This window comes from Phaethon aethereus (assembly GCF_964289735.1).
Source record: "Phaethon aethereus genome assembly, chromosome: 3".
Lineage (NCBI taxonomy): Eukaryota > Metazoa > Chordata > Aves > Phaethontiformes > Phaethontidae > Phaethon > Phaethon aethereus.
The window spans coordinates 73,991,061-74,246,457 of NC_138576.1; the positions used below are offsets into that span (position 1 = coordinate 73,991,061).

General features: G+C 42.3%; 1 protein-coding gene across 1 annotated transcript; it reads right to left on the reverse strand.

The window, feature by feature from the left end:
- Positions 1 to 65,475: 65,475 nt before the first annotated feature.
- On the reverse strand, positions 65,476 to 234,919 carry UST (uronyl 2-sulfotransferase; the record flags this gene model as incomplete). Its single annotated transcript, XM_081997119.1, has 8 exons — positions 234,619 to 234,919; positions 167,216 to 167,259; positions 149,255 to 149,410; positions 140,872 to 140,951; positions 124,676 to 124,829; positions 96,594 to 96,691; positions 94,259 to 94,416; positions 65,476 to 65,759 (listed from the first exon to the last, which is right to left on the reverse strand). The coding sequence occupies exons 1-8, from the start codon at positions 234,875 to 234,877 to the stop codon at positions 65,476 to 65,478; spliced, it is 1,233 nt and encodes a 410-aa protein (XP_081853245.1). The 5' UTR covers positions 234,878 to 234,919.
- Between the last annotated feature and the right edge of the window lie 20,478 nt (positions 234,920 to 255,397).

The following is a 255,397-nucleotide window of genomic DNA, read 5'->3' on the forward strand; positions in this document are numbered from 1 at the left end:
GAGGCTGTCCCAGCTGGCCGCTAACAACCTGTGCCGAAGCCGAGGGAGGAACAGAAGGCGGCAGGAAGCGGCAGCCGGCGCTTTCGTGGCGCGCAGCTACAGTCCTGGCCGGCTCTGCAGCCCGCCTCGAAATAGACCCCTTGTTCCTCCAGAGAATTTCACCAGCGGAGCTATTTCATGGTGCCACCCGACACGCGGTACCCGGGCCACGGTGCCAACGCGTGCCTTCACGGCACCCAGCGTAAGAGCGTGCTACCCAAAGGTGGGTGCTGAGAGCAGCACGATGCGCCTTTCAGTCACGCTGCGTGATGCAGGGCAGTTTGCCCATGCTCTGAAGCAAGAAGTGTTTATATTGCTACCCTGGCAAAGGAAAGGCCCGGGGGGAAGAGGTAATGCTGTCGTCCTATTTCTATGGGAAAAACAGAGAATAAGAAGTGAGCAAGAGGTTCCTATCAGGAGTAATGCCTGGAACACTGTTCATAAAGACGTTTGTTGAGCACTGTAATTCCTAATGTTTTAATTCTGTAGGAAGATGCTCACCTGTAAAATATTTATTTCCTTTTGTGGTAAGAAAAAAAAAAAATCATGTGCCGTCCGCCTAACTCTGGAGACATTACAAATGTCTGTATTAGAAGGCAAGCATGTAGGACAGCACAGCACCAAGCAGATTTGTAACAAACAAATCTACATAAGTGGAAAAACCTCTCCAAAACCACAAAGAGCAGCAGAATTACCTGGGCAAAGGGTAGGTCCTTCCCCCTAGTGCAGAACAGGTTCCTTGGCACGGATGAAGGAAACCCAGGCTGAATGGAGGAGCACACGGGAAGCACGGAGCCATTGGCATTCGGCATGCGCGCAACACAAAACAACCTGAAAACACAGAAACCCCTCACCCCGACAACAGCAAAAGCTGGGAAATGGATCAAATGCATAACTGAATTATTTAAAAATACAGAACAGTTCCGCTACATGAACATTTTTTCTCTTCCATGATACTCTCAACATAACATTTTGGCCTTCTATTAGATAAAATGCTAACTATGATTAGAATTCCTTTAGTTCCCAACATGATTAAAACAAAAGAAATTAAAATTTCTACTGATGTTTACTGGTTCATTTCTACCAGTGCATTCTCCCTTACCAAAGTTCTACAATTCTTAGATTTAAACTTATGAGCAAGCAACTCTCCTTGTTGTCTGTGCTTCTGTGTTTCCTTTTAAAACTCAAAACCTATGCCTTTTAATTGTGCAGGGTTTTTTTCTTATTCACAGGTTATTAAAAACATTTCTACTAAGAGCCAGTTCTTGGCCATTATTTGCATTAGTTTGTTTCAGTTCTTTTTTTTAAAAGCGCCTGGCTGACACGTGTTCTCACCTTCATGAAATGATCCTTTTTTAAAACAGGAAGGACTTCCAAGTAAACAATGTCATATTAGGCTTTATAAACAAGAGTAAAGTCAGCAAGGTACAGAAAGCATCTTGCCCTAGTCAGCACTGGCTTGCCGAGTTCAGTACGGCTTTGGATCAGTTTTACTGAAACCAGAGAAGAGCAACAAGGAAGGATTAGAAGTCAGAAAAATGCAGCCTGTGAGGAAAAGATTGAAAGAACTGATGCTGTTTGATCAAGAGAAGAAAAGGCTGAAGGCAGATAAAATATCAATCTTCAAATATGGAACAGTTGCTTAAAAAAAAAAAAAAAGGTTTCAGTTGCTGCAAGGTTTGTGGCTAGACCTTAAGTGAACCTTTCTAAACAGCGAGTGCAACAAAAGCATTGCAATAGCTAGGGGAGTTCACACAGCTCCATTTTTGGAGATTTCTACAAACAGGTTAATGTATAAACATCTGTCAGGAATACTGTAGGGTATAGTTCATCTGACAGAGTATGGATTAAATTACTTCTTTAAGTCCCTCCCTGTGCCTATTGCTGTTATACACGATTCTGGTCATACAATAAAAATTTGTAATTAAGATGCAAGCATTTTTGTTAGCTTATCACAATTTTTTACTGTTGTGGTCAACTCCTTTATCAGTGTAAAACACTACCATGTTAGATATATGCAAAAAATGTTGTTCGATGTAAACAGAAAAAAGATCTGCATTTTTACAAAGTCTTATGGTTCACAAAAGGGTATGCCTCTCTTCTTTACCTCTTCCCTCAGATGAGCAGGTGATAAAGGAACAAGTCACTTTATTCTTTAATGCTATTTGGTGTTAGAAGTGATCATCTCGTGCATTATCAGTAAGAAAACTGGTCCACGAGTAGTCCAGGTCCTGTATTCCAATTTCTATACAAAGGATTGGAAAGGATCTCCTGGTCATCAAACCCCGGTCCCTGTTACCAGTCGGTCTATAATTTATGAAGCTTAAATTTGTTTGCAAAGTTCTGTCTCAAAATGCTGCCTCAGTTATACTGACTGGGCGGCTGTTCCAGACTTCTCTCTCCTTGGATGTTTTGAAACTTCTTAAGTTTTCAATGTAAATTTAAGTTAGAGCAGTTTATACTACTTTACTCTTGTGCCAGCACTGATTTTTACCTTAAATATCTCCTTTCTGTCCCTCAGTGACAGCAATCCTATCCTCTCTCATTTTTTGGGGGTTAATTTATTTTTTGTCTCTTCTTTATCTGGTCCTTTAGCCACCTTTCATTTTTTCCTACTAATTTTCATCTTTGCTATGTTAACTCTTGTTTTGCCTGATGTGTTTGACATCCAGATGGATTGGATCCAATACTTTCTTTGTCAGCAAGAAGATCAGTTGGTAAAGACATGCACCTCATCAGTACGGCATAATCTACTCCTAAAGTATATGTTGTATTTTACCTTATTTTTAATTTTTCTCAATATCTTCAGTTATATTTCCTTCAATATTTACAAGCCTTGCATAGAGTTGAGGTGTGATCAATGGAACCAACTGCTTATGTTGTAGTCTTGCTTCATCCTAATCATAGGCACAATATTTGCTATTTATGTCCTTTCCTCACTATCTGACCAAGTCTCAGCTATTTATTCAAAATCTTTACTTCTGAATTCCATTTCACCTGCTAGTTCTTCCGATATACTGCTTAGTTTAATGTCTTATCTCTGTCCCACCCTTCAAATGAGCACATTCAGGTCTTTCAACTTTGCTGCCACCTCAGGTGTGCTCACTTCCATTTCTTGGTGTTAAAGATCCTTCTCCTGAACCTGTGTATTCCTCAGTAACTTAGAGGCAATACCATTTTTTACCTATAGTTTCACTCCCTTTACTTGTTTCCATGCTCTGTCTTTCCTCAAATAGTTGGTTATTGGCGCTTATTTAAACCAGAGGACAGCAGTCAATATTATCACCAGCTACATTTTGCGTGGTAGCCTACAGCACTCGCCTGGTGCCTAGAGGCAACTAGGAGATGGAGTCCTCCTCAACCAGAGAGGGTCTGAGTCGTTCCTACATGCACGTTCTGCTCACCCACCCCACTACAGGCAGTTCTCATGTAGGGCCTCCCTCATCCCATCCATTTGTCTAAGTTACTGGATAGTTCAAATTAGAAAACAAAACAAAACAAAACAATTTTGGGGGCCGAAAGTGGAAGGAGGAAGAAAGAGCTTGTGTTTACAGCCCAGCGCCAGGGTTTTGGGCAGAGGTGGCACCCGAGGTGTGGTCCCCAGGCTGTTAATGCGTTTCTCGGGTGGGTGGTGTAGTGCAGCACCGGCTGTCCGTACCGGCTCTCTGTGCATCAGATGCGGAGGTGGGTGCTCCAAGATGAGATTCACAAGAAGGTCACCCTCAGCGAATGGGAAGTCCTGCGGCTCATTCACGTTTCAGTGCCTGCTGACAGTGTAGGAGAGCGAAATCCGCCGCTGTGGTGCGAATCGGCGTGCCTTGGGACGGAGAGGCAGGTAAGGAAGCAGGCTGGGTGTTTTGCAGGCTGCCTGGCTACAGTCAGGCACCTAAATTCCACCTGAAACCGCATGTAAGCACTTCGGTGCTTACAAAGTTACTTCTTTATCAACGATTTGCTGATAACACCTGAGTCCAAGAGAAATTGAAGAGATGCTTTATGGCTGTGGACTACTTGACTTTTCTAACCACTTCGAACTCCCTAACCTCTGCAGCTCGCGGTAACGCCCTAGCAGAGTTTATGTAACTGCTACTCAATATTGCATTAAGTCTCCATCTGACATGTAAAACTTCCACCTGCTCAGCCACCCAAGTCCTGACTTGAACTAACGCCTCTTGATACGACAGTGCTATATTTGCTCCCAGCAGGCTGATAACGAAGCGTACGGAGGAGTGCCTGGTCCAATTTATGCTATAGCCTGAGACAGTAATTGCTTTACGCTGGCTGCTATCACCTAGCAGCAGGACCACTTTAAGTTTGTTGCTCTCTAGAGAAGAAGGAAACCGCAAATACAGTGAGAAATCCATGTGCCGTGGTGTTTTAAAATGTCAGAGAGCCACTACTGTATCATTAACTATAATTTTAAGCTTTGACAATGCTGTCAATGAGCCTTGGTATTTTGTCATCGCTGTACTATTTGTAAAAATCTGTTTCTCTCCAACGGCTGCTTCTTTCATCTCGGTGGTTGGCAGCCTTGTTATTTGTTTTTCTGTCTAATGGAAATTCTAGAACTACTGGTAGAAAGGGAAATGTTGCTGTGAAAAACACGTGGTGTGTGTCCCCCCCCCCTTAAAATACCTCTTTCTCTCTGTTTAAAAATTAATACTTTACAGTGTAAATGAATGCTATTTCCTCCCCCTCCCAATTTGCTGCAAAGGCAGGAGGAGCTTTTAAAAAAGCTGTTTCTCTCTAAACTTACCGCTGAGATAATTCTGAGTTACCGTGAAAAGTCTGTTTCTGTCCCCCCCCTTCTCTTTTTGCACAGAGGCATTTTCACAAATCTCCTGTTATCAAGCAGTGCTGAGAGTAGAGTAACTGTGGAGTCTCTAAAATGCCAGCAAAGATGATCGAGTTTGCAGTGATAAAGTGCAGGAATAAACAAAATGTTGTAGCATGCTTTAAAAAGTGAATCCTGCTCTTCATTTGAGCATTTTCTTTGCCTGATCCACACAAAATAATTATAAAAAAGGCCAGCAAATACAAAATACAAAATAAGCCTTTCTATTCCACTTGAGCAGAATAAAGCAGCTCATAGACTTTCTGTTTAAGCAACTTTGTACAGCTCTGGTTATCAGCAAGGCTTCCAAACTTTGAAATCTGGCAACTTTTGTTACTACCTTTATGCTTATTTACAGGTCTCCAGTCTCCAATTCCCCCCGCCTTAACGCATGCCCTGTTCCTGCTGCTGTATGCAGAATCAGCTTTCTGGATATTTCCTCACAACATGCAGCACAGCTCCACTTACCATCTGTAAATAGCTCCATCTGCTCCAAAACAATTTGTATCTAAAGAGAAATGAAGAGAGAAAGAGCTCCACTCACCTTGCCGGAAGGCAGCCACTGGCAGTACGTGCTCCCTCTCCATAATGCTCTGGGAAGATAATTTGAGGAACCAGCTGGGCATTCCCTTCCCTACATTCCCTGAGATACTATAGGCTTTATGGTCCCTTCTTTTCCCAATCATCTGATCACATTCTAATAGGGGATGAGAGTCCAAAGGATGGAGGTTGGTGGTGAGCGGTGTCCCTCAGGGGTCCGTATTGGAACAAGTACTCTTTAATATCTTCGTCAATGACACAGACAGTGGGATCGAGCGCACCCTCAGTGAGTTTGCAGACAACACTAAGCTGAGTGGTGTGGTTGACACACCTGAGGGACAAGATGCCATCCAGAGGGACCTGGACAAGCTCAAGGAATGGGTCCATGTGAACATCATGAGGCTCCACAAGGCCAAGTGTGGGGTCCTGCACCTGGGTCGGCGCAACATCCGGTATCAATACAGGGTGGGAGATGAAGGAATCAAGAGCAGACCTGACAAGAAGGACTTGGGGGTACTGGTGGATGAAAAGCTGGAGAGACAGCAATGTGTGCTCACAGCCCAGAAGGCCAACTATATGCTGGGCTGCATCCAAAGCAGCGTGGCCAGCAGGTCAAGGGAGGTGATTCTGCCCCTCTACTCCGCTCTTGTGAGACCTCACCTGGAGTCCTGCGTCCAGCTCTGGAGCCCTCAGCACAGGAAAGACATGGACCTGCTGGAGAGGGTCCAGAGGAGGGCCACCAAAATGATCAGAGGGCTGGAACACATCTCCTGTGAGGACAGGCTGAGAGAGTTGGGACTGTACAGCCTGGAGAAGAGAAGACTCTGGGGAGACCTTCTGGCAGCCTTCCAGTACTTAAAGGGGACTTTTAAGTAAGATGGGGACAAACTTCTTAGCTGGGCTTGTAGCAATAGGACAAGGGATAATGGTTTTAAACTAAAAAAGGGTAGATTTAGACTGATATAAGGAAGAAATTTTTCACAAGTGAGGGTGGTGAAACTGTGGCACAGGTTGCCCAGAGAGGTGGTAGATGCCTCATCCCTGGAAACATTCCAGGTCAGGTTGGACGGGGCTCTGAGCAGCCTGGTCTAGTTGAAGATGTCCCTGCTCATTGCAGGGTGGTTGGACTAGATGGCCTTTAAAGGTCCCTCCCAACTCAAACTATTCTATGATCCTATGATTTAAATGCAGTGTTGGCAGGGCAGAGATGTGCTAACATAGAAGAAACATTTCCAGGGCTATTGTGTTGACGAAGGAGACTTTTCACATTCTTTCATTCCTGGTAGAGGTCAGTTTTAGCTGACCTCTGTACTAGACACATTCCTGGCTACAGACCAGAAGATTCACAAGGAAAGTTGACCACGGCACTGGTGTGCTGAATCCAGTGTATCCTTAAGAAAACAAGGCCCTCGGATGACCAGGGATACCTACCTGATGAATTCAGGTTGGGGTCAGGTGGAAGCAGCAGTGGAGATGCTCAGCTGCACCAAGGGGCAGCCATCCTGAGAAGGTGGCAGCAGAACTTGAGGTTGTACAGAAAACAAGAAATGCCTAGGGCTCCTCAGGTGCTAAAAAACAAGGTGTGTTTTGTGGACAGCTCATTAAATTCCACTTCAGTAATGTTTTATATTTTTCTTTTTGTATGTGGCACTGTTCCAAAGGAGCAGCAGTTTTTCCCTAGTCTGGGAGCTGCAGAAGAGAGGTGATGTAGAAGGTGGTAGCACCACTCTGGCTTCTCCTGCCTCGCAGGTCATTTACTGCGGTGCACTCAGCAGGGATTTTAGCCATGGGTGGTGCTACAGGTGCAGCAGTCCAGTCCCCAGTGGTTACCCTCAACCACTGGATACCCTCTCTTCCAAAGAGCAACTGGATGCTTCAGTTCTGACCCACAGCTAAATTAATGAACAGCAACGTGCGCAGAAACCCTGCAGGTGGTTTTAAGCCTGTCCTTGGGACTTTGGCGTAACTGTTGCCATAGAGGCATCAACATGAGCAGAAGACATCGAGTTGCCTCAGGGAGGTCGGATGTCTCAGACACAGCGCCTCTGCTTATCACTGAGTGCTTATAAGCTCCTGGGTGTCAGTGAAAGAAATTGTCATCATTTGTAATGCCAATAAACCTCTCTGTCTCAGAGGTTTCTTCTGCCTCTAAAATCCATCACAGTAGCTGTATTCTGATGCCGACATTTGGTGGAAAACCTTCCCTTTGCAAGAGAAACCTTCCTCAAATTGTGAGAGAAACTAGTTCTAAAGGCTTTATTCAGCCCCTATGCTAATATAACATAACATAACATAACATAACATAACATAACATAACATAACATAACATAACATAACATAACATAACATAACATAACATCTGTTTGTTACATTTTCACTCTTAATTTGAGTGATCAAACATGAGTTTTTAAAATTCAGGAGGGGAGATGAAAGCAAGGGGTTGAACTTCTTGATTCATCCAGTGCACCTCAAAAGGTATTCACCACAGTGTAGCCAAACATCGCCAGTATAAACAGACAGCTCTACCCCTTCTAGGATGCAAGTGATGAGGGACGTGTATGCAAGGTGAGATGTGAAAATGCCCAAGAAAATTCAGAAGACAGAAGTTCAGGAAAAATAAGAAGGCACCATGTAGAAAATGACACAAACTCACGTGCCTGAATGCTGGATTTCATCTTCAGAGCTCCAATTCAGGTTACGAGGTTGGTGATACCCTAGGTAACCACACAATCTTCTATTCCCAAAGTTCTTCTGCCCCAGTTCTCAGGACGCGTATGAACAGCTAGCAGGTAGGATTCAAACAAGTAATATGTAATGAAATGCCAATTTACTCTGTTGGTATTAGCAAGGACTTCATAGAGAAAGATTTTATCTTGTTGGAAGAGGAGTTTTGTGCCCAGGTTACTTCTAAACTGTGAAATGTATCTATACCCCACACTGAATGTGTGTGTCTGTAACAAAAGGCTGGATGAGTATTTAAGAGTGAAAAAAAAAATGCAGCAGTGTGAAAAAAGGGATGGAGGAATTAGAAAGAGGGTTTGCTTTCCATTTCTAGAGGCACAATGAAACTGAGTGCTTTGCATGAGCTACCCCGTCAATAGCTTAAAAAGATTAGGAGAGGGGCATTTTTTTTGTGCGCATGACCTTTTCAGCAGCGTGGCAAATAAAATAAATAAAGAGAATAGGCCAAATCCAGAGGTGCGTTTATATTTAAACACAAAGTTTACATTTGAGTTTCTAGGCGAAGAGTTGGAACAATGTGGGGTAAGCTTGGATCTTCTCATTCTCTTAAGATCGAATTGCATAGTATTTTTAGACTTTAATACTGTACATGTTTTGACCCAAAATGTAGTTAAATTCTTCTTTTGTCTTGAATTTATTGTGAATTATTAGCACTTGACATTCTATGAACTGGGGCTGGCATAGGCTTTCATAGGCATAAACCCAGAATTGGAGTGGGGTTGTTGGGTTGGGATTTTTTTTCTCTTCAGTAAACAGAGATTTATAATGTGCCAAAAACTGTACAGAACCCTTCAATCAGAAGTCAAGGGGGAGGCTTTCAAAACATTCTAGGCTTTTTTATTTGAGCCACCTCATAGCTTTTTGTGCAGGCATTCCTTCCCAGCAAATAGCACAAGAGCTAGCATGCTGAACAAATAAATACACAAAGGTTACTGAATGTATAACCCTTTCCCTGCAAGCAACCTCCTTCTACCTTGCATGCACACACTGCAGGTTTAAACTGGAAGCATAATTTAATTCCCACAAAAGAAAACAAAACAAAACAAACCCTGTAGAATTCAGGAAAAAAGATTATTGACTCATGGCAACTTGTTTCATGTGTAAGCGTACAGAAGATCAAAAACCTCCAAAAATAATTTCTATTTGTTGAAACGTTTAGACCTCACCCTAACATTCACGAGGGGCTCCTGTGCATCCTGACCCCTCCACAAGGAAGGATGCGAAGATTGCTGATGAGAAACACCAAGTTCATCCTCTTGTGAGATTTTCGGACTTGTAGCAAGTTTCTGATAACCGCACCGAGCCTTAACAGCATCTTGTTCAGTGCTCTGGTTATATACACGGGGTGAGCATGACTTAAAAAGGGAAATAGTCCCATGTAACAAGGTAAGTTTTTTTCCTAATCTTAAATACGTAAGGCAGACTTCATGTCTTTAAAAGTGAAAAAACCAAACAGCTCTCATGAAAGAGTTGCTTTGGAAATGCTTTTTGCTAGCGTACCTCAGGCTCCACTTACAGTGTTAGAAAGCTGCACCCCTCAGTCTCAAAATCAAGCTACCTTTCTTTCATAACTAGCCATCTCTGAAGCAGGTAAACATATCCAAGGAATTAAAAACCACCTGCTGGTTACCATAAGCGGACTGGTTCACTGTAGTTGGAAGGTGAATATTTGTGCCATAAAAATTATATACTTTTGGGCTCCCAAGGGCTGCACCAGCAGTCTTCAGCTTAAAGAAAAAAAGAGAGAGGAGGAGAGAAACAGGAGCAGCCTTACCACAGTATTTCACAACACCATATCTGTACGCAAGGTTCATAGCCAGTCCAAGTCCAGTGGTAAGGGGTGAGCTGTAGCACGCTCTGCATCGTCACACGATGAAGGCCACTTCCCAGTGTGCGTGCCCGCAGCCGGACCAGCTGCTTCTCCTGCGGCAAGCCCTGTCCCAGCTGGCACAGCAAGGGAGGTGAATGGGCTAAGCCGCTACTTCCACTGCTACTCTTCAGGTCACATGAAGGCTGAAAGACTTAATGAAGTTTTCCTAAGGTTTTACGTCAGGTCTTGGCTTCTTTTTCCAATAATCATTTCTATCTAGGTCCTTTTGAAACACATTGTTTACAAACAGAATTAAATCTTTGGAAAATATATTTTTATAGAGCTTAAAACACACATGGTTAGAAGAATCTGACCCAGAATGTAATGTTTCATGTGGGGTTGATAAAAGCAGGCTCTTTTTGCCTCTAGGAAAAGTGGCATTAGGGATGCATTAGATGTGAAGAGGTGTTAAAGATCCTTTATTCACTACCTAAAGCACATTCACCATCTCCTCTTTCTCCAAGGAGAGCAGTACTATTCCCTCCTCATGTCCACTTGTTTGGATGGTGGACATCACCCATAGGGCAGGCGTGACTGGCAGAGGAAATTCTCCGTTACAGAGGTGACCTGATGCAATACACCCAGTGACTGCCTTGGGGAGGATGGCTGTATGCACAGGAAATCCTTTAGTGTTTAGGGCTTGTCATTACATTTTCCCATGAAACCAGAACTGAAAGAAGCCCCAGTTGTCAGGAACATTTTAAAATTGACCTTATCATCTACTAATTCAGTGTTTCTCTGGGACTTGAAAAGCATTAGTAATACGTCAGGTGATACAGATGCATAAATAAAACCTACACTTTTACTCAGCTCTATATTCACTCTTACATTGCAAACTTTTCAGAGTCAAGACTGGTAGGAGCCTGCTGTAGTGCAGCACAGCCATTTAGAAAAAGTGGTAGCATTGGTTAAGAGTAATAAGGATATAAAATCTAACCCATTTTTCACCCATCAGCTAAGAGGAAAGAACGCCACTAGCGTCTTGGGACAGATCTATCATCTCCTTTGCCACTTCAGTGTTTTTCAGTGATTTCTCCCACTACTTTCTTTACGTAAGTTTTCTGTTTCATGTGTTCTCTCACCTCGTATATTTCCCAAGGCTCAAGCTGTTTATTCTTCCTTTAACCAACAGAGATGTTAACTTTATTTTCATTTTCAAGTCTCTCTCCATTTGTCTTCTGTTCACAACTTCATTTCTTGCTGCTGCGTTTTCTACTTCCCATTTCCGTATCTCAGTTCCTGGCCTTTGTTTCCGTCTCATCTCGGTCTGTAATCTTGGCTTCTTTTCCTTCTCTCACCCCTTGGTTTCACAGCCTCCCTTAACGTTAGCGCAGTCCTGTGTCACTACAAAGAGCCTGCGCGCGCACACACACACACACACACACAACTTTGTTCTTTAACTAACTGCCTTGGGCTATCTTGGGGGTCTCCCTTGTTCTCCGTGACTGCACTGTCACTTTGGGACTCTTCAATGTGCTAAGGAGGCTGGTTCTGGTTCTCTAAGTGCCCATAATAAAAAACTCCTTCAACTTTTCCTCTTCCACAGAATGCACTTTTTGCCTGTCAGAGCTGTCTTTAAACCTGTGAGTGCCCAGATGGCCCTGATCTCCTGTAGAAGTCTCTCCTCAGATGCTACCCGCACGTGATGATACCCACATTCGAAGGAACATGAGAAACACACACTTGCTCCCCAGCTGAGATTATCTGTGGTTTCTGATCCACACAGACTAAGAAGTAGCTGCGAAATAGTCTAGTCCGTAGCTCCCATCAGTTCTCTCTCTCTCTGAAATCCTCCAAGTCATCTATTTGGGTTGTCCACCTGCTGCCTCGTTGTGTCTTCAAGCCCTGGACTCCCTGGGAAAGGCTGCCCGGTGCCCAGCCACAAGCAGCTCCCAGCCCCCGGGTGCTCCCCGGGCCCCCCCGCAGCGGGAGCATCCCTCCTGCTATGATTAGAAATGCCCGTCGCTGTCCTGTCACCACGTTCCTCTCAGCTATTCAGTAAATGAAGGCTGCCCCAAGAAGCATCGCTAGGCCCCGATTCAATCCTTTGAACTCAGCGTAAATCCAGCCTGGTTTGAGTGAGAGCCGGATCTCATCCTTAATCAGGCAGCGAGCGCAGTAGTATGGCTAAGTATAGCACCCACTTGGTTTACAGTACAGTGACCCAATAATTATGCAAGATAATACTGTATGCACTTAGCTCGCCTGCGCCGTTCAGAGCACTTGCCAGTAACACCCGAGCACGTTTCATTATCGTCTCCTTCCCTGGCTCAGGGCTCTTTATAAATGGTCTGTTTTCTCCCGAGATCACTGGAGCTGTGGCGCAGAGGACTGCCTAGGTATATTTAACCCCACGGATCATTCTGACGTGCTTCTTTAAAAGAAGATCATATTGTTTTTCCTGCTTTCCATTTTTGCAAGGCTAGGCTTTGGCCAGAGGGTACTCTACATATCTGGCTGCAAATAGACTGCTTGGAGCCAAGCAATGCGGTGCCTTGACTAATTTCAGCATTCACTTAAGCTAAATTATTTATGATACTCTCTGCACAGGCCTTTCTCTGTTGTTGTTGTTTTAATGTTGTAATCTCAGCCGGAATAAAAGGATAATTTGCATGCGTTTTCAGCTCCTCCAGTAGCTCACGCGTGGCTCTGAAGACTGAAGCCAACTCCAATATATTCAAAGTTTGAACTGAGTGGCCAGAAAAGGGAAATTTTGACGTGCCAGTAAATCATGTCCCTAACGGTGAGAAAGCTTAACATTTTTACATAAGCAGCTGAAACAACATCAGAAACATTTTCCAGTGATACAGTTATTCACTTGTATCAAAAGCTCATCACCTTTGCTGCGGCACCATAAATCAGGGGGATGTTAAGCTGAGAATGGTCTATTTTCACCTCCGAGGTGGTGTTATGCGTCCAAGTCCATCGCAAGCAGAGCGTGGCTCCGCCGTCGTGAGAATGCGAAACGCCGCACGGACAGAGGAAAGAAATACAACCGTGACTTTAAGGAGCCTTCTAGTTTCCAGCAGGCACAAGGCACAGGAGATAAGGAACAAAACAGAAGTTACACGGGAATGCAAAGCAGAGAGGTACCCCCCACTTCAGCAGCTGGTGGCTTGCCAAAGAAAACAACAGAAGTGGGGATTAGAGCTTGCGACCTGCGCATTAGAGCAGGACTACCTATTCCCTGCCTTTTCTCCTCTGAAAAGCTGCCATGTGAGGAGAAACATTCCTTTTATTATTTATGGGGACAGCCACTCTTGTTTATTATGCTCATGTTACTATGCTACATGCCAAGTACAAGCCCTCTTTTTCATAGAGAGGTTTTTCTTTGTACAGAGGGGGAAAAAGAAAAGAAAAAAAAACACAAACCAAACCAAAAAACCCCAAACCCCTGTTTGCAGGATTAGTGAGGAAATTAAAGCCAGGGTAGAGAAAGGAGGTCTTTCTACAGAGCTGTGATTCTGCTTGGGAGGGCGGTCGGCGCAGAGCGCGGCAGTGCCCCGACACCGTGGTGCTCGGAGGGGTTAGCCAGAGGAGATCTGCCGCGGGAGCCCCAGCGCTGCTTGGGTACCCGCCGTCCCTGATGGCCCAGGGAGCGGAGCACGTGGAGCGGGAGAAAGGTGAAACAACCCATAATCTGAACATCGGTAGTTGTGCAGCTTGTAGGAAATGGATATTTTTTCCCCCCTCTGGGTTTGGAAGAACGTTGACAGGAAGGAAAGAAAAAAAGTTTATTCCTCCCCCCTCTTTTTTTTTTTTCTATTTTTTTTTTCCCAGGGCAGCTGAAGGACGACTGACCTATTTTCTGAGTTCCGCAGGACGGGAGGCTCCCCAGCACCTGATCGCTTCTTTGTGCCTGTCCCCTGAAGCATGTTTAGTGCTCAAAGGCCTGGCCCTGGTCACTGATTGCAAAGGAGGAAACCCTCAGCCGCTCTTGGAGTGCAGCCTTCGTACCGAATGCAGGCAAGGATTTGAAACAATCTACTGAATGCAAAGCAAATCCCAAAACAGAAGGAAGGGAAACCAGGCAACAGTTCTTTCTGTGGTAGATGGCAGTGGATTTACTGCCTGGCAGTTCACAAACTGCCTACAGCTGGGGGAAATTGCTAGTTCAATTCTCCCATGTTTAATGTGTTTACTGGTACTAGTTCATAGGCTTAATTTCATTCCCTTGAATTCCTCTCCACTTACAAAAACAAAACAATCAAACAGAAAAGAGTGCAATAAAAATCCCTTCCAAAAATACAGAATACAAAATTCATTTTTCAAACCAGGAACCTTCATTCATTCTGTCTTCAGAAGAGATTTTTTCATTTTAAACCAAATTATACACAGAAGGACCTTATTCTGGAAAACGAATATTCCGTGTTCCACGGAAGGAAGAGAACTTGTTCTCCTTTCCCAAAGCAGTTTTTAAAGAAGACCCTGACGGCTGTTCCTTGAGCGTATATATTCTAAGAATTAAGTATTTGGATATGGGAGAAAGCAGAAGGACAATAGGTTTGCAGGGGCCATGTGAAAACCTGACTCAGCTGGCTGGCAAGAGGGTACAGCTCTCCCCAGCTGGGAGACCCAGGTAAGTATGGAGCTCCAGACTTCAGCATCGTGGCTCCCACACAGAGGCTTGGTTCTGCCAGGAGGGGACGAGAGTGTGAACACGTTAAAAGAACAAAAAGACTCACATCTATCTCACACATAATTTTTTAGATTTTAGTCTTAAAATACAAGCCACAGCAACTTAGTTCCTTTTCAGAAACCACTTATTGCTTCATGATGGCCTTACAAGATGCCAAGCAAACCTTTTCCTGTTTATCAGCAATGCAAACACCGTGTGACAACAGCAAGACTTCAGGTAGAGTCTTTTTTTCCTTTATCAGCTTGATCTGAGTTACAGGACAATTCCCAACAGCCAAATGAAACAGACCATAACAAAATGTGTTCCAACAAATTGCATTTTTCATGGTATGAGGCTGCTAATATAAACACTATAAGCAAACTATAGGTTTAACATACCAATTTACCCTTGCTTGCAGTAAGTTGCTGAACTTACTTGGATTTCATCCTTAATATAGTATTAACAGTTGTTGCAAATAACGTATTTAATACCTTTCCAAGGCAGGTATCTCCAGGTTATTGAATCAAAACGAATGATAACTTTCCATGCTCTTTCAGACTTGCCTTGGTGAATTTTGCAGATACTGTTTCTTTCACAGACTGAACATGGATACTTTATTTTTCATTTTTCTCATAAGAAGGAAGAATTCATGGCTGTTATAAAAAAAAAAATCTGATACATGGCAATGCAATACCACTCTCCTAGTCCCTGTAATACCCTCCGAGTACACTGCAGAATATGGTTTTGTTTGCTGATTTTACTACCTGGTAAATATATCTTCTCTGTCACTGAGACTGTCCATTTAACTTAATTCACATCTTGCTCTGCAACTAATACATTATTTAAACATTTATAATCATGCTTGCCAATGATTGTCTCCATGTCTCTAACTTGTTAATTAACATTTATCGCTTATCTGATTACATTTTACTTATTATTGGCGTAATTTACATTGAATAGGCTGTAAACAGTGCTTACTAGTTATTATCAGTTTAGCTCGTTACGAGATTAATGTTTTGCCATTGTTGACATAAAACTACACTTAGTAATTCACTGCATTCCCTTCAGCCTCACCACCATAGCAGGCAAGGACTTTCTCCCCTGCTGTTGGTATCCCTGACGGCACAGCCCTGCCCAAGCCAGACATTGTCCCGAAGGCTTAGAGATGAGTTATGCTCCAGAGCGCTCTCTTGCATCATCATCATCTTCTTCTTTCATCCCCTCACTGTCCTCACCTAATGAATGTCAAACCAAGTCCACTAGCTTCAAGGGAATTAACTTTCATTTATAGCAGGAGATGGCCAGGCTTAGTGAGCTCTACCCTCCTGACAGGCACGTCTCACTCCAGTGCCCTAGCAGCCTTATTTTCCTTACTCCTTACTTTTCTCTTACTTCTGGCTTCCTCCCCTTGTTGTTGGTCCGGGTGCTACCAGCCGAGCTCTCCCAGTCCTACCTGCTTCTTTTCCTGCAAAGCCACCGATCGCCCCGTGCTACTCGGTCCTAAACGTTTGCGCCTGCGTTCCTTCCACTCGACAATTTTATAACGTTTTTAGCCACTGTCTTCTAACAGAGGGTGTCTGCAGCCTCTTAATACCTTCCTCCCAACCTCCGTGTATTTATAAAAAACACTTATTTAATTTCTGGTGTACTATCCGAGATTATTTTCCCTCCAAGTGACTAGACCTTCTCACACAGGAGTGAGTCAGCGAGGAAATCCCTTCTCACAGCCTCAGTGCACTTGATGTCTTCCCTCCTGTCACTAAATTTCATCAGTCCTCTCTCACAGCCTCCACACCCTCAAAATGGTACCAGACCATTTCTCGTTCTCAAAGCCCTCCCAAGCCCTCCCAAACTTTATCCACTGCTGTGACTGGTTATCAAAATCCTCTCTTTTTTTTTTGCTTAGGCTTCAAATTCAGATGAGTTCTTGCCTTCACAATCCCCTTCCCTTACCGAGGGCCCCGTGCTCCCTCTTTGGTGACTCCTGCTGAAGCCCTCGGTGGGGGAGAAACGCACCCCGTCTCCGGGTGCGGTGGCTGTGCCTTGTGCCACCAGCCTAGGACACCTGGAGAGGAGGTGACAGGCTGTGGGGTGGCCATCAAACTCAGCACCTGCAGCTGCCGGGCCCCAAACTGCGAGCCCAAACAGCCGGGCTGCTGGGGAGCTGCTCACACACCCCAGGCCCGCAGTCTGAGGGCGCAGGGTAGGCCTCCTCCAGAGTCCAGTCGCTGGCTGCTTCTGGAGGATGAACGAAAGCCTTTGTTCTGCCCGAGGAATGCCCCTTCCTCTTCTAAGAAGGATGGATATACCTGTGTCCGCAGCGTGCAGATCTGAGTCTCCCAAGCTGCCTTTGACTGCTGTTGTTCGAAATCCGCCCCGGCCGTGTTTGCTCACAACATGTACCCAACACCCGGCCGCCATCTTAGTGTGTCGCTCTTCCCGGCTGCGGGCTGCGCCAGGGGGTAAGGTCTTGGGGGCAGAGACGGTATCAACTCGTCTTGCTTGCAAATCATGCTGCAAAGCGTGGTCATGATCGTCGTGGGGAGGCTCTGGGCACCACTACAGTACTAATAAATGGTTGGTAATAATAACAATAAAGGAATAAACTAAAACCAAATAGCAGTAGCAGGAGCTGGCGAGAGCCAAAGAGACCTGAATGTTTTTTTTATCTTTGACATTTTATGAAAGTTAGTGAAAAATTTGTGTATAAGAAGTCTTTTCCAGCAGAAAATGCCTCTTTTTTTTTCCCCAGAGTGAAAACTCACCAACAGAAACACAAAAGTTTCTACACCACCACAGTCAAAAGGTACGTGATCCACAGATACGTTCATTTACTGAAACAAACCATTTCAGGCAAATGCAAACATCTGATAGGAATTCAAAGAGGAGTCTTTAAAAATGTTTAATAAAAATGATGGAAACACTGAAGAAACCTCGAAAATAAATAATTTTGAATACTGCCACACAGATCCAGTTCCACAATTTCTGATAAAAAATTGCAACCTGTTTGAATATATTGAATACATAAGCGTGTGTGCATGTATTCTTATATGTGTATAAATACATACAAATACGTGTATGTGCTTAACTGTTTCACGGCCTTAGAAAAATATCATGACCCTCTCAGGCGCCGACATTCACTGTCCTTGCTCTGAAGCAAAGTAGCTGGAAAGACAGGACCTGATAGGCACTGGCACTATGGCTATCAAGGGGTATACAGAGCCCAAATGGGCTGTTATTTGTCAGAAGTTCATCTGTCTTGAAATGGGAACAGGAAATGCTTTCCTATACTGAAACAAAAGCCACTGGTGTTTCACTCCTGTTTCTGAAAGCGCCTTGGTCTCCGCTGCTGAGGAGATTTCCTTGCAGCCAGCGCCCTGCGAGGGCCACCCCGCAGCCAGCCCCTGCTGCTCTTAGAGCGGTGGCTTTGCTCCTGGAGTGCAACAGGCCACCAGCTTTAAAAAGTTTCACGTTCCCACCTTGAGTGGAGCAATAACTTTTCCTTGTTATAAATAATGTCATTGTAATTTGGGTGTAAATTAAGGACCCTGATGGTTAGTTTCTAGTATTTGTTCTGCGTCCCCAAAGGAAAAAAAGAACCTGGTAAGGAAAACAGGTATCCAATGAATCACTCTTCTGTTGACTGAATGAGGTTACTATTATTTCTAAAGACTTTAAAAACCATGACCTGTGCTTCTGTGTTTAATGTTATTATTCCTGACACTTCTAGTCAACGCAATGCTAAGGCCTGATGATTCTTTGGAAAACATAGCTCCCATAAATAATGTTCACTTTCTGATTAGGTTGTGGAGTGTTACTTATCTCACCTAATCAGCGCAAGCCTGGACAGTATGAGTGTCTGCACCAGTTGGCCTGATCCAGTATCCTATTTCTTATCACGGACCGTAGCAGATGCCTCGAGACAGAGCAGAAGTGGTATGGACAGGGTGGTCCTTTCTCTGACAGATCTTTCCAGCTTCCAGAAACCAGCAGCTAGGGGGTTTCTGGAATTGTTGCGTTGTTAGTAAGTCTTGATTGAGCTAATCCCTATAAATAGCCCAATATTTTCTTATGAACTAATTTATTCTTTTGGCTGTCGTGGCATCCTGTGGGAATGAATTTCACAGCATAATTGAGCTCTGTGTGTATTGACTTAAAACCTGCTGCCTGAACATTCAGATGACACCTAGTTTTTCTGATATAAGACATAATGAAAAAGTGCTTCTTTCTCCTCTGCCGCCTTTGTTTCATAGCTATCACATCTCCTTGCAACTATCTCTTTTTTCAGACCCCAAAATGGCAACACCTTTACTCCCCCTCTCCCCCCCACCCCAGCCCCGTTCCATACTTCTGAGCATCCCGTCTCTCTTTCCTGATCTTTTTCTCATTTGACCAGCTCTTTCTGAGACAGGGGAACAGAACCGCCTGCAATAACCACAGTGCAGGTGGACGATAACTTTACACAGTGAAACAATGATGTTTTCTGTTTCACTCTGCTTTCCTTCCTTTCTCAGAGACTTTTTGACTCTTTCTGAGTCTAATGCAACCGTGTTTGGAGAATTAGCCACAGTGACTCCAAGGTGCCTTCCCTAAGCAGCACTAAGCAATTTAGTACCCAGCATTCTGCACAGGTAGCTCAATTTTTCCTTCCCTGCATCTCCTGGTTTGTATTTCTCATCACTGAATTTCATCTGCCACTTTACCCCCATCATTTGGTGCATTCTGTACACGAAAGAGTTATCCTGAGGATGTGGAATGGGAAAGAACAAATATTACAAGCATTTCTGATGTACACACGCATGCATCTTGTCTTTTAATTATTTCTCATTCTGTTTGAACAACATACTCCCCCCCCTTGCTAACAAAGCTATGCTGAGCTCTCACTGCCATCCCCAAATCAGAAGTAATTGCTTTGTTTTGTAGCAGCATAGACTGCACATCATATGACAAGCTCTGCTATGAACAGCTTGCTGTTTATTCTGTCTGGGACATAACCTATTCTTGGAATATCTGTACTGATATTTTATTGATAGGACAAAAAAGGTCTAGTACATTCTGATTAACATTGCTCAGTTAGTTTTCCATCTGAAAAAAAGTAAGACTTGGACATGTTATCATTGCCAAATAATGTACAATTTTCAGCATCATCTTAGACTTATGAGATCTATATCATGATGATCTGCTTTGTATTCCATGTTTTTAAAATGTTTAGTATTGGACACCTGTTCCATGCGATGTCAAACAAGAACAGTAATAATTTATTCACTGGGAAGTAGTGGGCATGGACTTCACCCCATTTGAATGCTTTCCCCACAGGCTCCCATCAGCACATAAATCTCAAAGCACCCTTAGGTGACTACTGCAGCTTGTCTCTGAGTCTGGTTTGGAAAGTCTTCTCCAGAAAAATCCCACATGACCAATTTTCTGTCGCCAGTTACATTCAGGTAAGATACTACATCAGGTATCTACCGAAGCACTCTTCCTAGTTGTATTTTGTCCTTGTCTTTCCTTTGTGTGTCCCTATGGGATAACTTAACTCTTATTCAGAATTCTGCATACCAAGAAAAAAGTTACGAAAGTGAAAAAGTAAACATTACATTTGTAACAAGAGTACATAGACCAAGGCAGTAAAATCAAAACCCCAACCAAAATTAAGAGTAAAATCCTAGTAAAGAATAAAATTCAGTTAGGCAAACTGCTTCCTAATTAATTTCCTTCCCTTATTAGAACACAAACAAAACAGATCTTCAGATTTGAGGGATCTTTGGGAATTCCTGTGGCTGAAGGACTTTCCCGGCATAAGCTTGTATCTCTGTGCCAGGCGTGTCCCCTCCCTTGCTCCTTCACCACATATGCCTTTAGAGCTGTGCCCTAACACCCATTTGCAGCACCGGACTATTTTCTGCACAGCTACAGTGAAATGACACATTTCACCCCTCAGTTACACCTATTGCCTCGCATGTAGTTTTTCGCCTTTGTAGAGGGTGAGGCATCTGTGAGGGAAGTGTGATCTCAGCAGCCACTAGTTAAGAATTTGGGAGACAAATGAACATGATCTGGAAAATTGGTTTCAAACACCGCCCCCTCCCCCTTTGTTACACGTTATGAAAATACAAATGAAATAATATAAAAAAAACATAATCCCAGAACTAGTGGCTATGGATACCTGCAAGCTGAGATGACCTGGGGCAACCCCCAGAGCTGGAGATGTATACAGAGGGTCAGTGTCTGAGGGCTGGGATTCCCAGGCGCTGAGTTTTAGGGAAATCCCTCCTGCAGGCACAGACCAGCTCCTCCTCAGCAGTTAGCAAGCAGCAGAGAGGGTCTTTTGCCTAGGGAAAACAGGTTGCCACATATTCTAAACATATATTTAAAAAGGGGCTTTTTAAGGCTATACCCTCATTTTTGAATAGTTAAAGCATAAGACTAAGGGATAGGACCTAATTATCATAATTATTATGTGATGATGCATGGTCTAGTTTCTTGTAACCATTTCTTTGAACAGAAGCCCCTGAAACTGTTTTTGAAGGACTTTCTCATTGGATAATTTATCAGGAGGTCAGGTTATTTCAGAGACTTTGAACTCAAGAAAGTTACTCCTAAAAGAATAGCTAAGTTTCACAGCCACAGTTACGCTACATGGGACCTAGAAGAAACCCAGGCCAGGAGTAAAGTATGGATGCAGCCTCCCCGCTCCAGGGCAGACAAACCCCAAGCAGTGTGAATTTGAGCCTATCTTTACCACTCGGCTGAGGAATTATAAGCTGGAATTAAGGTTATTACACTATTTGTACATAACAAGAGGATATGTTTTGTGTCTTTGCGGCCTTTCAGGAAAGACTCTTAAAGCAATTTATGAACACTGAGTTTTCCAGGAGCCCAGGGAGATTCCTGTTATGAGTTTTGGAGATGAATGAAGCAACGTGTCGTAAGTTTAAAGGGCTCATTCATCATCACGCAAGTTATTCAGCAGCAGAAGCCCAAAACCCAGAAGCTTTTCTGATGCTTGGTAAGCCCATAATAAATGTTAAGAGATGACAGAGGGTTCCTGAGGCAGCGGCCAGGAGCTGATAAGGCAAGAGTTGCATTCCAGCCTCCTATCTCATGTTTACTTCAACCTGATCGCTGGGCAGCATTCTTTCCAGTGGAAAGTGGGAATCTCCTCCTTTCCTTCCTTCTGAAGGGCTAGGCTCCATTTCTGGGCAGAACATGAGGGTTGACCTTATCAGGAGAAGCCGCCGTGCGGCACAGCCTGACAAACAGCCCAGCCACAAGCAGCCGGCACTCCTGCCCTGCAGCGAGAGGAAGAGCTGGCGGAAGGTGCGCCGCTCTGCCCGGTCGTGGGGACAGATAATACTCTAATGACAACGTGATCTAGCCTGAGCGGTCTGGGAGCTTTAATGGGTTGTAATGGAGCTCTCCCGTTGGGACGATGTGGTGACAGAGGTTGCATGGTCGGCATAGTTCGGAGCATTCCCCACTACCTCAGCCCGTGCCAGGCAAACAACGCAAGCTTTAAACTCTCTGGAAAGCACTCCCCATGCCGAAGTTGCCGGCCAGGGTTTCCCGCTCTGTTGTCTGGATGCAGGAAGGGATGGCAGCTCCTGCTGATAGCAGGAATAAGTCTTGGCCTTATGAGTTGTTTTTCTCGGAGCTGTCAGGAAATCCCAGCGAAGGCATCGGCGGCGTGGCGCCCTGGAAAGACCTGAGGCAAGGGACAGGCTACTGCTGACGCCTTCAGACAGACACTGCCACCCCCTCACAGCACGGCGGGCGCGGAGGGCCGAGGGTCTCAGGACATCAGTAAGAGGACAGGAAGGCTCTCACCAGCTGAAGCACAGCCCGTGCCCGTGGGGGCCCACGGGCAATGCTGCTCTACCTGCGCGCTGCCTTGTGAGTCACTGCTAGCCTGGGTGAGTTTGGTTAGCAGCTGTGGCATTGGTGTCACAGGCACCTGTCCGGTTCCTCTGGCACCCGTGTTGTCGGCGTCCCCAGGGGGAATGAGGAAATAAAGGTGCCTTGAAGCTTTACATCTCCTTTTCCCTCAGGGGTGAAGCCCTGCAAGATCCAAGTATCAGCCGGAAGGGCAGGCTGGGGAAGCTTCTCTCACAGCTATGCTTGCTATACATGCCCCGGGGATGCCCACAGGATTTCAGTCTCCCTCTGGCTCTTTTAACAAACATTACTTCCAATGCAAACATTTTAAAAGAAAAAGTTTTGGAGCGCAGGCTCCGCTTACTGGGGAGGAACAACACGCTCAAACGGAAGGGGAGTCCTGGGACGCGCTCTGCGTGCAGCGGATCCAGCTGGTTTGGTTGATCTCACTTCAGCCATAACCTACAAGAGCTTTTCTGGGAGGAAAATCTCCTGCTTGAAGCTCTGTTCCAGCTCCTTTTCAGCACTGGAAGAGCCCCTACCACACTGCAGAGTCCCTTTCCTCTGCCCATCCTGTATCTAAATAAGTCCCTGTATCAACTACCGTGGCCCAGTCAGACAGGAATGATGCTTTGGTTTAACGAATGCATAAATTTTTACTACTCTTTGTGGATTTTTTTGTCAGTTCATCTCTGGGGGGGAGGGTTAACTTTTCATCTGTATTTGAGACCGTGCAGAGATTGGACGCGATTTCAACAGGAGCCTCTGGGCTCATCTAGCACTGATAATAAATAATTAGGAAGGGCAAATAACAGCAGTTTTTCTTTCAAGTTGTAGCGTGGTATCTGTCAGGCAGGTAGGATCTTTTCCAGACGTAGAGCATTTTGTCTACAGGTGGGATGCTCTACAGACAGAGACAACTGCATATTCCTAATATCTTTTGCAAAAGTCTCCAACATCATCTGTTAAAAAGCGTCTGGAAAATCCACCTTAAAAAAACCACACCAATGAAATGGCCTGCCAAGCTGCAGCTTCCCGATCCTTCCATTATAAAGAAATTTGCTTATGGTGCAATTTATGTAGGCTCCATATTCCAGCAAAAATACATCAAGTGGTATCAGGTTACCAGAATCAGTCCTAAAGCAACTGTTTCCTAGAGGGGGAGGGAAAAAGAAAAAAAAAAAAAAAAAAAAAAAAAGAGGCAGCAGCTTGCCTCACATTCAGTAAGTCGTTGTGACACAGAGCTCTCGGGGAAGTAACGGCAACATGAGAAACGAGGGTGGTTTTTTTTTCTTATGAAAACCTAATATGGTAACTAAAAGCAGAGAAAACACCCACTTTTCAAAACTGAACTGTAATCAATTTTCCAGCAAGGACAGTGTCTCCAGACAGCAGTCTAATCTGCTACAACAGAACAACAACAACAACAATACCCCCCCTTCTTTGAGAAATTTCTTGGAAAAAACATTGTTATCTCTAAATCTTCAAAGGCTGTAAAACCCCTGGTTTGGGGGTTTGTTGGTCAAAATGCTTTGACCCCCTGTTTGAGGTCAAAGAGGCTTTCTGAAAGAAGATGTAACACTACAACCTCCCACACACTACAGATAAGCTTGTGTTCCATCTTCCAGCAGAAACTCACATTTCAAAGACATGATTTGAAATAAAAATAAAGAGAGGGTTTTCATCGTATGCTGAACTGCTTAGGGTTTTTCTGTAAGGGAAGCAAATATTAGCAGAAGCCAATGCAGCTGCTATGGAGTTTTTTTTTTTTTAAAGAAGCTACATAGATGCATGAAACAAAACGAAACCACATGTTCAATCAGTGGGAGTTAGAATAATTTCACTAGAATCCACATTCATACATTCATCAGCTGAAAACACTGATTTTTATACAGGGATATTTTTTTCCCTTCCTTTTTCCCACTTATCTGGAGCAGAAACAGCAAGCACAGGAGGAAACTTGAGCCCAGACAGTTCCTTATGTCAGAGGCTAACCTGACTACTAGAAGAGCACTTCTACACAAAGTGGAAGTGACCTATTTAATGACTGTGACTCATTTTCCTCTTTCGTGAGGCTGGTAGTTAGCTGCCATGCCCCTGTTCCCCTCACCCCTAGTGGAAGGGATCTTGTTTTGCTGAGCATACGTGCGTACCTTTAACTGTGAAGCGTTGCCAAATGTGCCCTGGAGACAAAGGTGAGCCTGAAGTACCTGGGTCTACATAAAACTTCAGCTTTATAAGAGTCTTACTTTGGCAAGCAACAACCCTGTAGTTACACAGCTGGGTATTTTATTGTCTTACAGGGTAAATCCAGGCAGGCACATGCTTGTTGAGAACATTTAAAAAAATTAGATCTGCAGAAGATACTGGCTTGTCTACTTTCTCAGCTGATGTGATCACCTGCTCCCATTGTTTGCCTCTTCGAGCAGTAAGAACAAGGTGATCCTGAGGAGGTGACACCCATGTGAGGTATTTCGCTCACACACCAGCAACGGAACTTTTAGAGCTGATGCTGCGTTATGAGTTTGGATAAATGTGAAGAAGAGTGTGACACTGAGTATTTGATCTTTTAAGTTTCTTTTTGGAAAACGTGAACAAGGCTGCATCTTGCTTGTGCTGTCCAAGCTTTCCTATGACTTTTATTCATGTAGCCATGAGATCCTAAACACGTCATTTAGTTTCAGGGCACTTCACAGTAATCCTCTCACGAATAGTCACTATGCAAGCAGAGGAAGAGATTAAACACCAAATGGTTGACTCATGCCAATCGAAAGACTGGCACACTGCAGGCTCGTTAGGGAATAGCGCGCTCAGCTTCCCATGCGCATACCTGCCGCGTGACGCTGCCCGTTCTGGGACCCCAACCTGCCGCTGTGACTAGTGGCTGGGTACCATGCTCTCCCCTCACACCCAGACCTTCCTCCCGCTACAGGCTGCGGGAACCCACCGCCTCCCTGGCCTGACCAGGTCTTTGTCATGCCACCACAGCCGCTGGTGGCGTGGCATCTGCTCCGGCGAGCTGTACAGCTGCGGATCTGCTCTTGCCGGCCGATCAGAGATGGGCCTGGGTTCTCCTTTGCACGGCTGTCTGTGGCTCTGAGGGGAATGGCCAAAATATTGGCATCATTTGCTATGCACACAGTCCTTCTAAAGGCAAATGAAAAGAAAGGTGTTTGTACAGTGTTCTCCCCTGGTCCATCTGGGAACCATTGCTTTAAATAGGTACTGTTAAATTCTTTGATAGTTTTTCACAATTCCAGATTAAAAATAGGTAAGAGACAAAACTGGGGGCTAGAACAGCCTTATGACAACCGGTGGCATTACACGGCATGATTCATTCACTGAATGAACTAAGTTTTTGAAAAACATCTGTATGCCTCTTGCAGTTTTCCATTAAAAAGAAAAAGTGCCTGTGAGCAGAGATACTTTCTTATTTTAACATATATTTACCAGATAATTTCTTTCCTACATGCAACTTACCTTTCTAGAAGAGTCTATGTACAATATAGACTGAAATTTCTTATGGTGTTTACAATATTACTACAAAACAACATCTTATCATATGGTAAAATCACCTTTTCATTTCAGTATCTCTTTCTGCCAGTGCTTGATACTTCTCTACCTCTTGTACCTTTTCTGATCTTGTCTCCTATAGGCCTTTCTGAAGATCTTCAGTATTCTGTCCTTCCCTGACAACCACAGCAATCTGCTTTATGGGCCAGTTCTTCCGATCATGCCACGTGCAATTTATATGGTATTAAGCATTACAGCTAAAGAAAAACAACAACAAAGAAACCAACCCTAAAAACTTGGCCAGAGTCTTCTCTTTACACGGTGTTCTTTCACCACACACGTTCAGTGCCAAGCTGCTCTTAAAATAAACTTCCTTCAACAGTTTATATCCTCCAACCTCCCCCTACCCTCGCCAGATAGCTCCCCTCTTATCAGCCTCTTGCGTTTTTCAGGTAAGTTTTTTAGGTATTGTATAGTCTAAGAATCAAATCAAATAGCAATGAAATTAAAATACTTCATCACTGGGTAAAATGTCTAAAAGCCTATGCTGAGGGCGTGAGGAGAACTCAGCACGCACTGAGCAGAGACTAGCAAACTGCTCAGAAAAGCAGACACACAACCAGGCCTCGGTGATGGGGTGAAAAATATTTCTTAGAGTTTCAAAGATCTTCTCAGAGGAGATTTTGTTGCAATACAGAAAGTTCCCGAGCTGCTGAACTGAGAGGAAGCCTGAAAAAAAGGACCCTTACTGCCAGGACATAGTGGGCAAGTAGGAATTCAGTTTCCAAATGCTTTCGTTTCTGTTTTGTCTCACTCTAAGTTTTATCTGTTTTAAAAGCTATGGGATCTAGTTTCTGTTAAAATAAAACTTGAGTTGGAGTTTAAAAGCTCTTTTGCAGTCTTGGGAGTGCCCAACTTAACAAAAAAAGTTTGGCAGATCTGCCTTAATGTTCCAGTCAACTTGGAGTCCCACCACACCACCTTCGGTTGTGAAGAACACACCCATTTCAGTAGGGAGTAACAAGAAATAAGCATTTCCAAATGCCACGCTTTGTCAAAATGCCTTGCAATATCATGACAGATACCTATGCCCTGCCTTCAAAGATCTGCATGTTATTTTTACCTGGAGAAGAGACATTTCCTTCCTCTAGTGAAACAGAACACTGAATCGGTCTCAAAACTTTCAGCCTAACTAAGATACAACACTGTACAAAGCACACATCAACCTTCTTGTCTACATTTACTTGCATGATTCCTGCTGACCTTTGCTGTCCTATGAGATTTATATCTTGATTGCATTACAGTGGGGAAGCAGAATAAGCTGCATAGGAAAAAAGGTCATTGGAAAAATGAACAGATGAATCAAATGCTTGTTCGGACAGTTAAAGAAAATGGAAGGGACTGGGTCTTACAGTACCATTGTTGCACAGAAGGGAAAACGGATGATTACTGTTACCTGATAGACTACACAATTCCTTGGTTTGCAAACATGGAGTCATTTGTTCTGGGCTCATCACTTTCATATTTGAGTATCAGGCAGACTTTTCTTTTTTAATTGGCAGCAGCATATCCAGCTCAAAGAATGGCCGGGAGTCTTTAATTTGTTAACTGGAATGAATATACCTTTTTAAGACATACTCATCAAGGCACAGCATAAACATAAACCCCAGAATAATTTAGGTTGGAAGGGACCTCTGGACCACCCCACTTCTGCTGCGCAAAGCAGGGATAACTTTCAGGTTGCTCAAAGCTTCATCCAGTTAAGTTTGGAAAATCTCAAAGGATGCATTTTATTTCAGTCATGAGTTCCCTGTTCCCAAGCCAGTCCCCTGCCAGGACTGCTCATTTCCTTGCCCACTAGAACGGACCATTCTGGTGCTCCACGGAGACTTTTCCTGTAGATCAAACAAATGTGAATCTCCTTCAGCCTGCTCTGTGGCAGCCTCCCATGGTATCCTGAAGAAGATGGAATCCTAAAGTCCAAGATTATCACCCTGCCTTCCTTTCTTTCCTTGGGAACTTAAATTTTATCATCTCCCGGTCACAGTGGTGTCAAATTGTGGTGTAAAGGCACGTTGCCAGGTAAACAGTAGAACAGTCAGAATATCAGCTTATTTAATAGCAAATGGTTTCAAGACAATCCTTTATAAGGCGATATGAAGCTCAGATAAAAATGTTACTGTGATGTGAGGCCAAAATGAGATGCCAGTGAGAGTGACTAGTATATATCTTCCTATTACTCATTCTAGTTTTTCCTTGCAAGTTTTACCCAGCATGGAAATAGTTAACAATCCTGAACTGTATATCGCTGCATGACGTAAGCAATAACATGCCATTAAGATGAACGGCCAAAGTTCAGATCTTTGAAGATCTTGCTCTGCCTGCCTGTGGACACCTTTGTGTTACTTATCTTTAGCTTACATTCTCAAAACCATACTTGCATCCATGCAAGGGCCAGGATGTTTGTGAAATATTAAAGCCAGAGGATAGAGCACAAAGTGGCATCCTCTGTGAGACAGACTCATCTTGTGCTGCCTGTGAGCCAGCTCAAACTGCCCACACAGTATGTGTCCACATGATTTGTATGCTTTTCTTGGGTCATATACTCCCTTGCTCCTCCCTTCATCTTCTGTATCTTTTTATAATTGCTTTAAGAACCCTTTGTGCAGATGGAACAGCAGAAAAGCAACACTTAGAAGGGACATGGCATTATCGCACTTGTAAGAATAAACACACGTGTGTATATGCAAGTGCATGCACATATGCTTGTATGTGTATGCACATTAAAGTTTAGTTAAGCGATTCTTGTTTTTCTGCCTTCCCCTTCCTGCCTTGTTGACATCCAGAAAGAAGTTGCCATTAACAATAGTTTGGAAACCAGTGCGCATGAATTTATGAATAGAATTTCATTGCTGTGCTATTTTGTCAGTCATTAGTACTTCATTTTACATGCCATCCATAACATCCCCAAACCAGAATCTGATTGATTGAATATGTTTTGGCGTTAGCTAATAATAACTATTCTATTTTAGAGACATAAACCATTGCTGCTTAAGTGTGGTCCTAATGAGGAGTTTCTGTCTGAGGAAATCAAGGTCTTGATTTGACCATGGCAGGAAGTTACAGCCAAAACACTTATAATCTTTTCTTCAGTCTGCCAAACAAGATGTCACCATATTTAGGCAGCTAGGCAAAGAAATATCTAGAATTTCAAGTTACTTCTGATGCATATACCACATGTAAACCAAATGCAAATATCATGATACAGTAAATAAAAGCATGAGAAATTCCCAATAGCATGAAGACCCTGAAAAATATTGACAGCTCAGCCTTTCATGCTCCCTCTCAAAACAGATGAAAAGCAGACTGTCAAGAAGCAGCTTAGTAGACCGCCAGCTCCTTTTCCACCTCAGGCTGTGGCCGAGATCTTAAAAATTATTTAGCCACCTGATTCTTATTTGAATAGCTTTGGGGTCTGGGCCTCAGTGTCTTCTGCCAGGATCTCTTTAGAGTTCCCTTTACTTGGGGCTCCCCTTTTCTTTTTCCCTTTTTTTCGTATTGGAATCAATTGCTATTATGTTTGTTAGTCAGTGCAGAGCGTCACTGAATATACAGATACAGGTTCTCCTTCTTCCCTCATGCAGCGTGGGACTAGTAGTGCTGCTCCTGCAGCCTTCCCAAGTCCCACAGTAGTCACGGGTGGATTGAAAGCCCTGGCTTTAATGAGGTGGCAGCTGCCCCCACAACCCACCTCTGTCCATGCAATAATCTGGACCTGCTTTGCCCCCAGCAACTCGCAAAGCGCTTCACCCACATTATGGGCTCTCATCTGCGGCATGGCTCACAGTGCAAGCTTTCAAATCCGTTCTGGTAATACGATCCTTTTAGCGATTGCTATTGCTTTTAAAACCAATTTGTTCCGCACTCAAAGGCCTCTAAGCTCCCATAATATTAGGATTGGTGCCTGCACACTGAACTCTGCTTGCTAACAGAGGTCTCGGGAAACTATCTGGTTACACATCAGGCTGATGAGGAAACAGTGAAAAGAGAAAAGGAGAGAGGCACATTTAAACTACACTTACTAGCCTTTCTGCCAGAATTGCAAAATTCCCTCTGTTCTAAATTAATGATGAGCAGTTCCCCGCATACTTGTGCGGTGTAATGGCTGTTCAAAAGCTCTTTCTTAATACAATCCAGTGTAAAATGCTGATCTTACACAGCAGTTCTGAAAACAGAAGGTAGAAAGCTGTTGTTTTAAAATACACTTAATACACGATTACAGTTGTTGTTGGATGAATTTGAACTAAACAATGAGGGAAGTAAAATAACTCCACTCCCCGAGCACTTTAATCTTACTTAATAGTGCAAGAGTTCAGAGGATCAAGGGCTTAGGCAAAGCCCATCTGTCTGTCAATCAGCCCTTTCCCCAGGTACTCTTGAACTGAGTGGCCAATTTCTATCATGTTTGAGAGAGCAGCAGCCTCTTAAAACTAATTTCACATTTAACAGAAATCCATGACAGAACAGGAAGGGAGAAGAGATTCCCCAACTGGCGCCCTTCCCAGGGGAAACCAGCCATTACCTGTGGCTTTAGTGGGTATGTAGCTCTAGCCTTGTCCTTGCACACGCACAGCCTCTTGCTCACCTACCAGGCAAAAATGGTAGATGGTGAAAATATAAGGAAATATTTGAGTTGAGGAGCAGGATGAAGTGGAGTTATCATTGTAAAGGAAAATGCTGAGGACATGGGATGAAGCAGAGGCTTAAGGGAACCAGAGGAGAAATCACCCTGGGGACATGGGAAGAGCCTAGGGATATTGTTATGAGGAAGCCTTAAGAGACCAAGAAGAAGATGGGGTTATTTTGGTGGAGACCGTATGAGACAAGGGGATGCAGATATATGGGAAACCAGAGCTCCCTATACATGCCTCTTATGGGTCCGTGTGGAGTATACTAACATGCTACACGAGTCTGGAGATTACTTTTATGAGGTTCAAAGCTTTCAGTAGAAAGGATTCAAAGCTATCACTCATGATATTTCAATGTCTTTGAAATGGGACTGATTTCGAAAGCTAGACCTAAATGTGTAACTACACTGATATAGAGGCTTGGCCTTGATATTACTTTTAATCAGCCCAAATGGCCCAAGCTGCAGTTCTCCACCTCATCATACTGCATTGTCCAACCCAAACTGTCCACAAGGTAGGCCTCATTTGCAAACTAGAATCTGTCTAGAAATCTACCTAAGGGTTATTTGCCCTTCCTGATGAGTTCATGTTTAGAAGTAGGTCTTTGAAAGAAGTAGTACCTTGAAAAGGAACGAGAAGGCAACACAAAGGGACTGCTGCTGACAGCTTCTCCTGTTCAAGACCAGCAGTTATCAATGGACACACACTGGGAAGTAAGTTTGAGTGACAACGTAAGCAAACTTGGGAGCTTCCAAGGTGACCCAGGTTATCGCCACTGGTAAGCCCAAGGATTCCTGGCAGAGCTGGTCACCAGCCCACAGACTGATCATAAGGGTCAACATGGACTGGTGTGTCTGGACTTTGAGCTTTAGCATAAAGGTATCACCTCTGGCTCGGGAGGTTCCTCAGGTACCAGCTGATGAAGTTTGATAGCATAGGCCACTTACACTCTTCTGTAAGCATTGCCTACTAGCTACTACATGACGAGGATATTGCACTGGGTACTCTTGTTCAGACCCTCTTGGCCATTTCTATGCTCCTATAAACTTAAATGCAGGTCCTGGCAAATGCCAAGGTCATGGCACCACACAGGCCAGCTGCTCCCTAAAGCAAGGTGAGCCAGGAAGTGATGGGAACCCAGGGCCAGCAGGGCCAAACATCTCCAAACAGTGCCCATCCACAGTTTTTGAATGAAGTGAGCAGGACAAACCTTGAGATGATGGCCAGAACCAGCTGAGAGTCCAAATCGTAAGGCAACACCATGGCGATGAGACAGGTCTGAGGTCAAGCTGGAAATTCAATCTGTAGGTCAGGGTTAAGATCAGGTCTAGCAATGTCTGGGAAGGACCACAACAGCAAGGCTGGGCTCAGGTCTAGCCAGGATGTTAATCTGCAGGTTGAGGTCTGGAGGCCCCTACTAAAGCAATGATGCAGACACAGACATTGACATGCTGGAGAAAACCACAACACAGCCAAGAGTTGTCAGTCCCTGGGCTGAGCTGAAATGGGGCTCCTGGGCCCATGGGTGTGGCTGGAAGCCCCAGCTGAGGTTGGTCAAGGCCATTAAGGCTTATTAGTGCACTCAGGGGCCTGACATACACAAACTTGATAAAGAAGATGGGGGGTGGCCCAAAATGGTGGTTTGGGATATTTCAGTCTATTCAGCAGTTACAAAGAGCCAGTGACAATATCTCAGAAACTACAAATAGGTACTTTTTTTCTGGTCCAGAGGCTGGTGTGGCTAGGCTAAAAACATGCACTGAGGATGGCTCGCTGCAGGGGTGGGAGTTGCATTCTGTTGTTGTCTTTGTATTTTCCCTGTAAAAACATCCTGGGGAAAAACAGGGCTAGCATCTTGTTAGCTGTAAGACTTCCTCATACCCACCTGAATCTTAACTGAGAAAAAAAGAAAAAGTCAGGTTCAAAGGGCCTATGTGCTGAAAACACATACACATGACATCATACACATGCACTCACTCGCCCTTTATTGAACTTAGATCTACAAATGTAGACAAGTGTCTCTTCTTGGGACTCCTTTTCTACCGCAATTAATGTTGATGTCTACTGAAAGGATAAGAATCATATCAGTACTATGAGAGTGATTATGCCAGCCAGCTGATGATATGAAAGTGACTATGTTAAAGCTTTTGCTAGGCCATTGAGCAGTGTGAGCTCCAGAAACATAAGCAAGTTCAGGCTGAGCTGAATTGCTGATTCAGTTACTAAAAGCAGTGTCTTCTCGTCAGCCAAACTCAGTGCTTAGCAGACTGTTCACCATCTGCACCCCGTGCAATACTCATAAATGTTGCAATCAATATACAATTTGGGATGTGTGGGCAATGCTGGAAGGTAAAAATATTCTTTCTTTGCCAGATATATGTTAATTGGTTGTTTCATTTTGCACATATGGGACAGTAAAATGTATTTGTTTTCTTGCCAGTAAAGGAACGTTTTCCTAACGCTCCTTAGTCACATCATATCTACAAAAGGAGAAGGCTCTGATGTTTCCTGTTGGGTTTACGGTTTACGTTATAATTCATACACAAATGCTTTTTGGCATCTAAATCCTGAGCTAGAAGTATTTTTTAAATGATGTCCTGAAAAAAGAACTTCAGAACACTATGTCGGCATCTGGCAGATATCTCAAGAGTGTCATGAACTGTTACTACTTGAGGAACTTGGCAGGCACTCCATGAGCCCTGTGTACCTTACAAGTGTGTAGGAGTCCACTAACAGCTTAATTGTTGAGCATCTGTATAGCTAGTCTCTGTAATGGGCATATGTCCACCCACCAACCTCAGAAACACATGGTGGTCCATGCAGATTTCACAGGCTATAGCTGAGCGGCTGAGCAATGAAGGCTGCTCAAACATGAATGACAGCAGTCCACCATTTTATAAAAGTAACCATTTCCTCGGGACAAACCTTGAAGTACTAATCAGACTCACTGCTCAAAGAATTTGGCACGTGTGTTTCTATCCTCGTGAGTTTTACAAAGTGCTGATATGCATGCTAAGGCTGAAAGCACTTTATAAAGTGTTTGGGATCTCATGTACAATAGTGTTTCCTGGTAGGCGAGCAAAGGGAGCATTGCTGGGGCCCTAGGTGAGAGGCAGTGGTGAAGCCAGAGGGCTTGAGTATGCATGCACGGCTGGCGATGACTACCATGCTTGCCCCAGGATGGAAAAGATAACCACTCCTGGTAAAAAGTGGTGCCATGCTGGCACCTAGGGGATGCTGGGTCTTTTTATGGGACTTTGCTCCCAACCTAACTGGCATTGTAGCCATGCTTTGTGACTGCTCAAGAGCAGTAGCAGCTGTGCTTGTAGACTGAAGTTTGGCTGGAGAGCAGATTTCATATCCATCTGCTTATCTGGGCCTTTGCAGAGGCCTTTTGGTTGGAGTTGTATACATGATGTCCTTCAGAACACCTCTGGTCTGCAAACATGCTCTTTCTGGACAAACTATTGCTCCCTTAAGAAGACACACATGGACCATACACTTCCCTATGGTTAATGGCAAGGCAAGACTTTAGCCAGTTTTGAGGGTCTTCATGGAAAAAGTTGTCTAAGTCTACACAAAAATGTTATATTTTTTCATGGTTTACTTATAATTCTGGCACAGAAACCACATAGCTCCAGCACAAAAACAATGGCTTTGGCACTGTCTGAGGCAAGGAACTAAGGGTTGGAAACCCAGGAGCCCTACTGGGGTGAGCAGCAACACCAGGGACCTAGGACAAGGAGTCAAAGCCTTTTTCAACCCAGGCATGCATGCCACAGCAAAGTGTAAGACACCTTTTCCACGTGTCTCAACGACACTTAATTCCTTTGCCTCCTGTTTTTCAGCAGAGAAGAAAAATCCCCCAAATTAGGAAGACTGTGGAGAGAGGTGCAAAGATTGAAGTAAAGACCATGGCGCGAGTCAGTCCCACAGCCCACCTCCTGCACAGAGCAGGAGAGAAGTAAGAAAACAGGAGTGTCGGAAGAGTCGGGCCCTAGGTGAGGGGCAAGTGCTCCTCTGAGGCCTCTGCCACGTGTGCTTATTTAAGACGCTAGCTTTCCTAGACCTGAGTGCCTTGTCAGCCCCATCCTCTCCAGCAGGACCTGGGATCTGCCCTGGAGCTGTGAATTTTTTACAGTAGTTGAAATGAACCAGAATGCTCCTGCTGTCTGTCTCTGGGCCTGAGCTTCTGGGACCAGGCAGAAGGACTCGTTCCCCCAAGCCCTTGGCTCCAGTATTTATTGCTTCTTGCCACGCAGTTTGGACAGTTGTAGAATGTGTTGCAAGACAAAACTTTTATCTCTGGCCTTTATTTAATTTGACACTGGGTGAGGCCTTTATTCTACATCTTCCTTTAGTGGATAGAAATTTATGTGGTCTATATTAAGGTTTTTTTGTTCTGTACCAATGGTTGGCATTGATTGGTTTCAGTTTTTTTGCACTATAAATGTTAAAATAAACAAACCAAGGTCCCAAGTGGTGGTCAGGGATTTTGCCAGACCATGGGAAGTAGTGGGCCCCGAGAGGCTCTGAAAACCACCCAGAGAAATACAGTACAGAAGATTTGCACCGAGCGGGGATAATAATCCGTTCCAGAAGCTAGAAAATATTTTCCAGGAGACTTGGCAATTGTGGCTTGAGAGGGAGAAAGAGAGAAAGAGAGAGATGGATAGAGAGAAACTGCCCTTTTTCCAGGAAAAATGGGAAAGTCTGAGAAAGGAAGAGCCCCTGCTATTGCAGGGTGCTTAGCTACAGGGAGAGATTCACTCAGCAGACGGTTTGCATCTCCAGGGATGCAGAGACAGTTCTTTGCCTACCCGTAGAGTCCAGACAGGTGAAAGCTGCAGGAAGTCTTTGTTTGCAAGTGAGATGACAAAATAAGGCTGGTAGGTAAGAACTTAAAAATGCCAGCTAACCTGTAGTAGTTTCTTAGACCCACAGAATGAAGGCTAGAGAGGTCAATAACTCATCTGGTCTGAGCCTCGCAAAGCCAGTTAAGTTTCAGCCCTTGGGATGGGCCATTAGGTTTTGGACAGTCATTCTCATAAGGAGCCCAATGGCTTGTCTAACAGAAGCTCATCATTTAGAAAGGCCTAGGGCTTTGATGTGACAATAGCTTGACATGAACAGCCGACCACTTTCTTTGGCAATTTGTTTTAATGCTTACTCTCACTGTTAAACTTTTCTGATTATTTTCTCATTTGAATTTGCCAGGCTTCCGCTTTCAGCTATTGCCTTTTTTTGCGCAATTCTCTGCTAGATTGAGAGCTCTTTAGTCCATGACATTTTCCCCCAGGAGGGAAACATCCTCTGGAATCGAGTCGTTTCTCATTTTTTACAAGTCTTTATTAAACTCAACAGACTGAGTTCTCCAAGCCTTTGCTATGGCCTTTTTCTCTAGACCTTGCATAATTTTTGTGGCTGTTTTCTGCACCCACTCCAATATTTCAACAACCTTCTAAAACTGTGGGCATTGAAACAATCTCCCTAATACTGTACACAGGGATAAAAGTACATCCCTGCTCAAACTGGATTGGGGTAGTAAAATTTTCTGTTTCTTACTCTGAGGTGATTTTTTTCAGTAGCTTTCAGAAGCTGACCTGGATTCCAGTCACTAATGAGGTCCCACTCCCTCAGGTGCTTTTCTGGTGTCTCTTGCTCACATGCTCAAAGTCATACCTATCACCTGGCTTGGCTTCAAAAGGTCAAATCATCAATGATCTTTGTGAAGTTTTCACCTCGTTTTACGGCAGAGATCAGTCATGCATCTCTCACCTGAACAGTTCCTTGCCAATGTGGCAAGATCAATTCTGTGTGACCCACAGCTGATGACTGAGACACTGTAGTCAAACTACAATCCAACTGCTTGTTAGTTCAGTCTGATCATATCTAAGCAGCACTGAACAACCTGCTGCATACAGATGGACATCTGAAGGGAACCAGCTAAGGAGCACTTTGGAGTGGCTTCAATCCCTATGTTAATCCCTTTGGAAGAAACCACACAGACATTGTACATCATTAGTTTCTTACAAAAATGCTGTGTTGTAAAACAGTGTAGACTTCTAGTGACTGTGTTCCCATCTAAGTTCATTAACAATTCATTTTTCTGCTGCCTAGGATCCCTTGTCAGGCAAACTAAGCTGCAGTGCTGTCAAGTGTGCTGGTGACCTACTGTGACATTGGCTGAACACTGTGCATTGTTCTACTGTCCTTCTGGTGTTTCAAGATTCACTAAAAATGAGTATTTCTAGGCCAGGATCTTCTCCATCATCTCTGTAGGTCTCTTGACTGCAAGTTTTCTAGGTCTGCTGATTTTCAAAATACTCATTCTGAGTCAGCGTGGTTTAATATAGTCCTCTGTTATGAGTGGAAAGAAAGCATTTATGCACATCAGCTTTCCATCTTCCAAATACAGATAAGAATGGAATAAGTCTACCTTTTCTACATGACCATTGATCATTTTATCATCTTCATTTATCAAGGAGCCATCTCCTTCTTGTAGTATGCCTTGTGTCAAAGCAGTCATGTTGTTGCTTATGACACAAATACAGCTGCCCCATTCTTACCTGTCTTCAGCTGCTTTTTACATCTCTCATGTTACTAAAGCTCCAAACTTTTCTCTCTCTCTTACTAATGCATAGTTAATTTCACCTGAATATTGCTCCTGATGACTGGCGACTATTTCCTGAGAGACACTAAAATATTCATATGGTCTGAAGTTTTGTCATCGGGGTCATTCTCTAGAAGAATCTATCATCTCCTTCAGGAGGGAATTCAGGCTCTTTAGTGATGTGCTCTGAATTTCAGTAAATTTTGAAAACTTGAATGACGGTGAGTGTTGCAACTGTGTGGATCACTTTAGATCAGCTTCTGGTCCTAGTTTACTTCCTTTTAACTCAAGCTTTTTTTCTCTCTTCAGTTTTACCAAATTACTAAGTCAGTTTTATATGACTGTTGAATACATTTGTCTCTAAGTTAATAATCATTCATCTTCTACCTACTTTTTTTTCTCCTGTCTCCTCTCAGTTCCAGGAAGCTGTTTTTATGAAAATATGTCTACGACTCACCAGCAGTGTCTTCCATTTGCCCCTACTGACTGTCATGCTGCTACAGGCAGGCTACTATCAAGTTTCAGTCCAGTGACTAATTATCTTTATCTAGTATAAAAAAAACCAAAAGATTTACCTCTGTGGGCACAATACTCTTTTGTTCGAAATTCTTTTCAGACAAGGATTATCTTGTAAGGGAATCTTACGTCTTCAGAATTTTTAAAAAAATAAAGCAGTTAGTTAGTCATACCTGCTCCTCCCCAGCCCTCCCAAAGCCTCCATCTGCGGCCTTGTACTGGAAAGAAGAGCAAAATGGGAGGAGGTGTAGTGGCAGGCAGAGAGAGCAAGGCTGACTGAGAGGTAGACAAATCAGTGAGCTTACTTCATGGACACTCTTCTCAACCCTAACCTACTTGCACTGTATTAAGCAGTATACTTCATTTTGATCTCTGGAATGCCTCTGCCTCTTTTCTACTTACTGAGATGTAATTAATCAATACTTGTATTTACCCTAAGCCCTGTTTATTTGACTGTGTTATTAAAAACTCGAAGCTTAGACTGTTTCCAGTGTTGACAGTATTTCTTCCAGTGCACAAATCTCTATACCGGTGCAATTAGACACCATGTGGGATGCAGTATTCTGATTATAACCTCCCCGATTTCCCTATGTGTAGGGTTTTTGGCTTTGTTTTTCCTGTAACAAAATATTCTTATCAGAATGGGGAGAGCTTAAAAAAAAAGTTGCTGTTTACTTGTGTCCCCATTCTGGAAAGCAGAAAAAATAGAAAATGCTGCCTGATGGCAAGAAATGACAAACGTAGTTCATTCATTTTTTTACATGAATAGACAGAGCTGTTCAGTGATGCCTCTGACTGAATAGTGTTCTCAGTTTCTGTTGAAATTGAACCTAAAATTGTCTCCTGTACCTTGCATACCACTATTTTTCTACCATGGTGAGGATAGTTAGGAAGTTGTTAAATTTGAAAACAGGAACACAACTGGATAAATAAACCTAAAGGATCCCAACCCATAGAGAATTGGTATCCAGGTGTTCAGCCAAGGCAAACTGAAAATGTTTATGTAAGAAAAGGACTTGTATTTCCTGTCCTGTGCCAGGCCCCTCAGTAATTAGTGTTCCAATGCAAAACTCCTCATTCACCAACGCCATGCGCTCATCTTGTGGAGCTCTTGCAAAAGTCCTGAGCAGTTTCAAGCTCAGTAACAAGCATAAGCTTGAGTCGTCTGACACAGGTTTAGCTGGAGCCAGAAGAAGCAGGAGCAGGTAGGTAGTAGAAAGGGGAGACTCTTACGAAACATATGTTTCAGGTACAAGGTAGCTGAGAGTAAAGAGCCTGTAGAAACCCGAAGCAACAAATAACCTTAAACCACAGCACAAGGTCATCTCCAAAGGCGTGGACTGCATCCCACACACTTGCTGATGAACGGTTCACACTGAAATGGCCAGGCAGGACCACTCAGACACTCACACCCAGACAACTGGCTGGTTGACAGGACTCCACAAAGGAGGAATCAAAGCCGGGAATCCCTCCCAAATGCCAATTTCAGATGTGCATTTGCATTCTTCCTAAATCCTGAAGGCAGCAGGTCGGATGGTCAGGTGGCACCAGAGAGCTCCGTCTCGGATATTTGTTTTATTGCTGAAAAACCGAATGGTATTTTGAAGCAAAGATTTTGTTTTGGGCTAGCCAAAACTGAAGGCACTGAGGAGACTCGTCAGAGCCAAGGAAACTCTGTCACAATCCCTTACGCCAAGTATTTTGCACTTCCAAAGTAGAGCGCTGTATCTGTAAACACACATAGAGTGTGTGCAGGGCCTCGGAGCAGGAATAAGGAAGGAAGGGAAAGTCACTTACTGTGTGACCAACAGCGCTTGCTGTCTGGCAGATACGGTCTAGAACAAGCCAGAAATTGAGAAATTTATCTATTGTGCCTTTTTTTGTTTGTTTTAAGAAGCTTTTGCCAAGGAAGATGCCACGTTACCAGGAAATGGCTTTTTGATGTGATACCATATTTTCTGCTGAGTTGTTCTGGACAAGAGACTGGACTGGATGCCCAGCTCCATGAAAACAATTGAGATCAGGCCTCCTGATACAAGGGAGCTGCTTTCCATTGACATAGGCTGCATTTAAAAAAATATTTATGGAGGTGCAGTAAGCATGAGCAACACTGGAAAGACTGGTGCCATGTACATTTCTAACCTCTGTTGATAAGCTTTTTTCAACATAAACCTCTTCATCGCACCCTGAAGCAAAGCTGACGTGGGAACAACCACCCTCTCTCCTCATTTCACGTGAAGCTGCCCTCTGAGCTAGACTCCAGGCACAGGGTGGTCCTAGAAATACCCTGGTGAGGAGATGTCTCCACGCCGCGCTTTGGGCAGAATTTGGCCCATTGAATAGGGAGGGAGCAAGATGGGCAGGCACACATGCACACCTTCGCTTGGTGTTTCAAGTTGGCCAGTCCCTCAGATGAGCGTAAACAGTCACTGGCCAAGATAAGCATGGAAAGAACAAACATGCTGGCAGGCACATGGCTAACCCAGGCTGCCTGTAAAGGGAGGCAACACGACCGCTTTCAGTATCATCAGGCTTGTTTACTTCCACCTTGTGTGGGTGAGCCAGCGAGCCCCGGCCGTGCCTGCAGAGGCGGTCCCACACCGGGACATGGATGGGACCCACGCTGTGCTGTTTGTTGAGAGGCTGTGCCATAGGCACCACATCAGCCTCCTCCCATGTTTGCAATGGCTGAATCCCAAAGCACCCATCAATCCCCTGGCTCATGGGCCAAACCCAGCCATTCCTATGGGAACATGGTCCACCTGCAAGCTACCATCCACAGGGACGGAAAGACACTTGCACTGTAAAAAGGGGGGAAAAATGTGTTTGTTTCTCCTCTACAGATAAAATACTGTCTCTTATTAGCAAAGTATGTGTAAAAAGATTATATTTTGATGACAGCAAGGGTCACTGCTTTACAAAACATGAGCTGAGTTTCTCTTGGTAACAGTTTTCATAGGAACCATTTGGGGCACATCTATCACATTTTCAGTAAGTTGTTAAAGATTTCTCTGTTCAGCATAGAGGCTGGTTCTGACACAGTTTGCTTCCCACAGCTCAGCCATCACTTGGAAAAAAACCCTAAAAATATCTTCTCAAGATTAGTGCAGTCATGATGTCCACCAGGGCCACAACAAGGGGAAAGCTTTAAGGAGATGGGAGATTTAACTGGCATATACTAACAGCAAGACTGACTGTGGTTGTGTTTCTTGTGTATCTTTTGTGTCTTATTTGCAGTGAAAGAAAAGTCATTTGACTGCTTTCCTGTGTTTCACCATAACTTCAAGTTGAAAGAGATGGTTAGATTTGACCTGCTTCATCAGCAGTCAGCTATTTCTGAAAACTTTCTTTGGATAGCTTTCTCCAGTGGCTTATTTGGCTCACTCAAAAAAATGATAATTTACACATGAACTTGGCAAATGTCAATTGCTTCCAGTCCAGTTTGGGAGGTTTTATTGCACTCTCTTGAGAAGAGTGGCAGTTGTGTGAATGAGGCCTTTTAAGTCCCACTGTCAGCGCAGAAGGGGCTAAATTTGCCCTGTTACAAACAGCAGCAATTTTCATGATTCTTAGAAGCAGATCTATTGCTCAGTCTTGCAGGCATGTCCAAGAAGTCCTGCTGGGCTATTCTTTCCAGATTCTGAGATAATAGCTTTGAGGAGGTGGCAAGTGCCTGCTGGTCTGGAGCATCAATCAGTGTCATGCAGCGGGAGCAGCGTAGGTTGGGCAGGTAGAGCAGGCCATGGGCTCCAGAGACGAAGGGGTGCAGGGCATGAGCAAGAAAAGGGTGCACCACCCATGCCGGGAGGGACACGCACCTCCATCTGCTCAGCAGAGATCAACTGCAGATGACCATGGGCTGGTATCAGTCTGTCTCCTCTGCTAATTGGGTTTTTCTGATCCAAACATGATGCTGGCAGGCAAATAGAGCCTCTGGAGCAACGGACACAAAAAAGCTTTCCTTTTTAGAAGTTGACTTTCAACCATTGTGCACAGTGAGATTTTTTTCCTGATACTAATTTAAGAACTCAGCAAACATAAAGCTGCTGAGCAGATGAAATATGATGAATTTCTTAGGCTAGCTAGAGATGAAACACAGGCAGTGGTGTCTGAGAGGTAGGAAGCAGCCCTCTGTTGTAGCACCTCCTGCTACTTGGTTAGTGTTTGTTGGGGGGGCTCCAGACCAAGCCCTGCTTGGTCACAGCTGGATTTACTGGGATGTCTGAGATGTCCTAACCATCATAGCAGTGAAGAGCTCACAAACCAGACCCCAGCCCTAGGACTGCTTCTATCTTCCAGTAATTTCTTATTATTGATGGAAGTAAAGGAGATAGGAGCCAGAGCACCAATACAAACCATTGTGGCTCTGAGAATGAGAAAAATGTTCACACAACAATGGCAAAAAAATATGTTGGATTCCAACAACAACTATGAGAAATACAAGTTTTCTAGGGGCATAAATTTGTTAGTCCCCTAGGATAAGTATGCCACGATAAAATATAGTGACAAAAAAATTACTGATTGAATTGCTTGGGATGGTGCATGGAAAAGGGGGAAGGCAGGAGAGGTAATGTTGATAAATCATTGTCCTATCCAGCGGGCTTCCATTATTCAGAGAGAAGAGCAATTACCAACGCATACCACTGCCCCGCGTTCAAAGTTTAACATTCCTGTTTGATATCTGATCTAGCAAACAGTGTTAGGAGGTATCCAGGCAGCATGCACAGCACTTTAAATGATTAAGGGAGCAGGGTGCTTAAGCATGTTGGCATTCTAGGCCATAACGCTCCAGTAATTAAAGACATACATACATATGCATCTCCTTAGATATTTATTGATATGGCCCAAATTTGTTTTCTGTGAGAAAAGGAAACAACATTCCAGGCTCAGTCTCACTGGTGTGAGGTCTGAGGCTGCTGCATCCCTGAAAGAGGTGGGCTTACGCTGCCAAAATCAGAACCTGCCACCACTTCTTTCCTTTCTAAAGCGATGGCTGTGCTCCCGCTGGACTCCAGCTCTCCACTTCTACAGAAAGGTCACCGAAGTGTTGGCAAGATTGGGCAGGCAGTTCAGACACGGCCACCTCTTTGCCCTCCCCAAATAACAGGCTAGCTGGCTCCAAATCCAGCGACCCTAATCCCACAGGACAGATTCAAACCTAGAGATACTTTGTGCTCACTCAGAGTGAGTGTAATGCCTACCCTTGAAAATAAAACATGCAGCCACAAACTTACTTCAGCACAAAATTGCAAATACTTTGGTTTCTAGATCTGCATTTATCCCCTCCTGTTTCCAGTGATCATTGGAGGGCTGACCATGAATTAAGGAAATAAAAATCTTTCATTTGATTGCATGTTTGCCCCTCAAAACCTTGCTGCCACCTTCCACAATGGTCCCAGTAACCTCTGATAAATGGGAGAATGTTGTGCCATGGGTTGGGGCGTTAACTCTTACCTGAAGTCCTTCTCACTGACCTCAGGTATGAACCTCGCACCCCACCTTGACTCTGAAGCCCAGCTACAAAATAGGGCTAACGAGACTGATCTGTCTCACTATGGGGTGCACTTATATGCGTGTGCGTGTGTATACAAGGGTGAGGACTGCAAGTGAGATGCTGTTAATACAGCAGCAACACTGGACTTAACATCTTCTAGTGTTGTACACTGAGAAGTGAGAAAGTACTTGGACTGAGGTAAATTTTTTATAAATATCTACTGGATACAGAGTCCAACTGAGTGTACAGACCAGTATGAACTGGGACTTGAAACATCAGTTTGGCTTGCCTGACCTTTAGGCTCTCATCTTTATTTATGGTTTGAACGACCCTCTCCTCCCTCAAAGATGGTCAAGGTTTGCTCATTTGAAAGAAGGAGGCAGCACTCAGAGTGGCTCTAGCAGCAATGGGGTAGGGATAAAAGCTTTGCAAGAAGAGGTACTTACTGTGCGCATTTCCTTTTGAATGCTTCAACTTTCCATGCCACTCCTGTGTCACTTATCAAGTCTCTTGTGGGTTCAAAACTAATTTACAGAGCAGGGAGAGCACTTACTGAAACCTCTATACTGCAGGTCAAATGTTCTGTTGTTTTCACTCCGCTTGGTCAGTAACATGGCCCTCTCCTTTCTGCTGTGCAAGGGAACTTGGGGGGGAAATATGCAGATGGATAGGCAGGGTTTCAGTCTGCTAACCGTGAATTAGTTAAAGCTGATTTGTGCCTTCCATAGCACCTCACATCAGCTTGGATTGTCAAGTTCATAGGCTAAAAGTTGTCATTTGTTCTCTGACCAAGATACCCATTTTACCCAGTGGCTGCAGCTTTCTCATGGCTTTTGGGGACGACCCACAGGAAAGCCTCTTTCCTAGGGAATGACCTGTGTTGCTTCTCCTTAACCTATTTGTTGTGGCTCTCCTCTCCTTGAGGTTTTAGTACAAGAAAGCATGGGACTGACTCTGCTCCTGCTGACAGAGGTGTCGACGGTTTGTAACGCCCGGGACTGCACGGAGCTGTACGATGACTGCCAGCCCCTGGTACAAATGAGTCTCCACCTTCCTTCAGCTGCCAGGCCAGAGGTTGTTTACTGAAAGTGATGGTTGCAAACAGGCAGGTGCCCTGGCAGCATTAGCTCCTTCCTCTGGGTAGCATTCGCTCAGTAAGTTTACAGTGGCGGTCCTCATCTCAGTTCTTACTGTCTCGGTGGCTGTAACATTCTGACATTCAGAAGAGAGATGCTTTCATTTTCAGCACAGAAGAATATGCTGTATCAAGGCAAGAGGAGGTCTGCCATCTTCGTACTCTTCAAGCTTCTTCCCATCTTCCTTGAAGAAGTTCTAGTAGCAAACAAACACATCTATGTGGATGGTTTGTGATGTATCTAAATGTTCCATCAAAGAGACTCCCAGAAATTACCTCTTTACAAAAAAAAGAATCTGCCTGCACTCCACTCAGGAGGCTGGGGAGCATTCTGGCCTGAAGGACAAGGTCTTGTCCATACCAGCAAAATCCAAGGGTGGAGATCAGTGGATCAGGATGCCAACAGAGCCTCCACCTCCTTTACATTTGCACCTACTGATGACTGTGTCAGTGCCAGCTGGAACCTTTTGCTGAGCTATCATGGGAGAGTACCTGCAGCACCTGAATGGAAAAGTTTCATGTTCCTAGAGACAAAGCCATGGGTACTGGATCTCGTATCTAGACTGGGTCTGCAGTCTAACGCAAAGCAACCTCGAAATACTGACTGTCCAGGTCAAACCTTTATGTTCAGTGGACACATTCATGCACACACATGTGCATGCATCCACACACTGCTAATAAAACAGTATTTAGTTCTCGTATAAAACAGTAAAGTGAAGAAGCACCCTTTCATTAAGCTTAGGCTCAGAATGTCAAAAACTGCCCAAAAGACTTAACTGTGACTAACCTACTGTTCAAGGTCAGCTATCAGGTCATTGGCTATTTCTGTGTTGTAGTAGTGGTACCACTGTTGCCGCTGTGAGGTGCACGGTGCAATAGCTGAAGTCCTCTTCTATGCTGCTGTAAACTGTAGACATTCTGTGCTTGGGAGCTCACTTGCTGAGCCGTGTCCACTGAACCACCGAACAGAACTGCACGCATTTTAACAGAAGGCAGACTGTTCAAGCTCTTAAGTTATCTTCTCTCTTTCGTGCCCCAGGGAAGTGCTGGTTTATATCACATTTTCTCCAGTCAAATTGCTAGCAAACTATCCTCCAAGCACTTCTATTTTAACCATTGCTGACCTCCAAACCCTGAAGTATTCACTCAATGGATATTTGAAATGCTTAAATGAACTACACCTAGGAGGAATGCAGGTATGGGAACTTCATTTCAGGCTACAGAACATTAACTGGTTTTACCCAGCTGACATGGCGATTTGGTTTTCATCACTCAACGTCTTTGCCCCAGAAGAACAAATGCACAAATTGAATTTTGGCAGTGTGCACCAGAGTGCCATTCCAGAAGATGTTTATTAGCTATCTTACCAGCAAAAAAGCAGAAAGAGGCTTTTCAGAGAGGTTGCATCCTGTCCTCTTGAGCAATCCTCAAGTCATTATCTCAGGATCTCACATTTCAAATACTGTAACAAATGGAACCATTCATTAGGAAACTGGCAGTCCATGGTCACCTTCTGGTATCTCTAACAGGATTCTCAGAGTGGGCCGGCTTAGTGAGTCTCTGATTTGGATGGCGGAACCTTTTTCCCGCAGCTGTAATAGACTCATTGTGACAGTGAAGATCTGTCTGGACTGCCAGAGATATTGGGTCAATGTTTTCCTTACAGTACTGAAGAATTCCCTGTTAAAGATCTGGAAAGTCTTCTCTCTCACGTCCTGGGGGCTGGGCTCCCGTAATCCACCTTTACCTTGGCTGGCCTTACCACAGTCTGGTGAAGTGCCGCCACCTGACCAGAGTTTCCCAGGCATGGGTGAAAGCTCATCTTGTCCCAGAGCTAGCTGACCGTTTGCCCTAGAAAGACATGGGGAGGAGGGAGAGGCCTGCAGTGCCCCAAACCTGCTGGTCTTGCTGGAGAGATGTGCTTGTGTACCTGAAGCCTGACAGAGACACCTGGGTCTGTCAACCTGCAATGAGTACTGATGTTCTTCTCCACTGCCAGCCACCCCCACCCCAGCTGGGCACGTGTCAAATTGTTTTTGAAGTGAAAATTTTACCCTTTATTTCCTCCTTATCACCCCCATCGAAGCATGTGGTCTTTTGCATTCAGCTTTGGGAGAAAACATGGCAAGGTAAGGAAGAGTAGCAGGAGCCGACATCCTGGCTTCTGGATTACCTGGAGCTTGGTGCAAAGAAGGACTTTGTGTCTTCCTTCTAACTAGGCAAAAATCCTACCTTTCCTGAAGGGGGGATTATGGGATCACTTCAGTGAGGCCAGAATTTTACCCTTCTGCCTCTGGAAGCACACTGTAAAAGTAGCAGCAAGTGGAGAAGTGCTCAGGTGAGAGGCAATGCTGCTCCACTACTGCTCCCGTGCCAAGGATAGCAGCGGGCTGAGGGCACAGAGGAGAGCAATGGGAGCTGCCAGCACACTGCATCGTTTTCAGGTCTCTTCCTCAGGTCCTGCAGAGTGATCTCTTTTTTTTCCAGAGTAGGTGCAGAAGTTGTCATATTTTCTTAGCACTCATCTTCATAAGGAAAGGACTTTATGGAAACCACATGCAATTGCCCTAAAGACTGATGCTACCAACACCTACCATTCCTATTTGTGTCTATTTTTAATATCTCTTCACATAATGCTGATGCAGCACAATCTCTCTTCTATAATATCCTTCCTAAAAGCTGAACTTTGCCAAGAAATTTCACACAACCACATGTAAAAATAACCAGATAAATCTCCAGCAGAAATGGATGAACTGTGTACTTCTGTGTACTTTTTGGTGGCTTGAAAGGTTCTTTCTGACTTTAACACCCACAGGTATGCCAGCATGTTATGAAGAGAGGAAAGCTCAGAACACGTTGGCTGCCCATGGGCACACTCTGATGCATGGAGCGTGCCCAAGCCTCTGACCATTGCAGCTCCTGACACCGAACGACAGCTTTAACTGCTTGGGAATGTGCTGGCTTTCTCTGTACGTCCCAATTATGTCCCACTTGCTGTGAATGCCTACCTTTTGAGCCATTAGGTGCAGGACTTCACTATTTTCCTGCAAGGGTCAACACTACTTCTTTTTCCCAACCTGAATTCCAAATCATGACTCCTAGTCTATGATAATTTATAGTAACCTAAATAGCAGGACTCACAAGAGTGTTACTTTTAAATTTAAAATTTTAAATATAATTGAAATAACCTGTACTTGAGTTGCAGTAATACTAGCAGCTTACTAATGCTACATGAATGAGATCCACGCAATGCATGCAAATCATCTGCCTCCTTCTTCCTGAGAAAGCAGCTTTAATATGTTTTTCTGTGAAGTATTTGTTGAAGATGAGACTTAAAAAAACCCCTGAGCTATTTGGATTGTCTGCCTCAGTACATCTGAGCTATGTGATTCCCCTTTCCTGCTCCTAACAATAGAATCTCTTTTACTTGCTACCCTCACTTTGTTGGCACAGATAATTCTATGTAGCTTTTGGATATCAACTATGGAAAACATGCCAGGTTCTCCAAAGTAGGTTATGCTGGTAGCTTGTCACAATTCAGCGGTGACACGAAACTCAGTTTCATCCCTGCATTTTGGAGTAAGTTAAAACATTATTTGACATTTAAGCGGCCTTTGTTCTTTAACACATAGCTGTTTGCCATTGTACTTTGGCAGCTTCTTTGGACACCAGGACAAGAGGGTTGTTTCTGTGGAAGGCCTGAAGTCTTGAGTTCCTACTGCTTGGTTCTGCTCTGCTGTGGTGGAAGATGCTGTTGGGCCTTGCCATGCCTGGGTGAATCCAACACTTGCTACGAGCTCTGGCTTTCTAGCCAGGGACTGCTGCGAGCATCCATTCCTTTCCATCCCTTCTCCCCCTGGGCTTCTGGCCCATATTCAGACTCTCTCATATATTGCCTATGCCTGACAGCACTTTTTAAACAGCATCCCGGTGACCCAGAGCCCCAGCTGCTTCTAAGGTCTGTAGCGAGGCTGGCGTAACAGCCCTATACCTCTTGTTTTCATTGTTCCTCTATCCCACCTTCAAAATCCAAGCAATCCTGCTCAGTCCTCTTTCTTGTGGTCATCTACCCCCACCTCAGGCATTTTGTGCTGCTTCCACTCTACTCCCTAGCTCATGGCCTCTGAAAGGACTGGTAGGAGAAATGCATTGCAGGGTGTGATCCACAGCAAACAAGAGAGATGAACCCACAGGGCATCCCTTCCACCAAGTGGATCAGATGTCAAGAAGGAAAAAAAAAATTATCTTTAAGACCTCCACCCTGCAGAGACAGAACCACCGACTGCCCAGATCCTCCCTCCTGTCATTCCTGCAGGCATGGAGACAGGCTGTCACGCAGAGAAGTGGGAGATAGAGGCTAATGGAGAAGGATAATCAAAGCCCTCTCGCCCTACTCAGGAAATAAATTCTGTGTATCCCTGAGGCCATGAAATATGTGCCTTTCAAAGGCAGACATTGCTAACACATTCATGCCTAAATTAGGCCCCATTACCATAACAGCAGATCTTTCTGACATTCAATGTGTTGTACCAGCTTCTGCTTCAATAGAGCTTTCTGAGGTCTAGCAAACTCCCCTAGTGTCTCAGGTGCTGGCAAACTGCTTTTTAGCACCTGGTGCCATTGCTGTTTAGCATGGTGGGAGAAATCAGTGGCTGCTCTACCAGATCCCACCTCACTTGCATTTCCATAGCCACGTCAGGAAAATTGCAAACAAAACAAAACACCTGTCAGAACAAATTCCTTTTGTTAATCGGTGACCGTAGTCTTCCCATAATGTCTGAGGAAGAAACAATCACTGCCACAACCGCCTGGGTGTTGTGTCTGGAATTTGGAAGGATGAAATCATCACACGTCCCACTACCCCGCTCACTTTGAGGCATTTCTGACTAGGCTCATATGATGTGGTTGCCTCCAATTAGAAGGGACTGGGATCAGTGATTCAGGAGGTCAATTCCAGGCCTGCAGCCCTTAAATAGTACGGAAAGAGTTAGTCTGAGGTTGCCAGTGGAAGGCAACGATAATTGTTAAAAATGGCTCAGGGCCTGGTAGTGTGTGACTGGGGCAGGAGAGAGGAGATTCTGGGCCCAGTTGTTGCTTAACTCAATGAGTTTTGGCAAATCCTTAATCCCGCTGTCCTTTATGTTCCCAGTAAGTTTGTCCCCTGAGAGCGATGGTTCTTCTCAGCTTCTATAGCCCCTGTGATCTGTGGGTATCATTGACTCATGCTGGCTACTGGCAGTCACTCTGGGTCAGTGGCAATATACGGGCTGACAGAATGATTCACTGTCATCAGAAGTGGCCACTATACAGCGTTGTACCATATGCAGTTTTGCATCAGTTGCACCTAGATTGAGATGGATGTACTCAGCACCTATGTAACTGTCCCTTTCCTGCACTCTGATTCTCTCCTGGGAACATCTCCTTGTAGGGTGCAACAGGCAGTTACAGATTCGGCAGTATGCGTTTATAATGCAGTTAATTGGTTGGGAAGGATGCTTTGAGAGCCTTTACTCCTTTAAAAAAAACAAAAGTCAAGCAGTCTAACTGACTACTGACTACTATAAAGCCCTTCTCTTCTTTCCCACATGCCTGCCCAATATTAAATAACACCCTCTTGTTCAAATTGGGACAGATCCCTGCACACCTTGGGCACACAGAGCCTTGAAGGAAGTTTCTTACACGGGGTATGAGACCCAAAATATTTATGCAGAAATATGTTTATATGGATGTGTTTATAGTCACACGTAACTATACAGCAGCGAGGCATTCTACAGGCTGGTCCTCCCTCAGTCTCCAAAAAAGATGGTCTTTAATGTCTCAATGATGTACTAATTCAATGTTTCACCCCTTTTTATTGTGAAAGTAATTGTATGATGTTTGACAGCAATATTTCCTGTGTGTTACAAGCAGCACCAACAACTGATTTTCATTTCCTTAAAGAAGAAACCCACATTTGTGCTCTCTGAAAGCAAAAAAATATATAAAATGTGTTTCCTGAGGAGTAATTTCTGGGCATGATGTGATGCCAGTCTTGAGCCCCAATGCTGAAAACTGTTGTTCTCTAACTTATTACTGCTAGTTCCTCCTTTAGTCTGCAGATGCGAGTGCACGTACTAATAACTCAGCAGAATAATACATGTGGTAAGATATTTAGTAATATTCAGCTTTACCCATGCATTCTTTCTCCTCTGTTTTTGTACAGAGTTCCCCTTCTTCTTACAGTTAAGCCTGGACATATTTTTCTATTTTAAATTTTCCAATGATTTGTACAAGAGAGTATTAAATTGCTAAAGGGCATATTAAGTATTACAGCTCTGTTAAACTTGAATGAAGCAATGCAAGTCTGGAACGCATTTAATAAATCTGCAGCTTGATAAGCAAGCTTTCTTTGCCGAATCTGACATTCCTTTACACTAATCACCTACGTGAAAGAGCTGCCTCTAATTCTTTTATTCTTTAAACTTCCTCACCCCAGGACTAAAACCAGCTGCAGGCCTCCCCTTCTCTTGGCACCATATAATTTAAAACCTTTCCATAGCCTTCAGAGGAAGGTGTGCAGAGCGCTGCAGAGGCTGCAGGGCTGTCCACATGATCCCGCTGGAGCACCCCTCGCTTACTTGTTTCCAGACTTTTTTTTTTTTTTTTTAAGTTGGAGAATGAGCACATAGCACATTCAGCTCTGAGGATGACTCACAGTGAGCGTGTGTAAGTCGTATCAAGAAAACACCTATGTCAGTGAATGCAAGGGGAAGAGATCAAACCAGGCCACCCAGAATTGCCTGGGAAAGCGCAGAGACTTAAGACAGATTTTTTTTAAACTTTTTTTTTTGATTGCTTTTTCACTTGAAAAGACCGCAGGTCCTCTCCAGGGTGATTCATGTGGATGACAACTGTCACAGAAGGCTTTTCTTTGCCTTCTGGTTTCTGCTGGTGGTGTATCCCCCCACCGTGTCTGTCCTTGCTCGCTGCACCTTCTCGCCTCACAGAGTTGTTCTCCGTATTTGCTGTGTGCTACGCTTATGCTTACCATATTAAATGAATTCAGTCAGGAAGATTATGAAACCAACTTCAACAGAGATTTCATGCCTTGGGAGGAGCCTGCATAAACTCTCAGACCTGGTGATAAAACAGTAAAGAGAAAATCCTCCAGGCATCTATGATGAAAGATTCTGCTTTCCCATATCGTATGATAAATAGCCTTATTAGAGACAACACTTCTTGCCTGTGATAGCCTCTTGCACAGCCCTAGTCTGGCTCTTGGTCCTAAACTTGGAGAGGAAGGCTGACAATGGCAGAGCATGTACACAGCTACATCGCTGCCATGTTCCTGGAAGAGCTCCTGACAACTGCTTTATTCTTAGAGCTGCACCTGTGGCGAGTCAAAGCGCTGAACAATTCTTTGACGAGGTTTAATTCCTCTATTTAATGTCCCCCTTCGCAATGTCTCCTAGTAACTTCATTTTAAGTGATGTGAAGAGCGACAAATGAAACACATGAGCACTATTTTGGTGGCCCTCCGGCCAACAGTGCTTCACAAAATAGAAACACTTTTCTTCGTGGAAGTCTGGCTGCTAGAAGATGCTTAAATGGCTGATGTTGCAGGGCTGGCAAATGCAAGGGGCGTTTCTCAAGTCCCTCGGCAGACATCATCAGGACACCAAAAATTGTGACTGCTGCCTGGGATCCTGGGCTTTCCCTGGGGTGCAGTGTGGTGCAGTCATGCCTGCAAGGACTCCCAATTCCTCCTCGTCCGGCCATTAGTAGAGTGATGTCTGTGAAACAGCCCATTTCTTGGGCTCATCCACTTGACAGGATTGGTGGTTGAGTCCTTGAGCCTAGTGAGAGGAAACAGGGTGTCCTTCTCCTTTAAAGTGAATGTACAGTAAAGGGTCCCCATGCCATGTGCGAGAGTGTCAGGACAGAAAAGGAAAGCCGGTCTGTGTGAAGAGAGCAAGTACCGTATTGACAGCGGGAGCACAAGGCTCCTCATGCTTTTCTGATGACACGTTTCAACCCAGATCAAGCTCTTTAGGAGTGAGCTGCCTCATGTGTCACAGCCCTCAAATCCTTGGCCTCTGCACTGAGACTACCAACGAGAATGCCAGCTATGATGGTGGGTTTATTTTCACCAGACTGAATGGACTTCCCTCTCATTCCACAGAGAGCACGAGACAGCTGTAAGTTAGCAACAGCTTTTCCTTGGAGAGGGGCCCGAGGCATAAGATTTAAACCAACTAATCTCTCTCTGTGCCCGTGTCCCAGGATCTATGCTCTGTCCGGACCAAAATAGCGAACAAGGAACCACGGGCGAATTCACCTAATGATAATTGCCCATGACCCGTGCAGTGCTGCTGGAGGAGAGGTAATGGGAAAGGGGGAGGTATGGCAGGGGGAAGGCTCCTGTTTAAAGGGAGGTGCTAGGAAGAGACCTAGGCTCCCATTCCTGAAGTGCAAGACTGGGTCAGTCATGTGCTTCTAAGTGTGCCCTGCAAAGCTGGGATTATAACAGCAAACGATCTCGAGAGAGAGCGATAAGGTTTAGGCTCTTCATCTTTTCTGGGCTTTGATGTTGCCAGAAGAGAAGTACCAACTGTGTAGGAGTTAATTTGTTCTTCCCACTGCCAAAAATCAATGGGAATATGGTTTTGCAGGTTTTACACTTGCTCATCAAAGATTGTTATAGCCTCAGCCTGGAAAGAACTTTTCCCATACTTGGTTTGTTTGGTTGGCTCTTGAAAGTGAGCTGTGTGTTACCATGTCAGCACGCACCAAGACGCTTCCTCTCTCCTCCAGCAAGCCCGTCCCTGCTGTGATCTCCAGCGACGTGGCCGCTCCCTGGCTCTCCTAATACCCTGCCACATCTCACACCATCTGCCGGCTGTAACCCCTTGCTTCTCTCGCTGCCTGGATGCTCCTGGCCTTCCAGGACCGTTTGTCTGGCACCCCGGGCTCCGTCCGGGCGCTCGCAGGCAGCCCCCTTCTTCTGCGAACAAGCCAGTCCGTCGCCGTCGTCGTCGTCCCCCTCGCCGGCTGCCCCGGCCTGGCCGCGGGCCTGCAGGTACCGGGAGGCCCGGCAGCCGCTGGCGGGAGGGAGCGAAGCAAGCCGGGGTCGCTGCCGCCACCAAGCCACAGAATAAAAGCCCTGAGACAGAGCGGAACCGCGGGGCCGACAGCGAGTGCCTGAGGTGGTTTTGCGACCGTCAGCTGCTCCCGCCGCCCGGGGCCGGGGCCTGGGCCGGGGCCTGGGCCGGGCCTGGGACTGAGCGGGAGCGCGGCGCGGGCGGGGAAAGCGGCGGCCGCGGCCCCCTCTAGCGCCCGCCCGGCGCCGGGCTGGGCCGCGCCCCGCCGGGGCCGGTGCCGCTCTGCGGGCAGCTCCTCCGGGCCGGCTGCCGTGTCTTCGGCTGGCGGCTCCGGAGGCAGCGGATCGGCCGCGCCTGCCTGGCCCGGCCGAGGGGGTTACCGGCTTCGGCCACTGTTTTCTCCGGGCAGTAATTCGGGGGTGGGGGGGGGAAGAGAAAAAAGAGGAGTCCACCCCCAAAATAGAAAAGATGCTACGGGGGAGAGGAAGACGGTCACCTCTTCCGTGAAAAACCACTTGTTCGCTTTCCCCCGCTTCTCATTATAGAAGCTGCTTTTCCCAAAACAGGATGCTGGGCCAGGGAGAGGTAATACAAAACAGCTGCGTTCTCTGAAGACTTGCAGTGCATTTCTGCAGCGCACAGTGCTCAAGTGCAGAGACCTGTGAGGTGTGGGAGCAGGGGACCACAGCAGCAGGAGGAAAAACCTTGCCTCTGACAAAAGTGAGTCAGCCCAGAGCTTCCCTTGACTTTAGCTTTTTTTTTTTTTTTTTTTTGAGAAGCAGAAGGCACACAATTGAGATTGAGAGGTGAAGAAAACCTTTGAGCAAAGCTGATACTGGCTGGTTGCTAGCAGAAAGGTTGAAACAGTATTATAGGCAGCCTTGTTGCCTTTTATAAATGTGCAATATTAGTTATTTGCACCAGCACTGATGGGAACCAAAAGGAAGAGAGGATCCTGTCTCCACTTGCCTCCCCTCAGATTGGCTCCAGCACCTGAAGGTCAGTGACTTCCAGGGTTATGAAGCCGTTTCCATGGCTGGATCCAGGCTGAATCCTCTCCCTGTTGCTCTGTGCTCCCGTCTCTCATCAGACATTGGCTTTTCACAAAGTGCACCAACAGCAGAGGGGCAGGGAGATCGGAGCCAGAGAGGCTGTGACTGGCCTTTCTGCCAACTCCCTTACGGATATCCAGCAGCTTAATACCTGTACTATCTGCCCTCAGATCGTACAGGGTTCTGCTCCTTATGATTCACCAAGTATCTATTTCACCTCTTTTCTGGTTTCTCTGCTCTGGTCTCCAAACTTCTTTCAAACTTTCTAGAAGTAAAACTCTTCTGTCTTTCATGTCTAAAAACCTGTGGCGCTCCAGAGGGCCATAGTTAAATTTTTTTCCAAAACATTTAACATTTAACATTCACGCTACACACATAGAATCATAGAATAGTTTGGGCTGGAAGGGACCTTTTAAAGTCATCTAGACCAACCCCTCTGCAATGAGCAGGGACATCTTCAACTAGATCACATTGCTCAGAGCCCCATCCAACCTCACCTGGAATGTTTCCAGGGGTGGGGCATCTACCACCTCTCTGGGCAACCTGTGCCAGTGTTATACCACCCTCAGTGTGAAATATTTCTTCCTTATATCTAGTCTCAGCCTATCCTCTTGTAGTTTAAAACCATTACCCTGTATGCTACAGACCCTGCTAAAAAGTCTGTCCCTGTCTTTCCTATAGGCCCTCTTTAAGTCCTGGAAGGCTGCAATAAGGTCTCCCTGGAGCCTTCTCTTCTCCAGGCTGAGCAACCCCAACTCTCTCAGCTTTTAGTCATAGGAGAGGTGTTCCAGCCCTCTGATCACCTTTGTGGCCCTCCTCTGGACCTGCTCCAACAGGTCCATGTCTTTCCTGTGCTGAGGGTGCGGGAAGTGAATGGTGCAGAACATATATTTGCTTACGTTCTTGTACAATGCAGAAACCAAACGCATGCTAACTGCCTAACCACAGTGCTACAGTGGGAGCTTGCCATTCCTGTGTCTGCTGGCTCAGTTTTGCTCCACTTGGTTATTTCAGATTGGAGTTCCCTTTAGGGTGGCACCTTCACGCAGGCTCCATTGGCCTGAGCAACTAACAACCATTTAGACAGTCTCCAAGGCTGAAGTCCCAAAAGGTAATGCGTCGCTTCCCCGAGAATGAGCTACTGGGTCCCAGTGCAAGCTTCAGGGCTTGTCTGCAGCATTTCTCTGCCAGGTCTCCTCTTCAGAAAAGCAAATAGGAATGGTGAGTAAGGGAGCAATACCTTTTGACCCACCAGACTAAAGCAAACCACTTTTGGAGGGACAGGCTGGAGAAAACAATGGATACTTGGGTTTGGCTTGGCTTGCTAATTTTTCTAAAAGGCTGGTTCATCTAAACTGAAATGACGGGCATGCACTGGAGGAGAGGGAAGAAGAAAAAGCTATCTATGCTGAGGCATCGAGCACTGCACTCCAGGCCTCCTCAGCAAGAGGTTCCTGCAGTTTAACCTGCGCTCATCCACCTCTTGCATAAGGCTTCCTCTGCATACAAAGCATTTTTTTGGTTGTTAAGCATTAACACTGTGAGGTGAACACAGTATTATTATCATTACTATTAGTCATTACTATTACTCTTTGTTCTTAAACGTTGCCTGCAAGAGGAGTCTTCAAAGATATGACGTGACACTGCTGGCTTCACAGTACATCAGGACTGGCCAAAACCTGAAGGGGTATTTTGGGGAAGGTGGGGATTACCTGTCCTGTTTCAAATTACTTTTCCAAGCTCACTATCTGGCAGGAAAACGAGGAGGTTTTCCCCAAGGAAAATTTCCCTAGGGAAATTCTCAGTGCCTCCTTTTCATTTCTGGAGGAATATAAACCAGTGCAAAGTCCCCGAGTGGTTTACAGAGCTACATTCAGCTGCCTTCCAGAGGTGCCCAGGCTCCTTTCTGAGCCCGGGATTGACACAGAAGAAGGGAGGTGCCTGGGGCACGTTGGGCAGTTGCACCTCAGCTGGATTTTTGAGCGGTGCGGGGCACTTGCCGCTGGGATCGGTGGGAGACAGAGGAGCATGATTCCTGCCTGCAGAGACTGTGTGTAAATAAGGCAACCAGTGCAGGCAGTGGGGTTTGCAAAGTCTGGCTCCACCACAGCTATTGTGATCCCTGTTATTCAGGAATTCTACAAAACCGTACCAATTCTCATAAAAGTTTTGCAGAGTAGATAAATACTATACTCCAGTCTTCGTGGCGAGGGGAAAAGGAAAGCTTTAAGCAATTAGGCTGGGCCACACAGCGATTCGGCAGCAAGCCGGGCCGCCAGCTGTGCGGGGCTCCCAAGGCAGCCGTGCCGCTACATCCTCTTCTGCTGCCTGTGACAGCACCGGCATGGCTGCGGCAGCCAGGGCAGCAGCCGCGATGGGGGCCGGGGGACCATATGTATTTTTTAAGGAAAGAAAGGGCCTGACCTTCCTTGTGGTAGCAAGGAGCAGCAGTTTGCTTAAAAGATGCTGACCTGTGGCTAAATGCATTTTCCCTGGATTGCTCCAGTAAGCTTTGCTGTTTTGCACTCTTCTATCTATTTTGCAGAGAAGCTAGAAGCTCTAAACTCTGGTCAGAACTGTTCTTGGCCAAGGTTTTGCCGACGCCTCCGTTCCCTTTCCCATGGTGAGAACAGTGAAATGGGTTGGGTCTCATCTCGCCTTCCTCGCAGGAGCTGGCTGCTATGGTGCTTTACCTACAAAAGATGAAAATGCTTTAGGATCCTTTGGGACGACCGAGACATGCCCATGAGGAATCGGAGTAAATGTGAGAAGAGCCCCCTTCCCCCAGGCAAAAAGAGGACATATTCTTTTCTTTCTCAGAGGCAAAGAACTTCTTCCTTTGACTCAAAAGATATTGTTTTGGAAAATCAGAGCTGACCATGTAATAATTCCATCTCCTTCTCCCAGTTCTGGAGTGATAAGACATGCGTGATGCTGCTTGACACTGTGGTATTTATAAGACAAAGTAGAGGTCAAATTTGCTGAACGGTTTCCAAATTCCAGTGAGGTTTATCACAAAGAGCCCCATGCACGGACCCAAGTGGCGTGACTGACAAGGGCTGGATTGTGGAGTCACTAGAAAGCTCAGTTTCCAGCCAGCGCTGATGGGCCAAATCACGTTCTTTGATGGCAAAACCTGCTGGAAAGCTACAGTCATGTGGAGACTCCAGGGAGTTTTCACAGCAGATTTTCTGACAAGAAACCCCATTGTGAGGAGCTGGGTTTTCATGCTTCAAGGAGCAACACTGTCCTCTATCACCACTGTCCCGCCTGGGTCTGGTGAGAACCAGCCTGCAGCTCAGCCCCCGCTGGGGCAGGCAGGCAGGAGGCTGCTGCTCTCCCCCCACCGCACCCTCACATCTCCCCTGGATCCCTCCAGCCTCCTTGGGAAAGAGGTGCTGCTGGGCTCTCCTTGCCAGCTTTCTGTCCCAAGAAGTGCAGGAAGAAAGGTTTTTTCCCACAGCAAGTGCTGACAGGTCTAGCACAAACTTGTCCAAGGGAGATTTGGCAGAAATGCCCACCAGCTAGCTACGACTGAGAAACTGGCTCCGTTTCACCCTCTCCGCCTCAGACACCAGCCTCCAGGGCTGCTGCTGACACCGAGCGTCTCTGCTCACGTCAGAGGACTGACGCTGCGGACACTTCTTTGCACCCTGATGCGCTCACCTGCCAGCACATTTCAGCCTCCCGGCCCGAAGCCAAAGGGGACGGATTTGGCATTGCTAAGCCCCAGTTATTTCAACAGAGACAGGCCAGGACTCGCCCTAATACTCAGAGCAGAAACTAGATCTGAAGCACGAAGCTGACACCTACAAGGTGGGCTCAACCTCAAGAGCCTTCCCCCAGGATCAATGTTTAGAGCAAGGATCAGCAGCTCTTGTTCCTCCACAAAGCATGGGCACCTGGACACCGGAGTTTGGATTATGTTCGCCTTTGCTCAGTCTTCCTTAAGATGCTCCCCAGAAGACGCAGGCAAAAGCTTTAACGTGTAGTATCCAGGTAAGGGAGGGACTAGGAGAAGATGAGGGGAAAGCACCAGATTTCTCAGCTGAGAGGCATATACCCCTGTCTGACAGCTGGAGCAGCTTTCCGGTTCATGGATACACCAGACAAAACCAGCTGCACGGTGACCTGAGTGAGAACTGTCTTTTCACTCCCTGCTGGTGTTGGTTGCTGAACAGCAAGGCATCACTTCATGGTCTGGGTTTCTAAGCACTGTGGAAAAATAAAGGAAAACACAGCTTAGACTACATACATGAACACAGGTTTGACAACTTTTCAGGTAGGCTACAAGTGCCACATATTGCAGGAGAAAATTTGACCATGTTCTTGCGAACAGCTAAATTTACAAGATGTGACTTCAGCCACCCATCCATCTGCTTATCTGCTCTTAACTGCTACAGGATCACCTTTCCCAAACATAAAGCTACCTTACAGCCATGCCATTTCTGCAGGTGTTCATTATGCCACTAAACAGATTAAGACTAGGAATTAATCTTTGGCCCAAAAGGACAGAAATGGTCTGCTGAAGCACTAAAAAGTCATTCATGTTTAGGCAGTTACCTGAAAAGTTTGCAGAGTTTTAAGGAAAAGGTAAGGGGAGACAACTCCATGTAGCTAAAATTTTCCATGGTACTTGTTTTGCCTTCTAAAATCTAGGATTGATCTTAGAGCAGGAAAGAAAGTTCAAGGATTAAGACACTTGGCTAAATTATAATCAGTGCTTCTTCACAACCTTCCTGTGTGACGTTGGGAATATCACTTACCCACTTGCTGTGTCCATTCCCAATGCATGAAATGGGGATAACAGAACTTCTTTACCTCCACTGTGGATCAAAAGGATAAAGGTATTAATCATTTTCCAAGATGCTCAGACAATATGGTTAGTGCAGAAATATTTTATTTCCCAGGCTGACCTTGGGAAATACACCAAACATGGCCTATGGTTTGTTCAAATACAAACAAATGGAGAAAGTGAAAGTGGCAAAGGCTCACAGCTCTTCAGAGGCATAGATGCCTCCTTGCCACTACTTCTAGCACATCTCTCCAGCACCATCTTGGGAATCTTGTCTTCTTTGGGAAATCAGAGACACAGGACTATAAGTGATTTCCCCTCCTTGAGCTTACCACCACACGAGCTAGATTGGAGGCTCCTAGAAGAGAAATTCCTGTGTGCCATGGGAAGACATACCCTGGACTGTGACTCTTGTGTCTCCCATAGACTGTAACCGTCTTGTTTTTTTTCCTGCACCCAAATGGGAGACGATCGAGTTCAAAACTGGGAGATACAATAGGCCTTTGCTACCTGACAATGCTCCCGTGAGCCCTGAGATTACCTAAAGTCTCCCATATTGTCCTGGCCTGCTAAACTGGAAAACTGCAGGAATACTGTCTCTCAGGGCACAGTAATGAAGTATTACTCTGCTCATTAGCAGCACCACTGCACTGAGAAGGATTCGTTTCACTCGGCTCATTACTTGTACTCCGCCTGGAGAGAGGTTTGCTGAAGGATCAAACCTGTGTCTCAGAGCAGCTCCTGCACATCAGGTACAGGTATAGGCTGTGTGCTTATACTCTGTTGGATTTCTGAGGTAGAGTGGCAATTGGGAAGGGCATAGAAAAAGCCAAAAAAATGCTAACTTAAGATGAATCACGAATCTGAAGCAGCATTTGATTTTGAAGCACGGTCTCAAGTCTTCCAGATGAGCCAAAGCCACAGAGTGAGCAGTTTGTGTAACACTTCTGCTGGGTGCTCTGTATCATCCTAGTGTTTAGACTGTTACTCTTAACCCTAAACAGCATTGCCTCCATGTATTCCTGCTAATCTCTACTTCTCACAGCATGAATTCTCCTGCAGTGTAGCAGAATTCTTTGCCATCAGCCTTTTCGCCCACTGGATCCAGAGAAGGGAACAGAAGGATGGCAAAAGTTTGCACAAAACAAACTCCTACCATGCCTGCCTGACAGCAGTGTTATTAACTTACCCTTTCAGCCACAATCAGTTAAATACAAAACCAGACTTGCATTCTTCCTTTACGTACTCAGAAAAGGAAATCCACATGTTTATATTCAAAATCTACATTCAGATATACCACTGGTCAAATCTTGACATCTTACAGCATCTGAAAGGCCAAATATGTGTTTGCAGAAAACCTTCCCACTTCCCCATCCCCTGTTGCCCCCAGAACCACCTTCCACCCCACATCCAGGCTCTTCCAATATGACAGCATGAGGCACCGGTGCTGGGACACAACCATTTACGGTGTGGAGTATCACTTAGCACACCACCAGTTACGGTGTGCCGGTGCTGCTGTTACACACACCTATTTTCAAAAGCTTATAACTGAGCTTTGCAGTTAGCTTTACGCTGCAGCTTGGCATGCAATGCCATTTCTGGGCAAATCAAAGAAAACGTGTGACAGTTTCTCAGTTATTAGACATCAGCAACTGATTTGTGCTGGCTGAGATTTCAGTTTCAACCTTCAAAAGAAGATCCCTTCCATCCACCTCTAATATTTTGCAGGGGATTTTTTCACCCCCCCAGTGGCTGTTTCTCACAGCGCTCCCACCATACCTGCGGGCACCTAAGCAGAGCCCGACTTTACAAACGCTCCCTTGGTACAGACCCTGCAAAAGTGGTGCCGGTGATTCCGGCACCACTAGAAAGGCACTTCCAAGGCTTGGTAAGACCCTTCTTGTTTTTCCCATGGAGTGTGTGTGCGGAGGTCGGTCTGTAGCAACGCCCAGTTCTTTTCTCTGGTCTTGGCTCATGCAAGCAGACTGATCGATAGTGGTTTATGTGTTTGCTGAACTCTTTGCAATGAAGGCTGATTCCTTAAAAATAAAACAGAAGGATTGCTGTGGTATTGTATTACAGTATTCTAGCTCTCAAAAATGTTGCTGTGTTGTTTTAGGCTATGGTCTAATGTCACAGATGTTCCCTTTCTTAAAATGGAGGGAAAGATGAGAGCACCGTTACCCTTAACTGGGAATTACAGACCTTTTTTTAAGACGATGTAGAATTTTATTCTTTGGCGGACGATGTTTCTTCATTTGGACCCAAGCTGGCATGCAGTGTGGTTTCCTTTGTTAGTCAAAAAATCTACCTTTACATTAAATATTTTTATTACATCAAGTGTTGAAAGGAGGAAGAATTCAATGGCTAGAATCTGCAGATCTGTTCTCCAGTGCTTAAGATTTGTAATTTTGTGTCTTTATGATACTATGTACCATTCTGTGTTATAAGATTCAAACAATTCATCAAAGGTCCACTGATAAAGAATCACAAAGAAATTGAAATGTTTCAAATACACCATCAGTTTCACACACCTTCAGTTCTGCCCAGCTACTTCTCTACATATAAGGAGACAACATTTCAGATACTCGGACTCAGCCTTGCATCATCAGCACAATTTAAGTGGAAAGGAAGTAAATTAAACAGGAACAGAAAAGCCACACCATTTGTCACCGTCACTTGAAACTTAAGGCTAAAATTAATTTTTTCCAGAATGCTGCTTTTAACAAGGGTCGATTCTCTCTTTAGTGTGAAAGCACTGATGCTTCACTCACATTACAACATCATTCTGCACTATTGGAGCTTTTACACCTGGCCATCAAATACCACCACCACGTCTAGCAAAATACAGTGAACGGGGACCAAGCTGCTTCTCTCCTGGATAAAACTTCTTTCTACTTACCAGCCACAAAGCACATGAGACAATGTACTTCAGGGTGCTTACTGCGCATCCCAGGTGAGTAAAATAATTCCGCCTCCACTCTCCCACCTCCAGACAGTTCGGGACATAGAACAACCCAGGAACAACCAGCCCCAGTCTCGCTGCTAAAGTATGACTTTTAGATGATAAGCTATGCTGTACCCAGCCCTGTCCCCAGGTAAGAAAACTAGCGTAAGCAAGTGGACTATGGTGCTAGGAAGAAATGTGCAAGTTTTATTTTTAAACATCACTGGACTGAAAAATAGAGTCATATGGCTTATTTATATTTCAGGAGATGGTAGTGAATAAGTTAAAGAATATTTCATCCCAAAACATACGTTGCTTTCGTTTATAGCTAAGCTAATGTACACATATGTTTTCTTATTTTCATAAATGTCAAGCACCCACCTTTTTCCCCCCACAAAGATTTACAAGTACATGCATGGCACTTCCTACAAAGCTGTCGTGGGCTAAAGGCTTACAAACAATGATTTTTTTTTGGAATAAGAAATATTCATCAGACCAAAATATAATCATTTAAATCAACTTCTTCCTGAGCAACTTAGAATTTGGAATGTGCTGAAAAGTTTCAATAAATAAGTCAAAGATTAACCAGCTTAAAACGTACCTTTTAACAATTAAGTAAAATATATTTCATGACAGACAAAAAGGCTGTAGGACCAGGAATCTTAGATGCTACGTGCCAGATAAATTTATGAAGTACCATTCAAGGAGGAGAGGCCAGGTTGATTGTTACGAAAAATACAACAATGTTAAAACCTAGCGAGTAAATCATTAAACAGGTTTTGTATTTAGGTTATAAGTAGTGATGGCTGAAGATACCGTTAAATAAACAGATAAGAACAGACTTTACAGTAAGCGGCAGTGAAACTTGCAGGAAGGGTGAATGTGTTAAGTGACTGATTATTCTGTTACAACGTTGGCAAAAAGGATTCAAACAGAGTTTCTGAAAGGCGAGAATATTAGTTTTCTTTCCAAAATATAACAACTCCACAGTGTGTAAACTAATCATTACTCTTTCAATGTAATTTCATAGAAACCACTTAAAATATACAATGCAGCAGATTCATATTCTAGCTAATATGTTAGTTGTTATCCGTGCCATTTTCAGCTTTCTTTAATGTGCTCCCCCATGGTAGTGTGTTTCTACAACCAACTTGGGATGTTAATAATGAGAACAGAGTCTTCTACATAATATTTTCTGTAAGTTAGCATCTTGTCTTAACATGATTACATTTCTTTTTTTTCATTCTCTATGTGTACGTAAAGACTGACTGATGATGAAGATGGGAGATAATGTTTATGGGGGTCTCAGCAGGCTCATGGAAGAGGAAACCCTTGGAAAACACATTTGAGCTTAGCCCGAATTTATATGCCTCGTCCATCACAAAATAACTTTTGCTTGTTATTGCAAACCCAAGTACGACCTTGCTGACGGCAGACATGCTGCTGAGGCAGCTGCAGAATAGGAAGCAAAAATCACCCGGTAGATGTTTGAGAAAGGACGTGAGTTAGACAGAGGTCCATTGCCCCTCAAGTGTTACCAGGAGTCATCCTGGCAAGGAGATGCAACTCCTTGGCCCTGCTTCTTTCCTGTGCTCTAGGACAGGAATTTATTGCTGTTACCCCCTGCTAGTCCATCTTTCTGTGGCAACAACGGTGCACGAGAGGCCAAGGCCTCATCAAGACCCCCAAGTCCCCCCTATTCTGCTACGGAGCAGATGGCCAAGGAGCTCTGCCCATTGCTGCCTGCAGGTCTGTCACTTCTGCACCACCAGTCCTGGCAGGCTGTCCAACAGCCAGCAAGCCCGCACGTCACAGGGAGCCCTGAGGGCATCCACCTTAAAGACAACAGCACGTCACATATTGGAGCTATTCCCCCTTCCCCTCCCAGCCTTCACCCACCCCCTTTCTAGTGTTTGCTGATAATACTTGTAGTGATTAACAAGGGTGAACTTTCACAGTGACTCTCTCAACAACGTATCATTGAATCAGCTTTGGCTTCACAGAGTATGCTGCCTTCTTTTCTTTGTCATTCCAAAATATTTCAACTAGAGAAATTGTGTATGTCCATATTGTTAATTTTTCTTCTAGCCATGCTAAAAGCAGATGTCTGGTGTTTGCGCTGCTGGGGCAGCTGTGTTCAGCTTCAGAAGTTAACAACTAAACTCTGCGATCGCGGAAATTTCGGTCATGCTTAATAGGAGTTCCAGATCATCTACGTTTTTTAATGAGTGGCTTTTTCTGTACCTCTTTGGATTCGTGACCCATAAGAATAATAAAAAAAGAAGTCTACAAATTCACTTCCTGAACATAAAAACCATACGTCGTACCTTTTCCTTCAGAGTCTAACAGAAAAGTACTCAACTGCAGAACAAAACTCTACCATTTAGGTAACCCTGCCTTGTACTGTTCGTCTACTGTTGCTGTTCACTGACCAGGTAACTTTTTCCACTCTATGAACTAGAAGGGTTTACCAAAAACATCTGGTTCCTGTAACTTGCCTTATGTCCACTAATATTAATTTGCCAGAATAACAGCTTCGCTCCTCCCGCGGGGTAATTCAGAAGCCATTATCTAGCCCCTTTCTGTGCCTGTTATCCTCAATGTGCACAGACATGGCAGTGGCTCTGACCATACCACTGGGATACCAGCGTGCTCTGGGCAGAAAGAGGCACTCTTCCCACATGGCTCACCGCCCATAGTCCGCATTGCCGGTAGTTAATGCCGCAGTGTTATGCAATGAAGACTTGTTTCTGGGGAAAGAGAGAGACAAGAGTCTGTAAAATTTACTTCTCACAACTGCCTAAGCTATTCTTTTATGTTTTGCAGTTTCCCAGATGACTACTGTGTACTCCAAAAGTTATTTTGTGATAGACAGTAGATACTTGTCTCTTGAACTATGCTACAGCAAGGATGCTACAGCGCCAACACTGTACAATGAATCAAACCCGCAAAACCAGGTATCTCCCAATTGCCCCCGCATGTGGGAATGGTCTCTTTCGTTCCATTTCAAATGCTGCTGCACATTAACTCAGTTCCTTAAGGAATTACTTTTAATAATAATTAAAAAAAAATCTTAAGAAAGCTGGAGGGGTCACCAGAAGACAAAGGATAGCTCTTCCATCCATCACCTTTTATAGATATCCTCTAGCCACTTCTCATCATCTTCTTCCTCATCGTCTATTGGTTCCTCTGTTTCCAGGGGAGAAGGAATGAAGAACTCAGGTCTGGGACGTGGTTTCCTGATATGAGACTTCAGTCCAAACTTGCGCTTTAGCAGGTGGAACTGTTCTTTGACATAGTAATAAAACTCGTATTCATATCTCATGCGTTGGTAAAGGATCTGTATTGCTTCTGGAGAGGGGACGGTCTTTTTCACTGTCACAGTCAGATTGCCAAGTTTCCTATGTTCTGTAAAAAAAACCAAACAAGCAACATGGTGGGTGTTGATTAATGAGACCAGACCTAAACTGTTTTTTTAAAAAAGATTACTGATACAAATGAGCTCAACGGGTCTCCTTAATAAAGGATTTACTTTTAGTGAGAGATAAAAAAATTTAGTTTTGAAGTTAGACTTGCACGTTTAAATATGGCTAGTTCATACATAGCATTTAGCATTGCATATAGTCACCGAGGATCTTAATTGGCAGTGGTTATCCACAAATACAAACTAGGTCACACCAATTATGAGCATAAACTACATGTGGAGAAACCCATAATCTTGCCTAGCCCTGTAAATTTTGCCTGATGCACGTGAAGTATATATCCAGCACACAGCTGAGCTGAGCTAATCAGTTATTTACAATGCGACATACTATGTCACGTCTCAGTCATGCTTTATTACTGTTCAAATCTAAACAGATACTCATCAACCTGAATCCACCTCAGGCTAGCACCGAAGCATTGTTGTCATCACCACATGACACCTCAAGACTGAATGTGCCTGTTGACCTTCTTGTTCTCTTATACCTGTTAATTAAACTGGACTCATCTTCCTGTCATGCCCTGGAACTGGAAGATTTCAGCACGTTGCTCTGCTCTTGACCACTTTTGCTTTAATAAACTGAAATAAAACACCTGTATTGTTGATAAAAAATTAGAATTACTACCAAAAATACTGAATTACCTCTTTGCCTCCTCCATCTGTAGGTTATTCTACCATTGGAGGTTAATGTATTTGAACAAAGTGTAAAGCAAACGCTCAAGGAAATAATTTTGCTGTTTTCTACCAGATGGCAACAGGCTGCCAGAGCATCCTAAGTATTTCCTTCTTCTCCAAGACAGAAACGTAACTGAAAGTCAACTGTGAAGTAGAGAACAGCAAAAGCTGAAAGTACTGACCTGTAGCATCACTGTATCCCACCCCCCCCAACAATTGCAACTTTCTTTAGGAGAAATGGAGATGAATGTTACCCTGATGAAGCAATAGCCTCTATAATTAACTCTTAGGTTTTCTGAAAGCTCAGTGCTCCAATCCAGTAAGCTTCATGAGTTACTCTGATAGAACATGATGCTCTTGGAAATGACAGCAGTAGCCTCAGAATACACCTAGGTCCAGACAAGGCAAGATGAACGGCCTTGCATGGAAGCAAGGAGATGCCAGTTAGACATCAGTAAAAAACCTTTTTCACAGCAAGGACAGTTAGGCAGTGCAGTAGAGCATACAAATTACAAAAGCTCTCTCTCTGGAGGATTTTAAGAGCAGATGAATTGATTCTTTCCTGAGGGAAGCCACTTGACTAGGGGACACCTTAAGGCCGTTTTCCATGACTCTCAAACCAATAGATTAATCTTGTCAGTCCTTACTTCACTTCCTTGCTCTCTTCTACAACAGCAAGGTCTACATGAGAACTGTTTGTTTTTTTCCCCAGGATAATGTCTTGGCTACTGCTGCTCATTCTTTCTTTAATATTTATATCCTCTATTTGTGCTGCCTCAAATAACAAACAGAAATCCTCATATTCTACGTGACTACAGAGATAAACCGTTGCAGTGTAGAAGAGCTGGATTTCAAAATGGAAACCTAATTCTTATTGTAAGAGCAGTTCTGCAAGTTGAAGGAATCCAAAAGGGTCAGGCCATGAAGCATGGCAAAGAAAAAACTTAAAAGGAGGAAGCAGACAACAAAGAACATTTCACGTTTCCAACTGGGTCCCAGTGGCAGTGACCACCCTCAGGGACTTCCAGAGGCAGTCCCTGAATCTAAACGGGATTTTATCACGGGCTGAGTTTTGCTCTCACGAGCAGTCCAAACTGAGGTCTTCTGAAGCACCTGCCAGCAAAGCCGAACACATGCTTAGCAGCTGTACAGAGAAACATGTTTTCACAATCACTTACACGTAAGGCTAAGGGATGGATCGATGGTTTCTAGTAGGAAAAGTGAGTTGTTCTTGGGATTCCACAAGCAATATGTTCATCCAAGACAAATAATAAAGAATAACTTTTTAGGGAAGAGAGGAATTTTAACCAAAGGCAAACCCATTTATTTCAAGAGGTAATAAAAGATGAGTTAAGTCCAGCTAGCAAACACAGCATCAATGACCTTTAGACAAAAATATGTATTATACAAGATTTTAAATCTTGAAACATACAACAGAAGGGTAGAGCACAGCTATGTGAACATGAACTGCTTTCTTTACATTTTAAATTATTAATGTTCATATAGCTTAGGGTATCCACAGCTATAAACACATTCTAATTTTCAGCCAGTGGACACACCTTTTCCTACTTCAGAGTAAAGGAATTAAAGAAAAACAACTGAAAGCTGTTCATTTTAATAGTATTACACAAGACAGCAAGTGCTGCTGGGCTGGACAGTCTCATATTCATTTGACTTCACTGCATCACACACATCTGGTGCAGAAGAAAAAAGTTGTATCTGAAAGAGGTATTCTCCTTCTCAGTTTTGCTTACCGATTACAGCAGAGTAATTTGAAATGCAGGAGGAGTATGATATGACAAGTGAATAGGTTGACTAGGTTACCAAACGTAATGCCGTTCTAAATCACAAAAAAAATTATTTAAAGCACTAATTCTATTTTGCACTTGTACTTTTAATTCCTTCTCTTAAGGAGGAATGGTTTTCATTAGTTGGTAAAAATTAAAACAGGCTGCTCTGTAATTAAATGGAGCTTTTACACCAAACTTCATAGTCTTCTACACTGAAATCTCTCTCTACTCATATATCTAAGTAATTAAACAACTTAGTACACAGAGCTCTTTGTTCTTTAATTACAGTGATGTATGGTGATATATGGTCTATACTTACTGACTGTTCACAGTTTATCAATTTGTCTAGTTTAATTTAGATAGGAGTAAAATGATTAAAATGTACAAAACCAATTAAAAATAAAGAAGCGATCTTTAACATGCTGTCTAGCTAAGAATAAGTGTAGAGGAAGGATGATGTAATGCTTGCATTTAAAATAGATATTAGCATAGAAAGCACTACCTGTAGCTAGTGAATGGAGTGAAATATTTTTGGTGAAAATCTCTGGGTTCCCCAAAAGCTTATTCTATTCTACACCACCTTTACCCGTAGACTGGAATAGACTAAGAAATGTGTCATCTTTTTAAATTCTCAGTCAGTTGTTCACATTGCCATTGATGGGTATTAGATGAATACACTCCAGGAAGGACACTGTACTCAGTCTGTCCTTGGGTGAGAAGGCAACTGCTGCCTTATGTTGACTGAGCACTTCAAGACATTCCTTTTTCCGCTGCTCAGTGGGTAGCTCCCGCCAGCTTTGCAGTCTGGTTTTCTTTACAAACTCAGCAGCAAATATACACTACTAAACATTGCATTTATTAAGCTTAAGACTTTATACTGCTTGCCAACTTGATTTTTATTTTGCATTGGTTATTTCTGTTACAGAAAACTCCATTTACATCCCTGGAAAAAGCTCTTTACTTTTACGGTCCCTCCAGGACTCTAAGCGGGAAAAGTCACTTCTTACAGCTCCAGCTCCCTTTGGTGGCTGCTCCTCCCAGCAGAGAGGGGCACTTGCGCTCTGCCGATGACGAGGTGAAGAGCGCTAGCCTCGTTTCTTGGGGCGGGCGGTCCGTGTGGGGTAGGACCAGCCGAAGGGGACTTTACTGGTGGTGGGCCAGGCAGGGAGCAGCCCACCGGCACCCGCTCTGCCGAAGCAGCCAGGTGCTGCACGCCACCCTCGCGGCGGGCAGCAAGAAAGCAGCAAAACACACTCGTCGTCTGCCTTGGCAGTAGTCATGACACAGGGGCTTCCCGTGTGCGCACAGTTCTTCTTTGCTCCTTGCGCACACCTGCGCGTACAGATGTATACGTACGTACAGATAGAAACACCCGCACTCTGGAAGGCTACAGAGCAATGTACGTTTCTCTGGCTCCTGTTGGGTCACCTTGCAGTATAACCACCAGTAACTGCAGCGCGTAAATGGCTGTGAAGCGCTGGTTGTCAGATGGCACGAGGTGGGGCTGTGCCTGGCTGCAGGCTCAGCCTTTTGAGAACACCTCGCTTTTTTGCACTTGAATTTTTATTTAGACTGGTTTCTAATCTTAAATACTCTTAAAAGGCTCTTTAATACAAACACGAATGAAATCACAGAACTGCCCCTTGAAGTCACCCTAACCACCTCTCCTCATCATAGAAGCAAAATGGAAAAATTAGGTAGATCTGGCTTAAAGCCAAAATAACAATCTGCATATGCTACATAAACCCAGCTGTCCCACCAAAGGACCTCCATTTTACGACCTTTGAGACAGCTAACCATATGGAGGGCAACAAACTACACCATTTACTTTTTAGAGTTATTTTTTTTTAAACTGTGTTTTCTTTGGCATTCTTTTGAATTACTAAAAAGAATGTACTATACAGTAACGCAACCTCTCAGTGCAGCCTGCTCACACCTTGAATGAAGACTAAATGGGTATGCAGATATGGATGAAGAAAATTAAATTCTTTTGGGTTACCAGGTGATGAATACTTACCGTTACTTTCCCCACTGTTACTTTTTTCCATTTCTTTTTTTTTAAACTAAGAAATCGGCGTTACTCACTGCAGCAATCCAAACCATAGGGAGAAGTGGTTTTTATACTTTGTGGTTCCAAAAACCTTGGCTTGCCATATTTAGACAAAATGATCTTAAAGGCATTCTCCACCTCAAAAGAGAATTTCGGAGTGACGCTCTCTCCAGCGCCCCACCGTTTCGGCGGGCGCGAGGCAGAGGCTTGCTCCCCAGCGCTGCTCCGCTGCTCCTGGACGAGGCGGCAGGGAGCCCAGCGCCCTCGGGGGTCCGGCGGGGAGAGGTGAGCCAAGCTGGAGCCAGCGCAGGACGGCCGCAGGTGAGCATAACCGTGGGTTTGGCCGACCAAGGCTTGCGGTGGAAAAACCCCACGCCAAGCTCTGCGGCTTTAAGGCTGTGTGAACACGATGGCTGTCACAGATACAGTAAACTCATTTCCTGGAACTACACGGGGAGGCCCCGCGTTTCAATCACACACAGCTGAGCTCCAGCGCATACCTACTTTTCCACAGTTTTAAATGGAAATAAATGTATGTCACTGTGGTTAGATGTGACGTATGAATCAGCAAGGGCCTCTGCTTGATATGCCACTCAAACGATGGCTGCGGTGCTAAAACGGGGCTCTGATGGCTACGCTAGACATGATCTCCCCCTCAGAATATCTTACTGCAGCTCAAGCAGAAAATTTTCTGGCACAATTGATCCGCTTTTCAAACTTGAAATTTTTAGCTGGGCTCTTGAAGAATATCTGGGAAAGGAAGGGTTTGCGAGAAGAGATGAGGTGCCGATGTGCTGGGCTCACGTACTGTCTTTCTGACGGCCACGGGGCTGCTACCGCTCAGGAGCGCGCCGGGCCCGGGGCAGGTCGCGGGCCCCCGGCGGAAGGAGGGATGACGCACTGTGGCCGTACTGCGCGACTGAGCGCCTGGCATAGGCTCATCTTTGCTAAAGGAAAGCAGGGACGGTGGAGAAAACCTAACAGAGTCACCGACCGGCAAGAAGCGTATTAAAAAACAAAGTTGATGAAAAAGCAAGTGGTAATTTGTCCCGCTGCATCTACTAGCTTTGTCTGTCTGAACTACTATGAATCCCAATTATTAACCTCCTTACTGCTAGTTTACTCTCAGTTATTCACATCGACAAAATAAGGTGTAAGTTTTAACAACACGTAGATAAAGATTAGACACTCAGGTGCACACTGAGGACAGTTATGCTAGGCTCACTAGCAATGCTTGCTTTGTTTTAGCATTTCTGTCCTGAATTACTGTCCTGCTTTGATAACATGGAACAATTTCTACCTGCAGGGGATTAGCAGAACCCACTAGCACATAGCAATGTCCCGTCTCCTAAAGGTCAGATACGGATGGATCTCTCTGAAAGGACAGCTCTCCGGGGGTCATGGAAACACCCACAACTCCAGAGAACTGCAATCCGAGGCAAATCAGATGTCCTATTTATCAGACAGATATCTTGGGAGCAAATACACCAGACTGTTAGCATGGACACTGCAAACCGATGGCTGCCAATGACAGAGACTGAACTAGGTGAGACAGTTACAGCAATGTTCTTTCTTTTTTCTCACTACTACAACGAATAAGGAAACCAGAGGGAAGAATAATGTCACTGTTAACCTAATATAATTTCATTGTTAACATTAACATGGCCAAAATGCAGGGAGTTCAGAGAATGATAACCTGGCAGAGAAAAAAACGGAGGGATGCCAAAACAGAGATTAGCCAGGAAGAGCTCAGAGATAATCTAAAAGATACATAATCAAACAACTACTAACGCCCAAGGATGTTAACGCCAAGGAGGCATGGCACAAAATCAGAACAAGGGAGAAACGTGAAAAAAAAAAGAAAAGAAAGAGTAATGTTACCGATAAACGTAAGAAGTACCTTGGGCCAATCAGGCTGAAAATAACAAGAAACATCTTCCTACAGTATGCAAGCAATATATGTTCAACAGTGCTCTGAAACACTACTTAAGCTATTAAAGGCGTTATATCACTATTAGGAAACACTTGCCTTACAACACACTCAGCAACGCAAATATAGAACGTTCTCCATACTTTGTAAACAGCTACCACTCTCTGAGCTCTCTTCCCCAGCAAGGAAGCATTTACCATGAAATCTCCAACTCTCCTCTTGGAACCTTCATGGTGTTATTTTCAGAGCTGTGGACCCAACACTGTGGATTTCCAGCTGCACGGGACACTGCAGCCTACCATCCTGTACCACACTGCCTCTGCTGCTGCCTCAGCCTGGAAATGTGCTGTATCTCACACAATCAGATAACAAATCTCAACAGGATCTTCTAAGAGACTCCTTTATTTGGTGCACTTTAACGTTGCATTCCCAGTTAAGGTAAATTAACGCAGAAGAAAAAAAAAAAGCTGAAAATTAACCTACATTGGTAGAGCAAAAACACAGATTCTTATGAGAATGTGGTCAGGTACTTTTGTAGCTGTTAAGCAACTTCTAAGTTGAACTAGGCAAGAGTTAAAGGTGCCAAAACCAAAGTCATCTGCAGAGGAAATGCCAGGATTCTCTAGTACGAGTTGCCGAAAGAATTGCTATGGTTGCAGTTCATATGCAATTTCTAATGTATCTTTTATAGCTGCGTTAAGTATTACTGAAAGGATCCAGTCAAATCTGGATCTGACAAAACCACAATTGAAAAATAGGTTCTTGCAGATCGCCTGTGAACAGTGTTGCACAGGAGGTTAGGCAGACACTAACGTTATTACTTTTTTTGCAGAGAGAAGAGAAAGTTGCAGTGATGGAGACAAATTTCAGCAGCGCTCACGAGCAGTAAAAGCTTCACCACAGGTATGTTATGCAGAAAATCTGCAGAGATATAGCCTGGGACTTGAGAACCTAGAGCAGGCATCTTGCCTTTGTGCTTCGAGTCACAGTAGGCTGCTATCTGTGATTTTTGTCCACAAAAAGGGAGCGATGGAAGAGGCGTGCTGTGCAAGCTTAAGATGTCTAAGAGGGATGGAGTGAGGTGGAGGTGTCTTTATTTCCATATATAGTATAATATGAGCGCAACACTGGTATATAGCATCCAGTTTTGTAACCACATCCTAAATCAGACAGGGTATTAAAACAGCCTCAGAATGAATTCGCGGGTTGGAAGGGACACTTTAGAGAAAGATGATAAATCCATTCTGGTCAGCTTACCAAAAAAAGAAGATTGAGAGGTGACTTGTTTACAGCATCTGCATATTTTCATGGTGAGAAAACTATGGATACTGAAGGGTTGGACGCAGAAACCAGAGAAATGCGGACTGGAAGTAAAGAATAGCTTTTTAAAGCGGTGAAGGTGATTAATCACTAGAATAAAACAAAAAGAGTTGATTTGCTATCATCTGATATTTTTACATCAATGTTGGATAACTTAACCAACTCCAGTTACTGATGTCTCTGCAGAAGAAAGAGAAATTGTATGGCCTGTAGCACACAAGAAGCCAAGCTGAAAGACCCAATGGTCCATTTAAGTCTTTCACAGATGCAAGTTCCAAATGTCTTGCACGTGTCAGCTTCCAAGCTGGGAACACCACTTGTGAAAGCCTTTTTGTCAGTGCCTTTGAGATACCTCAGTGTCAATGTGATTTTTGAAAGATGTCTGAACATCTAATTTGCTCCTTTTTCCAGTTGTTGGCTGTTCAAACCTAGTGGTCACCACCCTGCAGTATATCAGCCCTTGCAGGAATGTGAAGTGTTGGGATCACCCTGCATGGCTCGACCTTAAGGAGAAGGAGCTGTGGCGTTGATCTGCGTGGCTCGACCTTAAGGAGAAGGAGCCGTGGCACTGAGAAGCTGGTAAACAGCTGGATATCTGCACAGCTCAGCCTTGAGGAGAAGGAGCTGTGATAAACAACTAAGAAGAAGCGAGGAAAACAGGAACACCTGCAAGCAGCGAATCCTGACTGTGTGAGAGGCGCATGGACAGCGCGTGATATTTTGTGCACAGCCAATTGCAATAATGTGCGTAACAAGCTGTAACCAATCATGAGTGTGTGCGCAGTGACTAAGCGAAAATTATGATATATATTGGAGTCAGACAAGACAATAAATGGCTTCGGAATATAACTCTCACAGAGTTGTGAAGTCCATCCTTCTCCCGCAGTGAAGTAAGACCACTTTTTTAAAAAAAGTTTGAGAATGTGGCCTTAAAAAATTATTAATTCTAAATGCTGCCTCTTGTCTTCCTAGAGCGTACATATGACTGCTTATTGCTTTATATGAGAGTAACTACTGAAATGAGAAACAAAAGCAAAAATGCTAACTAGGACTAAAGCAATGGCCAATAATACAGTCTATGCACTGCCAAGGTAAAACCACTACTGATAAGGTATACAGGACTGGAAGATGCACATTACTGTATGAAAGCTGCTATTAAAATGGAGGGAAAAAAACCCCCTATCAGTTCTCCCTTGTGAGAAAGTTGCCAGTTCTAAGAAGATTTTCTCCCAACTATGTCTGCTCATGGACAACTGAAAGCCCTGAAATTGCTTTATTTCTTATTATTGCAAGTTACAGGCAGTCAAGAGAAAATTCTCTCCTTTGCCCTTAGGTTCTTTTGTGTATAATGAGCGACTGAAGGCGTCCAGGGGCCGATGCACTGGTGAAGAAGGAAGAATGCTACCAGAGCAGAAACAACACACTGTTCCTTTCAAGTTCACCCCCTCCTGGCCCACAGCCCGACTGCCTTGGCCAGCTGCCAGGGTATCGGGACAAAGGCTTCCTCCTCTGGCCAAAACCGAGGAAAAGGGTCCGTTGTTTAACACAGGCAGACTTGTTTCAGCAAGAGAAAAAACTAAAAAGGAGGGGAATTATATTAACTGGAAGTCCTGGGAGAGGAGAGTAATCTCCTAGTGTGGCTAATGTAATTCTCACCCCATGCTTTTCCTGCAGAGTTTTGACTCTCTACTGTTCAGGCTAGAAGGCAAAGTATAGCATCTCAACAGGGATAAGCCCTAAGGCTGCCAGGGTCTTCGCATCCCCCGAGGTTACTATGAACCAGAAAGAAGAATGCATCTTTCCTCCTTCCAGGAAGCCCCAGGTGACCCACTGCTCCCCTCCATGCCTGCACTAATAAGCTTGCATGAAGGGCGAGCGTCCTCACTCATGAAGAGACACAAATTTCTCTGCATCTTAAAGAGTCTGACAGATAGAGAAGCCAAACATTTAGCTGTCGCACGACCTCACAGTGACCGAGGCTCCTGCTGGATTCCCACAAAGTCATTAAACCCAAGTCAAGGTGAATTCACACCTGGACTTTTTGCCACCTCTGTAACAGAGCCTGCAGCCCTGGTCTGTGATGGGGAACTTGGGACCCTTGGGGTTTGCTGCAACTTGGGAGGTCATGCCCCCCTCTGAAACCTCCAAGGCAGATGCTCTTGCTGAGGTTACACAGAGTTGCAGTGTCTCTTCATGTCAATCTCAGCACTTCTTTAGCGGCACAGCCACAGGTGAGGAACGAGGACTTGAAAAAGGTAGAAGAAAATCCCTAGGTCTGGCGTGACCCATTTGATTTCGAGCACCAAAGCACTTGGGTGAGGTGCAGTACCTCAGAGGCTGTATCACAGGACGTAGTGTCTCAGTGAGCTGTGGCAGAAGACTTCCCCTAGCAATTACTTACATGTCTGGGAGCTTTCGGAAGCAGGTACCCAACTCAAGGAGAAGTGTGACTTTAATCTGCCTAGGTTAAAATAAATGAATACAGGACATTTTTAGGTGCTTAGAAGCTGTTCAAACACCATCTAGATTTACACCTGCCTTCAGTGACTTAGGTGACCAGCTCCAGCGCACCTTGAACATTCTTGCTCGTGTGTCAGCACCAGGAGCAATCCACTGAGGAAACAGAGTTTGCTCAATGATCCTTTTTAATTAAACTCGCATTTAACGTTACTGTGCTGACAGGGAAGAGATACACGGGTGCACCGTTCTGCCGTCTAACACTGTGTTTACAGGAAGTATATTCTCAGTAGCCTTAACTCTATTGCAAGTTACTGTGAAGACACCCATGAATCAGAATGGGAGATTTACAGGGTACGAAAAGCCCCTGCTGCTGCACTTAGTCCTGCAAATAGTCTAATGTCTGCAGTGTTTCAGTCAGTAGTTTCATTCCAGTGTTAGAGAGACTGGCTAGTATTAAAGTTTCCAGGATCACTGCACTGTTTTGATTTAATGACAATACTAGCCCTGACATTAATAATGACTACCGTGCTTCAAGGTTATACAGCACAACACTTTCCCTTATGCTTAAGAAAACAGGAGATAAAATGACCTGCTGTCTTTTTCCATTTCAGCATTTATGGGCACGCATAAACATCGACACCCCTGAATGAGGATAAAATGGGACAGAAACCAGGAAGGATGTTACAGAAATTAGGAAGAAAATTCAAGAAAAATCAATTTTGGGAGGGAGAGAGGTTACTAAAAAGAACACAAAGCCTGCAACAAACCAGGCTTTTGTTGAAGAACATTGCAATTTTCTATATTGCAATCTTCAGGAGTGGCGAAATAACGGCCCCCAACATTATTCATAAGACACATAATGTTAAGAGTTGCATCAAGATAAAGAGAGAAACCCTGTTGTGGTGGGTTGACCCCAGCCAGCAGCCAAGCACCCATGCAGCCCCTTGCTCACTCCCCTTGCCCCCACAATGGGGCAAGGGAGAGGACAGGAAGAATGAAAGCAAGAAAATCTGTGGGTAGAGATAAGGACCATTTAATACATGGGGGGAAAAAAAAGCGATGCAAAGGAAATCACTCACCACCTCCCACAGACAGGTTCATTTTTTGTTTCTAGCATAGCCCACTTCAGTTGTCTCTTTTCCAAACTCAGAGATCTGTTTATTAAATTCCCTTTCCTATGAAAGCCATTCCATGTCCTGGACCATCTCTCTTGCTCCTGCTTTGTCCCTTTTCTAATTCTGTTAGATCCTTTTTGAGATGGTGTGATTAGAGCTACAAATAATTCATGGAAAATGCTGCAATTTGTGGTTAAAAAGCCATACAACATAACTAATTTTAACTTTTTTTCATATTTAAGAATCAGAAGTAAATGATAACCTATGTGCTTCTACCACAGATTTGAACTGTTGCTTGTCCCATAGCACAGACTGAGAATACTTCTTTTACTTCAACAAAAAGGGCAATTCAGGGCAAGAGGTTTCTTCAACTTCATAAGCTAATTCTAAAAGCAAGAGGGGAACCCAAAAGTAAATTTAACTTACCTGGTAAAGTAACATAGAAAATATCATTAAGTACCAAGAGTTAACATTTTAGTGCCCAATTTCAACAGATATTCCTCAACAAGGAATCTGATTCTGAATCTATGAAATCCTATTCAATTTGCTAAGCTCACCAGAAGAATAAATGCCTAAATTTCATTCCTGCTCAACAGTTCAAAGAAATCCTAAAACCATAAATGCCCATCTTTTAAAAATCTGCAGCGAGAATACACCATTGAATATGTTATTTTATTTTGTTTTTAAAACAGAATATTTTAATGAAGTTCTGTGGGAAACATGATGAAAAAGTTATCTGAGAGAATGGTACATTCAGGGTTTCCATAGTAACAAGAACAATGAAAAAAAAAATATCAAAGCAGCTTTGTAAAGGCCTGTCCAAAAAATAAAAAATTCATCTCTAGGAGGTTTGGCATACACTTATGTAGAAGGAACACCTACAGCGCTGGATGTGTATACGCACTTACACATGGCAACCGGACCCTAAGGCACACGTTTTGACCTAGGCTCAGCACTCAGTAGGACACCAATGCAAGCCATCAGGTGTTGCTTTAGTGCTGAGTATATGGGTCCCAGAACCCAGTTCAGTGTCTAGATGGACGCCAAGTTCTCCTGTAAGCCCATGGGTGCTGGGAATATGAAATTGTTCCAAGCTCTTTAAAAATACATTCCTCACAGGCTGCTCTGGTGTGTCCAGTGACTATGGTCATCACTTTCTAAACAACCACGGTAAATGGGCACATCATGTTCAGCTGACACTTCATCCATCTGCTTGCCACAGTGGTTGACAGCATTTCTGGCACATTCCTAGAGCACATAATTTTAAGTACGTTTATTGAAGAAATGAAAGCCCCTAAACTAAGCAAATATACAGTCCTCATAAATATAACTACTTTTTTTTTTATTTGGTCTGAATAACAGTGGGAACTGAAAAACCGCAAGGCTGAAGGAAGCGAAGGGACTATTTATGTAGCATGGGAAAAATTAAACTGAGATTCAACACTTTAAAGTGGATGACATCTGTTTATCAAAATACTTTTGTTGTATCTTTTTTGCCTTTGATTATCCAGTCTGTCTGCTAAGACTTAGAAACAGGGATGCGCTGCTAGATTTGTCCTTTGATTTTAGTGGCAATCTGTGTAAGTTCTGCCACTACTTTAAAATAAAAAAGTTGGTCTGACATTGCCAATTGCTAATAAAATATACCAATGTATCATGTGCCATTTCTTCACAACATTACTCACACATGTATACAATATGAAAAGATGTGTGGGACTCAGTTTTCCCCTTTCTGCACATGACATACAAAGTGTCTATGAGCTAACTTTTTATTTCTGTTAAAACAAAACCCGTTGAACAAGTGGGATGTACACCAAAATGTGGTGTGGAAGGATAACAGAAGCAGCCTGTGAACTGAATAGCTGAATTAAGCAGGAACTCAAACCATTAATTTCTACAAGTAGCTTGCAAAAACATGCACCAAAGAAAACAATTTTCAGCGATTCAAAGCAGAACCCTTGACTAAGTGGTGAGTCTGCCCTTAAAATAGGCTAAATACTGTATTCTGCAACTGCACCACGTACTGAAGCCTACCAGGGACCACATGCTCCGGCAGCAGCAGAAGGCAGTGCCAAGTAAATGCCAACATTCAATATACAGACAAATATGCTTTGCAACTACACCACTCTTCTGTTAGTAGAAGTTCTAGATGAACCCAGCTGACATTTTTGGTAAGCTGTTTGCTAAAGTCTAAGATGGCAGACTGAGGTTTCTTGCTATCAGCCATCGGCATTGGCATAGCTGCACCAAAGAGGCAAAGTTGTACAAGCTGCAATTTGCTCCTGTTATTTTCAGCTACTAAGAGCTGAAAATGGCTGATTATGAAAAGGGTTTGCAGTCCCACAGGAGCTGTTCTTGGTATATCAGGATGTGTGTATATATATGTCTAGCAGAATAATGTCTTTCTTTCAAGGGCTTGGACACCAACAGCATTTATCTCACCCTTTTTCACCATGCTGACTGGAAAGAACAATTTGCCATTCACAAACAAACTAAAATAAATAATCATAACGAGAAATCTGTTTCATTGTGCTTAGGAACAGTATACATCCTCCATGCTAAGCATCTCACCTGGTCATTAAAGAAAATCAATTGTTTCAACACACAAAATCACGGGCTAAACTAAGTACCCAAAACCAGGAAAGACCATGACCTCTTCAAAGTGCTATATGGCATCCAGGAATTCCAGATTATACCCTGTCTCTAACGGCTTTTAATTGTCATCACAGGAACTCAAAATTTACCACTGAATTTACCACTTACTGAACTAAATTAAGAATGGAGATGGATAGGATAAGGATCTAGAGAGGAAAAAAAACCCACACCTGAAAGATCCACAAATCCTGAAATAATAATCCTAAGGAAGATACAGAAAGCATTAATACCTGATACTTTTACAGTAAAACTGGGCAAACACTAGTCCCTGTGAACCCTTCTGCACTGAATTCAGTGCAGAAAAACGGATTGAGGAATTCTCAAACACTGGAACATAAGCTGTGGACAGTGCAAGACCAGAGACGCACATCATGTCGTCCGTCCAAAAAACCTTGGACACCACATGGAGGAAGCAACTGGTGAAATTACCTCGTTGCCAAATACCTGAGCAGGCTTGTTTGACCATCATCCCCTACCCCAGCTGGCCCTGCCATACTTCACCCTCTTCAAGACCCCTTCATAGTTTTACTATCCAAACTCCTTCCTCAGGTTTCCTGTCTTCTGCAGTTCTAAGCACTCTTCTGGCAGCTGCTTTGGTCACCACACAGGAGCTTCTTGAGAGTTTACTCCAATAGATCTTCCTTTTCATTCATCTCCTTTGTGCTTGGCAAGGAAGCCCTGGGCTTCTGCCGTGTTTCTTTGCCCCACAGGGAACTAGGTCATACACTTTGCTCCTGGAAATGCTCCAGGAAAAGACACTACCAAGGGTGCTAAAAAAAACCCCAAACAAACCCCGCAACGCCCCCCCCCCCCAACAATTGCACCAAAAGCTTAGCTCAAATAGCACTCGATGATGCACAGATCTATCTATTGGATAGACAAGGATAGCACTAAGAAGGTATAATACAAACTTTGTTTTTATACACACACCTCATTCTTGCTCTACAAACATTACTGCACGCCAACTCCTTGACAACAACCATCTCTACCCAACTGTATACAGCACCACTGCAAAATACTCCTGCTGCTGAACTCCAGGCAGCCGCTCAGGGCATCAAACCAACCCCCAGAGAGATGAACAGCCATTTACATCTCTTCACTGATCATGCAGAGAGTTCAGTTTCCCTGGTACATAATTTAAGCACCCGACATTAAGTAATGTCAATACCCAGTGAAGTAAACCAGGTTTGTCAGCTGCCTGAATACCCTTCAAAGATCAGTCACGGCTACTGTGAAATTAGCAGAGCACTTTCAGGGACAGTGAAGAGCGGAAGAAAGCTTAAAAAATAAAAATAAGACTTTAATGCCCAGCAAAATATTTAGTGGTATTTAGTTTAAAACAGAGTTTTCTGTGAATATTTTTATTCAACATTTTAAATAAATTTGCTTTGGCTACGCTCTCATTCCTGCCATGTCCAATTTCCACTAGCTTTTAGGAGATGTATATTATATATCAGCCACACATTAATCCCACACTCTCATTTTATGTAACAGAAAAAGCACATGTTCTTGCCCAAACAGTAAACCTCCAAACTTGCTAACATCCTGAAAGCCCCAAGAGCGCAGCTCTGCAAAGCACCGGGGGCTCTGGCCAGACTGTGGACAGATGTACTCCTTGCAAGGTGGGCATGCACCAAATACTCTGCTGCAGCAACATCAGCGTCCTCCACATCTTTCCTCAACACAGGCCCAACACAACCAGCCACTGGGCTCTCCCAGTAACTTGTGCTGCACTTATTTCTGGCTAGAAATAAGCAAATAATGAAACAACCCACCTGCTCCCTCCTCTTTTTTTGCTAGGTCCAATGGTGCTCTTTATCCATCTCCTTTTTTCCCCCCTTCCATTCCACAAAAAGCAAGAAATCAAATGATGTAGCTGATTGTTTGGAAATGAATCAAAGCAGTCAAGCAGCACGAGGAGGAAAGACCAAGACAAGCATACAGATTTTGTTCTAAGCCCTGCATTTGCATGCTCTGTAGTACCAAAGATGGAATAGTCATAATGACTTACAGGTACGTGTGTACCCTAAGTACAGCAATACGTCACACAGTAACACAACTTCATAGACCCTCCAAAACTCTAATGAAAGAAACACCATGGAAGAAGACAGACCACTACAATTATCTCGTTTAAGATTTTCACTACTCAAAAGCATTAGATGGAATCATACTGCAAAAGGCACAGGAATAGGGTATATTGTTTCATCATTGATCTGGCAGAATGCAAGAAATAAGGTTTCTTCCTATGGTGGATGCACAGAGCCGATTAATCCCACAGTTACAGGGAAGCCTGACCAGGGGAGTCAAAGAAAGCTATGGGGAAAGCGAATGGATTGTGAAGAGAGAGTATTTCAGGGCCTGAGAACAAAGCGGGATCACTTGTGTGGGCAGACAACAGATGCTGCTCCAGACTTTCAGCAAGCAGCAAAGCAGGGAGGGATGGGTAAATGCTAGGGTTTACTTTTTGTTTTAACTTGAGCAATTGGGGGAAGATGACAATTTAAGGCACTGCCCCCTGGATAGATCTTCTATTCCTCCTGAGTCTCCAAATATTATTTTTTTCTTTCTCTTCAATACCCTCATTTCCCCTGAGTATGCACTCATCAGCAACTTGCATTCCCCAGAAATCCTCCCACTAGCTATCTGGAAAGACATTCATGCTAGAGGGCATAACACTCTTCTAACATGTAGATGCCTTTAAAACCACAAGTCATCTTCAGAAACCAAATTGCATGGAGGTGCATGAAGAATTCCTCCAAGACCTATTTTGGAGGCAAGTGAATTCAGCCAACTTACAAACATCAGCAGTAATTTCAATCCAGTAAGCATGTTTGGTATTCTCAAAACCTTCCCCCAAACCACACACCTCTTTGCACGTGCACTTCTTTTAAAAATATTTTTTCCTTGGTCTGTTTTTATGCTCACTTTTTGCCCTCAGCCTGTATGATAAAAATGTTTTCTGGGTGAGCCCTGGAGAACTGAGCAGACCAAACACTAATGCTCATATGGAATTTATTTAGAGGGGGAAAAAATCCCTTAAATTGAGTAGTTATTTGGGTTATTTTGAACTGGTTTTATATTTTATGCATACATAGTGGAGCTGCAATTTCAGAGCTGGCTTTTGTTTGCATTCATCATGAAACATTTGTTATATGAGCTGCTGCTACTGCTACCAAAACAGCTGCTGCTCACTGCTAGAAAACCAGAGACCAACTCAACAGTTTCTTTCTTCCTCTGGCAAGTCTAGCTGGCAAATGAGGCCTGGTGTTTCTACAGAAAATTACGGTTATTTGGCTTCACTGTCATCCTCGCCACCTTTTGCCTACCGAGAACATGGACTTGAAAGAGAATGGATAAACTGGAGCCAGAGCAGAGTTGAGCCCAGAGGTGCTCAAATCCTTCCAAGAGCTCCTATTCTTAAAACTGCTTAGTTTATTCAAAATTCAGGAGCAGAGTATACGGATGCTCCTGAATCACCTATAATTAAATGTAGATCAGAACTACAGCTGTATGAGCTCCCTGCTTTGCAGCAGTTAGGGCAGCACCTCAGATGTGAATGTCTTTCCTTCAGCTGCTCTTGAGATTTAGCCAGGATTTAGCCTTTCTGTCCTGCGTCATCATTTTCCGCCATCTGGAAAAACTGAGCCATGGCTTGATCTAGCTTTGCATAAAAATGTTTTTGCCATAGAAATGCTGCTGCCCAGTGGCTAGGGCAATCTGTAGGCACTGCTTCCTTGCACAGAAAAAAATACCCACCCATCTGACAATCTGTGCACTTTCCTACCAACCTGGACACGTACCAGGACCCAGAGCATTAGTGGACTGCAGTCCTGAGTGCCGAGGACAGACCTCCTCAACTGCACGTTAGCTGAGTTTTAATGCATTGCTTTGTTACGATTACTAAAACACTTCAGTGTTGTTCTTGTTGCTTCCTGGTAATTTCATATTGGCAGCGACCTCTCTCACCTCAGCCTCATCTTTTTAAGAGAACATTTATCCCAGGCTGGAGCACAGTCCTTGCAGGACTCCCCTGCTTGTTTAAAGTAAGCGAAGACTACTGATCAATGAATGCCTCTCTCTTTAACCAATTTTACCCTGCAGGAGAACATTGTCTCTCATATGCTGACAACTTATTTTCTTTAAGAGCTTTTTGGACAGAGATCCTGCTGAAAATCACACCTCTACCATCTCACAGCCCTGTGCTTGCTGATTCCTTCGAGGAACTAGTTGATTTGTGAGGCTCTACTAACGCCATACTGACTTTTCCCAACTGTCCATTAATCCCATTCTTTACTATAGTTCCTACCAGTACATAAATTGGACTTTTTCATCTGTTGCTGTCCAGGTGACCATTGCAGCCCTTTAAAAGCTTGAAGTCCTGTTAACTACCTTCCATTCTTCCAAAATAGCTGCTGATTGAATGTAAGGACACACGGCAGAGTTGGCAATTTCAGTTTCAAAGAGATCCTTGGTGAATGCTAGCTCTGACAGCAGCACTCCTGACACTGCCAAGGAGGAAAGATAGCTGAGGAGGAAAAAACACCACACCCTAACACCAAACCTATGTATTATAGATGGCATCTGCAAGTAACTGGAAAGTTATTCAAATTGAGTCCGAACAGTACAACTCAAAAGATGAGATTTATAAAGTGCAGTAACAATTGTGCAAATGTTGGAGGTAGAAAAAGCAGCCCAACTGGAAAGAAGATACTAATTAAAGAACACAATGGGAATGCAATTTGGAAGAAAGGGAAGAGACAGGGAAGATGAGCCTAGAGAGCAGTGGAGGGGAGGATGGTCTTTCTTACTACATTTGTAAACTTGTGATTCCACTCCAAGAATAGAGAAAAAGAAGAAAAAAGGAATCCTCCTAGTCATATTTAGTAAAAACCTCTTCTCTTGCTATAGCTTCTTGGAAAGCAAGTTTTCAAGAGGGACAGACCAAAAAGGCTGGGAAATTCCAACTGGGAAAGGAAGTAGGGAGCACAAACTCACTCTTGGAAGAGCTCTCCAGCATCACAAACTGCCTCCAGGGCAGGTAAAGCAAAGGAGCTTGGAGGAAGGAGCACAGGCATGGTGTGAAGCTATGCTCAAGCGAGCAGATTACCCCCCTCAGGAGTGATTGCTGGGACACATACCAAAAGGACTCCCGTGTAGCAGCTGAGAGCTACACTGCCAATATATTTCCTTTATTTTAATTCTTAGAACTTTGTAATCAAGGGCCAACCCTTGCACCTTGCTGAAATTTATTCTACTAATTCTTTCCCTTCTTTTCTAATAGTAGTAACAGTGGTCTTAAGATGACTTAGAGCGCGATACACTGTGTGTTGTTTTGGTCTTATTATTAAACAAATCTTTTTCAGATTCCAGCCTCAGCTACCTTGTGCAACTTGCTTGTTTCCATGTAGGTGAAATGAAGACCCGTGGACATGTACTGGAGCTGCAGCTGGGAACTGAAGTAGGCCTATTAACTGGGATTTAACGGCCATCCGCCTCCTCCTCTATGCCTTCCGTTGCCTGAATAGTGGTCAAAGTTGTCAAGGCAGCAATTTGCATAATCTGTTATTGCTATAATTTCTATTCAAATGCTATTTTTAAAGCAGAAGCAGTAACAGAGGTTTAGCTGGAACGTTACTGATTAAAATAGCGTTATGATTTTATTTAGTAAATTAGTCAAGAAGGAATGAACTGTCATTGCAAGCTTTAATTGTCTGTCATTAAAAAATTTGTGGTGTTTTGTCATCAGTGACCCTGGATTATTTATGACATATAGTTAATGCTGTATCTGAATGCAGCTTTCCTTCTGTGCCAGAGCTTTAACAAAGCTGCTCATCCATGGGTTTATTCATTTTGTTATACTAGGAACAGGAAACACTCAAAAGATGCATCAGGGAATCAACCTCAGATGAATAGCAGGAGCACTGTTATAAACCATAACATCTTTAGTGACTGATATGCTCGCTAGATAAACATGACAGTTGCTTGAAAAATACCAGCACCAACCCTTCAACATGATCTCCTGACAAAAAAATACACATGAATTTTTGATACATGGGATGCAAGGGTTTGGCTGACTGGCCCCTTGGGATTTAGACCACAAATAAGTTTTGTTTTTACTGCAACAAAGTATGAAATTACATTTATGTGGGTTTAGTCCAAAACCAGATAGCCCATCAATAGATCTGATGAAAGGAAATTGAAACAATGCAAGCATCATGAAGACAGGGGATGAAATGTAAAATCTGGAGGCTGAAGTCTTTTGGAATTGCGCTAGAAGATAAAGATGATGCTGTAGGTGGTCTCAGCCTTCATCATCCTAGAGGTATAAAAGCATTACATAGAAAGTTTAGAGCGGGTTAACTCTGCTCATGACGAAGAGTCTCAGGCAAGAGCAGGCAAAAAAATAAAGTGTGTTTGACTTCAGGTAAAGACCTTGCCAGTTGATGGAAAAGAGCAATATGAAAAAGGTGGTGGAGAGGAGTAGAAGTAGCAGACTGCAAAGCACAAGCTCTCTCTATATAATGTATATTATAGCACAAAGAAAGGGAAGAGTCAGTAATTCTGTGAAAAAATACTTAGCCTATCTCTACAATACATTGTAGGTTGTCAGAGCCAGTCTATGAGCTCATGTGTCCAGAAACTTCAGTAGAAGGGAAACATTCGATCTATGTTTTTCAAAGGATGACTTAACAGAACATGGACTTCACCTTCCACTACAACTAATTCTGAGCAGAGCCTTTACAAATTCAAGTCCCATGAAAATCCAAGCCTAAAATATAGATTTAAAAATCTGCATTGTAACTGGCAAGCAGAGAAACCGTATCCTTCTTTGCCATATTCAGGGGTGAGACCTGGAAGGCGGCCAGCCTCCCTCAATGCCAGAAGGGCTGGGCAGGGGCACTGTGGATCAATACTGGCCCTCCTCATTTCTCCAGTTCATGAGCCATGTCCACCATCCCAACCTGCCAATGTGAAATACGTCACTTTCTCACCTGAACTAAATGATTATTGTTGGTGCTGTTGTACTTACAAAAACAACCGCTCATCTTGACTCTAGGAGAAAGCAGAACCATAGTAATATGTTTGGCAGATGGACACTTCCCTGCACCATAAGCTCAGTGAGCAGGTTTACGCAGAGTGAGTGTCATGATGTCAGGCTGTCAGCTACCTCACTTTTCATCTCAAAATGTGCCATTCTTTTTGGGCCACAAGATGTATTTATAGGCAAATGCACTGCTGTGTAACCATGCACACACAAGCTAACTCCAGTCTAACAAGTACATGCTAGCAGAGAACAGTAAATACAGCGGGCTTGAGCCTGGATGCATGCAAGCTCCATGTGGGCTTTAAAAGCCACGCCAAACTCTCTTGCCACACCTTTACTGTTACTCGTATTTTAGCAATGAGACTGATACTATCTTGGATAAATCTTTTGGTGCCGCAGTTATGTCTCTCATGCAACACACACACATAGTCTGGAATGGCTTCACCTTCCTCAGCAGAACAAGAACCGCAGCTGTTATGAGCTGCCAATCTTTGCTGCAGAACTTGCCACAGAGAAGTTTAGCTTCTGAGACAAATCTTCCAAAGACTGAGTGGATCTTTTGAAAAACACAGTCATGAGAAAGCCCAGAGGTGCTCAAATCCTTCCAAGAGCTCCTATTCTTAAAACTGCTTAGTTTATTCAAAATGGGATTTGAAACCTCTGAAAGACAGAAAACAACCTATTTTATGGAACTGGAAAAAGAAAGGGTATTTCCCCTGATTGTGCTTATCATCAGTTGGTGCATCCAGTAACTTCAAGGCATCGCAAATCAGGCAGTCCAGTCTTGTCCCTTCTCTCCAAACCTTGTATTTTCATTGCTGAATAGCTAAGTAACATACCGACAGCTTTTGATACTACCTTCAGCTTTTATAAAACAAACCAAGGAGTGGATTAGTTGCGCAGAATGTCCTAGATGCTATCAAGCTAATTGGGAACAAATGTCCTCGGGGATATGTACTGTGACTCTTCCTCTTTCCTGCCTTTCTTGCATACAGAGAACTGGGAATTTGTTTTACAATACAAGAAACAAAAATACAATTAAACATCCTTCCTAGGGCTTCAACTGCCTATTTTAGCATACACGTTATTTTAAAGAGTTCTTCTAAGTAATTTGGAACGTTCAGACTTCAGAGGGAGAAGAAAGGAACGGTTTGTTCATATTTCCTATTTTTATTTTCTATTTTCAGAACAGGATGTTGGGTGATAAAGAAGAAAATGCCACCCAGGCAGAATGTAAATTCACATGTGCTATATTACCACTGGGACAGTGTTCAAATCCCCTGAAAGTCCTGAAAAAGCAGGGCGATTACACCACCTTCTGGACAAAACTTTTTAAGTCACACATACAGTTACTTTGCTTCACAATAATGGATGGGAATGTGCCATGCAAGCATTATGCGGTTATTTACTTCCCAAGACCAACCTCATGTTTTACCTCCACACAAAACTTAGAATTTTCATCTTCTGTAGATAACTTTCATACACAGTGATTCCTCTTGAGAGTATTATTTAGGGAAAGCACAAAGCTGTTTTAGAGTGTGGGGCAAAAGAAAAGACAGCATGTTTGGAGTCTCCAAAGTTTTTGAACATTTGAATGTGTTCAAAGTTTTCCCAAATTCTGTTTTAAGAAAGTAGCAGATGCCAAGAAGTGATGCAAAAAAAGTAAACCTCAGAATTTAAATTGAATCTCATCCAAGCTGCTTTTACTCTCACATCAAGAGTGCAGATGCTTGTAGGAGAGAGAAAGGTTGTGCATTTGTGCACAAGAGATGAGCCAATATATTCCCTTTCCACATACCAGTCGCAATCCTCTCCAGAAAGTACGGCTCATGAGAAGCAGGCAGACTACCAGAAGCTGCAGATCGCTTGTCCTAATTTTTTCTTTCCTTTCATTTTGTGCTGAACAAAGGCAGAATATAAGATGATCACTACTTAAGGACATTGCACAAAAAGCAACGCCTCCTTCCATCAGACTTCTTTCAACATTTCTCACCCAGAGATTTTGCCCTTGGAGGATGTGCCTGCAAAGACATCCATTCCAGTTCTCTGAGGGAAAAAACGGTGGGATCTTCCCTCCTCCCTTTGCTTTCTTCATATCACGAAGAGTCAACTCTTCCAGCAATGACTCTCAGTTCCTGAACATTTCCAAATGCATAGTACCCACGTCTTGCCAGAGCAGCCCAAGAACAGGGTGAGAGAAAGGCTGCCACAACAACTTAATATTAAAGGTATCAGTCAGACTACAGGGAGCACTGCTAAAAAAGTGATGGCCTGGAAGGGGGGATGAGGAAAGAAAGAAAAGCCTCTCTTGGCCTTGCAAAGAGTTTCATTTTGACAAGGAGTGGGAAAATGGTCTTTTCCACTTCCAGCACAGGAATCCTCTGAAGGCACGCCCCACCTTCAGTGCTGCCCTGGCACAAGAACACTCTTCAGCACGGTGCAAAGGCTTCCCGGGTCAATCCCACCCTTTTCCTAACTCCAACAAAGGTGGCTTCACCAGCTACCTCACAAGACCTCAGCCTTGCAATAATGACAAATGGCAGCATCTCCCTCCTTACCGCGTTTAAAGAGAAGGGGGAGCTCATAAATTGAAAATGTCAAGACTGTGTCACTAGTATGCATGAACAGAATGGATTTAAAATATCAGCAAGTTTCTATCACCCTGGGTAATACCGCTACTACAGTTAAAAACATTCCCCGTAAATGTAATTCTTGAAGAGAATCACATTTGTACTGCATTTTCAAAAAAAGCACATTTTACAGTTTACCTGAACAATATATTTTCTTCCAGCTGACAGCATGAGTCATTTCACTGCACGCAATAAAATTCACTGTTTGAAAAGCTTAAGTCAGTCTTCTTGTTTAGAATATGATCTACACATTCTCCATGCAAAATGTAACGTTCAAGAAACAAAGATTTTTCTTCTGGTATTGGGAAGAATTGTTTTTATCGGGTTTCTGGTGCCAAAGAGAATTTATGAACTCCGGCAGAAAGGTGAGAGGATATGGGCTATTTCTGAGGTGATAAAAACCATGTCATTGCCTATTCTTTTATATTAGATGCTGTTAACTTTTACTCTGCACTAAAGAAGTTGACAAGGCAGAAGAAAATTCTATGTTTCGCTGTGTATAGCATATATCTTCTGCCTCTGAAAAACACCAAAGATACGAAACCCACATGTGCCCATTTCAAAAGAAACAGTTAAGTTTTCTCCACTTTCTGGCTACCAGCCAGGCTACAGAAGGGAGCTGCAGCCAGCAAAAATGAACAAGACTGACCAATTATTTTTCCTTCAGTTGTGCTCCTGAGAGTGAGCAGAGTTTTTACATGTAAAGGTATGCTATAACTATTTCAGGCCTTTCAAAGAGTTAAGGAATACTTCTAAATTTTGAAGTAAATATAATCCAAGGCTCTGCAATTCCCATGCTGGGGAACAAAGACAGACAAAATTTTGAGCAAATTTCACTGTGTTAGCAAATAAATCTAGTAAACACAGTAATTTAAAATTTATTCTACCCATCTATCGATCCATCTATCTATTCAACAATTGGTCCCGACTCCCCCCTTTTGATCTCTTGTCAAAGGCAGTTCTGGCTGTTGAGAAAGGAGTTTGTCACTTTGGACAAGACAGGCATCAAAAAAAGAGTCTTTCTGCAATTCTTGACTTTGTATCAACATTAAGAAAATACTTAATTTCAAGGTGAGAGTGGAAAAGGATAAAAATGGGAAGCCTGTAGCTCTAACATATTCTACAAGATAAATCCAGGTTGGTTCCAATGACAACTTTAGCACCACAAAGACCTTTCACATTTTGTTGCACATTGTTATAAAACACACAAGTCAGAATATTTGGCATCTGGATTAGCTGAAGGAAACATTTTTATTAAGGCAATGAAGAAAATTATCCTCCTAGTGTCCTCAGACACTAAAATTTCCTGTCATGCAGAATTGCCAACTTTTTTAAACTCCCAAAACTTGAGAAAAAATTGGTGTGCATTTCAAAATGTGACATCGTCAAAAATACACAGAAGCTGGCAAGCAAAATATATCTTAAAAATCTCAAGAACCAACTGTTAGTGATAATGTCTAAACACTCAACTGCATTTCACACTTTTAACTTTTTTTATATATTTTACCTTTCTTCAGTTTCCTTCTGCCAGTGTATGTAAAAGAAATCATTAGCACTGAAGTCATATTGCATTAAGCAGTCATCTGTATCAATACTGGTATAGACAGACACCCACACTTGCATTTCTGTTCTCTGTGACGTAAATGTCCCACTAACTATCCGATCAATAGAGCCACAGTTTTACCGATCTTCTGCTTCAGAACAATAGCAGCAAAGTATTTCTGAGGATTAAAAGGCTACAGGCTTTGTTTTCTAGCTAGGAGGAGGACACTGAGCAATAAATGCTGTTAAGTGCTGTCTCAGATGAGAAATTTTACTACAGACACAGAAGAAACAAAGCAGTTTGAATATGGCTTGCATGGTTAAAAGAAACAGAGGTGAGAAAAAGTTTCCATATTTCCTGCTTTCTGTTAACATCAACCTATACTGAAGGTTCCTGATAATAAGAAGTTTGCTTGGATGGAAGCAGTAGTGATCTGGTGCCTGCCCAAAGCACCTGTAACGAGGGAGGAGAGTCCCAACTTTGGGAAGAGGAAGGGTTCATCCCGGAACTCCTGCAGACGTATCTTAAATGCACATGTGATTTTATGGGTTTGATAACATCCAGCAGTTTGCTTCATACAGCAAGAGGTAGGTGCTTTTAATTTCGTTTAGATTATGATGATGGTGGGACAGCAATCACCAATTTCCTATTCTGCTTTCTCATCTCTGTAATTCACTGAATGGAAATTGCCTTCCTTCAGTCACTTTCTGCTTCAAAGCAGCTCTACAAATCCAGTAGATCTGCTTACTGCGGTGGACACTGGTGCAGAGATTCACTGACCTGGGAGCGAGTCACCTTTCTGTACACGGTCCTTCTCCGTGTTTTTCTCATCTCAGTCTTTTCAACTGATAAAAGGTAAGTTCTGGAAAGGCTTTATTTTCTTTATACAAAAAGAGGAAAGACTGCCATAAGAGTATCTCAGGTGGAGCAGCAGGTCAGCAGACAAAACTGTAAATTGCATAGATTTAAGCTGAGCTGTAAGTGTTAGTTGCAACAAAAAGTCAGTTTTGGCCCAAAGTATCTGCTGCTTTGTGGGATCACCACACAGCTGGGCAGAATAACATCTCTTCTTCTCAGCACTTCATGATGCAACAGCAGAGGGTGTTGCAGATCAGGTCTAAGGTGCTCTGAGGAGAACGATGTAGAATTTCTTACACAGCATTTGTTTGGGGGGTTTTTTGGGTTTTTTTTTTTTGGTTTTTTGTTTTTTTTTTCTTTCTGGCTGATTCTGTTAAGTTTTTGCAAGCTTTAGCACCAACTCAGAAATAACCTGAAAATAATAACGACTGGAAAAAAACACCAAACATATGCATGTATGAAGAGAGGAGGAAAGAGTTAACACAAGGAAACCGTTTCCTTTTTATTCTTCCTTGTCAATAAATGAATGGGAAAAATAAACCAAAAGTGTAATCCACATGGGGAATACTGAAGGAAAGAGATGAACCTTCAGACATGACACAAGACCAGTCATACACATGAAATCCCAGAGGAAATCACTATCCTGAAGTAGGGGATCAAATGTCCCCCAGATACTGCAATATACACAAAGAGAAAGATTATCCAGCACAATTCTGGGCGATTCCTTTCTTCACACCTGATAATTTCCAGGGCACCCTGATGAAAACTGAGACCCTACATCCTGTTTGTCAGCTTCCATTGTAAGATAAGTGAAAATCCATGATGCACAGAACAGCTGAGGAAGTCCTATAGATTCCCAAAGAAAAGTCTGCTCATTGCAATGAGACCATCCTTCTATTGATCCCCATGCCTCCCTCTTGTCTAACAAACATCCCCATGGGAAAACCTTGGAGACTGAATTGTGCAAACCTTTAGGAAGATTTCCACATACTACAAATGTAGATCTTTTTATTTTTTAATTTACAAAGAAAAGAGAATAACTGATCCAAAACTGGGCACTACTCTCATGTCAATACTGTGTCTGTTACTGAGCAAAAGAGCTCTATGGCTGGATATAGCACCACAACAAAGTAATACTCACACCTCCTAAGTAGTTGCCTTAACTGCCTTATTGCAAGCAGATAACGACCCACTGAAATCACGTTCAGAGGAGGAATGCCAGACTTTCCCTGTAATATCTGCATCACTGCTAAATACAAAATTTTCAAAGATGCATCCTGGAAGCAGGGTTTGGTGGACAGTCGGCCATAATTCCTGGTTATGGACAGAAAGCCGTAATTTCTCCAAAGGGACTGATTACTCTAATAGCTGCACTCAGTCAAAAGCCAGCCATCAGCTGCATGCATTACAAACAAAATTCAATCTTTGATCCATGTGTTTTTAATTTACAACATAGTACAAAACACACATTTCAGTGGCTGTAGGCATTTCACAGTGACGTGAATGCGATCAAGTCGCCAAGCAAGAAGGGAAGTTTTACCCCTCCCTGGTTCATACGATGTTGATGGCCCAGCCAAATGTAAGCAGGAAATCAGTTCTGCCAGAATGACATGCACAGCCCCACAGAAGCATAGTATTTCTTGGTTTAGGCATAGGATGCAAGACTGCCTTCTAAAGAAGTTAGCAATAAATAAGCACTAGGAGGCATGGACTGACATGGAGAAGAGAGAACCCTTTCAGATTGACTGGGGGGTGCAAATTAAGGGGTAGATTAAGTGCTCTCTGTTTTAATTTCTCTGCTCAAGTCCACCTAAGTTCTCTTCCTGAGCATGCTTTGTGTGCTATAAATATGCATTCTTATTTGTACTTTACCTAAACTTAGTTTAACTGGAGGTTCATTTCACAGTAATTGGTTAATATCACAGCAAGGTTAAGGGAAAATAAATATTCTGGTACTGAAGAATTCCCAGAGTTGACAGCTCCCCAAACCACTTCTTGAAGGTTTACTTAGGTAGATATTGCTGACACCGTTTTAAGAGTATTTTGACAGTATTATTTGAGAGCCAAGTATGACAGAACCAAAAGAAGAAAATGCCACTCTAGTGGTAAATGGGAAGCCTTCTGGCATGTGGCAAGATCATTGGAGCACCAAGTGCTCGCCCAGGAATGAAAACCACACAGTAACATTAAGAATAAAAGTAGAATATGCACCCTTTTCCCATCAATCAAATCTGCTCCCTAAAAGGGAGATAAATCTCTTCACTGACTCAATAAGACATAAACACTTACCCTTCAGCAGCCATGCAGATTTTCCCAAAGTTTCTAAAAGAATAGCTGTTTAATGGAAAAAGTTACCTGGGTTTTTGTAGATGCTAAGCACATCCTTGAAATAATGAGGTAAGAATCTTTCTAATAAAAGCAGCACATCCTCCAACTCCTCCAGAATGCCCACAAGCAGAAAATTTTCATTAACATTCAGCTTTGCTCTTTCAAGGGCCCATTCACCAGGCTCCCTGTATGATATTAATGGAGGGAGGGAGAGGGAGGAGAGAGGGGGGAAAAAAAAAAATTTAAATATTAATTTACTTCAGGAATTCAAGCCAAGAACACAACTGAATAAAAAAATATTCAGTGTTGTACTTTCAAGAGAACATACCCCCCCTCACCAAACCTGAGTGGTTTACTGCATTTTTCCGCACAACATCTAGACTTGGTTTGGCATGTGAAAACATGATCACATTAAAAGGAGGTTAACTGCTGCCTGGAAGTACTCAGTTCTGTAGACAACTTTCGCTACGTTGTTTAAAGGTCACACTTCTGTGAACTCCTGTATTTCAACTCAGAAGCATGGCCCATCTCACGGGAGGAACGACTTCCCTGGGTGATGAAAGGTGCTAAGGAGTGGCAGGGTCCACATCAGCACTGCTGCGAGCAATTGCTGCCTGCTGTTACCCAGTGAATACCACACAGGGGGCTACTGGCCAGTTTCCCACCCTGTCCTTCATCTTAACTTCTGCCAAAATCACCAGGAGCTTCTCTTTCCGTGCCATTACCCCCAACTGCCCTATGGCTCCGTTACGGGATTTGCAATTGTTTGCTCTGACTGATACTGGTTTGAAGATCAGTTTAGGGTTATTCTATCTTTTTCCCCCCTAAGAGAAGCTGGCAGGACATCAGTACATCATTATGCTTCTCTCATAGTTTCATGGAAGCACAATTAGGTTCGACAAGCATATGAATCCTAAGTCCCTTAGATGTACTTATATTAATTTATGTCCTGGGAGCAGCAGTCAGCATTCATATTGATACAGGATATAATGCCAGTGTCCAGACTAAAGGAAATCAGCTTTTTCCAGGGTCCAGCTAGTATGATGAACATCTGAGTCACACAGGCTACCTGAGAGGGGCTAGAGATCACGCCTCTTGCCTGACTTCCATCAGACTATTGCAAATTGTATGTGATAGTGAACTTCCAACATTTGTCTGAGGCTCTTCTGATGACACGCAGAAAAGCTTATTGGTTTACATTCCCACTAGAGCAGACCTGGAGCAGGTTTTTCATTCCCTACCACCTTCTTTGCATTGGTTCCTTTCCTGGAAGAGCAGGGTGTTCTACCAAATACTACGATCCTCCTTCTTGCAGCTGCTAGTGAGATTAGGAAGTAGCTGAAGGAAGTGCAAGAGCATGATAGGAGACAGATCAGATTAACATCAGATCAGACAAGCTGCAGAGTGGTATTTCAATGTGCTGTTTGGGAATCTCATAGAGGTATGGTGTGAAAGTAGTCAGGCGTGTCACTGTTGTTAAAGGGACTCCTCATATGTACACATTAAGTGTGCAAACATAAGCATTTGCAAATGAGGCCAAAATGCATTAAAAAAAGTGTAATGAAATGAAGTCATGAGTCTGTTTTGATACTTAGAAACTGAGACATAAGAATGAATACATTTTCACTTGTTATTACTGCTACAAAAATGTATGGCTTTTGAAAGAAAATTTTGAAGACGTACAGTTGTTGCATTATGGAGAAGCTGTAACAACAAATAAATAGAATACCTTTAAGTTGAACAAACTTAATAAAGAACATGCTGTGACCAACAAACTAAAGTATTTGAAAACAAGATGGTATTTAAAATTATTCACATATTATTGCATAAAAGTTTACTAAGCAGTATCAATAATACAGTGAAATGAGAATGGCATAGACACATTCAAAATGAGCTAGCTCAATTACAGCAGTAGAAGGTTGCACTTTACATAGTTTTAAGCATGATTACTATTTCTTACATGGACACAGAAACCTGGAATTCCTCAGCTATAGACCTGAGACGAGCATCTGAGCAGAGCTAAAACATGCATTACAAAATTACAGCACAGGTAAAACGATTAACAAGCACATATGATCACTGCCATTCTCACCTTGCCAACCCAGAAAAGAAAAATCCACATAAATACATCCAGATTTGATGAATTATTCAAGTATTAAATGAAGAAAAAAAGAATAGTACTGCATTCGTATTATCCTCCTTATCCCAAAATATATGCATGCAGTTACCACATACAGCACTACACTGTACTTGCACTTTGCTCTTGTACTTCAAATAACTGTTGTCTCTTTATTACCAGTTTCTGACCAAATGTTGGCAACAGCTATTGCTGAACAAATTGGAATACCTTGTACATATTTACCTGCATCTTGGATGTTGTCCACAGAAATATGGTATGATGTAAAATAACCTAGGATTGGAACATTCAGGGTAGTTTTCAAGGATACATACATTAATGTCCTGTGGGGAAGGAAAGAAAAAAGGAAAAAAAAAAAAAAAGAGGTTGAACACTGCATTTTTCTTTCTCTATTAACAAACATTTTATCTCATACTTTATACAGTCATCTCAGAGAGTTGTGCTGAGGCTATACCAAATACCTTACAAGTCATCTACTGGTCAATTAATGTAGTTCTAAATATCATTAGAAAGTTTTTTTTGGGGGGGGGGGAGTAGGAAAAGTGATTTTGTCCTAGAATGCAAAAAACACATTTATTTTTTCATAGCTGCAAATTATGCAATTATTACATTGAGATTACCGTGTGATTCAAAGTGGGACACATGGATCAACCTTCATATTGAGTTATATTTAAAATATTCAGGAGATTATTTTCAGACTCTTCTTTCTTCTAAATATACCCTGGGGGAAACCTGAAGTAGCCAGAATAAATCAAATTGAGACAACAATTATTTTCTTTATTTTTTTTTTATTCTGCTTCATTCAATGCCTGGAATGAACAAACATAAGTGGTAATTTGCACAGCTTGCTCTTTATATAAAAACATACATCACTTTTGATTACAATTCTGCACATTCCTCAGATGTTCAGAATTGAGCCTATTGTGTAAACTTTCACTGAGTAAAGGGCTTATTAGAAAGTATTTATCAATTTCATGATTTATTGTTCTTCTAATTAGGAGCTACTTATCATTTTTCAAAGACTAGGCATAGCTACTGAACCCTGGGGAACTGTATTCCACTTCTAGCTTTACTCTAGCACAACGATAAATGTACCTGCATGCGGGACTGAATTCCTCTACCCTTATCTAGTCTAATAGACCCTTCCTCTGCAAGCGGACCCACCGACTCCAGAGAGATGTACAGGGCAAAAAAAAAAAGTGCAAGACAACATAAGCAAAGATGAAAGGATGTCATCTTTGCAAAAAACATCTTCATTCTTATTTAAAGACACGTGCTTTTATAATGCAACAGGCTTGATACACATCAATATCAAACCAATGGCTAACCAAATCCATACCTCACCAAGGAAATAAAACATGATAGAGAACACTTCAGTGGGCAACATGCCCTCCGCAAAGACCAAAGCGCTTGGCAGTGTGGGAGACATGGAGAGCATCCCCTGCTCTTCCGGGGCAGCACGGGGTACAGGCCTCCGGCCACAGCATCCGCTTCTGAGACCTCAGCGCAGAAAAGCTCTTCCCAGAACTTCAGCCCTCACGCCTAACTTCGTTAGTGTCACATTTGGGTCCGTAAGCCTTTTAAAGTACATTCCTGTTTCCTCCTCTGTCTAGCACTTACGTAAATCGGATTTTATAACCACATCAGAAGACCCTGGCCTGGGAAGTAAATCACATGGTGAGGAACCATCAAAGAAAACAACATAAAAATTGCCAACTGGGATACAAACAACCCTGCTCCCCCTGATGTATTTAAGCATACTGAGAAGGGCTGGCCTTAAATACGTACCAGAAGATTTATGGTCAAGACCTGAATTTTGACACTCAAGGCTCTGAAGCTAACCAGCCCCCATTCTCAATGCTATGAACGCTACTAAGAAATCTACTTGTGGCACAGTAAGATGGCACAAGCAAAGTGTCCCTCCTATCATCTTGATAATTTTTTTTTTAAACATGAATTAAGAATTGCAGTTCTTAAAAGGTTTGTTGTGCTCTTATGACAGACACCACCAGAGATGTTTTCAGGGACGCGTATTTTCAGTTTCCAGAAGAAACTGCACAGACCTGCCTAAATTCATAAATTGCTTTGATTTAAAAAAGTTGGAAATCCTGTCTCAGCAATAGTTTAAATTATGTCGAAGCTGCCATCCACTTGATTAATGGATTAATTAGAAGGCAGAAGAACTATGTCAGATTTAGAAATGATTAGTATGACCCAAGAGCTGTTCCTTCTTTCTCGCTCCTATACCAAGGTGAAGGGACATAAACTCACAGCAAAGAAACCTATTGCTTCTTTGCAAGAATAATGAATACAGTGAGTCAGAAAATATTCCCTGAGATAGATAAGAATCAATACCTGATCCAGGAGCCTAACAGAGACCTTTCCTTCTGAAAGCACTATTTGATTAATATGGCCAAAGAAACATTCAGACAGTAAAAGCAACGTAAATTTGCGAGGAAAATCCTGCAGCTTTAACAATTGCACAGCTTATATTTAGTCAGAAAGAGATTTTTAGTATTCCTTTTTAAGGGTAAACTGCTGTAGGATGACTGAAACAATCGGGATGGCACTAATCTAAACTATCGAGTGGCAATCCTCTTCAAATTTGATTTGTGGAAAGAATGCGAAAGGATGAGAGAGAAAAATCTTCCTCCCTCCTCACCGATGCACTCAAGGTTTCAGATAAAGGCCAGGTATGCTTTCATAGGAACCTACGATTTTTTGGCACACAACGGCACGCTTTTCATGTTCCTGACATCAGAAGCACCAGGTTTTACCCTGCGGTAAAAGCACTGCCCCGTTCCAGCCTGCGCGTACCAGCACCGCTGCACGGCGCATCGCAGCTGCTGGAGGGTCCTGAGCCATCTGCAGCGCCGGCTCGCCTTTCCCATTTTCATGTATCCACAACTTGTGAAATAAATCACCAGCCACCAGCCGTCCCCTCAGAGGAGATTTTACTTGATGATAGTTATGCAGCTCCACGAGGCGTGAAGTCACCATTTAACCAAGAGGTGGGGCGAAGGAAAGGCTGGCCTGAGGTGTGCTGGTCCTTACAAAACTTAAACACGGCTGAAGGAAGGAGCTCTTCGGTTGTGAGCGGGACTTAGAGGAATTTCGTTTTTTTCCCGAGCATGGAAAGCTAAGGTGAAATTCCATTATTCTAGGCCATGTTATTGTGTTATCCCAAGCAACGTTAATGCTACTCTTCCCAGTAAGAGCATGTTTTCCCAGCAGGACACAGATCTTTCAGGGCAGAAAGGTTTTTATGTGAAACAACAAACTGCAAGGTGACACATGTCAGCCTTGCTCATTTAAATCACTGGAGGAGCCTTGTAAAAAAAATTATTCAAACACAGCTCAGAAAGATACAGAAAGAAACAGAGCTACTTTGATCATACCCCTCCACAATAAAGAAAGAGGAATTTTATTTTATTCCTCAGCTCCTGGCTACAATCCACACTGCTCATGTCCTGCTGGGCTTCTGTCTCCAGGAGGGCAGGGGGACGCCCAGAACCAGCCCCGGGGCTGCAAGTAACAACAGGAACCATCTTTCTTTTTAATAGTACTGTATTTTTCTATTGTTACAATTTTGGCTGAAATTGTAAATTGGTAATGTCTACTTCCTTCCTCTATAAAATTGTTTTTCCTATAAAAATCACAATGTGCCCTAATCTATTTATCGGTCAATGAGCCAAACGACTATCTATCAGAAATATATCAAAGGTGTGTTATTAATATATTTTTTTAAGTTAACAAACAAACTGCTTAATTTGCCATAGCGAGTTCACACATGTCATAAGAGGAAGTAGGCACATGATTAAAAATATTTCAAGGATACAAAATTCCTTTGAGAATTTTAAAGCTATATAAAAAAAGCTAACTTGAAAGTATCTTTTGTGGAACAATAAACAATTTACTTAAGTTAATGTCTTTAACTCATTGCAAATACTGTACCATAGACAAAAAGATGCGACCTTAGATTTGAGAGTTTGATTTTTTTTTTTTCTCTCCTAATATAAAATCCTAAGAGTACTGGGAGAAATAGTAACTTTTTTTGTCCAGCAGAAGGAACACATAGTTTTTTTTAAAAAGGAAATAATTCTTGGGCCTCAAAACATTCCCTTATTTCTTGATCCTCAGCAGCTCAACCAAAAATTACAGAAACACCAGACCCTGACATGGATGTACGGCAATTCCCTCAATTCTCCCTAAGAATTTAAAATAAGGAATCGTAACTCAAATACATACATGCCTTGCAAATATTTTTCCATTAATCATCCATTTTTCTATGGGAAGCCATAAAACCAGCCTTTCACAATCAAAATGAAAAATATGACATATCTTTCCATGCCCTGCCTTTGTGGGATACTCCAACTTCTGTGAAACCAGGAGACCCTGCTTACAGCCCAGCCACGGTGCACGTTCCTTACTTAAGTTTGAAGGTTATAGATGTGAAGTTGAGGTGTGTCATGAAGGCTACAGAGGAAGCAGCGACCTAAATAAATACCTTTCAAGTCTCCATAAAAGGAAATGAAATAAAACGATGTGGAAAACCAGTGAGTGAGCCCAGTCTACAGTGACCTCTCCTGCATACAATGCTGTTCTTCATACGCCGCTACAGTCGGCGGCGCAGCCCAGTCCTCACTGTGGCCAGCCAAGGAAAATTCTTCTGCTCTTCTGAGAGCCCCCAAGAATCCTCTCGCGGCTTGTAAAATGTTTTCTCACATACTTGCTCGGTGTTTTTAAAGAGGTCAAACTGACCGTTACATCCTGAGGACACCGTTGCATCATATGAACTAAATACAACCACACTGAAAAAAAAAATTCTGCTGCTTTCTCTGACCCCAGCTAGGGAGCTCTGGGTGGCCGCAGAGTGATGGCGAAGAAAATGTAAACACGACAGCTCAGAAGAGGGTTCACAAGTGTAAGTATGAAATGAAAGAAGGAAAAGCAAAACCTCCTACTTTGTAAGGCTACATCGAAAAGTCAAGGTATACTTGGCATGAAGGTTTTCAAATATAAATGTAACATTACTTACTAAATCTTATTTAAAAGCACAAATTATTTACATATTTTTATGGAAAATAAACCATAATGCAACACATTTTTAACCCTAGTTAGAGAGGTTTTGACTTCATCTGGTGATTATTTAATGTTTCTATTCAATCTTAGTCAAGTATTTGTCTAACTAGAGCCACACAGCAGCAAGATGACATGTTTCTCTCAAATTTTGGAGGCATTTGGTACTTGTTCATGTGTCTATGCTAATGGCACTGCCAACAGATTGCTGTGGGGTGGGCAGGTGCTGGGCATCACCTCCCAAGCCAGCACTGCCAACACAGCCCAAACCCAGTGTTTCCCGGCCCGTACTCTTGTGCTAGTGAGCCCCTCCAAGGAGGGCTGCCAGGTGGGTGGATTGTGCCAAACTGGGTGGGATGATGGTCCTCTGGAGATGACAGCAAGCTGGACAAATCTACTGGGACATCAGTGGCAGGCTGCAAAGCGAGCAGGGGGCACTTCGGGGAGAATCTAGCTAACCTAAATGTGGGTTTATGTCCCCAAATCCCCTGCACCAGCTGCGATTGTGCCTTTGCTCCTGTACAGGCTTTGGCAGCTCAAAAAGCAACAGAAACCCTTTTCTTTCCCTTTGTTGCCTTCTGGTCTTCTACCAAAAAGAAGGAACAACATGGGGCTCACTTGCAGAAATGCCGCAATGCCACCACAGCACTGCTCCGCTCCAGCTGTGCACGGCATGCACCCCTTGGAGCCACACAGGCCACATTTAATAACTTCAGTCTCCATGTGCATTTCTTTTAGTCTTTTTGCCAACATGGTCATTGTAACGACTGGGAAACAGTCACCGAGCACGTGGCTGTTTCACCCTGACACTGACTGTCCCAAATACTGCCACCGGTGTAAGAGCCACCCACGATCCCAGCATTTTCTTCTGTGGCACCATGAAATCCACAAATGTGTCCTCAGTTCAGCTGGGATAGAGTTAATTTTCTTCACAGAAGCTAGTATGAGGCTATGTTTTGGATCTGGGATGAAAAAATGTTGATAACATACTGGTGTTTTTAGCTGTTGCTAAGCAGTCAAGGACTGTCCAGCTTTCCATGCTCTGCCCTGCCAGCAACAGGGCTGAGGGGGCACACGGAGCTGGGAGGGGGCACAGCCGGGACAACTGACCAAACGGATATTCCATACCATATGATGTCATGCCCAGTATATAAACTGGAGGAGTTGGCTGGGGAGGTGCTGCGGCTCGGGAACTAACTGGGCATCAGTCAGCAGGTGGTGAGCAACTGCGCTGTGCACCACTTGTTTTGTATGTTCTTTTATCATTATCTTTTGCTTGTTTGTTTGTTTCCTGTCCTATTAAACTGTCTTTATCGCAGCCCACGAGTTCTAATCTTTTTCTTTTCCAATTCTCTCCCCCATCCCACTGGGAAGGTAAGCAAAGAGCTGTGCGGTTGTTTTGGCTACCTGCTGGGTTAAACCACAACAGAATGCCAGGGACGACTTCTCTCTTCTTAGCTACCTGGCAGATCTCGGCTAGTTACTGATGAGACAGCAGAGGTGGGCCTCGCGTTTCATCCTGAAAAGGATCTCAACTGCTGCGACAGAGAAGACTAGATCTGTGAGAGACATGCGGTAAGGCTAATCCTCTGGTGGGCCCATGCAACAGACTTAGGTCTGGCTTGGGACGACAGATGCTACAGCAGATGGAGGCCAGTGACAGAATTTTGGGGACTGGAGCACAAAACACAGAAGTGCCTGGGGTACCCAAACAGCTCGGGTTGTGCTCCCCAAAGTCAACCTCTTCTAGTTGGCTTTCACCATCGCTTTTCCTGCTTAAAGGTCAAGAGGTATGTCACTTTACCTTTGACAAACAGTACATTTGAAAGCTGAGCTAAGGTTTGCATTTTAAAACTAGTTTTCAGTCACAGATAATATTCCTTTCAACTCTTTCTCGCTTGGTGCGCCTCTTTTTGAAGAGATACACTTCTGAACGCTTTGTACAGCTCTTGAAAGGCTGCACAGACATTTCACACCTTTGCAGGTATTCAAGTTCCTTTCCTCCACATATTTGTCAGGAGGTGAAACATGCTTTTTAAAAAAAAAATCCTTGCTCTCTTCAATTCCCAGAAAACCCTCATTATAATTTCTTCAACAAACTGCTCTTTGCCTTCAGCTAAATCATATATTCAATAAAAAGCAGCAGCAAAAGCAACTGGAGAATGAAGAAAAGAAAAGAGCCCTCTCATCACGCATACTTGTGTAAGGTCCGGCACACTGCTAGAAAAGGAGACAGTGTAATAGCCTACGCAGCAGATCAGAAGAATATCCTTTAGAAAGTCTCAGGGGCTCCTAGCAGCAGCACGTTGGCGAGCAAAAGCACCCCGTAGAGCCAGCTCATTTGATTCAAGCTGCTGTCCTCCAGCCTTCTTAGTTAAAGGTTACTTCAAAACAGAAGCTGTCCTGAAAAACAAAGCAGTGTGCTCTTATAAATGTGTTGGGCTTTTTCCCCCTAAATAATTTTTCACTTATTATCTGGAAGCAGATTCTCTGCCCTTCTCCACTTTTCCAATTCTTCTTCTACAGCCAACACTGCTGTCGACAAATCGTTAGTCAACCACTCGTTTTGACACATGGGGGTGTTTACCTACAAGCTACAGCAAGGTCTCTCTCTTGCAGATGACTGGCTGTGCTGCAGGTGAACAAAAGTCCCGGGGACGGCGGGGAGGTGGCAGCATGCTGTCAGTAGCCAGGGGCTATCAAGGCCAACCCAGAATCTTGCAGAGAGCCCCTAGGAGTCCCCAGGAAACAATGAGGACAACTGGGAGGACTGGACCCTGCTGTGTTTTCCTGACTATTCACTGGGCTGGTTTTGAAAAGACACTTATGAAAAGTTACCGCATACAGAGTTGTTCTGGGGAAATGACAGCTACAGACGGAGGCAACGTTCAAGTGGCCACCCTTCAACTCTTCTCCGTATCAGCTGTCCAGCTAGGCTACTGCAAGCCAAAAGGCTCCAGAGATGTATTATTCCCTCTCTGGCATTACTGGTCTGGGTAGCAAGTCACATCAACATGTTGGCTTGAAGCCAGTCAACCACGTATACAAGAAAAAAATATATCGCAGAAGTGGAGAACATAAAGGCCTCTGCTTTGAAAACTTTTCTTTTTAATGAAAAATGCACTCTAGAAATTTAAAAAAGCCCCTAATTCTCCAATGTTTAATCTAAATAAAGGAAAAGAAGCATTTTTGTTCACTCTTTAGCATGGCATGAGGAGGACTGCTACACTTTCCTCTTCTGAGACTCCAGCTCAGAGACTCGATGGACAGAGAAGACAGGCCAGACAGCCCTCCTTCCCTCCAGGCAGGGGGAAGCCCACCAGCCATCTTACAAAAGGGTGGAGGGAGCTGCCTGCAAGTGCTCTTAGTTAACTTGAGAAAATAAAAGTATTTCTGGGACTTGTGATAAAATCTCGGAAAGCCTGGAAAGAGGGTTGGTTCCGCCCTGCCACCCCCCCCAGTTTCATCTCCAGGGAATGAGTTTTCACCAATTAACATGTTTAGATCAAAACTGAACTGCTCTGTATGCAAAACAGCATCCAAACGTAAAGGTTTGAGCAGTTATGTCTGTTGTTATCTATGCATGACTGCTGTTCTCACAGACAAAAATGGCTTTAATCTAGACAACACGTACGGTCACCACCTCACCTTTGCACACCCGCTTCTCTGGGGTGTGCAAAGCGTACCACCACACTGCACCAGGGAGCAGCAGCAATGCCATAACCCTCCACAGCTTTCTGCTAAGACTTCTTCACCTGTGGTTACAGGGACAGCTTACAGACTTACACTAAATATTTCTATTTCATGCGCTCCAGGGTAGCACATTAATGCTGCATTTGAGAGAGGGGATGGGAAGTTTACAGAACCCTTGGCAACTACTGATGACAAGATAAAACCTAAATATTAGCAGAGACAGTATAATAATGACTATATACATCTTCTATTCCTCTTGTCAAAGCTTGATACTTTTCCTGAGTAACTGCATTGGTAGGCTAGACATTTATACTTGCAAGTTAATGAAACTTCATTTTGTTTCAAAGTACGACATATTTTTTCTTTAATTAAAAAAGCTTGTATTGTAAGAGTAAAATTATTCACGAGTATAATTATTCAATTTATTCAAATTTCTATTATGAAAATCTGGAGAAAAAAAAAAAAGTATTTTCAAATGTTAGGATACGAAGGCTGGTTCAGTTAAGTCTTCTTTTAATTGTGTTCTAATGAGGAAACCTGACTTTTTAAAGCTAGCCTAGAGTAGCCTGTGGTTTGCTTAGATTCAATTTGTGCTGTCTTTACATCAGCATAGATTTCCTTGATTTTTTTTTTTTGGTAGAGGATAATTCTAGGTTTTCTTTGAATTGACTTTCTACTTTTTTCTGGCAAAATACATGTTTTTCTTTTTTTCCCCCAGACCACATAAGCAAATAGGCTGCCACGTTTAATTCCCACTTTTTTCTTTTTGATGGACTCCTCTGGCTGGGTTAATTTGCTTGGCTGTTCTGCCAACAATGTATTCAGCTCTTCTTCCTGGCATCTTAGCAAGTGAAGCAGCAGCTAACAAAACAGTGTCTTCTGTTAGCCGCCTACATTTTCATTTAGTGCAGGCATAAATTATTCATTCATATACAAACTTTTGCTGGCATTAACATAGCAGAGGTGATGAACTATGCACACAATCCCACTATTTAGATGTGACAAACATTAAACACATCTGCAGATTCCAATTATCTAACTTATAATGATGAATAACATTGAGAAAATACATAGGTAGATATATTTCTCTCTTCTCTGTTACCAGAAATCATATTAGTAAATTGTCAAAGACCAGTTTTACCAACTGGAACGGAATCACTTCATAGTTGTAAGTAGGCACCTTCCCATAGCTTTCTTTTCCATCACTTTTGTATTTTTCACCTCAAACCGCCTTAGTATGGGAAATATATGAAAAAAATAGAAAGAAATTATGCCAAAAAAAAAAGGAGACTGTCTGCCAGCTGGAAGAAGTGTATAAACATTAAATAACCATCCTGTTACAGAGGGCACAGATCCAGGGAAGACCAAAAATACAGACCATTATACTGCGATCAAGAATGAATCCCAGTGGCAACTGACAGCAGGGAGACAGTACATCTGTTAATTCTGTTTACTAACACCTCTTCATAAAAGAACCTGGAAAATTAGTCTGCTTGGATGATGACCCTTAATAAAGTCAATTAGGGATGGCATATATTCAATTCTGCGAATGCTGAGCAGGAATACCCCTCACCTCAAGGATTTCTCAGCCCTCCCTAATGCAGTGCTGCTGGACCCTAGGCAACAGATGCCTGTGAGAAAAGCAGCGAGTCAAGAGGTACACCCATCAATTTACACAATCACGAAAGGTAGTTCTGGAACACAGATAAAGTTGTTCGTTGACAGATGACAGCTTCAGCCTGGAGCTGACTACAAGGCTGAAGTCAGCGGGCTGGAAGTAGGCAAAGATGCAGCTGGTGGGTGAGGGTCCTTCTGGCAGGGTGGTCTCACCGTACCCGGTGATGCAGCGCAGTCCTGGCTGCTGCCCATCCCCGCAAGAAAGGCTGTTACAGAAGACCCTGTCCTCGAGAAGCATTTTAGTTTAACCTTTGGTCAGGGAGAACCAAGTTTATCTGAACTAGGGTTGTCATTTGTCTAGTCTGTTCATAAAAACATCCGTATCTGCTCTAATTCGTATCAGTGCTTTACTGCTCCTACTGTCAGGAAACCTTTACTAGCATCTGATACAAACCCACTTTAAAGTAATTCAAGGAAACTCCTTTTTGTCCTAATCTTGATGAACTCAAGGAATAACTGCAGGACATCTGCTTCACAGCATATTTTTATTCATCGGAAGATTTACATTTCCCTACAGTATGTCCTTTTTAAGACCCTCTTCTGGACTCTCTTCAATTTCGTGTAAGTCCTAAAACAGAACACTTGTAACTTAGGCTTTTTCAGCCTGAAGTAAAGCAGAAAAGACCCTGCTGGTACATTATGGAAGTTCTCATCTGAACAAGAGAGCACCATGAAGGCAATTACGGGATAATTTCCTATCTCTGGCTCCTGGAACCCAGCATGTTCTGTTTGACTTAAAATGCTGGATCCCTGACACCAACCTCCTACATATTTTTTAAAAACACAAACTAGAGAAGATACAGGGGAAATCATTGTATAACACTGCAGATCATCTCTAATACCCCACTCTGTTAATGTTAAAAGCCTTGCCATCCAGCCAAGCACTTTATAATACTAAGACTCAGCGTGTCCTGGATTGAGAGCAAGTCCTGCTCACAAGTGAGCTGTGATATGCATTACAGATAGCTCAGAATGAAAAATCATGTCATGAAAAATACCACAGGAGATCTGGGATGCTTTTATATACAGAAAAGGGCCCTCTAGAGAGGGCAATAGTCAGGACAAAACCAGTCTCAAACTGAAGTGACAGCCAAAGATTCTTTAGAAAAAATGGATAAAATGAACAGAAGATTGCCAGAACCAGCTAACACTAGAGGACACTATAATGAGGAACACAACCAGCAAGGGGAAAAAAAATCAACATCAGCAAAGAAAGCTGTGCCCTCCAACTTCCAGCAGGTCTTTGATTCAGTCATTAAAGATTTGGTAAAAGCAGTCCTGCGTTCCTACATTCTCACGGAAAAAAAAAAACAAACAGAGAAGGTGCTGGTAAAGGATAGGAAGCTGAGGACAGGAATAAAATGACTAGTTTTCTTAGCAAAATGAGACACTGAGTAGGGTCACACAGCACCTGTGCTGAAACATCTCTTGTGCATAAAAAAGAAGGGTTAACAGTAAAGTAGCACATCTTTCAGGGAATATTAATGAGAGCAGATAAGAAATCTGACCTCAGGTAGTTACAGAAGGACCCTATAATGCTGAACAGGCAATAAAATGCTGGTAAATTCAGTGCTGGCAAATGCATAGGTCCTTGCAACAGGATACTCTGGATGACAAAGGTGTAACTGGGCTTTAAAAAAAAAAAATCCAAAAGAAAAATAATAAAAAAAGAAAAAAAAAGATATATTCATAGGAGAAAGGTCTATCAAGGGCTATTAAACACAGATACAGAAGCAACTTCTGGCTCAGGAAACTGGTAAACAGAAGAACATCAGAAGCTGGGAGGACAACGAGGGGAAGCAACCCCTTAGTCTCTCCCTAGCTTGTACTGACTTCCCTGGCTGGGCTGGATGGTGCTCATGTCTCAAGAAGGGCTTAATGCAGAAAGTTCACATCTTTACATATGACACAGTGTAACTTGCACAGATACCATGAGTTTCAAATGTTTCAAAATATTACTTCTTTGCTACAATACAGGAAAGACTATTTTAATAACGAGACGTTTCTGTAGTTTCACGTTTTTCTCACGTCTTCTCTCCCAGGTCAAATGTTGTCATTCATTTAAAGCTTGACCGCATGCACAGAAATTACACTTAGAAAGTTTTAGCCCAAATCTCAAAAACACATATACTAACAGAAAGGCGTTTAAGTTCTATGAATGCCACATCACCTTGAAGCTAGCATTACACCGTTTTTAGTAGAGGTCCACAAAAAATAGTTTTAACACCACAAAAGTTTAAAAGAGGCTTATTAAGACAAATATCAGAATTCCAAATGGTAAAAATGTTATCAGAGAGAAGCAATCCATGAGCCAAAAGGAAATTAATTTCACTGGTGATGAACATTAAATATTGTTGCTCTCACACATCCCATCAAGACAGAGGCAGAACAAACAAAACAGATCATTCCATTACCATATATTTTTACAGAACTTCACGTGACAAGAATTAGGGAGGAAAATGTTTACTTTCTTCAATATAAATCTTTAAAATAAAAGAGTATATATATAGAGAAGGGAAGATATGCCACAATAAGTAAAAAAAAAAAAAAAAAAAACAGGCTTCAGGAAAGCAGTATTTATTTTAATTATTAAGCTTCTCTCATCTGCAGAAGTAGCAAAATTTTCCCTAAAGAAAATGAACACTAGCTAGCTGATGCATCTTAAGAACTTTATTTCAACATACTGCTCAGTTATAGCTTAGACTATTTGCTGTTGTGAATTCCAGTGATACAATTCCCTTTCACTGATGCTAAAGGGAGAGGGACTGTATCCAATTGCTCATGATGTGCACCTGAAATAATCCAGTCACATCAAGTACACTGCCTAGCAAAAAAGAAAAAAAAAAAATCTGCTGCTGACCTCTCCATTAAAAAAGATAAAATATAGGATGATCATCATACAGTACAAGTTATAAATTTCTTTGGTTTTGCCCTTTTTTTAAAGTTAGATGATAAGTCTTAGAAGCACAGTACTGACTTTTAAGAAAAAAATAACTGGCTTTCTCATAGCAGCAAGGTTTGAATGTCTTTTACGTCCCCTCGACCTACCACACTTGTGGCGGCAGTCTACCACAAGCCTCTTGAATGGTGAGAAAAGCGCTAAAAGTGAGAGCTGTGCGCTAATTCTGCCTTCTTATCAGCCTTCTGCCCAGTGTCGACTGACTGTTAAACTCTCCATCTCTCGGGGCTGAAATGCAAAAGGGGCTGCAGAGCAGAGAGGAGCACCGCGCTGCTGCTGCTGCGTGCGGCTTCCCTGCGGCTGCCGCTGGGGCTGGTTTCTGCTCCACTGCCCCCATCTAATTTCCCTAGTTATAATCTTCCCCCTGCTGAACAGCTCTAATGCTTTTCTAGAAAATTACTAATACTTTGCATCATTTGTAGCACTGCCATACCAAATAGCAGCAAATGGAACAAACATACTGATTCCACTTTTCAGTTTGACAAGACTATCACTATATGGACAACTCCAAGCATTAAAAAACTCCTAACATTGCAAGGTTCAGAGGCATAACTAATGTTCCTATTGGCCTCTTTTTTAATTTTTTGAACCTTGCTGAAGTTTTGAACATCTGCTGAAGTTCTTTTCTACAACTATGAAAAACAAAACCATGCCTCCCTCACCACATGGAAACCCAGAATCTCTCAATCCCCTCAATCTCAGGTGCGATAGTTTTAAAAAGCACAGCAAGAAGATTGATTATAAAATCATGGAGGTTAACAACTCTGCTAGAAGGAGGGGAAAAGTGTAAAATCTGCTTTTTTTTCTTCCTGTTTATCAAAGACACTATATCTTTGGATTACACTCTGAAGAAATTTTGTTTTATGTTTTTCCTTCAACCACTGATGAGCACTTTAGTTTTGTTTCTTCTTTTTTAAAAAGAATAGAAAATTAATTTCTAAAAAAAAAAAAGATCTCATTTAGCGATCCATATTCACCGTGGAAAGTTTCCTATTTGCCACCGATTAGTAGATTTTTTTCCCAAGAAAAAGGAAATTACCCTTGACAAGCTCAGTTATGAATAGTGTCTGGCTTTGCTTGGATCAGAGTTCTTAGCAAAAACTGGTGTTCAAGGCTACCTGACTAGACTTCAATAACTCACTGAGCAGTAGGCAGCTTTGCTGAAACAAGGGCAGTCCATTTTCCAGAGTCTGTAACAACAAATAATCAGCTAAACACCCTTTGTTGATTGGTTTGGGGTTTTTTGGGTGTTTAATTTTTATGTAAAGCAACTATAGTTACAAGGGATAGAGGAGCATTTGCAAATACTATCTGAAAATACTAGTCAACAAGAAAAAAAAAGAATGCCTAGAATAAGAGTCAGAAAAAGTAAACACTGCTTTTACTTCAAAGGAGAATTGCCCTACCTTGTTCATGGGCAACATATTTTCTCAACTGACACAGAAGGTGCTTATTCTGAAAGGTGGAATTACCTTTTCATTCCAGACAGGCCCCCCCCACCCCTGTGATAGCTCATGACCATGCAACATCATCAGCCAACTGGTGAGGGATGCTGTGTTGTTGAGTAAGGTTATTTGACTTCAAATAGCCATCTTAAGGGCAGCGGGGGGGGAGAGCACATTTGAAACAGCTAATGCATGTTTCTTGTTTTCTCTCTTTCTCTTATTTCTTCAAATAAGGTCAAATTATAAGAAAGAAAGGAGGGGAAAAAAAAAAAAAAAAAGAGTTCCTGGCAGCAATACCCTTCCTTACTTGACTGACTATAAGGAAACAATGGCCAAATGCCCCCAAACCCAACTCAATGTCAACAAATACAGGTTTGCAGTTTGTCACAGTCTCTTCTGGCAACAACATCTCACCAAGTTATGAAAAACTGATATTATTTTTTCTTTTGAATTCAAGTAAAATCCACCACAAAAAGGCTGAAGGAATCAGGGTATGCATAGCTTTCTGAAGGACTCCCTGTGACCATCAGTATCCCTTAGATGCCTGGGTGTATTTCCATTTCATTAAGGTGCCAAGACACCTTAGAGCACGTGGTTTTATTCCATCCTTGTTTCAGGGCATAGAAGCCATTAGTCTTACGAAAGCTACTGCACTAAGCAGCAGAACTTGCCAACCACTCTTTCGATTGCAATTGCTTATCGGTCTGGCAAAGGGGCCAACTGGTTGCCTCATTGTTCAAGTCCCTCATCCTTTCATATCCCTTCAGGAAAAAAATGAGAAGGGAGAACATCTAATATGAGTCTGGAGCCTCCATACTAAAAAAGTTCATTTAACTGAAGCTATTCGTATGTGGATAACCTCATAACACAAATCACAGTCTTAACAGAAAAAGAAAAATCTCTATTAAACAAATAGGGAAAAGAAAAACATCTGTAGCAATACCCTTTATGCCAAGATGGAAAAACTGATTTCTGGAATATCTGACACCTGAAGAACACTCCTGTGGGAAAGCACACCAGCCACTTGCCAGGCAGGGCCAAGCAACCAGAGAGAACATCCTAATCCAGCTGCCAACACAAACCTATGGCATTTGGTTGTTTTGTAGAAACGCAAATGCACGTTTCTACACCAGAGGAGCATACTGAAACAGCAAGACTAGACAGCCAGCACCTGTTTTTTGGGAAAACTATTCCTCAGTTCGTATCTGTTCATTCTGTGATGAGACAGAAACAAAAACTAAACTTGCACTCTTTGCTTCATTTTCACTATTGTACAAAGGTTCTTTCCTTTGAGTGTTTTGTCAGTCAAGAATTATAGTCAATCTTATTTTTAAATGAAAAGAGAGACACTACTCAGCATGCAATGCACTGTGTTCACAATGCTGTGAATGCAAGACCCGTACAATTTAAGTATTTTTCTTTACATATACTTACTACTAACGCTACATAGTCTCCAATTTAGCAAAGGAAGAGGCTGATACTTGACACTGCAGAGAAACCCATGCCTCTCCTTTACTCATGAGAGAGATGGAGACGGCTGATCCCAGTGGTGCGCGGGGAGATGTGTCTTGCACAGGGAAGCACTCCCTGTCCTGCCAGTTGCCAGTGTGGTACTAGGGGTAAAGACTGCGTGCTCTAAAATAGGAACTGTTTCTCTGAGAGAACAAGCAAGTCTGAACCTTGCCTACAGATGCCCTCAAATCTCACATGATTTTTGTTGTTGAATCAGACATTCCTGCTGTGATTGTGGACATTAGTCCTTTGAATTCAAGTAGCTTTTTTTTTTTTTTTTTTGTGTCCCTTCCTCCATTTAACTGGAAAGACCTGAACAAATAGCAACACCATCCTGGAAAACATTGTGATCCCTGCACTGAGGCTGTGGATTTGAGACTTCTCCCACTTCCATCAGCAGCTCTCCCTCTTCTCTTCTCCATCCACTCCCCCAGCTCCTTCTTCTTGGTCCTAAGTTCACATGACATCCTAATTTGAAAGATTACACTGTCAAACTAAGCAGGGCTGGCATCTTTTCCATGGTGCTCCAGGCTGTTCTTTATTGAGAAGCCAAACCTTAAAGCCATGGTCTGACATTGTCCAAACAGACAGTACTGGATAGGGGTTGCCCTAGAAGAAAAGATATTGGTCACAAGAAACAGTAGTTTTATTTATAGGCTGAGCAGACAACAATATATCTGCTTGAGCACCTGAAAGAAACCTCGGCAGCGACCCTTCGGCACCAGTACCTGCTGGGCGGGTGCATGCGGAGGCAACCGAGACACGGCGCAGTTGCTGGGGAAGGCAGCAAGGCAAGAGGCTGTGGAGCCTCGGCCCGGTGGGCTGGCTGGGGAGCACCTCCCATCTCCCCAGTGCGGACATGCACCCCAGCTGTGTCCTGTAAGACATTCAGGCACCCCATGTGCACCCTGCCCCAGGGACACAAGCCTGGGTGCTGACCAGAAAGGAGCACCCTGTGTGTACCAACAGGTCCCAGGCTCCACGCGAGCTGGGATCAGGAGCAGGCACAGGATTTTACTCTGTAGCCTAGAGCAAACCTAGAGACTTGAGAAGAACTAGGATAAACTAAGTCTTGAGCATGCCTGGGCACTGAATGTCCCTTTTTGCTGAAACATGCCATCTCCACTTCTATGTGGTTTCAACATAAACTACTTCAGAGTCTTAAAAACACAGAATTCACGAGTGTGACCCAGTCATTCTGCTGTCAACAGAAGAGTCACCATCACCACCAAAAAAATTACATGATAGGAAAATACTTTCCTGACAACAAACACCTAAAGCCTTTGGATGCTTTTATAAAAAACACAGCTATCCCCTACCACGCTGGCCGCACGCCACGGGTAGGCAGTTCTCCTAACCCCAGCAGTTCTCCTGTCCTCACCACCCTGAATTCTCCCTGCCATCCACCACCTCAGAGCTTCAGCTTTGCTTCAGCTAGTAAGTTTTAGAGATCGCGATTTCAGTTTATTTCACGTTGCTGGCAGTACTGACAGCTAGAAAACTTTGTATAAACCACAAAAAGGAAAGAGGAAGGAGAATGACAGACAAGGAATAAAATGGGCTAATAAATTCAGTTCTATTCTCACAGGTTGTCAGTTCCTGCAGGTTTTGACACCTACAGAGCGAAGTGAGTATCTGACTGCTTGAAATTACATTATCATGCCACAGCCTGAACACATTCAATATATTGGGCTGCCACTTCTCTGCCCTTCCTCTATCAAGAGGATGAAAAGGTTCTGCAGTTTCCTTCTCCATCACACTGCCAATAAAACAGTTTTCATTTAAAGTGGTTGGAGCATCAAGCAACCAGGAAAAGAAAACAGGTCTCTTCCTAGCAAGGAGTGGATTTAGGAGGGTATTTAGTAGGGTTTTCTAGGGAAGGCTACAATGATTTAATTAGTCAAGACTTCAAAGCATTTTTAAATTAAACATGAATACAATACCAAACATTTCAAAAAGTCAGACTTCTAAACACACATACACAAATATATATATACGATTACATCATATTTTTAAAACAGACTATTTGCTGGTCCATGCCCCTTCTCTGTTATTTAGGCCATGTATAAAATGTTAACTTTAAAAAGATTAATTTTAAAAGTTATACTAACAGGAATGGAAATTGGAGGCATTCTTTTCTTTTGGATGATAAAACACTGCAGTTCCAAAAATCACTCTATTCCAACTTTAGACAAACAAATTATCAATCAGTAATTAGTTTTACTTGATGACTACTAAAGACTACTCTCCAGCTTCACAACACACAAAACGATGGGCTGAGCATGAAGATAACATTCACATCACACACAGATTCTCTTATTTCCATTCACCTGCAATGGTTACTTGCTAGCTAATTATTGTGAAGTCATCACTTACTGGGAACCATTGAAGTGTCTCCTTAGAGGTGTCCTCCTGTTTTCACATTAACAAAATACATGAGAACTGAAAAAGCAAATACTACAATCGAGACTTACAAAAATTATCAATTACTGAAACTCATCCATACTGAAACTATTGTACATCAACTACTTTCTGGAAAGCACGCACTGAAACAAACATTTATACCCACTATCTTCAGGATTTTCACAGGTTTTGGTACCTTTACTATTAACAGTGCATAATGTAAACCTGTGGATGCATTTCATTCTTTAAAAGTATTAATATCTTAGCTTTTTAAGATAAATTTGAGAACAGTCATGACAGCGTTAACAATTAAGAGCTTCAGTGTCAGTTTAGAAATTACAAAAATTCATTTGATCAGCAGAGCTGTAAGACCTTAGCCACTGTGGCATAAACCCAAGAACATTCAATTGCTTTAAAGTCAAGATACAATACATTCAGCTGGAGATGTCTATAATGATAACTATCTTATATAAATCACCTAGTGGTAGAATTCATTTGCAAGCATGTAATTACAAAGTTTGCTTTTGAGTTACCCAGAGCAGTCACTGATTTTAGGAAAGCAGTATGGGCTATAAGGAACATCTACCGTATGCACAGGACCCTTTTCTGGGTACTCCCGAGGCTCTGGCTATGTACTTATCTGAGATTTTCTGTTGAAGAGATCTTGCCTTGTTAATTAATAGCCCTTGAGCCCACATTTACTCTTTTTAAATAGAGTAGAATATTTCAGTTGGAAGGGACCTATGACAATCACCTAGTCCAACTGCCTGACCAATTCAGGGCTGACCAGAAGTTAAAGCATGTTAAGGGCATTGTCCAAAGGCCTCTTAGACACTGACAGGCTTGGGGCATTGACCACCTCTCTAGGAAGCCTGTTCCAGTGTTTGACCACCCCTTCTGTAAAGAAATGTTTCCTAAAATCCCCAAATCCTTTTGGAATACCTATAAACTGTTATCCACAATGATGTCCAGCAAGGACTACCACAGCTTTATTACATGTTGTCTGAACCATTGCATCTTTCTGCTTTCCTGGATCTGGCAACTGCCCATTCCAGTTGGGCTCTTCTAGGTCTCGCATTGAGACAGCCCACAAGCAGTCAGCCTTGAGGCAACTTTTCCATGCCTCCTGCAAATTTGTCTTCTCATATCCTTTCCCGTGTTTACTTCTTCCTCATGTCAAGAGTCCTAATCTTTGTCATTCCTCATATGGAAATTATTCCATCCTTTCATCACTGCTCCTACCCATTTCTGAGTATTTTCCAGTTCTTCCAAACCCATTTTGGGAGTGGGAGGTCACAAATGTCAAATGAAGGAAGTCAAATGCAGCCACACTACAGATTTATACACAATGGGGTTCTCTGTTTTGTTCTCTAGTGCTTTTGATTTGCCTTTTCTTTTTGACTGCTACTGAGAATCGAGCTGATGCTATGGTAGAACCACCCACCTCATATGCAAGATCTCATTCCTGACTGGTAACAGTCTGCTGAGAACCCATCATTTTCTACGTGAAATAAGGACTATCCCCTCCCTCAAACCGCTCTCCCGCCTTCACTGAAGGCAAGGCTGGCTTTTATCCCTGGGCTACACAAGAACGCTCCTTTCTGTTCTTGTTTCAGTCTCAAAAAATGTATCTCCTGAAAACATAACATGGACAAACCCTCTTCTTTTATACTGTTTATATGGCCTTAGAAGGCCAGCATCAATATATTAGGCTCTTTGTTCTATGTTTGGGATTTTCCACTCTACAAACAACAGCTTCCTATAGAGACACTGAAGAAAACTAGTTCCCCAGGCTACCACAACACATAAAACCCAAAAAAGAACACAAAAGAGAACATCAAGAGCTATCCTGTATTCATGCTCAGAAAGGCACAAATAACCAACTTGGCAAAATCGCTATAAAACGAAGATTCATCATTCTCAACTTACTTAATAAAGCTGGGCTCTTAAGTAAAAGAACATATATTTACTATACATACAAATGTCTTACATACCATATACTGCTTATTGGTGCTGCTAAGACCCTGTAATAATGTTAAGTTTAAATAAGATTGTGGGGTCTTACTGCTTGGGACTCTTCTGCTACTTGGCTTCTGGTTTCTCACATAGTTTCTTAACATATGCAAAAACCAGAATTTTTCAGACCAGTACAACATTGCATGAAAAAATACCTCACGTTTTTACATTCTGAAGTGAAATATTATGGTTATCCTGTATCCCACCTCCACGAAAAGGAATGCCATACAGAACAAGTATCATTAAAATAAAAGCATGGTACTCCACTCCACGCTGGTGAGACCCCAGCTGCAGTACTGCGTCCAGCTCTGGAGCCCTCAGCACAGGAAAAGACATGGACCTGTTGGAGAGGGTCCAGAGGAGGGCCACCAAAATGATCTGAGGGGTGGAACAGCTCTGCTATGAGGACAGGCTAAGAGAGTTGGGGTTGTTCAGCCTGGAGAAGAGAAGGCTCTGGGGAGACCTTATTGCAGCCTGCCAGTACTTAAAGGGGACTTATAAGAAAGGTGGGGACAGACTTTTTAGCAGGGACTGTAGCAACAGGACAAGGGGTGATGTTTTCAAACTACAAGATGGTTAATTTAGACTAGATATAAGGAAGAAATTTTTCACACTGAAGGTGGGTGAAACCCTGGCCCAGGTTGCCCAGAGAGGTGGTAGATGCCCCATCCCTGGAAACATTCCAGGTCAGGTTGGACGGGGCTCTGAGCGACCTCGTCTAGTTGAAGCTGTCCCTGCTCATTGCAGAGGGGTTGGACTAGATGGCCTTCAAAGGTTCCTTCCAGCCCAAACTATTCTATAATTCTATGATTAATAAAATCCAGATCTTTTTATCTTTGCTGTTAATACAAGTATGCATTATGAAAGATCTTAGTGCTGCAATCTTAACCGATGGTATATTGCTTATTTACTATGTGCAATTGACTCAGACTATGAAAACAGATTAGGAAGGCACATTTTCTTGCTCTCGTATAATTGCATAATGCTGCAATGTTTGGAATGCAAACTCCACAGGGTAACATTAAAAAATACTGGTTTGTAAATTAAAGTAACTGAAAAGTAAATGTCAGCCATGAAAACATTTCATTTAATACTACATTTTGTAAGTTTAATCAGTCCCTCCCCCAGCTGTGGTCTGAATTATCATTAACTTTGGGTTCAATAAATTATTAATACAAAACAGGAAAAATCTAAGGGCAACATGGTGCTTTAGAGCACACACAGCAGATGAAGAGTTACAAAAACCGGCCAGAAATTCTGCTGTGAAGATTTAATGCGGTAAAAGGGAACAGCTGGAGGCTATTAAAAGCACTCATTAGAGGGAAGAAGCTGCAAAGTGTTCTAATTGGGTCAGCTGACAGGTGGCCGCGCTTCAGCCGTGCCCCGCCGGCAGCCCAGTCCCAGCCGGAGGCGGAGAGCGATGCCGCTGCGCGCTGCTCCGACCAGGTCGGCAGCTGCAAAGCTGCGCCGCGGCTCAGGACGCGCTGCCTCGTGGGACGTCCGGCGGCCGCTTCCGACCACCTCAGACATACAACACAGCGAGCAAAGTGACTACTGCATGTATGGGGGCAAGTTAGGGAAAACGCTGAGGGTGCAGAAAATGTTTAGTCTCTTAACTGCAGCTCAGAACTCAGTCACTGAAAAATGTATTTTTTTATTTAAATATTTAACTCTCTAATAATTGTCGTTGTAGATAGAAATTTGGGGATATAAATAATAAAATTGATTACACATATTTAGCAAGTATTTTTATGTTAATGAAAAACAACGTAATCATAAAAGGAAATGACTCAAAATTCAGGCATACAAAAAAATGTTCTATTGAGTTTAACTGTTAATCTTTTTCTGTAATTTTGTTTGAATTTTATTAAATAATCTAAACAAAATTGGTTTAAATATTTAGCAAGAAAAGCCACATGAGAGGTCCCTATTACAAGAAATTTGAAAGTTCCCTGACGTCCTTTGAATTTTACTTCCCTCCTTTGCAGTAATCCTAGCATACTTCTAACAAATATTTTAACATTTGATTTAAAAAAATTAAAAAGACAGATGCCCCTTTATGGGATTACTTGCATAAGTAATCTTCAGCATAACTGAGACTGAATATTGTTAGAATATTTTTATTTTTAGCTGAGAAAAGCATATTTATTTTCAGCGTTGAAAGACGATGCTGAGCCTGACGGAGATGCGGTGCAAACCATTATAAAAATTTCATTTTTATAATGAAAATCTGAAACGTCCTATAGGTAGGTGACAAGTTATTAATTTACTGAACTATCTTTTTTACACAAAACCTCTCTCTCCTGACAGATTAACTTAAAGATGTTCAGATCTTGTACTTGAGTATGTTAGGAGGCAGGCTACCCACGAGCCTAGAGATCAGAATCGCAGGTAACCAGGTTCCCTGCAATTCAGCCAGCAATGCGCAGCCCACACCCCTTCACACACTCATTCAGCCTTAGCGGTCTTAGATCAAAGTTTTAGCAAGTATTAAGGAAAGATGGAAAACCCATAAATGCCTTTTATATTTGATGTCTCACACTGCAGTTGTAATAAAATCTAGGTAATTACTAACAAACTTTCTGGAAAGGACAATTTTTAATACAAAGCTTTCAAATATTTATGGTGGTCCCGCTCTTTATCGGGAGCGCTTCCTACCTTCTGCACTCTCAGGCCTTAAACTAAATCATCTGGTGCATATTTTTCTTTTGTTTGGTACCAGCAGCAGTCATAGCTGTACCGATAAGGTACTTGCTTTCTTGAAGCATATTTACTCTAAAAACTCTAGTTCAACCTGAAACACATTCACTATGATGGATTTAAATTCACTTTTGCGAATTTATCTCATCTTACATGACCATGAAGTAGGGCGACTTGTGCACGAGTGTGCTTGAGACTCGACCTGAGGTGCTTGCCACTGTTTCAGACCATCACCTCTCTGCCATATTCCACGCTAACGCATTGCCACTATTTATTTTGAGGAAGCTTGGAAGTGATCTCTTCAGGTGACTGACAGTAACTCAATCCAGCAGAAAGCGCCAGGTCGGGGCAAGGAGCTGGCTGATCTGGTCTCACATTGCAGCAGCTGCCTCTGCTGTATCAGACTCGTGAATAAAGGGCTTGTTTTCTATCCTGTCTTTCAATTAAACTTTGGTAAACACAGACATTTACCGAAACATTTAAAACAATTTATCTGACTCCTGAATGAATGGTTGTTTTCTCTGGAACAGAGTCAAAGCCTGAAGCTCTATTCAGAGCAAATTTCAAATGATCAGCAAATGGTGGAAATTTCTGTCTCCGTTTCTGATCTTTGCAATGTCAGCAGTTCAGATTTTCAAAGTTAAAAACACAGTGCCCAAGGTACAAGACTTTAAGGGTGTGGTTTTTTTTTCACACGCCCTTTTTTTTTTTTCTTCAGGATCCGATTGAGGGGAGGGAATGCCTCCATTATGGATATCACAACCCAATGGCCAAGCAGGAATTCATCAGACACAAAACCTGATCTTAAAATGTTTTTCCTCCCTTAAGAGCCTGCTTTATAGAGGTGCTGAGCTCCCACACTTTCACACTTCCGTTTCTGAGAGAAAATACATGCTGCGCTCAGCTCTTCAAGGCTTTTCAAGCCTGTGTTGGCAGCTATTGACCAAGATGCCAGGATGGCCTGGAAAGGCTCCCAGTTGCCCACACCACCTCCCAAGAGAGAGGAAGCCAGGAACATAATGGTTGAAAAAAGCACAATTAGCCCCTAAACCCCCAATTTCAAAAGATGTACATCTTTCCGCAGGGAAACCTGTCTCTCCTGGTAAAACAGAGGAGTTACAGCTTCTCCACTCCTTATTGTAAGGCTGTAACTGCTGACAACACAAGGCTTCTCAGGCTCTTAAGCAATGAGCTCAATGTTGTGGAGCAATCAGCAATTTTGTATTTTCCTAGCTGTTCACCTGAGGCATGATGGAAGAAGAAAAGTAAAAGCTTCTCATATCCTTCCCCTGCTTTCATATATCTGCTCACAGGCAGGCATACCTCATCCCAAATGACATGGGTTTAATACTGTGATCAATATAGAAACTATTTAATATGCTAAATCTAAGCTTAGCTTTCAAATAGTCCCCTGTAAAACACCAATGCTTTATGGTAAGTTTTCAATTAAAAAAAAAAAAAAAAAGGAAGAATTCGGTTCTGGGGCCGGTTTTGTTCAATACCTTTATTGATGACCTGGACGAGGGGATCGAGTGCTCCCTTAGTAAGTTTGCAGATGACACCAAGCTGCGTGGGCGTGTTGATCTGCTCAAAGGCAGGGAGGCTCTGCAGACGGGTCTGGACAGGCTGGATCGATGGGCTGAGGTCAACTGTATGAGGTTTAACAAGGCTGAGTGCCAGGTCCTGCACTTGGGTCACAAAAACCCCATGCAACGCTACAGGCTTGGGGAGGAGTGGCTGGAGAGCTGCCCAGCGGAAAAGGACCTGGGGGTGCTGCTTGACAGCCGGCTGAACATGAGCCAGCAGTGTGCCCAAGTGGGCAAGAAGGCCAACAGCGTCCTGGCCTGTATCAGAAATAGTGTGGCCAGCAGGAGTAGGGAAGTGATAGTGCCCCTGTACTCGGCACTGGTGAGGCTGCACCTCCAATACTGTGTTCAGTTTTGGGCCCCTCACTACAAGAAGGATGTTGAGGTGCTGGAGCATGTCCAGAGAAGGGCAACGAAGGTGGTGAAGGGTCTGGAGCAGAAGTCTTATGAGGAGCGGCTGAGGGAACTGGGCTTGTTCAGTCTGGAGAAGAGGAGGCTGAGGGGAGACCTTATCGCTCTCTACAACTACCTGAAAGGGGGTCGTGGTGACGTGGGTGTTGGTCTCTTCTCCCAAATAACTAGCGATAGGAGGAGAGGAAATGGCCTCAAGTTGTGCCAGGGGAGGTTTAGACTAGATATCAGGAAAAATTTCTTTTGGTCAAGCATTGGAACAGGCTGCCCAGGGAGGTGGTGGAGTCACCATCACTGGCGGTGTTCAAAAAACTTGTAGACGTGGCACTTCGGGACATGGTTTAGCGGGCATGGTGGTGTTGGGTTGATGGTCGGACTTGATGATCTTAAAGATCTTTTCCAACCTTAATGATTCTGTGAGAATTGCAAAAGATAGGAGGCCAGCAGTCAGGCCAGCCATCAGTCCTGTGCTAAAGGGCTGCTCTGGCTCATGCTCAGAGTAAAACCGGCTGCTTACTTTCTTCACAGCTAGATCAGGCAATTGATTTAGCAAAATTCTGAAGCTACCATTCAAAAAAATACATTACATTTGAATTTTAAAATATATGCCAGCAGATTTCCTTGCACCACTGAGGAAAAGATTAAAGTGCAGTCATGCAATATATTATGTGGTTGGATACTACAAGTTTTAAAAACGCTTAATGTTTGGAATGAGTGCCTTTTCTTAAAATGAATTTCACTGGCAGGTGGCCTATACGTTACTGTGACAGGAGCAACCGCCCTCTTTGAGCAGTGCAAGTGACAGCCAAAGTCTGTCAAGGAGGGATGGAGGACAGATTCCAAAAACGTTTCCAGGCTTCTAACACTGAATTACCAACAGAGAAGCTCAAAAGAAAAAAACAAAAATAGCTTTTATAAAGGATGTTGATGGTGCCTCAGACCAACAAACTGCCTTTTGAACAAAATGACTGCTGACCTCAGACGTCCACTTTTAATTTCCTTTTCATTATAGCTTTTGTACAGATCTGTGTATGTGTACATATGTGCTTGAAGAACAGCCCAACACGAGTGAAAACGCAAAGTGACTTCTTTCTATTAGCTTTTAAACCAACAAAACCAACAGGAATTAGATCTGTTCATTTCAGTCTTGCTTGAAGTAAAATTTCACTGGCTGTGCATATCACATGTTAAACTGCACAGGCGGTACTGAATTAATACCAGCTTTTACAAAGTCAGTCAGTCGTGAGAGGTGCCAATCACTGTTCCACTTCGAACGAGAAGTAGAGGCACTCAGAGTGAAGTACAGACTGTACCGCTCTTTTTTTAACATTTTCAAAAAAGAAAACATGACAGCGCTAACAAAATAATAATGTAGTAAAAAAACCCACCCCACACTCATTTCTGCAACCCCCCTGTCCCATTCACAGACAAGGAAACAAAAGTCCACGCACACAGCACGCAAAGCTGTTGTGACTGTTTTCCCACTCTGCACACCAGGAGGTCAAAACCTGCTCAAGCCGACACAGGGACCTCTTCAGTATCTCCAGACATTCAGCAAAGAAGAAACCCTTTGCAACATTACTGAAATTAGTTTGGATCTCTAAAGCAGATGTCTTTAAAGTTTAAGGCTATACATAGTTACACTGATCCCTGCTCCTCAATTATTCTGAATTTATAAGCCTATCTGTTCACAAGGCTTTGCATGACAAACAGCAGTAGGAAAGAACAAAAGAAGTCAACACAGCCCTGTCATATGGGAAAAAAACCCGGCCCTTCTTGGATCCATCTGACCTCAGCTAGGACTGAAACGCGCTGCGTGGCAGCCGTCCAGAGCTGTGCTCGTGCTCATCCACACCTTGTACTCTACTGCCCTACCCAAACATCGTCAGAACAGCCTCTCTCCTTGTTCTCCAAAAGCCACAGCTTTTGGTTTTGACCACTCTCTTGTTTTGACCTTACGTCTGGCCTGCAACGTCTCCTAGCAGACCACCAAGCTGTCCTGTCACCACTGTGTTGTTGAACCCTCTCTGCAGGTTCAAGTGTGGATGAAGGCTGAGTCCAATTAAACTGGATGTCCATGATAGAGAGGGTAAGAATTAATTCCACCTTTTTGTCGTCTTAAGGAGGTGTCGGTGTGCATGCAAAGAACAGGAGCAAACAAACTGACCACCTCCCTAGCTTCTGTGTTTCTCATTCAGTGTTCGTAGAACACCCACTGCCACAGGACCTTGGTCTGTGACAAAGGCTGACAGGCATTATGACAGTTCAGCTATTGCACAAAATGAAAACTTATTATGAACAGCTCATCAAGCATTATTGCCATCTTCTTAACCCAAAAAAAGGCAAACCAAACCAAGAACTGAGATCAGAGCCCTGGTATAAAGATCACTATGCACAACTTAGCAGCAAGAATGTTAGAGGCTTGGACTCACTGAATTGCTCTGTTCCCCAATCTTCCCCTGAGGCCGAACAGTTACAGAGTTTCAACCTAAAAATCTGTCTGAATATTCACAGTGATAAATATAGGCAGAACTATTATGCCTAACCACTATACGGTGCAAATCCAACTCAGTGAAAGGACTGTAATTCAGCAGTGGCAACCTGGGACTTGCTGTCAGCTTATACAAGATCAAACTGGATCACTGAACTTATCAGCAACACTCTACATATTAAAGCTGACCAAACTAAGGACCAGGTGAGACAAAGAGGAAAAAACGCAAGATGGAAAATGTCTCAGTTTCCCACTTTTTGAGCATCCAGTTTGAACATTAGCATTGTGTAACAATGCTGGGAAATCGGTAATCAGAGCCTTTTATTTAAACATACCAGGTATCTTTCCTCCTGCCTCATGCTGGGGGTACGGATCATGTGATTCTGTTCTCCTCTCCAGTCTCCAAAACGCCGAAAAAAATAATTAGATAAAAATCGATTGACAGGATCTCTGATAATATTGATGTACACCGGCTGGTCTCCTCCAAACCTAGTGGGAAGAAAAACGGGTGGATCTCATCAGAAGGTTCCACACAGGCACATGTAACCATCTTTCACCTGAGTGTTTTCAAATTACTCTCTACGGAAGTTCAGAGCTTTTATGGGTTAGGAGTGAAACTGAAAAGCTTACAACTAGTTACCAAAACTTTGTAAAAGCATGTAAGGTCTCTTCAGGATGAAGGCTAAATATGGTATCACATTAAGCTACAAACATTTTCGTCTAGGACCTTTTTTTCCACCATGTCAATAGTTTTGCTTCTTGAGTTTTCTCCTTGCTGTTTTCAGATGAAGAACCTTCTGCAGCTGAATCTGAGAATGAGTATTTTTTCTTCTCAACACACGCTTCCCATCTGGGAAGTCATATCAGCGCAGGCACTGCCTAACAGTCCCTGCCATGGGGCAGCCTTGGATCACCTTCACCTGTACAGTAAGTGTAGTAATGTGCAAAGGATTTTGCAACATTCAAGCTTATTTCAAAGGGCTTCCTTTGGATGAACTGAGAGATGTGCATGGTATTTCCATCTTTATATTTGCTGGAACTTGTGCAGGTCTTCCTCTCCTCACCCCCAGCTGGATTTGATGTTATTTCGTGCTTATGCAATGCCTTATCCTTGTACTGCACTTCATGATTTTTTGTTTTTAAAAGTCAATATGAAAATTCCTGCTTCAAAAAAGAAATTAATTATTAATTTTAAGAACACACAAGTGCGAGGAAAAGGAAAGGGTAAAACCAGCTATGACTACGCTCTGCACAAAAGCAAAATGCCGCATAGGTACTTGTAATTTAGAGATGAGAAGATAAACCAGAGTAACCCTCATCAGCTCAGCTTTACCTTCTTGTACACCTCCTCCTGGTAGTTCATGGCAAACATCTTCAGTTTAATAGGTCGGATACAAAAAGAGGAAAGGAGGAAAAGGGAGCTTAAGAAGGTCTGTGATTATACTGTATTTTCACAGTGTTAAAATATTGACTGCGTATTTTACACAGCATCAGAACAGGCCTAACTGGAAGAAAAAAAAAAAAAGGAAAGCTTCTTACACTCTTCTGTAGTCAAAATTGAAGAATGAACTTTTATGCTATGGAACAGACTTAGGGACGACATATACCATCAGATAAAGGACAAAATAAAACCTTTTTGGATTGAGAAGTTCATGGGGTAAATTCAGCTTGGAATTTGCCTGATCTAAGAACATGAATTATATTTCTCCCTTTTGTTTCCCCAATTTAGGAGAACAATTCTTACTTAAGCTCTACCTTATGCTTTATTTTTGGAAGCTTGAGGGCATAGCCATATTTAAATATTTAAATGCCATTCTGATGATTTTCTGAGTCACAATTTATATATTTTCTTTTAAAATATACAATATTAGCATGGAAGAGAGAAAACTGAAGACACCCTTTAGATTAAAAAAACCCTCTCAGCTTCCCCTCATCTTTTGACTCAGATGAATAATTGAATATGTATAATAAAAGATCAGGGCTCCTCATAAATATTAAAGAATCAGCAAAATTTTTAAAAAAAATATCAATTTTAGTAAAAGAGAAGAATCCCATAGAGTTTCAACTTGATTTTTATTCTGCATGATTCCCCAAACCACTAAATACAGTCTGCAAAGGCTTCTCTCATGAATAACTGTGCACATCAGTAATTTCATTGACTTCAATGTTGCAGGATCACTGCCATAATTTGAAATTGCACAGACAGCATAAAACTTGAAAACAACCCAATTAAGAAGGCAGATGCTCCTTGCTTCCTGATTCATGCATAGCCCAGTTTGGACATGGGTGTGCAAGGGACGTATCCTGAATTCTTCTCTGAGCTTGTCTTTGCTGCTTTCTGTCTTCATACAGAAATAATACCTACCTTAAAAAAAAAAGGCATTCCTGCAAATACCATAGGACAATGAGGGCATAAAGCTTTGACAATATTTATTCAAACAGAAAGCTTTTGGTGAATGCTATGGCTGGTAGCCATGAAAACTAAATTTTTCAAGTGAAATTGCTGGCAAGAATAGCTTGCACCTAAATTACTGAACACATTATCTTCCTGCTACTTGATGCAGATCAGCAATGATCTAAAGACAGAAGGGAGTGGAGAAGAGCAAAGAAAAGGGGAAGCAATGAAGACAGTAAGAAGCGATGACAGCAGCAAGTTGTCTTGAGACAGAAAGACTACAAGATTCAGAGAAGCAAGGGAGCAGAGATATCTTGGCCTGGGTTTTGTAGAGGACACTAAGCCTAAATGCTCCTCAGAAGAGAGAAAAATCAAAAGCAGGCAGCTATTAGTTGTCTAGATAGAAATATTCAACACATATTGTCTTTTCTAAAGGAGGGGTTAGATTGCTTAACCAACCCACCAAAGTGTCAGAGCCCGTCCTTTTACTGGTAAGGTCATGTCCCCGAGCACGTGAACTGTAAATTCAGTACCAACAGCTCTGAGCAAAGAGGCACATGCAAGCTCAGCCATCCCAAGAGGACAGCTGAGATGGGAGGTCAGTCTTTCACAAAGAGCTACAGAGGAACTTCTCATTTCTGAGATGGAGACTGTGCCTGCACCCTCCCCCCTGCACCCAAAAAGCAAAAAAACCCCACCAACACCCAACAAAAAAACCCAACCACCATGGGACAGCTCAAATTTCTGATTTCCTGCACACAGTAACCAGCCTGGTATACACCCAGCTGCAGTTGTTCCACCAGGCAACAAGCAGGGAATTTTTAGAAGAATTAAGTCTGTTCTGGCTCTTATTCAAATCTGCATTTTTTTTAAACATAGTTTATAATATTTCAAATTCCAACCATTTGTTTCTATGGACTGTACTGAGACTCTTTTATGGAAACTAAGCAGCACTCTCATGGCATAAAAAAAACCTACTAGTTAAAAAAAAATCATCAATAACCTTAAGCTATTTAGAGAAAAAAAAGGACAAATCAATGCTGTATTTGTTCAAGTATGTTCTGCATATTTTTAGGTACCTATCATTCACAACATAATTAGTATTACTTAGCTCTCCAGAGTGAAACTTTTCAAATTAACACCACCCACATGAAAGTGCTCTTGCAAACAATAACATACCATGTTCTCATTATACATCACGTCACCATATTTATACTCAAATACTTATTGTGAAGGATCCAAAAAGGGACACAATCATATTTTTCTAGGCCTTAGAAGGCTTACCTTATCTGAGTGGGATCAAGACTGGATCCTGCACAATAAAGGTACCTGGTCATTCTCATGCCCAGCAGCACATCACTGCAACTGGGTAGAGTGAGCCAGGACACCACCACTCCAGCAGAGCATTGAAAACGTATACACTGATCCTTTGCAGTGCTCTTCCTGTACTTAACTTCTCCTGATTTATTTAGTATATGCTACTAAATCCCATTAGTTTTAACTGCTCTGTTGTGACAGGTATATTTTTGGAGTCCACATCAAAATAGCTAGAATATTTGCAGGCTTCAATCAATGATACTTAGTTTCATTAATAATATACTCCCTCATCTCTTTTTTTAATAAAAATGAAAAGAAAAAAAAAGACCTGAGAAGTATACCAGATGTTACAAGTCTGCCTCTTAGAAAAATGTCTCCGATTAATTCAGATGTTACTATTTACAAGGGCAAAATCTTTGTTACCCCTTATAAGATGATTTAAAAAAAAAAAAAAAAAAAAAATTCAACCAAAGTGATTTGCTTGGCTTTAAAATGGAGGATCTCTCAGCTCCTATTATTTTTCATTTCACTTCACTTCAGGAGGCTGCTGCATTTCTGTTCAGCACAAAACTCTTTGCACAAGCAGAAGCAGGCTTCTTCATCCCTGCAGGCAAACCACACTTCTCAAGGAAAAGACGACTCCCGACTTATTCTCCAGAAGAACTTTGGCTGCCTCTTACTCTGTTAATGCAAAATGTCTCCTCTTTAACAAATGAGTTGGTTGCTAGCCATTCAATATAAAATGGAAGCAAACAAGAACTGACAGTCACCTAATATTAATAGGGACAGGCATGTTGTGTCCTTCTTAGAACGGAAGTGCAATTTCCTTTTACAGCTTCATACAACCGAGAATCACACACCGAGAGCACAATTGCCCAGCAAGCTTTACTCATCAATTACATTACGGCTCCATTACCTGCTCTGCAGCACAGCTTCACAGGGAGGTCACGTAAAAGCACTAACATACAACCTTAATCTTTTTAGAACTTAAATAAGATGAAGTTACATAAAAATCTATCTTCTGAAACAGGTATCTTGAAATGAAAAGATATTATAACATTTTGTATTAGCATGTGCTTATGGCAAAGCAACCCTATCCCACACACAAGGCACCAGACACCTCTGGGATGCTCCAATGACCCTCCTCAAGGACAAGCTGCAAAGATACGTAGAGGAGCAGGCTGAGGTGCTGCCTGCCTGGGACTACATGGTATTGCCAGCCTCCAAAATCAAGGAGTTTATCTTCTTGTTTTTGTCTGTAGTGCTTCACTTCCAGCTTTTATGCCTTCATCCTATGCTATTGTCATGTTTTCAAGCTTTTCTTTGGAATCAGGAAGAGAAAAAAAGTGAGTTGAGATAAATCTTTTTGTTTCAAAACTGCATCCTTGGCTGGCCTGGCCATGAACGGGAGGTATGTGTGGGGATCCAAAATGCCTAGTGGTTCAAGGTTAACAGTAAAATAGTGCAAACTGGCAACACTCCTCATTAATTACCCTTTCTGGAGCTGTGATTTCAATAGTAGAAATTTCAGCTTCTGAAGTGATGTGTCTGGGTAATGTAATTTTAAAAATCACAACTGAGTCCTCTGGGAACTGCTTAGTAAACTGCCTCAGACCAGCTAATGGCTAAAAGATTACATTACAAAGCCTTATATTTCTCTATTTCACTATCCTGTAGATCTCCCAGAACATTTTATGTTATATTTCTGTCAGTCTTTTACATTCATGCATGCTAAACAATGAGTTTTTTTTCCTATGCCTTTCATTATGCGGAGGATATCAAAGTAGTTTAATATATAAATGCATAATGAACAGCACTAACACAGACACAAATCCTGCCTCGGTCTCTATAGCATCCCCAACTCAAGTAAAGGCAACACTTGAGCAGGAACTACTAATTCTGTTTTCATTTATGATATGTAAAGTTACAGCTGGGAACAAGGAAGAGAGAAAACACTCCCCGCAAAACGCTAACAGCAGCTATAGTCAAACTCTGCATTATTTAAAATCACTTAATTCCAGATACCTTGTACACACGACTTTTCAAAGGTCTGGCTCAGGATCTCTCTGGACCTCTGATTAACATTTCATTATAATTCAGAGATGCGAATGTTGCACATTATACAGAGGAATAGAAAATCTAATTACAAATTATTACCATAAATTTCCAAGAAATAGCAGAACAGCTGATACAGCTCTTTGGAAAGTATTAAATCAACAAATATGGTGTGTAGAAAAGATACATCTTCAAAATTGGATGAGACCACAGATTTGGCTGAGATAGTTATGTTCACATACAGTCTTGAGGCTCAACTTCTTATGAAGCTTGTAATGCAAAGGATATTGCAATGCACTTGGCACTGCATATTCAACTTCTCATATGGATACATTTATCAGGAGTGTCAGAGGTGATTCCAGCTGTTCTGTAGAAATGGCTGTCACAGAGCTACTCAAGATAATGTTAGGTATGTCCATATAGAAACTGAAATACAGCAAATTTGGTATAATAATAATAATAATAAAAAAACCCCACTGTAACTTGGTGGTATATATCATGTATACAGGGTATAGAATATAAAAATCAATGTAACTGAAACTGAGAACATGGCTGCCCCGTCTTAGATGTGAAATTCTATGTAATCACCATCAAATAGAGGGAGCTGTGGATATCATCCTGCTTGAGGCTTTGAATCTACACAGTTTAACATGATGATCTGTGATTCAGAAGGTAAGTGCAAAACTACTGATAAAATTTTCAGATAACAAAGGTGCAAAAGGAGAGAATAATAAAGGGAGCGGTTTGCTGATAAAGAGCCACTTAAGCCACAGGGCAAGCAAGACACAAGCAAACTTCATGCACTATATTACAACAAATAAAACCCAAAACAGAGGACACTCACAGGGAAGTAACACTTCTGGCAAGGATCTGCATGCCTCCACAGATTATTAGCAGCATGTGAGACTTTACAGGCCAGAATAATCCTAGTTTCCCTTTTTCTGAGAAGCAGGACCAGAGAGGAGCAAAGACCTGGCACAACGCTCATATGACCACTAACAGGGTCCATTTTAAGCAAAGCATGCATAAAGTTCACTGCCGAGTCACAAGAAGGATGAAAAAAAAAATGCCTTGCAATGGAAAAATGTCAAGAAACTGAAAACCTTCAAGCTTGAAAAGAAAATGAGAAGGGAAAAAATATGGAGAAGGCTAAGAGATGACTGCAACACGGCTTGCAACAAATTACACATGAAAGCTTACATAGGGGAAAAATTTGATAAAAGGAGTCTTTACCTCTGAAGAGGGCAAATGTACTCTGAGATCCAAGGAAAAGGAGTCAACTGGATTTCTCAAAAAAATTAAGCGGAAAAATAACTCACAATTTACAATTCAAGAGAACAGTTCAGTATTGGAAGGGGCAGCAGATTCTCCATTACTGGTGATTTTGAATCAAGACTTAAATTTCCGTCCTGAAATATGAAGGCTTTAGATTCAAATCTAAATAGTTTGTATGGTGAATTACACAAAGGTGAGAAAGACTAGAAATTACTTGTGACTGCCACAATCTGTCTTTTTGCCTGAAGGCAGGATCAGCTATGTAATTGCCACTACCAGCTCCAAAATCCTTAAATACAATCTATTCTGTTGCTTTGCTGTCCTTGTTCAAGCTTCTTCCTAAGTGTCTGGTCTAGAACTCTGTTGATGCAATTTAAGACCACCACTTCTGCTATCATTACTCATAAAGAACTGTATAGTCCCTTTATCTCTGTAGAACCTTTTTAACATAAAATTCAAAAGTTTTATCACAGTCCCCTCTTTCCCAGTCTTCTCTGTTGTTTGTTTTTTTGGTGTGTGTTTTTTTTTTCCCTTTCTTTGTTTCTCTGCCCTTTCAATCTTTCCTCACAGGTCAATTTTTTATAACTCTGATCATTCTCTTTTGGAGCAATCAACATCTTTCTTAATTTAAGTTCCTCCCAAACTGGTAATATAACCTACAGTGTAAATGTGAGCATGGAAACCAAACAACAGTAAAAAAAGGATAATTTAGGTGTTATGCCTGATCCCACCTTCAGTAACTAAATTTCAAGCAACCATCTCCATTCTGAGAGTATCTTATTACCAGTTGAATGAAAGCTAAAAAGTCTATTATGCAAAGAACACAGGAAATCTAGGGAAATAAATTTTAAATCAGATAATCTTAAATCTGTGGAAAAACTCACCATAGAGCAATGTTTTTTAAAAAAATAAACCCCCAAAAACCCCTTAGACCATAAAAAGGTCAAACTGCATGTTAGATTTGTGCTTAGCCTTCCATCAAGTCACAGTTAAAAAACATCATTACACGCTCACATCATTAAAAAAATGTAGTATAAAAAAGGAAAAAAGATGTAGGAGGGATTACAGCACCATGTGGCCATTCATGAAATGTGTACTTTACAAGGCAGACCTCACATGATGGTAGAAAGTGTTTCATGATGTGTTAGCAAAAAGTACAGATTATAATGAACACACATAAAGACACAGTGTTAAGGCTGTGTATGTAAGTTTAGCTGACATTTCCCTACTTTTAAGAGCTTACCCAGAGGGCAATAATTTTTTTGTTACCGTATTTTTAATGACATTTCCTAGGTGTGTATGGGGTTTTTTTAAAAGAGAAAAAATTCACAACATGAAACTACTTTAGTAGATAATTGTAGGCTGCAATCATTGTTTCAAGATGTTCATTCAAGGAGGCATTCAAAGAGCCCAATCCCTCCCACAGCTGAGCTGTACAGAAGCAGTGTGAGCTGACTGAAATCCTGCTTTTCATACATAAGTATACCTGAGTGTGTATTCAAAGGGTCATGGACATTCATCATCTTGTTATGCCAGCTCCACGCATTTGCCTAGCACGCTATTTTCAAAAGCTAGTGGAGAACAGTTAAAACGCATCATAGGCATGTTCTGCAAAACATCTATGCTCTGTGTGGTATGCCTTGTTCCAGAGAAAGGGAGAAACAAGAATCCTCAAGTTATTAATAAATCTGAGTGTTGTAACAAATATCCCATGACTCTGTTCTAAGTCAATGAAAACAGCATCACAGAATCACCCTGGTTTTACTGACCTCTTACCAGTCTATAAAAAAACTCAAAAGTGAAATTCTATTTCCAAATCAATGGACTAAAGATACATATATAGATTAAGTCACAGCAAAGCGAGATATTTATTTGCCATAAGAAATTGTAAATGTGTCATCCAACCCCTACAAATGATCAACAAACCAACATGCAAGGCTTTCAAACACCACGCTGTCAACACAGTGTGCTCCTGCTTTCAAACATGCAGCTTATTCGCATGACATAGTCAAGTTAATTCTTCCAAGATTTACCTCCTTTTTGTTTGTTGGCTACTGACACATTTTACAGAGCCCAAGAACAGGGAATGTTGTAATGTCAAAGTGCTGTGTTAAACCGCAATTTTTAGAGCTGCTTCTGCATGAGAAAAAACACAAAACTGATGAACCACAAACCCCCCTGAACAATATTAAAAACTAGGTTAGTTTTGGGCTTATGCAGACCGAAGCTCTCTTTGTTTATCTCTGCCTTTGTACAGCATGTGATTAACTGCTACCCATAATTCAGAATTCAGGTCAGAGTTGAAGGAAAGTGTCCAAACTGATCAGCACTGCTGCACGTGACACTGTCTGCTGCTATAGCAGCCTGATTTACTAATTTTTATTGGTTAGTGTTAGCCATTGTGTCTCTTTAAAAAAGTAGTATAAAAGAAACAAATCAGTAATGCTGATACAGACCATCTACCAAAAAAGAATTTTTCAAGAAAAACAAGAACTTTACACATTAACTCTGCTAATGAATAGCAGAAACCCAGAAGTATTTCTTACGTTGATTCCAGGGACTAAAGGCAAGTGCCTCCCCAAGCAGAAGACCCAACAGATCTTTGTCTTCTCTCCAAAACCTGTCCCTCCACACCCCTCATGCACAGAGCAAGAGGGACACAGCAGAGCTGGTGCTGGCATGCAAGCAAGCAGGGCACAGGGAGGTGGGTGCTGGCCTTGGCCCAGCAGAAGGTCCAGCAGCTCTGTTTTGCTTGGTTTTCCCTCCAGCACATGTACCTGCAGCAGTGTGGTTGTCTCAGAGTCTTCTACAGGCCTTCCAAATTTGTTTTGAAACTGGCTGACAGGTTGAGAAATTATTTAGGAATCAGGTGTGTGTGGAAACTGGAAAGACATGCAGAAGAGGGGAACTGCTCTATGAGTCTTATCTCCTTAGAAAATTATGCTAAAAGCAAAGTCTTGTCCCATCCCCTTGAGCACATGCCCACAGATGTTAAATACACACTGCAGATATTAAACTGCAGCTGAAAGGAAGAAGAGGGCAGCTGCCCGACAGCGCAGAAAGGATGACTCCTCACATACTAATGCTGGGCAGTAATTCATCCTGGCTTTGAACAAATAAGATATACTGAACTGAATTATAAGGGCTAATTAAAATGTAAGATTAAATTGGGTCCATGCTTTATCTCTGCATCTCCCTACCACATCACAGGAAATTTTAAAGGAGATCATTCCCCAGTGGCCTGTAACTACTGCAGAAAGTAAAGAATTCACGGCTCCAGTGAGACATGAAAAAGCCTGTTTCTCTCTCTGGATGGTCTTTTTAATACTTCTCCCTCTTAGGACTTTACCCTGATCTAATCAGCAAGCCTTTAAACAAGCAAAAGTCACTTACCAGTCACTGACAGAGGCACATCTTTAAGTTTTTACACATTCTCCTGTAACGTTCATTCATGCCAAGACAAGAGAGAGCAACCAAGCTTCCTGCTCTGCCCGAACTCGGGTCTGTAAGTGCATGCTCGAAAGATGAACAGTTCGGTGTCGGAGGGAGGAAAGCTGCCTTCCCTGCATCCAAAACGGAAGTTACGCAATTCCTCCCCGTTTCTGACTCATCCTGACACAAAACCATGGCCTCACAGCCCCCCGTGCATTCCTGCAAATGTTCTTTCTGCTTCTCTGAAATCTGTGACACTTGGAGCACATGTCAAGCATCTTGAGGAGCTGCCCAAAGACTGTTATAGTTACTTAATTCAGCAGAAGGTTACTAAAAGGTCAAGTGGGGCTCTTCCACAAACTTGAAGCTTCTTCCTGCTTCATCTTTTCTCAGGGTAAATAGACAACAAGCGGCATTGTGAACAACCTGCAGCTACCCTGAAATAGTTTTTTGTCTCTCTGCGGGTCATTCCAGTTCTTCAGAGCTTCTGCACTCTAACAATGTGCTGCTTGGATCTATCAATAACACCTGCAATCTCAGCAAACGTATCAGCATATAAAGCTTCACCTGCTTAGAGACATTCTTTAATATTTTCTTCTGATTAACATTTTGGATGCTTTTTTCAGCAACATTAGAATATAAAAAGCAATTCAGAAAGAGAAAAAAAAATCAGTATTTTTACTAATTTAACAGCTCCCACAATTCTTTTTAAATACATGCAGCATTACCTTTGAAAAGGAATTGGAATATGACAAAGATAAACGATAGCTGTCATCCTGGTCCTGCAACGTGCCCTTCTTGGGCACACATCCCTGAGTGGAGGCAAACCTCCTGAATTCCCGAGTTCAGACAAGTGTATGTGGGTGCCTCTGCCCCGTGCACTGCAGACCACAGCAGAGGTTATGACTGACAACTCATAGTGCTCCTTGGGCAGGTGAGAAAAAAATTGTCTTCTCTTGTGATTTTTTTAAGGTAGGCCAACAGATCTCAGCATTCTGGGTACACATAAGTATCAGTGGAGATTTTTTTCTTTTTTTTGTTATTCAAAGAATTTTCTACTTCACAACATCCACTGCAGCAGGACAGAAGCTAGTAATTTTGCATGCTTCATGTTGCTCATTTTTTTCCCTTGGTTAATGCATTTAAGAATAAGGAATGAAGGCCATCTCTACAGAAAGGGGAACGGCAGCCTGGTAAACAGTGACTAGGAAAGGATCTAGGAAACTCACTGGAAAAACAACTTGCCCTGAAATCCAGTATTGCTCTGGTGCAACTGTAGCTTTAGAAGGTGTAAGAACAGCGGCTGCAAAGACTTTTTTCTCCTACCATATACAGCATTAGTGAAGCTGATACAGGTCCAGAGTACAGTTTTGATGCTTACACTTAATAAAGACTATGGAACTACTGGAGAAATTTCAGAGAAGAGTCACAGAGTTATTAAATGGATGAGAAAAACATCCCTCGGCAAGAGGTTTGAGAATACCTGTGATCAAAAGGAAGCATAAAAGGTGTTTGGAGATGGCAGTGGCAGATAGATGTACCCGGAGAAACACCAGGGAACAAAAAAAGCATTTCAGTCAATAAGGAGCAAAAGCCAGAGAAATTCACATTAGAAATTAGCCACAGTAATTTGACAGTAAAGCTGACAGACAACTGTCTGCTCCTCTGCCCAAGGATGTGACAGGGGCGGTGTAACATGATGCCTTCAGAGGCAGCCTAGACGCTTTCATGGAAGACTTCTGAGAAATACACTCTTTTTCCAATCAAGAGCAAGAAAACCCTATGCCGGGCTAACCCCAATAGCAACAGCCAGTTTGAAACCAAAAAGCACCTAAATGTTTACCTCTGTGTGTAAGAACACTTCCAAGTAGGGTTATTAGAATAAAGCCAGGTATGGAGAGGTCAGTCCAGCATTTAGGATGAAACGAGGACGACGATAACCACAGAGCCATAATAAATATTCCTCACCCAGGAATCACAAGTAAAGGAGAATGCAATTAACAGCACTACCTTCCCCAAAAGAAACAGTCCCGAAATGGACTGGATGGAGTACTCACCCTCCCAAGGCACTGGGTCTAGAGCTAGAGCTAGCTGTAGCTGCACTGGAGAGACTGGAAACAGAAGCTGCAACCACTGGGAATAAAAGCTTTTCCTGTGGCAAGTGCTATGGACAAAATCACTCACATCAACGAAGAGCAAGAAACTTATTTTTTTATCTTCTGTTCAAAGCCACAATTAATTAGATTCATGTCTGTAAAAATTCACGTAAGATTTGCTTTAATGCGTGCTTTTAAGATTTGCCTTGTTGTCTGCCTTTTTGCACTACTTTAGATGAGAAAACCTAGTACTGAACTAAAAGATGAAGATCTAGGAGAGTAAATGAGGATTCATTTACTCACCTGAACTCGCAGGAACTCTCAAAACACTCTTCACAAATGAGGGGAAAACATCCCTGACAAGCATTCAGGTCAAGATGAGATTTTCAAGTTTTTAGAACTTTTGTTCAGCAAAAGTAATGGTGCCTCTGAAACATGCGTGTGCTCAAATTCACCCCTGAAGGCTTAGCTTACTTCTACTAGAGATTTTTTTCTGGAAAGAAGAGATAGTCTTTTTTTCAGCTGGAAACAATCATAAGTAAATGCTGTGATCCTTTTCTGAATAATCAGAGACCTCTAGGCGCTGACAGGTTTATAAGCAGGTGCACGGTGCAAAGGGGGGAAATCCAAATGATTTGTCATTGCTGCTATTCACATCAGTGATGTTAAACAAAAATCAAATTTATTTTTCTTACTACTATTTGGGAAGCTGACAAGCACTCATAAGCAAAAGCAAAGCAGACTCCCCTTTTGCACAACTCTGCTTGTATTTTCTCTGCTTCTCTAGTACCTTGGTGATATGCTCTAAACAGCTTAACACAATCCCTATAGATCTTAAAAGCACTCAAGGAGAGATGTGCAAGGCGCGTGGAAGAGACTTCTTTTGTCCCAACGGTGACCTTCGAGCTTACCAAAAGAGTAGCAAAGATAACATGCCTTCTATCTCCTACCTGTCTGCCAGCTTGATACATGCAGGAGGAAGAAGAATAAAGCGTTCCTTATCCCTTCCTGCAAACAACAGTTTGGTTTCAAAGGTATAAAATACCAAACAAGAGAAGCAAGTTTGGTTGCTGGACTAATGCCCAGGATGGCTGCCCCTGCAAAAATTCATGATTTCAAGGAACACCTCTGCTACAATGGAAAATAGAAAGTCTCATCCCTTTCCTTGGGAAGGAGCAAGGGCTTTCACCAAAGTAGGGTTCTTCAATCTTCAGGTTGATCTTTGAGGCTTTCACAGATCTGAAGCTGCCCTAAGCCTCAGTCAAGAATCAGTTGTCTCCTACCTGTCCCTGCACATCTATCCCACTCCCCACTGAGCTGGCTGCTCATGGAGAGCTGCTGTCTAAGGTCTTCAGCTGTCAGACAGAAAACACCACGTCGATACTTTGATCCTCATTCTTTTAGTTTCTGGGGTATTGCACAGCTTTTACGTTGAGCTGGCAGAAAAGATGGGGCAAACAGGAAGAACCATATTCCACAGACAATTTAAGTTCAGCTATCTGCTGGAGATGGTCAAAAAAAGAATAGTTTCCAAAAAATCAAGCAAAACTAAAATGCTTTCATAATATGGTAATATTTAGAATGTGTATTTAAATCACATTCTTGAAATTCCTGCAAAAATCAGTACTTGACACTCCAGTTCCTAATGAAACTCAGTTTAAGAAAAAAAAAAATCATCCTAGAATTGAGGAAAAGAGAAAATATGCAACATGCTTCTTCACTGTTAGGGGAAACAACACCAATAAATTTTGAAACTAAAGACTAAAACTCTCAAAAATGTTTAATTTATTAATTAGAAAACACTAGGAAAGGCTAAACCAAAAGTAAGAAATGTTGATGCACTTCAATCTCATTTAAAATGATTCACCAGCCTTGTCACTACTCTACAGCTACTAGTTAAACCAAGTGTCCTCTCAATAAAAAGAAAAACACATTTTTCAGGTTTGCAAAGAACAGCCAAAAAGGAAGCTGAAAGTACTTTTATACACCTTATATAATTTTTATATATTTTCACAAATTTTGTGAGACCCTAACTGGACTACTGTGTTCAGCTCTGGGGCCCCCAACATAAGAAGGTCATGGACCTGTTGGAGAGGGTCCAGAGGAGGGCCACGAAAGAAGATCAGAGGGATGGAGCAGCTCTCCTGTGAGGACAGGCTGAGAGAGTTGGGGTTGTTCAGCCTGGAGAAGAGAAGGCTCCAGGGAGACCTTATTGCAGCCTTCTGGTACTACAAGAAAGCTGGAGAGGGAATTTTTACAAGGGCATGTAGTGATAGGAGAAGGGGTAATGGCTTTAAGCTGAAAGAGGGTAGATTTAGATTAGATACAAGGAAGAAATTCTTTACTATGAGGGTGGTAAGGCGCTGGAACAGGTTGCCCACAGAAGTTGTGGATGCCCCATCCCTGGAGGTGTTCAAGGCCAGGCTGGATGGGGCTTTTAGCAACCTCGTCTAGCAGAAGGTGCCCCTGCCCATGGCAGGGGCGTTGGAACTAGATGATCTTTAAGGTCTTTTCCAACCTAAACCATTCTATGACTCTATGAAATATGTATTGCAAGAAAAACGTAGAGCAATTTCATCTCATGGACACATTACAGAAGAAACATGTTACCTATGTGGCAAGGATGTACCACATGCATAGAAAATGGGAACTTGGGAGGAGAAAGAGGTAATGATGATCATCTTTTTCTCATGTACCTAATGTTGCGTACCGTCTCCGAAAAATCAATTTAATCAAGAAACATCCCTTTGACCCTCAGGTGTGGCTACTTGTCTGATCTTGCATTTCAGCAGAGAGAAGAGATCCTTTACCAATGATGTGAAGTCCTGTTCTAACAAGTTCTTTATTCTTTAAACGTAATACAAAGAATCACAACAGGGAACATGGAAGATCAGAATTTTGTTTAACTCTTCTTGTTTTCATGTAACTAAATCATGCCCATAGTTAAGTTATAGGTCAAGTGAATTTCCAATCACTCAAAATATTTTATTTTCTAAAAAACCAAAACCAAACAAAAACCAAAAAGCCTCCCCACAATTTTATCATTTCTTACTACACTGTCTACCTACGCTTGAAGCCATACATTCAAAGGACATGCACTGACATTAACCACATAAACAAAATGCTGGGAAGTTAGGAAAGCTCTGATCTGCAAAGATCAGCAGAGATCTGCAGAAAATTCACACTTCTACAGAATTTTTTTAATCTAAATGCAAGGAGTCCAGCCTAGTGGCACAGATGGCATGGTTCCTGAATATAATTTCCAAATTAAATTTACAGCCTAGGCAATAACCATCTGCAGTCAGCTTTAACCTCTGTGTCCTGGCTAAATGCTAACTGGCATCACTCATTCACATCCATCCAAAAATTCCTTAGAAGTTTAATCCAAATTCAATTTTCTTCAGATTCCGTGCTATAAATGTCTCTAGAGTCCTGCTGCATACTTTTAAATAGTTGCCAGAAGGGACTGCATTCCCATGATACAGAGCACAATCGACTTGCATGATTTATAAATACTTCCGTATTCCTGTGGAATAAGGACTATTTTGTCAAAACAAAATTAAATTGGTCATATTCATGAAGAGTCATTCCATTCAGTGGAGTTTTCGGTCTCATATTAGCATCTGACTATACAGAGATGAAACACTCATAACAGTTCAAGGACCCAAATTACCATCTCATGCATGTTGACTGGAGGTGTTATAAACCAAAATAATCTTGGAGGCAAAGACACGCAAGAGCACCCCGGCTTTTCACAAACATAGTGTACATAACTATTCTGTAGCAAAGAGAGCGCAGGAATAAAATCCCCCAACTTCTGAATGTGACTTCCAGTGCCAGAAAGGAGGAGGAAAAAAAGTACATTACATATAAACAGTGCAAAAAAGGGAGGGAAAAGGTTCTATGTATTAAAATTAACAGAAATCAATGAAAAAGACTTTTAACTGAAAAAATGCCTTACCTTGAGAAGTTGAGGAAATGAACATGTCTAGTGAATAAATAGGGCTGCTCAGCAGTGCTTATGTTTTTAATCAATTCCATCTAAAAAGAATTAACAAATCAAATTTTCCATGTTACATCAACACAAATTTTGAGACAAATATAACTCTCAAGCAACATACGATGATGTAATTTTCAAGGCTGAATTACTCAGGAACTCCTTCCCCACTCTCAAACACTGTCATCAAGATAGCACAACTACTATTTCATGTCTAAGCAAGAAAGGTTGAGCTACAGACACCATCCTGCTATCATGGACCTTATGTACTTCCAAAAGAGGGTATCTTTTTAAGGCAAGGCATAAACTAAAGGAAAAATCTAAACCTTGCCTAAATCTGCACCAGAGCTTTGTAAGTGGCAGCTGCCCTCTGAAGACACTGTCTCTATTCACCAGAATGCCAAAATGTAAAATGTCTGAAACTGTAACAGAAAGTGGGACCTGAGCCAATGACCATTTTCACATAACAATAAAAATTGCCAACATTGCCAAAACACCAATTGACTCACCTGTTTAAATACAGAAATTAGCACGTGCCATTCTTTTTACTATTACAGCAAATAATAAACAGAGTACAAATTAAATGGGCAGTTTTAGAAAGATGATGCTAAGTTCTAGTTCAGGCATGTTTACACCATTTAAAAAAATATTTAAAATTTCAGATCATTAAAATGGAATAGTGTAAACGGCATATGTTGAAGACTGCACAGCATGGATATGGATATCTGTGTCATGTAAGTTGAGCTCTAGCTGTCATCTAGAGGAAACTGAAAGTGTCTGGTGGAGCACCATGATAGAGAGTTGAGATGTCCTAGTTAATTTTTGCTTCCTTACTATTAATTTCCTAAGATTTGTTTTCAGATTTTCTATTCTGTGCTCAAATGCAGGCTATATTATGGACACTGAACACAAATGCTTTTGAAATTATAGGTTTATTGATTTTACAGACTGGGTAGTAGAAAGTAATACAGGAAGTAACAGAAATTCATAAACTGGAAAAAAAAAAAAAGAGTCATAAGAGAAGGTGAACCAAACACTCTAATTTGAGTCATATCAATTCATGTACTAGATTTAAACACCATTAAGGAGACATTAATTAAAAAAATAATCTATTTCTTAAAACTTGAATGCTGTATCTGACATAAACAAAACAAGGAAAAACATGGGCTATAGCCTGTTGTGTGGTCAAGATATACTGACTGGCATGTGATGAGTTACTGCTCTAAAAGCCTGAAAAGCATGGTAGAAAATTATGTCCATGCCATAACAAATATTAAACTACATTTAAGGGACAGCAATTGTAATTTTTTTCCCTTCTATTTCCCAGTTTTGATACACTGATATTTTAGCATGGTTTTTACACTGTGTATCACATTTTACTGCTTCTCATGCATCTTTCATTCTTCTTTTTTCCCTAGGACTCATAACCTGCCTTCTTCTTTCAGACAACAGAAGCTACAGCTGTTTAACTTTTAGGACCAAATAAAAAAGTGCACACATTAATACGCTTTTCCCTACTTTTCCTTGGCCTTCAACCATTTTATACACATTGATGTATGATGAGGACTGAAGCAAACAGTTCAGTTTGTCCATCTTCTCAGGATGGGCCTTTTCCTGTCCAACTAGAGTACATCAAGGCATATTAGGTATAGATCTTGTATACCAAGGCATATTAGGTCTGAGAAAGTATATTGAGTTATATTAGTACATCAAGGTATATTAGGACTGAGAAAGGCTGTAAATCCAGGGGAATGGAACATAAAGAGGAGACCACCAACAGAAAGGCAATATGAAAGGAAAAGAGAAACAAGAGAAAACAGAGAAGATATGTGATTTTAAAAAAAGGCAGGGAATAGCCCCCTGCTTCAGTCAGTCATATCTGGACTCTGGACTGTTTGATTCAAGTACAAGCAGGTCTTTATACAGCTCTTTCAGTACAATACAGATGCTATGAGCAAGAAATTCATAAACCTGAAGAGCAGAGCTTGCTCAGACCAGAATTAGAAAGCTCAGGAAACTTTGCAATAATTGGCACGAAATAATTGAGCATTGTTTGTTAATGCTCTGAAGAGACAAAGGCTTTCCTAGCAAACCAAATAAGGCAGCATCTCTTTAGGACTGGTAACTCTCTCTGCCAAAAAACTACATTCATCCTCCTTGCAGAATGAAACAAGGGGAGATTCCAGAGCCTGGGTATCAGGTGTCTCAATTGACTTATTATTTTGTTTTTCACCCAGACAAGTTACAGGAGAAGTGAAATCATCAACTGTATGAAGCTTTACGTTAGGTTGGCATTTTATCATCTAGCTGCATGAATGAATGAAGGAAGGAAGATGGCAGAAGGAAGTTCTTGATATGGGATAAAAACCCTATTCATGCCACTACAGTCACCACTGTAATTCCATCTTGGAATAAATGGAAAGCCATCACCAGAGTATAAACAGAGACATAAAGATAGCATAGCCGTACAAAGTAATCCCACCACGTTTACAAAGACAGGCAACTTTAATACGCTATGGCTAGATAAACATGCGTGCGTGGGTATACGTGAGTGTTACAAAGTACCATGCAAGCCTCCCTTGCCCCTCAGCTCACCCTGGGGCTGGTACCAATGCGCTAGCGCCAGGCGGATTCACATCACACCACTACCGCGTTTGCCGTCGCACTTCACCTGATGTCAGCGTCAGGCTCATGCCACCCTGCTGCCGGACTAGCCCAAGCACTTCTGCCTCAGGAGCAAGGGGAGTCTGGAAAGCGGCACAGAGAGCAGGACAGCATCTGGCTGCTGGCGGTTTTTTTAATCTCTTGCTACCAAACTCAGTCTCTTGAGCTAAGATAACAAATTACTCCAGAGCAGTCACGGAATTCTGTTTTGACTTAAAAGTACCTTCATATTTAGACAATTAATGATCAACTGGACTTGTAAGCAGATGTGGATAAAGCTACAATGTGCATATGAACAAATAAGCAAAAAACATTCTTTTAAAAACACTGCCAAAAGGGTAAGTAAGGCTCAACCGAAACAACACACAGATGTCAGAAGGGAAAAATAAGTAACTGTAATGGCTCATGGCCACATGCAAATTGTGGCCATATTTCCCATGGGCCTCTCTCTGACCCCACTGTGCTGATTTCAGGCTAACAAGCCAAACATATTGCTCAGGAATACCTAGTGATCCACCCCTCCTTTTAAGATGGCATTAAAGAAAAAAAAAAAAAAAAAAATCTTCCAATGTCTCCCAAAAGAGTAAGGTCTAGTGTTTTCAGGTTTTTTTGTTTTGTTTTCGTGTGGGGTTTTGGTTGGTGGTTTTTTTTTGGTTTTTTTGTTTTTTTTTTTTCTTCAAGATGATTTGTGTAGAGGACCCACAGAGAAGAAGAGTGAGCAGAGGATGAGAGCTGAGGAAAGCAAGTATCTTTGGATGGAGTGAGTGGTGAAGGGGAGAGAGATACATACAAGCACAGATTACCTAGGAGATGGTCTTAAACCACCCAAAGTTTGAAAAGAGATGAAAAGGCCCAAGCAGCGGAAGATAAACTACCCTGGCAGACACCGTTCAGGGAGAGATGAACCAGAACACATCCAGGTTTGGAGGGAGAAGCTGTAAAAATATCCAGGGAGAGGGAAATGCCAGGGCATGAAGAGTGTGTGGGGAGAGACAGGCGGTGGCACCTGGTGCCCGTATCCACCCATGGAGCCCACAGCATGGCCCAGCCACATCAGCTCCACTGCTGGGCAAAAGCACTGGGTGCGTTTTGCTCCCCAAGGGGAGCATGCACATCGCGCAGCAGGAGGCTGCAGAGGCTAAACTACTGCAAGCAGTTGCAAAGACCTCTGTGGTGTGGTCAACACACATTTGCTGTCATTCTACCGCTCCCCCTCAAACATCAATTAATTGTAAGGAACAGAGACTTTAGCCTAAATGCTAATTTGCTCCCTAGCATAACATCTTCCTACCACTGTGACTCCTTGCTTAAGCTTTTACTCTAAATTTTTCTCCAAAACTAATTTTCTGCACTGACTTTTAAACAAGACCCTTCAAGAAGACTACATCCACAAACAGAGGCAATCCTGTAAATCACAAGGTATTTTTGAATCTTAAAGCCCACCTAAGCAAGAACACCAAGAGGCAATACTTAAAGGGGAAAGGTTTTTCCTTGTCTGCTGTCTTACACTACCACTGGTGAAACTCTGGGCACAGGTTGCCCAGAGAGGTGATAGATGCCCCATCCCTGGAAACATTCCAGGTCAGGTTGGACGGGGCTCTGAGCAACCTGGTCTAGTTGAAGCTGCCTAGAATCATTAAGGTTGGAAAAGACCTTTAAGATCATCAAGTCCGACCATCAACCCAATACCACCATGCTCACTAAACCATGTCCTGAAGTGCCACGTCCACAAGTTTTTTGAACACTTCCAGTGTTGGTGACTCCACCACCTCCCTGGGCAGCCTGTTCCAATGCTTGACCACTCTCTCTGTAAAGAAATTTTTCCTAATATCCATTCTAAACCTCCCCTTCTGCAACTTGAGGCCATTTCCTCTTGTCCTATTGCTAGTTACTTGAGAGGAGAGACCAACTTCACTACAACCCCCTTTCAGGTAGTTGTAGAGAGCGATGAGGTCTCCCCTCAGCCTCCTCTTCTCCAGACTAAACAATCTCAGTTCCCTCAGCTGCTCCTCATAAGACTTGTGCTCCAGACCCCTCATCCATGTATTTGTACTCCACTGTTGCTGCATTGTAAATAACAATCCAGCAGATGGCACAGCGAAATGACTCGAGAGAGACTGGACGGGGCCCTCCCCGAAATGGGAGAAACGTGGAGGATGGCTTTGCTCCAGCCACAGTATTGTTCCTGCACAAAAAAAAAAAAACAACTCAGACTTGCGAGAGAGGACACCTTCTGTCGCTCTTCCAGAACTAGCCAGCCCCCCACACTGGCTGCTCACAGCAGTCCCATTTGGTTCAAGATTTGCAATAGGTAAATTCCACTAGGAACAAAAGGAAATAATCTGACAGTAAACCCACCCAGACAACAGCCAAAATGTTACTACTTTTTTTAAGCTGCTGCATTTCACTGGGAGAATTAGATGTCAAAATATATAAAAATGGTGAGGCAACTGGGATTTTCCAAGTGAGGTCAGCTAGATGACACTATGGTCTCCACTAAGATTGACACAAATAGGACAAAAAAAAAAAATCTCTGTATCTTTCTTTCTTGTGAATTCTTAACCTTCTTCTACTGTTTTCAGTCTCTACTGAAGGCATGTAGGTCCAGGAGGCACAAGTATCTACAGGTATTTGGTATATCACTTTCATCTTGGTATTAATTTCCATAAACAACTCACAGGAATGAGACTAGATCTTAATTTTCAACTCGCAAAAATTTGGAATGGTTTCAAGAATTTCTTCAGCTTCCCAAGCTGCTATGACCAATTTTCTGTCTTCAAAAGCATTTAAGAAAAATTAGTGATGGATTTTTAGTGTTAAACTGGAATTAGATATAAAGCTGGCTGTACAGCCATAAGGATGGGTGGTAGAAGGAAACGATATGAGGATAAACTATCAATTACTCCTGTATGTGATTGGTGTTTGTATATCTATAAGCATACTCATTCTTACTTCTCTGAATGCAAAAGAAAAGGGGGTGTGAGGGAAGTCGGGGAAGGGGAAGAATTCATTTTGCAACAGTTCATATGTCATTTTAAAGCCACATCAATTACACTGACTTTGTACACATGAATACTACATATTATTTTCTGTATTTAATTTACTTGGAAATATAGCAAATGGTAAGGCACAGACTAACTCATTTACTTCCAGAACTCACTCCCTTAAGCCCGTAGATGTTCAAAGGCTGCAATTCTAATTGCTGGCAGGCACTTATAACTCGGGAAAATTTCTTAGTAGGAAGGAGACTGGAAAAGCAGCAAGAATATGGATTCTAGTTATGTGCAATCTCCGTAGTCATTAAGAACACCTACATGCTTAACTTTATTTAACAACAGCAGACTGCATACGCTAAGTATTTACACAAAAGACTTGGCTGGATCAGGGCTTTAACCAAACACAGGACAGACAATGACAGAAGGACAAGAGACGTATCATCTCGAGCGAGAAGCCCAGGCTCACACTGGGAGCTTACAGCTCTCTTTTCTCTCGTTCCAATGCCTAGAGCCTGAGACCATTCATTCTCCTAACTTCCTCTCGTGTACACCACATTAAAGGTGGGAGAAATAATTTTTTTCATATTCTGCTCATAAAAAAGTGAGAAGACAACTAAAAATACCCTGAACAACAGAACAGATACTATCTCCAGGCACGTTTCCTGGTGATCAAAGGCACTTTTCATCAAAAGTACTCATTAAATGATGAACCTATTGTAACTCTGTAAATAAGCCATAAATTAAAATAGATTCAAGTTATAGTAGGGCAACCTATAGAGTAAATCATCAGCTCTGCAGCAATACATCCAGCACCATCTGTGTTCCAGCACATTCGCTGTCTAGTAACCTAAAAGTTTCTGGAGTGCAGAAAGTAATGCAAATATTTATCCTCTGTCAGTACATTGGATGCATCAAAACCAAGTCTGGGCCTCTCATGAATCTTAAGATGCTGAACTAAAGCCTGGAAGACTATTGAGATGTGATCTTGTATCATGTTTAACAAAGGACAATCCACCTACCAGAGAAAGGCAGAACAGAGCTCAAACAAAGTAGATGATGAGGGTGAAAGCTGGTGATTATTAATACCCAAAAGGTTTTTAGGTTTTATGTTGCATCTCCCAATCAGCAATGAAACAAAACCCAAACAACCCGAAACACAAAAGCAGTCACTCACAGAAATCCCCTATGCCATATCCAACAGTTAAGCAGAAAAAACAACCAGGCAGGCTCTATAGCACAGGACAGTTTGACCCCAACCTGACGGGACCATTTTGCAAACTCCCCGGGCTCCATGGTGCTGCTGGTGGGATACACAAGAGGGATGCTGCAGTAGCTGCAGCCCAGGGCTCTGCCCCTTCCCTTGGCCACAAGCAGGGGCAGTGGGGGGATACTGGCCTCCCCCCTAGCCTTTCACTGGGGTGTTGCACCCAGCTGCGCAAAGAAGCCTTTGGGCTAGCGTGCCAGCCTTAGCTAGCCAGTCCCCACCACGAGCTGAACTTGAACACCATGTGGGGTTAAGTGAGCCAGCTACTGGTGGGACCCTGATGGCCACCTTGGAAGTGAGGAAGTTGGGACCTGCAGAAGCAGTATCTGCTCTCAAATTTCCATTTGCAATGAACTGTTGTATCTAAAATAACAAACTTATGCTCATAAACAGGCTACAAATAAAATCACCCCCAATCACAGCACAATGCTACTGGCAGGCCCACGTCTGTATTTTGATCATCACACACATCCTTTTGTGGTTTGCAGGCTTCTATTCCTAGGAGTGATGCAGGCAGCTACTGCAGCATTTACCTGATCAGCAGATCCAAATAGCAGCTGTGGGCAACGTGTGCAACAGTCATGTGTACGGTATCTGACTACATCCATACACTTTGGAGTCTGAGGTTTTTTGTATTACTTGCATCAATATCTACTGATGGCAGTGATACTCACAGGAGGCACGTGGTTACCCTAAACACAAAGGATTTTAGATAACTGGATCTTCTGTGGAATCAAAGCTGCAAAAATAATGCCCTCTATAACTTTAAGGGAACATGAAAGGGGGTATCTGAGTAAAGAGGTTTCATGTGGTATTTTCACTTGCCTTAGTGAGGGTTATGTGATAACATGAAAAAGGCAGATGAGCAAGAGGCTGCGATAGGATCAAGGACATGTCAGATTACAGCAACATGGGTTAGTACGGCTGTGTGAAACAACTTTTTGCAGCAAGTGATTACTGGAAGTGAATTAAGAAAGTGAGCAAAAAAACCTGTTGGCTATTATTTACTCCTGCTCTGCTTAGAGACCCAAGCTATGTCTGAATAAGCTCGCCTGTTTACATGATAAATGGCTGTGCCCTGCAGATACATTAATACAGGTCCCAGAAGCTGTTAGCACCTAACTTCACTCATACTAACCCTTCTTGCCTCACTGCTGGACTAACTGCTATGCTGACTAAATTCAAAAGCTGGCTCACTGGAAGTTAGTTTTTCTGGTTAGCTTCCACACTGTGTTGCTCTTGGCTCTACCATCCATTTCTCCTATTAACTGAAGCTGCTTAAAGGATGATGAATTCTGGCTGATTACTCAGGTCAAAGTAGCAGTATACCTTTCAGTACTATTTCTGCTAGCATATGCCTTTGTTTCTCACTTTCACAAACATAGTAAGAAAACAGGATCTCAGATGAGCAGGAGTAACTTACCTGTTCATTTTTGGTCAGTCTTGTTTTGTTATGGATGTCAGATGTAACCAGGTTAAATCCATGTTTCTCTGACAAAATTCTCAAAAGCAAAACCACAGTTCGACTCCCACACTTTCCAACTCTGTTGTAGACCACCTGGCTAGGGAAAGGAAGTACCTAGATAAAGATTGGAGAAAAAGAAAAGTCAGTATACAGGTATTTTTGTTTCTGTGACCCTGCCCAGGTCAGAAGCGTTCACTTCCATGAGGCAAGCTAGAAGCTCGTTAGAATAGAAACACATGGCTCACGAGGTGGCAAACCAAGATTTCCCCCTCATGATCCAATTTAATGTAACAGTGCAGATTGGTAGCTACCCCAGAAACACAAAGCCACTGCTGATGTCTTCTAGTGAAGGTGATGACGGGCTTAAGCTCGCTGCTTGTAACCTCACTGAAAATAGTGAGCTTTAGTTGACTGCCTGCCATACAAAGAATGAAGGGAAGTGAATTTGCACAACAGTTTGGCATCTCAAAGTGAAGTTGACATAATGCAAGAGGAATGCTCGAATTGCAAAACTTTAACTTAAAAGAAAAAACACCCCAAACTACCACCAGTTGTATAGAGCTAAAATTAACCAACTGTTTCAATTTCAAATATAAACATGAATCTTCCAAAAAGACTCAGAGAACAAATTATGCCACTGGCTAGCTATGTACTTTTGGAATAAACAACACTGGGGCCCACTGGTGGCTTGGAAGGCAGCTGGCACAGTCTGATCACCTCCGTACAGGTAAATGTTCACTAAGCCTCAAAACAGAACAGCCACATCCAACCTGCCTACTGGGGATGGTCTCCAGCTCACGCTAACTCTTGCACCATATTCTCCTCCCCGGAAAACCAGAACAAGCAAGTAGTAATTCACCATCCTGAAGTACACTGGATGCAGGCTTCTTTTGTTCCTGGACAACATCCATGGGCTATTCTTTCAGTAAAAGGCATTCCGAAGTCACACTATTGCACTCGACAAGTATTTGGTGTATAGCATATAGCAGCAGCATCTGATAATATAGGCCAAGGGGCATCTGTTTTTAAGCCTTTTAAATTGGCTAACATAGTCAAGGAGCTCACAGTTTCATCCACAGCAGCGCGTATATGGCACTCACAGAAAGCTCATTTTTCTATTAAGACAACAGTACAATATGTTTCCCAACACAGGGCCTGCACCCAGGTTCCACGCGACATGTGTTCAGCGCAAGGAACAGCTCACATGCCAAAGTGATGGTGTGTCTCAACCTATAGTTACTTCTGCTGTTGATGCAGTCACGTTCTCCCATCAGAAGGATTTCTAACATAAAAGCAGTCAGATGAGGCATATGGGCTTCCGGCACTTCTCATGGTATTTGAAGCTAATAGACCTTCATCAGGGAAGCAGAATGATTCCTCAGACAACCCTTCAGATTACTTTCAAAGACAACTGCACACTAGAATAAAAAAAAAAAAAAAAGGGGGAAAAATCTGGATTCCTTTATATATAATGGGAACATAATGGCACTTTGCTGTCAACATTATGCTTCATGACCGAAAGAACATTACTATTGTTACTGGTTGCAATGTTTAGGATATCTTTCACTGCAACATAAACATGGAAGCCATCATTCTCCAAATTACCTGGGGAGGGGGTAGGTATTTGGTACTCATGGCCTTGGTTAAGCTTTCCAAGTTCCAGGACATCACATCTCCTGATTCAGCAAGTAAACATGAGCCTCCCAAGGCTCATAAAAAACCCACATAACACATGAAGTCTTGCTATTTTGTAATGTTTTATAGAGGTTTCTGTGAGAAACGTAGCCCCCTTATTCATTACCAATCTTTCCTTCAGAAGTCCTCCTTCCTATGAAACACAAAATCCCAGCCTCAATGATTAGAGAACTCCAAAGGTGATGAATTTAACATCTCTGTGCTACAGCTGTAGCTAACCTTTTCCAAAACAACTGCCAACGATGTCTAAAAGGTTAATATTGGAACACATTTTATTATATCGATTATAACACCAGGGACACCATCATGAAAGTTTTTTTTATGCAAGAACATGAGCCATATTCTGGATTGTCCTCTTTTTGATTCATTTCTTCGCATAACAAAAACCAGCATCACTATTTGCCACGGCCCTGCAGCACTATCCACACAACACTACTGTAACTTCTGGGAGTTTCTCCTCTGCTCAGACATATATTTTTGGCATACTTTGCTGTCCAAGTATGTGAAAATGTACAGGAGAAATGCAAAGTAGATGCTGACAAGTGCCAGTGAAGGAGCAAGAGCACATAAAGCATGTGATTGCCAAACAACCTGGAAATGAGATAAATGATGAGTTTGTAGGGCTATGGAAACATTTAAAAATGCTTCATAATTATTAACTGCTTTCATTTTCATAGCAGAGTTGCACTTTGCAATGTAGTGAGCAAAATGTTTTCTTCATTGGTACTTCACTCATTTCAAGTGGAATTTTGCTGCACCCAGATTAGACTAGAGTTCTAATTAAATCCCTGACTTGATTAGCCAGTAACTTTGGGTGAATCTTATTAATATCATTCTTTAAAAAGGAAATAAAATTAAAGCAGGCCTTTGTAAAGTCTCTAGTCTAAGTGCAAGCAACCCTACCAGCTAAAAAAAATGACAGTTGCTACCAAGTTTGGACAGTTCTCACCTTTGTTTCTGAAACTCACCTTCCTGTGTAGCACAATTCTGTTCTGCATGCAGACAATAACCATGGCAACCCCCAAAAAGCAACCATAAGCAAATGCTCACTGGAGATAGAGAAAACTGAAATAAAGGGCTATTATTTTCACACAACTGTTTAGCTTAAAGGAGGCCAATATATCAATGCCTTGCTTCAGTAAGCATCTGAATGCACTTAGGTAAAATCGGACAAAATTCAAAATAAATGCTACGGCTCAAAGCTCACTCCAGAAGAACATGGTCCTTAACGGTAATCAAAACTTCACTTGTGGCTAGCTTTAAGGATGCACTGCTGAAGCTTTGCTCATATTTTGCCTGTTTACATCACCATTGCACTTACAGACCTAAATGCTCCAGAGGGTGTGCCCAGTACACAAAGCCACACAGCACACAGGCTTTTGGTATGTACTTGTTTATTGGGACCAGTTCTCTTAGGATACTGCAAATCTGCTTTCTGCATTTCAGAAAGTGTCTAAGTGATTTCCTGGAAAAAGAAATACCTCCTCCAGAAACCTGAATTTGCATCAGGCACATCTAGAAATGCAAGAAATTGAAAACTTTTCTCTTCCCCCTCATATACAATATACATAACAGCAAGACTCAGACAATGTAAGAGATGGTGGCAGAGGAGGCACTTGAAAAGCAGGCTTCTATTTTATTAGCAGAAACAAGATGGAAAACAGCAGTTGGAGGTTTAAAAAATGCTAATTGGATTACATTTTATTTGACAATAAGAATATGTATCATGTAGACTGACTAACTGCTGAGGTGATGCCCTGGCAACATGATACTCATGTAACAATATACACAACTTCAAAATAATTGCAGAGTGACTTTATTGAGCTTTGCATCAAAGCCCAGAGGTAATATAAACAATTCAAACATGTAATTCACTTTGGAGTTATATGAGTTAGTACTTACAGCTATAAAAAAGTAAAACCCACAGTATAATTACAACAGCTCTCTCCAAGGGTTTGGAAAGTTATATAACAATTTACTTGTCAGTTCAAACTGAGGTTTTTTTTTTTCTTTAGTTCCACAGTTAAAGAAGATGTCAAGAATGATTGCGAATAAAATCAAGGAGAAGAAAAACGAAGTTTATCCCGAGATGAATTTGCATTATGGGCAACGACTGTCAAGCAGCTCTGCAGGGTAGGTCTGCCAGTTTCAGGAGGGGAGCCATTTCTCAGCCAGCCTGACAAAAGCTCAGGCTTCCATCTTCTGTGGTGGTTTTGTCTCCACGTAAACCTTTGCAACATTAAAAAAATTAGACTGGATAATTACTTGCAGTACCAACAATTTAGACATCCACCCAAAGGCCTAAATCATTCCGCTTTTACTGGGCCAAATCCAGTATAATTTTGCCAATTTGCCAACAATTTCCCAGCCCAGGTACAATTTGCCCAGACAAACAACTCACATCAGAGGTACATGTTCCCAGAAAACAATCTATTCTCTCCACAACTTTTGAAAGTGACTGACCCCTAGTCCTTATTCATGGGAGAGGTCAGAAGTGGGTGCCAGAACTGGCTTTTCCATTCTGAGCAGACACTAACCTGTGGTCAGACAGTGCTCAGTGTTTTTCATGTGAATGTGGCCAACCAACACAGACAAAACCGGTGAGGTCATGAGAGCAATGAAACATTTACTGATATCACACATCTCTATACAGCATCACAACTTTCCAGGGCAACCTCTCCATTTTTTTTCCTGTCCAGCTGTGACAGAATTACAAGAATTAAAAAAAATGGCTTACTGGGTGAAAGCAATGGACCATGGGGCTCATGAGTGGTGAAAGATGCTCGTTAGGCACCTGCAAACCTCATCACTGTCAGCAGTCCACTTCTCTCCAGTATGAACAAGAGAGGAGGAGGCAGTTTCTCTCTCCAGAGGAGCCAGTGCCCCCAAAGATTGCATATGGGATGTCAGAAGGCACATTCTTGCCCGTTGGCGGAAGAATTTCTTACGCAATCTGCTATACCAACAAATTCCAGAATTTTGTTACCCACCATGCATTTCATTTTTAGCTCATCTTCTACCATTTCCAGAGAATGCCCGTTCTCACATAGTGGGTTTCATGAAGACAGATCAGATAATTCAGTCACCAGCTTTGAAATCTTCTTAGATCCATCGGATCCTCTTTTTAATCAGGGTTTGTCACAAGCCTGCCATGACCTATTGAAAAACAAACTCTAAGGCCACCAAGAGGTAATATATTCCAAACCTAACTTCAGGAATTGCTGTGCAAAATCTCATTCCAAACACATATCAACTTATTGTTACTTTTAAAGCAATTACAACGAAGAATTGCTAACGCAAAGGTATATCAACAGAAAACATGACTGAAAGATGAAAGAGAGAAGAAAAAATAAATTACTACTTATCCCTCCTTCTTCCCCAGCTAAACCACACAGATCCAGTTATATCAAGATCCACCTGTAGAGTGTAGCGACACTGGATAGAGACAAGCTTTTGGAATTAACCAACTCTAAAAGAGACCAGACAGCATGATCTTCTCTGTGGGTCACTGAAGATACATTAGAAACCACAAGAAAGGTAAGGGTGAAGTTTCTTTGTTTTCAAAATTTGAAAGCTATATCGCTGCAGTGGAGCACTGAAAATAAGGCAGAAGTAGAAACAGAAGATTCTTCTGTCACATTTTCATTAAGCAACTAATTTAATTGAAAAAGGATGACTTCCATCCCCCCTCCCCCCCCGCCCTGCCCCAAACAATGCATTTCATCTGTTTGGCAGCTGGCATATTTGGAAGAATAAGTTAAAATGTGTTCTCTAATGATTCAACATCCTTAAGTACCAAAATAAATTGAAAACATAAGCATGGAGCAGAAGCAACAAAAGGAGACCAGTTGTAGGCATAGTCCTCAAACGTATGAAGACCAAAAAGAACCACATTACTGTGAAGTGTCCGCCAAAGCTAATGGTTCCTGATGTGTCCCACAAAACAGATCTGTATAGCCAATATCAAAACTTCTGATAATTTTTCTGTGAAGAAGTACTGCACCCTTACGAATCTAAAATGAGCTCAGTCCAAAGCATAGTAAAGTCTCCCCATTAAGTCTCAGATCATGTCGTATTACAAGATACTATGGCTATATATACAGGAAATTGAAACTATGATAATATCAATAGCAAGCTGGGAAAATGACAAAGAAAAGGTCAAAGATCAAGTTTTCAAAGGTTGGACTGCAGCCTGTCAACACATTTCTTTTTGCTCCTTTTATACCTTACAGCTGATTTACCTTCCTACAAGAGCAGCTTGCAGCTGAGCAAAACCTCTACTTCTACAACCTGCTGCATAAGCAAGTGCAGAACCAGGCTTATTTCAGGTCTGTGAAGTTACAGCAGCGTTCAAATCCAGCACATATATACAAAGAGTCAAACAGGCTGGTAAAGAGCAGATGCTCTGTTCGCTCAGCAGTTCCAGGTGGTTACTGATGCTAGGCAGCCTCTGGAGGTATGAGCAGGACTCCTGGGTCTCATCACTAGCAACACTCGCTGTACCCAAGCGATGGCAGCTCCGGCTCCGCTCAGGGATGAAGCAGTTGAGGGGAATCACCCTACCAAACAGATAACTGCTTGGGGAGGGGGTACAACCAACACCTGCTAGATTAACCAAACCTTTTCCTTTCACCCTTTCTTAACGTAGCAAGCTTTTCAACCTCCTCTGCATTCTTCTTGCTTTCATTTGCAGTTTGCAACTTGTTCACCACTTCTGGGACCAAAATTAGATATAATGCTGTATCTTGTCACCCTACTGCCAAAGAGAACTGAACAGTTATCCTTCGTATCTTGCAGACATCCCTTTTTAATACATGTCAGGATGGCATTTAGAAAAATCAAGGTGTATAGGATTATTGCTGGTATGGGGAGGGGTGCAGAACATAAAGCCATCACTCCTCTTCTTCTCTACCCCACGTAAGTATATACAGATTACAACAGAAAAAGACCCGAAAGACCCTCACTAGCTTTCTTGTGAAAAGCAGTATTTTCATTCCTTCTATAGTTCACCACATTGTGGAAGTCGCCTTACTGGTATGCACCTATTTCATAACAAGATAAAGGAGATAAATAATGTAAGGACATGGTTCACTGATGCTGGTATTCGTTGAGGGAACTAGCATGAATTCAGGTAGGTTAAGAATTTTGGTGTCGCTTTAATCACCCAGTTTTCCACTGCAAGGTTTTCCATGTAATATCAAAAAACCTTAAGCTGCATAATTTGTGCAAGCCATATTTTAACTCCAGAGCAGCTTCAGATTAAACATATATGTATCTTGGAATTGTAAAGTTTAAAACTGCCTTTTTTTTGTCCTGAGCCCAGGGTTTTGTGCACTCTGTGATGTGCTCAGAACACACTGGCACAGTTATTCTCTGTTTAAGTAGTAAATCCTATCACATCCAACCCACATGTTTATATTGGACACTTACAAAATGATATTAAGTAGCTAAGCCTCGTTTTAAAACTTTTTATAATACATCACGGCACTGGTGTTCCCTTAAGTAACCTAACTACCTCACAGCAGTTTCTATCCTTCCAAAGCAATACTCATGAATTCACCCTGGGAGCCAATAATATTGGATTTGAATGTGGTGAGTGGTACACTAAATAACTTATTCCTCTGTATGCACTTGTCTTTCTTCACATTAAGGTTTAACCCTTTTGAGCCTATTGTGGCTGACTATGTGTTAGGCTGCAGCTAGTGCAACAACTCACGGTTTAAACATTGCCAAGGATCTGTCATACTGTGCTTCGGTTTGCCCTCCTGCCCTTTACTTTAGGCCCCCTTCAGTAGTTTTACATTTTATTTTAATGTCTCCTGCATGCTTGTCTTTTTCACTACACTTTGCACAGTTACTTTATAAGTCAATCGCAGTATGAAATAAAGGTTGTTTATAGCCGTAACTGGATTTTAATTTGTAAAACAGGCCAGTTCTGCTGGACTATAACCCACACGCTCATTATTGATGAGCTGGCTCTGAGGTGCTTTCACTCCACATACTCAGAGGAACTCAAAGGGACTGAATTTCCGTCACAGCTTCTGCAGGTAACATATTCAAACCTAGTTCATAACAATGCATCACCACCTGGAAGGAGCAACAACAAGAAGCTCCTACAGGAAGGACAATGTACTGCTGGCCAACTCTTCCAGCAGAGCCAGAACACAGCAGAATTCCCAGTGTCATCTAAAATTACTCAAAGGCCTAGAATACCTTCCTCAGCTGACCATGGTTCACATTCGTAAAGGATAATAAAGTCGTAAAGGAAAATAAAGTCGTTCACAGTCGTAAAGGATAATAAAAAATGTTTTTACAAATATATTAACAACAAAAAGAGAGGCAAGGAGAATCTCCATCCCCTACTGGATATGGCGGGGAACATTGTCTCCAAGGACGAGGACAAGGCTGAGGTACTTAATGCCTTCTTCGCCTCAGTCTTTAATAGCCACTCCAGGTATCCACAGGATATTCAGCCCCCTGAGCTGGAAGACGGGGATGGAGAGCACAATGTACTCCTCATAATCCAGGAGGAAGCAGTCAAGGACATGCTAAACCACCTGGACACCCACAAGTCTATGGGGCCTGATGGGATCCACCCAAGAGTACTGAGAGAGCTGGCGGAGGAGCTTGCCAAGCCACTCTCCATCGTTTATCAGCAGTCCTGGTTAACAGGGGAGGTCCCAGAAGACTGGAGGCTTGCCAATGTGACGCCCGTCTACAAGAAAGGCCGGAAGGAGGATCCTGGGAACTACAGACCTGTCAGCCTGACCTCTGTTCCAGGGAAGATTATGGAGCCGTTGGTTTTGAGAGTGCTCACAGGGCATCTGCAGAACAGCCAAAGGATCAGGCCCAGCCAGCATGGGTTCATGAAAGGCAGGTCCTGCTTGACCAACCTGATCTTCTTCTATGACCAGGTGACCCGCCTAGTGGATGAGGGAAAGGCAGTGGACGTTGTCTACCTGGACTTTAGTAAAGCCTTTGACAGCGTCTCCCACAGCATTCTCCTGGAGAAACTGGCGGCTCGTGGCTTAGACGGGTTTACTCTTCGCTGGGTGAGGAACTGGCTGGATGGCCGAGCCCAGAGAGTTGTGGTGAATGGCGTTAAATCCGGCTGGCGGCCGGTCACGAGTGGTGTTCCCCAGGGCTCGGTTCTGGGACCAGTCTTGTTCAATATCTTTATAGATGATCTGGATGAGGGAATTGAGTGCTCCCTCAGTAAGTTTGCAGATGACACCAAGCTGGGTGGGAGTGTTGATCTGCTGGAGGGTAGGAGGGCTCTGCAGAGGGATCTGGACAGGCTAGATCGATGGGCAGAGGCCAACTGTATGAGGTTTAATAAGGCCAAGTGCAGGGTCCTGCACTTTGGCCACAACAACCCCATGCAATGCTACAGGCTTGGGGAGGAGTGGCTGGAGAGCAGCCCGGCGGAAAGGGACCTGGGGGTGCTGGTTGACAGCCGGCTGAATATGAGCCGGCAGTGTGCCCAGGTGGCCAAGAAGGCCAACAGCGTCCTGGCCTGTATCAGGAATAGTGTGGCCAGCAGGAGTAGGGAAGTGATTGTGCCCCTGTACTCGGCACTGGTGAGGCCGCACCTTGAATACTGTGTTCAGTTTTGGGCCCCTCACTACAAGAAGGATGCTGAGGTGCTGGAGCGTGTCCAGAGAAGGGCAACGAAGCTGGTGAGGGGTCTGGAGCACATGTCTTATGAGGAGCGGCTGAGGGAACTGGGGTTGTTTAGTCTGGAGAAGAGGAGGCTGAGGGGAGACCTTATCGCTCTCTACAACTACCTGAAAGGGGGTTGTGGCGATGAGGGTGTTGGTCTCTTCTCCCAAGTAACTAGTGATAGGACAAGAGGAAATGGCCTCAAGTTGCGCCAGGGGAGGTTTAGATTGGATATTAGGAAAAATTTCTTCACTGAGAGGGTGGTCAGGCATTGGAACAGGCTGCCCAGGGAGGTGGTGGAGTCGCCATCCCTGGAAGTGTTCAAAAAACGTGTGGATGTGGCGCTTCAGGACATGGTTTAGGGGACATGGTGGTTCTGGATTAATGGTTGGACTTGATGATCTTAAAGGTCCTTTCCAACCTAGTGATTCTGTGATTCTGTGATTTGAGTCATAAGCGGATCCTGTGGTGTTGGAGTTGCCACATGTCGGAGGCAATAATGGACATGGCCCAGAAGTGCTCCCTTTTCACCCTTCTGCAACTTGAAATCATTAATCCAGCTTGTTCAGGCAAATCAAACCTCATTCCTGTTGACCAAGGCAGGAGTCCTTTCCATGTCAATGGAGGGAGCTTCTCCCTGCATCTACTCAAAATCCCCAATGGTGCCAGCAGCAAAAGCCTCCACACTCCCTCAGGACACTGAGGTGTCATGGGTGCTGTCCTGAGAATTACCTATTCATACTCACGCTGCCTTCTCCTTACATTACTGTCCTGGTTTCAGCTGGGATAGAGTTAATTAAATGTCATGGTTAAACCATGACAATTACTCACCCAAACTCCTCCTTCACCTGAATTACTATGATACCACCACTCTCACACAGACCCCTTCAGCCCAGTCAAGACACCCTGTCCTCTTTGCCTGATGTTTTGACTCTACTTGTTGACCCATCATTGGCAAGTTCACAATCTCATTTTTTATTAAAGCTCACAGCCCTTCTTAGAGTACTTAACCACTATTTACTGTTTCCTGAACTACACTTCACATAAAGCCCAAGTAGAAGACTGCCAGGACCTACCAGCTTGTCTTCAAAATCAAGAGGCTTTCAAAATAATACTGTAAGTTTAGTATTTGGGTTTGGGGTTTTTTTTCGGTTTTACAAGCCTCCACAGCATCCCAAGTTCCAGGTTCTCAAATTTTTTTCTTCAAACATCGCAGCTAAAAAAGAACCTTTTCTTTTAAGGTCAACTGAGATTCTTCCAGAACTGTTAAATGGTAACAGCTCAGGATTTAAGAACAGCATCAACAAATACAAGACTTGTGGTAAAGTCATGAGTGTTACTCAACTGAGTCACAAGGCTTAGCAACATCAGGCAAATCAGTTTGTCACTTTCAAAAGATACGTTGCTGTGCTAGCCCTATCCAGAATGGCAGATTTTTGTTGTTCCACTGAAGGTTTAGGTCACCCAGACCCAGCTGGAATTGAACTTCAGTATTAATAGCCAGCACTTCATAATAAAAAGACAATGAGGTGGCCCATGATTGAGTGGATATGATTGACTGGTTATGACCTTCCCCTATGCTACGTTAGTTTATGAATAGCTTCCTATCATGGAAAGGAGTAGCAGAAGAGGGGAATGTACTGGACAGCTGGAAATTTAAAACTGCAATCCGTAAGAGAGATTCATATGCTGTGAAATAATGTGCATGAATGCTTCGCAAGTGAACAAAAATCAACTCAGAATGGATTATGTCCTAAATTTCAGTGAAAACAGAGCTCTACTAGCTTCAGAAGTGGGGATGCTAATGCCTTGGGTAGCTTTTTAGCTATGGTATGTGACGTAGAACAAAACCTACAGGTTGCAAAATTGGTGATATTTTTTCTATTTTGTGTAACGGTAGGTAGGCTGCTGTGTTAATACCAGAGGCAAGCAAAATTCACCTTTAACTATGCACACAGGCTGAAAAGCAAAGTACAAACCAAAAGATGGTTCAAAGCATCTTTGAAATTAGATGGATGAAAACTACAGATGCACAAAACCTGCATCCCTGTTGTCCCTCAAAGTCTTTCAAAATTGAGAGGCTGAAAATGTCAGGCTTAGTAAAAAGCCAGTTCACTATCGTTGAAACTTTTGCAGGATGTCAGCACGCACAGTATCCTTCACAAATTCATCTTCTTGTGACAGCAATCTGTCTTTAATTTCCCAAGTCTCTTTGTACTGTCCATTTACTATCAGTCAGCCTCCCCGTACCAACACCTCTCTGATATACTACAAACTGAAGTAGTATTAAAAAATAAGTAATGATCTTCTTTATTTTGGTAAATAACAATAAAATAATTTCTTGTCTTAAAGATTTTTGATCAATAAATTAGTATGAACAAAGATAAATTAGTACTCCAGTAATACTCAAATATTTTTATAACCCAATTCACACTTAATAGTACAGATTCAATTCTAGCTTTTGGCAGTATCTCCATAATACTAGTGTGCTATATCACTCACCACCTGTAGCTTCAGCAGAATTCCAACTGATTATGAAAAACAGGCAATGGGGAAATCTGGAAAAATCAAATTTTTCTTCCCTTGAGATACTGTCATATATAAGGAAGGAGAACACAATTAAAAAAATTCCCAAGATTTCTATGATTATTTTACACTGACTTTAATAAACTGAGGGAAGTGGGAGAAATATTTTATGTTTTTTAAAATTGCAGTATTTTATTGACTGTACTAGCTCAAAAGCTCAGTTATACAGTAAAACAGTACTTCAAACTATAACGGGTATCTTTGTAGTTAAGGCAGAAAAATAATTAATATATATTAATATTATTTAAAATTAATATTTTTTAATATTTCAATTTCATCAGCCAGGTATTGAGTCTGGTAGCCCCATGAAGCTACTTTATTTTAGTGTTTCTAAATTCTGGCAATTTTTGCTGGCTGAAAGCTTTCACACTGCATGATCATCTCATAAACAACTCTTCATTTTATAAGCAGGATAGGGCTTTTTAATCACCGAAATCTCCTCGTACCCTGCCCTGGATGGATTGCTTCAAAGATTATCCACCATTTGTTTTAGAACAGCTAAACAGAGAATTTCAACTCTATCAAAACTATACACGCTACTGTTCATGCTCTTAAAATCCCTAATAAGCATGTACCAAAAAGGAATTAATTCTTGCTTGGTTTTTTTATTTCGTTTGTTTTTTAAATCAAGCACTTCATCCCTAACAAATCAATCAAATAAGACTGTAGAGACCTGAAGGGGTAAAACCATGTTCTCAAAAAAGATGCTAGAACTAAAACGCAAGTTTAAATGAAACAGGAACTATTCACTGAAAAAAAAGAAAATCAAAACTAAAAGAAAAACGCACAGCTCTTGGCTGTTGTCTTAGTACTGTTATAAAACAGAATTGGAAAAAATAAAAGCTGACACAAGCCTGATTAACATAAAAACTCAATGTAATGGTGGCAATGCTGACACCAACTTTTAGTAAAGATTTAAAACCAAATAAAATTTAAAAAATCTACTTGATGACAGAAGGTGAAAAGGGCTGGGTACAGTACATATATACAAAGGCCACGCAAGGATTCTGCTACCTTTTCCCATAGTCTTGGTCCGTAAGGAAAACATGAACAATTATCACATAAGCACTAGGTAAAAACTGAAAGAATGGTGAAAAGGATTATTTAACCACTTTCCAGCTTCAAACCAATAAAATCAGGTAAAACTTATCTTGTGTAGGCATTTTATTTCTTTTCATTTTGACCTCATCCTGACCCACATCCATTTTTGTATTCACTTAAAGCTTTGAAGCACGTGCTAAGCACAGGGCTTTGCTGACACCTGAACAGCTGCTGAAAACTTTGGGTCCATGACAGGCATCCCATGGGAAAACCATAAAGAAAAGGAGAATAGTCCACTTGAATGTAATCTATCTATCATCTAACTGCACAACTCCTTTACACATATAGATCAGCTGCACCAAAAGAGGGACATATCCTGATGCTCTTGCCAAGTTCTCAGGGGGAAAGCTTTCAATCAATAGCAGTAGGTTTGATACAGATCGCATCATTTGTTCTTTGGTCAGCATCACCACCTTGGATGGAGGAAAAAAACTCAGGGAGTTTTGCTAAGGAAACAGCTAGCCCAAATACTGGAAACAAAATACACCCGTTTTATTCACTGGAATGCTCAGACATGAAATACATCCTGAACACTGAATATATCCACTGAACACGAGCAGTCACTAATGAACATCAATTTCACAGGCTAGCATCATCTATTGGCATCACCTAGATTCCAGTCTACAGAGAAAGGATAAACAAATGATCACTTTGCAAAGACCTTAAAATTTATATTTTCGGATGCATATAAAAAAAAAAACAACAAACAAAACGGGAGGTAGTGAGATAGAGATATGAACTAGGAAATTCTAGTGCTTTAACTTGAATGGTTAGTTTTTACTGACTGAGAAGGAGGTTACATTTGGCTCAACTATATTCCCTTTCCATGTGTCACGTACTAACACCAGCTAGACCAGAGGTGTGCTAGGGTTACTGGAGGTTGGATCTACCAGCAGAGAAGCACACACAGATCTGTCCTAGAACTCATGGAAATCTAGGATTAGTCAATCTCTGATCAAGGCTTTGGTGCCTAAGGACCACAGAAGAGCGGCCTATGCCAGACACATTACCTTCATACCACTGGCAAGGGTAACCACTGCTAATTTTTAACAGTCAAATAAACCTTTATACTGAGGGAAGACTTGAAAAACTGTCTCTTAAAGGGGGAACCAGAACCATACCAGCAATGTTCACGTACAGCAGTGAGCAAAGCTTTCCTCCTCTACTTGCACTAAGAAAATTGCTGCTGCCAACTTTATTTGAAAAAACAGCCCAGTACCCTGATCTCCTGAAACATGATGATGCTATTCCTTATTCAGAGAACAAGTGCTATTTTCAGTTCTTCCACTGGGAAAAAAACCCACAAACCAGTATTTTAAAAAACCCTAAAGTTTTGGCACCTAGCCATGACAAAAAGCCAAAACTAATATGATTTCCAACAAAACACTGGAATGTACTCTGTAAAACAGTTACAGTCTGGTGCATATCGACTGTTGGGGGCCTTCCACTACAGCTGACTACATACCACCGATATTAGCTATCAGTCATTTCAATCCTGGGCAGTGGATTGTTGTCCATTACCTCTGTTTCTAGTTTTTAAGTATTTTTAGGCAGACACAAAATTTGAATCCTTTTGACTCTAAAACTTACTTCCTAACCCTACCAAATCCCCTCTCATGTTTTCATTTCATTCAGGGCATGCTGTAATTCCCTCTGATGAATATAGCGGGCATTAGGAACACGCTGGAGAGCTTCACACAATAGGGCCACATAGGACTGACCACAGTCAGTTGAATGCTGACCAACCCAGTTGAATGCAAAGGTATGCTTTCAGGACTGAAAGAAGTTGAGGGCTTTTTCATCTATGCATTACATGATGCACCTTTCTTTAATAAGCACATGTCATCTGTGCTTTGTGAGGAACAGAACCGAAAATACTACTTGTAATGGAATATTTTAAATGTTTGATTCGGGATAAATTTCTTCTGACACCTTTTTATATGTCAATTTAAACCTTAACCACTATTTGTTTAAATGTAGACAGTTATCTAGTCGTATGAATAGAGCCTACGTGAAAGATAATGACAATTACAGTGAATTTAGTTTCACTGACACAGGCAGAGTTCACAGTTCAGAGCTGAAGCTGTAGAAGGGTAAATAATTGCCCTTAGCCAATAATGCAATGCGTGAGATTTACAAAGCAAGAACATCTTTGTGCATAACATGAGCCCAAGCAAATACCAGGAATTACCTGCCCTTTTACCAATCTCCACCCATGTTTTGATTAGAAGAATGAAAAACAAAACAAGAAAACCCACCCAGGAACAATCAGGCTTGCCCACATGTTGTCCAAGAGATGATCAAAATGTGTGCATTCATCTTTTGTCTATGTTTCTAAATACAGGCAAATATTTCAAAAAGCTAAATACCTGCAACTTATACAAGGCTGTAGCCTGTTATTCCACTAAGCTATTCACCAAGCTTTCAGGACCGAGGATGATTATAGAGGAGGCCCGAAAACTTTACTGACTGTAAGCAGCTAATCAAAGACTACCTACACAACCAATCAACCATGTAGGTATCTAATCAGCTGGCCTTTCTACAGGCAGCTGAACTGCAGCTGGATGAAGCTGTGTGAACACAGCCCAAAATTACATGTTTAGACAGGCAAAAGAAATTTTCATAACATAAACAGGAAAGTGTCTGGGTTGGACAGATCTGTCCAACTGCTACTGCCCATAGGAGTACAGCTCCCATCCACAGCACCATTAATTGGTAATGCAAAATTCCTGAAGTAAAAGGACCAAAATCTGAATAAAGTTTTCAGTGTTAAAAACTCTTATCTAGATTACAGCCTTTTCCTTACTGGCACAGCTCGGCACTTCTGAATGCTAACACCAGCATGAAAAATGCAGGTCTGGAAGAAGCATTGATTCACTCTTCCAAGCTGAGCATTCACTGTGGAGACCTGGCAAACATAGTGCTTTACTCCATGCAAGCTGCTGTACTCCTGGGCAAGAGAAGCAGATGGTACCCAAATAACAAACAAATACCTTTCAAGAGCACAAGAGGGTACTAATTAAATTTGAAGTGTGAAACATTTGTTTAGCCTTAGATTCTCCCCCCCCCCCCATCTCATCATTAGTAATGATGAACTTAACAGGTTAGTTTTGTCACTTCTGTCTACATCCATTTGGTTTTGTAACTATGCATGCAGAAAAAGAGAGTAATTTGTGTTGAGAGGAAGAAAATCAGTGTACATCATCCCTCTGAGCTGTCTGAACTTTAAGAGTGTAACGTATTTTGCACACATCACCTAAAAATTACAGGTCTCGTGCACACAGAGTTTGCAGCAAAAGGGTCAAGAAACCCAGATTATTGTAGCTTGCTTTCACTAGTAACCAAGCTAAGTCAAATTGCTTTCCACATTACCCTTCTTCCACTGACCAAAAGGCAACTGTTTCACCACGCTGCACACACATGGTGGAGCATTTAAACTGAAGGCCTGGTGGCTCAGGATGTGATTTCATTGCCAGTTTGAAGAGAGTGAGAATCACCATCAGACATAGTGGCTCTTCACCTCCACCCCATCTGTAACTACTCACTCTCACCTGCTGCACTAGCATCCACAGTGGGCCACATCGGCGAAATAATCTGCCTGAAAACTAAACTAGAAGACAGACATGTTTTCAGGTAACTGTTCTGGCTCACCTACATCAGCCCAGTGGGAATCCTGCACTGCTGAGATAAAAATGACCCTTTCATCAGCAGACTCCACTTTTTAGGTAGAAGTGACCATGGAATCTCACCCTTTCATGGGGAGCTCTTAAAACAGGTTAAATTTCTATTTAAATACCGATAGGGCTTACAAAAGCATGCTGGCATCTAAGTTCCATCAAAACAATACTACTTGAAAATTTTTGTATTAAAGAAATACTTAGGCTATATTATATAAATTAGCCTATGGGTAATTATTATTATATACAGAATCGCAGTATCTCCTCCCCACCTTTCTGTTTTGGTGTTTTACAAATAACAGTAAGAATTCTGCATAATTTGGAACGGAAACTTTCAGAAAAGCTGCACCTTCAAGTGTTGCAACTGCACAGCATAAAGACTTCGAAACTGCAGTTAGTTCTACCCAAATAACTCAGTAAGGTACTACACTATACCTACAGAAATAAAGTGAGGCAAGAAAACCATTGTGTTTGAGTTTTTTTTTTTATATATATATATATATATATATATTTACTATACAAAAGGATAGCCTTCTTGCCTGGAAAGATAGACACAAGGTAGTACTAAATCATGTTTTAGAGAATAAACCAACACAGGGTAAAACAAAAGAAAACAAGGCAAGAGACACTAAATGCCTGCTTCTACTTTTTCCTCTTGAAGAAACCATCATGATGCTGGTCCTCACCTGAAATGTCATGAGGTGCAATGATGATGGTTAGGGAAAAATCAATGCTGCGCAGTCATACATGATGGGAACAGCACACCCTATCCCTATAAAAGGGTTCATTACACACATTCATTAAATATATCCTACTGCTCTGCTTAAAAGCATTGCACCTGCAGCAGAGCCCATGTTGTTGGAACTGCTGCCAGCAAAAAGCCCATCTTCACTTGCTGTATTAGCTCCAACTGTGGCGTCTCATTTTTGCACAAATGTGCTGACAGACAGAACATCACTAAAATCCTGCCTCCACTTGACTCAACGACAAAAATTCCATTAGTTTAATTACACAGGGATTTAACCCAAGTTAGTTACAAATGCCTGAAAATACTGAGGGGCAAAAAGTCAGAAAGGCCAAGTGCTGTTGATGTAAACTCAGCAGAGTTGCTTTGCACACAAGTAAATATACAATTAGTTAAAAACCAAAACCAAAAAAAAGGCAAGAAGAAAGCAAATACAAAATAACAACAGCTCACCTTTTGAGGGGGTGGTCCGTGGTCATCCAAATAAGTGGAATTTCCTACAAAAAGAAGAAGGATGGAGATAAACAAAAGTCATCCAATGCAACTTCAAAACTCGCTAATTCATGGAACCAGTATATGTCTATCCCAGCGGTTCTGTGGTGTCAAGTAATTCAAGGAAAATAAAAACCCTCTACTTAAACAAGAGAGAAGCAAAAGTAATTGGTTGTGGCTACATTTGTGATAAAAGACTAAATGCACATTGTCATTTTAGCATAAAACTAAAAGGGCCAAGGCAGCTTTAATAAAATAATGACAGCACTCAATTATTTGCATGACAAAAACTGTCAGCTGCATCCTTGTACATTTTAAGCAAGTTAACCTTAAAATATTTCTTAAATAAAGTATCAAAGGCTTTAATTAGATTTTGGTCTGAGTGGAGTGGAGAAGCATTCACCTAACTCTCTTCTAACATGGATTTTCCCCAACCTCCAAAACACCTTTTTGTTCTTGAACAGTATCGAATGGGAGTTATATTCTGAGGTAATTACACCTGCCTTTTCAAGGTGCTCTTTGAATTCAGATGAAAGATTCCAGGGAAAAAAAAAGCTTCTAAAAATTTTAAGTGCTCCCTTCCTAGTTAGCTACAATAAAAAAGGCAGACTTTTTACCCATTACTTAGAAACACACACTGACACATAAAATACACCCTCCCACATACACTCATAGGCTTTCTTCCCCACAACTGTCCTTCCTGAACCCTTCTCCCGAAGGATTAATCGGGACCTTTCCCAACATGTCCCAGCAGAAAATGAAACCTTGCAGCAAGTCTAAAAGTTCCCCCTGGGCTACATATGCCTCTCCTTTCAGTCACACTTGTGCCAAAGACAGCAAAAATACCTCTGCTCTAACCTTACATCAATATGGAGTATAAGAATCATTTTTACAAGTGCCTACTAGATACCCAAATGTCACATGGAGGGAATCTGTAAAAAGCATGTCCTGCTTGTGAGCATCTCCATCCTGGGGTGTGGGATGCCCCAGATTCTGGGGCAACGCAGGCGAGTGGGAGTAAAACTTAATTTGGCACCAAAGAGCTCTTCTCATCAATCTGGCCAAAAGGACACCGTGTCACACTGTTTTTTGGAGTGACAGAAAAAACAGAGAGATTTCTGGATCCGGGGGCAGGAAGGAGAAGTTTGCACGTGAGTAAGTGTGATGAATTTCCACGTACAATAAAAAGTCAGGATTACTTTGCAGAATTATTTTTGCTTCCCGTTTTTTTTTTTTCCCTATGCTTTTCTAGCATAGGTTATGAAGTTACAAAAACTTGAGTCAAAAGGCTTCCAACTCATCTAAAGGTGTGTCCCAATACCCCAAACTCATTCTTTTACAGATCTATGTACCTTGATCTTGCAAGAGTTCGCACAATTACAAAAGCCTGAACAATAACTTTTTGATGGTCATCTGAAATCACAAATCCATCTCCTGAAGCATACCAGAAACTCATCTTTCTACACATTTGACACAAATATCCACTCTTTGAACAACCCAGTTGACTATTTTAATGCCATAGATAATATGGCTGATTCCCTATCTTCAGGATAATTTCTATTATCCATTCCTCTGATACAATTCCAATTGCTAGGGAAGTAACTCAGTTCCCAGACTGCTAAGAGTTGCATATGGCTTTCTAGTTAAGTAGCTACTCCATGCACAGTGAGATGGACTTGAAAAGAATCATTTCAGGATAACCCAGAGTTACACCTGGGAGGGGAGCAAGCAAAGCTCTGTTAGTGCCTCTCCTTTCACACTCATTCAGGATTTAACTTTCCTGTAGGATCAGGCTGTTACTAGGTGGTTCATAGCAACGTTCTCCTCTTTGTAATTAATTAAGCTGAAAGACTGCCACTGTTGTTGACAAAAATAACTCTTACAGTTTTCTCATTGTGTCAGGAAAATTGTTCCATTTGGATCCATACTAAAAAAGTATTTTCGTTGTCTAAACGAGTTAACACATTGGAAATGCCATAAACATATGAAAACTATAAATTTGTTGAAGAGAGTAAAAAAATTGAGTTTTATAACTGGTATAAAGAAGGATACATTAATAGTCATATATATTTCTCTTCTCCCCATAACATCGGCTTACCCAAATAAAAAGGAATATTAACTACGTATATATTAACTAGATCTTTAGCAGTCACTTATCATGGCCCCTTTTGCTGTAGAGACGAATTTTACCACCTTCTCTTGAGAAAACAGATCATTACAGTCATTAGTTTACACAGTATCTTACCGAGCAGCATCAAGAGTGTCTGAGCTGAATTACGGAAACCTTTTTTGAGATATTCTTTAAAATTAAGGAGCCAATAACTTAACTAATTTCAACCTTCTGTATCAGTAATCTATGTTCTTAGATGCATGCTGCATTTTCCTTTCTTTGTAATTTTTTAATGATTAAAATGACATCAAAATATGCTTTGAACATGCATCTTGTAGGTTTGATTTCTGCTCTCAAAATGTTTTTTTATAAATGTGGCCTGTTTTTTTTTTTTCAGCATAGTCTAGTTACTACTGTATCCACTTACAAGATGACAGAACAGTTTTGGCCCATTTTATAAAGGCCTTTTTCATGGCAGTTGCATGTTCAAATCCAGAAGCAACTAATGGTGATAGAAACTAATTGCCAGACAGACACAAGTGATCAAGAAAATTAAAGAGTACTGATCTGAAACCTAGTCAGAATAGCTTACAAATGAAAAACAGAGGAAGGAAGGCTGCAGACATTCCCCACTCCCTTACGCTGCCCCAAATGCCATGTTCTGAGCTAGTTCCCTTCCCCGGCCAGATCTCCTACTTCTGCTCCTCAGGCACAGGAACCAGAGCAGATTTCAGCATTCGCAGCGTGCCACATCAATTCAATAGTCTGAATTCTTTTGGCTTCAAGTTTAAAATGAGTATTTGTTTTCAGCAATAAAAGTGAACCCTTTTTGCTGTATGATTCATACTATACCCTAAGTAAAGAACACTAAAATAACAAATCCAGCTGCAATGGAGTGGAACGGGCAGGCTCTGGGCTATGCTGGCCAGTCCTGTAACCCAGTGGAAGCCCTGCACATGCTCTCACTGATCACTGTATCAAAGAATTGGGCTTGCTTCCATTCTGCTTGCAAAACAGGGGCCGCATTACAGGAGCCTTAATGCATGCAGAAATATTCTGAAAAATGTGCACTTAGGTCAGAATATTTCTGCAGAAAACCTGCAGGGAGGACAATGACTTTTTAAAACAAAAAGAGGCCTTGAAAAGCTTATTAAGCATGACTCCTGAGTTGGGTATTTATAAATTTTATGAACTTAAGACAGGATGTTGCTTTCACATGTAGGGCCACTTCTCAGAGAATGCTTATGAGACTAGGTTAATTTAAAAACAAAAGAAAAAATCATTATTATAAGTATTGCAACAATGAAGAAATACCAAGGTAAAGACAATCAATGAACTATTGTCTACTAAGAGATGACATAGTACAAAAAGGACAGTTGCACAGTAAAAATCAGCAACTTAGGAATGGATACCATAAACACTGAAACCACCGTTCATAAGTTCAAGTGTTTACTGTAACTACATCAACACAACAAGCTTATCTAAGATGGAGAACATTATTATGCAGCTTTTATATGCTCTGGCACGGACAGCATGTGTTTGACATCACCAAGTGCCACAAGAAGAGAAGAGGCTTTCTGTGGTGGAAAAGATAAAGCAATAGAAGAGGAGGTCATCTTTCCTCATTGAGAACCTCGACCATTGCCCCGAAGCAATCCGTGTCATTAATTTATTAGGATGCCTTCTCTGAAGTCCTTTAATAAAGCTTTACTAAAGACATTTACTAAACACACATGCTCTTGTCTGTTGCCTGACAAGACACTTCTAGATTTATTTTTTTTTTTCTGGAGAGGATTTACTCTTTAAAAAGTAAATTTTCTGTCTTATAATATATTCCGCCTCCTGTAATAGCATGAAAGCCTAAGGCATTAGAAACAAGTCAGACAGAATAATCAAGTCTCAAAACAGTGGTATTATGCATTCCACAAACATGCTCAACAGCACACTTGAGCTGACTGAACATAGTCTCCTGCACTCTTTGTCAGGAAAAAAAAAAAAAGAATTCAGCTTCATTACAGAACATAGTGAATACGTGGAAGCAGTCCAAGTTTTTCCATAATTTATTATCTTTGAGGTTAAGTGAATCAGCCGTATGCAAAATCTTTGGGGAAACCTTGTGGTTATGTTCCTTTTTTCTTGGAATCACTGAAGCGTGGGGGTTTTGCTTGAAGCAAGCCAAGTTTATACAGAGAAATATGGTCATTCACCAGGATTAAGGACAAATATTAGTGTGTCCAGTTCAGAACCACAGAAAACAAGAATAACTGCAATCCTGGAAAAAACCTTTCCAAAAAAATGACTGTGGAGTACAGGAAGAGGTGGTAAATGGGCTTATATATGAACTGAAGGCCCTTCAATAGCAACCGAAACAAGATCATTCCATTTGAACAATGCAGATATCACATGGAAAGAATTGGGTAGAGATGAAGGGTGAAAGCCAATATGGAAAATGTGGAGTTTTGACTATTTTCCTGGAGCAGGGTTTTCCCTTGGTGGGAATCACAAGCAGCAGTCTAAGGGAGCTGGGATCCAGCTACTGCCAAATTTAACGTGTCTTGCGAAAATCCTGCTTTGCTTTTTTCACTCGGTCACCATCTCAAAGCACCAATACAACCTTTACTGGCATACCATCCCTTACTTAGATCATCTGAAGGCTAAAGGAAAGGAATAGTTTAATAGTTGTCTAAAGAGTCTTCTGGTCTGGAAATCATGGCTTTGAAGGACAACTCCCCCACCAATCACCCCTAATCATTAAGAACTACACCTTCAAAATAAGCTAAAGTGTCAGTGAGTAATCAGAAGAGGATTGGTTCTGCTCTGCTTCCAGACAAAAAATTATTTAAGCAAGAAGCTGGAAAGCCACCCACAATCAACATCAGTTCATGGCTCCCCAGTGCCAGTTATCATTTTATTCTATGCAATTTCCTCCCTGATTTTTTTTTTCTACCATGAAAAATTTCCCACTACAGAAAACACTTGGGGGCTCCACTGGTAGGAGCGTTAACTGGAACAGGACGCCTGTGGCTGGCAGTATGTACCCAGGCCAGAAAGGACTGCCAGAAACAATAGGTTGGGGGTGGTTTCTGCAGCTTATTTTCAGCCTCCTGCGTTTTATAGGTGTGTCTCTCTTGTCTGTTTTTTCCCTTCTTTGTTTAATTATTATTCCCAGCAGAGCAGTGGACATCTTTAGAAACTTCACAGATTTTTATACATCTGAAATAATAAAATGTTCTCAGTCATCATGTCATGGAGCCCTTTGTGGTCCAAAGGCAGGAAGGGGGCTAGGGACCATAACTTGAAAACTAGCAACTTAGCAGAATGACTTTGCCCAGCCTAAATCCAACCTAAAATGAAAACCCTGCTATTGCTGAGGTCAGCAAAGCCATACCAGCCTTAACAGAGGGAGCTTTTTCAGAGGTGTGCAGAGAAGGTTAACACAGCAAAACCCCACTGATCAGTCTGCACTGGAATACAAAGTGACTTATTGCAATTTCTTCCACCATTTGTAAAAGACGCTGTATCTACACTTGGTTTCCTCTGTCATACTGTCAAAATTTCAATTTTGACCATGAAAAAAAGGTAGCGTAAGGATTATTTTTTTAACCATTCTGAAATTGTTTTTTCTGCTTCCTTTCTTGCCTTTCAAAACATTGTGGTTACTCCTCATTTTTTAAATCATAAATACCAAAAAAGACCCCAACCCCAAATCTAAACATTTAAGTCACTCCACATCACTATATGCAATGAAGCAAAGAAGCTGGAACATGATAAAAATACCTATTTGGCTTTACTACCCAGACAGATGAACCCTGGAAACTTCATTAAGATACAATTCAGATTTGTTTACCTAACAGTTTTATATTTGTTTTTATTTTATATTTATATAACACAATTAGGAGAGAAATTGGCACAGGTAAATACAGTTTTTGAAAACTTGCTGGTAATTCTGCATATGTAGTATATATATAAAAGTACCACTAGAATACAGATATGAAGGGTTCAGATAACAGTAGGTTCTGAACCAATGCAGAATATACATCAGAGAAAGATTTTAAATGAGAAAAATATCTTTATTAAAAAAAATAAGAATACTGACTTTCTATATACTTATCAGTTTGCCCAATTTATTAGTGTTTATATTTATACTCTTGCCTTTTAACATATTCAGACTAGAGTGTTAACTTGTTCCATAAATCAATTTCTTAGGAAAAATGTCCACATTAACTGTATTGTTACATTTAAACATACTGAAATGTATAATTAAGAAATTCAAAACTTTCAGTGGTTTAGTTCAAATAAAACCCCAAAGTTTTGATGTGACTCCATCTATCTAAATTATGTGATCTACAGCTCACTACGATGGAAATATCACAGACACTGGTGACGTTCCTGGTTGCTTTTTGGTTTTGCTTCCACCGTCTAATGCCAGCCTATAATTCTCTGAGATGAAAGACCTATTACACTTAACATTTAGAAACGTTGGCTAGATGAAGCTGAATCCAAGTATTTGACAACAAAAGCTCTTGGCTAAAACTGTCCTCAAGTAAGGAGGAACATCCTTCTGACTTACAAACTCACAAAGACAGGCCTAGGGGGTCTGAAGGCAGGAAGCTCAAAATCTTCCTGCTACAAGCACCGGCATTGCATATTCGTCCTATACACATACAAAGCAGTTGAATATTTTGCTCTGAGACTCCTACTGGGAGACTTTTCCTAACCCCAATTGTTAGACACTCACATCTAATCTTCACGCTGGAAGTCTTTCAAGACCTGCCAACTTTTTCTTGTACTGGCCTTTAGCACCAAGAAGTCTTCATAGACCACTATATACTGGCCCCAGCCCAACATACCTACAAACAGCAGTCTTACCCTCTGCGCTGCTGGTTCTCAGCCCCTTTCTACTCCTCTGAGATCTTCCTCGCCCTTCTCAGAGATCTTTACCGGTTCAGTCATCCTTTCTGCACCAGACGGCGGCACACCGCCTGCCCAGTTACCCCCGGTGAGAGGCTGACCGCCATCCTCCCGGTTTCGGCATGTGCAGCAGAGAGGTGCAGGCAGGGCAGGGGAAGGTGCGTGCTAGGCACAGCTCTCCTCCTGCAGAGAGGAGACTCCAGAAGGCACAGCTACTCTGAAGTCACAGATCCTCTCTGCACCGTTCAGGTAAGCCTTGTTTCAACATACCTTACACGGAAAGGTAACAAACATTTCAAAATGTACAGACAGGTGTTTCATTTTACTGTTTGTTTTGTCAAGAAACTGCTTTATTACTACTCGGGGCAGGGGGGCGGAAAAATAAAATCAAGTAATAAAGCCAGCCCTAACAGGTATTTTCCTGCACTCAAAGCAAAAGCAGATATGCAGCTCTCCATCAAGACAGTGCAGAGAAAACCTAATGACCAAAAAAATGAGGTGCCATTAAACCAAACTATTTTGATTTTACTTGAATGCATTTTACTATGAGAACAAACACTGCGATCTATCTCTCTGGCCAAGTAGCTCTTTGCTAAATGCACTTCACAGCCCCATTAATCTGTTCTTCACCTTCACTCTACTTTTCAGCTGGTTCTCAAATTCTGGTTTTTGGTATCACATAGCAAGTAGACACCGATTAAATAGGGCTGGTATGGTTTGGTTTTGGATCCCCTCCCCCCAAGAATATTTTTATTCTACTTTCTATCACCAAGTGTGCCAGATATTTTGTAATGACTTGTATTCTCTTCTTAATTTCCTTAGCAAGATTTACCTTACAAAAATGCACAGACAATTTTGTAAGTACACACAGTATTATGTTCCCTAGTGCCTTCTGGGGTGTCCCTAGGAAAAATTCTCCTCTCCAAATGTGCGATCAAGCGACATTTAAAGCTAGGCAACTGCAAAAGAAGCTGTTCAAAATTTAAGAGGCAAGCAGAGAAAAGCTCACTGTTTGACAGCTAAACCGCCACCCATTGAAAGCACACAGACAGAACGAGTGGTCCCATACTTCACTTCCTAACTGGCTAACATGAAAATAATAGTGGAAACCGTGTCAAATTACTATGGCTGAATACAAAAAGGATCGGTGTAGCATTGGAACTAGCAAGTTAAGACAGTAGTTAGAAACATCTGACATTTAGAAATGAGCTAGACTTAATGACATTCAGGTAGCATACTTAGGAAACTGCTTGCGGCAGGCTGCATTAACAAGTATCTTTGAGAATTAACAGAGAATGAATGAGTGAAAATCTGGCCGAAAGACAATACTCTGAAAGTAGTTACCAAAACCCAACACTCTTAAACTGGAAACAGAAAAACGCTGCAGTAAGTCAGGGGGATGTGGACTGGCCACCGAGACCTCCAAGAGCAGATTAGTCAGGCAGGCATCTGCCAGGAGTGACCCAGGTGTTGCCATGCTGCTTCTGAAATGACAGGCAAATTAAACCAGCTCCTATTCCAGCTTTTTTTTTTTTTTTTTTTTAAATCAAGCAAACTTCCCCTGGGTGTTGTTCTGGGTCCTATCACTCAATATTCCCATTCATGACTTTAAAAAAAAAAAAAGCATTAAAGAGCACTGGTATTAAATTTGATAACAATACCAAGCGAAGGGATTTGACATCTGCTGAAACTCCGGGCGAACACAGAAAGATACCAATCGGTTAAAGAAATGGTCTGAAAACACAAGATGCAATTCAGTAAAAACAAGCATAAAAACTTCAAGTCAGATAAAAGTAACATATTCATAAAGGCAAAATGTAAACAAAGGGGAAAGTGCAGAAAAGAGCATGGGGAGAGATGATCCCTTCCTCTGGATTTCTTTAAGCACTCGGCGAAAACTTTTCAGGAAGATCTTTCCACTCCAGCTGCATGTGCAGTGACAGTTTCACTATCTTGGCAAGAAGTCTGTTTTCATTGACTGTCATATGAAGAAACTTTTTAAGGCTTAGGGTTACTCCGTTTCCCACTTTTCCTCCCGAATGACAGATAGGTGCGAGAATATTTGCAGGCCATTTGCCTTCATCAGGTAAACCTTTTACCTCTACCCTGCAGCAGAATACCTGACGCATAGGAAAAAACTCTAGGACAAAAGATAGTGGTAGGGCCATGACACTCCTCCTTTCAATGCGCACACACTCCCCTGCGTGGAGAGCGGCACGCCCAATGCAGGAGACCTCCCTCTGCACATCTGAAGCACAGGACTGTGAGCCTGCAGATAAACCTTCTCTCTACAAGGCTCTCCTTACCAAAGTGATGACAATTCAAAGGTGCGGTTGAGGGCTGGACAAAGGACATAATGACAAAGCTTCAATGAAGACCCTGTCACGTGGGAGGCTTCTTAGTCTCACTTTACTCTGCCATTCAGGCTACAAACTCTGGGGAATGTGTATCTGACCAGGCACCTTTTCAGATGATACCAGTCTCAAGAGTTTCCTATTACATCAATACCAGACATCAGCTCTGCTCTTTCGCATGACGTTTTTCCAGAGACAAGGATTTTATTATTTAAACTTAAGTCAGCTTGCAAGCTTTATTCCTGTCCATTGCATTTATGCAGATACTTTCAGATACACCTCTCTTTTTTCCCCCTGTGCAGGCAATCTTGAAAAAGAGCAAGTCAATGAATTTTGGAAAACGCCCAGCTGGCAAGTCACCAGTTACTCAAGGAAGACTTTTATTACTATTATTAGTATTATTAAGTACTGTGCTGCAAATGCTGTCCAGAATGGGTTGTTTGTAGGGCGCTTGGTTTGAAGTTCCTGTCCCTGGAGGCACATTTCCGAGAAGCTGCCTCGATCTGTGGTCTGACCCCAGCAGCACCTTCCTAGCAGAGAAGAAATGAACACATTTCACAGACAATTGGTCACATAAAGCTCCGAAGAATTACTCATATTTTTACTGTGCTAAAGCCAAATGAGTTTTCCTTGCATGTGCTTTTCACAACATCTCGAGTCATAGGGTTGCTATGATTTTGTCACACTTCTTTACAGAGGCAGCTGCATTTAGGATAATGGACCCCCCATATGAGGTAGCCTGCAGGATTGAGCTGCATGTATGTATGGTTTTCCACTTTCTTCACAGTTCAGGTTCTCTTTCTATCTAATCTCAAAAAGTACAACTGAAAATAAAAGCTTTGTAAAAAGGCTCTGTCTCCTATTCCTCCTCTACCATTTTTTTATGCCACGAGAGAATGACTGTAAAACTCTTCCCTATACTCACATACCTCTTGAAAAGCAAGAGCACCCTATGTAAGAAGTGGGTATCTTTGTATTGCTTTCTTCTTTGAAGACAAAATTTTTTAAAAATTACAAATTGTTTAGCTATTATTAGCTTTCCACCCTCAAAAGGCTTAACAGGCACAAAATGGGAAGTAGCATTTCTTGCCAAGGTCTGTTAAAAGCCTGTAACTGTGAAACAGAGCATCTAAGTAGGTCAGATAAGGAACATACTGTACCTAAATGAGCTATTTCTTCTTTATGACACATTAGCATAAAGTTTTATTAATCTCTATTACAAAACATACTAAAGCTTCAGATGGTTTTCTAGACTTCAATATGATTTAACACAAATATTTTCCATTACTATAAATGCTTTGGCCAAACTGCTCAATTTTCACACTATCCAGCTACTGGCTTCTGTTCATGAAGACATTTTAACTCCTTTCTACCCGTGTTCCAAACGGATGCATTTGAGTGACGAAAAGACTTCTCAGTGCAAGTGTTTAGTATTTTAGGAACTTCTACATAGAAATGACATGTTTAAAAATAAGAGACAAGATTTAGCAACCATATAGCATTGGACTTGCCTTTTAAGCCTGCCTTTCCATTTCAACACCCTTTCATCACCTGCAACTGTAAAAAGACGGGATTAACCCCATTCCTGTCATTCCAGCCCCTTGCAATACCTACCTTCTACTACAGATTTCAGCCTTTATTGAGAAAAAAGCCATTTACTACATGGAATAGCTAAACTTAAAACCCAATGTTTCTGAAAGAATTTTCTTCTTCCATGAAGCACTGCAAGCGCCCAGCACAAACATCATGATTTTGAGAAAGATGACTTTTCCTGCCTCATTTCTCATGCTCTTAAACAAGATTCGTACCTATTTTTGTACCAGCACATGATTTCTTACATTGATTCATAAACATTTTGTAGGATGCCCTATGAAAATATAATTGAATGTAGTTATAAAAACTTCCGCTCTTCAAAACCTAATGTTTTCCTTATTACTGAAGCTGAAGACCCACAACACACACACAAGCCTTACCCACACGAAAGAGACAACATAACCCTCATGACTTTCACAGAATCATTAAGGTTGGAAAAGACCTTCAAGATCATCAAGTGCAACCATTAACCCAACACCACCAAGCCCCCTAAACCATGTCCCAAAGTGCCACATCCACACGTTTTTTGAACACTTCCAGGGATGGTGACTCCACCACCTCCCTGGGCAGCCTGTTCCAATGCTTGACCACTCTCGCAGTGAAGAAATTTTTCCTAATATCCAGTCTAAACCTCCCCTGGTGCAACTGGAGGCCATTTCCTCTCATCCTATTGCTAGTTACTTGGGAGAAGAGACCAACACTCACCTCGCCACAACCCCCTTTCAGGTAGTTGTAGAGAGCGATGAGGTCTCCCCTCAGCCTCCTCTTCTCCAGACTGAACAAGCCCAGTTCCCTCAGCCGCTCCTCATAAGACTTGTGCTCCAGACCCCTCACCAGCTTCGTTGCCCTTCTTTGGACATGCTTGAGCACCTCAACGTCCTTCTTGTAGTGAGGGGCCCAAAACTGAACACGGTATTCGAGGTGCGGCCTCACCAGTGCCATCAACTCATAAATGTATCCAGCAGTAAATATAAATATATGTACTGATGTTTTTTGCCAGATAATAAACAGCAAAGATTTGGCTATCAATTATAAAGCATTTAGTATGCTTTAAATTTTCAAAAGTTTGAGTGAAAACATTCGGAAGACAAGAGACACATGAAGAGTTTTCAGATGTACTGATTAATTCTTGCAGCCTTAAGCTCTCCGACAACTAAAACAGTTTCTCAAAAATGTCAGCAATGACAGGTTCTGCATTAGCATCTTTGTATTAAAAAGGTAACTACACTGGATGCAGTGTCATACAACCACACAAGAGGTCCAAGTTTCATCAACCTCAGCAGAAGTCGTCAAATGGGCATTATTTCTCTTGTGCTCTCTACCTGTCCCAAAAAGATTCATACTTTTGATATATACTTCTAACATAACTGGTGAGGAGTTCAACTCGATGAAGGTACTAAGGAGATCTAAAGCACATTTTGACTCACTTGGATAAATGTTTGTTTATTTAGGACTGCTCTTGCTTGCTTTGACTGAACTTATGAACTCCGAGAGGCAAACATTCACTACTGGTAACAATTACCTAGGCGTGCTCTTTCTTTTTATATCATTTTTCTGTGTTTTATTTAGCTTGGAGAACCACATCAGGATGTCACCACTAAGATGTGGCAGTTTGATAGATCTCTAACTGCCACTCACCAGCCCTCCTGCAGACCATGCTTCTTACAAGAGACATCTTAAATTATATGAAAAACATCTGTGCCATGTAGACTACCACCATATAATAGCCATTATCTAAAGTCAGCTTCTCAGTGTACATGTGCATTAATAGAGTTTTTTTTCTGGTATCTGCACATAACTATATAAATATATATCAGCTACAATCTCTGCTTTGCTTGATGGTTGGGATACTCCTAACCAATATGAAATTAGTCATTTTAAAAAGTTAAAACAAGGTATTCATATTGGCACATACTATGGGACTATAACTTAGATGTATTATTGCATTATATTATTAGGTGGTGTATTATTTTTAGGACATGCCTGTCAGTCCTCTTTGGAAAAGTAATAATTTTTTTTTTTTAATGCCAGAGCTTTATGGCAATACTGTTAAACTTTTGCAGAAAGGTGAGAATAGACTTTTTGTTCTAATCATGTAGCAGGCACTGTGGTGTAATTCTACATTTCACAGGGTCATTTCAGTGACAGTATTTCATTTCTACAAATTTCCATTGAGCTTGGCTGAGATACAGAGTAAAGAAATGGTAGCATACGGAAATTAACATTCAGATACATGAAAAATGCAATTCTTTGTCCTTTATTCTGTATGAGATTCTACATTGCTCAGAAAGATGACACTTGGTCACCAATAATTAGAGAAATCTAATCTAGAGAATTATTTATTGTTTTATATAAAATAAAGCTTGGAGACCCTCTAGAGCTAAGGCAGGCTACTGTTTAATTTTATCTAACTGCCAACAGCAGCTGTTATTAACATGAGTTTATGAAAAGTTCATGATTAACTACTAAACATGGGTTATTCTCATTTTCTTATAGCTGAGAAAACAAGAAGAATACAAAAAAAATTCATCTTATACAAATTTAATACTCCCTTATTACAAAGTTTAGAGAGTTGTGGTCTTCTCTGTATTAGAAGCTTAAATACCAGCTTACATGTAATTATAGCTCAGCTTACTTTTACACACTATATATTTCCTGAAATAAAAACATTCTGACAAGGCAAGATCACCCAGATCTCTCTCATTAATTTTCTTACAGCTTTGTCTTCATGTTGGATTTTTGTCCCTTTACAGCAGAGGTCTCTAAGTACAGTAATTCTGAAATTAAATTATTGAGTTCCCCAGTCAGCAACATATTGCAAAACTCACTTCTAAGTGAGTCCCATTTAGCATGACTGTCAGTCTTTAGTCAGGAGATGTGTAAAAGGAGATGTGTTCACACAAGCACCACAGAAACAGAATCAATCGTCATTCCATGTATTGAAGTGTTCACTGCTCACAGGTTTTGCCCCCTGCTTTTTTTTTTTAATGCTTATGTTTTAAAGCCATCTAACAGATTGGATACCTTGCACGTTGAAAGAGGCCATTTTCAGAAGGTGTAAGTGCTCAGATTTCTCTGAAGCCAGCTACCTAAAAATTAAGGAACCTAGCATCTCCAGACATAGAAACAATGGTATGCAGTGTAAAAATTATCAGGACAGACAACTACACGGACGGTGCCTGCAGTACTGGTATTAGTGACTCATAGAGAGTTTAACACTTCTGCGGATTGTCCTGACCCCTGATCCAAAGACAGAGGGTACTTTCTGATGAAAACTGAACTCTTCTTCAAATGGACTCTTGTGGGAAAGGGATTCTATTTCCAACAACACCCAAAAATCAGTATAATGCTAACACCAAATTTGTTTCAATCTGAATGCAGCCTTCACACTTGAAAGGAGTGCATTTGACTGGACTGTGCTGCCACAGCAGCAGGCATGCTCAATTTGCTACCGTGCTATGAAGCCAAAAATAACCTTTTGGCAATGGTTGTAACAGCGGATTGCTCAGGGCTTTGGTGTCTTTGGCCCAACAACGCTATAGGCTTTGGGACACATGACAGGACTTTTGTGCCATTATTTTCCTCTATAGCCCTCAAAAATGCATCTCAGACTTCCTACCACAAGTCATTTTGTTCCAGGTCTTGACATCCTTATGGATCCGCTATCAGCGGCTCTCATGCTATGGTCAGCCAGAGTGTCAGCTCCTCAGGTCCCCTAACTCCAAACAAAATACAGCTGTGAAAATACCTCCTCTCCGCTGCTGCTGGAACATCACACAAGCCATTTAAGAGGTCTCCACTGTTTTCTTCTTGTTTCCCACAGCAGTTTCCACTGTATTACATTATTTACCAATCAAGAGCCCTCCAGGACTTACTTTTGTCAAACACTAAGAAACAATGTAATTCCCCTAGCTGCCTTCTCAAAAATAGTATTTTTTTTTTACTCAAATTAAAACAAATAGTTAAGAAAAAACCCACCAAACTTCTGGCACTGAAAATATACCAGCCCAAACTGCTGAAAATTAGGAAGTTGAAAATGGGACCTTAGGAGGTAAAACTGGGGTAGAAACCTTGACAAAATGCCGTGGCACTAGGATTACCAATATTCGTATTTCAGAAGACGCCAGTGTATTTACTCAGGCTGAAACGTGAGTTCGCAGCCAAGGCACAAGCAATAAAGTGCTTCAAATGACTCAACCGGGCCCAGAGCTCCTATTCCCATGCCAGGCAGTTTTCCTCCCTTTGCAATCCTTCCTTAAATTAAGACAAAACAGTGTCACCTCAAACATCTCTAACAGCAATTTTTTCTTCCCAGAATCATGAAATTTTTCTTCAGAATAATTTTAAAATCCAAGTCATTGATTGACATATTTTCTAAGAGCCATTACAGCAGTAAACTGATCTAAAAGCCCTGTGAAGGGTTACTTTAGTACGGTCGTTACTGGAAAGCCATGAGAGCAATCGAAGAAATAAGTTTTACACCGGTAACACTTGCAGGATTGAGCCTTCAGATTAGCACCTCTTTGGAAAGAAGATACAGCCTTCTGACATGCTTGTGGAGGGCCCAGCACTCACTAACTTCACAATTAACTAAAACACATCAGGTTCGCAACATCCCTAAGAGTTTATTATTAATTTAATTAGGTCCAGGACTTTACATACTCATATACTTTTTACTCTTTCTTTGGGATGTAAACAAGCATTGCATTTAGCTCCTAAGAAACCCTGAAATATGCTGCCATTTCAATTCATGGAAACTTAAAGGAAGAGGCATAAATATGGTGCTGTCAGCTGGAAAATGTGGCAAGCAAGCACTAACAGCATTTTGCACAGGCAGCTATACCAAGGCTCTTATAAAACTACACAATTTTACAGCAAGACGCAGACTCCCACATACCATATTGAGTAGAAATCAGGGTAGCTGGGTTGCTTTTGTTTTCTTTTTAAAACAAACAGCCTGGCATATGAATCACAGCAGGAAACAAGTGCACTTGCCCCCAACCCCTACCCTTCCAAATAAAATTAAAAAAGCCTAACGCTCGACAGCAGAGCCAGGAAGGCCAGCTTTGCCCTCATACATCCTTTCGGGTTTTGACTGTTAGTTTCTTCTCTCTTTCCCCCTCACCTGCTATTTTACAAGTGTGTCTTTATTGTAATGGAATCATAGATTATTCTACATATAATCTCCATGGGAAGAAAAGCAACTTTGCACTTGATTTATCATGTCATATTAAGCTACTATGTTTCTGCTTGGGCTGGGAAAGATGCCAGCAGGCTCAGTGTACCGTCTTCCACCACCTTCAGTCAAGGAAAAGATTTCAGGGCCTTCTGCTTCTTTCCAGCACTCAAACCACCGTAACTCTGATGATATTCTCCCTTTTCATAATGCAGCTGAATGACAGAATACATTTTCACCATGTATTCTCATGGCACTCGCTGAATATTTAGTCAAATTTTAAGTACCATGACTGAAAGCTATTAACTAGCAGAAGTCCTCCCTTATGAATTCCCCATGAGAAGAAAAAACAAACGGAAACATGGATATCAGCACTTCATCACTGACATTGCAAAGTCTCATCCGCTACTCTAGCAGCTGGGCTGCTGCAGGCACATGGATCCAAGGAAAAGCCCAGACCCATGCAAAACACCAGCCTTGCTTTAAGGGGTTGGGCCAGGTCCTTGACCTCTTCCACTCTCACTGCTGGGGCTGGGAGCGCTACCAGCAACAGCGGGACCACTTCTTTTAAGTTAAATGTCTGCAGAGCCTAAGAGACTGTGTTCACAACTGTCAATCATCGTAGCTCCCAGGGATTGCAATTCTTGGTTTAGACTGTGAACACATTCGTGGTTACTGCAGGAGCGAACACAGAAAAAGGGCAGTGAGGCTCAGTCCCAAGAAATGTGGAGCAAAACGTTACAGCATCACGTGGATCCCTCTCCTCTTTTACCAAAAATGAACTGGAAAACAAATACTAGTAAGCTGAACAGTTGTTTCTCCAACTTGTAGATTCAACAGAGCCAACCTAATACATTGACCAACATAAGTACCATTGTTGGGGACTAAGGCAGGCAATGCACAAGAAGCAAATAGGTTATAGCATCACATTAGGTAACTGTGCTCTAGCCACAAACCACAAGAAATAAACCAGCACAGAACGACAAAACAAACCCAAACCACCATTTACCTAGGGACTCCTGATGCTCATTTCTCAAACATTCTGCAGAACAGATACTCAGGTCATCAGAACCCAAATGAACTTTTAAAATAATTTCTGCTGGAAGCCAGTGCTGCAGTCAGTGGAAAGTTTTCCAGCTACTTAAGTTTTGGTTACACAGAATAGTTTCTCCTCTGAAGGGAGGAAGTATTTCCTGCATGGACCCAAGCTGTTATTAGGCTGACATTTCTGACACTTCGCTTTCCGTGCAATATTCTGACAATATTAACACAAAAATACCAGACAGTGCACAAGCGGTTTCCACATGCAAATAAAAAGTGACTCTGAAACTTCAAGAACTTTAATGTGTTTAAATTACTCTACATCATGCAGCTAGTGAGCAACAGCTTTGCCCAGACAGAATAGGACAGAAATGTCAGAAGTAGTTAGGGTAGATTGGGAAATGTGATTTCATGGTATAGCTAAAATCTAGGAATAATTTAGTTGCTCAAAGATCACAAAGGGAAAAGTAGTCTTACTCCTCCCAGCTGCTGACCAATATCCTGGAGGAGCTACGGTTTCTGTTTAAACAATCACAGAGGAACAGGCATTTTACAGTTTCAGAATTTGCTTTCAGTACAGAAATAAGTGAAGGCTGTTCAGACTTTTCAGGAAACTCATAAAGGCAGCACAGAAATGTCAGAAACCCAGTTATGATGTCTTCAGCGATTAGAAAATTTCTGCCATTACAAATGGAAGAATATCTTCATGTCTAACATAACACTGTTTTCACACAGCTGAAATTATAGTCCTGCTTATTTCTTTGCAATCTGGCACACAACCTGTTTTTAACTTGACTTCCGTTGTTAGTATGCTATTTAGTACTCAGAACATTATGTAATTTTGGCATTTTAACTATTTTTCTGCAACTATGCCAGTTCCATATTTTTCCACAACTGACCTGTTATTTACCATCAATCTAATTTTTCTAGATTGTTCTGAAATGTATCTCTGCCCTTACTAGCTTTTACAATATCTTTACTTCAGAATCATCTGCAAATATAATCAAAATGTTAACTCTCCACTTTCTAAGCATTAAAGCAGATGTTGCACAAAACCAGAGTACTGCTCCTTAATATGTACATATGCCATTATTGCGTAACACCATGGTATATGAAAAATATTATACTCATTAGTATTATTCTCATCAGTAAAGAATATGTGCTAATGGAGAGTGCAGGTTAAATGAAGAAAATTTGCTTCTATAAAACATTATCAATTTTTTATTATAATTCGGCGTTGCACTCTAGCACAACCTAAATGACACACAACCACATCCAGATCCTATTCCAAACCATCAGCATCTTTAGCAGCGCAAAAGACCATCGTGACCAGCACATGGTCATCCCTCTGCCTTCTGCAAACCTGCCCTGAGCTGCATCCGGGCACAGACATGGCACCTCCATCAGTCATGGAATCATTCCATCATTCATGGAACAGATCCTCCTAGAAGCTATGCTAAGGCACACAGTCCTGCCTGACCAACCTGGGGGCCTTCTATGATGGAGTGACCACATCAGTGGACAAGGGAAGAGGCACCAATGTCATCTATCTAGACTTCTGTAAGGCTTTTGACATGGTCCCCCACAACATCCTTCTCTCTAAATTGGATTTGATGGGTAGACTGTTGGGTGGATGAGAAGTTGGTTGGATGGTCACATCCACAGGGTAGTGGTCAATGCCTCAATGTCCAGATGGAGATTGGTGACAAGCGGTGTCCCTCAGGTGTCCATATGGGGATCAGTTCTCTTTAGTATCTTCATCAATGTCATAGACAGTGGGATCGAGTTCACCCTCAGCAAGTTTGCAGATGACACCAAGCTGAGTGGGGTGGTTGATACGCCCGAGGGACGGGATGCCATCCAGAGGGACCTGCACAAGCTCGAGGAATGGGTCTGTGTGAACCTCATGAGGTTCAACAAGGCCAAGTGCAGGGTCTTGCACCTGGGTCAGGGCAACCCCCAGTATCAGTACAGGTTGCAGGATGAAGGGATTGAGAGCAGCCCTGACAAGGAGGACTTGGGGGTACTGGTGGATGAAAAGCTGGACATGAGACAGCAATGTGCACTCTCAGCCCAGAAGGCCAACTGTATGCTGGGCTGCATCCAAAGCAGCGTGGCCAGCAAGTCGAGGGAGATTATTCTTCCCCTCTACTCCACTCTGGTGAGACCCCACCTGGAGTCCTGTGTCCAGCTCTAGAGCCCTCAGCACAGGAAAGACATGGTCCTGCTGGAGTGGATCCAGAGGAGGGCCACCAAAATAATCAGAGGGATGGAACACCTCTGCTATGACTAAAAGGTCAAAGAGTTGGGGTTGTTCAGTCTGGAGAAGAGAAGGCTCCGGGGAGACCTTATTGCAGCCTTCTAGTACTTGAAGGAGGCTTTCAAGAAAGATGGGGACAGGCTTCTTAGCAGGGCCTGTTGTGACAGGACAAGGTGTAATGGTTTTAAACTAAAAGAGGGTAGGTCTCCACTAGATATAAAGAAGGCATTTTTCACAATGAGGGTAGTAAACCACTGGCCGAGGTTGCCCAGAGAGGTGGTAGATGCACCATCCCTGGGAACATTCAAGGTCAGGCTGGATGGGGCTCTGAGCAACCTGGTCTAGTTGAAACTGTCCCTAGTCATTGCAGGGGGGTTGGATTATATGACCTTAAAAGGCCCCTTCCAACCCAAACTATTCTATGATTCTATGACCACTTAGCCCTCAGTGCCAACCCGCAGCGCCCAGACTGACGCCCTGGCAGCAGCCTCCCTCCACTTCACCCAGCCGTGGTGGTCAGCCCCAAGCCGCACCTCAGCGGTGTCACTTTCCCTTCTGAGCAGGACCAGGAACTGTGGCACCAGCTGCGCCACAAGCAGCTTTCAACACGACCTCTCAGTGCTGAACCACTGCAGCAAGATCGTTGTTCACAGCACGCAGCAGTCGCCCTCCGGCTTCTCTGTGCCTTGTGTAAAGCACTTGAACAGCAACGTTTTTATGGCTGGTAGCAAACTGTGACACTACACATGATGGTGGTTTTAAACTTGAATTAGTTTATGATTGAATCAGCAAATGCAGCTTTTAATGCTCCAAAACTGCAGTGTGGCACATATGAAATTATTCATTGAGATACAATTCTTTACTGCATTTTTGTTTCTAGCAGTCCTGAATTGAAACAGTGCTTTTTGGAAGCAGGACACCCAATAAGCTGGTTACTTCGGAGATTTCTGGTTAGGTGTTAAAGCGAGAAAGGTGACACAGGAATTACAAGGTGTTTTGAGATATTCTTTTTTCTCTCTGTTTCTATGGAAACTGAAACCTGTTTGCTTTCTCTTCCTACTGCTCCCTTTAGAAAAAAAACTCAAGTACATTCACACTTTCATTTGATCTCTTGCTTTTACTTTAGCAGAAGTCCCCATTCTGCAAAATACTTAAAAAACCCCCAGAAAACTACTTCTGGTGTGACAAGACCATCCCGTACGGAACAGTGGGAATGCTTTGCTACTGCTGCTGATCTGCTTCTTCCTAAACTCCTCCAGATTCAGTCATTCACCCGATCAGTAGCAACAGGGCAAAATAGTACAGAAAGAGAAAATACTGAAAGCGACAGTTGAATAACCCACTACCACTCAATGATATCTGAGATTTTTCCAAACTAAACAGATGGCCAGCTAAGTTGCTCTTCCAGTATACTCCATCCTATGTTTAAACTTCCTGTAAACACTTTAACCATGACAATTCTGCACCTTCTTCAGCTGTTATGAATGCTGTTTCAATGCAATGACAACAAAGAAAAGCCCCGAACTCAGCAACTCCCACCACACAGTATTTAGGAATGACAGCTTTCACTCAAGCGCTACAGATAGACTTCACTTGCGATACAAACCAAACTAAACCTCCTGACAGCCTCTTGCCGCAAGTCATGTCAAGTGCGCAACGCAAGCCAGGCGGGCATCGATTCAGCCTCACAGTCCCATCAGCACTTCAACTGCCACCCCACTCATCACAGAAACTGAGGTCTCCGGCTGAGCTGAGCCACCATGCTCTCCCCCGAGGGGCCTGTCACAGCTTCCCCACCAGCCCCTGTGCAAGCCAAACCCTGTGGGGCCCCGGCAGGCAGGCCCACAGCACTGTTTGGCAAGCCTGGCTGTGAGGGATCCTTGTGCAAGGCCACCACGGAAAACCTAATGTTCCTCACGCCCACAGGCATGCGGCGTAATTTCTGCCTCACATGGAGGCACCACGGTCCTATAGTAACTCTCAGACCTGTGGCCACAGCGAGTTTGCCACGGCCACACAGGCAGCCACAGTAGCAATTAATCTAAGGAAGGCTCCTCAGGGCAATGAGCCCGCTTGCTAGTAGGACAGGCCAAGGTACACATGGCACTGGAGAGCATTAGCAAGCATGTAATACATGTACACAGCTGCTGCTGGAGTTATGGAGCAGTCTGTAAAACAATCTCCCTGCACACAGGGCAGACAAGCATCCTGCCTGAACTGCAGCTGGTGTCATTTGTGCACCTAACGCTTCCAGAAATCTAACCGAAACATTTTCCTTTCGGTGTCCAGAAGACAAGGAATGCTCAGTTTGCAACCACCTGCAAACATTTTGACCTAACCGAGCTGCCCACTGGAGTGCCCGCTGCAGAGGCAAGAACGAATGCCAGCCTCCAGTGGGGCATCAGTGCCACCGGCGGGAGGCTTTCCCCTCCCACCCTGCCACTTTCTGCCTCATTTGGGACCAGTCTTACACCAGCACCTGATGAAGCTGAGGGCAGCCTGCCTCCCTGCATCACTGATGCAACACCGAGTCCTGCACCTGATCTCCAGCTTCTCTACTTAGGCTCCTTGGCATCCATCACTGACACTTTCAGTACATGCTGTCTCCCAGTTTCCTCTCTTGGTCCTTGGCAGTGGTCCTGACGACACAGCACCATGACTGCCTGGGTGGGCACAGGAGGTATCCTGCTGTCCTTGACCTTCCCAGGCTGACAACAGAACAACTAATTAAGAAAGGTGACTGCTTTTCATGAAAATGATGAGGGCAACATCACCAATATTTTAACTATCAGATGTCATCAGCTTCATGTGACACTATCACAACTAAACACACTCACTTTTACTCACCTCCTTCTCCCAGCCAAAGCGCTATTTTCATAATATGATATCATTTCTGGCATCAAGGCATGTTAAAAACAAGGTTAAAGCGAAGTTTTATAAATGACATTATTTTCTGGACTCTAAAGACTGCAGAATGTGAGAAGAACTTTGAGCCTTTTCCTTCTAAAGTCTTGTAATTTACAAAGACTTGTAAAAACAGTGAACGTCTGTTTTGAAACAGACTCTCAAATTAGACATAGAAATTACAGCTGGAAACACAACCTGTTTTTTTACTGAGCAGAAAAAAAGGAAAATGACAATACATACAGACAAAAGCTTGATCCTGCACTATTCAGACAGTTTTCAGTACATGTAAGAAACAATTATCAGCAAGAAACAATGAAATTAGAACTAAAAAAACCCTTTTTGCTGCATCAAAAAGTATCCTATTTTGTGTTTAATTGAACGTTCTCCAGACAAGACATCTGAATTCAATTAACAGAAGTTCTGTTTTGGGGGTTGCTTTTTTTTTTTTTAGTGGTTTTGTTTTGTTATTGTAAGTACTGAGAATTTAACTATGTGAGCTCATTATTGCTGAATGTCAGGATCACGGGGTGGTAAAAGCATAATCCAAGTTTTTAGTAGCTCCTTAGGAAAAGTTGTGTGCAAAATAAACATGGAATGCGATCACATTGAAATACTGCAGTGCGATGTGCAATGGTTATGCCATTACTAATTCATATATTCTGAATTTTGGTAGTTGTTTATCCTCAAAGTCTTGAGCATACAGATGATGTGCTAATTTGTTTCTCAACTGTCTCACTTTAATGACTTTTCAGAAGACAGATTAAGGTTCTTTTTGTTTCTGGCAATATAAATGCCATTCAAATCAGTAAACTTGAAAAATACATGAAATTAAGAGTTCTTTTTTCAGATATATTTTCAGATATTGTTTTGCACCTGATACGCGGAGATCAACACACAGAAAGTTCTGATGCAAAAACACAGAAATAGCCAGTAGCTTCTTTCTGCTGTCACTCATGACGATCTGGGTTTCTCTGGAAACACAGCCCTGGTGTCAACTTTCCAATTTTTATTTGAATTATGTCATATAGACAACATATAGGCTGGACCTGACCTACAGGAGGCTTCCTTTGCCTTCCTTTAAGAGGTGTGAATGACCATCCAAACTTACACAACTCCTCCTCCAAAACCTGCCATGATCTCGATGGATCCTGATCCCGATTATGCCTGGGACAGAGCGTTGCTGTTGCAAGACACTGAGGAGCAGAGCAGTCCATTAGGTCTACGAGAACATGCACTGAAAGCCATGAAATCCTGAACACCCACAAAACCCCACAGCAGTATTAGACACAGCACATGGGAGGAAGATGGAATACCCTTGCTAAAATACATTAAAATGGAGGCAGACTTCTACTACCAATGAAAGAGAAGTAGTTTGGGGGGAGTGGGGGTGGATTTTAGCTGCTGATACAGTCAAGCCATCCAATACAGATAAAATATCAATTTCAGACATTTTCAGACACTGATTAGTTTGTTAACAGATCATAACAGACTCTTCTCTCAGTCTCTTTAGGGGTGCTACCCTGGCTGACGTGCTATATAATAGTCTGCATCATGAGATCCTTCCTCTTCCCGAGGCTCTACATACAGAGATGTCTCAGGCTGTTGTGCCTTGCACAGGAGCCATGACTACTTCCTTATTATAAGTAAATAAATAAATAAATTCACCATTCTCCTTTCTAATGTCTGACAAAAATATACCAAAATATTTGTTTGCACCAGATTCACCTTCTTTTCCAGAAGTGTTTGTTCAAAAAGAAGAGTTGAGACTGAAGTACAGATCTCAGCAAGCAGAGGGTGAGAGCAAGAAGCCTTCCAGCACTGTCCACGTGAATACTTTCCTTTGCACAGCTTGAGCACATTAGCTTCTTTTGTTGTCTCTACACTGTCCAATAAAAGTAACTAAATCCAGCCTCATTTGTAGTATCCCATTATTTAAATGCAGGCATTTATGTCTTTCTTTCCTCCAGCTTTAACGTGGCAAGTTTCCTTGGATTAATAAACTGGTCATCCTATTAGATCTCCAGCTTTATGGGGAAAAAAAGGCTGGGGTATTACAAGGGTGGGGATGTGCATCTTGTGACCTGCGAGTCCTCTTTGAAACTGTAAATACGTCACAAAGTCCACAACAAAATACCGAAACCACACAACAATATCATAATACCTATCAGCCATAGTAAACCCAAACGTAATTTTAAGGCATTATTTTTTCTCCAAAGTAGCAAATGTCAGATTCAAAATTTGAGAAACTACTTCATGCTCTCTGTAACCAAAGCATGCACATTCAAATGAGATGATGAAGCACTACAGAACATCATTAACTTCCATGTAAAGCTGGGAAGAGACACTATACAGTTTCTTCTGGGGTGTTTGTGTGAGAAGCAACTGTCATCTCCAAGTTCAGAGATGTGCCTCAGGTCACAGAGTTTCAAATGACAAAACATTTCTTTCCAAATTGTTACCTACCACATCTGACTTAACAGCACATTCACAAGAACAAGTATGTTTGTTTTTCTAAAACCATTCTATATATAAAATTAACTCGTTTAGTGACATTCTGGTGGTGATACCAAGCAAAAACACTTTTCTAGTCTATCTTCGAGCAGATTACTAGCTCACAGCTACCACTGGTAATGCTGGGCACATGCATGTTACTCCTGACGTGTGATAAGACTAGGACTAACTGCAATACTGAGAAAGAGCAGCTGGGATTATTCAGTTATGACAGAGGGACAGTCTCCTATTTTTCCTGCCGTGTTACACTAGGGAATACAGGAGGAAAGAATCATCACTCAACTTTTTTAGTCCTGTTCAAAACATAAAGAACAGCAGTACAAAAGGCTCAGCTACCATTAGGAGAAAAGACTGACTATCATCCATTTGAAGAGAGCCCAAATATTGGAAGGCCAATGCAGAAACAGGGCACTAACACTGATGTTGATATTTGGCACTGGTTTAGAATGGTTTGGAAATATGCAGTGTTTTGGGAGATATATAATATTAAACTGGACATCTGCTCTTAAACCACAAGAATTCATGTGCTTTGCTTTTTGATTTCCAACGTCACTTTTTCAGGAGGTCAAACTCCAAATTCAATCTGATGCTAACCCTCTCACTGTTTTCTACGAAAAGCTCAAGACAGAGATCCAAGAAAAGCACACGCCAAGCTTTCTCCTGGCATGTACAAGAATTTCCCAGGAGCAGCTAAGCCTGTTTCGCTGGTCACTTGGCTCTACTCCTGGGACAGTCCCGCTCGACTCCCGCTGTCAGCTGCGAGACCTGGCTGGCTGGCATGGCCGAAGGCAGCCCTCGCTTGCTGGCCGTGCTCTGCAGCGCCTCTGCCAGCCTCCCTGGCTCTCCCTGCCTCCTCCCCAGCCTGCTTCCTCTCCCTGCCTCCATCTGCAAAATGCAACCTGGCTCCATCAGGTTCAGGCTCAGTGAAGCATCCTCTCCCTTGTCCCATGTCTCCCAAGTCACGTTGCACCTGCAACCTTTCTCGCTTCCTTGCAGTCAAAAGGGGTGATGATCTTGAAGGGGGATCGTGTGGGAGAAAAAACAGACAGGAAATCATTCTTGTTGAAACACTTGCTCAGTGCAAATTTACACAGCTTGTTCAGAGAGCTCACAGGGAACTCCTTTCCACATCATCTTTGTAGGTCTGCTGGTGACCAAGTCTACTAGAGCCCAGGAGCTCTCCTCTGTCTGGCTTCAACACAAGCTACTTGTTCAAGACCGTATCCTGAGTAAGGTATTATCTGCAGTTGTTTGTAATGCCAGTCCTCACAGCACCCGTATTTTGTAAATGGACAAGTATCCAGCTCAAGCACACAGAGTTTAACCCTTGGGCAAAGTATGTAGAGTGAACAAACACGGCCAAAAATGCCACATAAAGTTCAGATTCTTTCCTGAAATCAGAAGGCATCTCGTTTCTCTTATCTCCTAAAGGCCCAAAGAGGTTATTCTCATATTATGGTCCTGCACAACAGGTTAGGAAATTTTACCCATCAATTACTGCCCAGATGTCCCACCCATAGGGTATTTACAAAGTATTTACAGAGTCCGCCTGCTTTCAGTGAAAGCTGCCATTTTGGAAGGCAGGAGCAAAGCAGTTGATATTGCTCAAAACAGCTCAAGTCCATCTTGACAAAAGACTGTTACAGCCAGTTTTTTTCCAAAACTTAAGTGCCACGATGAGGTTGTAAAACACTGACTTATTTTTGGAGTGCTAAGTATTACAACTGTAGCATTCACCAAAGAAATCAGACAGTTGTTTTTTGGGGGTTTTTTTGGTTTTTTTTGTTTTGTTTTTTTTTTTTAGAAAAGATGTATCTTTGATTGCTTGCCACAACAAATGTTTTTGTCCTACATTTTTGATAACCTCCCAGAACATTCTTCTCCTCCCTTAATTAAAAAATGTGGGGTTTTTCCATAGCTTCTACACAAACAGCATAGAAAAGCCAAAATGGTTCTCATAACTTCTAATGAAGAACTTGCTACTGATACTGACCTTGTTACAGCCAGATTCTCCACAACAGATTTTTCTCGTCACATATCTTATGGCTGTCCCCAGTTCTCCACATAATCGCGTTATCATTGCTATTTCCAATTCAAATTTATCTGACTGCAGCTTCCAGCTATTGCTTCCTGTTATGACTTTCTCACATACTGTAATTTCCTGGGTATTTTCTCCCTGCAAAGGTACTTGACCCCTGTGATCAAGTTATGTCCCAATTGTCTTTATGCTAAACCAATACCAAGTTTCACATTGCAAGGTATTTTTTCGAGCCCTCAAATCATTTTTGCGGGGGGGTTTCCAGCACTTCTCTGATTCGTTTTTTCCTCCTAAAAATGTGGCTGTTCAAAACTATCCTATGCACAGCAATAAATGTCATCTCACTGTTCATCTATTCACATGTATCAGGAGCAAATCATTCCTTTTTTTACCACAGCATCAGTCTGAAGGGCATGCTGACACATAGGAAAAAGAAAATTTTATATAACACAAGCTTAAACTTGAATATTGACCTACACAATTGAGTAATTTTATGTATTTAAGCATTTGCAATTATTCTAAATCTGGATGGCACAAACATTATACTAGTGATGTAGAGACTGCTGTTTAGGCCAAAATTAATGAATATTTAAATATATACAACACCTGGCTATTTCTGCAACACTGATAGGATTTTTCATATTTTAACAGCCAAAACAAGTTTTACTCCTTAAATGACTGTACTTGATACCAGCAAGGCTAATAGCCAAGAAAAGCTGAACAGGACAACGCTATTTATTAGAGTCTACAAGTATTACTTGCCCAACTCACTCTCAGGATTAGTCTTTAAAAATTCTGCCTTTGACCTATGGATTGGGACTAATTTCCATTTGGTCACATACACAATACATAAGATAAATATTTTAGGCAAAAACACAGCAAAAACATAGCTGTTCTAAACAGACACCAGCAACATATCTCTGTAGAAAGTTAATAATAGCTATCATTTAAAACCGCTGTTTTGTCAATAGCCACTGAACTATACCTCATGTTCATCACCATTAAATATTTCTGAAGAGCACATCTACATTCAAAAAATTAAGGCTACAGCAGCAGAAGTCAAAGTGAGACTTCTAATGAAATCTGTTATCATCTTTGGCCATCATACAGCCATTGTGTTTTAGAAGGAATGGATGTCTCCTCCTCCCCATATATATATATATATATGTATTATTTCTGCAGAACTTATCTTCATGATTTTTGAAGAGTCTTCCTTTCTTATGGAGGAAATATTTGACTAGACATAGCCAAAAAGGCTACGATATCTTAAACCCCAAAGAACTTTACTTGTATTTAACTTTTTTGAGCATTCTGTAGATTTTTTCCCCCTCTTTTTTTTTTTAAGTAGTGGCAAGTTCCTACACTATCATGGTGATTTAGATAGATTTACACAGAAGTGCACAGGCACTTTCTGCCTTCACCTAGGCTTAACTTTTATAATGAGGCAAGAAATATAAATACTTAGCATCTTCCCTTTCAACACATAAACAACAAAGATGATGCCTAGATAAATTTTAGAAGGTTCTTAGGTCTTTCAGTTGCCCCTTCGTATTTCAGTATCACAGATTTTATTTTTCAGATTATTCTTAAGTACTGATCAAGTGAATTTGAACTAGCAATTCCACATCTAAATCTTTCCAAATGTTAGCATATGCCTCTGCAAGCACCAATTCCTCACTGATTTGCTGGCAGACCTTTAAATCTTGAAGCTCTGCTAGTACCCGAAGCAAGGAAAACATTTTTTCCAGAGGTCTCCAGTAGTTCTTTTTCACATTCCATTTCCATTAGAAGTTCTTTCTTCAAAACAGCATTTCTTTCCTGCATCTGTCGAACCACCCCCATGTCAACAAGTTCCTCTTGTAATAAATGGTGAACATCATTAGAGCTGGCCATAAAGCTGGTGGAAAGCAAGAAAACACTCAAACATATTCATTTCTAGATTTTGCTGAAATACACACAGATGACAACACGAAAGCATGAAACTGTGGACACCTCTGTGACCCACAGTGGGTGGTGCAGATAGCAAGCCACAGCTGGAAACAGAAATGAGTGTATCACCTCGACGGTGGGCTGGCACTCGGGCTAAAACACTAGAGCCAGGGTGCACCGGGGTGTGCCGCGCTGCTGATGTGACGGCCTCGTCCAGTGATGCACTCCGGCTGCCCTGGTCCCGTACATGGGGAATGACTGCCCTCACTAGGCACGGACATCTCTGCACGCTTCGTGGGGTCCCAGCACTGCAGGTGTGGCCTTGTACCACCACTTGGGTCTGACCAGAGGAGGCTGCCACAGGGCCTTCAGCTGGTCTCCCTCAGCCTTGCGGCAACAGCAGCTGGGGACAGACTGACCCTCCTGTCTTAAGGTCCCATTTCCACTTGCTTAGAAACTAAAAGTGCTTTGGCCATTTCCACCACTTTTCCACATCAAACCTTTGTCTTGTGCTGTAGGCTTTCAGAACGCCTACAGCATACATCAGAAACACCTGATGTATGCAAAAAAGGAAGTCTTCTCTTATCAAATATGTGAGCAATAGCAATTAATGACTACCTGAGAGAGAAAGTACTTGTTTACATTGTTGTGAAGAACTGCCAGTGGTAGACAGCATAAATCTTACCAAGGCGTGCACATGCTTCATGAGAGCAAGCCAGGACATACTGTTCGGTGTAGTACCCTGCCGACCCTGTGGTTTAAATAAGGGGGTTATGTACAAGCTGCAGAGCAAAGAAAACAGGATCTCTGAGAAACTGGAGAAGAGAAATGTTGAGTATATCTGCAGGGCTAGTAAGAAAGTCTTCTCTCACAAACTAGTCATCTCAGCTAGCAAACATTTTTTACAGAGAAGTTAATATTTTTTCCCCAGTCATAACAGTTATCTAATAAATCCAAATCTTAGCCCTCTTTCCATCACACTCAGTTTCATCAGTCCTGTGGCAGAAATGGAACATTTTTTCATCTGTTGAAGGCAGAAGAGTTCTGCCTGAACATGGCAGAATTGTCACTGATGCACAAACACATGGGCGTCTACCCGAGATCAATACTCAGTAGAGCACTATGGATTTCACTCCTTTCATTTTCAGGGCAACTCTCTCTGGTAACAGCATCCACAGTTAAGACAGTACAAGGTAATGAGACACAGTAGCTTTCAGATTTGCAAACAAAAATCATTTCAATGATTTTTATTCATTTGCATTTTTATTTTTTTAATATAAGCATCCTTGTCTCTTAAGTCTAACAAGGATGTGTGTATACATGAAGCATCTAGCAGAAAAAGCAAAACTTAAAACCAAACAGTATCTAAATCTGTGGTATGACCCAAAGCACCCAGTTTCTAACAGTTATAAACATGCGTACCTTTTTGAAGAAACTGCAAAAACCTGTCTATAACAAGACAAGCACCTCAAAGGCAGTAACCAAAAGCCAGTGTGATAAATGTGCCCCACTCCTTCCCACCACAGCATTTCCCAGCCCGTGTCGAGGGGCTCTCACTGCCTCCAGAGCAGACTGGAGCATACGCAGAAAACTCTCAGCACCTCTCAGACAAGGGCATTGAGATCTGTGGTGAAAATACCAAAAAGCTCAACTTGTCTTCACTTGCGAACCTATCAATCACTTTTCTAAGACTTCTGTTGTTGTTGTTGTGAAGGCGGCAAAATCAGAAAGTTCAAAAGGTCATTTCTTTGTCGACTTCAACTGATCATTTCTCCTCTCTCAGCTTTTGCCTTATACAAGAAAGGATGCAACAACTGTAAAGGCTTCTCTTTCCTCTCTGTTTCTCAGGTTATTATCTCCTATTTCCTTTACCATCCCTCCAAACAGAAAGTGTCTGTTTTATAACTATTCCGAACCATTTCCAATGGTTAAAAACACTCACATGCTTCCCCAGAGCCTGTACCCCTAGAAGAGTAGTGGCCATGAGATAACCACCGCCACAGCCCTCAAAGTAACTGTCACTGTGAGTAAAATTACTCGCGTAAACAAAGAGTGTAAGCAGGAGGTATGGCAAGGGAAGGAAGGTATTACACCTCTCGAGAAGACCTGCCACAACTGAAAGGATCACATTCTCAGCTGCTCAGTCTCCTGGCATCTCCTCCTGCATCTGTGTGAGCTCCCTCCTGCAGCAGCCCATTCAACCCCCCCTCTCCCTGCCACCTCCCAAATACAAGAGTTTTGACAGCATTATTACTGAAATAGGTATTCCCTAAATAAAGGATTCAAATTGTTCTTGCTCCTAGGAAACATTAACTGAAGTAATACATTATTATACAATCCCTATGTTTTAGGCAAAACATTATTTGAATCTACAGTAAGACCTTCAAGCACATGCATGAAATCCCACAGCCGAGATTCCGGCACGCTGCACATTTTATTTCCTCTTCATTGCTATTGTAACTCTTTCTTGATTGCTTAACTATGAAAAGCCCAACATATGCCTCATCTTTTTGTACATTTTCAAAACCGTTTGACCAATTTCACAAATAACTGCAACCATCAGACTAATAGCAAAAATGCTTTCCGCCAGCTTCATACAGTACAACCAACAGTAATCATTTCCAGAGAAAACGCAGTAAAGCTAATGGTACTCAAAGTCCCCCTATTCTCTGGAATAAACATACCACTCAAAACAAATAAAGCTAATTACAAAGAAATAGCAACTTTCAAAACCAAATCTTGTTTCAGAAGAGGCAGCCTTCACCTGCTTGACAGAAGTATCACTTCTGATGCAGGCTCACTGCTGTTTAAATCCTTGTCCCTGCACGTAAGGAAGCAAGAATGCAAAAGCAGAAGTTGCATATGCTCAAACCCTTTAAAGATCGTTATGTGGGCTAAATCTTCAGTGCTCTCTACCTACTGGAGTACCAATTTTTGCAAATATGAGTAACTCCACATATAATAATTTAAAAAATATTAATTAGTCTGTGTCATAAATACAGATATGGAAACCTTTCAAGTTGTTTGCATGAGAAGTGATACCTGATGTGAGGGAGAAGGATTTAGGATCACAGACTCTTTCCAAGGACAAGCAGTGGCTACATACTAAAACTCAACTGCTTTCCATTGTTCCCTTTGATTGAATGAGTTAACACAGAGAGACCTGAACCATTGTGAAGGCTGGAACTGCTGACTATGGCCATGATAAAGATATTCCTTATTCCAGCAAAATCAAGCATACAGCCAAAGAGAGGCAGACTGTACCTAGAACAAACTAAACACAACACTGTTTTTTCCTATGCGATGACTGCCGCACTCACCAGAGCAGAGACATAGCCTGGCCAGACAACCAGAAGGCTCTCAGGGCGCATTTGCACTGCCCAGTGAAGTCCCACGGGAGACCCAGCTAGTCCTGAAAACAAGTCGCTCTGATATTGCATCAGTCTCACTGCACTAGCACAGTATTCTGCTTGAGCTCATTAGCATGATTAGTACACGAATTACTAAATTAGCTACAAAAAGCTTAAAGTGACTACAGAATATTCTCTTCTCCTATTCAGCAGAATTGTAGCATTCTGCCATCCAGTAAGCTTTTAACACATGACAAACATACTTGTCCATATTCAGACCAGTATAGCTGTACTTTTTCCCTTTCTTGAATGACAGTGGATCTCCTTACAGACCCTTAAAACGCAGGTTCTTGCTATTACTTTCACTTTCACCGTATGCCTGTCTTCCTTGCAACACAGTACGAACCACACAGCTTTACAGTATTTCTATCTCAACCTGCAAGTTCAGACACCCACAGTGCCTACAATTACTGGAACAAAGTTTTCTATCCAACTTCATCAATCAAAATAAAATTATCAATTTTCAATGAGCTAAAACTGCACAGAGTCAGTTACTGTTGCATAAGGAAGGCTGTCGTGGCAATTCCTCAAAATCCATTCATACATGTTGGAGTTTGAGATGTATCTAATCACCTTAGTCGTGTGGCATACACATGACAACACAAGATCTAAAAACCAGCAGATCCTATCCCACGTTTCCTACTGCTTCAGTCATTTTTATTAACCTTAAGCATTAAAGATATCAGCAGCTTTTGATTGATATGTATCCCAAAGGATGCATACAGATCAGGTTGCTTGCTCTCCAACCTTCTTCAGTTTAGCCTTCTTACTCTGCACTGGGATATGAAACTAAATGCAATATAAAACACCATTACTCCTCTGTCTGTCCTACCAGTAAATTAGTAAAGCGGTGACTCTCCCTGGTTTAAGCTGTAGAGCCATCTCCTCTTGTCTTGTACTCCTGAAGTTCTGGTATGTAACACGATCAGTTCATATTGCTCCCCATTAAACTCTCTAAGAAAAATTTAAATACAAGGGAAAAATATAAGGCTATTTATTGTTTTTACTAACTTAGTGAGGGAAAAGTCTCCAGACTAAATCTGTTTCCAGTTACTGTTTCCCATTAACCTTACTACACATTTTGAGCAACAGTTCCTTATCATCTCTTCTGGAGAAAGTACCTCCTCTCTTTAATTTCTTTATCTCCTACTGCATCTTAATCCCTAACAAGCTAATTACTCAGGCATATCAAAGAGGACAAACTGTTAATGTCTAAAGTGTTGACCCAATTTTCTATTGTATTATAAAGCAAAGACATAGTAATTGGGAATAAACTATACTTTGTCATAAGGTCAGAGGAAGACGCAAGAAGAGGCAAGCAGCTGACTTGTCCTCCAGTGCTGTACTGAGCTGCAAAAATGTCAGTCAGTTTTCTTAGGGAGGAACTATAATGCTTTTACTCCCCTTGGATCTAAGCTGTGAGAAGTACTGTTAAAGTTATTGAAATTCTACTTCAATGCAGTTTTAAATAAAAGTCTAAAGTATGACAGTGCCATTTTTCACAGTTTGCTTAGCTCTATCAGTTTCAGGCTAGAATAAAATGAAGAATTTCAGATCTAAGACGGCTGGCCTCTCTCTACTGCTTAACAAAGACAACTACGTATTAAGCCGTTTTAGACGGAAACACATTTACCCAGAACTGTCAGCAAAATCCACCAATGCTAAGGAAGCTTACTGTAGGGCAGGATCACTCCTCCAATTTCTATTCCACCTTGAGTCTCTATCTGCCACCTGTTCTATTCAGGGCCGGCCCTTGAAGGCTATCGATGCACACCAACAGTTGAGAAAACGACCAGAGAGAATAAGAAGGCCACAGTATTAATACACACTACCCTCCCTCTACTTTGTGGACCTGCTTTACTCCACGCAGCCTCTTCAGAGGGAGTCATGGCACGGGGTCTATTGCACTGCAGCGACAGAGCACAAAGGCAACAATAATAAAAAACCCCCACGGCATCAGGCTAAAAACACACACAAATCCCCTCCAGCCCTAATCAGTGAGGGGAAACAGTACAAAACGGAGGTGGGAACTCCTGGCAAAGAAGGACTAGTTTTCTAGAGGCTAAACCAAGCGCTGTCCGTCACACTGAATGCACACACAGGTCCTATTGCAATTAGATTCTGACAAAAGAAGTTGCTTCCGGAATCTCACATCTCCCAGAAAACATTGGCCCGGCATTCACTTTCCTGTGCATCCATGATCACGTCAGGATTACTGACTGTTCATGTACACTACTTCTTCTTTCAAAATGGCCTAAACTCACTCCCTAGCAAAATTCCCTGCATCAGGTTAAGACGCTCCAGCTGGCCTAAGCACCTGCTCAGCACAGACAGCAGGAACACTTCATCAGTCAGACCTGCAGCTCAGTTTCCCCCGTACTGCATGGATTGCTTGACTACTTCAAAGTCATTTGAAGCACTTCTCAGCATCTAGACAAACTTTTTTATCATTTAGCAGATAGAAACAATCACTGTAAGGAAGCAAAACCAATATACTTAAGACATTTTAGAATGTCTATCAAGCAGCAGATATTACTTCTCAAGCAGCCTATCAACCATGATATCAATTGCCTAATTCAATAGTAGGAACAAGAGACAACACAGCCACTCCTGGGCTATATATCTCAATTAGGGCAATTTAGCCCAATCCTGAAAAAAAACCCCAAAAAACAACTTATTTGCAAGTCTTTTTAGCAGGGCTTTCTTGCCCCAGCATAAAACTCACCGCAGTCCTCCCTCTTCCTCCAAATACAGGGGCAAACACCGCCTATTTCCAGCACAAGAAAACGTCAGAAAGCTTTCCTTTGCAATAAAACAACTCAGGTACTTTGGCAACCTTGGAAAAGTCCAAGAGCAAAACCAGACCACCCACACGTTAGCTCTACACAAAGTTTCTCTTGCAGATATCCTTCTTTTGCTTAATAGATTAGATCTTACAGGTTTTGTGAGGTAGAAACATTTATCCCCATCATGACAGTTCATTTGCTTTAGCAGACATTAAAAAAGTATAAGAGGAGACAGAGGTCAATAGTTAGAAGTATATCACATTTTTAAATGACGGAAAAATACTTTAATATCTCACATAAATGACTCCATATTTTTTTCTTGAAAAGACACATGGAAAGGGAAAAGTATGTGCTCTACATCTAACACACCTAAGATTTTACCTGTGGTATTCATTCATAAAATAAATGAATAAATCCACAGATCTTATAGCAACTACTGAAATGGTTCCATACCCCCAAGAAGACTTTTCAGCATACTATGCACAAAACTTTTCAAGCCTATATCTAAAGCCAAACCACCTACATAGAAACTGCCAGGACAGAAAATAACTACTTACATTAAGTTAATTCAGGAATCTTATTCTTTATCATGTTCACGTAAGACTGCAGACTACAAAACTAAGCTCCCTTCAACAGAGATTTGTCAAAAATATCACTTTAATACTTTTTAAAATTGCATTAGGAAAAAATATTAAATACCTATAGTTCAGCAATTTATTAGATTTTTCCGATCAAAAAATAACAATGTTAGGAATTTCCAAATATTTGATGTTATTTATTTCTTGAGTAGTAACTAATGACTTGACAAGTCTTTTAAGATCCAGCCAGAGCAATCACCCATGCATGAATCTCATCCTTTTACCTTGACTGTGGTCTCCTAGGAGCTCTGCCAGGGTTGTGGAAAGAACACAACTGGACTTCACACAGAAGCTGCCACAAAATATCTTCACGTATGAGGCAGAACACATACACGAAATAGAGGGGAAAGTAACAGTAACAATCACCCAGTTCTAATTCGTAATTTTAGAGTGTTCCCGGCTACCATCCCAGATTTACATCATTTCCAGTTCTGTGTCCATCTTTTACAGATACTTTTGAAGTTACCAGGAACTGAAACAGCAAATTCAGTGGGAAGGGCTTGTTTGATCTTAGTCTGATACTTGAAGAAATGCAGAATTATTACAGTTTCACATAATGACAGCAGATCAACACCAAAGCAAAACACAGGAGAATTTGGCCCTCTGCTCTGAACTTAATCATTTCTGCCCAAAACAGACAGAAGAGAAGTTTGTAACTGTATAGTAAGAACCAAAAGTTGCACAAACCTTACTTTGGACATGCTGTAATCTATAATCAGAATGGCATAATTTTGGTAGTTACTTTGGGACAAAGGTTAGGATAGCTACAATGAAGTTTTCTGGCAAGACAAAGCTGGAAGGAACTGTTAGCAGAGGACGATTACAATGTAGTCTATGGAGAACTGTGGTAATGCTGAGGATTAGAGTAACAGAAATGAGGTGAAACTAAATAGTACAAAACCGCAGACTGAGAGACCTTCCCTAATAGGACAGGAGCTTTTCACCTGGAAACAATAGATATTAACACGTCCATATCTATAAGAAGATGATAATGAATGTTAAGAAAGGCAAACAGGAAGGTAGCGTGCATCAGGAAAGTTCTGCCCAGTGGAGCAAGGAAGTAGTAACACCACTGAACAAAGTCTTGCATGAGACTTTATATAAAATACCGTGTACCACTCTTGTCCATTTGTTCCAGAAAGAGTTATTCACCCTCTACAGGTGCAAGAAGTGTTACTAGCACCAGAGGAAAGAAAGGAGTCCTGTGAGAAACTAAAAGTGATAGTTTTCTTCATGTGAAAGGGCTTTGTTAGCTTTTACAGGCTTAGAGGAACAAGAGCTATTTAAACTAAAAAAAGGCTGTGGCACAAGAACGAAGATGAATAAAGATGCCAGCGTGAAAAGTTTCATGTGGAAATTAGAAGAATTTTCTAAACATCAGAGGAGTGTTGTTTGTAACAAGCTTTCAGAAGGAATGCAAAAGTAAACAAACCTAACCAGTTTTTAAATGGATTATAGGAGGTACTTGCTTACAGTAGCAGGGGACTGGATTGTAGGGTCCTTCCCTCCTGCATTCCTAGCTTTGATTTCTGTATTACATAGATCACAATTGTCTAGCTCTGCTCAAGAGAAAGAAAAGAGCACTTGAGATTTCTCCAGGTAGCATTCTGCAATTTTCTCCTTGCAGTTTGGCAGCCTGACAACCTAGCTGATACTATCAGTTATTTTTTCCCCAGTATAGCTGGTGTCCATAAAAGCATCCTCGAACACAGCATTTATGAACAAACCTGTAATCTTCATTTGTTTATGAATTTATGCATATTCTTAGAAGAAAACACAAGGGCAGGGATTTCAGCAGCTCGGCAGCACCCACCCCCTCCAACTCCCTCCATAACCCCATGTTGTTGCCAGAGTACACAAGTTGGGATCAGGAACTCTCCAAAAGGAGATAAAACTTACAAAGCCACCCTGGAGGAAGAGAGAACATGAAGGAGAAAGTGCACTGAATTGGGATGCCCAAGAACGGTGGTCAGCCCTTAGCTCACATTCCTAGAGCTGGATCTTTAAGTACATTATCTTAAAAACACCCCCTTGCAGTTTCAAACCTATTTGCAAGCTCAGCCACCTAAAAAATTGGTGATCCATGACCAGAAAAAAAACGTATTTGCTAAGAAAGAAGGGAGAGTTTTCACCTCAGCTAACTGTGGGAGTTGAAAGACCTGCACACAAAAGTTTCAATACTATTTTACTGTTGCCACTTGTTGTTCACAGCTTACTGCTCCAGTGACATGTCTAAACAGACAGAGCAGGGATTCAGTACAAGATCATCCCACACACAAATCCAGTCCTTCACCTTACAGCTCAATCAATACGCAGAGGCATCAATTGGTACAAAATACACTGTGGGGCCACAGCTACCTGAAAGCTACAGACACTAATCTTCATTTCAATAAAACCTACTTCAGGTACTTCCAAAACATTTACCACCAATTTTTTTCTCTCTTTAACTTGCAGTTCCTCTTTATTCTTTTCAGTCTGTAGCAAATGATGTATGGTGATCTGCATTAAAAAAAAAAATTAAAAAATGCTTGTAACAAGCAAGCATTACAAGCTAGACCATTTCTAATAATTGGGCTTAATCCACAAACACTCAATAGGGGAACTGAATTTCTTGACTGTGGACTTCTGGCAAAGGGGGGCTTCCGCACTCTGTTGCTGATGGTCAGCATCCCCATGAGATGGGTGTAATGCCTCTTTCAAACACGGGACCTCATTTATGCTGCTGAACATACAAATCAAACTTGGAAGTGGTTCAGCATCAGATTTTTTTTTGGCTTATTTGCAACTTTCCACTCTTGACAACGCAACAAGAACTAACAAACAGAAAAAAACACACCCTCATGTTCTCAGCAAATTATGCCACATCATCTTAAATTTTAAAATGCAACTGAAACTTCAAGTGTAACAGATGAAGTCAACAACTTCTAAACAGGCAGGTTTGCTGATATGTGCTATTAAAAGCTGCTTATTTCTGTCCAACTCAGACAACGCCAAAAGAGTAGGTTTGATTATATTCAGAGTCTTTCCAGTAATTACACATCCAGAACCACCACAGTGCAGCTTACTATTCAAAAACAAACAGCTTAGGCCATATGCTTATCGAAAGGGAAAATAAAGGTAAGCTATTTTAACATACCAAATATATTCAGTAGTAGAGACATATATAGAATGTGGGTTGTCTCCCCCATCCCAAGCCTCTAATCATGTTTTCCTCCACTGAAATGTTGCTACAAAAATTCCCAAAATGTCAACAGCTCTAACATACACGAAAAAATTGAAACAAAACATCTTAACCACAGTATGGCAAAGGTTCTCGGCATCTGGGGAACATGCACATGACAGAACACTCTTAGCTTTATGCTACAAATGCTTCCATAAAGCTACCACTCAATGCGTGTATATTCAATGCTTCCATATAATGCACTAAAGAAACATTTGACATCTGCAAAGTTCAAAAGACAAAGAGAGCACTCCCGGGGAACCTGGCAGTGGTCAAATGGAGAAGTTTGCTGCAGTTAGTTTTCAACAGACCTAAAAGGCATCTCCAAAATCTAATCCAGTTTATGATCTCCAGCTTTTGTAAATGCCATTCTCCAAGATCTGCAGAAAGGGCTCAGTCATTTAATGTAGCTAATTTCTTGAATTTCAAATTCCCAGTTTTATTATCATCACACAAAACAAACTGGCAAACATTTACTTTCCTGTTCAAGTGTTAACACAATTTGAAGGAGCATGATGAAACCACCTAGGATAGAGGGGATTTGGTATCATAATCAAAGCCAGAGTACCCCTTTAGACAAGCAGGAGATGAATTGTTTAGAAAATTCGCAAGTGCACCCTCCCAACATTTACATCTAAATCCAACGAATTAAGTTAAGGATAAACAAAAGTGAATCTAGTTTACATATTCTTAATTTAGCCAATACACAGTTTATTTCCGTATCTCACAAAGTAAATCAGCAAATTTGTTCAGTTTTTTTTATCGGTTTGCCACTGGTAACTCCATGATTTAGGATGGGAAGAGACGCCAATGGGACTGTTTCAGGACCAGTGCAGGCACACAGATGTTGCACAAAACAGCACCCTCTTCGACCTCTGCATCCCCATGGCCTCGTCCACAGCTTCTAGATTCACTGCAATACACAACTTGCACTAAGACACCCAAAAAAAAGCTAATGTAGAGCTACGGGGTGCTGGTCCAAATGCAGTCAGTGCCATTGCAAGAGGTATTGGCTGGCCATCTAGCTCCTCAAGTCAGAGCCCAGAGCAGACTGGGAACCTTGCAGAGAAGGGTTCACGCTTTCTGGAGGAAGGCAAGGATTTTGTATGTAGCTTAGGTCCCCTGTTGGTAGGACTGAATGAACATCCTCTGGTCAACAAGCCACAAAGCCCTCGTGTGTTTACTCCCACAACCTTCAAGCTCGTTTTCAATGTTGATAGTAGCATTCAACAGTGTAAGAGTTACACACAGCCTACAATGGCATCTCCTGTCATTCTGCAATGGTCAGCATAGATGATTCAGCATCCATCCAACTAGAATTACTCAGCTAATTAATTCAATATTTTAACAGATAACACTGACTAGACTATTCCCAAGTAAGTCATTGACACTACCAGAAAAATGACAGCTCTGGCAGGGCAACCTGCCCAGCACAACGCACACCACTGGCGTACCCCAAGGGAAGCTGGCTTTCCTTCGCACCCTTCACTCCACTTCCAGCTCGATAGGAGACGTTCATCAGCCAACATGACCACGACATGGCCTGCAATTACTGTAAGACATGGCTACAGCATGTCCAAAACAATATTCTCCTGCATCTGCTCCGTTTATTTTGTTTTCAAACATGCGTAATTTTTTCCAGCTGTTCAGCATTACTAGAAGCTTTAATACAAAAATCTGTATTACATTCTTGATATCATTTCACAAAACTGAAGAGCTTTCTAATTTGTCAAAGGTGTGCCTATCCCAGGAGCCATCAGATTTCCAGAATCTCAGAAGAAAACCAGTGAGTGCATGCTAAAACCCAAGTACAGACAAAATGCATTAATTATTATGGTTCCAGAACAAAGAAGCAACAGAAAAAAGAATTATGAACTAAAATGTAAATAAAGATAAAATGCTACAGTTTCTGAAAAATCTTCAGAGCTTTATCTTGCTACAGCCAGTGTTCTCTTTCTCTTTTCTTCAACCTTGCTTGTATGCCGCCACTACCACCACACTTGCCATTACAAGATTTTCAAATGCTTTTCACAGAAAACTAAAAGTGGCCCGTGAGTGTCAGGCTCTTCCCCCCCTCCCCGCAACTAGAAGAAAAAAAAAAGAAAAAAAAAGTTACTTACCTTTGTTCTTCAGAGAAGCATCTTCTGTATTTATGGAATAAATCTCAAATGAGCTATAAAACTAAAAACAAATTAATAGTTTTGTGCCTTCCATAATTTTTTTCCTCTCTTCCTAAACTGTGAGACATTGCAAAAACAATATTATTGCAACCACCAAATATGGTGTTAATTAAAAATAAGTTTACTTTGAGTATTAATTTACTTTCAATTAAGTATATTGATGTATCATAACATTCACAGAAACCATTACTAAACGCAGATGCCTACTTTGCCATGTCCTTGAACAAGATGTGTTACCAAGGGCCATGTTAGCACTATTTCTCCATCTGTTGGGGAACATTTATGTTGGTACATCAGACAAATAGTGCTCAAAACTACACCCAGTTATGAGGGCCACTATTCTGACCAGAGGGTGCCCCATGGCCAAGGTGAGGTGATGGACCCCAGAGCAGCAAGGCCGGGGACAGATTCTGCCTGCCACCTTCCAAGAGAGGAAAGACTTTCCAGGAGCAAGGCATCAGCAAAGGAGCAGACAGACAGATCCTGGCTGCATGCTATGTCCCTGTCAAAAAACAATGTAAAAAATTGCTTTATATGCTTGGCAACAACAGCACCCAAGTTTCTAAAAACAGCAAGCAAGTTGCAATTGTCTTGCCCTTGAAAATTACCAGGTTTTATGCAGAAAACAAAACACCATATGTTCCTGGGAGGAGTAAACCCTACTCCCTCAGTAAACCAGAACTTTGTAACATGAACTCAGAAACAAGTTACCTCTTCAGAAAGTAAGACAAATTCTATTCAAGCTACCTAGAAAATGCCAGTGTTACACCCTTTCTAAAATACAGTGCGCCGGCTAAAACACAGCAAACAGGAAATAAATGCTCTTTTGGCTTGGAGCAAATAAAGCCTTAAGCTTATTTTTGTGGAGTTCAGAAGTAAGATACTGTATCCTGTAGCATCTGGAACAAAGCACACAATAGTGACGGAGACAAAATGCTGTCAGTTCTCAGTAATAACTGATGGAGATAATGCTATATAGCCTGGAGTGATTTAAAGCAGTCATTGGAAGTCAGATTTTACAGCAGTGTTGAATTTATATTTACTAGAAGATGGTTCAAGAGTCTGTAGTTTTTAAGAACTTTCTTCCATACATCAAGCCCCAAGTACTTCTCAGTGAGATATAGAGTGATATTTGGCACACCATGATGCACACAAAAAGCTGCATAAATGCACGCCTTCATACTTATCACTCTTTATGCTCAGTGCTTTAATTTTTTCTGATAGTGTAATTTCCCTAATTTTAGTCACAACTTACTCTCTTGTTTTAAATCTGCCACGTGCAGATTCAGCTGCAGTCTTAACTGAAACGCAACACACAGTATTTGCTCTTTAACGAAGGGGTCACACTTCCCACAATGCAGAAGACCACCAAGCAGTAATATTTTATTAGGCCACTGCCACCTATTTCTAGATGGTATTCCTCATAATCCAAGTGAACCAGGCATAAGGCCTTTTTGGCCAACACGCACTCACCAAGTACAGAATCATAGAATCATTAAGGTTGGAAAAGACCTTCAAGATCATCAAGTCCAACCATCAACCCAACACCACCATGCCCACTAAACCATGTCCTGAAGTGCCACGTCTACACATTTTTTGAACACTTCCAGTGATGGCGACTCCACCACTTCCCTGGGCAGCCTGTTCCAATGCTTGACCACTCTTTCAGTAAAGAAATTTTTCCTAATATCCAGTCTAAACCTCTCCTGGCGCAACTTGAGGCCATTTCCATTCAGTAGCTTCAGAGATGCTGATTGCAGAATACTGGACCTACAATCCCTATCTGACAAACAACTGACTGTCACAGAAATGTGTACGAAATACTAGAAGCTGAAAGATAAGAAAAAACAAGATGAAGTTATTCTTAAAACCAACATACTGTAAGTTGGGGTTTGGTGTTTTTTTTTCAGTCGAGGAATCTTTAACCCTGAAGATCACAGAAAAGCTTACTTACTTATGTAAAATTACCCCAAAATATATAATTCTAGCCTGAAACCAAACACCAGAGGAGCCGAAGTGGGCACTGCTGCCTTTGAGCTATGCTATTTTTCAGAGCGCAGCTGTTCCCTCTCTCAGTTCTGTTTGTACATTAACTGGCAGCTCCAGCGGGCTGCATTTTTCAGAGAGAGAGAGAGGATTTTGATGCAAGTCCAACAGTAAGCAGCGGTTATTTGTTCTCTTTAGATCATGGTGTATTCTTAACTGTTAGTAGTAAATGTCAGCTATGCGATGACAATTACATTTCAAAATTTATAGACCATATTGATAGTTACTTTCAGAAAGATAGATTCAAATGAAGATCCAAATTATTTCTTTAAGAGAACAGCAAAATACATATTCAGAAATTCCTGCAATTTCAAACATTCCTCTTTGAAGCTTAAAACACTGCTGACTTTCTGGAATACCAACTGATTCCTGATTGTTTCTAGATACTTGTTCATGAGGTGCAGAGAACAGCACACTGCCAGAAAAGCTTAAAACTTAAGTAATTTCTCATTCCTCCCAATAGCTATAAAAGGTTCCTTCTTTGTAAATGCTTGTCTATCTAAAACAAAGTTTATATTTCATTAAGTTTACTTCACATTTAATAATAATGAACACTGTCTCCTAGACTGTTTCCTCCTCCTGGTCTCAAATATTCTTTTTAAGATATCTGTGCTGGGTTTTTAGTGTTGGTGTCTGATAGGCACTGTTTTTACAACCTTTCTCTGATTATCTAGATTTTTAACTTCAAAACTTCTCCCTTCAGTTTGTAAGGAAATTACAATCCAACTAGGGCACAACTTAAAAATATAATTAAAAAATATAAATCTCCTAAATGTAAGAACAAGAAATCACATAATCATTTTTCCAAACAGTGAAACTAAGTCACAGTGTAAGGTGCTTCTCATGACTGGAGTGCTGCAATGGATGGCTATAAGCTCTTCCGAAGGGATAGAATGGGAAGGAGAGGCGGTGGGGTGGCTCTGTATGTTAGGGAGTGTTTTGATTGCATAGAAATTGAAGATTGTGAAGACCAAGTAGAGTGCTTGTGGGTAAGGATGAGGGGGAAGGCCAATGAGGCAGACATCCTGCTGGGAGTCTGTTACAGGCCACCCAACCAGGATGAAGAGACGGATGAGACATTCTATAAGCGACTGGCGGAGGTCTCGCATTCGCTGGCCCTTGTTCTTGTGGGGGACTTCAACCTACCGGACATCTGCTGGAAGTATAACACGGCAGAGAGGAAACAGTCTAGGAGGTTCCTGGAGTGTGTGGAGGATAACTTCCTGACACAGCTGGTGAGTGAGCCCACCAGGGGAGGTGCCTTGCTGGACCTGCTGTTTACAAACAGAGAAGGACTGGTGAGAGATGTGGTGGTCGGAGGCCGTCTTGGGCTTAGCGACCATGACATGATAGAATTCTCAGTTGTGAGTGAAGTAAGGAGACGACTCAGCAAAACTGCTATCATGGACTTCCGGAGGGCAGACTTTGGCCTGTTCAGGTCACTGGTTGAGAGAGTCCCTTGGGAGACAGTCCTGAAGGACAAAGGGGTCCAGGAAGGCTGGACAGTCTTCAAGAAGGAAATCTTAAAGGCGCAGGAGCAGGCGGTCCCCATGTGCTGTAAGAAGAGCTGGCGGGGAAGGCGACCGGCCTGGCTGAACAGGGAGATTTTGCTGGGACTCAGGGAAAAGAGGAGAGTTTATCACCTCTGGAAGAAGGGACAGGCAACTCATGAAGAGTACAAAGATCTCGTTAGGTCAAGCAGGGACAAAATTAGAAAGGCAAAAGCCCAGCTAGAGCTCAGTCTGGCCACAGTCGTAAAGGATAATAAAAAATGTTTTTACAAATATATTAACAACAAGAAGAGAGGCAAGGAGAATCTCCATCCCCTACTGGATATGGCGGGGAACATTGTCTCCAAGGACGAGGACAAGGCTGAGGTACTTAATGCCTTCTTTGCCTCAGTCTTTAATAGCCACTCCAGGTATCCACAGGATATTCAGCCCCCTGAGCTGGAAGACGGGGATGGAGAGCACAATGTACTCCTCATAATCCAGGAGGAAGCAGTCAAGGACATGCTAAGCCACCTGGACATCCACAAGTCTATGGGGCCTGATGGGATCCACCCAAGAGTACTGAGAGGGCTGGTGAAGGAGCTTGCCAAGCCACTCTCCATCGTTTATCAGCAGTCCTGGTTAACAGGGGAGGTCCCAGAAGACTGGAGGCTTGCCAATGTGATGCCCGTCTACAAGAAAGGCCGGAAGGAGGATCCTGGGAACTACAGGCCTGTCAGCCTGACCTCTGTTCCAGGGAAGATTATGGAGCGGTTGGTTTTGAGAGTGCTCACAGGGCATCTGCAGAACAGCCAAAGGATCAGGCCCAGCCAGCATGGGTTCATGAAAGGCAGGTCCTGCTTGACCAACCTGATCTCCTTCTATGACCAGGTGACCCGCCTAGTGGATGAGGGAAAGGCTGTGGATGTTGTCTACCTGGACTTTAGTAAAGCCTTTGACAGCGTCTCCCACAGCATTCTCCTGGAGAAACTGGCGGCTCGTGGCTTAGACGGGTTTACTCTTCGCTGGGTGAGGAACTGGCTGGATGGCCGAGCCCAGAGAGTTGTGGTGAATGGCGTTAAATCCGGCTGGCGGCCGGTCACGAGTGGTGTTCCCCAGGGCTCGGTTCTGGGACCAGTCTTGTTCAATATCTTTATAGATGATCTGGATGAGGGAATTGAGTGCTCCCTCAGTAAGTTTGCAGATGACACCAAGCTGGGTGGGAGTGTTGATCTGCTGGAGGGTAGGAGGGCTCTGCAGAGGGATCTGGACAGGCTGGATCGATGGGCAGAGGCCAACTGTATGAGGTTTAATAAGGCCAAGTGCAGGGTCCTGCACTTTGGCCACAACAACCCCATGCAATGCTACAGGCTTGGGGAGGAGTGGCTGGAGAGCAGCCCGGCGGAAAGGGACCTGGGGGTGCTGGTTGACAGCCGGCTGAATATGAGCCGGCAGTGTGCCCAGGTGGCCAAGAAGGCCAACAGCGTCCTGGCCTGTATCAGGAATAGTGTGGCCAGCAGGAGCAGGGAAGTGATTGTGCCCCTGTACTCGGCACTGGTGAGGCCGCACCTTGAATACTGTGTTCAGTTTTGGGCCCCTCACTACAAGAAGGATGTTGAGGTGCTGGAGCGTGTCCAGAGAAGGGCAACGAAGCTGGTGAGGGGTCTGGAGCACATGTCTTATGAGGAGCGGCTGAGGGAACTGGGGTTGTTTAGTCTGGAGAAGAGGAGGCTGAGGGGAGACCTTATCGCTCTCTGCAACTACCTGAAAGGGGGTTGTGGCGATGAGGGTGTTGGTCTCTTCTCCCAAGTAACTAGTGATAGGACAAGAGGAAATGGCCTCAAGTTGCGCCAGGGGAGGTTTAGATTGGATATTAGGAAAAATTTCTTCACTGAGAGGGTGGTCAGGCATTGGAACAGGCTGCCCAGGGAGGTGGTGGAGTCGCCATCCCTGGAAGTGTTCAAAAAACGTGTGGATGTGGCGCTTCAGGACATGGTTTAGGGGACATGGTGGTTCTGGATTAATGGTTGGACTTGATGATCTTAAAGGTCCTTTCCAACCTAGTGATTCTGTGATTCTGTATTGTAGGTATTTTAAGGGGATAAATTTTAATTTCCAGTGTAACTTCAGAAGAAATTCTTTGTACTATTGCTTACACTCCTGCCCTTCCAAGAAAAGGTAGACTGGAAGGGCAAACACAGTGGATGAGGGAATGCTTGCTACCAGCGTATCATAAAGTTGCCATCTCACAAAGGGCTGAGAAACCAGTCTTACCCAAAGGTTACTTAAGGGAAATTTCCTGCTCCTTGCAACAGCATGTATAGTTCCACAGAACAACACAGTGTAGCTTTCTAAAAATGTCATACGAGTCTACTATAATAAAATGGGATTAAATATTCACTTTACAGTACCGATGCTTATCTGTATTCCCAACTCTATTTCCACTGTTTATTTCTCAGAGCAGAGAATCATCAGCTTTAAGTGACCACTGGGCAGTGGTACAGTACCACTGTCTCCCTTCCCTCTCAAGAAGGGCTGGCTCGTGCTTGCAGTCTGGGCGCTAGTATCCACCACCAACGTCATTGAGTCCAGTTGACATCAGAGAGTCAGCTGAAGGGACAGTGAAACAGCCAAAAAGCTTTTCATTTCTTTCTTAAACAAGCCAACCCACCACACTAAAGGAAACAGATCTTTTGCATGGCCTGCAACTAACAGGGCACATTCCTGCCCCCAGAGAGACAAAGCATTTGCCAATTTTAAGAGACAATTACACAGGCTTGTTATCTGAGAATTGCTGCCCTCTTGTTTTATGTACTTGAGTAATTAAAATTTTAAAAGACAAAGGTCACCAAGTCATCTTTTGAGTGTTTAATCCTTTTTATTTTCCTTTGTTTCCTAGTTTTGGGGTGTTGGGTTTTTTCAGAAGTGTCCTTCACCTCGCACCCAATGGTGATTCAGTAGCAGACTCAATGTTAAAGTCTAAGAAGTCACTGTTAGCTGGTTCGTCCTTTTCCTGCTACTCTAACACAGAGGTTCAGAGTTTTAGGCAATCAGTAGGCAACCCAGTGGGGAGAGTTTCAGAGAATAAAGAGAAAAAACAAAGCCTTTTAAAAGAGGAAAGTACTTCGTATCTGTATAAATGGAGATCATCATACGAAAGACTTCTATGGTCTATTAAGACATTTGAGGAAAAGGAAGTAAGCAAAAAAAGAAGAAAAATCAATTCAATGCAATTATACACCTCAATTCTATCACTTGAATTATTCAAATTAATTCTTTGTCAACCTGCAACATCACTGTTTCTGCTGAACCTCTGCAAAGATATCAGAGCCTGTCCTGATGAAACAGCACCAATCCTTTCAGTCTTGAGCCTTTAAAACTTTCTCAGAATCTCTTAGCCAATTAACTAGATTTAGTTAACCCATGCAGTTACAGGGACACTGTAGAAAAAGAAATGCAAAAGTACTCAAATTGCTCTTCCTTCACCGCAGGAAACAGTGCTGCAAAAAAACCAAGAAAAATTCCTTCAAATAGGAATTTTTACTAGTGCCAAATATGAATGGCACGTGTGTGAAGGAAAATCTCAGAATATTACTGCTCATCTCAGTAAATAAATTAACACAATAGCAATTCTGCTTTCAATCCACATGTAATTTTAAGCTAAGCTTGCTATAATTTTTTAAAAATTAAACTATAATTGAAAAAATTCTTTGTTTTCTTTTGTGTCCTTAAACTTCAAGACTCCTATCCTTGGCACAGCCATCTGAATTAGATCCAACTTGCCAGAGGTATCAATTTCATTGAAACAAATCTGCTTCAATATTTTTCACTTGAAAGAATTAGACCATGCCTTTGCAAGATAGAATCACACTGGAGTCAGAGAAACAAAAACAAGCAGGCTAGATTCTCTCTGACTTTAGCTAGGAGACTGAAGCATCGTATCTTTTGAAGTTAATACGTCCTAGAGGCACAATGGATTTACTGTACTACTTCCCTGTTCTAAGAAATTGTTCTCCTGCTGACCCAAGAGGAAAAACATACAAAGTAGGAAGGGGAAAAAAAATGTAATCGCGCTAAAAGAGGTAAATGGTAACTGGAATTGCTAAGGAGCATTCCCTTCCCAACATGATCATATCCATACTCTCTTGGATTTCCTATCCATTCTCTTTCTCCCTCACTGAGACACACATATTATCAAAGACTTTTTTTTTTTTTAAACCCTAGTTTTGTAGAATACATACAAAAGCTAACCAAACAGTACTTCTAAATGTTTTCAGCTACTGTAAATTGTAGGTCTAAACTATTTTATTTTGATTTCTAGTCTCAAGTCCAACTGGATATTTAACTGTGCATAAAACATAAGTCCAAGTTTATTACCAAAGTCACTACTTATTTTTCTCTTTAATCACTCATTACATCCTTCTTTGAGAATGACATGATGCAAGACGACAGGTAGATTTCACACAACTGCTAAAACAAACCTATGCAAGGAACACCATGATCAAGAAAAGTTTGCAGCAGCATATTCCACCTTCCAGCTTAAAAGAATAAGTAAGATTCAAAGTGTCTAAAGTTAAGTAGTTACCAGTCAAGAGTCTGTTCTCTTTGCAAAAGCAAAGGAACCAAACCAAACCAAAAATTACATTCTTCCATGTTCAGTTAATCAATTCCTAGAAAATAATTTTCCAGAGTACTGAAAAAAATTCAAGTCTTAGAAGCAATTCATGAATGTGACATGCAATTTTGACATATCAATCTCCTCTAGGTTGAGACTGACACTTGGACTCAAGCTCTGTTCCTAGACCTGACACTAATCACCGATGTGTCTCTCATATCCATCTTCTTTAATGCATGCATACATTAGTAGGCATACTTAGTGGTCATGGTGGTGTTGCGTTGATGGTTGGAATTGATGATCTTAAAGGTCTTTTCCAACCTTAATGGTTCTGTGATTAGAGTTCAAACAGCTCCACATAAAGTACGTTACCACAAATAGTGATACATGGACTGGACTCTCTTCTCACAGCGTTCAACGTCTTAATTTTACAAAATCTCACCTACATCAAGAAATACAGGGTAGTACGATGAATGCTTTTTCTATGCCCTTTCATTTCCTAGCCCCACAGAGGAAACATCTTCTCCGCGCTTCACTCTAGAGCTGACTTTTCACTCCTAGTACTAACCAAGTTTCTGAAAGGACAGCAACATCATTAGATTCCAGGAGCACAGCCCCACAGCACGGCGAGACAGGAAGGCACCTCAACAGAGCCTCTCGTCTGCTCTGCCCCCCCTGCTCAAAGCAGGGCCAGCTGCAGCAGGGTGCTCAGGGGTGGGTTTTGAGTATCTTGGGGCAACCTGTGCCAGTGTTCAACCACCCTCACATGAAGTTTTTTCTTATATTTAAATGGAATTTCCTGTATTTCAGTCTGTGCCCACTGCCTCTTGTCTTGTCACTGAGTATTAGTGGGAAGAGTCTGGTTCCACCTTCTTTACTCCCCTCACCAGGTATTTGTGCACATTGGTAAGATTGTATCCAGGCTGAACAGTCCCACCTCTCTCAGCCCCTCCTCATATGACACACGTTCCAGTCCCGTGATCATCTTAGTGGCCCTCCCCTGGATTCACTCCAGTAAGCCCACATCTTTCTTGCACTCGCTAAAGGTGCATTATTTTCCATCACCCAGGTCATTAATGAAGATGTTGAACAGTGCTGGCCCCGGTGGCGATCCTGGGACACACCACTAGTGACTGCCTCGGTCTGGACTTTGTGCTGCTGACCACAACCCTTTGAGCCTGGCAGTTCAGCCAGCTGCCAGTCAACCTCAGTGACCACAATTCATCAGTTTGTCTATCAGGATGCCAGGAGACACAAGAGTCAAAAGCCTTGGCAATGTTGAAACAAACAACATCCGCTGCTCTCCCCTTATCCACTGATACAGTCATCTCACTGCAGAAAGTCACCAAATCTGTCAGGCATGATTTCCCCTTCATAAATTGATGCTGACCATTCCAAATCACCTTCTTGTCCTTCATATGTTAGGAGATGGTTTGTAGGACTATTTACTCCATCCCAGAGATCAAGGTGAGGCTGACCGGTTGTTCTTGCCTTTCTTAAAGTTAGGATTGACTTTTGCTTCTTCCAGTCCTCAGGAAGCTCCCCCAATCACCACAACCTTTCAAAAGATAACAGAGAGTGGCCCTGGAGTGACACTGGCCAGCTCCCTCAGCACTCATGGGTACAGCCTATCAGGCCCCATGGACTTGTTTAGCATTCCCTAACGTGATTTTCCACATCCAAGGGCAAGTCTTCTTTGCCTGGGATTCCCAAAGGCAAATCTCACCAGTAAAGGCTGAGGTGAAGATGACTTCAAGTACTTCAGCCTTTTCTGTCCCCATTCAGCAAGCCCTCATTTTCCACGCTCTTCCTTTTGCTGCTGATATACCTGTAAGAGCCCTTCTGGTTCCCCTTCAAGTCCTTCGCTAGATTCAACTGCAGGTGGGCTTTGGCTTTTCTAACCCCATCCCTGCATGCTTGAACAGTTTCTCTGTACTCCTCCTAGGAAGAATTCAATACAGATCTTACCAGAAAGTCATCAGTGAGTTCACATGCAGTAACTTATGAAAATAGTTACGAAGTTTGAAGTATAAAGCAACTTTTTACAGGAGCAAGACTGTTTGTTTTGGGGTTTTTGTGTGTGTTTGTTTTTTACAGGAGCAAGACACACTCATTGCTGCCCAAGCTCCTGAATTCCAAGAGGAAAGCACCCAGACAAACCAAAGGTGCTTTCAACAGCACCTGAGACCAATTTCTTCATAGGCACATTGGTATCTACATTCACAGGCAACCTGGCCATTTTCATCTTGGGAAGAATTTCTATAAAACAGATAAATACAGAGAGTATTTTGGATCAATCTACTGAGTTATTTAACCCTTCTTCTACACAAAACTTATTAACTACTTCAATCCTTGCTTAATACCAGCTATCTATTGCCAGAGATGTAGGAGATATATCATCAAACATTTCTCACCTGAACCTCATGGATAAAGGAGATCCAATGGTGTTTAAATTCTTTATATCCATTCCTTATTCATTTTTACCTCAGAGGGAGGACACAAATACTGACAAGTAGCAAGGCAAAGAAGAAAGCATGGGTTTAAAACAACGTATTACACATGCTTCAGCTTTATATTGTGCATGAACAGTGGTATCCTTTTCATGCTGATTAAACTGTGTGTAACCTAGAATACGATTTCTATTTTCGTACATATATTCACATGCATGTATTATTGACCTAGTTTTTTTCTGGAAGCATATTATGTCTTATTTCTATTACGGAAAAAGTCCTGTAACCCAGCATCTAAGCTCTGCACCACCTCTACACTCAAAAACACACAGAAAAAAATTACTATTGATGAAAAATCTAGCAGACCTTCCTCCTAAGAAAGAAAATATGGCACTACAGACTGAACTCCAAATAAAACAAACTGAAGATAAAGTTGCATAAATAAAATAATATTAAATAATTAAATGTAAATTCTAAGAAATTTCAATATATGCCAGTATAATAAACCTACTTTGGCCACACACTCTATGTTATTTCTAGTTAAAGAAAATAAACATCAGGCCCTACTGAACTGTAATTCTCAGCAGGAACCTAACTTTTGTGTCAGTCACAGACTGAAGCTGGTAAGACTCACGTAAGAACTGTTAATGCAAACTCAGACTTTTTACTTGTCTAATACAAACTTTCCCAATTCTGAACTCCTCTTCTTTCCTGGACTTTTAAGCTGGTAAAGCAATTTTTTTTTTTTTTGGTCAAATTGCAATGCATTCAAAAGCACACAAAAGAATGTTTCACAAGTTTATACTTTCTATAAACTGTTCTTTGTGGTTCACAAAGAAGTACAGCTGCAAGAGTCAGAACACATAAAGTCTCACATTAGTGCAAACATCACTTTGTTATCAGTGTCCAAAAACACAGTGAAGGAATGAAAAGGAAAGAATGCTTACAATTTTCCTCTTCCTTGTTCTTCGCTCCAACCTTCTATCCCAGTTCAGCAGGAGCATTTGCCAATCTATAGGTGTGACTGACCCAGTATTACAAGCCTCTATGCAATATGACCAAATGCAATATACAGGTTTGTACTAAGAAATCTACCTAGTCATGTGGCATCAGGAACTAAAAGTGCTTGGCTCTGCAGTCCGTGAACCATGCCCTGCACCAGCATGCCACTAAAGCAAATAAAAGATTTATTGAAAATAAGAGAGATGTCTGGCCAGTGAGCAGGACCCAGTGCAGTCACAGATCAGGAGTGCAAACAGTCTAGAACAGAAGTGAAACATGGGTGCTTGGACAAAAAGAGTGTAAATCATACTTATGATGTTATTTATAGAGTATGAGTATGGAAATATTTTTAACCAGGGCCATATTATGACTGAATAGCTAAACCTGTCATTTTTAACTCGGACTTAACTACATATTGAATCACTGTGGGTTTCTTGTTTTCTTTGATGTTGACCATATTCACAAAGGAATAGTCTGAGACCACCACATTTATTTCTTACACAAATGAAATTTCAAGCTTGAATGAGGATTCAGAGGATTCTGCCTGAAAACAGAAAATTTTCATACTTCGCGAGCCAAAATATAATCATGCTGCAAAAGCAAAGAGCTAGAGCATACGCCATTCAACTGATCTACGTTAAAGTTTCGTAATTATGTTGTGCTTGTGACACAGTAATGATTTCTGTTAGAATGAGAAAACAAGTTCTCTGGTCATTTTTCTCACACAATGCAACCATTACTCAGAATTAAGGAAATATGTGGGTGTAAAATTTTAGCCAAAAATAGCCAGAGGGCCTAACGGATGGATAAAATTTGCATGAGCCTCTCATCAACTCCCTTGCATTACGAGCTCCTTTCTATTAAAAATATTTCTGTCTTCGGAATAAATAAGTTAAGGAAACATTTCTGAAGCTGACTATACAGCTTTTAAGCTGTGTTGGCTACATAATGCAGCTGTTTTAACATCTACCCGTGCCACAAATACAACTTTTTACACCCACGGCAGAGGCTTTGGTGAGCAAATTCCACAGAGATGTTGAAGACAGCTGCAGAAAGCAGCAAGAAATACTTCTCAGTGGGAATAGGCTCCTTAACTTGCCATTTACCACTTATCTGCTCTCCCAGTACTACTCCTGTCTCTTGCAGGCTTACTTTAAGCAGAATACATTAAAAGGGATGCAGTACCAGCTTCAATGGGCAAAGTTTTACCCTACAACCTGTCCTTGTCTCACCCTACTTTTTCCTCTCCCAGCTATCACTCCCTTCCACATGCTTCTCTGTCATTTTGAGAGTCCTGAGCCCGACGTACAGCTCTGCAGTAGCAGGCTTCTCTGCCGATGGGAACAGAGTGAGGAAAGATTCTGAAGTTGCCGCTCACAGACAAGAAAATGCAAGTTTCTGTATCTATGCTGGATGGAGGCTTTCCTGGGTAAAAGCTGCTCCACAGTTTGGTAGACCTAGTTTCACACTTCCCTGAACCATCTTGTGCTTCCGAAGCCCCATCAGAAAAACAACCTCACTTGTGTTGTGCAAATATGAGCCCCACAGATTGTACAAACTCAAATCAGCCCAACAAGGAGAGACAGGTAGGTGCTGAGATAAGGACAAGTAGCAGAGTTTCTGTGTTGCTGAGCATCAGTGTTTTTCTGGACACGCTGTATATGTTTCCAGGCAAACCCCTGGCCTTCTAAGGGTGCAGGGAATTACAGCCCTATTCTTGATGCTACTATTGATCAGCCAAATGACACTAAGCAAGGCACATGGCCTCTCTGCGCCCTTTAAGTACAAAAAGTGTTAAGATCAACCTTCCTCTTTGACATGCTAGATGGTGACTGCTGTATGAGGATAAAAACCAGAAAGCTGTAACCTCTGGTCAGTAGTGACAGAGAGAGAAGCAGTGAGGAGGACACTGAGCAGCTTCTTTTGCAGAAGATGGAAAGATTTTTTGGTCTATGAAACCTAAGCAGGAAATTCCAAGCTTGCTTTTTTTTTTTTTGGTAAGAAATAAATTTACCATTGATACAATAGCTCCAAACAAACACCTCTAACTATGGAGCAGGGTAGTACAAAGAAATCCACTATACAGGCACAGCTCTTACCTTGGAGACAGTTGGGTCTATACCCCCCACAAATTTCACAACTGTCAGTAACGTCTTTCTGAATCTCATTTCCCTCTTGTACTAAGCATGGACAGTGCATACACCAGCACCAAGTCCAGAACCACAGCACACAGAAACGGGGAGGAAAGTGCCCATTGGGACCCCCACCAGATAAAACCCATTGCATCCTCCACTGCCGCTATACACTCCCACGCTGGCCAGACATGCCACATCCTTGAGTCAGCAGAGGAAGGAGGAGAGTGGCAGTGCCAGCAATGGCATCACAACAACATACACAATGAACTTACTGCACACAGCTCACTGAACACCTCAGCACAGTAATAAGATCCAGTTACTGTCAGCCTCAGCTGTATTTGAGCTGGGGTCAGAAGGTGACAGACATTACATGCTATTTAAAAATCTTTCAGCTTCTAACATTCATAACCAAATCGTTCCAGGGAAAAAAAAAAAAACTCTGAAGCTGTCAGCTGTTTCCATGTAGCATAGTGCAAAAACCAGACGACTGTGGAGCTATAAGGAATCCCAGAGCTTTGCCAAAATTTGCCTCATTGATTAGATGAGGCAAGTATCAGATTCAAAACTAGAGAGGAAAAATGCAGCAGGCTTAACAGAGTAAGACTGCTTATCAGAAGATTAAACAACTCATACTGAATTTGACTGACTCCCCAGAAAAATATTCTTGAATGAATGAAATTAAGTGATTGGGTTTGCTCATTATTAGTGAGGCAATGTAGAGAGCTCTCAGTTAAGAGAAAGGAGCAGTTACTACTTCAGCTTTCATTTAATCACACTTCTGAGAATGGCTACTTCACATGCAAGAGAGTGGTAATATTCAGTTCTTAACATAAACTTCCATCAGCTCAAAAGTGATTCAAGAAACAAATCCGCAACAGAAAGACACTATGCAAGTACATGGTATTTACTGGGATTCCTCTCTTCCTCTTATGTGCTGAAAAAGACCTCCTAAGCAGCCCCCCTTTGCCTGTTGCACAGATGCAGTGATGACAAAAATGACATAACTGAAAAAAACCCCACAACCCAGAAGAAAACACATCCCCTCCAAAAAATTTAAACAACCACAGGTGGTAGGGTTTAGGCCCTGCTATTTTGTTATTCATCCTAATTTACTTATTGTGATAGCTCCCAACGGACAACACAAAAGAAATCTGTACATTTGTAGCTCTGCTAGGAAAGAACAATCAGCTGCAGATATGAAAGGAACTGAGAAGTCAGCAATTTCACAGTCTTTGCCTTACAATATCTGCTGCAACATTTCAGATTACATCAAAGCTGCCGTCGCACACCCTTTACATGGAACTGCAAGACTTAGGGAGAAACAAACATGACATCAAAACCACCCATCAAGCAGGGACAGATAACCCCTGCAGTGCTATTTTTCCAGTGCTTTATGTAGTCTTAAATTTTTAGGCATCCTGAGCACTCGGGTTTCAATGACCCACTGACACGAAGTGACCTATCCATCTAAAAATCTTGCTAGTGTAACTTTCAGGCTTCTCTCCCCCCTCCTCCTCCTCCTCCACTTTGGAAACCTTCCACTGGTCATCAACCAATGTTTCCAAGAATAAATACTGTGACAACCCAGATTCTTCCCACCAAACTTCAAGCATATCTCCATCCACAAGTCAGGGGCTCTGCTGTCATAAAGACACAGGTAGCCCAAGTTGCTCTTTGGAGATACCTCTGCCTCTCCCTGCTGGCTTCAGAGGAAACCTCTGAAAGGGGGAGTCTGGGCCTTACAGACAAGCTATACACAGTCTAAATCTCATGTAACTCTTTCTGATCATCAAGACGCCTCTCTGTCCCCTGGTCCCCCCACTAGTTCTCTCCCACTTAAAAGTCTCTTCTTGGCACTGTACTGCCCATTCTGAATGCAATTTCTACCTGTAATCTCATCAAACTTTTACAGAAGCTGCCTACCAACGTCCTAGCTCCAAGATCTTTCTTTGTATTTCAAGTACCTCATTAGCATTTTTCCTTACCTTTTAAGAATGCAAAGGCGTGGGCTACTCGTGGGACACTTCTTCTAAGATCCCAATTACTTCTGATTTTCAAGGCACAGGTTTGGATGGCTCTTCTCAAGATACAGGTCAGGCAAGAGAGGCAAGAGTATTTGCTTTCTAATGCAAGCCACTGAGGAAAGAGTACCTGGCTGAAGAAAGTAGGACCACCAGGAAGACATGATTTGGAAACCACCAGTTGCTAAACATGGTTTGGTGTTGTACAGAATAACAAGAGGACTGGGCAACTACCTGTAAAGGCAAGAGGAGTGGGACGAAAAGGATGTGCTCATGTCTTAGAAGGCAATAAGAAAACAGATCAGAGAAAATGAAAACTACATCAAGGAAAAAAAAAAGTGGCCATAGTTAATGCCCTCTCCTGCTAATTGCTACGAGATAAAGTCGTAATAACACTAATCAACTACCATAGGCATTCACAAAACTACTGTGTAATCTGAAATTAAAGCTGAAACTAGTTTATTGTGAGACAATTCTCAAATGCTTTCTGAAACAACATCATAAGGCTTGGTTTCTTCTCGCATCTCCCCATCTGCCCCAACCACTTCAGGTCTCAGGTCCGTTTCAACACAAGTCACTGCCATGGAGCAAAAGTGTACAACTTCATATCCTGAAGAGACAATTAAAAAACAAAACAAACCAAAAATCTATTCAGAAGAACAATTAAAAAACAAAAGAAACCAAAAATCTATTCAGAAGAACAATGCAAGTTCTAATCTGCACAAGAATTCCCAAACAAAGGTTAGGAGATCTTACAAGATAAAAAGACACCTAATTGGAATTTAGATTTTGAGATTACGCTGTGAATTCTAGGCTGAAACATCATGTAAAAATCTTTCAGACAGTCACAGTTTCCTCCAAAGTAACCTGCCATTCTGATCAAAAGCCAAGCAACAACAGAGACTTCACAGTAGTCCCTATTAGTAATTAGGCAAAAGCTATGTAACAAATAAGTGAATGTTTCAAATTTGTTGCAGTTTTACAATGGGTGTGTCTAAAATACATACAAAGACAGTTGTAAGGAGCACCTCCTCCTCCCCAAATGTCCAGGACTTTCCAAATCGGGGAGGAAAAAAAAGAGGAATAACTCCTCAAATTCCCTTGACTAGCAGCTTTTAATCCCGTCACTGGCAGCTCATCTCACAGATTTGTCACTTGCTAGCTGTTTGCTGACCTTGTATGAGTACAATGTTATGTTGGCATCCTCTCTTTGGGGCAGATACATTTAAACTGAACCAACCATCCACTTGACCAGGAGAGGTTTTTAAAATAAACATTCTCAGGGGTGCTAAAACATACTGTTTACGTATGGCAGAGATGCACTGCTTCTCTACTTAATCCACCGTGGGCTCCATGATCTCTGTCGCAACCTCCTGATGACTTCTACCCTGAATCGTTAAGTGTGATAAGAAGCAAACTTTAGCAAGCATCCAAATGCCCGTCTCAAAAGCATTAGTACTCAGCAACCATGATACAAAACTTTGTGCTTCCACGCACACAAAGCCAAACATCTATTTCCCACACAAGAGGGTCTGCTTCCCTCAGTGCAGCACTAAAGAGCAAGAGAGTAAAATAAATTTCAGTCAAATGATTGCTCTCCACTTCCTATCCACCCTCCAGTCTCCAAACATCCTCTAACCCAGATACTAAAACAAAGAAAAACAAATGCCTCACTATATAAACATAAGTTATGTTTGAAAATCTACTTGCCTGCTCACCAGTAATGATGCTGAAACTTTCCTTGGTAAAAACTCATGTGTCATCATTTTCCACAGCTTTCACTTGAAAGTTTAAAAAAAAAAAAAAAAAGCCCCACCAAAACCCACAAGCTTTTAGCTTATGCTTTTGAGCCACTGCTGCACTGGTCAGATTAGGTCTTACAGGCAAGGACCTCCACCGCCCAGGGAAAGGCAGCAGTGGCTAAGGCAGCAGCAGCTACTGAAGCCTGGTGTTCCCTTCCAAGTTAATGGCAACAGGCTACAGACAACTGACATCTCTGAAAAGGGCTAATCCTACTTACATCATGTGTCTATCATAAACTGAAATGACCTGGAAGCAGCTCTCTCCTGCCCTCACTGATAAGACAGGAAAGCCAGATAAGTAGCCAAGAGTGATAGGAATCTTACAGCAAGATCCAGAGAGGAATCCAATTCTCACCACTTTCAAAAGGATTCTCATCCCTTTCATGCCCCCATGATCAGAATGAGCAGCCCCTACCTAGATCCTTGCAAGCCCTGGCTCCAAAACTTACTGCTCCAAAAGCACAAGAGCACAGAAAGGGGACAGGGGGACCTCCCCCATCCACCCAATTCTTCAGAAAAGACAATCCAATTAGAAAGGGCTGTAAACACATCCTTAAAAATTATCTGCCCTGAAAAACAATGTGGTAGTTTATTTTGGTAAGCATGTTCATACACGCTCACATGAGCGCACAGAGTGGCTATTCACCCCCTTGGCTGTACTCATAACAGCGGAAGCACACAGGGCTTCTTTTCACAGTGCTGCAATTTAAAACAGCGCTTGCAGGGGGTCAGCAGCAGGTGCAAAGTCACAGCTTCCAAAAAAAGCCCCAAAGTATAAGCAGACTTTTCTACAGTCCAAGATGAAAAAAGTAAACTCTTACATCTCACCTGCAAACCTGTCTTTGCACAGAGGAACAGCTACAGGACCAAAATAACCAGCAGTGCTCTTCTTGAACAGGTTACAGGAGCCAGAAGCTAATAATCTGCAAGTACTTCCGCAAGAGGCTAAGACGACAACCCAGAAAGAAGGGCTCTCTTAAGGGCCCAAAATTTATGTCCAAAAAAAGGGGTGATTATCATATGAAACACACTCAAGCAACTTCAGTAATGTCAGATTCTTGCTAGACACAAAAGACATTAGAAACTCACTCTTGTTATTAATATATGAATTTAAATTATGAGATCAGAAGAAGAGGATGGGAGAGAAAGAATCAATTACCAGCTGGAAACTGGGGGTAGAAGAGGATACCAGAAAAATAGGAGATATGAAAAAAAAAAAAGTGTTGCTATTTTTCTTTTTATCTCCTTGTCTTTACTGTTATCAAGTTTTTGTGTCAGAACAGTCATAGGATCTTATTTGACCTGTTCAATCATTTTACAGTGTTCCCACCACAATTCACATCAAAATAAAGTCCCTCTGTTATATAGATAACAAATGAAAAAAGTCCACTTACTGTTATTACTGATTTTGACATGTGCTATTGATTTCAAAATAGTTTTATCAGGAGTCAGTGCAGTAGAGCTAGCACAGATATTAATCTCAAATCCTTTACTAGAGTTAAGGAAATAAAAAAATAAAAAATTAGACAGCCTTTATTTTCCCCACAGAGCATTAAGTGTTGAAGCTTTTGTACGAGTTACTTTTGCTAGACGTCTCCCTTTGTGGCAGACTATAATGCTTATCGTTTTTTGTTAAACCCTAAGCAAATGCAATCTTCCTCCTACCTAATTTCATATGAAAATATGAGAACCACTGCATCAACCACTTTTTTCCTCCCATGACAGGCACAATTCACTTTGGCTGAGTATTCTCTGATACAGCACAATGTGTTTGCCATTCACTTCAGGTGAACAAAGCTTCAAGAAACTGTATTTTTACTCTCATTTTTGCAAATTAAGTCTAACCAGCACCACTGGTGACCCAGCTATATTCCCCTGGACATAAAGCCTTCTATATGAAGACACATATAAAAATCAATGCCTTTGATGAGACTCTGGAAACCAATTATAGCAATAACTCCTGAAGTAAAACTGCATAGAGACTGTGTTAATGAACAGTGGCGATACCCTTCAAAGAAAAGTAGCTGGACCACTGACATTCACTCAGCCAACACAGGAGCTCCTTTCCAGTGCTCTCTGTCTGCCTTATCTGTTTGACATGGCCAAAATCCCTTCACAATGACAGGATTTATCATAAGTGTCTTTTCCCTTTAAGGCTACGATCACTGTAATATTTGAGAATATCATATTCTGTTACACATTTATCTTCAAAATGTCCTTTGGAGAAAAGGTGATTAAATACAGAGTAAACACACAACTTGTTCAATGTCACACGAAGTCTGTCAGGGCAGGGAACTGAAGCCTCTCTCGTTTCCCCAAGCCCACACAGAGCATCCCATCTAAACAGTAGACTTGTCCTCTCACAGGTGTATATACCACACTATCATGTAACCTGAAAGTAAGCCAAAACCCAATACATTTTTGAAAAAGGTGTAGTAATACTCCCTCTCATCAGGAACTGAATTAATCCTTTAAATCCCTTGTCAAAGTTGACAATATGAAAAAGAAAAATGTACACAGCTGCATATATGCAATACCTGATTCCCAGCCTGGAGTCTGATTTTGAAAGCTGAAAATACATCTCTGAATAAATGCTGCCCAATGTTGCAAATATATTTAGGATATCACAACACAGCCTTAAACATTTTCTGCTATGACTTCACTGTATGCAGTGTTTTATGGCCAGCCAGGATAACGTTGTCCAGTGACCACTTCATCTCTTTGAAAGGAAAAGCCTCAAATCAGTCATAAAACGCGATGCATTCTGGTTCTCCACAGACTATGCCTTGACAGCCTCATGCATTAGGTAAAGCTTTGTTAATTGTACAATCGGACAAGCCGTGAGTGATGAGCGAGCCTTGCCGCCTTTTTAAAAAAAGCTTCTTGGAGATGAGGCACATCTTTTGTCTTCCAAAAAAGCTCACTTATAACTCGAGAGCTAAGCAACATAAGTGGAAGTTCAAACATGTTTTATCTAGAAGATAATATGTATCACATTCACAATAGCAAAAAGAGGAAGACCAAAGAGGGTGGAAAAGTTAATTAAGAAAGATACAGCTACAGACTTTTGGTTCAGACCATCTCTTTTCAAGGCTTTAGGAAGCAGCTTCTAAACTGGCCTTTCAGTTCCTTACAATGTCAGTGAATTTTAAAATGTAATAAATTCCAAGTGCAATGGAATTAAACACTTCACTGAAAAGCCAGAGAAAAATCAAAATGCTTTAAAGTACGAAGGAGTTCGAGAACACGGCACATTCTTGAAAACAGTAAGAAAAAAAATTGTCAATAAGAACATAACCAGGGCCTTGTTAAAAGCATATTCATTTCAGAAATAGGTATTGTGTCACCATACAGTAAACCTCATCCATAGACCTGGCTGTCTTTCCTTGAGTGTGTTTCTCTTGCTCACACACCTGAAGGGCCTTCAAAACTGTAGAGGATTCATGATCTGTGTGCAAAACAAAACTGGAAGAGATAACCCTTTTTGGCCATAAAAAAAAAAAAAAAAAAGCAGTGTGCTGTTCACCTATAATGGACCATGCTATGTGCATTTATTGTTTAGAAAAGCTTGCCCTGAAGAATTCTGTGCTTTCCATCATTTTAGATATAAATGCAGTATTACCAGAACAAAAAAAACCCAAAACTAACTCCCTCTCCCAAAAAACCCAACTGTTATTCATCCCCACCTCTGTACAGCTTAGGAATAAAATTTGTATACAAAACACTGTCAGTCACTTATTTTTTGCTTTGGGTAGTGAGTTTTTCTTTTTTGTCCCCCTCTTAACAAGTTAACAGGAGTGAGACACTTCAAGAAAAAAAAGAATTAAAAATTCAAATAACCTCAAAACACCGTACCAAAATAAAGCGAATTCATACTACTTCAATTAAAAAAAAAGTTCCACTTTATGTTTCATTTTAAATATTCTGAAGATTTTTGTTAAAGCCTCCCCAAATACTTAGATTTCTTTCTGCTTCTTCTATTTGACAAAATTATGGTTATATTCCCCCATGTGTCCAAAATAAACATAACTGTTGTTGTGACAACTTTAAGCCTACCGAGCACATCTGGCCAAAACACTGGAGAGTTTCCAGTTGCATGCAGAGAGTAGGGATTAATTTAGAGATTATCTGAAGAACACAACTACTCACTTAAGTCTTTTGTCTTGCATAGGAAGCCACAGCACAAGCAACTTCCAGATTCACTCAAAGCAGTGTACCTGTTGGAAGGCCCCTGGGGAGTTCAACAGGGGAAATGCTTTAATGGACATGAACAACAAGAAGTTTGCACTGCAAATACTGAAGATCAAAAGATTTTATTTTTTTATTGGCCATTAGAGGGTTGCTACCAGCCCTTGGAAATACTCCTTTCTGTATTTTGAAGCATGTATATATCACAAGCCAAAGCAGGGAAGAATAAAGCAATGCAAAACCACTACAGTTGCAGGGGAATGGAGTCCCCAGTGCATTTCCCAAAAGCCACAGGGCTGTCCAAGATCTACAATTTCTGTCTTACTCATCTAAGGGAAGACTCTTCTCACTTCCTCCCACTGCTGGAGTTGGGTTTTGATTAGTGAGCCAGGATTACCTTGGCAGAATCAACAAGAAAGACCTCATAGATGTTATGCAAGTCCCAATACTCCAGTTTATTACTGGAAAGCCTGGCAGTTTTTGAACTTTCTGGTTTTTTGGAGCTCATAGATGGTCCAGGACTGGTATGCACCCCCATACAGCAAATTTAAGCCTACTGGCAACAGCCATGCTTTTAACTGTCTTCCACAGATTCTTTAGAAATAAACCACTAATGTCCATGCCCCCACCAATTGCATGCTAAAAACCAGGGGATCTATCCTGGTGGGATGACTACAGTGTGCAACTTGTGACATGTTTCTGTGAACCAGAGCCAGAACAGACAGCAGAAGCCATTAGCTTTCCACAGATCTTTCTGTCCCCTGAACTATTATGAGCTTGAAGTCAGAACGGCATAAATAACGAAGCACAGCCTGGTATCTACTAACCTACTCTCATTTGCTCCATGTGACTCCGCTAGAGTTTTACAAGAGAGGAGAAGGCAATGCAAAGTGGAAATACTGAACACAGCTATCTTCTTCCCTACGAGCTGCCATAATGTTTTTCCAACAGATTCGCCCCAATCAGTATGGCAATCAAACAAAAAGGGAGATGCATATGGACAGGACACCAGAGAAGCTGGTCCAAGACCAGAGAAGTTGATCCAGCATAAAAAAAAAATTACTAATACTCTGAATATTCTGAAAATACACGCATCTCCACCACCACTGAAGGAAAGTTCATGGAACTAACAAATCTTCACATTTAATTCCTTTGAAAATAAACTTATCTCTTTGAAAATAAACTTATATCTCTTCCTCCTCCACAGTATATGATGCAGGCCTAAGAACAAAATGAAAGTTTCTCAACCCCAATGTTTTCACACTGCCTAGATTTTTCTTTTATGCACACACCTGCCTGATGCAGGTGTGATTTCTATCCTGATTGCTATTGAAGTTTTGCGTTTATTTAGGAACATCCTTTCAAGTTCTGAGGCAAAAAACATCCAAGCATTCCCTCCAGAGTAACATAACTAACCGCAAGCAATGCACTGAAACTTGCAATGCAAGAAAAAAAAATCAACCCCAAACCCAGACAAGAGGACCCCTCCCCATGTTGTGGAGGCCACAAAGTAGTTAAACAGAAAAATCAATTTTCCCTTTGGTCTAGTCCTTCTTGGTTCTTGAAGATTTAAATGCAGTAAGGGTGGTTGCAAAATTCACACATTGCAAACATGCTTTGAAAACTAACTGCTCCTTTCTGTTTGGTGATTTAAATTTTAACACCATAAATTGTGGGTTGGAAGGACTGGAAGGAAAGAGTCACTTGTACATGGGATCTGTGGCTTCAGGGGAAAAAAAAACTATTTTTTTTCACGTCATGAGACTTGACTAGTCCAACTGTTGCATAAAACATACATATGTAGGGCTTTGGTAGTTAGCAGGACTGGATGTCCAATACCTATCCCTTCAAACAGTTGTTAGTTGCCTGGAATACAATGAGACTACTGGTTAAAAAAAAAAAAAACAATTGCTCATCATTTGCAAACCTTCCCAGTTGGATACCTCAAGGACCATGCACCATTCTTGCAAAACCTACATTCAGTACAAAAAAAAAAAACCTTTAGCAATGTCATCCACATGGATAACTCTGACAACCCAAGTGAAACTGCACACCAAGGAAGTATAAAATAACTTTAGAAAGTAGCATGCAAACAGGCACCTTGGCATCCAAAGTATGTTCCACTTCTCTGCAGAGGCAGCGGCACTGCTTGCTCAGTGGGTACTAGGACTCCAGCCACAAGGCCTCTGCCTCCCTCTCAGCCACTGGCCTGCTGCAGGACATTAAGCGAGTCCTTGTGTCCTCAACATCCCAGGCGACACAGGCACAGACAGCAAGTTCCCATACTAATTGATACAACAAGTGCAGAAGTTCATTAACAGATAGATATTAATAGATCTGCCTACCTTCTCCTGAGAGAATCCAACACTTCAAAAAAAACCCCAAACCATTTTCAAAGAAGTCTGCACTCCTTCCCCAGAGGCTCATCACGTTCAGGCACACACAATAAAGGCTTTTCTGCACTTGCTGAGCGCCTCACAAAAATTATCATGACCCATCCACCAAGGCGCAGTGGTTTCCAAGCCTTTCATCTGCAGGACTCAAAGATTTTTCCAGCAGAGACACAACAACTGGCTAGAGTGGTTAGGGTAGCAGATCCTAGTTTTACTTCCTGGATCCCTCAAAAGCAGTCAAAAGGCCACAAAGTAAGAAGCTGCGTAACCCTGCGTTTCTCACGGTGTATTCCTACACAAGCCAAGCAATGTTCATCCTTGATGAAGATTAAAATTTTAAAAACTGACATCAACTTTCCTCCGAGTAAGAGAGGTGTGCTTGATCCCATTAAAAAGTCAATCAATTGTAAGCAAAACCTGCTTTTACCTTGGTGGAAAATTTGTCTGTTCCCTCTTCAGTGGAGGAATTTCGTCCTAATTATAACATAATAATAACATAAAATATAAAGGGAGAAAAAAAGGTCATTAAAACCCAAGCCAAAAAGGCAATACTCTTTTGTGTTTGGGAAGTAGTATTCAAAGCATTTCTTCTTCTCCTGTTTTCACTTGAATATTCACTGACTCTTTTTGTGGGTTTTTTTTTTTCCCCTCCAGTTACAGCAGAATCACAAAATAACATGAACTGGAAGCAACTTCAGTTCACCTGGTCCTATCCTCCCAAAACAAAATATGGACAAATTGACTTGCATTGTCCAGCCAAGTTTTGAATATCTGCAAGGACATCCCACACTCCCCGGGCAGCATGTTCCAATGTTTGACCACCCTCATGTTGAAATATTTTGGGTTTTTTTAAATATCTCACTGGAATTTCCCTTCTTGCAGCTTGTGTCTCTTGCCTCTTGTCCTACTGCTGTGCACCTCCCTGAAGAGCCTGCCTGTGTCCTCTCCACACCCTCTCACCAGCTAACTGAAGCCATGCGATAGTCCTCCCTTAAAGAAAAGCAACACCCCCCCAAGTTGTATTCCCAAGACGTTCATAAAATACATTCAAGCTGATACAGATCTTCAGCTTATTCTTCTGAAATAGAACTGCTGCATTCTTGTTTGCAACCTAACACTGTCTCTTACAGATTGTCCTTCTGCAGCGCGTACCACCAAAGGCTTACCTTCACACACGCTAGCTAACAGTGTAGCTAACACGGTAAAAACTCACACCGCAAATTATTCTCCCATGTTGAGAAACCCTTAGTTTTTGTTCCCTGTTTGAACTAGTCCTGCCAGTCCGAGGTACTTACACGACCCCACGATACACTCCGTTTTTCACAACTTCTCCGTTAAGCAGCGAAGCGACATTTAGCGATGTGGAAACCAGGCACAAAGGAAAAACCACGTGCAAACTTGTGATCAACATGAGGATGAGGACGACAGGCCATAGCTCGGGGCTTGTACCTGCTCCACCGGGACACCTCCTTCGGGGCGACGCCGGCTGAGGCGCAACGCCGGAGCCAGCTGAAGCGCTTCACAGCGCTGCTGCTCTCACCCTAATGCCGCACCTTTCTCTCCAGAAGCGGAGCAGCTGCACACGGACGGCCGTTTGGTTCACGGAGTATATATGTTTGGGTTTTTTGTCTGTTTGGGGTTGTTTTTTGTTTGTTTGTTTGTTGTTTTTCCAACAGCATCTTCTGCCATGAGCCACCTGTAATCCCGCCCCTCGCCGGCCGGGCACAGCACCCCTCTCGTGCCGCCGGGGCGCCGCCCGCTGCCCTCCGCTCCGCGGCCGCCTCAGGCCCGACCTGACGGCAAGAGGTACCCAGCAGACCGGCCACCGGGCAAAGAGCCGCCTCCGGCCACCGATCTGTCTCGGGTCTGAGGAAGAGTCTCAAGGGGACTCTACCTTCGGCCAAAATTAACTTCTGGGAGGGCGCACCCCCACCGCCCTGCTCCCAAGGGCGCCGTCGGCCTTCCCACCTCCGTGTCAGACCCCACCGCCCCGCGTCCCGCCTGCCCACCCCTCCCGGGCAGCCCCGGCCCCACTCCCGCCTCCCGGGAAGCCCCCGGGCCGACCCCTCCCCCGGCGCCGGAGGCAGGCCCCAGCCCAGCCGCCGCGGGGGGCGAGGAGGAGCCGCAACAAGTCCCCGCCGCCGCCGGCCGCCCTTACCCAGGTAGTGCCGCAGGTCCAACAGAAAGTGCGGGGGCCCCCCGTTGAGCTGGTAGAAGAGAGAGCCCAGGCAGAAGAGCAGCAGGGCGGCCATGCAGAAGCCGTAGTCGCGCAGCGAGAGAAAAGGCAGCAGCGAGAGGGGCCGCCGCCTCTTCCCGCCCTGGCCCGGGCCCGGGCCCCCTCCCGCCGCGGCCGCCGCCGCGGGGGGCCGGGGCGCTGGGCAGTCGCCGCCGCCGCCGTGCTGCTGCTTCTTCTTCATCCTCCCCTTCGCCGCCGCCGGCTCACGCAGCCCGCCGGGAAAAGCGCATCCTCCATCCGCCTGCTCGGCTCCAGCTGCCCGCGGCGGGGAAAGTTCCCGGGAGCTCAGGCGACCTGTCCCGTCCCCATCGCCGGCTGTCCCCGGCCCCGCAGGCAGGCGAGAGTCCCCGGCGCTGTGGCGGCGGCTGCTGCGGAGCGCCGCTAAGGGGAGGGGAAGGAGGTGGTCACCATCCCGCTCCCTGGGGCTCCTCTCCTCCTCCTCCGCCGCCGCTCTCGCTCCCTCTCTCCACTCGGCCTCTCGCTCCGGTGTCAAGTTACAGCCAACACTCCGCCGCCGGCCGCCTGCAACTCGCCGCCGACTTGTGCGCGCCGCCCGGCCCCGCCGCCCCCCGCCCGCCCCGGCCGCGCGGCCCGCCCCGGCCCCCGGTCCCCGCGACGCGCCCGTTGCCTCCGCGCGAGCGACCCCTGCGGGCGCCGCCGGGCGCCGCCCCCCCATCGGCCTGGCCACGGCCGGGCCCGGCCCGCCCCGGCCCACCTAACCCACCTGCGCTGGCCCGCCCCCGCCGCCGCGGGCTGCCCCTCGGCGCCGTGGGGCTGCGCGGGGAGCCGGGGCCGGTACCCGTGGGGCAGCGGCTGTGACAGGCCTGCTCGCTACCCCCCGCCGCAGGGGTCTGCCCTTGCAGCCGGCCGCGCGGGGAGCGGCGGTCGGGCCTGACTTGCCCTAAACACAGCCATGGCCCCCTGCCCGCCTCTCTCCCGCTGGGGCAGGCCTTGGGACCCCTCTCTGGTGCCTGGACAAGGGGTCCCATCTCTCCGGGGCCCCAGTGGCCCCCACACACTGCGTTAGGGCTGCCGTATCTTTAGATACGTAGATAAGTAGAAAGGTTTAACACTACGGTGATTTAGACAAGTCTAACGCAGCATTGAGAGCCAGCACCTCTACAGTCATACAACATCCTTCATGGGGGGACGAGAGGGATCATCATCCCGTTGTGGCTTTGCTGGGATGATTAAAGCAGGGCTGTTGTCTACTGGGGACAAGGCTTTAGACAAGTACGGAAATTACAAAATTAAGATTGCTCATGCAACCTTAATTTGACCCTCTTGCACATATGGCTTATGATGCAGCCTCTAATTACTTGATCATGCTATTTTTCCTATAGAACTGCTTCCTACCATACATAGGGTGAATGGTGTTCACTCGGCGTTGAGCTGTTTAATAGCTTCATCCTCTTTATACAACATATGTCCCCAATATGTCCTGATGGCTTATTTGGAGCTATTCTTGTCCTTGGGCATTGTCTGAAGTAGAAATACATTTCATTCTCTCATGCGGCTGCGTTGCCAGCACAGCAGTGGAGGGAGGAGGCCTTGAGGTGGTACCGCCAGGTCACGGTTTCATTTTATGGACCTGGCTGGAAGGGGCTTCCCCAAGATCCCTCTCGTGGGATCACACAAGACTCTTCATTTCTAAGCAACAGCAAGTTCTATCCACTGTGGTTTGGGAGAAAAGTAGGAAATCATGACCCAAGTGCAACTTGCCAGGTCAGAAATTAAAAAGCAATCACCCTTTTCCTTTTTAGGCTTGAAAAAATGCATGCTGATTTAGGGGGCCTGACTCATAATTTTTGCACACTTGCAGCTGGAAATTTTGCTCAGGAGACTGCGTTCAGATGTTTTTGCCACTTACACTGAAAGGCTTGGGTGAATGCCTGAGTCTTACCTACACCACTGGCTTTGTTTTGTTGCTGGCATTGAGCAGCAAAGGGCATCTGCTGAAATACGGAAATTAATATTGCTGGTGCGGACAAGAGCACAAAGCCAGAATCTGACAATAAATAACTGAACCCAGTGCATTCCTTGATAAAAAAAATCCACATACTGGCTGACAGAGCAGCCCTTCTTAGATAGTTTGGAAAGGAATCTCCTGGGTTAGTTACACAGTTCTATGGCTTCACTGCACAGATCCTTCACAATCTTACACAAAACCTGTAGCAAAGACAAAGTTAGGAATGACAGCTCATTTTTGAAAAAGAGAAAAGTGATATGGTACAAAAAATAATTCCATTTGGGGCTAGTGTTTAGGCACCGAAAAAATAGAGAGCAAAAGGTAAACCTTTAGGACTGCAGTTCATTTAAACAAAAATATCCAACACCTTTTACCAGATAAAGTTAAAAAACAGATAAAGTTAAAAACTCTAATTGCATGGTTGAACTACCACTTCTTAATTCTCATGAATGTTGCTCTGAAACACGTAGGAAGTATTGGGGGGCTTACTTAACGTGCACTGCTGCTGTGGATGTTTTGTCTTGCACTGCTTCCATAGACGTTTTACATTGTTTTATATTCTTTTGAATACTTCCATATCTACTGGCTTGTTTGAATGACCACGCTGCCGATTTGTTTAATAGTGCTAGTTGCTGTTGCAGGTAAGAAACAGGTAAGCACCTAGACTGAATGTTTGAGAAAAGTGGATGCTTTGATGAGAAGACAGACAACACCTGCAAGATGAATCAATAAATCTTTATTTTTCTGGTTGCAAAGAATGTCTTTGATCTCTAGGCAGAGATTTTTTTTTTTTACAAAAAAGAAAATACAGAAAAACAGACCAATCAATGGAGTAAAATTTAAGTGGGAAGACTGTGCTTTTGAGAGAGTTCTTGCCATAAGCATCGACAGGTAAAAAATTCTCTCGGGAGGAAGAAGAAATAGAAATCTTTGTTGCTGGAACATATACTTAAATGTATAAATTATCAGTAAAATTAGTTACTTTCACATATATGAACTATCACACCTACGTTATGCTATCAACTAGGATGCCCAAGTCAAAGTAGTGCAATGAGCAGGAAAAGTACTATTTACTTTGTGCTGTAGCTTGGTACAGTGCAACTGTTTTCCTATTTTTAATTCCCCTGTTACTCATCTACTTTAATGAAAACAGTATGATTTTGCATGCACAGCATAAAGCAATTAAAACATATATACATCCTTAACTTATTACATTCCCATTCACACAAAAACCCCCAAAGAATCCAAAACACAAACCCCACATTAAAGGAATATTACAGTTTAAAAGCCAAGTGTTGACACTTTAGGATAATCCAAAGGTAAGATTTTTCAGACAAACTTGTTTTGACTTGTAGAGCGTATGACTTACAATTTAGCCTTTCATTGTGTGATGATACCGTTTTGCTCAGGGGACCTCTGCCTTGTACAACGCGTGGGACAGATGCTGTTCACTGAATGTGCAGCTTTTCAATTTATTTTTAATCTCTTTGTTCAACATATGTCCTCAGGCTTTGTTTAAAGCTATTTAAATCCTGCTTGTAATGTGGAATTACTAACGTTATAGCAGGCTTTTCTACAGCGTTCATTGTTACAGTACCTTGAGCATATGATGAATGCTTATGAATTACTTTCATGAGAGGTAGCTAATATCACCCTTTTACTGATTGGGAAATGAGACACAGAGAGATTAAGGTTAAATGTGTCTATTAATTTTGGTTGCCAGCCTTGAGATGACTGGGGTTTGCCTTGGTGAAATAGTTAGCATTTTGCAGCGCTTTGTATGTTTGAAGCATAGCTCCCTTTGACTTCAGATGCAGCTGTGAATGCTAACTACTTCTACACATCAGACCCCAGGCTCTCAAACTGAACAGCAAGCATAAAAAGAGTGCTCGGTGGCCGCCTGTAGTTCAAGTAATCTGCCTGACATCATTTAGGAGTGCCGTAGTGCTAGCAGACGCAGAATCAATCATTTTCAGAGCAGTATTCACTGCAGCAGTCCTCATCTTGTGCCTGCCCTGACCTTGTCCCACTCTCCATTTTCCTCCTCTCCTAGATCTAGTCTCAGCTCCAGGATCTTTGTCCAAATCTGTTTCCTTCCATGACCTCATCCAGTCTAGGTCCAGCTTTTGCTCAGACTGAACCCCCCTCCCGGCTGCAAAGGCTCCAGCAAGAAGGACATTGCGAGCACATAGGCGCTTCCCCAGGGCTGGAAGAGCATGCTCAGTCCAGTCAAAGACAGAGCTGCCGATAATTTCCAAGCTAATTCGTAACTCTAAATGCATGGATTCAGAAACAAGTTCAATGAGCGAGGTGAAGAGCGCGTGGAGGTTGAACGTCTGGCAGTAGTCGGCAGAGGCTGGTTTGGCCACCTCAGCACAGGTTGCCCCTGGTTAGTCAGTTCTGCTGCTCAGCCAGCCTGGGCATCACATCTTGCCAAATGGGCTGTGCACTCGTGATTCTGAGCCTATGCCGCTAGTGTCTTGTTTGGGAACGTCTGCACCAGGCTGCTGGGGTGCTGCAGCTCTCTGTTACCAAGCACACATCATCTGAGGTTACGCAGAGATCTCTAGTCTTCCATGGGAATGGCAAAACCCACGTGCCTAAAAAACAAAGGCCTATGCTCCAAGGAACAGATGCACTACAGTTTCTCATTTTTGCAGTGCTGGGGTGTTGCTTCTAACATACGCAAAACATCTTTTCCTTATTTTTAGCAACATCTGAACATTTTTTCTTGAAATTTTCTAAAAAAACCTCTAAATAAATCGCCATTAAGCAAAATTCCCGAGCTACGAGATTTCATAATAGGCAGTTTGCAAAGGTATAAATAACTAGAAAGGGATAAGATATAGCCCGGGCCCTAATTTTCATAAGACAGTAAGGATAGAGGAAATTTAGATGCAAGGCTTCACTGAGTAAAGGTTCACTGGTATTACAGAATAACATAATGTAATGTCATCTGAGAAGCACCCATGAAAGATTGCAGCTTTAGATTCCTCCAGCACCCTCTCCAGGGTAAAGAGTATAGCAGAGTAATTGATGGCAACTGTGCAGGCTTTATTTTACTTTATTCGGCAACAGTGGATGATTTGATGGAGATCAAATAAGGGTGCACCCTTTTTGGATATATATATCCTTTCATTTCATGCATATAGAATGCTTGCAAGTTTCATCTGCCATGGCTGAACTGGAATTGCAGCCCTGTGCTGGCTGATTGTGTTCATTTCTGTCCTTTGTGGAAGGTTCATGAATATATCCCTGGGAAAAATATAACAGTAAATATCTGAAGACAGGGAAATGAGCTTGTGTGCCAGATGGATACAACTTAGTGACACTCTGATGGAGCAGGTTCACTTCAGAAGATGCATTTGTAATTTGTAATTGAAATGGTATTTGGAATAATATGAGCATGTTCTACTGACAACACTTGGAGAGTAAAAGGATTTATCAAAAGGTATTTATATTAATCCCTTGGCATTGCTGTCTATCTCCAGCAAAGTGCTACTCACAGGGCTATCCTAACTCCTGATACCACTGTTTTTATTTGTTTGCTTAGTTTTCTCTGAAAATAGGCAACAAGAGAATTCAACCAGGATGCTTTCCTTTTTAATCAGCATGCATATCATTCAGAAGAGGCAACTGAAGCTAGAGGTACAAGAGAATGTTGTATAATGTAGGTCTGCCTACAACATCTGTCTTGATGATCAATCCTTTCCTCTCATAGATATCCACTGAGAACCACCCAACTGAGTTCCCTTTGACTTTGTGTCCTCTTTGTATCGATTTTCCAACAGCAGCCTAATTCTTGCATTTGTCTGCAGAAGCTACTAATAGAAAGGCAGAAATTTCAATGTGCAAACATGAGTTTTCACACAGCAGACCCACTAAAAGCTACATTCGTTTAGACAGTTAACAGAGTAACACCATATGATGTACTGGACAGATTTAGACATGTAAAGACGGAGACAGTCACATGGGGAAAATAATACAGTACTGGTGCTAATTAGGCACTAATTAAAGTAGATAAAGTAGGCACCTATGTCTAAATCCAGGAAATGCAGAAATATGTTAGAAAGTCGCAGCTACCTACCTCCAAAGTAGCCCCATGCAGAGCTATGCCATCGTAACACCGGGGAGCGGCAGAGCCGGGCTAGCGCAGGGCTCCCAGCAGGATCAGCCAGGGTGGGCAGAGAGCTGTCCCGGCTCGGTTTTACCTCTGCCGGGCCCAGGGACTCCTTACAGCTCCTCGTAGTGCACCGCATTCCGTCGCGTAGGGAAAAACGTCAGGGAGAGGTAAAGCTAACGCACCGAGAGGTGCACTGGCGTTGCAGCTGGGGACACTGTGGGAGGATGAAACGGCCATCTAGTATAATCTAGAGAAACCACAATCCACATCTCTGAAACTGCTCCTAAAATTAATATTCTAACTCCTGATGTTCTACTGATAGTAACGCCACCACTGCTGCCATAAAAAAAGGCAGACCTACAAATAAGGTCTCTCTTTCCCACAGGTGAGAGCTTCAACCAGTGGAAGAAGACTCTTCAACTCGTTTGGGTTTTGGTTTTAGGGTTTGGGGGGGGAGAAGTGAGGTGAAAAGCCAAAGTGAAAAGAAGTTAAAAAACAGAAGTGGAAAGCAGGTTCATATGAAGGACTGGAAACGAGTGGTGTACCAAAGGTGAAGACAGAGAAGATCCTACACCTAGCGTGGCGTGCAAGGTGGAGAGATGATTTGTACTTACAGGGGAGAAGAAGGAAATACCTTCCTAGTGGGGCGGGGAAAACAGCAGCTGATGTGGTGCATTTAATGCTTAGCAGTCTCAGACTCCAGGTGGGATTTCCAAAAGCAGCTGTCTGAACAACTGGGGGTCTAAATCCCTCAGTCAATTTGGCCCTGTGTTTTTTCAGCTCATCTCAGACCTTTTATATGAAACAATTCACAGGCTGAAAGTTACTTTACTGAATTATTCATGCACAGATTGCATGCAATCAAAGTATTTCAGAAAACCTGTTTGTTCACATGTCAAAAAGCCAGCAAATGCCAAGCTCTTTAGCATGGATCCCTCACTTGGTAAAGTGGTATTCACCAAAAAGAGTTATTCATTGGCTGCTCTTGTATAATCTGACACAGGGATGTCATTACATATCTTAGGTCAAATCTTGGCAAAAGCAATGTACAAAAAAGGGACTGACTCACAAGATAAAATTCACTATAAAGTCTGTAAATCAGGCCACGTCATCTTCTAACCTCCTAGAGGAGTGGTGGCCCCACAGGGCATGTGCTACATGAAAATGCTTTTGCTCTTCTTTCAGCTACCAATGCCCTGCTGCTTCCAAACCCAAAACAGAAGTACACCAGATTTCAGATGGTACAAGCTTTTCTTGTGAGCTACAGCAGAGAGAATGTCCTTCAGAACGGTTTGCCTTCACTGTATAGGTAACTAGGTCTTTTAGAGAGGTGATACATGGCTGAGAGCTGAAATGGAAGGTCAGAATTTAAAAACCTCAAGCCAACAGAGTAACGTGCAAATTGCTAGAGCGATAACCGATAAATCTTCCCTCATATGAGGGACTGGAAAAGTGGTGCTCCAAAGGTGAAGACACCGTTCTGTATACAAGTATGCACACACACATAGATGAGGTAGCTATAGGTGTAAAATGCTGACTTGGGCTAGCCCAGGCAGCTTATTGCAATAGCTCAGAGAGTTCTTTTTCTGACTTAGTTTTGACTCATTTCCCAGACAGTTACATATATAATCTTGGCTTCCTGTCATTTCCTTGACACATGCACATATAAACCTGAAAGTTTTTAAGTCGTATGTAAAGTTTCATTTTGATTCTGTACAGTCAGATCAGGAGTTTTATTCAGTGTCAGCTTGCAGTATAACTGTGGGAAATATGGAACCTTTTAATTTTTTAATTCAGTAAGAATATCTCTCATTTAAATAATTCATTCTCGTTACTCTTGCAGTTTCACGTTGCTTAACAGCAATGTGAAATATGCAAAGCAGCAAGTAGATCTGCATATCATAAACTATTTCCCCCCACTTTTAAATTAGGTTCTTTGGCAACAGTATTTCTGGAATGCAGTAAGCATTTCTTTTAAACCTATACAAAATACATCTGGAATATAATGCCTATGAAAATGCCTGTTAAAAAAGTAGACTATATAAATCAATTATTTAGGACCTCTAAAATAGAGCAATAAAATCTACAAAATGAGTATAAAAAGTTGCAGTGCGATTAACATAGTCATGAATGTTTACACAAAAATAGCAGCCAAGCATTTGCAAGAAGAGAAAGAATGTCATTCATTTATAATGAATTAAGGCAAATAAATCAAAGGCTCCTTGCTCAATTCATTGAGTTTTACACAACACCAAGGCTTCCTCTGGACCAGTTTGATTTTTCTGCAGTCTTTGTCCAGAGCCACGTGACTGGAGCAAAACTACAAATTGCTTTAAGCACTCCCAGATGCTGGGGCTGTCAGTCTTAGATCATACTATTTCCAATTCTTGTGGAAAAAGAAATCATATATTCTCATTATACTGGGTCTTCAACTGAATAATCTCCTGATTGAGACACTTGAGTTTAAAAACCAGAGCAACAATTAAAAAGTTCTGTTGCTTGATGAAATAAAAATTGAGCCTGTTGTTGCTGCTGATACTATTTTGTCTCTGCTATATTTTACTTCCTTGCCTCTTACTGCAGCGACCTGAGCCGCTTCAGTGGGACAGTGTGTGCTGCTGATTGAGCTAAGCCAGACTTTAACATCACACCTTGTAAAGGCAGCTCCTATTGCCCTTATGGGAGGCACTTTCAAAAGATGTCACCTTTTTTTTCCCTTTCTTTTTACGCCAAATTAACACAAGCAGGCTCAACCACACGTCATTTACATTTAAGAGAACAGTACACCGTGTCTTTTGAAGACCTGCTTAAAGTGTTGTTGCCTTTTTATATTCAAACAGCATAAAGCAAAAGGGCTGTATGTTTGTAGCTTTATGAAAACTGTTTGTTAATGTACCGTAAAAGAAAGGCCATATTGCCTTCTCTCCAGCTTTGTCTTTTTATTTCACAACCACATTTATTCATGGACGTATGTGTGTGACAGTCCCTGCTTACACCCTCAGATGAGTTACGGACCTCTCACATTTGTAGAGTCTTATGTTGGCCAAAGGATGGGAGATGACAGATGTGCATCTGGGTAGGAAATCTCACCCTGAATTGCATAACGGAACGCCTCAAATACATGTGGAGGTTATGTGGGATGTAAATCCCTCTTTCCTTTAGGACAGATAACAAGAGGAGGGTGGCAGAACAAGGCTAGTGCTCCAAAATCTGCATGTTGCACCAGCTGCATCTCCACTCTTCTGGACCTCAGCCTAGGTTCCTTGTGCCAAGCACAGCACGATGCAGAATTATTCCTCCTGTGATCATCTGTGTCTGAATCCCAGGTCAGGAAAAAACTACAGCACTGTGCTGCAAATGTATGAACTGCAAGTGCTGTGGAAGAAATTATGATACAGGGTCAAAAGTGTGATTCTCCCATGAATTCAGAGATTTGATTGGCTTGTTGGTCTCTGCAAGAGCTGAATTACACCCCAAGAGGATATTTTAACAATTACTTTAATTGTAATTCACTTGAGTGTTGCACCATCAGCATCCATTCAGTTATGGATCATAGCAGTTAGAGGATAAACTGCACCTTTTGTCCACATTCAAGTTCCCCTTCCAAATGGCAGCCTTGTACCTCTAACTCTTCTCAAGATGGGAAGCTAAAATTTTCCCACTCTTCATTACTGCATGTGTTGCTCATGCAAGTGGCCAAAATGTCTCTATCTTCACAAACGTAGTATGTTTGTTCAAGCCAGGGGAGGTAGGTTCAAAACTGAACACTGATGTTTTGAAAATTCTTCTCCCTTTAACCAGAAACATAAATATTAGATGGAAGTAAATTATGATTAGACCAAGCCCCCAGCCAAAACCAAAGGAGAAAGTTTGTTGTAGTAATGAGAGATTATTTTAGAAAAATAGGAATGTCAAAAATTTGGTTTGTGGTTTCTTTTATTCTTGATGCTTTAAATCTAAGCTTCGGAAATGTGGAAATGGCTTCATTTTTAGCCTTTAGACTTACCCCAGACATGATCCCCCACAAGGACAAGTGACTGTGTATTGTATGCATATACAATGGACTAACTATTAGACTAATGGGGGGCTGCAGGATGTTTCTGGGGCCCCTTCAATAAACTAATGACAAACATTCATCTCTTATTACAGAGGATACATTCTCTCCTATACCCCTTTTGCAACTCACTGTATTTTCTCTTTTTAAAAAGGCTTTTCACTTGTGTTCTCTGAATTTTTAAAGGGAGTAAAAGACTTTTATTACCTATTAATTACCAATAAAATCTTCTAATACTAATAGGCAGCTGAGGTTCTTGTAACTGCAACTCTGCTTAGCTGAGACATTTCAACTTCTCTGAGCTTGTGGACATGGAAGTCTAAATCCATTTTCCATGTGATTGGGATGCACAAGAACTACAAGCCCAGATATTTCCCATAGTGTTGAAACAGCAAGTGGTAAGTTTTATTATTTGTATATCACTTTTTATATATCTAAAAGCAAGACTCAGTGCATGAGTTTAGTGTGCCATCTACCGCATGGGTCAATTAAATAAAAGACTTGGTCTGGTGGTCTCCATGCTTTTTAAAGGTCCCTTTTGGACTATTTCCAGCTTACAGTCTCCCTCCCCGCTCCGGTATCTCTTGCCTTCTGAAGCATGGTTTTATTGCCCTGCCTACTGAAAGTTGGGACTCCTGCTGCCCTCAGGTTGTAAGGAAGCAACATGCCTTCCTCTCCTAATAGCCACACCTGTCTCCTGACGATATACAGAAAGCCAAAATCGTGGGTGGCACAATTATTAATTAATCTTCTCATGTAAATTTCTTTGAGCCTCTGCAAAAATGAGGTATCAAATGCCCACATAGCATGAGCCTCCAAGTTTTTGCTGTATTTGCAAATACTTGAAAGGATATCCCCTTCCTACAAGTCTATAGAAAAGTGAAGCTTACGAGCTTCATAGGCTGCTTTCCCAAGCCTTCCCCTTTCCTTGGGGAACCCATTTGCTGTTGGGGCAGAGACACATCTCACCTGAAAACAGTCCCACATATTTCCTGTATCTCAACCAGACTGATGTTCCTTCCACTGGGTTTTGTTTGATAAATGAAAGGTGGCAAAATGAAAATCCAAATCATGCCCCCACGCTACCTGCAACCCCCAGGATGCCTCTAATTCTCATCCACTGGCTCTGCTTTAAAGGTCTTTTCCATCCAATAGATGGAACAGGTTTGCCACAGCGAACGTATAACAAAGCAACCAAAACTAGGAGGGGGTGATGGTAGTCATTTCACAGGAGTTTCATGGCTGAGAAAACTCTGAGAAGCAAATAAAGAAATAGAATTTCGGAAGAGCTTGAATACCGTTGCTTAATGGTGGGACTAAATGGGGAACGGTGAAGGCACGAGTACCCCACGTGCTGGTTTTCTGCATAGCTCAAGACTTTTGTAAATTAAAGTAGGGTTGGAAGATCCGAAAGAAGTTTGGCAGAGAGACTGTGAAACATTTTATAACATCTACATCATTGTCTTATGTTTTTCAAGGGAAATTACTCATAGTGTGATTTCTACTGTGAGTAGAAATCTACTCCCTCCTGCGGCACCGCACACTAACTTGCAGAGAGGCAAGGACTAGCTGATGATAGCAAGGTGAGAATTCCCAAAGTTTGTCCAGTGTCTCCTAATTTAAACTCTAACTGTCCTTTACTAAGTGAATATGAAAACATGTTAATGCTTTGGGGATGTCTGCGGTGAGAAGCTGAGATGGGACGCTGAACGTACTGTGTACAACTTGGCTCTTTGCTTCAGAGAGGCTGCCAGATGTTTGCACGCTGAGCATGCTTTGTAACATAGCCTCCAACGGGAATAATCACATACCTGCTTCGGCAGTGCGTCCAAGTAGAAGGAATTGTTAAAGAAGTTGCTTCAGGGACAGCAATGCTTCAAAGAAAAGTTTTTCAGAAAGTTAAGATGCAAAAAATATCAGAAGTCTTGAAGTGTGCAGGACACATCTGTAAGAGCAGCAAAATGGGACAAACTGTATTCTTGCAAGCAGATACAGTTGAATGGAAGCAAACTGTGGGAAGGAGGTGCTAAGCTGAAAAAGAATGCAAAAAAATAATTTCAATAAGGAAATTTCCAAATTCAGAACCCCCCAAAATTTTCTATTGCCACTATTTTTCAACAGTCTACATTTTGGTAAACGTGAAATACACTTAATGTCACTTTATCTTTTAAAGACGACGTTACCTATCAAACAAACCTAAACTGCCACGGCAGAGTTTGGTCTTCGGCTGTGACTACTGCGTGATGTAACACGTTCCTTTTGCACTTAAAAACGGTAGTACTAGACTTGTCAGGGATGAAGGACTGGCTCTTATATTGAAAGCAAGTTGTACCTTAAGAGGTAAGGTAAACCGTATAGGAATTCTGCTGTGTTTTCTTTATGTTATGCTCTAGAAAGTGAGAAGAAACTGCTGTCATTGAAACTGTCAAGTCCTGGTGGGATTTGGCTGGCTGGAAAATGAAGAACGCAAAGAACTGAGAATAGGAGAGTATTTAGGAAATTTCAAATGCTTAGAATGTGTGCAATTTTCGCAACAGCCAGACACAGACAATCTGACACTGTCCTCAAACACGGGTCTTCTGGCTGGCAGGGTGGTAAATGTGTTGCAAAGGCAGCTGTAGACTATGTTCTGATTAAAAGATGGGCCACATATGGAGACCACCTTGCTGTACCTTAGTGCTGCTTTTTAATTTTCAGTTGAAACTACTCTTTAAAATAATTTGAACTTTGTATTTGTTGTTATGTGTACTTTCCAAGCATGTAATTATTACATTCTGTTATTACAGTGGTAGAATCTGCAGCAGTGCCTCATGCTGACATTTTAATCACTAGTACATACTACTGCAAAACTTCTCACAGGCAGAACTGATTTGTAAAATCAAATCTTACATAATTTATGGGGTTTGACATCTTACATAATTAACTAACTTACTATATATCATAGGTCATTGATTTTTCCATGGGAAAAAAAAGTAGTTAGACTGAAACTTGCATCTATTATTTTCTTCCAATGGATCATTCTGCCTACTATAAGTGTTCCTTTTTGTTATCCACTGTCATTTCCATGAGAGAAATTTTATTACTTAGATAAATGTGTCATGGTCTTTCAGTCTGGTTATCAAGATATTTCTCTTTTTAGAAGCGCTGTTTTTGTTTCTGATTGTGGTTGAAGTAGTTAGCCCCCAAAACCTATCTGATAAAAGGATGCTTTGTATCTTCTCATTTCAGCCTTTCCATAAAAATCAATATTCTCTTTCCATATGAATTATAACTAGCTTACTGAATAACTTACCTTGCATAACAAGTTTTGCTTACTTCGTATTAATAATAGAAGCAAAAAGGGAAAAGAAAAATACAATTGTGTTTTATGTCATCTTTTCACTGTATAATATTAATGTAGCTGAATGACTGGATGGGTTTTTCTAACTCAAGTTGTAGAGTTAGTGTTTCGGAAGCAGAGCAGTTTTATACATGGTGAACATATAAATATTATGCATAGCATTTTGATTCCCTCTACACTACAAAAAGGTATCTTGTTTATCCCCTTTTAGTTTATCAATTCTCCCTTTGCGATAGCACATAGTTGAACGTAATCTAGCTGATTAAAGATATATCAGCTTACAGGAGTACAATTCCTTTGGTGTTTTGATGTTACAGATATACCAATCATGTAAAAGGTTTCTGAACATAGGAAGAATGAATAAATTAATAGGTGATAACCAAAACTTGTCTTATACATTAGTCAGGGATGCAGAGTAAACTGTAATACTTAGTTTCTAACCCTGGGGGTTAGAAGTGATTTAGAAACACTAAATGTTCCTTTAAAGGTTTAGAAAACCAAGGTTCTTGCTTACAGAACAGGCAGGCTGCTCTTGTCAGGGTTTCAGATGCCCTTAATCAAAGCTGGCTGCAGAACTTCCTCCCCAGTGACCAGCCAGGTGCCCTGGGCACTGCCGACTGCCTGAAGCCAGGTCCTCCCTAGTTCCACAACCGGCTTGGGTTCCTTCCTCTTCCTCCTGCCCGTTCCTTCGGAGGAGCCTTGCTGTCCTCCCCAGCTTTCTGTGGGCACTGTCATCCTCTTCTCCCTCCACACCTTATTTCTGGGCAATATGAGCTATGAACACAAATGCAGTTATTGCTGGTTTGTTGTCTTGCAGTTTCACTTCAGATCAGTCTCCTGTCCAAGCTAATGTTGCAGCCCGTCTCCCTTGCGCTTCACGGATCTTTAGCTGTTAATATAATAGTAAAAGAATTCAATCTTCCTCTACATGTTGTTTTTCTATTTTCTTCTTCACGCATTTAGCCATCCTACCAGTCTCTCAGCCCTGACACCTGGGTGTTATCTCCAAGTTGCACCTCTTCCCCCGTTCTACAAACCAGGCTATATCTAAACATTACCAATTCACTGTAACCTACTCTGCCTACCCATCCATTCAGCTTAAACTGCTCCATGCACTTATTTTGCATCTCAGTTTTGGTAATGTTTATTTCTCTGTCCTTCTCTGATCACGGCTTAAGCAGAACTTGGGAGGAGGCATCAGCTATGGACTGAAGTCCATTTTTATCCCTTTGGAAGTAAAAGCTAATGGAAGAAAAGGAAAGAACAAACTTTTGGAAAAAAAGACCAGAAATGAAATCTGTTGAATCGAAATGCTAATTTTTAGACTTTTAGTCATAGCGAGCAGGACTCTGCCCCAAGAGACTTCCCTTCGGGTGAGCCAGAGCTCCATGTGAGGATCCAGGGTCCCATCAGCACTCAGCAGTCCTAATGAAGTGCTCAGGTGGAGTACAGTTTGCTCATCTCATAAGCTTCATGTCCCAATTACTAGCTTTAACCCTGGTCAGAGCTCTTGTGCATGATGCTGTTGATCTTTCCTGGTCACACCTTTCAAGCATAGCATTTGGGAGATACATGCCTTTCTCTGGCCAAGATCGGAGTTGGTACTTTTTAAAGTGTCCTTTTGCCCTCATTGTGGAGTTTCTGATCCTACTGAAGCCTCAAATTTAAAACCCTGGAGAATATAAGAGTGTGAGGAGGTGACCGAATCTGATATATGTTAATAAACAACTTGAACAGCCAAGGGCGTAAGCAAAAGGTGTAAGTGAAAAACAGCGACAATAACAAAAGTGAAAACGGGCTTATCTGCGCGCTTAGTAAGGAACAGACATTTTAAAGGACAGAAGCAAGCTGTGCTTATACTATGAGCTAAGATAGATATAGAGGACATTTAAAAGTTTTGATCTTAATCCAAGGTGATCTGAAATAAGAAGCAATCATAGAATCAAAGAGGGCAATCAAGGACATCGAAATTAAGCAGGGGTCAGTACGGCAGAGGAGATGATGGGCTGAATGATGAATTGAAAGTCACCAATGGTTAACAGAAGATCTTCAAAAGTAAATGACTGAGTCAGCTGGACCAGGCAGCCTGCGCTGAGCATACCAGGACTAAAAAGAGAAGAAAGTGTAGATTAGAGATATATAAGTAGATTGGAAGAAAATGAAGCTGCTACTCTCTGTACTGTGCATTTTCACATTTTTTTCTACATTTAGGAGGTATTCAAGTTTCATCAAGGATCACCGTGTTTCTCAGCTCCATCGTTACGAACCAGCAAAGTCTAACGGCATCGCAGTTGTGATTCAGCAAGGCCCTTGCCTGAGTGCGTTCGGGTATCAAGAACTAAATGGATTCCAAAAGACATGTGTACACGTTTTGCGGAATAAATATCCATCTCATTACTTAAAAACTTCTCTCACATATACTTTAACATGAAAGGCCAAGAGGCTTTAATTATAGAGGTCAGAAAAGTTTTCATCCCTTTGGGTAAGCTTAAAGGTGGCGTGGACTGACTCCAGGAACAATCCCAGCCAATTATGGAATCTGAAGGACATAACAGAAAAAGGTTGTGCTGTAGTTGTGGTTTCTACCATTACCTTGAGTGAAAAAAACCTGTATGCAACGGGTACAGCTATGTATCATTCACTTTTTGCTTCTGCGGCCAAGATCATAAACATGAAAAACACTTTCCAAAAAGGCGGGCATGTTTTTGCTCATGTAAAACACCTCCCTTTCCAAGTTACTGTGGTGAAGATTGAGCGTTAAGAGATTTTTTTTGCTCCTCCACTGTAAAGCAATTTTCTGGGACTATGTAGAGGGTGGGAGGGGGTAGAAATGATGCATTCAGATTACATTTGGCTAAAACATTGCTCAGAAGCCTTACAGCATGAGGAACCCCATATAATTTGTGACCTCAGGGGAGAACAGCATTAGAAAACAAAAAAGGGATATTTTTTTTTTTTTTTTTTTTACACATACAGTAGCTGAAGAATGCTGTGTTTTGTTCTAAGAGTAGTAGAGTGATGGAAGTAGGTCCACAAGGGACCTTGATAGGTCATTTAGCACATCCACCTTGCCCAAGGTAGAACTGGCTGTGCCTAGACTACCCTGACAGATGTTTGCACTTAAACATCTGAAAAGATCTTCTTAAAACCTCAGACAACAAAGAGCCTACCACCTCACCGGACTCCGGTCCTTTGCTATTCTGACCGTCGATGCCTCAGCTACATCTCGCTTGATGCAGTTTGAGATCGTTATTTTTTGCCCTATTCACAGAGGTCACGGAGAACAGTTTTATTCCCTTTTTTCCTGGTGGCCTCTCGCGTTTCTGAGGATTGTTAATACCATTTTTCCTAAGTCACCTTTTCTCCAGGCTAAGCAAACCAAATGCCGGTGACTTTTGTCACTGGTCACATATTTCCTCAAGCTCTGCTGGCTGCCGCTGCCGCCCAGGACTCTCCAGCTGCTCAATATCTTTTTCATCTGTACCCTCTTCGTACGTCGTGCTGAAAAGCAGGGGCAGCGCCGCGGCTCGATGCTCTCTCCCCAGGGCAGGCAGTTCTACCTTTCACCGTCTGAGTCTGCTCTCTGGGACCCAGACTTCCCATTTTCACAGACAGTGGGAATGGCAAAGGGATGAAGCGAGAGTCCTAATTATCAGAATTGTCTTTGCAAGTTGGGCACCAACCAATAATCTTCCAACTGGCATTTTCCCTGAAATGTAACAAAAGAAGTCTAAATTCTTTTCTCTTACAGATACAGGGGTATTAATTATAGTTCTGACTTCTTAGGGAACCTTTCTTATTCCTTACAACAAATGACAGACTACACAAGCCTTTAATTTAATAACTTAAGCTGTTCTTTAACTAAGCTGTTCTTTTCTAAGAAAGTTAATTAGTTAATTAGAAAATGGGGGGGGGGAATTACTTTCTGCAGCATCCGAGTGATTTAGGAGCTTAATTACCCATAAAGGTATTAGATTAGTTTTTTGAAATCTGCTTTTGAAAATGTGTCCCAGACCTAAATGACAGTGTCAAAGCAGAAATAAAATGTTTATTTTTAAGCTACGTTTACATTATGCTTAATGTATGTTTACATATTTTAATGTATGTCTACCTCCCAATCCTTCTCTGTATATCCTGCTCCGGTCTCAATTTGTTTTGTTTTTTTCATTGATTATTTTTTTAGACAGACATTCCCCAGGTGTACTTCATTCCTCTTGACCATTAAAGTCATATTAAATGTACATATTTTTTAAAAGTTGAAGGAGTCATCTCTCTTTCTCTTTTCCCAAGCCAATAGCATCCTATGGCTCAAATAAACGGCCCTTACGTAAGTTGGTCAGCAAAATTCCTCCTGCATTCTGTCTTCCCTCATGACAGTCTGCCTCTGCAAGGACAGAAATTGCAGCTCCTGGCCTCTGCTGAGATTCATCGAGCGCACCCCTACTGCTAAATTAAAAAAAATAAAAATGGCCATGCAGCAAGCTTTAGCACGACAGCTCGGATGAGGGATATTGCTCAGTTGCTAGTGAGCTCCCTATTGTGGGCTACCCCTGCCAGCCTTCTCCAGGACAAAGACTGTGTGCTTTTCTGGGAATACCTCACTCCATGGGTTGTTCCCGAAGGGCAGTACGGACACTCCACCTTGCACAGTTTTCTGACATTATTCTAGCAGGCCTTGTGCTACAAACCGTTTCCCACTTGACCCCACGGCATGTGACAATACCCTCAGTCTCATGCTGTAAAGCCACCAACGCTGTGGGCTGTAATGCAGCCCAGATTGCTTCAGGTGCTCTGGGGAAAAAAAAAAAAAAAAAAAAATTCCCAAATCCCCCAAAACCTAATGATCACCTCTTAGGGCCTCGGTGCAGCAGATGAGGCTCCAGGGAGGCGCAGGGCAGAGCACGGTGCAGGACTAAAGGGCAGCTCCTGCTCAGAGGGGAGCCAGGCACCGGGAGGACCGGCAGGACGCACCCTGCGCCGCTCTGCCGCGCGTTGCTTCCTGCCGTGGTCTGTTTAGCAGGACAGACATGCCCCATGAGGCTTGCTCCGAAGCAGCTGAGAAGAGTAGTTTAACTGCAAATAGAATTTCACACACGTAGTCCTCTCAGTACTTTGAGGGGAGAAGTATGTCCCAGCACGCACAGTTTAAACGGGGTTGTAATAAATACCCATTTTTTTGCCACAGAAGCCGACTGAAACAGAGAGACGATGACTTCCTCGGAGCTCTCAGGTGCCAGACAGACACACAAAGAGGTTTTGTTTCCACTAATGATTTCTGTCAGACGGGTCAGTGCACAGAGAAAACGGGACACGAGGCTCAGCTGCCTCTCACCCCGGGGAGTGTCCTGCCCCAGCACCTACTGGGCAGGGGCAGAGAGCCTCACGCTGGCCCTCCTCCCGAAAGGTGCTCCTCTTTGCAAACAGACTGGGCGATCCCTGGGCGCGGGAGCGGAGACCAGCAGCCTCCGAAGGAGGCAGCTTCGCCGAAAAGCGGCCGACCCCAGTTTAAATTGTTTGAGGCAAGAGGAAGACTCAACACTCATCTCCTACACCTCGCATGGGAGGGCCGTGCTTGCCTGTAAATCAAGTGTTGCTGTGTTAAGACCGCTACATCCTTTCATAAATTTAACTACAAATGAGAAACTGTTTGGCAGTAGATTTAGGGTCGGGCAAACAGATTTTAAACTGGCAAACTTTCTGCCAAATGATTAGGTTGTGTCCATGCCTTGTTACGGAGAAACATACAGAATTGTGAATCACATCAAGCACAGAAAGATACAAAATATATTTATTCCTGCAGGGGAATAAACCGCTCATCTGGGTGAACGGTCCCAAAATTACACATTTTCTCTTGTTACGTAATGCAAAACACTTTCTGTTCTACAAGAAATGTAGACCTTTACTTACAGAACTTCAGCTTTCAAGTCCCTCACAAGAGGCTTTAATTCATACCTGAGCAGACCAAGCAGGAGCGTGCCTGCAAGGCTTGTGCAAACACATTCTGCTACTTAATTCCATTAAGATGTAAACAAAAGCCAGACCCCTCAGGATATAAGAATATAAGAAACAGCAATACATATTTCAGAGAGATGGAAATAAACAGGCAGGAGGAGTTGAGAGATGATAGCTGGTGTTAGCTTACTGCGTGCTATGTAAACAAATACCAATCTGAATTTAAGTATGACAGGGAGAAAGCAAGAAGGTGGGAGGAAGAAGGGCATGTTCAACTGAATTCTTGTGCTTCTGAAATTTCTTGTGCTGCATTCACACAAGACTTTATGTCGTTACTAAATTTGTTATCAAGCTGGTGCTCCGAAGTCGCACATCCCAATTAAAATAAGATTATGTTCCTGAGAGTCATGGCTGTGAAGAAATCCTTGAAGACATGAATGAAACAGAGCGGATGCAGTGTTATCTTCAAGAGACCAAAGACAATCAAAAGAATAATTTTCAACTGATCTGAACTGTTCATCCCTATACAACACTGACTCTGAAATCTGAAGATGACAGACTAAACGTTAACATTGTTAACTCTTTTACTGTTGATCATTTTAGTAGAAAGTTAGCTAACATAGAAAATATACTTAAAGACAAGAACATGTTTGTGTTCCACTTAGGGCACTGAATCAGCCTGATTGTACAATCAAACTGATTGCACTTGGTATGTTTGAACAGAAGTAAATCTCACAAAAATACATTCATAAATTCTTCTTTTCTGAATATTTGTGATGAGCCATCTATTTTTCAAGGCCATCTAGACAGAAAATTCTAGACTCAGGAGCTGAAAATTGTTTCACCTGTCCCAAAATGAACGGTGATTTAAAAAAAAAAAAAGTTTATTATTATTTTGTCAGCACTCGTGTGTGAATCAGCTGCTCCACGGATTTCAATACAGTCAATATCAGTCAAATAGCCCCTAACCCGTTGCTCCCCCATGGCTGGACTGGGCCTTTCCTTCCCAAATTATGGTGGTATGCACAGAAGACAGGAAGCAGATTTTGCTCATGAAAACAGCAGAAAAACCCCACCAAACCAAAACCCACACCCAAAGTACATCAGTCTTCACATCAACAGCCTAGGCAGATGAGTACAAGCATAACATCTTGTTGTTACTGACCCAAAATTACAAATGTAGAATGCTCAGTAAATATTTAGGCTTTATGTGAAAAAATATTGATACAAGAGAAGGCGAGATGGGAGATTAAGGAGAGAACG